Source organism: Sciurus vulgaris, assembly GCF_902686455.1.
Source record: "Sciurus vulgaris genome assembly, chromosome: 12".
Lineage (NCBI taxonomy): Eukaryota > Metazoa > Chordata > Mammalia > Rodentia > Sciuridae > Sciurus > Sciurus vulgaris.
In genome coordinates, this window is record NC_136473.1 from 111,734,509 (window position 1) to 111,989,390 (window position 254,882).

General features: G+C 43.2%; 1 protein-coding gene and 2 long non-coding RNA genes across 5 annotated transcripts; 1 reads left to right on the forward strand and 2 right to left on the reverse strand.

Annotated features, from left to right (window-relative positions):
- Positions 1–2,824: 2,824 nt before the first annotated feature.
- Positions 2,825–180,144, reverse strand: POU2F1 (POU class 2 homeobox 1). 3 transcript variants are annotated; one of them, XM_079107931.1, is made up of 16 exons: positions 180,039–180,144; positions 68,119–68,184; positions 56,645–56,745; positions 51,518–51,571; positions 49,749–49,868; positions 47,615–47,803; positions 46,211–46,337; positions 40,234–40,328; positions 34,619–34,792; positions 30,075–30,216; positions 28,766–28,911; positions 27,649–27,828; positions 26,365–26,470; positions 8,195–8,534; positions 7,430–7,518; positions 2,825–5,314 (listed from the first exon to the last, which is right to left on the reverse strand). In XM_079107931.1, the coding sequence occupies exons 1-16, from the start codon at positions 180,097–180,099 to the stop codon at positions 5,004–5,006; spliced, it is 2,301 nt and encodes a 766-aa protein (XP_078964057.1). In that variant the 5' UTR covers positions 180,100–180,144; the 3' UTR covers positions 2,825–5,003. The 3 variants fall into 3 exon arrangements, with proteins under 3 accessions (XP_078964057.1, XP_078964058.1, XP_078964056.1); XM_079107932.1 differs by lacking the exon at positions 180,039–180,144 and adding an exon at positions 71,329–71,414; XM_079107930.1 differs by lacking the exons at positions 40,234–40,328; positions 46,211–46,337; positions 47,615–47,803; positions 180,039–180,144 and adding an exon at positions 71,329–71,414.
- On the forward strand, positions 94,515–98,354 carry LOC306642300. Its single transcript, XR_013758479.1, has 2 exons — positions 94,515–97,074; positions 97,114–98,354. It is a non-coding gene; the product is annotated as an uncharacterized lncRNA (long non-coding RNA).
- Positions 180,145–232,030: 51,886 nt separating the features above from the next.
- On the reverse strand, positions 232,031–236,858 carry LOC306642473. The gene is made up of 3 exons (XR_013758541.1): positions 236,767–236,858; positions 233,986–234,088; positions 232,031–232,242 (listed from the first exon to the last, which is right to left on the reverse strand). It is a non-coding gene; the product is annotated as an uncharacterized lncRNA (long non-coding RNA).
- Positions 236,859–254,882: the final 18,024 nt, after the last annotated feature.

Sequence of the window (254,882 nt, forward strand, 5' to 3'; positions counted from 1 at the left end):
ATGGCCCCCTGCCTCCCGTCCCGGCCTGGGTGTGTATCTGGTGCCACCGCACCAACCTGAACACAGTTGATCTCAGTTATTCTCACAGGAATGCCAAGGGGTTTTTTCCCCTTCTCAAAACTAAAGATAAAAACCAAGATTTACCATTTTAGAAAGTATCATCCTCAAAACGTTACAGACTGAAAATGACTTCAAGACAGCCAGGGCTACGATGACAGTGTCAGTGTTAGAGGCTCTGTACACACACTCACACAAGTGAACGCACGGCGGTCACAGCAAATTCACCCACCAGGTCCTGTTCCGTCCAGGTAATTAATATTTCAGATCTTTTAGTCTTTTTCTTCCATTAGTACTGGCAGCCTAAAGAGTCTGAAGAATACATGAACTTTAAATTCTTCAAGTTTAAAAGCTGACTTAATGACAAAGTACTTGGCCAAACTCTCCTAAGGAACTGCTGCAGCCCTTCCTCGACCAAGGGTTCTCAGATCACAGGCTGGCTTTTTGGGGTTCCTTATGGTCAGGTCAAAGCAGACTGCCTTCCGGAGGGCCTGACTTCTCCACACCTGGGCAGCACTTTGTTTTAGGAGAAAAACAAAAGAAAGAAGAGACTTCTCTTCTGCTTCCCAGCTCAAGGATCTTATTTCTTTCTTCATCAAGAAAGACTGCGAGGATGACAGCTTGGGAGCCATGTTAGACTATGAAGGCAGAGGGCTTCACTGTAAGCCGAGTGTTTACATCCTAACTGCAACGTTTTCTATCAGGATTCTAACTGACAGGGATTCCCTATATTTGCAAATGTATTCAGTTCTTCCAGCATGTAAAATAGAATTTGAAGATTGGGCTGAATTTAAAAATTCTGTCAAGCAAATATTTGTGCTTCTGGATAATACACAGACTATTTCCCCATCTTCCTAATAAACGAAAGATGATGGACAACATAACATTAAAAAGAGGAATAATTGTGCTTTTTCTTTCCCAACAAACAAACACGTAGAATGAATTGGAAAGATGAACTAGAAACCTTCTAATTGATATTTTCCCGTTTGCCAAAAGAGTGTTCATTTATAATAATGCTACCATGAAGAATAAACAGGCATGCTTCTGCACAAAGTCAAAGTCGCATTCCTTTGGTTCCATTCTCAAACAAAGCTGAGTATGTTGGGAAGGTACTGACCTTTCTAACAATAAATAAATGGGAGTGTGTATTATACCAGTCAAGTGATATAAATACTTTTTCTTAATTCTAAAAAGCTGCCTACTGAACTTCAGAATAGCGCTTAACTTATTTCTTAGAACAATAATATCGTTCCGGTGAGAAGATCCTTTGCAGGTCTTTCTGCTCTGTCCTTCAGATTTACACAGGATATAAATAAAGTTCATGACCAAATGGCATCACTCATGATAAGCAGGATCTAAACCACTACATTCACCAGCCCTAGGCATGGCCCCTTATCATGGGCAAATACAGTATCATTAAAATGTGTTTAACATTAGTCTTTGGCTTAATATGTGTTAACCAAATTCAGGGATGAAATAAAACTTGTCTAAACATTAAGGGAGAAAAAAGAAGAACACAATGAATCCTAATGATCTGTCTGTTCCTCCTCCTCGAGACGCAGAAACTCTACCAAATACCTCTTTTTGGTCAACTGGACCTTTTAGCTTGAAGACTGCCCCCAGAAAAGGAGGCTAAAGACTTAAGTCTGAGTACCGCATCTGAGGAGATAGTTCATGCAATTCAAAGAGCATTTCTTGAGATGATAAAAAAAGGAATGATATAAAATAAACAAGGACTAAGGTGATCATGAAGCAGTATGATCAGCAGAGTCTCTAGGGATGGTGACGGGGAGCTGATTCTGAATGAAACACCCACCAACAGCTCTATTAGTGTTTCATGTGTACATGTGTAAAAGTACCTTTCATTTCACAACTTATTTTTAAATAAGTGAAAAAAAGAGAAAAAGTTTTAAAGTTATCTTTGTCTAAAAATTTATTCTTTTCTACAGAGATTTTTATGCTGGCTTAAGATCTACCCTTATCAAGTGATTCACATTTAAAAAAAAAAAAAAAGAGAATCCCCATATCCCAAAGTGACTAGAGAATATAGACAGGGTGGGGATTCAGAGATCACTGTGCTGACAGTTAAAGCTTAGTATCTTTCTTCAGTACTGGAGTTTGTTGGTGGAGCTTATTTGGGAAAGGAATTTTTTTTTAGTCACACAGAAAACAAAAACAAAAACATACTTTCTCTGTCCTTCCTCTTAACCCCCTGGGCAGAGTCAGAGTTCCTTGAAGCCTGACACTTCCTTTGGTAACATTTGGGAAACTTATATTACACCTGCTCTGATCCAATACGGTGAGTATTCGCATTTCTCTTACGAAATCCCTCCTCCTAACTTCTACCACTCCCAAGAGAGGGATTTATGACTATGGGCAGCCACAGTGTTATCAATAGCCCTAAAATCATTTGCAAAGACTGCAGTTAGAGACGTCAAGTCAGAATAAGAGACTACATTTAACTACAACAGAGAAAAAGTTGATGGAGTGGAGAGAAATTAGTAACTGACACAGCCATTCTATTTACATACCAACCTAAATAAACTATTTAAAAATCAAGGTAATGTCTGCCCAGAGGATATTACAATTTACCAACATAGAAGATTAAAAACAAGCAGCAACTTTTATATAAAATTAATAAAGACAAATGAAAAAGAAATTGTCAGTAGCATCTATCTCCTCAATGTGTCTGAACTGCACGTTATAAACTAGTCCATTAGTACAGCAGCTTGCTAAAAATTGACTTTGGTTCAAGCTTAGTTTAAAAAAAAAAAAAAAAAAAAAAAAGAAACCACACACCATACACAAAAAGGTGGATAGACATTTGTTAGTTTCCCTGCTTGCAGTTCACTGATTTTAGAGGGATTTTAGGGAAAGTGAAAGGTGAGAGGAAATTTAGGGGTGGTAATTAAATACTTTGTGAAATAAAACAAGAGGAACTAAAGGATTAAAAGGGGACTAAAATGTTTCTGACCTTTAATATTAATTTGACTGTCTCCCACTTGAATCTCTCACACACAGGCACACATTTGTGTATTACTGCCTTCCTGAATAATGGTGAGGAGAGACAAATACATGGAATCCCAGTTCCCTTGTAGACACAAGCAGAGCCACCAGAAGGAAAGCTCTTTCTCAACCCCCAGCTCAAAGAGGGGACAAAGTGCAGTCTTGGGACCACTCGAGATTGAAGCAAGTGCCACGGATACCACAAGGGAACCTCACCTCCAGTAAGAAGGGAAACTTAACCAAGCTACATTGCGGGGAGTCAGTCTTTCGGAGAAGTTTTGGTACAGAGAGTATAATAATGGTACACTGGCAGAAAGGGGAGCAGAAGCTCTCTGTTGCCCTCATTCCTCTTGATCCGCTTCCACAAGCCCTTCCCTTCCACTGGCTCGTTTATGCAGTCAGTCTATAGAAACACCCTGAAAACAACGGCAGCGTTGATCTCTCTACAAGAGAGATGTGTGCTGCCTGGGTCTGCCCGGCAGGAGCAGCCCCTCAGGGGGCACCACCTTCCTGCTCAGCCTGTATTCAGAGATTCCGCAGGACCCACACCCCACCAGCAAGTGCCTTGTCAGTCAGAGAACGGAGAGTTTGGGGTTAGAACTGATGAGCCATCCAGCGGAAAGGAAGTCTGCGGTGCTCCAGAGAGAAAGGTGGCAACCTCAGGCTCCTCTCAGGGACTCTTTTGGACACGCCGATTGACGGACACAGTCTAACAGAATTCAGAAAGTAAAGAACGGAAAAGATCCCCGATACCAGGAAGTCAATTTGTTCTTTGCCAACTAACTCAAAAGAAGTTTGGATGAAAAACTCCCATAAAATGGAACAAACAAACAAACACACCAACAGTAGGAGCATTTTTCAGGAGATAAGAAATCAGGAGAACCACCAAGTCAGGTGTCTGCAGTAGTCTTTGCTCTTTGGAACCAAACCCTGCCTGCAACACGTGCAGCTGTTCCCATGAGGGTAGCGGAAAGCAGCAGTGCTGCACCACAGGATCTGGGCCTCGGGGCGGTCCATGATTGGGGTGAGTGAGAGCTACAGTTCAGCAGGAATTCCTTCCTACACAAAAGTGCTCCAAAGGCACGCCTGCTGGGGGAGGGCACGTTGGGCGGGAGTGTCTGCACACACTGCCTTCAGCTTCTGCACCAGCCTCTTGCATAAGTGGCAAAAGAAAATAATTTTCTAGCACCTCTGTAAGAGTCTTCGAGGATAAGAAAACCAGCAAGAACATTCCCCGCAGTTAAGAGCATAAGTCTCCCTTGCCCCAACCCTCCCTCCCCACAGTGTGGGAGCTCACTGAAACAGGATCCAGGAGCAAGAGATAAACATGTCCAAACTATATATATATATATATATATAAAAACAACAACAACAACAATAGAGATACAGTAATACAGGCCTGCCTAAATTGTACCAGTTAAGAAAGGAACCCCCAATGCAATTGATACGATTATAAACATCTTGTTATGACTTAATGGCCTGTACAACAGACCCATAAAAATGATTTTTTTTTTTTTTTTTTTTTTAAGAAAAAAGAAATCTAGACAAACCAGAAATCCTTTCCTACACTGGAACTGGTACCCACCTTAGCTTGTCATCATGACTGCTGGAGATGATAAGTAGTCCTTCCACTTGTTTTTTTTGTTTGTTTTTTTTTTGTTTTTTTTTTTTTTGTTTTTGATTTTTTGTTTTTTAAATTTTTGGTTAGAAAGTTCTCCAATCCATGAAGCAATCCTGAAAAGACAGTGTTTTATTATAAAATTAGGCAAATGCTGTTCGTCTCCATCCTCTCTTCTTCTGGCATGTGTACTTCCTCTCGCTTGCCTCGCCCCTCACCCCGTGGCGAGGGGAAGCCGATCACGTTTTGCAGTCTGTTAGCTGGCTGGCAGCCTGACCACACTGCAGAGTGGCAGAGGCTCTGGCAGCACCTCTGCACCCGCTCACTGTGCCTTGGAGGCAGTGGTGGTGGTAGAGGCAGCCCCACTGGCGGAGGCCACCGTGAAGAGCGAGTTCTGCATGGACTCTGCCGAGCTGGAGGCGGCGTGAAGGCTGGCAACCGGTGCGGAGCTCCCTGTGGACGCTGCAGCGGCAGAAACCAAGCTGACTGGGTTGCTGGTGAGCAGAGAGAGGTTCTGAGGGTTCAGGAACAGAGGGGCAGTCACGATGTTGGGGGCGCCGCCTGCGTTGGCAAATACTAGGTTCCCAGTTGCATCCAGTGATGTTATTGGAAGAGAGCCACCAGAAGCAAGGGCTAGACACAGACCCAAGAAACAGGCAGGAAGGAGAGCGTTAGCGCCATGCTGGAGAAGCCGAGCCACACTGCATCGAGCTCCGCGCTCCTACCGCTCAGGAAAAAGCGCAGCCCTTCGCTGGTTTACTTCCCACAGTGCTACACTGATACCAACTGAAATCTACTCATACTTTTGAAGGGTGTAAAGGACTGAAAAATATAAAGAGTATCAGCAGGGCAGGTTAAAGGAGAGTTTTAGGAACTGTCTTAATCATGTTTTTATTTTTAAACAAATTTATTTCATTTAATCTAGAAATATTTGTTAAAGCCAGTAATTTGTCTTCAATGAAGATGATTTTAAACTACTTCTGTTCAAAAGACAAAAATTAGATAAACTAATTAAAACATTAAAAATATCTTTTGTTGGGCTGGGGATGTCACTTATTGGTAAAGCACCATGAAGCCCAGAGTTCCATCCCAACACCACACACAAAAAAAGTTTTTATGAAACCAATTAGCATTGTGGATAAATTTGAGCAAATTCTTCATACAAAAAAAGTCTTTATAAAAGGCTTTAGTTATAAAATAAATTATATATCACCACAGTGAACGATCTGCCTGATTCTCACTTCCTGGGCAGACCTGAGGCAGGGATGCGGTGAGGCACACGGCCTCAGTGGGTGGCCAAGGCCAGCACATCATCCACAGGGGAGGGTTCCTAAAGGATGCTGTTGGTCCCCACGAAAGCCATCATCAGTATCTTATTTAGAATAATTAGAACTTTCATTTTTCTTTCTTTCCTTCTTTTTATGAAATCACAGGAATTTGAAAGTTTAGGACTTTCATTTAATAGCTTATCTTATTACTTGGTAACACTCCCAAATCCTCCCACTCACATAACTTCACCCCATATGTAGATTTCAGGGGTCTTCTGATGGAACTAGAATTTTGGCTGATTACATAATTGATAGCTGAAGGGAATGCTCTTGACTTTGGACACCATCACAGAAGCACCATACGACAGTGAGGCTTGGTGCAACCTGAATTTCCCCTATTCCAGGTGTAGGGTCATAGACCAATTCTAGATCTTCCTAGAGTGAGATCTGTGGTCAGACATCATGACTCTAGTATCCCTACGGCCCAGAGACACATCCTAACGTAGGAGAGAAAGTGATTCATTATAAATCTAGTCCAAAAAGAAATCCTTGTACAGCAAGAAGCTTTACAGATCTAACCATCAATTTAGATAGAACTTGGTCAATCAAAAAGTCAAAATAATGTGCGGCAATCGAGGTTACAAGGTGGTCTGTCTGCAAGTCCACATTCTCCACAGCATGCTGTCAGACACAGCTCTGACATACTGATCTTAAGCCAAGCTGGCTAATACCTTATTTTTTGGCCCCAAGAATTTTTGCATAAGCACTAAGTAATTGAGAAAACAATGTTCTGATTAATACCAGGAGATGCTCCCCTGAATCACACAGCAGTCAGATGCAAAGTGGGACCAACCCTGGCTGGTGGGGAACGGAACGCACACTGCCCGGAAGGGCGGGCAGGACCCACACAGGCCTGGAGGAAACACTGCAACCCAAGAGGAATGAGCTCTACCCTGACGGTCCTTTGAGAAATAAAAACGCCCTAGAAATCTGCCCCTTGTGCTCTACTGATCCATCACTCATGACAGGACCCCCATGTCTCAGGAGTAGGGGGGCTGGGACTCTTACTTGGCCAAGTCTGCCTTGAGAAAGGTTTTAGATGAGCACTTGGATACATTTATTTGGAGGAAAAAACTTTGCCTCCAAGACTACTCACATAAGAAAGTAAACAGCAGCATATAAATCCTGATTTCTTAAAGATAACAATCCAGGTATTTCTTCTTACAAAGGAACACAAGGCTTCCCCTGCCCCCAGTGGTGCTGGGGATTGAACCCAGGACCTTGTGCATGCAAGGCAAGCGCTTTACCTACTGAGCTATACCCCCAGCCCTCACAAGGCCTTTTCACAAGGACATCTTTGTAGTTCTCAAGAACAAGCTAGTCAGCACTCAACCAACTCTCCCGCCATGCTCGCCTCTTGCAGAGGAGACTCCTCCATCCCCAATCCCCGACATGCTAGCCAAGGAAGGACCCAACTCACCTTGAATAGTTGCCAGTGTGCTGTTGCTCATCAGAGCTGGGCTGAGGGCGCCGCCCAGGGTCCCTGGATTGAGGCTGAGTAAGGCACCTCTGCAAGTCAAAAGAGGGGCCACACATTACACCAAGACGCAGGGTCAGCCTGACAGCACCCTCAGAGGACCAAGAGAAAACGGGATGGGAGTCACAGAGCCCTTCTCGCACTGGTGCCCTGCTGCTTCTGAGCTCCTGCGCTCCTTGAAGCTTAGCTGCAGCAAGGTTGTGTGGTCTGCACAAAACATGTGACTTTACAGCCATTTTGACTCTTCTTTGAATTACTTCCTTTTTTTTTAAAACAAAACAAAACAATGAAATAAAACTTCAGAGAAAAGGAAAATTCTTAATGATACTCCTGACAAAAATAACAAAATCAGTACTCTCCTTACTGCTTCTCTCATCCGTGTTTGAGAATTAGAAAGAAGACACCTGAGCGTTTAGTGAGAAAGCACGAGAGAGAGAGTCAGGAATTCCGGCTCCCTCCCAGCCCACCACTGAGATGCTCAGCGACCAGGTGCTCTGGGTCTTCAAGTGGAGAGAAAGGTGTGGCTCTTGCCCTTATCTGAGTGCTGAGCAACCTGGGTTCAGCTCCAGAATCAAGGTCCTTGTGTGGCCACAGGACAGCCCATTTAGAGACCCCCGCCCCGTAAGACAGTGATGAAGTCTCCCCACAGCGGTTCCTGGGCACCGTGCCCACTGCTTCTCAGATGTGAACACAACGAGGGCGCCTTACCCAGGTGCAAACTGTGAAGGTGCCATCAGGCCTGGGCTGAGCCCTGCAGCAGCAGCCATGGCAGCCAGGCTGGCGTTTGCTGGCAACTGTGCTGCTCCCTGGAGCGCGGCAGCTGTTTGCAAGCCCGATGCCGTCACCATCACCTGGCTGGTCCCAAGCGGGGAGGACAAAGGAGCAGAGGTGGTCTGTGTTGTGCTGGTCTCGCTGGCACTGGATGCCTCAGAGGTGGAGGCTGAGGCAGAAGGGGAGGGACTCAGAGACGGGGACGTGACTGCTGAGGAAGCTGGAGGTGCGGTGGAGATCACGGTGGCTGTGTTGTTGGAGGTGCTGTCTGTAGTGCCTGGAAGGAAGGCTGGGTTAGAGAATGGCCTTCTGCTCAGGTGAGGCAGCGAACACCGTGATCCCATGACTTAGGAGGCTCAGGCAGGAGGGTCACAAGTTCAAGGTCAGACTGTGTCTCAAAAAATAAAAAAGGGTGGGGGTGTGGCTCAGTGGTTAAGTGTTCCCAGGTTTAACCCCCAGTCCAAAACAAAACAAAAATAATGAACCCATATGTAGTTAGTAGGTGCTATACTGGGCGTCACAGGTCAAGGACATGTCTCGGAGCTGGCGTGTCGGGTGCAGAGGCAAGCACGACTTAAAGAACGCTGCCCCCGCGTAAGGCAGCCTGGCTCATAAGGCTGGCAGAGGAAAGCCCACCTTCCACCAAGCAGAAGATGCCAACCGGTGAGGGGTGCTCTCTGCAGGAGACTGTGGAACAGGCTGTCTAATGTGGTGAAACCTATTACACGCTAATATGTGGATAAAGCAGAACCTAAGGGACTTCTTCAGGATAGAAAACTTAAATGCAGAAAACTAACCAACCCAATAATACAAACCCAAACCAATAATACAAAACAAAAACCCAAGCCCCCAAAACTATGCCAGGCAGGGTGGGCCATGCCTGTAATCCCAGTGGCTTGGGGAGCTGAGGCAGGAGGATCCAAAGTTCAAGGCCAGTCTCAAGACAGCCTGTCTGAGAAATAAATCAAAGGGGCTGGAATGTAGCTCAGTGGTAAAGTACCCCTGGCAACCCCCAGTACCAAAAAACAACAAAATTATATACGAAAAACAATGTAGTGTAAGAGAACCAGACCATTCAAAATAGAAACTGTAGGCCTATATGGGAAAAATCTCAGGTAAAATTACTTTTTTCCCCCTTTTTATTACTAGCTGCCAGAGACTCTCTTCTCTTGTAACGGCCTTGTCTCAAATTCCAGATCTGTCTAGAAGCCATCTTCTGAACAGTTGAGAGGCCAGTTCCCTCCCGCCTACTCCCCAGGTTCCTTCCCGAGTTGCAGACTGGCAGCAGCTCAGGTGTCTCCTGGGCCAGTGGTGACTGCCTTCCACCTCCCACGAGCGGTTTGGGGGCCGCTGGCTCAATGAGCTAAGCATATCATGCACATCTAAGAGAGGACCCATTCCTTCCTGCCCTTCTGGAAAATGTGAAAAAGATGATTCCGTCTCACTGCAGCTGCCCTAGTGCAGTGGCATCTTTGTAAGTGTCCTTCATTCCATTTTTGTTGATATTTCTTCGGTGTTAAATCTATGGCTGTCACTGAGCCACAGAGGCTGTGTTGTATCCTGTCTTGGGTAGACTGACACACACTCTTCCACTTTTGTCCTCTTCCCCAAGGACCTGGTCCTGGATCTACAGGAAGATAAGCGTCTTTTCTTGTTTTCCTTCTACTGCTATAAAACTTCAATGTACTTTCAATCTTTTCTTGAACGACTTCTCACCTCACCTGGCCCAGTCTTACTTATAGTGCTACTCCCCTTCAAAGTCCATCTTCCTAAGACTTCATGTCTGGAGGTCAAATAGCTTGAAATGGCTGTTTCTTTTCTCTATACTACTGCTTTCAAATCATTCGGTATCTCTTTAAAATTCGTAAGGTTTTCAGAGAAAAATCTCAGCCAAATCTTTTGGGTGAACTTAACACAGGCTAGGATTAAAAACTATTTGGAATTGTTTCATTTCTGGCTGTAATACTTACTCTAAAAGATACAGTCTAGTATCTCCAATTTGAACATCACCCAAGTAACATGGTATAACAACATGATCTTCAAATTCTCCCAGCCAGTGAGTCACGCTTCCATCAAAAGACATCTTTTATGGCCCTAAGTTCTTGGCAACTAAATTACTTGGGCAATTTTGATCAGAGAATCTAGGCCTATTGAGCCTCAATGCCCTTAACAACAAAGCAAGATGCCACCACCTGACTGACAGGTGTGCAGAGTCCAGCACTGCACCTTCACACACTCACTGGTCATTATGCATCTTCTCTGGTAAAATGTACATTAAAGTCTTTTGCTCATTAAAAAAACTGAGTTTCCAAGGCAGTGGCAGAATATTTGCCTCACATCTTAAAAGCTCTCAATTCAATCTCTAGTACTTGAAAACAAACAACTTCCAAAAAGAACAGCAACTAAAACACCCCAAAACAAAACAAGTGGGCTGTCTGCATTTGTACTATTGAGTTGTAAGAGTTCTTTACATATTGCAGCTCCAATTCCTTCATCAGGTTCATGACCTGTAGATATTTTCTCCCAGTCTTGGGCTTGTGTTTTCACTTCTGTACTGGTGTCTTCTGCAGTACAGAAGATGTTAGCTTTAATGAAGCACATTTTAACTTTTTTTTTGTACCGGGATACTTAATTACTGAGGCACATTCCTAGTCCTTTTATTTCCTTTTTTATTTTGAGACAGGGTCTCAACTAAGTTGCTTAGGGGCCTCAGTAAATTGCCCAGGATGGCCTCAAACTTGCGTCCTTGTGTAAGCCTCCCAAGTTATTGGGATTACAGGCTTGACTACAGACATGTGCCACCAGGCAAGGCTTTTTTTTTTTTAAGGGCTTGTGCTTTGGTGCAGCATCTGTGTGGGCTCTTTGCCTAATCCAAAATCATGAAGATCTTTCGCCTTTTTCTACAAGTTTATAGGTTTCAGCTCTTACATTTATGCTTTTGGCCCATTTTAGTAATTTCTGTACATGGTAAAAAGTAAAAGTTGAAACTGGTTTTTGTGCATAAAGGTATCTAATTGTCCTAAGAACTGTTTGTTGAAGGCTTTTTTCTCTTCCATGTTTGTGTAAAAACAAACAGACAAAAACCACCAACAAACTTACGGAGCATTAATTTAAAGGTTTGTTTCTATTCTTGCATTTCTGTTCCATTTAATCTACCTTTGTGCCAGTATTTTACTGTCTTGATTAATGAAACTTTAGGGTAAGCCTTGAAATCTGGACATATCTGTCCTCTAAATTCATTATTTTCAAAGTTATTTTGGCTATTCTGGGTCCCTTTCATATATTTTACTTTTTAAAAACTTTATTTTCATTAACATTTTATTGACAGTGATTTTTAAAAAAAATTCTTTTCATACATGTATATAGGGTAATAATGTCTGTCTCAGTCTACTGTCCTTCCCCTCCTTACCCCTCCCCTGAATCCACTCTGTACAATCAAAAGTTCCTTCATTCTTCCCTACCCAAATCCCACTATGGATCAGCATCTGCTTATCAGATAAAACATTCAGCTTTTGGTGTTTCGGGATTGGCTTACTTAGCACGATATTCTCTAACTCCATCCATTTACCAGCAAATGCCAGAATTCATTCTTCTTTAAAGCTGAATCATATTCCATAATATATATAATATGCCACATTTTCTTTATTCATTCATCTATTGAAGGGCATCTAGGTTGGTTCTACAATCTAGCTATTGTGAATTGAGCTGCTATAAACATTGATGTGGCTGCGTCACTGTAGAATGCTGTTTTGAAGTCCTTTGGTATAAACCAAGGAGTGGGATAGCTGAGTCAAAAGGTGATTCCATTCCAAGTTTTCTGAGGAATCTCCATACTGTTTTTCAAGGTGGTTGGTTGCACCATTCTGCAGCCCCACCAGCAATGTATGAGTGTGCCTTTTTTTCCACATCCCCGCTAACACTTATTATTGCTTGTTTTCTTGATATTTGCCATTCTGACTGGAGATGAAACTTAAGAGTAGTTTTGATCTGCATTTCCCTAATTGTAAGAGATGATGAACACTTATTTTGTTGATTGATTGTATTTCTTCTTCTGTGAAGTGTCCAGTACCTTAGTCCATTTATTGATTGGGTTTTTTTTTTTTTTTTTTTTTTTTTTTTTTTTTTTTTTTTTTTTTTTTGGGTGCTAAGCTTTTTGAGTTCTTTATATATCTTGGAGATTAATGCTCTGAGGTCCATATGGTAAAGATTTTCTCCCACTCTGTAGGCTCTCTCTTCAAATTATTGTTTCCTTTGCTGAGAAGAAGCTTTTTAGTTTGAATCCATCCCATTTATTGATTCTTAATTTTACTTCTTGAGCTTTGGGAGTCTTGTTAAGGAAGTTAGTTCCTAAGCCAACATGATGAAGATTTGGGCCTACTTTTTCTTCTATTAGGCACTGGGTCTCTGTTTTAGTGTTTAAGTCTTTGATCCACTTTGAGTTGATTTTTGTGCAAGGTAAGAGACAGAGGTTTAATTTCATTTTGTTACATATGGATTTCCAGTTTTCCCAGCACCATTTGTTGAATAGTCCATCTTTTCTCCAATATATGTTTTTGGCACCTTTGTCTAGTATGAGATAACTGTATTTATGTGGGTCTGTCTCTGTGTCTTCTATTTTGTACCACTGGTCTACATGTCTACTCTGGTGAGAATACCATGCTATTTTTGTTACTATTGCTCTGTAACAGTTTAAGGCCTGGTATTGTGATGCCTCCTGTTTCACTCTTCTTGCTGAGGATTGCTTTGGCTATTCTGGGTCTCTTATTTTTCCAAATGAATTTCATGATTTTTTTTTCTAGTTCTATGAAGAATGAATGTCATTGGGATTTTAATAGGAATTGCATTAAATTTGTATAACACTTTGGATAGTATGGACATTTTGACAATATTAATTCTGCCTATCCAAGAGCATGGGAGATTTTTCCATCTTCTACAGTCCTCTTTTTTTCTTTAGTGTTCTGTAGTTTTCATTATAGAGGTCTTTCACCTCTTTTGTTAGACTGATTCTCAAGTAATTTGTTTTAGTTGAGGCTATGGTGAATGGGATAGTTTTCCTAATTTCTCTTGCAGTGAAATTCATTGTTTATGTATAGAAATGCATTTGATTTATGGGTATTGATTTTATATCCTGCTATTTTGCTGAATTCATTTATGAGTTCTAGAAGTTTTCTGGTGGAATTTTTTGGATCTTCCAAATATAGAATCATGTCGTCAGCAAACAGTGATAGTTTGAGTTCTTCTTTTTCTATTCGTATCCCTTTAATTTCTTTCATCTGACTGCTCTGGCTAAGGTGTCAGGATGATGTTGAATAGAAGTGGTGAAAGAGGGCATCCCTGTCTTATTCCACATTTTAGAGGGAATGCTTTTAATTTTTCTCCATTTAGTATGATGTTGGCCATGGACGTAGCACAGATGGCTTTTACAAAGTTGGGGTATGTTCCTGCTATCCCTAGTTTTTCTAGTTTTGAACATGAAGAGGTGCTGTATTTTGTTAAATACGTTCCCTTCATCTCTTGAGATAATCATAGGATTCTTGTCTTTAAGTCAATTGATGCGATGTTTTACATTTATTCATTCCCAGATGTTGAACCAACTTTGCATTCCAGGAATGAACCCCACTTTGTGGAAAATCATCCTTATCTAGCAGAATCAGATGGTTCCCTGTCTAGCCCTAAGAAAATGGCTCCCCTAACTCCACCCTATCCTATCACAGAAGAAACTCCTCCCAGTCTTGGTCCCCTTTACCTGTGTGTCTATAAATAAAAGATTTGGGCTACTCCATGTTTTTAGAGGTCAGACCTGTCATTACCCTCTCATTTAAAAAGAGTATTTGCTCTTGTGTGTTTATTGATTAGATAAGTTTATGGGTAATTGATTGATTTACAGCCAACAACATCCTCTGGCAGTTAACCCTTTCTTCATCCATGCAGGACGTGGCTGAGAGACCTCCACACCACTTGGTCGTGGTGCACTAACTTTTTAATGTTTTTGTATGCAATTTGCCTGAATTTTATCAAGAATTTTTGTGTCTACTTTCATGAGGGATATTGGTCTGAAGTCTTCTTTCCCTGATGTGTCTTTGGTTTTGGTTTAAGGGTGATACTAGTCGCATACAATGAGTTTGGAAGGGTTCCCTCCTTTTCTATTTCATGGAATAATCTGAGGACTATTGGTGTCAATTCTTCTTTGAAGGTCTTATAGAACTTGACTGAGAATACATCTGGTCCTGGGCTTTTCTTGGTTGGTAGGCTTTTGATGGTGTCTTCTATTTCTTTGCTTGAAATTGATCTGTTTAAATTGTGTATGTCCTCCTTCATCTGTTTGGGTGGGTCATATATCTCTAGAAATCTATTAATGTCTTCAAGTTTTTCTATTTTATTTCAGAATAAATTTTCAAAATAGTTTCTAATTAACTTCTGTATTTCAGTAGTATGTGTTGTGATAGTTCCTTTTCCATCACAGATTTTAGTAATTTGAGTTTTCTCTTTCTCTTTGTTAGTGTGGCTAAGGGTTTATCAATTTTATTTATTTTTTCAAAGAGCCAACATTTTGTCAATTTTTTTGAATTGCTTCTTTTGTTTCAATTGATTTTAGCTCTGATCTTAATTATTTCCTGTCTTCTGCTGAATTTTGGTGTTGATTTGTTCTTCTTTTTCTAGAGCTTTGAGATTTAATGTTAGTCATTTATTTGTTGACTTTTTATTCTTTTAATGTATGTGCAATGAACGTTCCTTTTAGTACTGCCTTCATAGTATCCCAGAGATTTTGATATGTTGTATTGGTGTTCTCATTTACCTCTAAGCATTTTTTTATTTCCTCCTTGATTCATCATTCATCATTCAATAGCACGGTATTTAGTCTCCAGGTGTTGGAGTAGCTTCTAGTGTTTATCACTGACTTCTAGTTTTATTCCATTATGATCTGATAAAATGCAGGGTAGGATTTTAATGTTTTTGTATTTGCTGAGAGTTGCTTTGTGGCATGACATATGGTCTATTTTAGAGAAGGACCCATGTGCTGCTGAGAAGAAAGTGTATTCGCTCGATGATGGATGAAATACTCTATATATGTCTGTTAAGTCTAAATCATTGACTGCATCATTTAATTCAATAGTTTGTTTAGTTTGTGTTTGGAAGATCTATCCAGTGGTGAGAGAGGTGTATTAAAGTCACCCAGTATTACTGTGTTGTGTTCTATTTGATTCTTGAAATTGAGAAGGGTTTGTCTGATGTACGTAGATGCTCCATTGTTTGAGGCATATATATTTACTATTGTTATGTCTTGTTGGTGTGTAATCCTCTTAGCAGAGTATGAAATGTCCTCCCTTATCCCTTTTAACTTTGGTTTCAAGTCCAATTTGTCTGATATGAGATGGAAATCCCTGATTGTTTATGCAGTCAATGTGAGTGAAATGTTTTTCCCCAACCTTTCACCTTCAATTTGTAGATGTCTTCTCCTAGGAGGTGAGTCTCTTGAGGACAGCATATTGTTGGGTCTTTTTTTTTTTAATCCAATCTTCCAGTCTATGTCTTTTGATTGATGAGTTCAGTCCACTGACATTCAGGGTTACTATTGAGATATGATTTCTGTTCCCAGCCATTTGGGTTTTTAACTTGACTCATTTTCTCCTTTGATTGACCTTTCCTTTAGTGTGCTTTGCTGGTTTTCATTGTTTTTTTTTTTTTTTTTTTCATTTCCTTCTCATGGAATATTTTGCTGAGAATGTTCTGTACTGTAGGCTTTCTAGTTGTAAATTCTTTCACCTTTTGTTTTATTGTTTTTTTAATTTCATTGTCAAATCTGAAGTTTAATTTTCTGGATATAAAATTCTCGGTTGGCATCCATTTTCTTTCAGAGCTTAATATATGCTATTCCAGGACCTCCTGGCCTTGAGGGTCTGGGTTGAGAAATCAGTTGAGATCCAGATTGGTTTCTCCCTGTATGTAATTTTTTTTTTTTTTTCTCTCACAGCCTTTAAAATTCTATCCTTATTCAGTATGTTAGTCTTTTTCATTACATTGTGCCTTGGTTAGGTGTGCTGTAATTTTGTACATTTGGGGTCCTGTAAGCCTCTTGTATTTGATTTTCCATTTCATTCTTAAGATCTGGGAAGTTTTCTGATATTATGTCATTGAAAAGGTTGTGCATTCCTTTGGTCTGTATCTCATGCCTTCATCTATTCTAATAAATCTCCAATAAATTTGGTCTTTACATGTTGTCCCATTATTTCTTAGAAGTTCTGTTCATAGTTTCTATCTTCTCTGTGTAATTAACTTTATTTTCAAGAGTATATATTTTGTCTTCATTGTCTGAGGTTCTGTCTTATACATGGTCTAGTCTGTTGGTGATACTTTCCATTGAATTTCTAATTTAGTTTACTGTTTCCTTCATTTTAAGGTTTTTCTGCATGATTCCTTTTTATAATCTCTGCCTCTTTATTGAAGTGATCTTTCACTTCCTGTATTTTCTCTCCAAAACCATCCTTTATTTCGAAGACCAATCTATGTATTTTTTAAACTCTATCTCTGACATTTCTTCTACTGTGTTATCTACGGCTTCTGTTGTTGGAACATCTTGGTTGGTTTGAGGCACTTTGCTCCCTTGTTTTTTCATGTTGTTTGTGTGTCTTCTCATCTAGCAGCGTGGAGCTGAGGTAGTATAGATTCTGCCCTGTAGTTTTGTAGTGTCCCTGAAGGCTTCCAGTACCTCATCTGCAGGTCCTGGCTGTTGTCCCAAAATGGCAACAGTCATGTTTAACCAAATCTGTGGGTACTGTGACAATGGACTTCCAGGCAACAGTGGACAGCAGGTGATCTACTGGCAGTCTGCAGGTAGTCTACAGGTTAACAGCAGACCATCGGTGGACCTCTACTTTCACATATTTTAGAATAAGCATATCAATTTCTTCAAAACAAATAAGAATCTGTTGGAATTGTGACTTGACTGTGTTGAAATTATAAATCAAATTGGAATAAAAAGTTGTCTTAAGAATCTTCTTTCAAACCATGTTTATGGAATATGAAATGTCTGTTTATTTAAACTTTCAACAACCTATAGCTTTCATAAGTCTTGTACTTTCTTTGTCGAATTTATGACTATTTTACTCTTTTGAAACTATTGTGTATGTTATCTTAATTTCATTTTCAGACCATCTATTGATAGTACGCATATATGAATGTTTGATTTTTTATATACTGACCGTGTATCCTATAATACTGAATTGATTAACCCTAGTATTTTTTATTATTATTTTTGATTCATTGTATACAAACGGGATACAACTTTCATTTCTCTTAGGATTTTTTTTTTTTAATTTCTAGAATGAACAAGTGCAATTTTGCAAAGATGGCTGATACAAGATAAATAAGAAAAATTAATTACGTTTTTACATACTAGCAACAATCAGGAGCTAAACATATTACAGTTACTATATACAACAGCACAGAACAGCTCCAAATATCAGAAATGGAGAAATGGAGTTAATCAAAGACATGTAAAACTTGTGAAATACAAACCACAAAATATTGCCAAGAGGAATCAAAGACCTAACTAAGTAAAGACATACAGAAGCAACTCTTCAGAGTTTGGCAGACTCTTATATTATTCCCCCCCTCCCCCACAATGGCAAAATAGTTAAAAATATGAAACACTTCATGAATGTGCTGTCATCCTTGAGTAGGGGCCATGCTAATCTCTGCATTGTTCTGACTTTATGTGCTGTTGAAGCAAGCACTCCATATTCTTAAGATGTCAATTTTTCCTTGGGAATTTTTTATACACACAAAATAATGTAAGTAAAGGCAGTTTAACTTTTCTTCCAAGTGGGATATCTTTAATCCTTTTCCCCTTTACTAAACTATTATCTCCAGTAAAAGGTTGAAAGAATTGTCCTTGATTTGTTCCTGTATTCAAGGGTTGGGGGAGGTATTCCATCTTCTACCAGTCTCTCATGTGTGAGCTGCAGGGTTAGAGGATGCTCTTCATCAGGTGAGGCAAGTCCCTTCCGGTCCAGGTCAAAGAACTTTTATCACGAATGGATTTGAATCCTATCAAATAGTTTCTCCCTTATCTACTGGGATGATGTCTTCTATTACTATAGTGTTGTGACAGTCAAGCTTCTTGTCAATATGACCAAAATACCTAACATGACAACTTAAAGGAGGAAAACTTTATTTTGGTTCCGTTTCAGAGGTTTTAGTCCATGGTAGGCTGACTCCATTGCTTTGGGCCTAATGTGAGGCAGATAACATCACTATGGAAGGGTATGGCAGAGGAAGGCTATGGAGCCTTCCAGGAGGAAGCAGAGAAGGAGGAAGGGGCCGGGATAAGGTACAGACCCAAGAGCATGCCAGTAAGGACCCACTCCCTCCAACAAGGCTTCACATCCTACAGTTTCTACCACTTCCAATGGATCAATCTGCTGATGAGGTTAAAGGCCACATGATTCAAATACTTCCCAAATGCTCCAGCTGTGGACACTGCTGTATTGGGGAATCACACCTTCAACGCATGAGCTTTGGGGGACAGACCCTAACCACGTCTATTATGTTAACTGATGTTTATATATTAAACTAAAGGTACATTCTTGGGATAAGATTCTGCTAGGGGTTTTTGGATGTACTTTCACAAACAACACAAGTCTATCATCTTTTATCCTGTGACGTATTTATTGAGCTTTGGCACCATTGTACACTGGCCTCATACAAGCAAAGTGTCCCTCCTCCTCTGTTTCCTGGAAGAGATGTTCTCTGTGTACTTGAAAAGAATGTACTTTCATGTTCATGGCAGTCAGTCAAGCTGCCTGCCAACACTGCTCAAGTCTTGCATATTCTTGAAACTCTTTTGTACATAGTTCAAATCAATCATTGAAAATGGGGTGTTAAATTCTTTCAACTACATTGCTAAACTGTCTATTTCTCCTTCTGATTCTGTTCACTTTTACTTCCTGTGTCTTGGGCCTCTGTTGTTAGGAAACTGTTATGGTTTGGATGTGAGATGTCCCCCAAAATCTCACATGTGACACAATGCAGAAAGGTTCAGAGGAGAAATGATTGGGTTGTAAGAGTCTCAACTCAGTCAGTAATTTAATACCCTGATAGGATTAACTGAGTAATAACTGAGGTGGTACGGTATGGCTGCAGGAGACTGGAATTGGGGCATGGCTTTGGGTATATATTTTATATCTGGAGAGTGGAGTCTCTCTGCTTCCTGATAATGTGAGCTGCTTCCCTCGGCCACACTTTTCCACCATAATGTTCAGCCTCACCTTGAGCCCCAAGGAATGGAGCTGGCCTTCTATGGACTAAGACCTCTGAAACTGAACCCTCAAATAAACCTATCCTCCTCTATAATTGTGCTGGTCAGATCATTTAGTCACAGGAGTGAAAAAGCTTACTAAAACAGAAATTGGTATTGAGAGGTGGGATCATTGCTGTGACTAACCTGACCATATGTTTCAGAAGATTTTGGAGCTCTTGGGAATTGGTGGGAGGAATTTTGAGATGTGTAGCAGTGCAATCTGGAAATGCTTTAGATTGTTGTAAGCAGAAATTAATGGCTGATTCTGGTGGGAGCTCAGAAGACCAGAATGGTGATAGCACCGTGATCAGTGAAGACTCAGTTCCAGAGGGTTCAGAAAAGGAGGATTCTATTGGAAACTGAAGTAGAGGCTGTGTCCTGAGACTTTCTGTGAGGCCGATTTTAGAAGCAATGGACTTCTTAATCTGGCAGAAGAAATGTTTAGGCAGCACAGCATTCAGGCAGTGGCATGGATATTGCTGGCAGCTTTTAGCCAGATTTACTGTGATAATCAGGAGAAGGCAGAGCAGAAAGATTTTAAAAATATGAATCTGAAAGGCAGGAGTAAAACTAGGGCTAAGGAAGCTGCAGTTGTTAAAGACATTACCATCACTAAAGGAACGCTGAAGACGGTGCCTATAGACAGTGAGAAAGATGGCTGAGGGCATCTCAGGAGCTGGCAAGGTCACACCCACCTCAAGCTCCAGGGGGTACAGGTGAAAATTCTCTTCAGAAGAGACCAATGGGGCACCCTTCTGGCACAAGGGGACCCAGGAAGTTTTTTCAACATGCTTACCCACCCAGACCCTCAGAGGCTGCTGCAGCAAGGGTCCCTGGAGGCTTGGCCACTGTTTGAGATGGTGGAAGAACCTGGCGTCAACCACATGGTGCTGGCTCTGCAGGAATGCAGGCTGCTGGAGTTAGGGGGTCACAGAGGCTTCCACCAAGATTTCAAAGGAAGGCCTGGGAAGCGAGGCAAGGTGCAGCAGGGTTGGAGTCCCCGCGAGCACCCCTTGAGAAGTCAAAGTGTGAAGATGCGAGGAGGAAGTCGAAGCGGTAGTGGAGACCCCCGAGATTAAGAAAAGCCAATAATATGCGACATCATCCTGGAAAGCTGCAGGAATCATGCAGAGACAAGCCCACAACAAGGCCACAGGGGTGGAGCTACACACGCCCTTTGGAGAGACAACACAATGTCACGTGCCTCAAATGCTAGACAGGGAGCTACAGGACCTGTGGGTCCAGCTGGGTTTTGGTCTGGGTTAGGTCCCATCCCTTCTTTCTATGCCCCTACTTTTGTAAATGGAAATGTTTACTCATTTCCTTTATATGTTGGATATTTGTAAACTGCTTTTACTTTTACAAGAGCTCACAATAAGATTGCCTGAGCCTCAGAGAAGACTGCGGACTTGAACTTTAAGCAATCTTGAAATTGTGGAGACTGTGGGCATTTGTGGAAATGGACAAAATGTACTTTGCATTGTGATATGGTTGTGAGTTTTGGGGGGTCAGGGGCGAAATGTTATGGTCTAGATGTGAGGTATCCCCCAAGAGTTCACAAGTGAGACAATGCAGGAAGGTTCAGAGGAGAAATGATTGGTTGTAAGAGTCTTAGCCAAATCAGTGAATTAATCCCTGATGGGATTAACTGAGTGCTGACTGGAGGCAGGTGGGGTGTGGCTGGAGGGAGTGGTTCACTGGGGGTGTGACCATGGGGTATATATTTGTATCTGGAGAGTGGAACCTCTCTCTCTTGCTCTCTACTTCCTATGATGTGAGCTGTTTCCCTCTGCCATGCTCTTCCACCATGATGTTCAGCCTCACCTCAAGCCCGAGGAATGGAGCCAGCCATCTATGGACTAAGACCTCTGAAACCATGAGCCCTAAAATAAACCTTTCCTCCTCTATGATTGTGCTGGTCAGATCATTTAGTCACAGCAGCGAAAAAGTCGACTGAAACAGTAATTAAATGATTGAAATTGTTCAGGAATACACTTCTTTATCTTTATTAAACATATTTTGGGAAAAAAAACTGGAGGTGGAGAATATTTTTAGTATAGATTATTAATGACCGTGGCGAAGTTCCAAGAGACACCTGTCTTTCAGGAAGAGTGTAATCAGAATCGTTGTCTCCATTCTAGAAATGTTTACCAAGGACCTTTTATGTGCCAAGCACTATGGGAAAATAAAGATGACCATAACAATCAAATAAGATTTTTCTTAAAAGGCAGTAGACTGAGTATATGTGTTTTCTCTTTGCTTCTGAAATCCAATTCCAAATGATAGCAAAGAAACACAAAATGGAATACATTCTGGGGTCAGATATGAGATTTAGACATTTTTACAAAAATGAGAAGAATGAAACTGGGTGGTGGAGACCACGGACACTCCAGATGGCACAGGAGAAGGTCATGACCGAAAGGGGAGTGAATCACCTTGACGGAGCCCTGAGAAGAGCTGGACTCAAGAGTGCTGGATGTTGAACAGGGCGAGTCCTGGACTGGTCACACACCGGGCTCCCCTCTCTCTAGACCTCCCACATGTCAGCTACTCCTGACCGCGGAGGTGATTCCTGGACTGGTCACACACTGGGCTCCCTTCTCTCTAGACCTCCCACATGTCAGCTACTCCTGACCGCGGAAGGCTAAGGATTCTGGTGCAGGCGTAAGTGTCCGCCAGAAAACAGCATTTTGGGAAAGTATAGGTGTGAAGCCGTGCTTGTTCCTGCCTCCCACTCACATACCCTGAAACAGTCTCTCAGGTGGCAGGCCCTTCCATTCAGGGAGCAGACTGCTGAAGAACAGAAGCCATGCAATGGCAGAAAAACCTACACGCTGCTGACATTAAGGAAGATGGTCCTGTGTTCATCAGTGTGAATAAATAACTCAAAATAGCAGACACAGGGGTCGGGGGGACAGCACAAAAGAAAGAGTACAAAATGAATAAACACAGCTGGTGCCAGAAGGAACAATGTCTGGAAACAGTGATAAAGGGCCAGAGTTGAAGAAAGACATGAACTCAGATTGAAAATGCTTGCTGAAGGCCAATGAGGGTAAATTTTGAAGGGCTCATACTTAAACTTTAAAAAAAAAAAGAAAAAAAAAGCTTAATTAGTGCATTAAGTTATTCTTGAGGTTTTCATCATTGTGGCATTCTCATAAATGCATGTAACATAATTTGCTCCAATTCACTCTATTGGTCTTCCTTTTGTTGATCTGTTGTATAAATCAGTGCATCATCCGTAAGAGCGGAATTCACTGTGATATGGTCGCGCGTGCACATTCTGCCATTCCTCCCTTTCCCGTCTCTCATCCCACCCCTCCCCAAATTCCATTCCCCTTCACTCCTCTGTTCTCCCTTCTGATTTCATGAGATCTCCCTCAAAGGCCCACAGCTTAAATCTTTCCAGAGAAAATTCAGAACATGAAGGTATGAAACTCCTCAATGTTTCATAGTGGAAAAAACCCCAAATAATTAAAGAAAGAGACCGAAATTAAGACTTCACTGGCAACAATGGATGCTAAAACACATCTTTAAAGTTCAAAGAAGAAATAGTTTTGCACCTAGAAATCTATTACTAGACCAACTCCAAAAAACCATGAAGATGCAATAAGTACTTTTCAGGTATGCTTGTACTTATAAATTACTTTCCAAATAGTCTTTCTAAGCAAAGTAAAAGATCACTTGAGAATATGCTACAAACAAAATTTTAGGAATCAAAGAGGAAGACATGGGATCTAAGAAACATTTACTCTAACTTAATGCTTTAGTCAGCTTTTCTGCTGCTGTGACTAAAAGACCTGACAGGAACAATTTTAGAGGAGAAAAGGTTTATTTTGGGGGCTCACAGTTTCAGAGGTCTCAGTCCACAGGTAGCCAGCTCCATTCCTTGGGGCTCAAGGTGAGGCAGAACATTAAGGCAGAAAGAATATCATGGCAGAAGAGTATGGCAGAGGTACAGGTCAGGACAGGGCCACCACGAAGCAGAGAGAGAGACGTCACTCGCCAGACACAAAATATATACACAAAGGCACATCCCTAATGACCCACCTCCTCCAGCCACACCCTACTGCTTTCAATTACCACTTGATTAATCCCTGGGTTAAGGCTCTCATAACCAATCAGTTCACCTCTGAATGTTCTTGTGGGACACCTAATATCTAAACCATACACTTAGGAAACAAGCAATTGTAGGAGCCCAAGAAGAAAGTCTGCAGGAAGGAAATGGATTGCATTAGATGAGTTGTACAAAGATGACACTGGATGTCTTTAATAAATAGTGTGGTAAAGGAATATGCTACTTTTGTCGATAGAAAAATAGAAAAGGCATATAGAAATGTCAAAGGAAAAGAGGTTATAGAAGAAAGTTAGGGTCCAAAGAGGAAAAACAAATTAAAACAGGGCGTGACTTTGAGCAACAGCTGTTAAGAGTAAGAAGGCAAGACCCATTTGTCTCCAACTCCTGTAATCTTTTTCTTTTAAACAACAATGTTTAACTGTGATGAGATTACATTTCCTTCCTATAGATCAGTTATGATCTGGCCTTGTAAGATACTTACGCAAACATATTATTGTATTCACTTTCAACCGCTGTAGCACACATTCAATAGCTTAAAACAACACAATTTATCATCTCACAGTTTCTGTGGGGTAGATGTCCAGGCACAGCCCGGCTGTGTCCTCTACTCAGGACGTGAATCATCAGGATGTGAATACCACACTGGGTGAAGTTTACTGACGTGTACATACATACACATGTGTATAAAAAAATTGAAGAAAAAGCAAAAATGATATTTGTTGTGATGTTTTTTCTGTAAATTTCCTAATAATTAAAGAAAAAATTTATCATTCCAAGAAGAGTTATCAACCTTTCAGAAAACAATCATAATTAAACCCACAGATTGGCTGAGTAACTGAATTCAAGAAAATGTGATCCAAAAACCAATACAAATTTACAGTTAAGTTTTGAGTATACACATTCTTAAAATTACTTTTTTCCCCACATTTTAAGAAATCTGTGAAGCCATGTGTGTGTGTGTATTTTTTCTTTAAAGTTGTTTTCAAAATGTTGCCCAACCTAGTAGCCTGGAACTCCTGGGCTCCAATGGGCTCCTGCTTTGCTTCCTGAGTAGCTGGGACTACAGGGAGGTGCCACCGTGCCTGGCCCTGGCTACGTGTTTTTAATGTCTGGACCCTAAGGGGTTTCTATGCAGAAAATGAATTATCTTTAGATCTAAAACAATGTGATTTATAAAAAGTTGGGATGGTGAAGTCCAGTTCACAATTTCCAAACACCTGGAGTCAGGTGAGACAGCTTATCAGAGGCAGCTGCTGATGCCCAACATGTTGCCAATCAGCCCCCAATGGCTCGCTTATCAAGCCACAGTCCTGAACAGTGTGTATACACTCTTGACCGGAGGTTGTAAACCTGGAGTTTGCAGGCTCCTTAGGCACCCATGAATAGCCGGGGGCAGGGCGGACACTGGCAGGGGACATTACATATAAACTTCCTTAGACTTTACTCAGAATTGTGAGTGTGTCTATTTTATGGGAAGGAAAAGTCCACAGCTTTCAGAGATCTAACACTCAAAATAAGTCAATAAGTACTATTTAAAATAAACAAAAAAGAAGTTTTCTAATAAATTAGAAATGTAATACAGCATAAAGTCATTTTGAATTTTTGTATCATGGTTAACAGAGTTGAAAACATGAGTGAAAAAAATCAAAATCCCCAATTCTAGGTCAAATCAAGTTTGACAGTGCAGTATCACAAAACCATCCAAAGGCTTATTAGCATGTAACTGACCTGGTCAGTAATTTTGGCGTATCTTATATATCATGTATCACTAAAATACTCAATGACAATAAGAAATCATCTTAATATATTGGGAAATTTGTTACTTAAAGGAGGCCGAAAGGAGAAAAAAGCATTTATTCATTTTACAGTGAGTGTGTCAGGCACTAAGGTAGGCATGAAAAAGAACATAGTGCTTAGATCTTCTGGTAAGTACAAAGGCCCACTGGGAAAAGCAGACTTTATAAATTATAATACAGGTAGGTGACAATGAGCAGCTTCCTTAACAAGCTAAAGAACATTTCTAAAAAGAATTGACATGTAACCTGACCAAAACTACATACTAAAATGGACATTTCAGGCTGTAAAAAGTTTACAGAGGTATGGATGGAGCCCTCCCATGTGCTGGCTAGGACAGGCCAAGGTCCAGAGTAGAAATAACCTATAACTAATGAATGTGGATGTTTTGCTGAATGCCAAAAGCCATAGCTATTGAAGGTTTGTAAAGAAAGGCATGCTGCAAAAAAAAAATTTGTGTTTTTAAAAGATAACTCTGGGAACAACATAGAAGATGGACAAATGTGGGAAAGAAGACATAAGGAAATCCATCCTTGGGTAAAAGTGATTTTTTTTCCTCTAATAAACTGATCATACCCAACTTTTCTGAAGTTCAGGTTTTCATACATACAACTGTTTTTCTTTGTGACACTGGGGATTGAGACCAGGGCCTCAAACACACTAAGCAAGCGCTCGATCACCAAGCCACATCTCCAGTTCTTTTATTTTGAAACAGGGCCTTCTGAAATTGCCCAGCTGGCCTTAAGCTTGTGATCCTTCTGCCTTAGCCTCCTGAGCAGCGGGGACTATGGGCAAGTGCCATGACATTGGACCATAAACAGCTTTCTTTTAAAAGCAGTATGTGTCTTCAGTTGGAGCCTTAATTCACAATTTAATGGGGAAATTTATCACAGGCCTAACCAGGTGCTAACAGCCACAGGTGTGGCCGCTGCTTACCTGTAACAGGGAGGTTGGTCACTGCAGCACTGGTCAGGGGGAGTACAGGGTTGACTGTGAGGGTAGTTGCTGTACTGCTTGTCACAAGGCTGGGTGTGGTTGCCACCTAGAGGCCAGACACAAAGAGAGGCAGAAAGCACTTAAACTCAAGGCTTAAAACATGATTAAATTTCAATAATGTTGAGTCAGATACACGCTAAGTCAGTAAGAAATGGTATACTAATTATCCACTTTACCTAAACAAGAAAACGACTTGGCAGGATCAGGAATCTGAGGTCTTGTATTGCTTTTACTTTTGATTCTGTGGGGGCAAGATCGTCTTGTTTTTGATAGCATACAAAAAGATGGTAAAGCAAATGTTTAAAAAACTTTCTTTTTGAAATAACAACATAATTCTGGAGTTTAAAAAAAAAATTGCCTTCTCTCTAATACAAATAAATGTGAAACCCAAAGCAGTCACATACACAAAATGCCTATCTTCTTCATAACTGCTATCTCATGAACTTAGTGGTTAGAGCCCCACCACTAAGAACCAGTCTTCACTTAACAAGTATGTGCTTTTATGCTGAATTCAGTTTAAAACACCTTCCTGAAGGCAATGCTATTTAATAAAAAAGGGAAGAGAAATACAAACTAGACAATCTTCACCTTTTGAAACCTCACTGGCACAGAGGCAGTCACATTTACAATCGTCCTAGAAATCAGGGGAGCCGTTTGGCCACTGCATTCCCTTCAGTCTGGGAATAATATTGTAATGATGAACAACAGGAGTCAGTCCATGAGGCAGTCTCGGAAAGAGCCATGTGTGTGCGAGTGAAGGTCTGAAGCCACCACTTGAGCACAGCCAGGTCTGTAGCTTATCCGGGAACTCACTATCACTCAATTATATAACTTTAATGCATTGGGTTTGCCACCTCAATATAAGTCAAGAGCAATTAAAAGGGTTTTTTTGAGATAACTAAAGAAATTTATCACTATAATTACAGTTTTTGGTTACTCAACAAACTACACCAAAGATAAAAACAATGAAAATGCAATGAAATAGGTAAAGAATTAAAACTGCTCATTTTAAAAACTAAGAAAGAACATGTACTTCTTAAATTAGACACGAAATTTCACTGTTTTGGAAATATCTGAAATAGAAATTTATATACATTCATTCAATATGAATGCTGTATCTATACACTAAGTTCCTGTCTGTTAGGAAATAAACTGACTTCAGAAGCCATCTGCAAACTTGCATAAGTGAGCCCCTGAGCTTGCACCTGCTATTTCTGTTCTTACCAGTGAGGTCGGGCTGGGGAAAATTGCTTTGATAGGCGAGCTGCTGGTCCCACCACTGCTTGGTGGGTTGATTCTTTTCTCCTTCTGGCGGCGGTTACAGAACCACACCCGAATCACCTCCTTTTCCATATTGAGCTGTTCAGCAATCAAGGTGATCTCTTCCGAGGTAGGCTTTTGATTCTGAAGGAAAAAAATTCCATCTTTTGGAATAACTTTTTGAACAAATGATGTTGACATAATTATGGGGAAAAGCAAGTCAGAAAATGAAGCCGGGATATTTATGACCATATTAGGCCACTTTCAATATAGAGCTTCTATAGACACACATCCTAATGAATATTTATCCACTAAATCTGCTCACATTAACTCAGAATAGGCTATTCTTGAATACTTATATTATTTCATTTTAAAGGGCTTTAATTTTCTTAGGCAGGGGGCTACTGGAGATTGAACCCAGGAGCGCTCTACCAGGAAGCTCCATCCCCAGTCCTTTTTATTTTGAGACAAGGTCTTGCTAAGTTGCCCAGGTTGGCCTTGAAATTTTGGTTCTCCTGCCTCAGTTTCCCAAGTCACTGGGATTATATATAGGTGTGCACCACTGCACCTGACTCTCAAACCTTTTAATTAGAGAAATCAAAATTTTGTTTGAAGCTTTTATTATGATATTCCCTGGTACAAAAGAGATGCTGAGTATCTTCAGAATTAACTTGAACTCCATATTCCAATATTCAAGGTCTCTAGTGTTCAGCACCAAACTACTGCTGCAGGCATACTAGAATTCAACCAACCACTCGGTCTCATTGGTGCGGCTCAGGCAAGTTCTCCACTTGAAGGGCTTTCCAGCATCTCTCTCATCTATAGAGGTAGTTGCCATGCATCCTATGGTCACTGCCACCTCTTGCACACAGAATGCATACGTAGCTACCACCGACATCTCTCGGGAGCCCATATACTCTGGTGTGTCTTCAGGATAAGTAACTTACCTTGTTTTATTTTCTCCACCATGTTGTAAGTGTCCATAAAGGCTGAGGCTGACAAGCTTGCCTGTCATCATCTACAGTTCCTACATTAACTACAGACATCCCACACACATGAAGAGTAAGTAGACCCTACTGACCTCCAAGAAACTCTTCTCTAAGGCCGCACGGATATTGGTCTCTATGCTGGTGCGTTTCTTTCTCCTACGATTCAAGCCCTCAACTCCTTGCCCTGAGGAATTCAGGGCACTTGGGCTGGAGACGGCTGAATCAGATGAGAGGTTCTCTGTAAGAACGAAGAAAACAGAAATAAAATTTCAGATGTGAGACATATGTGCATGACACATATATTACCCCAACAACAAAACTGACAAAATATTTTAAGCTACATCCTAGCATAAGAGATTTTCACATAACCTACATTAAAATACTACCAGGGATGTACTTCCCATATTGGCATTCTCTGGCCCAGGATGGTTGGCTATAGTGCCACCACTACTTTCTGATGCTCTTTCTGAGAATGAAGACATTTACTATTCCTATGTTTTGACTCAGATCTATCAATTCTTGTTCTTATGTTTTATGTTTTTAATAAAACCTGGGATAAAAGGAAGAAAGCTTTTTGGAAATCGTTGAATGTTTAATATTTATCTTATAAATGACCTCTCATTTTATTAGTATGACATGGGGGAAAAAAAGAAAAGAAAAAGCCTACTGTATATTCCTTAGTTAAAATAATGTTGTCATTTAATAGTGAAATGACCCAGGTGTGTCACACACATCTCGGAACTTCTTTCTACTACATGTAGAACAAGACAGAGCAGACTAGCAGCTCTCACCTGTTACACTCAGAAGGACTACAATGGTTCACTCAAGGCTACCGAGTGTCCAAAGCTGTGTTTCATACTTCTCTTTTCCAAAGGCCTAATTTTTGGTCATATCTACAAAGAGAACCACAATCTAGGGCATCTATGTGGTTCCCTTTATTTCTCATAGTCTATCATTCTATGGTTCAAAATCTAAATATTCCAAAAGGAAGTCTTGGCACAAAATAGGTAAGACTAGAAGCCCAAATTTTTGTATGAAATATGTGACTGGTTTTAATAACAAAAGCAGAAATATTACCAGGAACAAGTTCTATGATAATTCACCAAGGAAGAAGCAACGAATCTGCTGGAGTTTATCTAACTACACAGCCTTCTTATCCTCTTCCTCAAATTTGAGTGCACGTCCCAATCCTGGCTCAAACACAACAGATATTTGAAAGCTGAAAATTACTGATTATTCATACTGTCATTATTAGAATATTTAAATGAATTGACATAGCCATAGTTTATGGGCCTCCCAGGACTAACAAGCTTCGAGAATTCTGTAGGAGCTCTAGTTCACACAACTATCCCCTGCAAAATTCCAATGAAAAATGAAGAAATATTTTAGATATTCACTTACCTGCATCGTTTAACCACTTCTCTAAAAGTGGCTTTAACTTGCACATGTTCTTAAAGCTGAGGTTCAAGGCTTCAAAGCGAGAGATGGTAGTTTGGCTGAAGTCATTTCCATATAGTTTACCCATAGCGAGCCCAACATCACCCTGGCACAATGCAGAGCAGCAAAGGGGAGAGAAGAAGAGAGGTTCATCTCATTAATATTCACAGCCTCCAAATCTGGAGGGCTGCTCCAGTAACTGCTCTAGACAAAGAACCAAAAGTTATTCTCTTTACTGGGTCCCTCACAAGCTCCACCCCCAGCTGAGCACAGTATTGCAAGGGAGGACTCTACAGGGCTTTGATCATGTCAGTGCTCACCTCTGCCCCATAGACTCTCTATTTTGAATGTCTTCTAATCAAGATGATAATAATAATAATAATCAAGATACCAAAACTTCCGTAAGTTTCCAAAGACAGGGTGATATTCTTAACTGATCCAACCAAGTGATATAAATAATCTTTAAAAATCAATTCACCTGTATCACCTACTGCCTAGATAACCCTAGGGATTTCTGAGATAATCAAGCTTTCTATAACACACTTCAAAAACTAGAAATGATCCCTCGTTCTTTTTATTTTTTTCTTATAAACTATTTTTGGAAGCTCTGGGGGGAAAAAAAAATCAATTTTCACCCTTAGTTTGGATTTCAAAGTTGGTTACAAAAACAGGTATTCTAAAAGATCACTTTTGTAACCACGGTAGAAATAGAAATTCACAGTAGAGAAGTCTGACCCACTTAGTCAAACCTTGGTGGGCACTAGAAACCTGATGGCTGTACAGAACAATGATCCCTGAATGTATTATAGAATGTGTCTTTCACCAGGCACCTGGAACCTTTGAAATGTGCATGTGCCTTTCCTCCAGCTGGATTTCCCTTGTTCAAGCTGTAAAAGGCCAGGTGTTAACAGGCAGAAGCTCATGGAGTTTAAATGAGGTATCCACTCATTTCAATTAGTTCTGTGACAAGGCCCAAATGCAAGAGAGCTAATTCTCCCAAGAGGCAGCCTACTCCCAGCTACCCTGGCCACACTGGTGCTGAACTGGACTGTCCTACCTTCTGACCCACTCCCTTATCTTCAGGATATCATACTGTTATTAGCACCTGCATCAGGTAGTAGTTAAGGAAAGAACTTTTTTTTTTTTTTAAAACACCATTTTCTCACAGGTGAAGAACTTAAAGTTTGAGGACAAACGTGGATAAAATGAGGCAAAGAGAATACTTGAACTTCAAGTGATCTACAGCCCAGGACTCCCATATGAAAAACAAGCCATACACATGAAAATTAATTAACATCAAATTAACTAAAACTGCAGTTCTTCAGAACATCCCCTTCTGTCAGTGCTGGGCAGACGCGCTGGTTACAACTACAGTGGACTGCTCATCAACTTCCTCCCAATTAGACGAGAGGGAGTGAACCAGGACAGGTGAGCAGGCTGCACAGAGGGGGCGCTGCTCTGCCAGGGGTATTTCCGGAGCCTTCTGTGGGTCAGGCACTGATTGTAGGCCCATGTGCTACATATTCATGCCCTGGCCACTCTATCTGTTTAGCTTACCGCTTTCAAAAAAACTGGGGCAACTTAAACTTGCAATTTTTTGAGTATGAAAAAGTGAGTAGCAGTTAGATGACAATAAATGTTTTCTGAAGTATCATGGGAAAATTCACTAAGAATTTTTTTTTACAAATACCTGTAATATTTAATCATGAAAGTAATAATCTTGACAATTAAGCAAAAACAAACAAACAAAAAACTATTCAAGAAAATCATATCAGCCAGGTACAGTGGTGCATGCCTGTAATCTCAGCAACTCAAGAGGCTGAGGCAGGAAGAATCTCGAGCTCAAAGCCAGCCTCAGCAACTTAGTGAGGCCCAAAGCAACTCAACAAGACCCTGTCTCTAAATAAAATATTTTAAAATGGGGATGTGGCTCAGTGGTTAAGCATCCCTGGGTTCAATCCCTGGTACAAAAATAAATAAATAAATCACATAACAAGAAGTGTAAAAAACATTACTTTCAGATGGTGACTGGTAAAAGTATATCATCAACCAGAACCATGTCAATAAATGACAAAGTCACTTAACTGAGATTTGCAATATAACTTTATGTTACTTTTAAATTGTTTGATGGAATAAAAAGCAATGTGTTCTTCAGTTAACATACCAATTTTCATTATTTTGCTAAATGCTTGGATAAGTGATCTTGTAACTCTTGGATTCTTCCCCACAAAAGTCAAACATTTCAAACAGTTGATTCATACACAAACTGAACTATATTATATCCCCTTAATATTTTTAAGAAGAGCAAGAGGAATAAAGAAACAAAGATTAGGACTGGCAATATTGAAGGTACTGCATTTGGTAAATGTGTTATATCTTATAACATGCTTTCCAGTAATGTAATGACACCTGTAGCAATTCTTTAATAAGTACTTAGGTAATTAGAACATAATTACATAATAAGGTATATTTACTCAGAGAACAGGGATTTGTTTAAATAAATACCTTGAATGTTTAACTTTCCTTCTGTGTAAGTACATAAACATAATAATTGGATACAATCCTGCCTTTGCACAACTGCATTAAAGGTGACTAACTTAGAAGCAAAGGTTGGTTGGTAAGCTGACATTCTCATCCTGCAGCAGTGCTGTGTGTTTTTATTACCTAGTAAAGGTCTGCAAACTCCTGTGACTGCTATGTCCAAGTTATTTTGAAAAATAAGGAGTGGTCATGCCAAAACATAGGATGGAACCATAAAGCAGAACACAGGACCACAGGGGAACTCCTTCACATGGTGAGGGAGGGAGACACACACACACACACACACACACACACACACACGCAATGTATTGGGTCATATGCTACAGAAAGGTGAACCACTGTTTGGTTTTAAAAGTTAAAATTTCAAAATGCCTTGGCATATCACTTAAGCAAAAATCTCCCAGGAAACCCATGAGTATGCTGTGCTAATGTCTTAAATTGGGCACACTGCTAAACATGCTAATACCCATTTCAGCTTATAAACTTACCCTTTCAATCCAGTTTTATCTTGAGCTTTATTTTTTAAAACAAGTCAGATCATTCAGGCGCTTCAAAAGCATAAAATGTTTCTGGATTGTAATTTATTTCTTTATAACTGAACTCCTCAAAAATGTAACAAAATTTCATCTTTAAAAAATCACTTTGTGGGGCTGAGGTTGTAGCTTCAGTGGTAGAGCGCTTGCCTAGCATGTGTGAGGTACTGGGTTCGATTCTCAGCACCACATATAAATAAGTAAAATAAAGGCCCATTGACAACTATAAAAAAAATTTTTTTTTAATCATTTTGTGTTTCTAATATGTAGTTTCTTTGAACAAAAACAAATTCCCAAATAAATATGATACAAATCCATTTCTAAAAACATAAGCAGAGATGTCATCCTGATTTTTGATCTAACAGAGCAGGTGGTGCATTATATACTTTCAACACAAAATAATTTGGATAGGATATAAATATTGGCCCAAATTCCAAATAGTAACTATATTCTCTGGAAACAAAATTTTAGGATTTTTCCGGACTCCATAAAAACACCCAACCCAACCCAATCCATACTTCACCTTTTGTTCTTCCACCTAATAACCTTTCCCATTTTACATCAAGGTCCCTCAACTGAACTCTTCGGGCTTTGATAAAGGCAGGCCTCAGGGCAGCGTGCAGAGTGAAACTGGAGCATGCCCAGATGGCTGCTCCCACCACTGCCTGCTCTTTCCCTTGAAGAGTCCTCTGCTAATTAGCATTAAAAACTAATTTGGATTTTGATTAATTCGTATTTTTCATTTTCAATAGATTATTATTTGATTAACTGGTTTTAGCATAGGCTTGGAGTGTGTGTGTGTGTGTGTGTGTGTGTGTCTACCACCACCCTTTTCTCCAAAAAAGTCTTTTTCTTTTCTTTAACTGGGAACAGAACCCAGGGGTACTTTACCATGGAGCCACATCCACTGTTCTTTAGCGTTTTTTACTTTGAGGCAGAGTCTTACTAAGGTCCTTGCTAAATTGCTGAGGCTAGCCTTGAATTTGTAATCCTCCTGCACCTACCTCCCAAGTCACTGGGAAAAAAGTTATTTTTTAATAAGCCTTTCAAACACATCCCATTTCAGCTACTATAAAAGACTGTAATTTTTACTCTTAGATAATGCAGCAGTAAGATCACAACCAGATGTCCTTCAAATAAAAACCTTCAGTACAGTTATATCATCCTCCAATAAAATCTTTCAAACTCTCACAATTTACTATATATAATTATTATTTCAGAGGCCCATGTTGTGGGATAAATCTTGGACATTTTATCCTAATATTAAATCACAAATGTATGATGATAACTTGTAACTTGAATATATAAAATGTAAATCCTAAGTGACGACAAAAATCTACAGCTCAAATCAAAACCTCACGTGGCTGAGGGACACCCTGCTCCCAGAAGCCCCTCCGACATGCAGCAGGAGGCTGTCTGAGGGGCTCCTCCTACCTGAGTGAAGCCGAGTTTGATCCGCCTCTGTTTGAAGGTCTTGGCAAACTGCTCGAGCTCCTCCAGGTCGCTGGGCTCCTCCAAGCTGGGAGTGTCGATGCGCTTTGGTGTGGTCTGGCTCTGTGGAAGGGTCTGGATTGGGGTTGCTGCTATTGTGCGTGTGGGGGTTGCTGGCTGTTGTGAAGGGACAAAGTGACAAACAAGCAAAAGGAGTTCAGGTTAACAACTGTGATGAGCTGCAACCGAACACACTAAGGCAAGAGTCGTTATTTGTGGAGAACCGAGGACCACGTAGCACTACAAAGGGTACACACGGCACCCGTTTCACCGCGGACGATCGAGCCTGGGCTCAAGCACAGGGCAGTCACAGTGAAGGGTCAGTGAGCAGGTCTACGAGGAAACCTGGACACACAAAGACCAATGTTGGAGCACATGTGCCTTATGTCTTTTAACAAACAGCTCTTCAAAGAATGTGTCTCATGAACAGCCACACAAATGGCAAAACAGCAGGGGACAATACATGACTTCTTACATCTCTAAATATGACACAGTGTTATAAAATTATAAGACTATTAAGACTATTTTAAGGGAGAAAAACAAGTCTCCTGTACTTGTTTTTGTATGTTATTTTTTAAAGTAACTTGTTGTATAAGTTATTTTTTAAAATAACTTATAATAACAGGCATCATTATGGGATATTTATTAAGTTTTTACCCACAGACCTACTTTTCTAACCCTACCTGTAATTATGATTATGTGATAACATGATTTTATATTACACTTTCTCATGTAATATTATGTTTTAACTTTTTTCTATGGTGCTTTAGTCTTCAACATTATCCTTTTCAAAGAATGAATGAGGCAGTATTATAATTTATTTAACTGTTTCTTAATTATTGGACCATTTTACATGTCTTTCATTCACTAACAGAAAATACCACAATGAAAAAGTTTGTACCTATAGTGATTTATTTGTAAGCAGTTCTTCAAGATAAATTCACAAGGAATTTTTCTGGCAATGAATAAATAATTTCATGGCTTCTGATACACATATTGTAGGTTTCAGAGAACACATGGAGCATCACTTCTGCTGTAACTTGTATTTCTTAACTACTCAAGGTGGAAAACGCCCATGCTAATTATTATCTGCATTTTCTTGGATGTGAACTGGATTTATACCCTTAATCCACTTATATATTAATGACATCCTCATTCTTGTTCTTAAAGGTATTTGTCAGACATTACCAAACGTGACAGAGCATGCCTGTGTGTATCATATTAATGCTAGTAATTTTCCCAATCTGCTTTTTTTTTCCTTTTAACTTCTATGCATGTAAACTTCAAATTTTTCATTTGGAAGATGTCTCCCTGTAGAAGTCTCTTCTGTACAGAGCTTCACTTATTTTGAACACTGAATAGAGAAGTTTCCCTCTGATAATCTGCTACCTTCTTTTTATTTTGTTTAATTACTTACATCCATCTAAAGTTTAGTCCGGGACATAAGAGTATTGTCTATCACCCCCTTTCTCTCTCTCTGTGCTGGGGACTCAGTGCAGAGCCTAGTGCATGCTAAGAATGTGCTCTATCACTGAGCTACCCCTAGTCCCTAGTCTGTCTGTCTGTTTTTTTTTTTGGTACCTGGGATTGAATCCAGGGGAGCTTAACCACTAAGCCATATCTGCAGCCCCTTTTTAACTTTTATTTTTATTGTGTATTTTGAGACATGGCTCATTAGGAGGTTAAATTGCTGAGGCTGGCTTTGAACTCATGATCCTCCTTTCCAGCCACAGTCTTCTGAGTTGCTGGGATTATAGGATATACCACTGCCTGGCTGGCTTTCTTTAATTAAAAAAGGAAAATATTAAATTTTCTTATTACAAACACCAGGCTAGTGTTCTCTGAGTAGGACTGAGTAAGATTCTCTAGAACTCTTTTGTGAGTATTCACTAATGGGAGGCACTGCCTGATTTTGTATCCCGATTGCTCAGCTGATCTTTCCTGTGAACAGTAGCCCAGGTGAAGGATTACAGCATAGGACTGCAGATAAAGGCTATGGAGTTCCCTTTTTGAAATTCAGATGAGTCATACACCCCTGACCTTAATTTCATTAGTCAAGGCTCTCTCCAAGGAACTGACTAGGGCAGAAAACTACAATAGGCACCACACAATGATTAGGTAAGTTCATTTCCCATTCTGCTTCAATGAAGACAACAGAGTTCATCTTCATGACATGCTGACACTGAGTGATTTCCAACCTGACAGCTGAACACAGCACCAACCATGCTAGAGTTCCACACAGCCTCACATTTCCCACAACGAAACTGGCTGACAGGTGGAGGCAAGTCTCACACATCTCCAGGATATAAGCAACCTCTTTCTCAAAGAGTACAGAACCGAAAAATAGCCTGGAAGGATATCTTCTGGTGGGGTTACAGATAAGATACCCAACTCTAGGAAGCTCAGGCTGGACTAGGTCAGATCTAAACTGGCAGACTAGAGTTCAATGAGCAGGAGCCAGGATGTAGCCATCCACGACAGCTTATCACCCTGTGCAGACCACGCAGACCAGGAAGAAGTCTCCAGTAGTCAGCTTTCATGGAAATCCCAACCTTACTTTTATATCTGGCATATTCAAAGATTCACCACTTAAAAAGGATGTACTTTGTTCTGGCAAGTGAATACAGTTACATAAGTACTAACACAATGAAGACACTGAGTAAGTTCATGACCCCCCCGCAAGTTCCCTTGTGCCTTGGCAATTAAAAGCCATCATTAGCCTCCAGTCCCTGGCAACCACTAAAAGGATTTCTGTACCTGTGGTTTCATCTTTTCTAAAATGTCATTTAAGTGGAATCATATAGCATGCAGTCTTTTATGTTTGGCTTCTTTTACTTAGCGTAAGGTTTCTGAAATTCATACACAGTGTTGCATTATCAGAAGTACATTTGTTTTTACTGCTGAAATCTGTCACAGAGATGAGTCAAAGTTTATGTTATCTATTTACCAGCTGAGGGACATTTTGCATGTTTCCACTTTGGGTGACTATGAACAAATCTGCATGACCATTCGTGTACAGGTTTTTCATTTCTAACAGTCATGAGGTTTATATATATATATATATATGTGATAAAAAATATCACTTTTTAAGAAACTGCCAAACTGATTTACAAAGTGTGTGTACCACTTTGCAAAACCTTTAGCAATGCATGAAACATCGAGATGCTTTACATCTTTGTCAACATTTCAGCCTTAGCCTTCATAGCTGGGCATGACTCACATCTTAGTGAATGTGCAGGGAAACCTCATTTGCATTTTCCTGATGACTCAAGATTCTGGGCATCTTTTCATTGCTTGCTGGGCATTTGCACATCACCTTTGGTAAAACAGCTTCAAATCTTCTTGCCTCTCACTGGCTTAAATCCAGTTGTCTTATTATTGAATTGTGAAGAGTTCTTTACTGTGGATACAAATCTTTAACAGGTATGTTTTAAGAATATTTTCTCCCCATTGGTGGTTTTACTTCTTATCCTTAATCTTAAGTTTTTAATTTTTATGCAATCAGTTTTATTCTTTCATGGTTAATGCCTTGTGTCCTATTTCACAAAGTCATTGCCTTATCCAAGGGCATGAAAATCATTTCCTAAGTTTTCTTTTAGAAGTTTAGATCTATGACCCATTTCAAATTAATCTTTGCATATGGTATGAAATAAGGGTCTAGGTTCTTAAAAAAAAGTAAAGGTTTGTTTTGTTTTGTTTATGGATAACCAACTGTTTCAGCACCATTTGTTGAAAAGTTTTTCCTTTCCCCATTGAAATCCTTTGGCACCTTTAGAAAATCATTTGGCCATTTATGGGTAGGTCTACTGGACTCTTTATTCTGTGCTACTGAGCTACATTTTAATCTACATTGCAATATCACACTATCTTCATTACTGTAGCTTTATGTTAATTATTTGTGTATTACTGGGGATTAAACCCAGGGGCACTCTTACTATTAAGCTACACCCCCTACTCTTTTAATTTTTATTTTAAGACAGGGTCTTATTAAGTTGCTGAGCCTAGCCTTCAATTTGCATCCTCTTGCCTCAGCCTCCCAAGTAGCTGAAATTAAAAATGTGCACCATCACACCTGGCCTTTATGCTAATTCTTGACTAATAAAATTCTTCAATTTTTTTTTACTTTAAAAAATTGTTTGGCTGTTCCACGTCTTCTACAATTTCATATAAACTTTAGAAATAGCATACAAATTTCTACAAAAAGGCTGCTGGGTATGATTATCCGTTTGGGGAGAATCAACATTTGAACAACTTATATCTTCTGACTCATAGACGTTACTTCTCTCTGATCCGTAAGACTTTAATTTCACTCAGCAATATTTTGTAGTTCTCAATTCACAGGCCTTAAAAATATTTTGTTAAGTTTATCCCTAAGAGTGGTAAATACTTTTCTTAATTCCAATTTCCAAATGATCATTGTCAGTGTACAGAAATATAAATGCTTTTGTATATTGACTTTGCATGCTAGATACTTGCTAAAACTCATTTGTTTATTCTAGGAGTTAGTTTTGTTTTTTTATAATATAGATAGTCATGTTATCAATTAAAATAGTTTTACTTTTTCCTCTGTGAAGAAGTAAAACATATAGAAGAAGAACTATATGTCTTGTCTTTTTCTTATCTTACTGCACCGCTAGGATCATCAGTGTACTACAAATGGTGGCAACAGTGGTCACCCTTCCTTGTTCTGATCTTGGAAGGTGGTCAGACTTAAGTTATTAGCTATGGTGCAGGTGGGATTTTTGTTAGTTTGTTCTTTCTTTTTCTTAACCTGGCAAAGGGCAACCCTACGGCACTGTCCCCCCACCCCTGGCTCAGGTGCTTTTTAAAAGTTACCTTCTAGTCCTAACATGCAAAGGTTCTTACTATAAATGGATGTTGAACTCTGCCAAGTCTGGCAAAGTGCTAGTATTAAGTTTTAATTTCTATACTTTAGACAATGAATCAGACCTAGAAGGGGGATTTAGAGTAGGCCAGTTCAGTCACTTAATTTACAGGTGAGGAGACTGAGGTTCTGAGAGGTAAGAAGACATACATGTTCAAAGTGACTGCTAGGTTAGAAGAAGGCAGGTCTACACTTACACTTCTATATGCGTTCCAGAAGACCCGTGATTTTTGTATGGGCATATGGACTAGTAAAAATGAGCTAAAACAACATTTAAGCACTGAGATAAGAGGAAAATATAGAGTTTTGAACTCTGCAGTTTCTGAGAAAGGACTAAAGACAATGACAGATTTTAACTGAGGCATTAGGTTTCTAATTCAAGTGGTAGTATCTGCCAACGCTGTGTATGTGTGTGTGTGTGTGTGTGTGTGTGTGTGTACAACAGCCAGAATTCATCACTCATTATTCATTTATTGCTAACACAGTTATTCCTTATGACCTGTAAGAAAATAGGGACTCTTGGAAATTTTCAAAGACCCCATCAACTTGAAAGCACTGCTTCATCAAGCCAGATTTGAAGTTTTGGTTAGGTTTTAAAGACTGTTTGGATTATTAAGTTAAAAAACCATCCAGAAGTTTCTCAAAACGACATGTTAAAAAACGAAGAGCTGACCTGGGAGGCGAGGGTGACGCTGGGCTGCGGCTGCAGGAGGCTGGCTTGGCTGTGCTGAGGTAGCTGTGTGAGGAGGCTCTGCGCCTGCAGGAGACCTGCAAACACGGACATGTTACACGGGACACTGGCGACGACTGTCGACACACAGCGAGGGAGAGGACCAGGAGGTGGACTGAGAACTTAAACCAATCTCCTAATAGTCAAGCTCGCCTTGTCAGTCTAGAATTCAGCCTTGTTAAATGCAACCTGGGCAAGAGGAAATCAGCACAGATGTGCCTGTATCGTAACCAGAATAAGTTCTCTGATAAGCCGATTCTTTGTTTTAGCAAGGAATGGATGAAAACGTAATTATTCTAAATGGAAGCAGTAGGAAATTCTAAAAAGAGCTCCACCTCTTAATCCCGCATCTGCTGGACTCAGCCAGCATGAAAGAACATGGCTATCCTTTAAGTGGAAAAAGATACTGCTCTTAAGTTCTCTTCAGCAAACATTTGCCTCCTGGAGATGATAAGGTTGAGATGTGAACTCTTATCTGACAGACGGGTGTGATGGCATATACTCGCAGTCCCAGCTACTGGGGAGGCTGAAGCAGGATCTTGTGTGTACAGAGCTCAAGACAGACTGGGTAAAAGGAAAAAAACAAAACAAAACAAAACAAAAAAAAAAAAAAAACAAGCAATACCAGCAATACTACAGGATGACAACTGCATCCTGAGTAGAATGTGAGTCCTCGATGTGTCTGCAGTGATGCGTAGGGGAGCATGTGAGTATTGGGTCTGTTACTTTCACAACCTTGTCAAGAAAGAACCAACCCAAAAGATACTATGTCCATCTACAACTAAAAATATTTTAAAAAGAAAGAACCAACCCAGGATACTTGAATTCAAGGATCTGATATCAGTACATAGTTTAAAGTATAATAGTGTTGCTAAAATACTAATGTAGGATAGTTTGTGATAAGAGCAGTGGTAGAAATTTCCCAAAAGGGTATCAAAGGAAGTCATTTTAAAAAAAATATATGTGGTACTATTAGTTGGGGGTAACAGGAATCTTCCTAATAAGGATTTCCTAGGCTACTAAATTTGGATATACTGAATGTTGGAATATGCAGAACAACCAAGAGACTTAATTATGCCATAGACTTTATCATCTGTACCTAAACACTGCTTAAATTCAAGAAATTAAGACAGGTATTTATTTCACAATGTAGATCACAAATAAGATAAATATACTAAGTAGATTTGAATTTTCTAGGGAACACTGACTTTTGTTGAAGAAAGTATGATTAGATTACATAAAACTGAGTATATATTACCACAAACTTTTCTTAAAAGGCAGATTTAGAAAAAAAAAATTAGGGGAAACTGAAGTGCCTACCTTGCTTTCCCAAGTGTCCCCTGTGGCTCAATCCCTAGAGCAGAGGGGTGACCTTTCTGATTGCACTGTTCCCACCTGACACACTCCAACGACTTGCAGTCTAATCAGAACAGGATCTGTGCAAGCATGGGCCCCGGGTGCCCACCGATCCTGCCTCCTCTCACTGCCTCTCACTGGCCTCTCGCTGGCTGGGGTCAAGTGTGCTTCCCTCTAACGTACTTTGTACTTTCCTTTGCCGAGTATTCTTCACCCAGATCCTAGCTGTGGCAGGCTCCCCCTCACACGTAGTTCCCAACTCAGAGTACACTTCTCCAGAGAGGCCTTTTCAGACCACCTGCCCTTCTACAGGTTCACCTTCACCAGGTTCCTCTGATCTGCTGTCTCTTCCTGACACACACGGCTCTCCTGCCTGGAATTACAATCCCAACACGTACAGCACTGTATGACACGAAGCAGGTACTCAACAACAACAATTTTCCAGTACTGAGGACTGAACACACAGTGCTCTACCATGGAGTCACATCCTTAGCCTTTTAACTTTTTATTTTGTTTTGAAACAGGGTCTTGCTAAGTTGCCCAGGCTGCCCTCAAACTTGCCATCCTCCTGCCTTAGTCTCCCAAGTTGCTGAGAATTCAATTAATTGTTGAGCAAATTAAACATAATGTCACATTTTACTGTTTTAAGAAACCTGTACGGTACTCTAGAGAAAGAAAGAAAACTGCATTCAGTGACAATGATTAAAGAAAACCTGTTAAATAAGATTATTTTGAAAAGAATAAAGACACAAGAATATTTTTTTTAAAAATAGTGATGATAAATAAAACATAAGAAAGCATAAAGGTCAGAAATCAGGTCCTATCATTAAACTTAGGTACTTAAATATACAAGTGTCTTTAAAGTCTGGCAATGAATTTTGATTTTTGTTACTTGTTCACAAAAGAATGTATTTTCAAAATGATTCCTATTCAATCATTAACTACAACCCCAAATGATTCATTTTGGCTTATAGTAGCATATCCTATGAATAAATTCAAACCATAGACTCTTTTCCCCAAAATGAGCACAGATAAAAATGCTGTAGGGGCCCATAGAAGTTTACCTAAGGATCAACCCCTGCCACCTCCCTAAACCTCAGAGTCAAACAAATGAAACACAAACACTCAACAGTTTCCCAACAGGAACATTTCTTTGATGTTTTCAGAATAAATGGAGAGAGCAAAAGACGCAGTAGAAAGGTTAAGAGTTGAGATTTCCAAGATGCCTGGTGTGGTGGCTTGCACCTGTAATCCCAGTGACTTGGGAGGCTGAGGCAGTAAAGCCCCAAGTTTGAAGTCAGCCTCAGCAACTTAGTAAGGCATTGTCTCAAAATAAAAAATAAAAAGGCTTGGGGATATAGCTTGGTGGTCAAGCACCCCTGGGTTCAGTTCTTAGCACCAAAAAACAAACAGAAAATCCTCCAATAAAATGTAACTCAAGTGTGGAAATATATCAATAAGAATTGTCCTAAGAAAAAATAATAATAAAAATAATTCTGGAAAATGGCTTAGATTTCACTCCCTTGCTAGAAATTAAATCTTATACAGTTAGTTATATAATAGCAATATTGTCAAAAATATGAACTATATTTCAAAAGTTCTGGATTAATAAATGAAAGGAAAAAAAAACAGAAGAAATGGATATTGCAGGCTAATCTCATGCTGGAAAGATTTTTTATTAAAATTCCAACAAACTAAATCTACCCGGCTCAACACTAGCACTTAAAAGAAGAGCTGTTGAGATGTTTACTCTTTCCGGTGCTGTGGATTCTACTCCAGGGAAGTCTAAACCCTCCCTGTTCTGCTCCTTCGCGCTGCTGAGCAGTCTTGGGGATGACTAGGATGCAGCAGCGGCAGCGGCACACTCTGACCCAGGTTGCTTTCAAGTTGGTCTTCACTGTTCAAGGAGCACATTTCATTCTGTCATCAGCTACCGAATGAGATGACATGGCAGCACACACCAAGAGGGTTTCCACCTGTGAAGCTCCTTTAGAAACGCGCCTCCATGTACTTATTCACCAGCCCTCTGCAACCCTTGGGGAGCACATGGACAGTACCCTCACGTGCCTCTGGAGTCTCTGCTCTTCCCTACTGTGTTACAAGGATTTTCCTGACACAGGTCAAACATTTTATGTAACCAACCCACTTAAAGGGCAAGCTGAAAAGCAAACACATCAAACTCCAGAAAGGGGAGGGGACGTGCCCCAGGTCACTGGCTCTAGCGCCAATCAGCATTCCACTGTCTACACTACTTCCCACTCTTACTACGGTTGGGAGGGAAGAGGTTAAGAACACAGATACCTCTGCAAATACAAAATATGAAAATGAATACTCATTTGTTATTCCAACTATATTAATGTGAGCTTTATTCTTTTAAATAAGTAAAAGGTAGTCCCAGATGTAAGAGAGAGCAAAGATAGAGGTCTTGGCTTGGCAAAGAGTAATGGAAGACACTCTCATTCAATCCCAAGTCTTCGACATTTACATCTGTCTTGACCTTCCGAGGCTTTCTACTCCGGATTGTTCGTCCTTCCCTCTTGGAATTCCCTTCCATTGTGACTGCCACTCTTCACTAGTTCCGACCTCTGAAATCAAAGTCTCTTCTGATTCTATAATTGTTCCCACATCTAGAGTGTTGATTCACCAATGTTCTTCCATTACTACACATGCATTTTCTCTTTATAAGCCATCAATCCTCCAAGTTTCCAAAAACCCAACAACTACCACATGCTCTTCCCCATCTGTCTATCCACCAAATCTCCTTCTCTTTACCCTACACGTAGGTAAGCCCTCACTGGACCTCGCAGGACCATTGAAATGTTCTCCTAACCAGTATTACTCTGTTCTAATTTCCCCAAGTTTCAGCATGAGCTTTTTTGAATACAAAGTAGGACATGCCACCTTTTGCTTAAGCCTTCTATAGTTTTGTACAGCCTACGGAAGATTTTCTTTATTGGAAGGCAGTGGACCATTCACATTAGACTCCCCAAAGTGCTAGTTAAAATTCTGGGTGTCAGGCTCAGAAATCTACTTTTCTAATTCTTCAAGTGACTCACAAAAACATGGAACCCTGGGAAGGATTAAACAGTTAGATTTAAGGTCAAGCTCCTGGACACCATGTTAGCTTCTTTAATGATCAGGTTGGTACCTCTTAATTTTTCAGGCCTTAAACTTCATTATTATTCCCACATGCAACTTAATCTTGCATTTTAAGGCAAGATTAAGAACTTAATAGTTCTTGAACACAGTGTATAAATTTTCCCTCCATGTCTTTGAGCTTTGCAAATGCTGTTGTTCATTCTCTCTTTGTAATCCTGTGTACGCATTATCCCGTCTCTGAAGGCTGCTATGGGAACAAAGGAACAGGGGCCTCTGCTCAGTTCCCACAGCGTTCTGTGCACATAGGACTGTGCACACTCCATAACAGGTCTGTTTCTCTTCCACTAGATTGAGAGCTCTTTGAAAGTAAAAACTGACTTACCCTCTGATAATTCTGAACATATACTAAAATAGGTATTTACACAAAAAATGACTTTGGAATAAATGACCAAGAAGAAAAAAAGCAAAACCAAACCAAACCAAACACTCCAGGAATAATGAAGTATTGATACTTGATGAGCGCATACTATATATATGTATAGAAATATCACACTGTACCACATAAATACATATGATTATTTCATCATTACACATTGTATACTGTACCAGTTATCACACTGTACTCCATAAATATGTAAATTAAAATATTTTTAAAAATCAGTAGAGATGCACAAATGTTTCTTGGCTGAGCTCTCGATACCCTGATGCTTTCTACACTGATAACATGAACCAGTCCTCAGAAACATGACTGAACTTTATTATTGTTTGATATAGTACTTATACAACAGTATTTACTACATATATAGATATATTTTTAAATTTTAGTACTGAGCAGTGAACCCAGGGTCTTGTGCCTATTAGGCAAGTGCTTTACTGCTGAGCTACATCTCCAGTCTTTAAAAAAAGAAAAAATTATCTTGAGACAGGGTCTTGCTAAGTTGCCCAGGCTGGCCGCAAACTGCAGTGCTCCTGCCTCAGGTTCCAGCAGCTGGAACTGCAGGTGTGCACCACTGTGCCCTACTCAAAATTGTTCTTTTACAATTCACAAAATTGGTACAGTATCTAATACAGCACTCTCTCTGTCTTAAACTTTAAAGGAAACCAAGGGGCTATTAGAGGGATATACTTTCAAAGCTCAGTCTATAGACTGAACACAGTCCCATGATAAATTACAAAAGCAATTTATCCAATTTGTGTTCAGTACACTGAGTGGTTTCATTCAGACATCTGGCCAAAGTCTTGGTTCCTCTTAGTGATGAAACGTCCACAGGGAAGAGCACCCTTCAATAATGTGATGCATATGACAAAAAAAGTTTTCCTTAACATGCATATTCATAGTTTAAAATCCAGATTCATGAAAAGTACTGTCCTAATGGCCAGCTGTAGTGTGAAAATGCCAGTCAATGTGTGTGTCAGACTAAGTGGACAGCCTTGGTGTGCTACTGAGGCCTACAGAGGAGCTCACCCTGCTGGCCCTGGGGCGTCTGTGAGATGATGAACTGCGCTGGTTGCAAGTTGGTGGTCGGATGAACCAACACAAACTGTTGCAGGTTGAGATTCTGCTGTTGCAGCTGTTGCAGCTGTTGAAGATCCTGGAAAATCAGAATTAAGACACGGATTGGAAATTCTAAAATAAAGCTCTCTTAATCATAAGGTTCCCAGCTGATGACTTCTGACACATCCACATAAAGAAGAGTCAATATCCAGCACTCTTTCAGGTTCCAACAGTGTGTGCTAGGTGTGATTTGCACAGCATGTGAAGAAATCCAGGGCTCCTGCAAGACCTTACTATTTCTGTGGGTATACAGAGTCACCATCTGTGCTAAGCCTAATTTTCAGATTATTTAAAATCCTCTCTGCACAAATGGCTACAGTTCCATTTTTCAACATACAGAGGTCAAGAAGGATTTTAAAACTCCCATGTTGTGACAAAAGAGCTTTTAAACATTTGACTCATTTTTTTCTTGTTAAGTAAAAATTGAGTGTTATGCCTGAATTTCCATCAATAAACTAAGATCAATGATTCATGAAATTTGACACCTAAAGTTTATCCAACTCAACTGAAAAATCAGGTTTAAGTTACAAAAAAGAGAAAAACAGTTATCCCTACAAAACTCTGGTCCACAGCATAACGACAGCCTTGGTTGGTCCTAGCATCTTATGGTTATCAGGTTGCTTTCAGATACACGGCTTGGCGATGAAGAAAGTGGGCAAAAGTGAACCACTATCTTGATAAAGACTGCACATAAGAGTAATAAAGGTCAGAGTGACATCATTATTTAAACATCTAGTCAAACTCCTGCAACAACTTAAGTCCACTGTTGAGTCTTCCCTGGGGGATAAAGGCAATGGTCCAGAATTAAACTCACAGCTCTTCATATATTTTACTCACTGAAAGAAAATTCAACTTTTTCCTCTTTGTGAGACAAAGGATTTATTTTCCTCCTTGGTCCTACTCTCTATGCCTCTTAAATAATTCCTTTTATTATATCCCTAAAATGAGAAAACTGAAGCCAAACAACATGGTAATGTGGTTCTCCACAGTGCTCATGGCTCCAGAACAGAGAGATGCCTTGCTGTCTCTCATGCACGGTGGCCTGTTCACTGCCCGCACGTGAAGAACCATGTCTGCTGCGATTAGCTAATTAAGATAAACGCAGTAACCCCTGCCTCGGAAATTCACCAGCTGGGCATTCAAGATCATCGCTTATATAAACAGTCAGTTATTCCAATAATCAGCTCTGCGTTTGTAACCAGCTCAAATACGAAAACACATACATGGTTTCAAACTCAGTGGCGAGGAAGGACCTCTTAACTATCAGAAAGTTAAATGAACATTAACTAAGAGCCGCACCAGCTGCTCACTCACCTGCGCGATCTGGATAGGCTGAGACAGCGGAATCTGCGTCATGGGCGTGGCAGCAGAGGCGGAGATGGTGGCGCCAGCAGCACTGTGCTGCTGGCTGGCAGAGTGCTGCTGCACGGCGGCAGCCAGCAGCTGGGCCTGGGCCTGGGCCTGCTGCAGCAGCAGCTGCTGCTGGGCTGGTGTCAAGGTGAGCTGTGTGAACCAGAGCAGACGGCGCGGGCTGAAGAAGCTGGCCTCGTGCAAGCCAACTGCTCTGAAATAGGTGACTCAAGGGGCGTCTGGCTTAGCTACCCGACTCAGTCAGCATGGTAGCTAGAATGCTCATTCGTGATTAAACTATCATCACTAGCAGGACATTTGAATTAAAATGGTAGTCCTCACTCTGGACTTAATCATTCAAGCTTGTCCAGGGCCCCAGGGTTCAGGCAAGAAAGTAATTAACTAGTAAGCAAGAAAGAAAAAAAGAATTAATGCTGACAGGATATGAAAAGAAATTTACACCCAACAGAACAGCAAGTGATTAGTCAGATGAATGAGGAACAAGGATGCTGGATACTACCAGGAAAAGAACTGATAAGGCCCAGCTGCCTCCCTTTAGCACAAACCCCACCATATTCCAACATTCCCATTATGTCCTAAGATGCGATTAAAGACTATGAGGCCATTTGCTTCTCCCCAATCTCCCTACAAGCCCCTCCCTCACACGATATTTTCTGTGTTGAAAGCACTGAATCTCTGCAACTTTACATCCCCTTCCAACATATTATCTCTGTGAAATAGGTGGTGACAGTGACTCTCTTTACATGCAAATGAATCTTAATGCTCAGGTTTAATAGAAACTCCAGAAACAAGAACCTGGAATCCCAAGTGCCTCTTATTGTTGTAGACACCAGTCACCAAAAGGCCATACATGGTAAAATGGGAAATGTATTTAGAGCAGATTTACACTTGCTTTCATAATGCAACTTATTTAAAAAATAAGCTTAAATCCAAGTCACAAGTGTATAGAACCACCATTTTAGTAACATTTCTAATAAAAACAAAGGAATCATGTAGTATTCTGAAGTGCATTAATAGTCACTTAGAGGCACAACCCTCCTTCTAAAAGTGTCTATCACAATCTGTGCATTATAAACAAGAATCAAGCTGAGCATGGTGGTACAAGCCTGTAATCCGAGCAACTCCAGAGGCTGAGGCAGGAGAGTAACAAGTTTGAGGCCAGCCTGGGTAACTTAGCAAGGCCCTGTTACAAAATTAAGAAAAAAAAAAGGGGGGGGGGGGCAGGGTGGCTAGGGTGGGAGGGAAGGTCTAGGTGGAGTTCAGTGGCTCAATCCCCAATACAAAAAAAGAAAAATAAATAAAACAGAAAACCCCATACGAATCAAAAATGAAACTATTCAAACACTAAATACCCTTCAAGATAGGTGCATGCATATATTTATTTGGAGGGTTGATGTGATATGAATGATGTCTTAAAGCAAAGACAGTTAGAAATTTAATGTAGTCACATAGGCCATTTGTTATTAGTAAAAATAAACGATATTTATTGAATGCTATGTGCCAACAATGTCTTATGAGCTTTACCTATATTATCTCTAATCCTTCTAACAGTACTGAAATAGGTATTATGGACATCTCCATTTTACAGAAGGAAAACTGAGGTTCAGGGAAATGAAGTTAGTCAGCCCAGGCAGTATGCTGCTGCAGAGCCTGGTATGAGACCACGTATTTAGAACGTGACTCAGTCACCTAGGAGAAAATGTTTTCCTTTTGTTGGTACTAATCCACTCTTTAACTTCTATCCTGCAGCGATGTCATAATTCTCTACTGACAACTGCCATTTAGCCAATATAATAAATTGTCTCAACACAACTTCATCTCATGATGAAGTAACACCTGAAAAATAGATTTAGAAACTCCTCAGTTTATTCCAGAGAATCTGCAATTGTAACAAAAGAAATCCTGAAAACCTACGATAAAGGTGAGTCCTTTTTCAGAGCCGTCTGCAGCACAGGGAGTTCCTTAGACACAACAGTGCCATGTTCCTGCCCGCTCCAGTAAACAGCGCTAATCAGATGTCAGCCAACGGCACTTGGGACATGGGAAGTTTATTAAAATGTTCTTAGTGGAAACTTACCCCCGTTATCTGTCCTCCAGCGAGCATGAGTTGGGTCTGGGGGATGGCCGCCTGCACTGAAGGCTGGGGGGAAGGCTGGCTTGGCTGCTGAGAGTCCCCTGACTCTTCATTAGATTTAGACTGAAGTGGGAGGGATAGGAAAAGGAAGATTTCAAACAGCTGATTAAAAGAAATGTACTAGTAACTCCATATTTTAGGAATTACTTAAAATATGGGTTATTTGATCATGAATTTTCTAGTTTCTTTTTCTTTTTCATTAGCCTATACCTTCCTGGATTTGTGAATGTTTTTGTTTTTATTCTAGTGCCAGCAAAGTTGCAATTATAAATTTTATAAAGAAAAAAATTTAATCCACTTATCAACAGAAATTTTCACAATCTCAAGTCCTCAGTCTGTTTTCGTGTCAGGCCCCCCACGCCAACATCTTGACCTAGACTCGCCAGTCTGGAGCTTCTTCATAGGCCATCCTGGGGGCTCAATGTCTGACCCAGAGGGTCTCTCCTGTACTACTTTAAACGACCTGTAAATCCAGCAACTTCCTCAAGCTTGAGGGGAAATGCTGCAGTCAAGAAAGAGAACACACTCCTGAAAGGGGCACAGAGAGGAAATTTCATGGTGATTAAAACTAGTTATGCAGAGCATTAAAATTCTGCATAGATTTGCATATTTCCCACCACCTGTTTTGGGGACTGCGGCAAGGCTAATTAACATAAAAGCTCTGATTAATTCTGCCAGTCATTGAAAGATAATTACAGTGCAGGACTGTAAACATTCTGCACTGGAGATACAGCCTGTTTGCCAACATCTCTCTAAGGGATGAAAGTTTACCATAGCAACCAAGGCAATTTTCCACCTCTTCTCCCTCAAAAAGGAAGATTGCATTATCTCTTTTTCTTTTCTTTCCTTGTTTCCATGTGTTACAAGGCCCATATTCCACTGGGCTTCATGGAATGTTCAACCCAAGGTCTTTAGTCATTAGCAACACTGAAATCAATCTACCAGAATACTGTTTCTATCTCTTGACCGCTAGTTACCTAAACACAATAATGAAAAAAAGCAGCAGGGTGACTGGAACGTTATGGAGTGATGCATGACACTTGAATTCTGCACACTGCCATATACCACATGTTCACACAAGCAAAGTTGCAAGGTTTAAGTTTTGTTTTAAAATTTTGCCAATCTATCCACCAATGTCTGTAAGCAGGTTTAGTTACAATTCTTAGAATTCTTAGAACTCTGGCAATCTTATAAACGTCCACACTTAGATGAAGATAAGAAAAACTAGGCCCCATCAAGTGAAGTGACTTGCTAAAAGGTCACACAGTTCAAACCTAAGACCTCCACAATTCTTGGTCCAGGACTCTTTCCCCTGCACTATGTTTTTCTCAGACATGAAAAATGAAAATAAAAAGACCTTTGGAAACAAAAGGGCATTTAAGAGATTATATGGCTTAATGTTTGAATACGTATACAGTGTGTAACTCAGAAACATTTTATTGAACTTATATACAAAACTTTGAAGGTAGACTGTTCTTGGCTACCTTTGATTCATGTATAGTAGAATATAAAATTGATTTTCATTAATAGTAATAATTATCATTTGGACCTTTATGAGATTCAGTAATAAAAATATAGAAAAAACAATAAAATAGATAAATAATAAATAGTGATACTTGTTTCCTACTATAAAATTATTATGTACTCATTGTAGAAAATTCGGGAAAAAAATAAATGAAAAATTTGACCCATAATCCCATGTCCCAGCTTACCTGTACACTTAGAGACTGAGCAGCAGCCTGTAAACTTGTTCCGGCGAGTTGGACCTGAGTAAAGTAAAAAAGGGAGGTTCTAGTGCAACCCCGCAGACGTTCATCACTGGGGGTGTCGTCAACAAACACGGTGAGTCTGCGCTAGTACACATCTCTGAGTGAGGACCTAAGTACAAGACTTTCATCTCATTGTGTTAGAACTTCACAGATAAGCTCACAGTCCCCACCTCCACTGAAAGATGCTGCTGAATTTTCTGAAGCTGCTTTCACCCTAAATGAGCATCAAGGATTCACACCTGTACTGGGTGTGCCTGTTTAACATGTCTGTATTCACAGGATGCGTAGATCCAGAACACTTCATTCACCTTCCAGGTCATGTTGAAAACACAAAGGAATAAACTCCCTAACACATTAGTTCATCATTAGAAATGAGAGCCAAATATTTACTTCACAATATCCATGCATACAGAGCAAAACTTTCACATACACACACCTACACAGGTAAAACATTTAGAGTCATAAGTTAAAATTCCTAGCTAAAATACCCTGTCCTATAAACCACACATGAAAGTTAGTCGTAATATTTACATTTCACACCCTCAGAAAAGTTCAAATCATGGTTATGTTGAAAGATGGATACGCAGCAAATTAGACAACCATTGTTTGGCAACTGTAAAACTGATTCAGGCAGGAGTCATCAGTGGATGATCAGCTAAGGGCAAGACTTGAGGAGTAACAGGAAATGGACAAGGTCTCAACTATTTCTCCACAAGTGCTAATGACAAGGGCAGACTCCTACCTCCACAGGGGGGTCTGGCCGACAGTGACCAAGCAAGCAGAGTCGCCAGTGAGGACTCGTGCCTCCCGCTAGGATGCACTGTGAGGAGCAGGGAGTGCACGGCACTCAAAGCTGCTTGGCAGGGAGAGGAAGGGGCGCATGAGAAAGGTGCTCCCACTACACAAGACTTCTGGCAAGGGACCGTACACAGGAAGGGAAGAGAGCATCATGAATCATTCAGGCTCAAACTTGAGAGACTGGGAAGGGCAGTATCACCAACAGGGAAGACACGAATTCCACACTGGATAGACCACAGAGCAGTAAGATGTCCTGGGGTTACAGGCTGAGCTGTGGCTCAGCGGTGGAGCGCCTGCCTCCCGGTGTGAGGCACTGGGTTCCATCCTCAGCACCACATACAAATAAATAAAAAATAAATGGATAAAAAAGATGTCCTGGAGTTGAATTTAAATCTAAGCCTGGGTATGGAGCTCATGGAGTGAAGAACTAAAACTCACTGACCGCTGAGTCCTTTATTTGACATGAACAGTGCTGTTAGTATAGGAAATACTCCTGCAGGGGAAGCAAAAACAACTCCCCCTGCTGAGATGTATGGAGAATACATTTCAGAAGAGGCCAGTCTGGAAAGAGAATGTTCATGACATGTAGCCAAGAAGACAGCCCACCGGACAGAGGGAGAAGTTTCAGATACAGAGATTCAAAGGAGATCAAGTTTGGTTTTTTTTTTTTTTGGGGGGGGGGGTCTTGGGGGGGGGGGGTCGGGTACTGGGGATTGAACTCAGGCACTCAACCACTGAGTCACATGGCCAGCCCTATTTTTTTGTATTTTATTTAGAGACAGGCTCTCACTGAGTTGCCTAGCACCTTGCTGTTGCTGAGGCTGGCTTTCGACTCTTGATTCTCCTGCCTCAGCCTCCTGAGCTGCTGGGATTACAGGTGTGTGCACCTAGCAAAGAAGATCAAGTTTTATGTGATTTTATTTAAACCATGATGTGATGTTCCTGGGTTAACACTTGTTGAGAAACAGGGTATTTATGCAGTCTTGCAGAACCTCTTCATGGATTATTAATTACAAGGAATAAAGAGCTACTTTTGCAGTGGATAAATCTGACAAACACTACCTTAGTCAAATGATCAAAGTTAGCATTACAAAAGTGGGAAGAGGCATTATCACATGCCTTTGGATACAATGTTTATGAGTGTTTCTTTCAAAAACACTCAGCTTGATTCCAGTCATGAGGGAACATCAAACAAACCCAAATGGAGGAGTGTTCCATAAAATAGTTTGTCTGTCTCTACTCTTCAAAATTGTCAGTATCATGAAAGACAAAGACCCTGAGGAATTGTTCTGAACAGACAATAAGACTAAACACAAAGTATGAACTGGATCGTGGACAGAAAACATTTAAAAAGCAATCATATATTAGAAAACAGTCTCATATCAATGCTGAATGTCTGAAATTTGAATTGTAGTTTTTAAGAGAATGTTTTTTGTAGGAAAAGCATGCTTAAGTGTTTATAAGAAAATGGTCATAATGTCTGCAATTTACTTTCAAATGATAGAGAAAAAAATTCACATTTTGAGTGTGCATACACATACCCACACATATGCAAAGAGCAATAAAGTAAATATGGTAAAGCAGCAACCACTGGGGACTTCAAATACTGTTCTACTGTAGTTGTGTAGACCTGAAAGTTTTCAAAATAGAAAGATTAACAAAAAAAAAAAAAAAAGAGCTTCCCTTTAACACTCCATTTTGCTAGTTTCTCATATTTTTCCAGATTCAGCTAAAAAAATCACTCCCTACACCATGAACCCGTTAGATCATACAGTCTGAGCTCATCATTTCTTCCTCTGTATTTTCATTCATTCCTCTATTCATGTATTCAATAAATACTACTTAACACCTATTCTGTATTTTGGGGACTTTGTTAAATGCTGGGGATTCAGGTAAACAAGGAAAAGGTGGCCCTCTTCATGGGGTGACAGACCTAAAACAACCTGCTTTGTATGAACACATGCACATTTAAATCCACACAAGGCTGGGAATAGAGAGGGGGTAGGCTAAAAATGGACGGGAACACCACACAGCACGAGTCTGGTGGGATGGGAACCGTCTCATAGGGGCCTCTGTCTTGATGGGGAGCTTAAAAGTTTATCATTTCAAATGACATTTTTTGGCTTCCATCCTTTTGCTTTGGGGTATTGGAGGGTCTGGGACCTTGGAGGTCCCAGAGCTGGTTCAAAGTTTACAATCATCTTGGAATTTGGACCCCAGGGGAAAAGACTTCATGCCATCTATGTACCTTCAGTGACTGTAAAATACGTACATCTGGACCATGTCATGGCTTGGATGCTACATGTACCCCCAAAGGATCATGTGCTGAAAGGCTTGGTCCCCAGCTGATGGCACTATTGGGAGGTGGTGGGACCTAATGAAAGAAGTGAGGTCACTGAGGGCATGCCCTTGAAGGGGACACGGGGACCTCCGCTCCTTCCTTTCTCTTCCTTTTTTGCATCTTGGTCACCACGAGGTGAGTGGCTTTGCTCCACCACACACTTCCTGCCATGATGCTCTGCTGCATGACAGGCCCAAAGCAAAGGGGCCAAGCAATCATGGACCAAATTTGTGAAATTATGAGCTAAAATAAATCTTTCCTTCATTAGTTGATTTTTCTCAGTTTTGTCACAGTACAGAAAGCTAATACAGACTGACATATATTGAAGCCAATAAAAGATGCTTTCTATGTACCACATTACTGACTATACTCATAAAAAATGTGACTCCCTCTAATAAGTCAGAGAACTTGTTGGAGGTTTAAATATGTTCTTAGAAGAAAATAAACAACAATATTTTTTTAGATTATATTTAAAAATGCTTAAATTCATTTAAAATATTAATTCATGTTAATATTTTTATAGAAGTTGTCTATGGAAGTCTCTGTTTCATATTTTTAAAGTTTCTCTATTTGATCAGATACAGTTGTCCCTCCTTATCCACAGGTAATGCATTCCAAGACTGCCCCCACTGATGTCTGAAACTGCAGATAATACTAGACCTGTGAATACTGGGATTTTTCTACACAAAGATGGCTACGATAAAGCTTAATTTACAGATTAGGCCAGGAAGAAGTTAGCAATGAAAACTAGTAAAAAAATAGAGCGATTAAAATAACATACTACAACAGATTATCATTCGAAGCTTGTGAACTGCTTTTATAATTTCTGTCATGGATATCGGAGGCTGTGGGGAGGGGGCACAGGGCAAAGAAAGCCATGTGGCTGAGCACAGTGTGGATAAGTCTTGGCCCCAGAGAAGCAGCTGCCTGCTGCCTACAACTCCTCTGGATCTGTGGAAAAATAACAAGCTCTGGAGTACCTTTCCAGAATCCTACCTGTTTTTGAGTAGAGAGGCTTCTTTGCATTCTAGAAAGTCCTACAGCGTGCTGTGAGGAGAAGAGCAGAGCGGCACGAACACACCCACAACGTGGTTCAACTGGGAACACACGACCTGGCAGGCTCACATTCACACCTTGTCGCTGATCTGCCGCCCCATGCAGCACACACTCACTGGCATCACCACTAGCAAACACACTGTGAGCAATAATTAATCCCAGATTTTGAGGGAGAGACCACTAAAGTGTGCACAGTGTAGCTCTAATAGACAACTGTGCACAGAGATCAAGAGGTGGGATGCTCTGATGACACACCTCCCGACTGTCTTCCCTGCTGGCTTTCCACTTTCAATCGGCTCCCATACCCCAAAACTCTTAGCTGACCAATATTTGTTTTGTGTTCTCTTCCCCTTCAGTTATAGCTAAAACACAGATGAAGAGAACCCAGGGTCTGCTTTAGACTCTTGAAAAAAAAAAAAAAAAAATTCCTATGGTGTCGGTACTAAAGCTGAGGCAGGTCTTTCTGAACCTCAAGCTGGGGGTTACAGTCAAGCAAAAGGCTCTGAGTAGTTGCCTTAATCAGAATGTCTGCAGCTGTTTCAAAGAAGGGACAGGAGCACCGTGCCCAGAGCCCTAACCACAGGCGGCAGTGAGCCATCACAAACTCACAGGGCACTCAGAAAGTACAGTACCTGGTTGTTACAGACATTCCATTCAACAGTAAATTTTTCCCCCCAACAGCTGTGGGGTCAATGGCTATGTAGTCAACTAAGGTGTAAGATTCCATGCTAACCATCTGGAACCATAATTAGATGTGATTAGCACTAGGGTTTACATAATTTTAAAAGTCTTACATTCTGAAATAACCTCCCCAGGCCCTAGCACTGCAAGTCTTCATTTTTTACTCTCACTTATGGTTGAGCAGAACGTTTTACCTGATGGAGATGTCCAAGGAAAGCCTGGGCCTGGGCTGTTGAGATGGCTCCTCCGACAGGCACAGGCTGCTTCTGGAAGTCCAGACCATTGGTTTGTGTGCCTGGAAAGCAAGCAAAATGATTAGAATTACTCCAAGAAATAAATTCAAATGGAGCATCAGACTTCAGTTACCAATGTTAATGAGGAACTGGTTTTGTATAAGCACTTTTGAAATACCTCCAAGGAGAAGGGAGTAATAAAAAAAGGAAAGAAAATACAATGAAATGATTTCTCTTCAAAAGATAGGACTGCAAGACAACTATGTAATGTAAATAATGAATTACAGCCATAATGTAGCACTAGATCATTCTACTGTTGTAAAGAATGATAGAGACAGAGTTCCAAAAGAGGCACCAAGCCTCTCTCCTATTCTCATCATACCTTGATATTTGGGCTTGGACAGAAGAAAATCACTGTGACTGTAAGAGCAAGGATTTACTATTGATTTAAACATTTTAAAGAATGACCATCTGATGGCAAGTGCAATTCTTTATCTGGTAAGCATAATGAAAACAAAATAGTTGTAGTGGTTTCTCCAGTCCCAAAGTACAGATTGCTCCACACAGCCCCACTGGGGGCGGGGCTGGGGATCCAACCCAGGGCCTCCTGCATGCCAGGCAAATGCTCCAATCACCAACTTGTGTCCAGGGCCCAACTATACACATCTATTAGCAAGGGCTCTGCTCTTATTATATTTTTCAAAATGTTATGTTAATGCTATGATGTGATGTTGGAACGGGACTGATTTATGGAAAGACATTGCACCCTAACACCCAGAAATAGTTTCTCAGGAATATAATACATTGTTTTGAGATTACTATATCCAGTTATTATTCAAAAAAAGCCAGACTACTTTGTATTGAATACGGCATGACTGACCCCAGGAGCTCCGAAGTCTTCTGTACAAGGACATTCCCACCACTCTAACGCCTCACCTCCCCACCCCCACACAGGGAGTCCCCCACCCCGGGCAGACAGCAAAACAGACAGCCAGAACCTGATGCATCACTGTGAGAGTGCTCGTTTTTGCCACTGCACATCCTAATTTCTTAGGTACACTGCATGACCCTGAAGAGCTACTTGAGCTCTCCTTGAGATAATCACAAAAGGAATGTATATATATTTCACTTCCTTAAAAACCCAGAGATCATTTCTTATGCTTTTTTTTCCTAAAGTCTCCCACAAACAGGAAACTTTAGGACTACCTAGACACAAACAGTTAAAGAACTTAAGAGTATATAATTATGTCAAGGAATCAGAATCTAGCATGAAATAAAATTTAAAGTGATCAGAGGTACTTCTGCAAGGCAAATCCAGAAGTTTTACTATTTTAAAGTTGTGTGTTTTGTCATTAATTGCTGCTTTTCTCTCTATGCAGGAAATCATCACCTATGAGAAGATTTTAAGATTGTACGCCATTAGATTATTAGTCAATCATAACTCAGCAAAACTGGGGAAAAAGGCTGTACCTTTGGAGAAATATGCTCAAATATATACTAAATTAGCCAACATGGCTAAAAGATGAGATTAGGAAAACCACACTAGCACTTGGAGAGAGTAACATCAATGAGAAGTCTTCCAGAACCAACTGTTTCCCTATTACAGAATCCATCAAAATTCTATCTATACACTGAGTCCACCTTCCAGTTCCCATAAAAACCATGACAAGCTCCTCATAAGTCACAAAGCACCACACAACAAAAGACTGGTTGCTGGTGTCCCTGGCCAAGGGTCTCAGTGGGCTGCTGCTAATCACAGTGGTAGCACTGAAGTGCTGTGCTCTGCCCCCCTGGGAAGATGGGCTGAAGGTATGGTCTCTGTACTGTAAACTAACATTTTTTTTTACACATTAGGAAGTTCTAACATCTTGCAAAAACCTTTCAGCTAGGAAGAGTCTGTCCTCCTACGTTTAGTCAATTCTGAGAGAGAGTGAAGGGCCCAACCTGACTAGTCCTGAGTCATGTCTGCCCCTCCAACTCTGGAGGCAATATTTCTCTGTCTCAGTCACCCTAGACCAGGTACCAGGTCACCAGAGAACAATCCTAAGTTCGAAGCCCTCCAAACCAAAAGGCTGCATCAAACTAGCTGATCCCAATTATTCATCCCACCCTGCCTTTCCTGCTCCCTGGGAAACCCAATAAAGACAGTGGCCCTAACTTCCCTGCCCCCTGTTTTCTGGCTCTGGGCTATCTTGATGTTTTCTCTCATGAGCTTGAATAGAGTGCTGGGCCTCTTGTCTCTGGGACCTGTGAGTGTAATGAACTGTGTCTTCCTGAGCCTTTCCTGTGTCCCTTCTGTGTCTGTAACTAACTGATCATCTCCTAAGGAATATAAGACGGTATTCCAAAGTACAAAGGTAAAAAAGGACACTAAGGGGGGTTGAGGATATAGCTCAGTTGGTAGAGTGCTTGTCTCGCAAGGTTCAAATCCCCAGCACTGCAAAAAAAAAAGGACACTAAGGCAATATCTGAGACAAATATAGAGACTCAGGTGCAAAGGCAGATAATTTCTTTCCTTTTTTTTTGTACCAGGATTTGAACCTAGGGGTACTTAACCACTAAGCCAGATCCCTAGTCCTAGCCCTTTTTAAATATTTTAAATATTTTGAGACAGGTTCTCACAAAGTTGCTTAAGTTGCTGAGGCTGGCCTGGGACTCGCAAGCTTCCTGCTTCAGCCTCCTGGGCAGCTGAGATTACAGACGTGTCACTGGGCCTGGCAGACAATTTCTTTATTACTAAAGTGCTAAGGCTTCATTGTAAGGTAAGGGCGAAGAAAACAGAGATTGCGTAGAAATCATTCTTGTAAAACTGGACTGAAAGCAAAGGAGAGGAGAACAGATGTGCCCCCAACCCTGCCCCAGATGGACTTGAGTGTGAGGGGCGGGAGGAGACAGTACAAGCGTAGAAGTCAAGTCACACATGGGTAGCCTGCTTGGGAGGGCAGGGACCCTGGGGAAAGGAACCAGGAAGTTGAGTTGTTGGGGGAAAAGATGAATCAGGTAATATGATTAATATAAGACATGTGGAGGCTGAGAAGTTTGATCAGCACCTAAGAAAAATGGCCCAGAATGCATTGAAAAATGACAGGTCAGAGGTGAAAATTCTGTAAGGTCGTCACTAGAACAATACTACTGAGCCAAATCTCAGAGAGCTTATGTTCAGAGCTCAAGGAGGCTTGAGTGAACTGCTCAAGAGTCATGGCTAGTTAGTGGAAAGGCTAAGTTACAGTGACCAGGTCCTTGGATTCTGTCTAGTCACTCACATCAAAGTGATAGTTAAATCAAGAACGCAAGGATGGAGGTGCTACTAGCAGGTGCTCACCGGGCATGGGAGGCCGTGGGTTCAATCCCCAGTGCTGCGCTCACCCACACATAAATAGATAAGTAGAACAAAAAAGTCTGTCAATAAAGAACGGGCACAAAGAAAGGTAGGCTGAAGATGAGGGTACCTATATTAGTAGTCGAAAGGACAAAGCGCCAGAGAAGGACCAGTTAGAAGAGTAGAGAAAGAACTCTGAAGACTCGAGTCTCAGGAGCAGGACGGGAGCTACAAGGATGGCATGGTTCCATCACTGTCAGGGGGTGCGGAGCCCTGTGAGAGAGATCAGTCTGAAGGAAAGAGAGGAGAGGCAATGATGCAGGTACGACAAATGATTAATGAAATAGGGGGAAACACGACAGGAAAACACCAACTTGGTTCTTTCAAAAGAATCATATAACTCACAAATTTCTGCTTAGATAAAACAAGAAAATGAGAAAAAGCAAGTAAACAATTTAGAGGTTAAAACAAGGTCAATAAATGCTACAAATAATAAAAAGATAAGGAGTACATAACCACTTCATGCTAATAAAATCAGAGCTTCGCAGTGGAAACCAGAAGTGCTGGAACACACCTGTGGTTCCAGCAACTCAGGAGGCTGAGGCCCGAAGCAATTCAGTGAGACCCTGTCTCAAAAACAGACAAGACAAAAAAAAAATCTAAAAGACTCAGAAATGGACAACTCTCTGAAAAACATAACAAGACTGACTCAAGAAGAAATAGAAAATCCAGAGTCCCACAGCATTTATAGAAACTGAATCAATAGGTAAAAATCTCAAAAATACAAAGATTACACAATTTGACTAAGTGGGCTTCCAAAAATTTAAGGAACTAATAATTCCAGTGTTTCACAAAGTTCTCTAGAGAACAAAACAAAACAAGAAACACTTCCTAACTCATTTAATGAGGTTGGCCTAACTTTGTTATTTTCATAACCAGAAAAAAGTATAAAAAAGAAAAAATAATACAAACCAGTTCAATTAATAAACACATATGGAAAAATCTTTAACAGCAATAGCAAACCTGATCTAGAAAGATAATAAGTCTAAAGTGGATTTATTCCAGGAATACAAGGTTGACTTGTGATTTAAAAAAACAAACAAAAAAAACAATGAATAGGATTCACCAAGTTCACTAATGGGGGAGGGAGAGTGAGAAGTGGCAGAAGGAGAGAAAGGAGTAGGATTATACTGTCATCTCAAAGGACACAAAAGATGCTCAGATAGAATTTAATACACACTAAAAACTCTAGGCATGGGAATACAGACTTTCTCAACTTTATACTGAAGAGTATGCATTAAACAAATGCTTCAGAGGTGATGGCCAAAACTGAGTCTCTAAGGTCAGTGAGCTAAGGGTGCCGGCCACCTTCACAGCCACAGCATGGTGGGCCTTGCCAGCACAAGCAGCAGGGTAGGAAACACCTGGGCTAGAAAAGAAAAGCCACTCCTCTTAGGTGGTCTGATTCCATGTGGAGCATCCCAAGGACAATAACACTGTCACTAGAGCCCTAACACCGTCACTAGAGCCCAAGTCTTACAAGGCTGCAGCACAGAAGTCCAATGCAAAACTGCCTTTGCATAGGCCAAATGAAAAAACTTCGAGATTCTATGTATAATACTTATGGAGTCCTGGGAATAAATATATTAAAGTACAGCAAGTTCTATAAGCAAAACATTATAAAACTTTACCTAGACATGATAAAGAAGAGAAACGAAATGCTCAGTACTGGAAGTCTCAACCTTGTAAATATGTCACTTCTCCCCAAACTGACACTAGGGATTCACAGCAACTTAATATCAAGATTTTGACAAGTCATCTTCTTCTTTTCTGGAACAGTGGGATGTCTGACTTTAAGATTTAAACAGAAGGGCAAAAGACCAAGACATTCTTCAAGACCTGGAGGGACCTCCATGATCATGTGATCAAGACTTACTAAGGACAGTAATAGGGTGGTGTGACATTAGTGCAGAGATAAACAAATCAGCCAGAGCAGAGTCCATAAACAGCTGCACTTGAAACAAGACAGGCTAAACTGGATGATGTAATAGGACATTTTGGAAGAGGTGAAAGTGGAAGGGACTATCAAAAAGAACTAGCCTACTCCCTACTTGACAAATAATAAAAGCAAAAATCACAGAAATACTCCTACTGAAGTAACTGGGCAGAGATTGAAGCCAGAGGTCCCATCCACACCTGCTCTCACTCCCCCAAAGGGTCCTTCCACTGTTTCACCCTGCGACCAAGAAGTCCAAATCAATGCTTGCTCACAGGAACGCCAAGTACACGCTTGACCTTGCTCACAGGACCGCCAAGTACGCGCTTGACCTCTAGGCAGAGCTAACATCGGGCTCACAGGAGACAGTGGAAGAGGAGACATGGATTCCAGGCTTCTGGTTTCCACCTCCCAGCAATACTACAAGAGAGGTAATCATCATTTATCTCCATCTTATAGCAGGAAAACCGGCACAGAGAGAAACTGCCGCGGTCACAGGACGAGTGGGTAAAGCAGCTGGGGAGTGAGCACAGGCAGTCTCTGGTTCCAGGGTGTGGGCTCTTCACCAGCCGCAAGTGCCAAGTCCCTCCAAGCTTTTGCCAGGAGGTACCTACTTTACAGATCCCTCTTCAACTCTTGCTTGCTTCCCTACCCACCACTATTTCTGTCCTAACCACTTAAAAGGGCCCCAGTAACGACTCATTGTCAAATCCAGGAGTCTCACTTTTAGCCCTCTATGTCCTGACTTCTTGGTCACACAGAATACTGACTTCATGAACTCGCTGTCTGATTTGCTTCTTATCTCTGGTCGTTCTTTCTCAACTCTACTAAGCACTGCTCAAAACAACTTTCTGTGATGATGGAAATGTTCGACGTACCTAGTATCCAACATGGCAGCCACTAGCCACACAAGGCCACCGGGACTGAACACAACTTAGCCAGTGTGATTAAGGAGCTAATTTAATTCCATGTAATTAAAGCCTAAATTGCCAACTGCAGTCGGTGGTCTGCCCAGTGGCAGTGGGCGGCTCCCTCTGGTCTGCTAGTCCTGGCAGTGATGCAGGAGCTCTTCCCCAGGCCTCCCGGGAACCTAGCTCTCTCTTCTCAGGAACACATCCCTGCCTCCCCACACCATCACCTGCAAAGCCACAAGGCTCCACAGGAGCAGCCTGCCTTTAGAACTGAAGGGTGCCGCCTCCCTGCCATGTCGGCTCCTCCTGGACAGTCTCGACCCAGAGAAGCACACCACATCCAGCTCATCCCACACCAAGCACAGGCATTCATTTTGGATTATGCCTGTTCCCTCTTCCTTTTCTTACCCACCCTCGGTCTCCTCCTCCCCCAATGGCTCATTAAATTTGACCCTCAACTTCCACTGCTGCTGCTCTGGGCCAGGATGCTATGGAGTGGATCCAACTGAACAAGTAAAGGAGTATCATTTTTTTGCTTCAAGCAAGATGTAAAGTGTAACAGGCTGGAAAATCCTTTTATATAAAAATTTCCTCTATTCCTGTTGGAAAAAATTATGAAAAGAGTGACATGACACAAAAGTCAGCTGCCCTCTAAGGGAGAAAGGAGAAAATTATAGACAATCTTTGATAATTTGTGCCTAAAGCAGCCTTTTAGAAACTGATCCTCTCATCAGTGTTCCACATTTAGAGTAAGTAGTAATGAATAAAAATGGATGCTACTTTTAAAATTCAAAACTTATTATTAGGTTATCTCTGGCAATAGGATCAATTGTCTGCTCTCTCATTTAACAAAAGTATGATCATTATTTCAGGTGGTACTTTTTACTATTCTTACAGGTTCAGTGATTACAGCTCCCCTCTTCTCCTTCTAGTCTGAAAAACCAACCCACCAACCCACCAACCACATGCAACAGTGGGCAGGTGGCCAGGGCCCAGCTCTTAACAGGCAGTGGCAAGAGCTTCTTGGGAGCCTGTGACTGACATCACCCAGCCTGCAGAGGAAGTCTACCTTTCTGATACACGTTCTGACACACAGGTGCAGAGACCCTTCACTGTGCTCCTGAGGTTCTCGAAGTGCTTCAGCCACTGTTAATGAGCCATGGAATTACCCATTATTTAAAACCTCACCCTGAAGGAATTCCAAAGAAATTCATATTGGAATTTCTACTCTCAGGCTTATACAGGGTCATCCCACCCAGTGCAGAATAAAATCCACAGTGAATTATGAAATACACATTAAGATTTTGATGATAATAAAATAAACAAGAATGTTAGCAATGGCTTCTAAGTAAACATAAGTTTAAAGAGAGGCTAGTCCTTCAGAATCTGAAATCTGCCATGCTTCACTCCGGTTTGATGAGATTTTTATCTGAGGCCTGTTCCCTGGTGATTTTCTGAGGTTTCTCCTGAAAACGCTGGCATTTTATCTGGAAATACTTCCAAAGTGCTGGTTCAAGGCATCAAATTATTAAGAACAACAGCAAGCTTATTTACTGGGACCCTGGTCTTCAGGATCCTTTCTCTTCATCTTGGAGAAAATGATGTCTGATAATTCTGTTTATGAATTTAACTTCCTAATACCGATCATGGTATTAGGAAATCCCACATGAAAAACATTACTGATTATTAGGAACTTCTCATGAATGGTATTTTTATAATTCTACTTCATAAATCTACATTAGTTTACATTAATAAATTTCTTTGGCCTTTTCATTTGCCAAAAGATCTTGATATTTTCTCCAGACTAGGGACTGGGGGAGGGAGGACATCTGGATAAAAGACGAAATAAAAAAGGACAGGACAGAGGAGTCTTGTATCTATCATAATTCAGGTGGAAAAAGAGTTAACTGACTAGAAAGTTAGCGGTGAGTTAACAGGTTCACTGCTTTTCAAGAAAATGTTTTCTTATTTTAAAACCAATATTATCAGAAAAAAATCATATAAAAATTTATATTTAAAAACAGGTCCTTTTTACCTTCCTTAATTATAAAAACTAAGTCTAATAAGCCACTGGTAAGACTACAAAACTAGTAAGCTAGAGGTAGCGGCAACAGCTGCACTGTCGTCGGAGGAGCTGGAATGGTAACTGGCTCGAAAGACAGCCGACTGAGGGAGGTCTGGAAACCACAGCACAGGAGCAGCACTCGCAAGGGATGAGAGGTGCTCAGCACACAGCTGCCCCTCCCCATCTGTGCTCTGCCGCTTCTTCAGATGACCAAATCCTGCCCATCACTGTCTTATTTAAATGCTACCTGCATGGCACACTGGAGGCTCCACTTTCTCCAAACCCTTCCCTGGCCCTCAGAGTTAGAAATAGTCTCTCCCTACAGTAGATTCTCAAGATTCACATATATTTTTTTAAAAAACTTCTCAATTTCTGCTAAATTTTCAAACATGCTTTCTCTATAACATAAATTCCTGAGAACAAGATCACTATCTTATCAATGTTAGTCCTTCGACCGGGTGTACAAGGGTACACTGAGCACTGGAGACCAGTCATACATTCTTCTTTCCTATGTAGAGAAAAGGTGCACATTTTTTCAAGTTAGCCCTCATTCTTCATTTCCTTTATCACAGCCTTTCTTCCCTGCCTTGCCTCTATCAGTTGGTTTTCTTCCCTCCCTTTGTTCACTAACAGCATACTCAACTTTCTCCAAAGAAATACACTGACCACCACACGGTATTCCTCCCTATCTGCTCTTCAACCACTCCCCACAGCCTACCCAGACTCAAGTGCCTGTGTGTCTGCCAGGCACTTAGTGTTAGTGGACTGAGTCTTGTCTGTTTGCACTGGACCTAATAACACCAACTATAATATTTTACATATAGAAGACTGAAACCTGAACAAGTCTGAACTATAGATTTTCTGTGAACACATAGGGTTAACTGACCAAAATGCACTATTAGATTTGCCTTCTCAAATAAACCACTGATTAAAGAAAGACAAAGAAATATCATATCAACATAATCTTAAACAATTTTTAATATTCTCTTTAAAATCTCATGTCAAAATTATAACAATTATAAATGTTTCAAGAAAAGATGAACAAAAGTGTTCTGAATCCAGACAATACCAGACTTCATTATGGTGACAGACTTTTTTACATTTGAGAAAGAAAATCAAGACTTATGTTACTCTCAAGTGAATATAAAGATCCATAAAATGGAAGTAACATATAACTTTACTGAAGCAGCAAATGCCTCAGTAGACAAACAGGAAGTAAGCTGCTCTGCTTCAGAGTCGATGGATGATCATGTCACATTTGACCCAGCTACATGTTATTGCATTAGCAGAAGCTCTGGTGGTATTGGGAGTAAAGACATCTAGGACAGTGCCAATTTTCAGTACCCGCTTATCTAAACTGATAACTCTCAGCTCCATAATGTGAACAAGTCAGTCAAGCACCCCATATAATAACAGGCAAGAAATTCACAAGACTGTTTCAAGAAGTGCTCTAGCCAGAAGTTATCTCACAGAGCTCTGAAAATGGTTTTAGGACTGAATGAATACAAAGTGTGGCTTAAATTTTCAGTTTTATTTTATTACACTTCATGGGAAAAATCATATGAGGGTACAAATAAATTTCCTACTCCATGAAATAACATCTAACTTATCATAAGAACTGAAATCAGGTGATGTGTCTCCAATTCTTCTGTCAGTCTGTTTCTATTCCCTTAAGAGGAAACAGGGTCTTATCTCTGAAGTTCTTCTTTAGCTATGTGAGTCCCATCCACTCCCCTAGCCTCTTAATATGATCAGCAGCATTCTTCTCTCTGCAGAGGTATGGACCTTTGGCTGTGGCCAAAGCACCTACACTGGCACAGGTACCAGTGCCACAAGACACAGGAAGATGAGGCAAAAACAGGGTAGAGATAACAGGAAAGAGACAGTGGCTGACAATTCAGACAGAACTCAGCAATGCCCTCCCCTTCTCAGGAGCCTAGAGAAGTCCACCTGTCTACTCAGGCAGAGTGACAGGAGACACCTTTAATATAACCCAGTTGCACAAATAATCCTTATAGCTCAGTAAGGACAAAGAGGTAGGTGCATTTTAGAGATGAAAGGTTAACAGGTATCTCCAGGTACAGGACAGCCTACGGTGGAAACCACGCAGGCAGGAAGAGTGGTTCAACTCACCCATCTACCACCAATTAAAAAGTTTTGTGGTCAGATGAAGTAGAAACAGTTTCAAGGCTGCCTCATTCTTGCCATCTCCCAGAGTCAGGCACATATTTAAATGACAGCCAAAGAGGGAGCCTTTTCTGTAAGTGAAAAGCTTATCTACTTGGGAAAGGACAACTCCCGTGCGTCCCAACCCATGACGCTCTACTCAATGCAGCCTAAACTTGGGATTCAGGCCTCTTCCAGAAACGGGAGGCCCTGCGCCACCTCCAGCAGATGCTAGAGATACACAGCCAAATGTCCTCTGAGCAACGTGCTGACTAAAAAGAGTAGGGGCTGTGGGACCAACTATTCTTTTAATGGATCTACCTTTCTCTCATGGGGCTTGAATTTTCTCGTTTATATGATAATGATAATTAATTTTCTCTTGATAAAAGGTTTAATCAGGTGTAAATTTTAAAAATAAAATAAAAGAATGTATTGGAAATGAGTGTGTGTTTATAGCTACTTAACGACAACCTGTGACTTTTTAACCTAACTTATAACCGTGTGGGGTGGATAAGATTTACTATTCTGATCAACATCCATAACAAGCCAAACTTTGAACAGCATGATCACTGTGCTTCACACTTCACGTACATTCTCTCATTTAATACTCCTAATGACCTATGAAACATCTTCATTGAATAATTGAATAAATCCAGTCTCAAAACAATTGGGGAAATTGCCTAAAGTCACACAGTCATTAAGTGGTAATTCCATAATTCATACCCAGAACTATCTGACCCAAACAACTATTCCCATACCTATTCTGTAGTTTCTGATAGATGGAAGCAGAAAGATTAAACAATCGGCAGAAGAAAGTTAGATATTATTAAACAAACAACTCCACTTGTGCAACTACTAAATCATATCTGACCACTCAATATGCAAACTGTTTTGTACAGGACAAATACATGTCCAAGTGAAGTGGCAAGTTTCTTCTGTCTCATTTAATTAAAAAGTTGGATCAAGACAACTTCTTACCTGTAGGGTCATCTCCACTCTCCATAGATGGTTTACTGGTTTCTGACGGATTGTTCATTCTTGAGTCTGCAATAAAGTAGAGGGGAATAAGATTTTTAACTGGGGATGGAGATGGGCTAAGGAGACAACAAAAAAACAAAACAGGAAAAGGATCAATTAATGTTATAGTCATAGAGTTCAAGGACAAGTTCAGGCATATCAGGCTAAAACATTACAAACTGTAATAGAAGGAACCTGAAAGGAAATTCAGGGTCCCTGGGATCCACAAATAAATTATCTTTCTAATTTTAAGAATTAAGATTCTTCTAAGAAAGAAGAACTCTAACCTGAAAAAAAGAACTCTAACCTGAAAAAAAAATATTCAAGTTTGACATATAAAAAGAATACACACTTTATAACATCATGTCTAAGATAAGCTAAAGAAATAAACTCAATAGGGAGAAGCACTTAGAAAAGTAGAAAATGCTATTCTCAAATGAAATGCCTTTTTCTATAAACAAAGATATTCATTGATTATACTCCAAACAATCCACTGGTAATATTGATAATAGATGGGACAGTAACTCAAAAGAAAACATATCTAAGAAAAATATATAAAATTTTTTCCCTCCTAAACCAAACTAACCCGAGTCAATAGAAAACTATGTGAAATGCATACCTCAGGCAAAAACCAGTACAAGTTATACCAACAAACAGACATCTCTAAAGACTTCAAAACTAAACTGGAACCACACCCACTTAGAATCTTATCACCTTGAAATCCCAAATGAATCTGCTAATTTGAGTTTACTTCTTTCAGTGATATCTACGTAAACAAGTTTGTTTCCACAAGGGTTTTCACCAAGCTGTATTAAATAGTGTTCTAGAAAACATGCAGGAGACGAGTCAAGAACAACTCTGCTATTCTACCACTTTGAAAGGGTAAAAAAAATAAGCAAACACCTTGTTCAATGTCTACTGCAAACTAAAACTCAGAATACTTACAATCAAAGAAGTTTATTATCAAATAAGTTCTGCTTTTTCAACTATTTAACTACAATTATTAGAGGAGAACAAACACTTCAACTAGAAAATGAAAGCATTCATTTGAAGTTCTGACCATGTGCCCATTAAGTTGCGGCACCCACATGCACAAAGTGCTAAGGAAATATCAGGAGTCCTTCTTTGATAAATTTCACATCCAACCCAGAAGCTCTATAACAAACAGCTTCTCAAAATAGTAAGCTTTTGTGCCTGATGTTTGTCCTATGGGTTTAGACAGTGACAGTGTATCCTTGGACTGTTCTGTACATGTTCAAAGGCTTAAAAGTTGTGTGCCTATGGTCATAAATGAGGGCAGTTCTACAACTTCCTTCCCCCACTGTCCAGAAAATTCTAAATACCATCTGAAAGCATACTAAGGTTTGAAAGAAACAGGTGTGCGCCTTAGTGATAAACAGCTTTCTGAATGACTTACCCAAAATCTTATGAAAGTTAACTAAGATCACATGTTTAACAGAATAAACCATTAAGAATGCACATGACTTAATGCTTCCCTTAGAATGTATTTTAAAGGAAAGTAGAAAAACTGATGAATAAGTTAACATTCATAAAAAGGGTAATGAGTTCCCCACATACATGGACATCACAGAAACAAAGGAGGCTCAAATTGTAACAACTCATGAGCCTGACCCTCTATAATTCACATTCTAATCTCCGCATTTATAAATTAAAAAAAGTATGTCATAGGTATTTATGTGAGTCTCCTAAGGATCAATCACTGAACTGCCAAGAGTTTCAAGGGCACTTAATGAAATTCAAATGTATCAAAAAGAATAAAATAATAAAATTCTGATTCACTGTGCAACAATGATAAAACTGTTTTCAATGATACTGATTGTTAACTGAAAGTAGTAGATATAAATTCTAATTCTACAATAAATGTTAAAAATATTTCAAAAATGTATTTTCCTTTTGTTTCTTGAGTTCCCAATTTAGTAAATGTAAAAGGGGAAAAACCAGTATATTCTTCTTTGATATCTGAAGTCTTCTTCTCTCTGGGCAATATAAAAACACAGGTCTGTGCCCCTGAGCTGACTAGACATAAGGAGTCCAATGTGAGGTTGCTACTGAATTCCTGACATTCATTTGTTGCTTATCACGTGCCCGTGAGATGGTGGTTTTCATTGTGAGGGACCACACTACTACTACCTTGGGTCCAGGCCATGCCTCTGCGTAAGAATTCATACATCTTCAGAATGGTCAATTTATTTTTCCCTGGCAACTGGGAAGGTGATAGAAGTAGCCTCCATTTTCAAGTGGGGAAAATGACACATAGGAAAAGAGAAATCATCAGCAAAAGTTTTACAATTAATATATTCAACTCCCGGAGTTTCTATCCTCTGAATTTTCTGGTGACTATAGTAACCTAAAAAGGTTTCATTAATTCTGCATAAATACAGACAAAACATCACACAAAATATGGCTTCATTTGCTTCAATGCCTCCACCTACTTTAAATCTCAGTCATTGACAATGGTGTGTACATTAAAGTAGGATCCCTCCCTCTTTCAAAGGCTTGCTCTTCTATAGGGAAAACGCTAAGATAGGTTTTCCAATACTTAAAACTGTAGTTTTCTGCAAAACATAGTTGGTCTCAAAACATAAAATCAAGGGCTAATCTTGGAATTTTTAAGAAAGTTAATTTCTAAAATCTGGAAATGAATCAACAGATCTAAGGCAGTTAACACTACAATACTGTGGTAGTATTTATGGAAACACTTCTAGACTATGGCTCCACCTTATTTTTCACTGAGCTTTTTTGTTTTTGTATGAGACATTCTCATTAGGTATGCAAAATTTTTATTAATATGTACATATTATTTTATTTAGGTACAGTTCAAACTTTGTTTCTGATTTTAAAATGTTTTTAGAATTACATTAAATGCTTTCTACAGAAAGCCCCCAAATGTAAAAATGTCCTCCATTCAGTCCAATTCTCAATCCATACTGTTTATTGAAGGTACCCTCAGAACCAGAAGAGCTAGTGTAGGGAGGGACCACAGCACACTCAAGCACGCTCAGTGCTTTGCAAATGCTTTCCTCCTTGCTGGCTCAACCACCTCCCCCTCCCCTGCCTTGGCTGCATGTGATTAAGCGTTTATGCATAGTCAACCCCTCACACGCTATTTCCATATTAAAGCTTCTAAGAAAGAACTGTGCTGGTACCCACCTAGAACATAGTCACTGCAGTCCAGCATCGCTGTGAAGTCTTCTAGAGGTGTGGACAATCCAAAGCAAGCAAGAAACGGTAGTGGTCTGGGGTGGGGGAAAGAAGGTAGCACTATTTCTAACAAATCTGCACCATGTTCTTCAGAGAACAGGGTGGGGAGTGGAAAGTGAATTAACAGGAGAAGCAAAATACAACTTCAGTTACACCATAGCAATCTTCGGCTGAATAAGGAAACTTCAGTTGCTCAGAGGAGTTTTAGTCTCTCCTACCAGCTAGGACTGACATTGTCAAGGCAACTGAAGCATGAAAAGTTCCCCTTTTTGTAATAAAATAGAAACAAAGATTGCAGCTGGCAGTTTCCATAATGAAGCTTAATCAGTATGCGCGTGATTAGGGCCTTATGCAAATCTCTCCTCGTTAGCACAGCAGCCAGCACTTTGAAGTCCAGGAACAATTCATTTACAGAATACACTGAAAGCACTCCCTGCATAATTTAAATCGTTGCATAAATATTTATCAGCTCATTTGCATATTAATTGGCAGTGCATGAAGGGAAAAATTATCTCCTGAGTGCCAGCATAATAATTAGGAGGATAAAATGTGATTTCTTCCAATGGTCTGGCTTCTTGGACCTAACTTGAGATAGTACCAGGGGAGAAGGGAGGGACAGGAGACAGAGTTCTGTTAAAATGCCACTGAAATGACACGTACAAATTAGAAACAACTCTACAGACTTAAGCACCTTTAATCTTATTCCTGCTGGCAACAATGACTTCAGTAATAAGAGGATTTGCAAAAAGCTTTCCACACAATCCAAATAATCCCAAGGAAACAATTAGCAAGGTAGAAGCAGAACCCAGGGCTGTCAAGATGGTGCCAGTCTACTGATAGGGAATTTTCCAGTTATTAACGCAGGCTAGAGAAAGTCCTACTTTAAACATGGCAACAGTATAAATGTGGAAGCCGGGCAGAGTGTATGAAAGTATTTTGAGAGTATGGAAACTCATTATTTGCAAATCTTTTTATACTACCAAATTAACAGAAGAGATTAGTGGAATGCCACATATCAAGCAGTATCCTTTCTCCCCTAAAAATCAATCTCACATGAAAAGAAGACAGTATGCTACTCGGAGTATAGATAATTGACAAAAGAGCTATGCGAACTATGGACTTTGTCAGTATTTTCAAGTAGATTTCATTGATGCATCCCTCTCCCTTCCTCTCTACGTCCTTACTACACAATGTTGATCCAATTTACAAGGTAAATGATCAATCTGGAACCTTTTGGGCATTACACAATAATATTACAACCTAATCATCATAGACAATTCAGAAGATCTATAAAAAGTCCACAATGTAGGCACTATTACCCATTTTAATAATAAGGAAATAGGTAGAGAGAACTAAGGCACTTTTTACATAATATTATATTAATAATTTGAGGCCAGGTTTTTAAATGAGATTCTGCTAGTTTAGAACTCAGGGTTCTTGGCTTTTACCATGCAGTGGGGCTGAGTAACACATTCAGGGCTATGCTAGAGGCCTGTGTGATGAGGAAGGAGAGTAGTAACTTGTGGCAAAGACACTGTGCTGAACAGTCAGGTGTGTACTGATACACGTCAGAGGGCCCTGGATAGGAGAGTTCTCAAGGGTAGCATCCCATTATGACCTGCTTTTTTAAATTGAGAATGCCTCTTCAAGCATGCCAAACACCTAACTTTTAAAATACATATGCAGCTTTCTCCAACATTAAGAATGAAATTAAACTTCATATGCATACAAGGAAATGAAAGATTTTTTTTTTTTTTTAAATCAGGGGCTTTAAAAACATTTCCTTGAAACTCAGTAACTTAGAAACAAAAATCTTAACTTTTAGATAAGCACTCTACTTATCTTGCTAGTTTTTCTGTTTTACAGAATCACAAAATGGTTATGAGTAGAGTTTGGGGAAGAAACTTAACACGGCCATTTAGTGCCTGTGAGACCTTCTTTAAGCTCCTCCCCTTCTGGAGCCAGAATGTTTTCATCTCCAAGATGATGGTAAGGTTGCTATGAGACAAAGATGGTCACACTTCTCAGTCTAGAGTAAGAGTCAGTTGTGCAAGGGGACATCAATTCACTTGATAAACATGGGGCAGATTTTAAAAAGCATCACTTTTATTCATGAATTCACAATACTTCGTATCAAAAGAAGCAAGAATATATTACAGAACAGAAAGCAGATTTTGAATGAGGTAGACTGTGTTAGCTGTACAAGCTCTGTGTGGTAGGAAAAGGCGAGGAGCAAGGGTGACAAACAAGGAAAGCGCAGCTGCTGACACGTTCTGTGCTCATAACTTTAAGCTTACTGCCCGTAATGCGCACAGAATAGCACTGCCACTTATCATCTGCCTTTCTGTTCTTCACGCCATGACACCTTTAAAGCACCCTCATTGCCGAAATGAAATGTCTTTCATTTTTAGACAGGGATGGCTTGGGACTATAGCCAATCACTGTGTCTGCTGATAGTTACCCCACAGAGGCAGCACCTTGGTGGCACAGTTACCAGTCACATTAGATCAGGAGAGTCCCACAGGGGCTCTGCACTGCAAGGAGGCCAAAGCTTACCAACTGGCAGAGACCACTGTCTCAAGTGGGCCTCGGCTTCCCTTTACTGTAGGCAGCTGACTTGGCTATAGTGGGGTGTGCAGGGGAAAAAACCCTTCTTGCCACGCTTGAAGCAGGTACCGTGTGAATTCCAGAGGGCATTTTGAAATACAAAAGGCTGTCCAGGCCTCTACAGCTGCAGATGGACTGGAGACTTGGGGAGGGATGGCCACCATCTTTCCCCTGTGTTCTCCAACCACTGCCCATTCATATCGAAAAGAAGAGAAAGACAGATAATCTTGCCCACAAAGTCAAATGCTTACTTCATTTGTCCTCTGAAATATCAACAAGAATCACCGAGACTAAAAGTAAACCTAAAAAAATAAATAAATAAATAAACAAAAACCACTATATTTAAAAAAGGAAAACATTCTGAAATGTTTGTGGGATTATCGGTCATTCATACGTCAGCATGAATTAATCCCATCCAAGTTCCTTCTTTCAACACCTAGTTTAGAATGTGATTAGTTGTTTCCATGAAGAAAAGAACTGTTCAGATAATCTGGACTAAGAGGTGGAGGTGAAGGAACAGGGTAGAGAACTAGAGAACGTAGAAAGAACAGAAAATAGGGTTGTACAGAAGTGTAAAAAGGAGCTGAAAGGGCAGAGTTCAAATTCAAATATTTCAAAATTATGCCTAAAATTGCTTTCTTTTTCCCTATAAGGGGGAAAGCATGTTCTTTGAAGACACAGAATTCATGGCTATTAATACTAAAATAATCTTACGCTCATGAGCAAAGTATTAGGCTAGTCTACGTCTCACTAGAAAAGAAAACGAGGGCAATACAAATGGAATTACAAACTAGGGTTTTAAAACACACCTTCTGTTGTGAGTGAACTGGGGCAGGCTTGTACCCTCCCCCACTAAACCATCAGCACCCACCCTGGTCATGCTCCCTAAGGACGGTTGTTTGTACACAATGTTCTGTACTGAGCACTCCTGGTCTAAGGGCAGGAGTGTCTGACTCAGCAACTACTGCTGTCTCACAGGGGGCTGCATAGTTCCATTTCACCCCAGGTATCCTTTTTAATCTTCACCCCTTTTAAAAATCTACCTCCCCTTTAGTTAGTAGGTACTCTACTAACTTGCTTACTTAAGACATTTCACACTGCTTCAGCCATGAACCTGCAGTACTGAAGACACTTAACATCTTAATTATTTATCGAAAAATGTCATCACTCACATACCACTTAGGACGTTCCAAGTTTTGAAAACTTCAGACGCAGTCAAGGGTAGACATTAGAATTGCCACCACTGCTGTGCACCATTTGACCACCTAGGTGAGTGACAACTTTCCAGGGGCTCCAAGTACTTAAGGAAAGTTTTTCAACAACATAAAATGGGATTTTTACTATTTACAAAACATCTGGATGGGCAGAAAGAAAGAAAGAAATGTACGTCATCAATTTGGCTATTAAGCACTGCCATATAACAATAAACCTTAAGGATTATCTCATAAAAAGTACACTGCGGCTTAGAGAATTACTCTAGGGTCACACAGCTAATAAGTGGTAGAGAAGTAGAGGGGATGCAAGTAAGAAAAAAAGGCCCAGGAAGAAAATAAGCGCAATAAAATACGCAAAAACTGTTATCCCATAAGACTAAGTTGTCATCTGGATAATCAGAAAGGTCAACACAGATACCATAAAAACATTATATATATAAACATTTTCCTTTAACCCAAGGCACACACACATTAATTCACCAACCCTAACCCTTTTGAGGTTAGACCAAAGCCTTTTCTTTCAGTTTGGACCCAAACTCAAAGCATTTTCAAGATTTTGACTTTAAGTCAAATTTTACATATATTCATAGAATAAATACAAAAAACTCGAGAAACACTCCTCTCTAGGTATAATGCACTCTGATAGGTGTTTTTTTTTTTAAATAGTGCTGGGGATCAAACCAGGACGATTCTTGCATGTCAGGCATGTATTTCACCAAGCTACAGTCCCATCCCTGTCTTTTCTAAAATTACTGGTTTTAACCCACTAAACTGAGTTTATGATACAAAGATTGGAAGACACTGATTACAAAAGTGAGGCAGGAACTTAAGACAGATGAAGCAATCTGAAAGCAGAACCCCCCTTTCCCTTCCGTCCAGAATCATTTATCCCTAATATTTTATAACTCTCTTGCTCTAAATAATATCATATGTTTTAGTAATTACCCTTCACAGATTGTTTAAAACATTCAACTTAAGTTCACAGAAACTCTTTCATTTCCTTGATTTATATAAATTGCATAATTAAAATAAGGAGCATAGCACACCTATCCATCACCCAACGCACGAAGTTCACCTCCCAGTGGTCCGACAACAGTCAGCAAGCTGATCGCTGACCTTCAGTGGAGCACCAGCCACCTGCTGTTGCCTGGAAGTTCACTGTTACAGTACTTGCAGGTTTGATTACACATGGCTGCTGCCATTTTGAGACAACAGACAAGCCCTGTAGGGCCACTGGCCAGACTGACTGAGCCCCCTCTCCAGGATCCCTCAGGCAGACAGATCACTCCCTGACTCTGGGGCCCTCACATCAAATGACTGCTCCCTGCCGCCAGGACCCCCAGACCAACTGACTGCTTCCTATCATCAGGACCCCAGACCGACTGATTGCACCAGACCTCCAGGATCCCACAACCACACCAAACACACTGGACCTCCAGGACCCCTGCCAGACCAACCGCATCCCGCATCCAGGACCGCCAGCTGACGACATCCACGACCGCCAGCTGACCACATACAAAACCGCCAGCTGACCACATCCACACCCTGAGCTGCAGCTCCCCATTTGCCAACACATTTCGAAGTCAGAGCGGCCATCTTGGATAATCCTGGAAGCCAGAGCTCCCATCTTTAGGTGGGGCAAATCCCATCCTGAGACTCCTGCTGGAGGCTTGAAGCTCATTGTCAGGTACCTCTCATGCATCAGGCTACTGAACACTGGGAGGTTTCATTACTATATGACTGTTATACTGTAGATTTTCTTTTTCCTCCTTTTTAAAAAAATATTCAAGTTTTTATTTCTTTACTTTTCTTGCTTTCTTTTCCTTTTGTTTACCTGTTCCCTCAGAGTCTCTTTCTCCCTTTTTTTTTTTGCATGCTAACACCGAATTTCTTTTGATTACACTCTCACCTTTTCTATTTTCTAGAACTCCTGTATATTCTTTTCTTATCCCACTAACAGCCACATTCTACATCCCTCTGCGTCCTCTTTGTCCTCCATTAGAAACTTCAGACCTTATTGCAAATCTGTTTGTTTTACCGAAGATAGTATTTGAACTCATTCTGTTTATTATGACAATTTTATTATTGTCCTCATAGGGGCTATTTGGTCTAGGATTGCATAGTATCTGCATTGGGCACGGCTAATATTCATCTCCCCTTAAAGAAAGGGTTTTGGAAACCTAAAGGGCCACTATAAGCCTATAGGGGGAAATCTGCAATACCCCAGGTCTGCACTGCTAGAGGGGAAGATACATGAACAACATGAAAAAACAAGGGAAGAAAATGATCCACACAAATCTAGATTCTATAGTAATAGAATCCAATGACACTATGTTAGAAGAAATGTCAGAAAAGGACTTCAGATTATACATGATTAAGATGATTCGTGAAGCAAAGCATGAGATAAGAGAGCAAATGCAGGCAATGAATGATAATACCAATAAATTGAAAGAGCACCTGCAGGAGGCAAAAGACCATTTCAACAAAGAGGTAGAGATTCTCAAAAGAAACCAAACGGAAATCCTTGAAATGAAGGAGACAATAAACCAAATAAAAAACTCAATGGAAAGCATCACCAACAGACTAGACCACTTGGAAAACAGAACCTCAGACAATGAACACAAAATATTTAATCTTGAAAATAAAGTCGGCCAAACAGAGAAGATGGTAAGAAATCATGAACAGAATCTCCAAGAACTATGGGACATCATGAAAAGACCAAATTTAAGAATTATTGGGATTGAGGAAGGCACAGAGATACAAACCAAAGGAATGCACAACCTATTCAATGAAATAATATCAGAAAATTTCCCAAACCTGAAGAATGAAATGGAAAGTCAAATACAAGAGGCTTACAGAACACCAAATGCACAAAATCACAACAGATCCACACGAAGGCACATTATAATGAACATGTCTAACATTCAAAATAAAGATAGGATTTTGAAGGCCACGAGAGAAAAACATCAGATTACATATAGGGGGAGACCAATAGAGATAGCAGCCAACTTCTCAACCCAGACTCGAAAAGCTAGAAGGGCCTGGAACAACATATTTCAAGCTCTGAAAGAATATGGTTGCCAACCAAGAATCCTATAGCCAGCAAAATTAACCTTCAGATTTGAAGATGAAATAAAATCCTTCCATGATAAACAAAAGTTAAAAGAACTTAAAAATAGAAAGCCTGTGCTACAGAATGTTCTCAACAAAGTATTCCATGAGGAGGAAATGAAAAACAACAATGTAGGGCAGCAAAAGGAGGAACTACCTTAGAGAAAAACCACTCAAAGGAGAAATCAAGCCAACTTAAAAACCAAAAATAAGCCAAAATGACTGGGAATACAAATCATATCTCAATAATAACCCTGAACGTTAATGGCCTAAACTCACCAATCAAAAGGCATAGACTGGCAGAATGGATTAAAAAGAAAGACCCAACAATATGCTGCCTGCAAGAGACTCATCTCATAGAAAAAGACGTCCACAGACTAAAGGTGAAAGGATGGGACTCACGCACATGGACTCAGTAAAAAAGCGGGGGTTTCCATCCTTATATCAGGTAAAGTGGACTTCAAGCCAAAGTTAGTCGGAAGGGATAAAGAAGGATATTTCATACTGCTTAAGGGAACCATAAATCAGGAAGACATAAAGATAGTAAATATTTATGCCCCAAACAATGGTGCATCCCTGTACATCAAACAAATCCTTCTCAATTTCAAGAATCACATAGACCACAACACAATAATTCTGGGTGACTTTAATGCACCGCTGTCACTACCAGATAGACCTTCCAATCAAAAAGAAACCATAGAACTCAATAACACAATCAATAACCTAGTCTTAATAGACATATATAGAATATTCCATCCATCAACAAGCGGATACACTTTCTTCTCAGCAGCACATGGAACCTTCTCAAAAACAGACCATATGTTATGCCACAAAGCAGCCCTTAGGAAATGCAAAAAAAACAAGAGATACTGCCTTGTGTTCTATCAGGTCATAATGGACTGAGAGTAGAAATCAATGACAAAATAAAAAACAGAAATTACTCCAACACCTGAAGACTAAATAATATGCTATTGAATGAAACATGGATAACAAAAAACATCAGGGAGGAGATAAAAAAATTCTTAGAGGTCAATGAGAATGACAATACAACATATCAAAATCTCTGGGACACTATGAAAGCAGTACTAAGAGGAAAATTCATTGCATGGAGCGCATTCCAGAAAATAATGAAAAGTCAACAACTAAATGACCTAACATTACAGCTCAAAGCCCTAGAAAAAGAAGAACAGAATAACAGCAAAAGTAGTAGAAGACAGGAAATAATTAAAATCAGAATTGAAATCAATGAAATTGAAACAAAAGAAACAATTCAAAAAATTGAAAAAAACAAAGAGTTGGTTCTTTAAAAAAGTAAACAAAATAGACAAACCCTTAGACACACTAACAAGGAGAAGGAGAGAGAAAACTCAAATGACCAAAATTCGTGATGAAAAAGGAAATATCACGACAGACACCACGGAGATACATAACATAATGAGAAGCTACTTTGAAAATCTGTATTCCAACAAAATAGAAACTACCGAAGACATTGACAAATTTCTAGACACATATGCTCCTCCCCAACTGAACCAGGAGGACATATATGATTTAAACAGATCAATATCAAGCAATGAAATAGAAGAAGCCATTAAAAACCTACCATCCAAGAAAAGTCCAGGACCAGACGGATTCTCAGCCAAGTTCTACAAGACCTTCAAAGAAGAACTCATTCCAATACTTCTCAAAATATCCCAGGAAATAGAAAAGGAGGGTACCCTACCAAACTCATTCTATGAAGCTAATATCACCCTCATACCCAAACCAGGAAAAGACACATCAAGGAAAGAAAATTTTAGACCAATATCCTTGATGAATATAGATGCAAAGATCCTTAACAAAATACTGGCAAACTGTATCCAAAAACATATTAAGAAAATTGTGCACCACCATCAAGTGGGGTTCATCCCTGGAATGCAAGGATGGTTTAACATCCGTAAATCAATAAATGTAATCCATCCTGTCAATAGACTTAAGGATAAGAATCATATGGTTATATCAATTGACTCAGAAAAAACGTTCGACAAAATACAACACCCCTTCATGCTCAAAACACTAGAAAGTATAGGGATAGTAGGAACATACCTGAACATTGTAAAGGCTATTTATGCTAAGCCCATGGCCAACATCATTCTTAATGGAGAAAAACTGAAACCATTCCCTTTAAAAACGGGAACAAGACAGGGATGTCCTCTTTCACCACTTCTATTCAACACTGTCCTCAAAACTCTAGCCAGGGGCTGGGGAGATAGCTCAGTTGGTAGATTGCTTGCCTTGCAAGCACAAGGCCCTGAGTTCAATCCCCAGCACCGCAAAAAAAAAAAAAAAAAAAAAAAAAAAAAAAAAAAAAACTCTTGCCACAGCAATTAGGCAGACTAAAGAAATTAAAGGGATACAAATAGGAAAAGAGGAACTTAAGCTGTCACTATTTGCTGATGACATGATTCTATAGTTAGAGGATCCAAAAACCTCCTCCAGAAAACTTCTAGACCTCATCAATGAATTCTGTAAAATAGCAGGTTGTAAAATCAACACGCAGAAATCTAAAGCATTTTTATACACAAGCGACGAAACATCTGAAAGGGAAATGAGGAAAACGACCCCATTTGCAATAGCCTCAAAAAAAATAAAATCAATCTAACCAAAGAGGTGAAAGATCTCCACAACGAAAACTACAAAACATTGAAGAAAGAAATTGAGGAAGACCTTAGAAGATGGAAAGATCTCCCATGTTCTTGGACAGGGAGAATTAATATTGTCAAAATGGCCATACTACCCAAAGTGCTATACAGATTCAATGCAATTCCAATTAAAATCCCAATGATGTGCCTTACAGAAATAGAGTGAGCAATCATGAAATTCATCTGGAAGAATAAGAAACCCAGAATAGCTAAAGCAATCCTTAGCAGGAAGAATGAAATAGGGGGTACCCCAATACCAGAACTCCAACTATACTACAAAGCAACAGTAACAAAAACGGCATGGTACTGGCACCAAAATAGACAGGTAGATCAATGGTACAGAATAGAGGACACAGACACAAACCCAAATAAATACAATTTTCTCATACGAGACAAAGGTGCCAAAAATATGCAATGGAGAAAAGATAGCCTCTTCAACAAATGGTGCTGGGAAAACTGGAAATCCATATGCAACAGAATGAAACTAAACCCCTATCTCTCACCCTGCACAAAAATCAACTCACAATGGATCAAGGACCTTGAAATCAGACCAGAGACCTTGCATCTTATAGAAGAAAAAGTAGGTCCAAATCTTCAACTTGTTGGCTTAGGATCAGACTTCCTTAACAGGACTCCCATAGCACAAGAAATAAAAGCAAGAATCAATAACTGGGATAGATTCAAACTAAATTGCTTTCTCTCAGCAAAGGAAACTATCAGCAATGCGAAGAGAGAGCCTACAGAGTGGGAGAATATCTTTGCCACTCATACTTCAGATAGAGCACTAATTTCCAGAATATATAAAGAACTCAAAAATCTCTACACCAAGAATACAAATAACCCAATCAACAAATGGGCTAAGGAAATTAACAGACACTTCACTGAAGAAGGTCTACAAGCAATCAACAAACATGAAAAAATGTTCACCATCTTTAGTAATAAGAGAAATGCAAATCAAAACCACCCTAAGATTCCATCTCACCCCAATTAGAATGGCGATTATCAAGAAGAATACAAGCAACAATAGGTGTTGAGAGGATGTGGGGGAAAAGGTACACTCATACATTGCTGGTGGGGATGCAAATTAGTGCAGCCACTCAAGAGCAGTGTGGAGATTCCTTAGAAAACTTGGAATGGACCCACCATTTGACCCAGCTATCCCACTCCTTGGCCTATACAAAAAGGACTTAAAATCAGCATACTACAGAGATACAGCCACATCAATGTTCAAAGCTGCTCAATTCACAATAGCAAGACTGTGCAACCAACCTAGATGTCCTTCAATTGATGAATGGATAAAGAAACTGTGGTGTATATATACATATATATATATATATATATACACACACACACACACACACACACACACACACACACACACAATGGAATATTACTCAGTTATAAAGAATAAAAAAAACTATGGCATCTGCAGGCAAATGGAGGAAATTGGAGAATATCATGCTAAGTGAGATAAGCCAATCTCAAAAAAGCAAAGGACGAATGATCTCGCTGATAAGTGGATGATGACACATAATGGGGGATGGGAGGCGGGGCAAGAATGGAGGAAGGAGGGACTGTATAGAGGGACAAGAGGAGTGGGAGGGGTGGGGGGGAAGGAAAAAATAACAATGAATCAAACATCATTACCCTATGTAAATATATGAATATGCAAATGGTATACTGTTACTCCGTGTACAAACAGAAACAACATGTATCCCATTTGTTTACAATAAAAATAAATTTAAAAATAAAAAATAAAATAAAATAAGAAGCACAGCCAGCAGGAACAGGCTTGGGAGCACAAATAAGTACATGGCTCCTGATGGCCTTCACATCCAGCAGGAGTGGATGTGGACACGTGCTAAGGAATATTCGCTGGGCTGGTTCAGGTGGGAATCGGTGCTGGCTAACCTACCAGTCATTTAAGTGGTGTGTGCTGAAAAAGCAACAGTACGAGGAAGTAACTGCTATTACAAGGCACTTGGTTCTGCCTCTTTAACCTGTACCAGCTTATAAATTCAAAGCCATTTACAAAACTCCTGTATTGTTCAATCTAAATTCTGGCAGCCTTTACAAGTAAACACAGAAAAAAGAAAAGAAAAATAAATATATCGGAATTATAAAATTTCACTCTGAATTTCTTCCTTGTAAAAGCTGAAATCCTTACACATCTACCAAAGCTCTACTACACACTATCCACCTGTCTAGCCTGTCTCCTCTCATCCTGCTTCTCCACATTTGTATCTGTTTTTTCTTCACTCTAGTCACTGATCTCGGCATTAAGCATCTGAGGAGCACTGCCTTCCAGGCACTAGGACAGGAAGTACCCTCAGAAGGCTTATGATCAAATAGAAGAGAAACAGTAAGTCATCGCCCAACATGCAATCACAAGCCACGATCTCCCCAAGGAGTACAAGAATGTGCGACTGCAGGGTTGCCAGGCTGGCCTAGAACTTGCGATCCTCCTGCCTTGGCTCCTGAGTCACTGGGATCACAGGTGTGGTCCCTGCACCAGGTTTCATCACCCTAGCTGGGAAGCAACCATTTCTTCCTTTGGAATCCTACAGCAAGTATGGTATCCATCTTTTATTTTTCGTTTTTTATTTTGAAATAATTAGAAATTCACAGGAACTTGAAAAGCTGGGTCCCAAGTACCCTTCACCAGTTTCTTGCATTGGTTGTATCTTTCACAACAGTGCTACACAAAATCCAGGAAGCTGACACTGGTACAGAAGATGTGTAGAGTTCTCAGTCATTGAACTGTCACATGCGTACCTTCACGATATGCACCGCGTGCAGATACAGAACTGCCTCATCATACAGGACCTTCTCCTGTGACCCCACTACAGACATGCCCACCACTCTTCTCCCTCTGGCTATTTCTAATCCCTGACAACCACCAATCTGTCACTCACCGTTATAACTGGCTACTTTGAGAATGCTGCACAAGTGGAGTCATACCATTTGAGTGAGTAACCATTTGAAATTGGTGATTTTTTTTTAAAAAAATGCAACACTGTGCCCTTAAAGTCCATCCCAAGTTGTGCGCTCCTCTACAGTTGGCTTCCTTTTGCTGCTGCACGGTATTCCACTTACTGAAGGATGTACAGTTGTGCCTACTTTGGGGCTATTACAAGTACAGCTGTTATAAACTGCAAACGTTCCTGCACAACACGTTCAGATGGTGAGCTCCACATTAGGAGCCTGCAATCGAAGCACACATATATCATACAGATTCTTATCTATAACATGTGAAGTTCATACACATTTTTATGCAGATTTAAGTTTTTCTCGGGGATAAACACACAAGAGACTGTTGGAGAATGAAGTCTGTCTGTGTCTAGTTCATAATAAACCTGCTCAGTATTTTCAAGAATGGCTGTGCCACTTACAGGACTGACCCGACCTCCGTGAACGCATGGCAAACAACGTGCTGTGGCTGTGGTACCGGAGCGGCTGAGCTATGTCCTCATAGGGTGCTCGACCACTGAGCTATGTCCTCACAGGGTGCTCGGCCGCTGAGCTATGTCCTCCCAGGGGGCTCGGTCGCTGAGCTATATCCTCACAGGGGGCTCGACCACTGAGCTACATCCTCAGCCTTTTTTTTTTCTTTTTTTTTTTTCTCTTTAAGACAGGGCCTCGTTAAGTTGCTCAGGCTGGCTTTGAACTTGTGATCCTCCTGCTTTAGCGTCCCAAGCCACTGGGATTCCAGGAGTGCACCACCATGCCCAGCTCCATTTCTTCAAATCTCCATCAGCAACCGCTGCTGTCACTACTCCTTTAGCAATTCTAACAAATGTGTGGTGACATCTCATAGTAGTCTCGATTTGCAAGTCCCCAATGGCTGGTAACACTGAACATGTTTTTATTTGCTGTCCATCTAACCTCTTCAATAACATCCCTTTCCTTTCTTTGGGACTTTTCTTCATCCAAATTCTCACTTGTAATGCACTGGTTCTTGCAGAGCTGAGTCTGAGAGCCCTGGTGTGTCGTAGGCAACACCCACTTGTGCTCTACAGACACATCTCCCCATGGAGCTTGTCCCTGCACCCTCTCAGCACGGTCTGGCACACAGCAAGACATCCTGATTTTGACAAAGTTAACGTACCAACTTTTCTTTCATGGACTGCACGTTTGGCAACATGTTCAATGGCTTTTCAACAAGCTCTATGTCCTGAAGATGTCCTTCTGTTTCCCCCTAATTTGAGGTTTAGGCTGAATCCCCTGCCGGATCATTTTTCAAAGACTATCCTTCCTTCCTCCACTGAATTGCTTCTGTATTTGGTTGCAAATCAGCTGGCAATACTCCTGGGGTCAATTTCTGAGTCCCCTATTCTGTTCCACTGATGTATATGCCACTCCCAGTAACCTTAGGTCTGATTCCTGTAGCTGCATAGTGAGCCTTGAAAAGCCGGGGAAATGGATCGTTTCAAATTACTCTTTTTTCCCCTAAACTGTTAGCTAGTCTAGTTCCTTTGCACCACCATGTGAATTTCAGAAAAGTCCTGTCTGCATGTATCTACAACTCTTGTGGAGATTCTGATGGGAACTGCATTAAACCTGCACGCACTGTGGGGAGCTCTGAAGTTCGGGAAGCATTCAGCCTTGGTTTCTCCAGGGCTTTTCAGCCTTACCCTCCTTCCCCTCTCCTCTGGGTCTCTGACGTACACCACTGTAGATCTTCCTTCGTAGTCCTAAAGGTCTCGGAGGGCCTGTCCATGTCTTCTTTCTTGCTCAGACTGGTAATTTACTGTGTTCTACCTTCCAGTTCACTCTGTCCCCTCCATTCTGCTGTGAACCTGTCCAATGACTTTCTAAAAAACATTCAGTTGTTACGGTTTTTGTTCTAAAATTCCAACTCAGTTCTTGTTTGCATTTTTATCTCTTCACTAAGGCTTTCTATTTCTTTGCTGAGGTCTGATACATTTCCATTTGTTTCAGTGTGCTCATAATTACTCACTAAAGCATTTTTTTGATAGCTGCTTTAAAATCCTTCAGCTATTTTACCATCTCTGTCATCTGTGGTATTGTCTGATTGTTTTTACTCATTCAAGTTAAGATTTTTCGGGTTTTGGTAAGACAAGCAATTACCAATTAAAATGTAGATTTTACATGTTACAGGATTCTAGATCTTAAGTCTGCTATTGTAACTGACCTTGTAACACCACCACCCTTCCAGGAGGCAAGAGGGGAAGAACCTGGCTCCATCTAGGGTGGAGTGGTATTCCAGGTTCCCCACCTGTCTCCTAAGGGAAGGAGAGGGAACTCCTTGTTACTACTGGGCATGGGTGAGAGTTCTGGTGTCCTGCTAGGGCTCCACTGGTGCTGTCCTGGCTGCGAAGGGCAGGCATGCCTCTCTATGGCTCCCACACGGCCTCCATGTGGCAGGGAGATGGAGATGGCCTTACTCTCCTCGACCTCCTCCTACTGCACCCCAGGGAAGAGAAGGTGAATTCGGGCTTGGCAGGCTGCTAGCACCCTGGGGGTGTAATCGGCTCCCTGCTGTGTCTTCCTAGCTGCACCCTGCAGGAGGGCTATTGAGGGTAGGTGCAGGCTCCCATGGGGCAGAGGAGCTGAGTTCTTCTCTATGGCCTTTGACCCGACCAGTGACCACTGTCAAAGGTTTTCTATCTTGTTAGGCTGCACCTTTCCTCCTCCTCTGGTTGGAGAAGAGCCAGCTTCTGCTGAGCCCTGCACCACCCCAAGTCTAAGATGTATGAAACAAGCCAACGAAGGCCTGGAGTGCAAGCGTGCTGCTCCTCAGGCCAGGTCCCCAGTGCCTACGTGTCTCCTCTTCAGCTCTGAGTCTTACATTCAGAGGTGTAAGGTGACCAAGAAATTAACCCATTTATGATTTTTGTCTTTACAATGGTGCAAAAGGGAACTCATACAACTGAGTTTTTAATTTCAGTACACATTTGATAAATTGCATGAATGCTCAACACTTTATTATAAAAGAGGCTTTGCGTTAGAGGATTTTGCTCAAATGCTGCCTACTTTGTTGTTCAAGCTCAACAAAGGTAGTCTAGGCTAAGCCATGACGGTAATTCAGTAAGGCATATTAGGTACATTTCAATCTATGATATTTGTAACTTCCAATGCCTTTATTGAGAAATAACTCCATTGTAAACTGAGCATATGTACTTACGTGCAGAGAACAAATCATTAAAATTCTCCACGGGCTGGGGATGTAGCTTAGTGTAGAATGTGTAGTTAATATGTATGAAGCCCTGGGTTCAAACCCTAGCACCCCAAAACAAAAATAAAAACTCCCCACCGGAACTAAGAATTCATCAATAGTTCTTTGGAATCATTGGTATTTACTTTAAATATTTTTAATTCTATTTTTGTGGCAAGGGCTGTTGATAGACTGCTCCTTCTTCATTTTAAAATGAATCTACTATATCCACATTCTTCCCCCTTATGGTCTCAGGACTCCCTTCTGATGCTATCTGGTATATCTTTTTAAATTCATTAACCATCATTTCTATGTCACTTGGTTTTCGGATGTCTTTTATAAAAGACAAGATGCGCTTCTGACCTTTAAAGGATCCAAACTGAACGTAAGCTATTACTAGGCTTGTTAGCCCACCATTTCCTTTGTGATTATTGATACGGTTGACCTTTTGCCATTATATCACTTGATAGTGTTTATTTTGCCTTCTTTGTTCTCTGCTGTTGTTGCTCCCCCTATCCTTCTTCCCTTGTTTATATTACAGGCATTTTTTCTAGTCATCTTTCTTCTCCTTCTAACAGTTTGGGAGTTAATTTTTCTTTATATTCTTTTAGTGATTGCTTTAATCATCAAAAGAAATTTTTATTTCTCTAATAAGTGCTAAAGCTAACCAGTACCCCTAGGTAATTCCCTAGTAAGAAAATGCCTTATATAAATTACCTTTACACATACAATAACTACTTGAGTTTTTTGGAATTCATCTTACACTTTGGTATACTCCTTTCATAAATAATGTTCTATGAAAAGAATTCAGAGCTGAGGTAATTAACTTAAAAACAGTAAAAGGTCCTCATTGTTCTTATGAGGATATTGCTGAGATTCAAAGACTCATCTAGTAAGTAAACATGCTCAGGACAACATGAGTTAAGTTTATTAGCGCTGGAGAAGAGAACTAAAAACCCTGAAAGCAGAAAAAAACTAGAATGGACTCTACAATACTGAGCTGGAAATACAGTTTCTGGTATGAATTCATGTTTTTTAAAGCACATAGGTAAAGAAATAAAAGAGACCCACACATATCCCCATATGCATTCTCTGGCTGTCCTCTGAGGACCTGGGAGCGGCGGTGCCCTGTGGTGGTGACTTTAAGTGCTATATTCTGCCATACAAGAAACCACTTTCTCCTTTCAGAGAAACTACTAGTTTAAAAAATAAAGGGAGAAAATACGATTATATATGGAAAAAAGACACAGAAGCCAGTTTATAGGATTTTGCATCAGATTTTGGATAACTAGAAGGAAATAAATAAAAATAACAATGAATGATTAGAACCATTACTCACAGGAACTTATGAGTCCATGTTGACATAAATAAATAGAAAATAAAGTTTTTCTTATAGAATGCCAAACATAGAAAAAATAAAAATTAGAAAATTGACATTTGAAAACCTCCATGATAAATTAGTTCAATCAACAAACAACGGATGCTAAATCTAGTGTGTGAAAACTGGATGATGAAAATCTACACTTTCCCAACAAAATACTTCAGTGGAACTTCACCGTGGAGAAGCCAGCAAACCGTGCCTTCCTCAAGTGATCAGAACTAGGGCACCAGGCAAGGCAAATCCAACCGGAGCAGCACTGAAGCGTGGGGAGAATACAGGCCACTTCTGGACCCGAGCCAGGCAGTAGCACCTGCCTCCAGACAGAGGCGAGCCCACATGCTGCGCCTACGACCCCACTCCTCCAAAGCTCAGATCCTGGAAGCCACCAGGCTGAGGGCTCTTCCAGAGGGAAGAATGAAGGCAAACAACTGCACAGAAGGCACAAAACTCTTCCTTCACTTTTCCTGTTAAATCTGAAATTATTTTAAAATGAGCAGGAAAAAAAAAAAAAGTGATCAACAAACCGTCACCCAGTGCTATTTTTGTTGCCCTGTGTAGCTTTGCCTTCCCCGTTCCTCAGATACCCTGATCACAGGGGAAGACGGATGCTAACACTGGCCATACCCGGGTTCTTAGGGGACCACGAAACACACGGACACTACTGTCAGAGTGGGCTTGCAACACGTGCACAGAGCGCTGGCAGCCACCACAAGAGCCACGAAGAGTCCACACATTTGATCGATGGCGTCTGGATCTAAGCACTGAGCCTTCGACGACTTCCCATAGTCGATATCGTCACATTTGTTATCTGAAGAAAAAACAAAGCTCAGAAACTATCACACCCCCCAAATTCTATTACTTATTTTAGAAACGCGGTTAATTTTAAATAAAATCTCCCAGATATAAGACAATATTATAAACGAGTTTGATTTGATTTTTTTTTTCTGTACTTTTGAACCCAGGAGCACTTTACCACTGAGCTACATCACCAGCCCTTTTTTATTTTTTTATTTTGAGATGGGTTCTCACTTAGTTGCTGAGACTGGCCTTGAACTTGCAATCTTCCTGCCTCAGCCTCCTAAGTACCTGGGATTACAGATATGTGCCACCATGCCTGGTTTAGAAAATGAATTTTAAATCTCCTAGTATAGATACATCATCACGTTCCTTAAAACTACATTTTAGTAGCACTACAATGCAATATGTATAACTTCCCACTTACAGAGACCCTGAGTAAAGACTAACTATCTATTATGTATTAATTGTGTCTCCCTAAAAGATGTTAAAAGTCCAAATCTCTTGAACCTCAAAATAAAAATTATTTAGAAATGGAGCCTTTGCAATGTGATCCCTTAAGATCAAGACATCAGTGTGGGCACTGATCCAATACCATCATTGTCCTTATAAAGAGGAAATTTTAACACAGAAGGAAGAAACAGAGACACCTGGGCAGAACCTCCTTCCCAGCCCTAGAAAGAACCAACTCTACTAACTTCTGATCTTGGACTGCTAGCCTCCAGAGCTGTAAGACCATCAATTTCTGTTGTTCAAGCAACTTCGTTTATGGAACTGTTATGGCATTCCCAGAAAATCTATAGCATCTGATCCTTAATTTCTTCATCTGAAAAATAGAGAAGATTATGTTGTCTCCTACAGCTGTTTATAAAATTAAAACAATAGAGTACTGGAATAATCAGGAATTATAAAAATGATTTTGGCACCATTACCACCACTTGATATCGGTTTTTTTTTTGGGGGGGGGGGGGTGGCAGTTTTGAAGATTGAACTCAGGGCCCTATACCTGCTAGGCAAACTGCTACTGAGCTATTCCACCAGCCCCTGGATAAATATTTAATAAGTACTACTCTCAAGGTTTTCTCCTAAGATAAGAAAAAAAATTTAACTGGTGCTCTTGAATATTTCTATGCTTTTTAACCAACCTTTAACCTATAAGCCATAAATCATCTTTGCTGTACATAATAAGAACCATCTTAATACTGTTAAGATTATCTGAACATGTCTGAAGTTGTTTGTTTCTTTTTCGTCTTTTTTCTGTTTTAATTCTTAAATAACAATTCTTAAGAAGTTAATTTTTTTTTTCTGAAAACTCAAAAATTTAAAAAAAAAAAAAATTATCCATGCCTCTCCGGCCAGGTAAGTACCATAGAACAATCCCAGGCAGATATGACTCAGAGTACTGGGTGTTGCCAGAGCAGGTGGAGACAGACTCCAGGGACGTGAACAAACTGCAGTGCTGACACAAAGGGGGAAACAGCTCTGTGCCCGTGCTTGCTTCTTTTCACGCGCTCCCCGTGCTTCTATATCTCTATGTGAATTAGAAGTGAAAGAGTACTTGTGACGAGCCCCGCACAGCCCAGCAGAGCAAGAATTAAATAAGGGCAGCTACTCCAGCCCCGCCCCATCGCCACCTGTTCTACCCAGGGGACAACTAGTGGCTGGCTGCCAGTCAGACTTAGGGCAGATAAGCAATTCTGCAACCTTTCCGTAATGTCAGATAATATCAACAAGTTTGCTATCATTTTTGCAAGCTCTAGATAGTTAGAAAATCATCATACTTGTCGATGTATCTGCCAATGTACATCACTTCCTGTGAAGTCCTAACATACAAATGCTCCAAACAGAAAGGTAGGCCATCTAATGATTGTTAACTCTCATAACTCTTATTTTGAACAGTACAGATTAAAACACACATGAACTAGAATTCTTTGTTACAAAATGTCCACAACTAACCAGGAGTAAAACATGTAAGTGGCATGAGCTATTAAAAGATATATTCTAGTATCACACTGCCTATTTCCTGGGAGTACCCACCAGCTAGGTAGACGTGGTAATTTAATGAGGCATAGCAGAGCATGGGGAATTACGGGGGCTGAGTCTAGTTTTAAGGTGAAGAGTCTCCCGAGTATGGCAAACTCAGGCATCTTACTAACAAGGTAGAAGGAATTTTCTTTATACTTTCATCATTAGTCTCATTAATAAGCCTTTATTTATCCCAGAGACGGACACTTGAAATGTTGTATTGATTTTGGAATAATATTCTTTGTTGCAATATCAAATTTTTTCATTAAATAGATCTTAGCTAATTTTGAAAGGTCTGTTTTTAAAATGTTTTAGGAAAATAATCATTGGCGATCAACTACAAAAAGTAAAAATAAGTTGGGCATGGTGGCACACGCCTATAATCCCAGCAGCTCAGGAGGCTGAGGCAGGAGGTTCAAGAGTTCAAAGCCAGCCTCAGCAACATGGAGGCACTAAGCAACTCAGTGAGATCCTGTCTCTAAATAAAATATAAAATAGGGTTAATTGGGCTGGGGATGTGGCTTAGTGATCCAGTGCCCCTGAGTTCGATCCCTGGTACCAAAAAATAAAAAAGTAAAAAACACAGACCCAAAGTGTTACGTCACACTAAATATCCTTTTGGACCTGCTCAGATTAATTTATTTTAGTTTAAACATGTTTGTAATATATAGGCATTTATAAGCATTTTTAAAGGGGTACTAAGAGTTACATCTTTAATTACATTGTAAAAACAGCTAATGACTCTCCTAGTTAAATCAATATAGAGGAAGATAGTTCTCAGTACTACTTCATGACTGTTTCTAAAATGCTCAGATGTTTTTCATGAGTGAATTAAGAGAGGAAAGATTCTATAATGAACTGGATTTACCACTGGATAAACTTTTAATTCCAAAACCAAAAAGGATTCACAGTTCAGTAATGGGCTTTGAATTTAGTCTAACATTCTATGCTCTAAGACTCTCTCTCTAAGCCTCAGTTTCCTCATCTGTAAAACAGGCACCATGGGGCTCTCAAGGGTCCTTCTAGGTTTAAATAAAATAGTGTGTATGAAAGTTTCAAAGGCATATGCCAGTTAACTAGTGGCTGTTAACAGTGGTGTTAACAGAAAAAAATATCTTAAACAGAACAGATTAGATGACTGTGTCTTCTCTGTCCCACATTAATATTTTAAGTTATAATCAAAGGAAAATCTACATGAAATGTCACTATGGGTTTTTCTTCTTTTAGACATCCTAATTTACATATAAGGTACTTGAAAATGAAAATATTAAAAAGCGCATAGATTCTGACCTAGATCTGATCTCACTGCCACACCAGTCAGATGAACTTTAAGCCAGTTACTGAACCTTTCTTATAAGTCATTCATAAAATGTTAGGTTATCATATTGTGATTACTAGATTGATTTTGTAAAACTATCATTTACCAAGTGCTTTGATTAAACTACCACACAGGGAGTACTGCTAATATTTTATTATCACAGAATAAAGATAAAAGATTAAGTACGAGGGCCAACCCAAGACTCCCTTCTTGGTTGATGTTGATGTTGATGTTGATGAAGCCACAGGCTTCCCAAGCAGCACCCCCTCATATCAATGAATATCAAACAAATATCAGAGATAAAAATGAAAAGAAAAACATGTAAGTCATTTTAATAGTCATTCCACAAAATAAAAGGCAATCATCATTAACACCTGGATTTATCAGAGGCTACAAAATTAATTGCTTTATTTAACAGAAAATATTTACCAGGTATAGAAAGACTGCATTCTTTCTTTGAACTGAGTCATTGAAAACTGAGAGTAGTTTGGTAAATAAAAAGGCAGGAAAGCTCTTTTTACTTTTCCAATTTATGAATACAAAAAGATAAAAAAGGCAAAACTGAGTAAGCTGCATAAAATAACCTCAGACTTTAAGGGGGGACAATTATGGACAGCCAGGAACACCGAGGACCCACAGAGACACTCGGCTCCCTTAAGCAGGCACCTGTCCTGGGCCCGCTTCACCAGAGATACCAGTCCTGGCCCTTGCTAAAGGAACAAGAAGTAAATGGGTATTCTTTGTGCAGGTGCTGTTCTTGGAGAAAGCTGGACAACATAAACTTTCTTTAAAGGGTGCATTTTACTAGTAACAAACTAACTTCTAATTCTAATAGTCACCTCCCCCAAATGTATAAGAACCTACTTTGGCTTTATACATACATACATATGGTAGGTACAGGTAGATTGGTGCAGGATGCTATTGTATAGTAACAAACTGACTTCTAGTTTTACAAGAACCTACTTTAATGGCTTTATATACACATACATATGTCAGGTATAGATAGATTCTGAAAAAACAAAACAAACAAAAAAAACATGACCACAGTTTCTGCTTAGAAGGGAAAGGTCCACACGGCAAACGGCAGTGTGGAAAGTCACCTTCACAGGAAGTCTTATCAGGAAGTCTCAGAACCCTGACCAGCTGGGAGCAACAGCCTCCACCAACACTGCAACCGGCACACACATTGGCTCTTGTTTGTCATACGCCAGTACTATCTATCTACTTCTGAATCAGTATGATTACAATAACTGGTATAAAATTAGTATAATTGACTGAGTAGTAAAACTAGTTAGTGGAAACCATCTAAATCTTACATAACCCAACTCAGTAGTCATGCACCTAGTCCAGGCCTCTTCTTCCTACACATTCAGTCATTTCCTGCTTTCATGAAACTCAGTCAACAGGTTAGGTTCAATGGTATAAACAAAATCAAATGTGTAAACATTTCAAATTCTCTTTGTTTTTACCCCTAGAATGCTCAGTCAAATTTACTAAGGCAGATCTCTAAACATCAGGCATAGCTACTTTGATCACATCCCTCTAGGCCATACCTGAGCAAGCAGCAGATCTGAACACTGCCCCTGAAAACGGCACAGCCACACCTGGAAGCACAGGTGTGTATAGTTCGGGGGTATTCTCACATGTGCCGTCTCACTTGCTTCTTACAAAGTCTCCGTGTGTTGGGCAATACTATTCCTGTTTTGTGGACTGTGGTGCTAGGGTGCAGGATGGCTAAGTGCCTTGGAGAAGGCCTGCTGACAGCTGGAGAGGGAGGGAATCAAGGCAAAGGGATTGGGCTGGCTACCCTGAACAGTTAAGTGTCTCTGAATATTTTTTCATGTGGTAAGTGCCTCAAACTTGAGTCACAAAGACTGAAATTTAATTATTCTCTTGTATAATGTTGAGTTAGATTAGAAATGTTTTCCAAAGTTTTCTGCTACAGCACTGTCCTATTTAGGCATGAGAATGCTGAGTAACTAGAAACACAAAAATAAGTCGCTTCCTAATTTTTTTAAGCGTAAAATTTAATGGAACTTTAGGTCGTTTGGTGAGAATAAACTTCTTAAAAAGGAACTGTTTTGTGAGAAGGGGATTATAGTGGATTTAATACTCAAAAGCAGGGATCAACATAAAAGTCTGCTGTTAAGTCTCTTATAGTGGTCAAAGTTTCTAAAATTTTATTACATAATACAAATTAAAAGCAACAAATTTTCTCTCTTGAAACATTCCAATCTGTATATACTTTAAGTTCTTCATAAAAATGAAAAAAGTCTTTAAATTTTAAGAGGATATACTCCAAACACAAGCAAAACAATTTGTGTACAATGAATAAAAATATGTCTGTAAAAATAAAAAATATTTAAAAGGAAAAGGGTGCGGGAGACATTGAGACATGTATATTCACAACACAAATTCATACTCTAACACATCCACTGTCCCAGAGCAAGCCCTGTGATGAATAAGGAAACCCCGCCCCGCCTCCCAGAGGGGCAAGCTCTTTTGGCTGTCTCCCGGCACATCAGAGACCTTTTATCCTTTTGAAATTCACCAACTTTAAATTGGATGCAAACAAGCCAGGTGTGGTCCTTACAATAATAGCCCTGCTAGTCCCCACAGGGACAGCACAGCTGGGAATGGCCAAGAGGTGGCACTGACCATACATTGGTTGGTTTAAGAAGTTTCAACACTCCCTGAGTAAAGTAACAATCATAGTCTCTTAGTAAAGAAGAAATACAAAACAGGAAAAAAATTCTTTGCTTGAAATATCAAGCAAAATAAAGCAAAGCATTTTCTGCTAGTCCAAAGGGAGACTTTCAGTCTTAGATGCATGAAGTAACACATCAGTAAAAAAATTACAAGATGCCAACCATCAAATTTAGTAGTAATTCCTGATTAAAAAAATAAAGCTTTAAGTGAATACTCCCCACTTAATATAATAAGTAACATCCAGAGAAGGAGAAAAAACGTTGTCTGAGCTAAACAGTAGTAAATACAGTGCAATTGTTTCTCATAAAACCTTGATGTGACTATTCCTTGGTTTTATTAAGAAAAAAAATTTTTTTGATGTTTTTATGACAGTGAGTCTCAAAGGGCAGTACCAAGATCAACAGCAGCAGGAACTTACTAGAAACACAAATTCTTCAGCCCCATCCTGGATATACTGATTTAGAAACCCTTAGGGTAAAGGCCCGAGAAATGCACATGGAAGTATGAGAATCACTGGTTTAGAGTGTCTGACTTCAGAGCATGCAAAGCACTCACTAGCCTCCTGAGTGGGGTCTTGGCGAGGACCCCTCTTGAGTCAAGGATGTGCAGAGATGAGCAGCAGTCAGCACACTGCCTTTCCTACACGTCAGGCATCGAGGGACTCATCAAGTATGCACACAGGACCTCAATCTACCTCTACTCACAACCCAATTCCAATCACTGATGCCTTCATTCAGAGTGCAGCACGTAGTGGTAAGTATGAAGTCTGAACCATAAATTTTAGCATCCTTCACTATTTCTAAGAATTCCTTAAAAACATGCAAGGATACACACTTCTCTGATATCTAACTCATGAGATACAGCCTTCATGGATTCCAAAGCACACCTTTTGTTCCTTAACTTCAGTATGCCCATTTACAACCCCTTCCATATTTCTTTTCTTTCCATATTTCTAATGGGCAGCAAACATTTCAAAGAACAGCTAAGCTAGTGACATTAAACTGACCAAGGACACACAAATTTAAGAGAAAAAAGGTTACTGGGTAAATCAGACGTGCCATATGCTGTTAAAATGGATTAATTCAACCCAAATGAATAGTTTTCTGAAGCTCACAATTAAGTAGCTAGCTAAATGCCTTCAGTGTTTACACTTGGAAAATGTACTTTTGAACTACACTTGGCAGGTGATGCATGCCTGTAATTCCAGCAACTCGGAAGACCCAGGCAGGAGGATCATAAATTCAAGGGCAACTTAGTGAAAACAGCCTCAAAAGCAAAATAAAGAGGTGGGGATGTAGCTCAGTGGCAGAGCATCCCGGGGTTCCATCCCCAGTGCTGTGGGCAGGGGCGGGGGTGGGGAGGGCATACACATGCAGCGCACATACTTGAAGGAAGGTGTAGCTCATGGAGAGCACCTGTCCAGCACGCACAAGGCCCTGGCACTGTAACCACCCACACTGGGATAGGACATTTTAAGTGAATCTGAAGACCAAACATACAAGAAAAACAAAAAAGGACCCTCCCCAAAGGAAAGAAATTCAAAGGAAGTGTTTATTTACTTATTCCCAGAGTTACCCTCTGATTTGTTTTACATAAGAAATAATAATGAATATCTCTCAAAGGTCAGATTCTTAGTTTTATATACAAAGTAGGAAAGAGAAAAAGTGTACATTTCATTTGTTTTCTTAAATTAGGAAATGGCTGCCTCATAGGAACAGTTTTATCTAAATATTTAAGGAGCCTTTTAACTTAAGGAATAAATAAATACAACTCTTGGTTTCTAAGCTTAATGCACTGCCAGCATTTACTCTACTCTTTTGGAAAAAAAAAAATGAAAAAGAAACGAATGCTGGGTCCTCAGTACTATCTAAAAGCAGCAGTAGCAGAACAAACAGAAAGCAGATTCAGAGGCTCCTGGTTCTTCACCTGTTAAGCGTCAGGGTTGATAGGGTCAGTGCTTCGCCACCTCTTTCCTATGCCAGTCATTGCTAATGCAGTCTCTGTGCTACTAGAAATGAAACAGGTCTGATCCAAAAATGCTCCTTCTGTTGCCACAACCCAGCAGGACGAGCGGGCTGCCACTCCAACTCTTCCTGAGGAAGACAGAGGGCTTGGAGAAAGCGACCTCAGCTCGAGGGAAGGCCCTAGTCCCAGAGGACTGTCTGTGAGGAAAGGCCCTGCGCCTTTCTGGGAGAGCGCCCCCACGGTTCTACAACAGCACCTTGAGAGAGAAAGCTTGTTTCCTGGCTGCTGCTGGCAGTTATCTTGCAACCAGGAGGAAAAGAACCTGAGAGCAGAGTCAAAAGCATCCGGTCCTATTGCCCCAAAGCAGGGTCTCTCAATCACATGAGCCAAGTAATCCCTTTGTGTTTTAAGTTAGTTTCAATTACCTGAGGCAGAAAGTGACCTATCAATAACAAATATCCAAAGTTATTAAGAGTGATTAATTTTGAGTCCAAAACTTAGAAAGTTACCAGAGTTGCCAAAGATTATTTATTTAAGTTTTCTGCTAACAAATGTAACTGCCACATGATGTTTGAACCCGGGGTGCTTTATCACTGAGGTGCACCCAGGATTTTTTATTTTTTATTTTGAGACAGGGTCTCAGTATGTTGCTTAGGGCCTCATTAAATTGCTGAGGCTGGCCTGCAAAACTCCTATTATACATGCTTATTATGTACCTGCCAGAATTTCCAAAATCTGATCCTATTTTTAGTGTATTATCAGTTATTAAGTTATAGGTTTTAATTTCAACTATTCTTTTCAGTCTTGCATATCAATTTAGTCATATACTTGCAGATCTATACCAATATTTCTAGCCTATAATTTTTCAAAAATTAGCCTTCATGGTACATATCATTAAAGTTCAAACAGTCCCTATATTTTATTTGACAATATTTGGAATATGTTGGATACTTATTCCATTTTTAGCCGTAACTACACACATATTATGTTCATTTTACAAAAAGGCCTGGTAGGCCATACCAAATGGTAAATATTTGCCATATATGTGGTGGGCGAGACCCAGGGCCCAGGGTTACGCCACGTGCATCTAAAGATGGTGACTGGCAGAGAGCAAACGGCGTCCTGATTATGCCTGGAGAAAGGTAGAAAGCGTTTACAATTGGCTGTATGATAATCAGTTCAGCCGCCCAGCGCGTGGACAGATACACTTTACATGTATGCTTGAGCGAGTGATCGCTTGACCTTTAACAGGATTGGATGGACATATCTGGTTACAATTGCTTATGCATGAGACTGCTTATATATTGAAGGTGATATCTGAATAAAGCGGAAGCTGCTTCATGAACTTCTGAAGAGTACATGTCTTTTGTCCCGCTGGTCGGGCCGAAAGAGCAAGGAGCGGCGCGAGCCGCTTGCAGCAACCCAGGCTAAGAAGTGGCGGTTTTCAGTATATATACACTCTTCTATTTTTGTTTCCATTTTTTAAAGAGACACAGAAAGGTTTTATAAATTTCTTTTTATTGATTAAAAATTTTTAGCTGAATTCTTTACTTTCCTAATCTATTTGGTTGGCTTCCCAGAATCTGACCAAATATATATTTTTTTCTTTTTTTCCTTTTAATAGTACTGGAGATTGAACCCAGGGTGCTTTATCACTGAGGGGCATACCCAGCATTTTTTTTTTTTTTTTTGAGACAGGGTCTCAGTATATTGCTTAGGGCCTCATTAAATTGCTGAGGCTGGCCTCAAACTTGCAATCCTCCTGCCTCAGCCTCACGAGTTGCTGGGATTACAGGCATGTGCCCCTGTGCCTGGCCTGACCCAATACTTTCACTTTCTTAACAAAATCAGTGTTAACTAAGAGGATGCAATGCTGTGAAGTCAGTTTTATTACCTCATTACAAATAACTTCTCAAAATAGGTTTTTCTGCTTTAGATAACAAAGATCCAAGATAAACCAGTCAGGATCCTAAAACTATATTCAACAGAGAAAATTATAGGAAAGGTTGAAAACAAGTAAGAATTATTTAGGCAGGAATGATGATACTGGTGTTAAACACAATAACTTGTTATGATATGAAAAAAATTCTGTAATTAAGGGAAAACAGGCAAATACAGGGAAGATTCTACAAATACAAAGTCAGGTTGCTTAGAAGTAATACTGACCATCTCTCTCTTTGGTCTGAGTTTCAGTTCATTTTATATGAATGCAAAAAGACTAACTGAACGAACTTCCAAATTGCCTGCCCTGACTCCTGCGTCTCCACCAATACTCTGTCCCCATGATGACTTACCTGTAGGTGAACTGAAGAAAGTATCTGTAATCTTTACATCTGGACAAGATACAAGCATCACAGCAGTCATGACGGATGCTTTCTAAATTACCTTTCATAGGAGAAGAGCAGCTCTAGAACCTCTTGCTTTCATGCTTCATATATCAAAACTCACTCATTCTACAACTTACAATTAAACTGACAGCGAAAGACTTGAGTACCACTTTGGCCTGAGGTCACGTTCAGACTCCATGAATTGAGGCAGATTCCTAAAGCTGCCTCAGAGCTCCAGAGAATAAACCCGACCTTCCTAACAGTGGCCAACAACCCTGAGAGTGGAAAGTGAGGGTGAAGACTCCAAGCAATGAGTGGTGATGGATTACAAGACACAGCATATTTTGGCCAAATCAAATCAAAATCCTGCCAAGTTAGTATGTGGGCTGCTGTCACTTCTCCTCCTCATGAAACAGGTATCACAGAAAGATACTAACGATGACCAAGATGCAGATGAAGGAAAAGCAGTGGAGAAGTCCCACCTACTTCACCTGCAAGAAGCCTTAGTGGCTCTGGCGACACTGGTGCTCCGTGTGCAAGCACACGTTTCTAACATGAATTTGAAGGAAATCGAGTCAGGCAGTAAAACAGCCGTGCCAGAGGAGCCTGGGTCAGCAGTATGCCCACAGGGTATCTAGATTTCATTTCTGCTTTCTTCTTAATATTTTTAGTTGTAGATGGACATAAATGCCTTTATTTTTTTATGTGGTGCTGAGAATCGAACCCAGTGCCTCACACATGCTAGGCCAGTGCTTTACCACTGAGCCGCAACCCCAGCCCTAGGCTTCATTTTGAACACCAGGGAGGAAGGCAAGCACACCAAGCACACCCTCAGGACTACCACTCAAACATGTTCCTGAGACGCAGACTGGGAGGTAGAAGTCTCTGCTCTACTTTCGTGTGCTGGTAACTGATGTTATTTTCACCTTGGAAAACTTTAAAAATTGCTAACCTGCTATAAAGGAGACTGCTACACTTAGTGTGAAACAGAGAAGCACTTAACATCTCACACTAAACTAAAAATTAAGATCTTGAGTATTTTCCCCGTGTGTACACCATCCTCCGTAAGCCATCTCCTCTTAGATACCATCAGCACCCAGAAATTGTACCACACCACCTGAATCCGCTTTTGCAAAGACAACACTTGTCTATCCCAAGAGAAATATCAGACAGCTAGATGAAGAGCACGAGCCATTAAAGAAAACAGAAGTGGTATCCCAACCACGACTGTGATCAGCTTGTGCCCACTATCATCAAACCTGTTTCTGGCCTCTTCTTTATCACTTAATGAAAATAGTTTAAGCACTACTATCCTCTATCATCAGATTCAGAATCAAATTTAACAGGCAGCCTTTATCTATCCTAGTTCTTATGAATAGCAAAGGATAAAAATCAGAGTTTTAGAGTAGAAAGAAATGCTGGCATCAATCAGTCCCACCCCTTCGTTAAGTAAACAAGGAAGTGATGAGGTAGCTGACAATTTTTTAAGGACATGAGTGGCAAGGCTGAATTCCGATCCACTTTCTGATTTTTGGTCTAGATGAGTATTCTCCACATGGCCCTCTCCCTTTCAGAAATGCTTATTTTCCAACAACAATTTCGTAAGGTGACTTGTAGAAAAGTGATCAATGTTATATGTCTTTTTAAGTATACTGATTATGAGTAATTTTCTCAAAAGATATATCACAAATGTTTGCACATTCATTTACTCAACAAGTAATGCCACGAGATTACTATTTACTGGGCACTGTACTCTGCTCCATGTGGCCAGAAAGAGAAATCAAACATGATTCTAACCATAAGAAATTTTAGGCTAGTAGACTAGGAGGCTACAACAGAAACAGACATTAGAAAGCTATCATCTGAGAAAAAGTTAAGAAATGTCTTTATTTTGTGGCAAAATAGCACATGCATAAGTGTATTTTCAACACAAAAGAGAAAGAAAAGGTAGTTTTCATACAATTTTTAAATTTGCTTAGGTAGAAAATCTATAAATAATTAGATATTTACAGAACGAAGTTTACTCTAAAGAAAAGTCTAAGTGCTTAAACTGTTAACAGTTTGTGGCTTCAGATACAGTCTCCTATATACCTAAAATACTGATTCTCTAACATATCTTTTGTCTCCATATGTAAAAACCTAGATTTATGATTCAACTAAGTTCAACAAATATTTCAGTGTTTTTATATCACTGTGCCGCAAAGAACATCTAAATGAGAACACACTACAATCCAGTCAACAAAACACACATCTCAGAACAAATGTTTATAAACTGGGTTTGAGTTCCACTGGCTAAATTCAGAATAGGGTAAAAATTAGGATAACTCACAACACCTGAATCATTCAAGCAAGCGATGCATTTGATGCTGGGCACTGTAGTGCACATCTGTAATCCTAGCAACTTGGACTGTAATCCTGCCTCTTGAGCCTGAGGCAGGAGGATCCAAGTTCAAGGTCAGCCTCAGCAATTTAGCAAGATTCTGTCTCAAAATAAAAATAAAATAAAACAAGATAAAAGAGGGGGGCAGGAATGTGGCCCAGTGGTAGAGCACCCCAGGGTTCAATTTCCAGTATCAAAAAAATAAAAAATAAGAAAAGATAGCATTTAAACTATGACAATCTAGTGTGGGTTTTATACCATCATAAAATCAAAATTAATTCCCACAAAATATGCCAGGTCACATTCTTTTAATTAATATACCCTCTCAGGACTTAAGTAGCAAAGGGAGTACACACCAAGTTCATTCACATGCACCTGAGGCCTCTGCAATATCTGCTACCTCATTAGAGGATGCTTCTGCCCCGATGGCTTCTCACCATCCCAGCCTGTCAATGCCACCTTCAGAGAGGTGTCCCTTACCATTTAATCTAAAATGCACCCTCCCTCCCAAGTCACCATAGCGTCACCTGATTTTGTCTTCTCTATTATGCACTCCTAATTTATTCTCTGTTAACCCCTCCAGAAGTTACACTTCCTGGGCACAGGCACACTATTAGTCTCCTAGAACCTCACAAATGCTCAAAAATATCTGTTGAATAAATGTTGCTGAGAAAGCCAACAAATATTGGATCAAGGATAGTCAGTCCACAATAAAACTCCCTTTTTTCAAAACAGAAATCTGTATACAGAAAACTTTTGATTTTAAATAAAGGCAGACGTCTTAATCTTAGTGAAAGTATTCTCCCTTCTTTGGAAGGTTCAACTGCTAACAAAACACTGTCTCACAAACACTTCTTTTAAACTCAGAGCCATATGGAATACTGAGTAACTTCTGGCAGAAACAATAAATTTAGAACTGTCTTCTAATTAATGGATGTTAAGTCTATGAACCTTGTAAGCAGATATTCCAGATTCAAACTATAAATCAACATTGACACTTAGGACCTTGGTAAATAGAGGGCAGGGTCAGTTAATTTTTAACTTAAAATCTGCTCAGCAGTCTCTGAGTAGGCATATTTTCTACAAGAAACCCCAACCATGCCAAATCACATCCTAGAGACGATTGTACTGCTTAACTTTGCAAAATAGGATTAAGCATGCTGGGAGTCCTGTTAAGATTCTAACTTCTCTTTAAAAATTCTAAATAATTCCATTGTTGGCCATGGTTGAATGTGAAAAATATATTATTTTGAAAGAACTGATGAATGATGCATGATCAAAGCACTTACTACGTTCCGAGGTCTTGAATTAAAGAGTCACAGCTTGCTTACATTTGCCCGTGTTACCAATGTTTTGTTCCTCATTCCCTCGTGCATCTGGTCTTTCCTTCTGAGTTCAATTTCTTTCTCTCAAATACATCCTTGAAAAGTTGCTTTAGTGAAGGTATGATGGTAGCCAGCTCATTTTATCTGTTCGAAATGTTTTTTCATCTTTATTCCTAAATAAAAGTTTAGTGGGAAAATTATTAAGGTTGGCCGTTATTTTTTCCCAGCATTTTATAGTTTCTTTGTTTTTAGGCTTCCAGAGCTGCTACTGAGTACTGTTAAATGTGGCTGTTACATGAGCAATTATGTTTTCTCCATCCCTGCTTTTCTTTTTGGCAGTGCTGGGGACTGAACCCAGGGGCACTCTGCAACATCCCTAACCCTTCTTTTTATTGTTCTGAGGCAGGGTCTTGATAAATTGATGAGACTGGCCTCAAATTTGTGATTCTCCTGTCAGTACCCAGTCACTGGGATTACAGGTGTACACCACCATGCCTGGCTTCTGTTTCCTATGAAGATAGTCTCTTTAATTTTCTGCAATTGCACTATAATGTGTCTAGATGAAGAATTTTTTTTTTTTTTAATCTATCATGTTTGGGGTTTCAGTATGCTTTGAAAGCTGAGAGTTAATTACTTTTATCACTCTAGAAAGTTGTCACAGCTAAAAGCTGCCCTATACTTCTAGAACTCCATGTAGATTCATTTAAAGCCTTCTATTCTTCTTGTCTTTTAAGTGCTCTTTCATATTTTTCATCCATACCAGTGAATAAGACAGCTAATGGTTTCCAAGTAACGTATTTTTAAAAAAATATATATAAAGGTCACTCCATGGAGTTAACCTATAGAAACAGTCCAGACATCTCCTTTGCCACATGGTGATGGGAAAAGAGAAGCGAGACAGATCTGAGAATGAAGGCCACAGGCTCAAGGGCTAACCAATAGCGTTGGTATTTTTCCAAGACCTATCAGCATAGATTTTGACCAGTGCCCCTACCCAGCAGCAATACAAGCCCCTAGAATAGTACATGTAAGTGGCAACACCTATCAGGTCCCCCTGCCTTGTGGGAGGGAGTTTTCTCTCTGTTTTTCTCACTTAAATAAATTCTACCCCCTCACTCTCATCTTCCCTTGTTGTCTGTGTATTTCATTCTTCAAATCTGCCAGACAAAAATTCAGAGAGAAACTGGCAGTTGGCTGCTGGTGTCTGTCCTTACTCTAGAGGGCACAGTTCACATGAAGAGCTGCACCACACCCTCCCCAGCAGTGGAGAATTCAGCTTTGCTGCCTGGGACCTCAGAGCTGACTCTGGCAAGCTCTGCCTGCTGTGATTAGCTCCTAGTCCTGAAACTGGCTCTCTCAGCTGCACAATACTACAGCTCATGCAGGCCCAATCTGCCAGAACAAGTGGAGAATCAAGTTTTATCTCAAATTTCAGCTTCATCTTTTGGCGACCATGAATGGACACTTTGGAAGGGTAAGGGAAACGAATCAACAGAAATATTGTTTTTGTTTTCCAGAGTGCTACACTCCTTCGAGAAAAATTTATCTCTATAAAAAAGAAAGAAAGAAAGAAAGAAAGAAAGAGAGAAAGAGAGGGAGGAAGGAAGGAGGAAGGAAGGAAGGAAGGAAGGAAGGAAGGAAGGAAGGAAGGAAGGAAGGAAGGAAGGAAGGAAGGGAGGGAGGGAGGGAGGGAGGGAGGGAGGGAGGGAGGGAGGGAGGAAGAGATAGATTGACTGATTACTAGGCACATGTTGACCAGTTAAAAGTGGTTAGTACGACCACCAGTCTGAAGACACGGTGATAGGCTTAATGGAGGAGGCTGGATCAATCACTTTGTCTCTGATGGAGGAATGGTGGTCAAGCTTTGCTTCAGCTTCTCTCCACAGAACACAAAGCAGGTCAACTGGACTGGTTCAAGAGTCTGACTCTTTTCTTCACTTTCAGACTGACTTGGCCCTGTGATGGAGGGTGCCCTCACCTCATGCATCTTGAATCCTGAGATGAAGTCTTAGTCTGACCTAAGGTCTTAGGGAAGGGGTGACCCACTAGCCCCAAAAGCCTGAGCCAAGTGGTCTTTCTCTCCATTCCTCAGCTAAGAACACCTTTCTATCCTGTGTGCTGCAGAACCATGTGGACCCGGTTTCTTGACATGCCCCTCTAAGCCTCAACTGTTCCACTAGGACCTACAGATAGGCTATCGGGAATCTGAGTCCTTGAAAGCCCTTTAGGACCCGGACACACTGCTTGTCCCTGGTGTGCTCCTCACACAAGGGTCCCATTCCCGAGGTTTCTAACCCTGTCAGTTTCCCCAGGAAAAAAACCCCAATGGATCTCATCATTTTAATTGCTCTGAGTCTGTGCTTTATCCTCCTACCTACTAGCGTGAAAAAGGATAACCAAGTCCACTGTCATCTATTCCTTCTCGTCTCTAGGGCTGAATTTTGAGCTTGGAACAATGGGGACATCATTCCTGGCTCTACAGAGTAGATTCCTTTACACAACAAAGAGAACAGGACTTTAGTGGCCCTAATTTTTTAGTATAATAGCAAATACAGCCATCATAAAAGGCTACAGACTTGGCCAGGGTACATGGCCCTTGGGAACGCATCTCCCTTATTGGCCTGTCTCCTCTGTGATGCTCAATCCCGTCACAGTACCCCCATAACTGGGAGTAAACTGTACAGAAAAACAAGTTTCTCCTCTTACGGGGAAGTGACATAAAGAGAAGGAATTGTGGGTCACACGATGATAAGTGACTAATCCAATGAGCAGGCCTCAATACACAGTCACTAATGTTTCAGTTTCACAGGAGATAAAGGGAACTGAGTGAGAAGGCTCAGCAATACATCAGTAAGGGTGACTGATCCCCCTGGCCAAAGAGCCTAGGCAGGCCTCAAGGGGTGGCTGCCAACAGCTGTGAGGTCCACAGGGGGTCAAGAAACACCTGGATCTGGCTCAGGCAGTGGAGGGATGCCAAGAGACACCTTCTTCCCCGCTTGTCTTTCAAATGGGTAACACACCACCTGGCGTAAGCAGTCATACATGGAGGTTCCTTTGACCCTCTGACCCTGGGAAGAAAAGACACATTTTTCTGTACTGGAGTTTGGTCCAAAGACCAGCAGGAACAGGGACCAATAGTCCCTGAGGGAAACACAAATTACAATGGTACCTTACAGCTGGACTTGCATGAGCAACTGCCCAAATCAGTTCAAGTCCCAATTGCTGTGGGACTTTCTTATACTCTGGGATTCTGCTCCCTCAGTAACTTCCTCTCTAAATGCTAAAAAAGGGTGGTGTGGGGTGGCAGTGCTAAGGAGAGGGGCATTTGGAAAGGTCAGTTGCTCCAGGAACCAGGATTTTACAGAATGCTTAAGAGGTCTACATTCTGCTTCGAGGACGAATGTACCCAAAGGACAGAAACTCACTTCAGGAAGCTGGCATGAGAGACCTAGAATATGAGGGAACACCCTAAGTCCTACAGGATTTTCTCTTCTCCAGACAGGCAAGGGAAGGAAAATGGAAAGACTTATACGTACAATTTTCTTCTTCTTAAAAATCTGTCCTGAGATTTGGGCTCCCACATTCTTTAAATATCTGGGCTCTCTCTAACCTAATCCAAAAGTGCATTTCTAGTCTGATACGCATGCTCCTTATTTTCTTTTACTAGAATGATTATGGCTGCTTCATTTTTGAGCTCAATTTTTCTGGCAAATCCACCTTTGGTCATGCACACCTAAATTAATATTACTTTTTTCCTGACCAATCTTGTTTTGTCTAACTTGAGTTTTTTAAAACAGGGATGATAATGGGAGTGAACTAACCCACGGAGAACAAGTGGTCACCTGAACCTTTGAGTTCACTACCCACCCTGGCTGACAGCCTCTATTCCTAATACCTCCAGTTGCACAGGACTGTGTGTCTGAGTCATGCCGTGAAAATCAGTGATGGATTCAGTTTTAATTTCTAAAGGGTGTGATAAAACACTGTAATCCTTTTGTCCCCTACTACTGGTATAAAGCTACCAAATCTCTGTTTTCTACTTTATGTATGTGTGTACCTGTGTATTGTACATTATGACTACATGTGAGCTCGTGTCTATACAACATCTGCAGCATATCAGAACTGACTTATAGGTAAATGAGTACTCAAATTTTTTTAAAAAAATAACTAGATCTAAATATAACATGACTTAATAAAACGTCGATGAAAAGGCCAATTTAAATTGGCAAGAGGAAAGAGATCTTTGAAATTATCAATCGGCATGTTTTTCTAGGTGGTCAGTCAATCAAGAAAGTACTAGTTTCTAAAGAATGCTTAAAGTGCAATGCTTTAAAAAAGTTTTGGCAGGAAAAACTGGTTTAAGTGTTACCTAAGTTGAGCTGATATTTTGATTTTCATGGGTAAACTAAAGTTACCAGTTAAGAATGAGTAAATTAGAATTAACATAAATGGGATGAATCCTCATGAAAGTTTGTTAGAAGAGATATTTGATCAATTTACAAAGTTAAAATACTAAAGCATCAGCTGCTAAATATAAATTCAAATTCAAGTTTAAGACAACATACTTGGGTAACTAAGTACATTTTTGAGCTTTGTCTAAGTGTTATGTAAGTAATAATTTTAGTTGGTTTAATACAGACAAGGTAACTAATAAATGTCTTTTACATGGTATTTGACACCAAAAAGCTACACTGTCTTTTTAAAACCTGGTTTACATCTGGTTGGGCTTCATTATATAAATGATTTTGTATTTTCCTTGTAAAACTTTATAACTATTGCCTGTTAGTGTTTTGCAGAAGTACTACCTAAAAAATAAATAAATAAAAACCTGAGTGAAGAAAATAAGCCATCTCCTACAGGGCAGAGTGAAGGGACAATGGGTTAACACAGCTGCAAGTCATTTACTGCTCCCCGGACATTTTGCTGCTGCTGCCATTATTCTGTGCGCCCCTCACACACCATTTTACAACCTAGATGGTTAGCCTGCGAACTTCCTCGTCAGCCATCAGTCTGATCATTATTACCCCACAAGCTTCTACTACTTAGGAATAGCTCCCTGCCACTGTGTGTGTGTGTGTCTCTCTCACCCTTGAGGGAGGACACTGCTCTTCCACTTGGTAAGATCTCTTGTGGGTTCCCGTGTCCGGAGTGGTTTCCTAGGTGCTTGCACTGGTGCCGTGACTCAGATGGCCTACTCTACCTCACTTAGGCGAGTGGAAGCCCATCTGATACCCCAGACCCCCAGACACTGGTCTCACCTTCCATTTGCCTGGATGCCCAGTTCCACATTCACTACCAGTTTCAGACTGGCGAGATGCCCCCTAGGTCAACTTAAACACTCCTGTGCTCACATGAGATGCCACCATTGATGGTTTGGTGGCCTGGAGGTGGTTGAGTAGTGGGGGCTCCCCCAGCCATGACTTTTACAGTTACAGCTGACCCCCTTAGTTGACCTTTTCTGATGGGTGGGTCCCCGATCCTTATGGTGGAGATTCTCTCCCTGGGTTGAGGTTCCTCTTCACTTCGCCTCTCAAAATTCCTGGTGCCAGGTCCTCAACCCCTCAGCTTTTGCCCAGCACACACTGACGGGGATGACAACTCCATCAGTGTGCTGCCTCCTCGTCTCCAGCCAGCTAGTCTGTGACATCCGGATGCCTTGGACACTGACTCAGCTGTTTATCAGTCTCCACCATGGGATCTGGGTCCTCCATTCTGGCAGATTCACTCCTGGGGTGTCTACTAGACAATCCTTAAACCCCTTCACCTGACCCCTGGTCTACAGCCATCAAAACTTATTCACTTGTGTAATGATATCTGCCACAGTATCCTTTAGATAATCATTCCAAATGGCCATTTAATGGCACCCTGGATCCCAATGTTCTTCTGGACGTATACAATTTCTGTGAGCAAGCGGGCAAGCGGCAGATGGAAAGGGATTCCCTACCTTCACGCTTTCTCTTTCTTGCGTACTAAACCTGATCTTTGCTCTTCCTGCAAACCCAAAGACCTCCTTTTGGCTTCTTCTCCTCCTCCTAAACCCTCCTTCTTCTCTGACTTTGGCCAGGCTGACGAACCACCCCCACATTGGTCTTCTGTGGCAGAAGCCTCTCCAGCCCTTGCTCTTCTATCTCCTTTGTCCCGCTCTGTTTCTGCTTCCACCACCCCTGTGCAGCCCACCCAGTCCTCCCGCCAACAATCCTGCTCACATGTTCTAGCCCCTCTATGGGAGGTGGCCGGAGTGGAGGGGGTGGTCAGAGTCCATGCTCCTTTCTCACCCTCGGATCTTTCCCAGATAGAGAAGTGGCTAGGCTCCTTCACCTCCAACCCAACAAACTTCATTAAGGAATTTCAGTATCTTATTTCGTCTTATGATCTTACCTGGCATGATATTACATGATCACTTCTAACACCTTGACCCCTGAGGAGTCCAGGAGAGTCTGGGAACAGGCATGCAATTATGCAGATGAAGTCCACCTGCATCCTTGCAGGTCTTTGTAAGGCTGCCATTAAACCCATTAATTATGATAAATTTCAGGAAGTAATACAGGACAAAACTGAAAACCATCTGCCTTTCTGAATTGCCTCACATAGGCCATGCTCAAGTATACTAATCAGAACCCTGAAGGGACAACTACTCATCACTTATTAATTTTCCCAAAGCTACCTGGACATAAAGGTTAAATTGAGGTGGATGAACAGGGGGCCCCTTACCCCATAGCAAGAGGTGCAGCGGTGGCATTCTGAGTGTATAATGGAAGGGAAGAAAAAAAAAAAAACTAAAATACCAAATGCTGGCCAAAGCCTTTCAGCCAACTAGACCTGCCCAGCTGGCCACCACTAGGGGCACCCTAGCTCCCAGAAGGCCTCCAGGCCATGCTTCAAGTGCAGAAAAGAGGGCCACTGGGCACAAGCCTGCCCCTACTCCCAGCAATACCCAGGTCCTTGTACAAAATGGCACCAATCAGGACACTGGGCAGTGGATTGCCCTGGTGCTCAGAGAAGTGCCAGGTCACCCAAGCCCCCTTCCCCAGTGACTTACTGGGACTGGCAAGGACGACTGAAGGGGCCCGGGACTTCTACACCCGAAGACCGTCACCACTCAGAAGCCCCGGGTGACCCTTACGGTGGCAGTGAGGCAGCTCCCTTTCCTTATAGAGCCACCTTTCCAGTGCTGCGGGAGTTCTGGAGGCCCACTTCCCCTGCTAAATCCTCTATTGTTGGGGTAGAGGGAAAACCATACCAAACCCTACAAACCCCTCCAATAAGTTGCCATATAGGACAAATCTGCTTCACTCATTCGTTTTCGATAATTCCTATTTGTCCCATTTCCCTTCTGGGATGGGACATCCTAGCCAAATTGGGTGCCTTTATTTTCTTCTCACCCACCATGTGCCTCCGCCAAGACTCCTCTGCTCTTCCTCTCCTTATGATTCTGCAGGAATATACAGCTCAACCTGAGTCTTCATATCCCCTTCCTCCCTCCCTTGTTGACCCCAAGGTCTGGGACACCCACACCCCTCTGTAGCCACATGCTCACCTATACTCATTCGTCTGAAGGACCCAACATCCTACCCAGCCCAGGCCCAATATCCCCTTCCCCAAAGGAGCCTCTTAGGGCTTCACCCCGTCATCCAGGATTTAAGGCAGAAAGACTTCCTGTGCCCGCCAACTCACCTTACAACACTCCCATCCTGGCTGTTAGAAAGCCTGATGGATCTTGCCGTTTGGTGCAAGATCTCCGCATCATCAGCTCGGCAGCTGTCCCCATCTTCCCATCGTGCCCCATCCCTACACGCTGCTCTCCTCGATCCCTTCCTCCACCACATACTTCTCTGTTGGAGTTGAAGGATGCCTTTTTCACTGTCCCGCTTCATCCTGACTCGCAGGATCTCTTTGCTTTCACCTGGACTGACCCTCTCACTCATGTTTCTTCTCAGCTGACCTGGTCAGTTCTCCCACAGGGATTTCGGGACAGCCCTCACCTCTGGCCAAACACTGTCTCATGATCTCACCTCTCTCACTTTCGTTTCCTCCTTCCTCTTACAGTTATGTTGATGATCTTCCTCTATGTAGTCCCTCTCTCAAGGACTCCCAAGGAGACACTGTGAAGCTTCTAAATTTACTGGCTGACAGAGGGTACAGGGTCTCTCCAGCAAAGGTACAGCTTTCCCAACCGCAGGTTATTTACTTAGGAGTCAACTTCTCACCTGGATTTAAGGCCATCACTTAGAGAGAAAAGCATTGTTGCAGGACATGCCCACCCCATCTACATCTACTAAGGAAGAAATCCTCTCCTTTCTAGGGCCAGCAGGATATTCATGATTCAGAATCCCAAATCTCTTCCATCCTGGTGGTCCCCATATGAGGCTTCAAAGGGCACCCCCACCCAACCTCTCCACTGCACGATGGAAGCCTAAGGAAAGCCCTCCTCAGGCCCCAGCCCTACACCTCCCTGACGCCACCAGACCATGCTACCTGCTTATCTCTGAGAAAAGTGGGTTCACTCTGGGGGGTCTTAGAACACATGTTTGGTCCCACCTTTTGCCCAGTGGCATACCTATCAAAAAGGTTACATCCCACTGTAAAAGGCTGGGCATCACGTCTTAGGGTATTGGCCGCAGTATTTGTCTTAACCTGGGAATCAAAAAAACTTTCCTTTGGGGCTCCCATGAAGTGCTCTCACCTCATCTGTCCGAGCTTCTTACTTCTAAAGGTCTGCAAACTCCACTGCCCTATCGGGTGTTAGCTTTGCAAACTGCTCTTATTGAGGACTCTTCCACTTCCTCCTTTAAATCCAGCCACCCTCTTACCCTTGCCTTCCAACATACATGCTTCAGTAACCCATAGCTGCCTTGAGACTCTGGAAGAGTTACTCCCCTGTCCCTCCAATGTTCTGGAGAGGGCCTTACACAACCCTACTTTCATATGGTTCACTGATGGGAGCTCTCTCCATGAAGGGATCTGACAGGTTGGATACACCACTGACTTCCTGGAAAAGGTTGTAGAGTCAGGATCACTACCTAATAACACCACCAACCAATAGGTGGAACTAATTGCCCTCACCCATGCATTAACCCTCGCAAAGGCAGAATCCCTCACAATCTACACTGACTCCAAATATGCTTTTCACATTATCCTTTCCCAGGCTGGTATTTGGAAAGAGAGGGGCCTTCTTACCACAAAAGGGAACTCCATCACCAACTCTAGCTACATCCTAAACCTCCTTGAGGCTCTTCGCCTCCCAGCAACCATGGGCCTTGTACATTTCTGGGCCCATCAGACAGACCAATCATTCATCTCTTCAGGGAACAAGGCAGATGAGGAAGCTAAAAGGGCTGCCCTGTCATCCACGCCAGCCCCCATTATGACTCTCCATGATCCCTTACCTCCACCACCCCCAACAGGGATTTTCCTACCTCCACCGTCTATTCCACCCCAACCTTTCTTCACTCTTACAATTCACTAAGACTCATCTGCAACTATCTCCTCTGACATCTCATTTCTGAAGGAACTCTCCTCCACATGTGAAGTTTGCCTACAAACCAATCCTACAGCCATCAGACCCCCCCCACTTTTCTGGCTTACCAGGCCCGTGGTGCTATTCCAGGGGTAGACTGGAAACTTGATTTCACTGACATGCCCACAGTAAGAAAATCGAAATACCTTTTGGTCATGGTGGATACCTTCTCAGGATGGGTTGAAGCTATTCCCACCTCCAACAAAAGGGTACCCACCATCTCTACCTTCATCCTTCATGAAATCATTCCTCGCTTTGGAGTGCCTACCTCCTTCCAGTCAGATAATGGGCCTGAATTCATCTCCCAAGTTTCCCAACAACTTGCCAAAGCTCTTGGAGTCCCTTGGCAATTTCCACATTCCCTTTCACCCAAAGTCATTGGGTAAAGTAGAACGAACAAACTGAACTCTTAAAAATGTCTTAACCAAACTTTCTTTGGAACTTCACTTTGACTGGGTTAAGCTCCTGCCTTTTGCTCTTCTGCATCTTCACTTGCTCCCAAAGAAACCTGCCAATATCTCCCCTTTGAGCTATGTACGGTCATCCCATCCTTTCCCCTGGGGTAATGCCCCTTCCTTCTCCTCTTCCTTCTCACATGTTCATTCCGCTCCTAAACCACATTTGGGCATTCCTGTGGGGTTACGTCGACTCCTCCCTGTGAGACCCTTGTGTGATCCCCTGGCTCAACCTCTTCAAATAGGAGACCAAGTTCTCATCTCTCCTCCTCAGGAGGCTACAGCCCCTCTATCTCCCAAATGGTAGGGACCCCATATGGTGATCCTAGCTATGCCGATAGTTGTCAAGGTGCCAGGTTTACTGGGATGGCTACACGTTTCTCAGGTTAAGCTCTACTCTCAATCCACAAACTCCTGGCTCCAGTTTCTAACCCACAGACTTCTTCCAACCAATACTTGGCCACCCCAGTCGGACCTGTCTACCTCAGGTTGAAGTCCATCAAGACCTCACCCTTTTTCCCATTCTGGAGGTCGAGAACCACAACACTGAGGCACCAGAAAGCCACACCCAACCATGAAGACTGGACTGCCAGCTACATTCTTGCCTGCCCTGACTGCCATTTTCCTAAGTATCAGATTTTTCCCCCAACAGATCTGTCCAGGTGCCATTTATTTCCTCCCTCCCCAACATGGGACAAAAACTGGAATCCCCACACCTACTGCAGGTCCTACCAAACTCACTGGGGTGCATAATCTTCCAATGGAAGCCACCCTGTGGGTTCACTAGAAAAAGGAAGAGCTCACAGGAAGAGTACTGCTTCTATGTCAACCAATCAGGTGTTGTTAAGGACAAAACCAAACAGCTGCAGGAGGACTTGGAGAGGAGAAGGAATGAACTTACCCAAGGATCCTTGTGGCCCATTTCAGACTAATTATGAAAACTTATTCTCCCATTTATGTCCCTACTCCTTAAAATTGACATCATACTGGCCTTTGCCCCACATGTTGAGATTTGCACAAAATCAGATTCAAAAAATTTTTAATCAGACTATTAATCAGCTTCTATTACAGGACTATCAGGACCTCATAAAGGAAGAATCAGAGCCTGGCTCCAAGTGCACTCCCCAGGGGAACTATTCAGTCCCTAAACGGCCGCCTATTGCAATGACATCTACCTCTCCTAAATCAGCTCTACGCCCACACTCAGCAGGAAGAAGCAACTGAAGATGGATCTTCAACCATATGCCCAAAAGGGATCTTCTTATAACAACAACAAAAATGGGAGAATCAAGGGATAATGGGTTAATAAGGTTGCAGCCATTTACTGTTCCCCTGCCATTTTGCTGCAGCCATTATTCTGCCCACCCACACACACACACCATATTACAACCTAGATCGTTAACCCATGAACTTTCTTGTCAGTCATTGGCCCGATCATTATTAGCCCATGAACTTCCACTACTTAAGAATAGCAACCCCGCCACTGTCTGTCTGTCTCTGTCTCTGTTTCTCTCTCTCTCTCTCTCTCTCTTTCTCTTGCTATTTAGGGCAGACATTCTGTTCCTCCGCTTAATACAATCCCTTGTGAGTTCCTGCATCTGGAGTGGTTTTCTGGGTGCTTTCACAGAGGACATAACGCTAACTTCTAGTACTGATACTGACCCTAACTAAACAAAAGGGGAACTGTGAGATCACAGATATTAGAGTTAAGATACACTACTCCCACTATAAGACTGGTAAAACTGGCCTTCTACATGTTTAAACCCAAAACTTAGGAGACCAAAAATCAGGAAATTAAAAGGGTTAAGGAACAACAACAAAAACCAATATTGGGACCCTGGTCTCTTAGGTCAGTCAAAATTCAGGAAGTCAGACTTCACTATCCTGCAACTCCAGTGAGTCACCTGGAGAGGACCATAGAGAACATTCTGTGAAGAGGAGGGTCACTGGAGGAAAAAAAATGTCCTTCATGGTTCCTGGGGAAAGCGAGTGTGGACCCATTCTTTCAAATGGCATGACTGGTGATAGAAAAGCTAAAGGGGGCTGGTTTGTGGCTCAGTGGTGGAGCGCTTGCCTTGCTGCCTTGCATGTGAGACACTGGGTTCAATCCTCAGCACCACATAAAAATAAATAAATAAAATAAAACAAAGCTATGTGTCCATCTACAACTAAAAACATTTTTAAAAGAAGAAAGCTGGGCACAGTGGCACACACCTGTAATCCCAGCAACTCCGGAGGCTGAGGCAGGAGGCTCTCTGGTTCAAATCAGCCTCAGCAACTTAATGAGGCACTAAGCAACTCAGTGAGACCCTGTCTCTAACAAAACATTAAAAAGGGCTGGGGATGTGTCTCAGTGGTTAAGCTACCCTAGGTTCAATCCCTGGTTAAAAAAAAAAAAAAAAAAAAAAAAAAAAGAGAGAGAGAGAGAGAGAGATAAAGAAAGAGAAAAGAAGAAAAAAGAAAAAGAAAAGCTAAAGGACCCAAAAGTTTTCTCACAAGTTCCCAAGAATGACTCCAAACAAAACTCAGATGACTCTTTTAACAGTAGATAGGAACAAGCCCAAATAAATAAATAAATATATTATATATATATATACACACACACATATGTGCATCTGTCTATCCATATATTTTTTAAACCAATTTAATCTTAAAGCAACTGGCAGAAGAGTATAACCAGAACAGAGTCATACATGAACTTTTAAAAGAGAAGACAATGGCTTTCTTACTATAACTTGAGATGTACACTGTCTTCTCAAAAGTTAAGGAAAACTGGGAGATTATAAAGGGAGGGTTCTTATATACAAGGGCCTCTCTGATAACTATCACAAAAGGCTCTGCTAGAGTCACAAGTTTGTTCTAATTCAATTCAAGACCTAAAAATCTTCCAAGCCTCCAATACAGGTCAGCTCAATGTATTTTTCGCCAGTATGATTATTTATGCCCAATATTTATCCCTCTAAAAGAAGTAATGTGTCACATGGAAGTCCTCACCAACTTTTCCAAGAGAGCCTACATGACAAAGCTAAAGGGGATCCTTCTACCAAACAGGTAACACTAATGAAGAGGCTTGTAGCTATCTGGGACGGGGGTCACACTGAGAGTGAGGACAGCAAGGTCTCCCAGCAAACACAGACATCAGAGACCAGGCTTGGAAGGCACAGAAGGCACAGATCTAATTTTACTTAGGATTGTACAAGACATATATAGGTACATTGTCCAATCAGGTTAAGATGCTTGTTAAAACATAGCAGAACCAACTATAGGTAAGCTATCCATCGTCCGAATGTAAACAAACCAAGCATCCCTAAATGATTCTGTCCATCAACAAGTCTGAGACAAAGGACTGGGGGAAGGGCAAGCTCCAGCACACAGCATGAGGCGAGGCAGCACAGCACAGCTTGCTGGGATGCCTGTTGAGCGAGGCTTTCCCTCAGCTTGTAGCTCAGCCTCATTAACCACAAAGGCCTACAATCCATGGCGAGTCTTTACCATTTCCTTAGTTTCTCCGTCCAGGCTGTTAGGTTTATTTAAACCATGGCGTCAGTAACTGCTGTCAAATAAGCTTGAGGAATGTTCCCTACAGATGCTGTTTTATAGAAATCAGATGATGTTAGGTATCTTAACTACAGCACAAGAAAATATCTAAGACATTTTTTAAAAAACTAAATGTTATGCATATGTTTTTAACAACTCTGATAATGTTTCCAAAGTCTTAGATGGCCTCCACTCACAGATCAGTGGCATGTTAGACTACACCCTAAAGTTTACTGTCTTTGTGATTCTCTGGGACTGATAATACCGATTGTTTCTGTGCTGTCTCATTCACTGTTGTCTTAACATGATCCCTGCCCAATCACCAACCTCCACCATGGACCTCGACCCTGATATATGTGAGATACCCAAGTAGCAAATGTGACACAAATGGAATTCAAAATGAAATCCCTACCTACTGGGGGTTCTTAGGTAGGCTTCTGTAAGATCCTGACTGCGATCCCTTTCCATGTCCCTTTTCAGCCCAAAGAAGCAAGAGTGGTGATCACCCTGTTCCCTATGGGCAGTTAGAGGCACTTCTTCAGAGGGGGGATAAAGATAAGATAGCTAATGGTTCCCAATTAAGACTTTTTTAAAATGTAAAGGCTACTCCATGAAGTTAATCTTCAGAAACATTCCAAACATTCTAGTCAACTCTTCTGTCCCAAAGTGGTGGGAAAAGAGATCAAGGACACACCTGAGTGAAGGCTATAGAGGGGCTAACCATTAGCGACTAATATCCAAGACCTAAAAGCACAGATTTTGACCAAGAGTGCTGGTACTTTTCCAAAATCTGATTAGCATAGATATTGATCAATGCCCTTACCCAGTAGCTATAGAAGACCCTGGATTAGTAAACTTAAGTGGCAACACCTACCAAGTACCCTCTCACCTTGCAGGAGTTCTCTCTTTTCTTCTCATGGGAATAAATTCTGCTCCTTTCACCCATGCCCTCTGTGATTTTCATTTTTTGAATTTGAGAGACAAGAACCCAGAAAGAAACGGGTGGTGAGCTGCTGGTGTCAGCCGAGACACTGGAGAGCATGGCCACATTCAAAGATGCACCACGCAACAGTAGTGGGTAAGAATCCAGCTTTGCTAGCAAGCATTCCCTACCGTGATTAGCTACTAACACTAAGACTCTCAGCTGCAGAGGCCTGCAGCTTATGCAGACCCCACCTGTCAGCAGAAGCAGAGAATCAAGTTTCACCTCCAACTTGGTTTCGCTAGTACTACATCTAGTAAATTTCCTGAGATCTATCATTAATTCACTCTTCAAAACATACTTAACCTACTGCCCACTGAGTTTCTAATAAACTTGCCTACCAAGTTCCCAAATTCCAAAGACAATTTTTCCTTTCCAGAAATTGGTTTTTTGTTTGTTTGTTTTGTTTTGTCTTTTTTGCCAAATGTGCCTGATGATTTTTGCAGTTTATTTTTGTACTCCTGTTTTAATCCCCTCTTTCAATATTACAGCATTATAAAGTTAATTGGGATGGGGAAAAAAAATAACCCTGATGACTATAATGATCTGAAGTCCCTGGGAAAAGGAGTCTACTTCCATTGTTGGTTTCTCTGCTACAATTTTCTGATGCGGCTTTGTTTCTTCCCAGGTGGTGTCATCATGGGCTACAGGCTCATAGCTGGAAAAAGAGTCTGGAGGAGTCTGAATTTGCAAATTCAGAAAGGTCACAATGTGCCCATGCCGCACCTGAGACAGTCTAGACCAGGATCGCTTTTGTAATTCTTTCATTTGGGTTTCCCCGACCACACAAAGGGTATAAGTCAGAAACTTCAAATTTGTATTTAGAAGGAGCTCTGGGCACAAGTTCCACTTAGATCTAAGGATAAGAAGGAAGCACCTTCGGAGATGAGCTCTGCTGGTGGGTCTTTCCCCCAGCCTGCTCTTTCCCTGAGGACATCCAGGGATCTCAGCTCCACCACACTCTGAAGAACCCAGTCTTCCGTGCGGAATATCCATTACCACACAAGGCTCTAGAGCGTGGCTTGAACAAAAGCCTTAGGGCAGCATTCACTTTTCTCTCCAGGGAACTTGGGGGGATTTCCTCACATCTTGAGCTTGCAAAATATGGACAAGAATGTTATGGACATTTGTAGGAGTCCCACAGAATTCTGCAGCTGATCCACTATATTGTCAGAAGTCTCTGAGAGTAAGTTTTAAATGATTTCATTTTTCAAAAGCAAGCGCTAATTTAGTACTGTTTCTGCTTCTGTTTCCATGGCACAGCGAGTGCTTCACTATAGCTCCTGATCTACTCCATCTCGTCACTGTGGCTCAGCTACTCCTGGGTTCTGATTTTAACAGACATCACTAGTGATGCAGAAATAATGACTCAATGCCTCAGTGATTCCTATTTTGGCCAAAGTGGGAAAACAAGAATCCAGAGACCATTTGGAGGTAAGGGCCAAGGCAGTGACAATGGTGTGCATTACTCCATATTCTTAGAGAATAAAAGCTACCAGAATTTGTGTTGAATACTAAAACACACTGGAAACAGAATGGAAACTGACTGGTTGATCTTTGCTCACATGTGACAGAAATCCATAAGAGACGATGGTGGCTTAGCCACATCAATACCAACAGGGATCGATTCTCTATATGCTGTAGAGGTAGTTAACACATATGTTTAGAGGCAAAACTGACAGGTGTCTAAGCTGATGAGAGGGATAAGAGAGGAACTGACTCTAAGGCTACAGAGAATGAACGAAAACAGAGATGAAAAGTACGACAAGCTAATATTAAAGGAGAACTATTTAAAAGCAGCACATATATTAAAACCTGATCATATTGCTGAGTTAAACTTTTTTCATTGTATTTCACTTGATGGGTACCAGGATGTCAAACTGCAGCAAGGCACTCAGGACCCTTAATCTCTGGTCACAATCTTCCTTTGCAACTGTAGGGCTCATCATTCCTTTGCCTGCCCTAGTCCAGCCCCATGGAATCATTCACAAAAACCATTTTCTGCAACTGCACTGTATCTTCTCTTCTCTTCCAACTGTTCCCAAAATCAGAAACACATAAATGTTCAGATTCTACCCCATCCTTCAAGACCAACCTCCACTGCCATGGCTTCCAGGAAGCTACACTGATCACCCTTATTCAACTCTTAAGCTTCCTGAAAATCCACTACTGCACTGTGCTCAAAGAAGAAAACTGAGAGTTGAAGACTTGCCGAGCATATGAGGGAAGAAAGTACTTCTTACACAGATGGTAGGGCTTGGGCTCAGACAGTCCTCCTGATCCAGTGTTCATTGTGGGGAGCCATCCTTACCTAGGTGAAGCCTCAGGACACAGAGGCTTGACTTACCTGGGCAGGCAGGGAGGGTATGTGGCACTGTGGGAGGGGTTCCCTGCCCAGTTATATGACAGTTTCCCTGAGCAGACTGGCTCCCGAACTCCACCCCATCCTGCTCATCACAGAAGAAGCCCCTCCAGTTCTGGCCCCCTTACCTGTGTGATCATAAGTAAAAGAGAGCTGGGTTACTCCATGTTGTTAGCGGCCAGAGCTGGTACGGCCAGACCCGTCACACCCCCTCTCATTTAAAAGGAGTACTGGCTCTTGTGTGTTTATTGATTGGATAAGTTTATGGGTAATTGATTGATTTGACAGCCAATATCCTTCTCCAGCACCTTTTCTCATCCACGCAGGACGTGGCTGAGAAACCCCCACACTTTATTAAACTAATCCTAAGACAAACCTAAAGTGCATACTACTCACTCTTTGTTTTTTTAACATGATAAATATTTATTAAGCTCGCTCCCCATACCAGACAGTTAGGAGAGCTTAAATGTGATAACTTTTTAATCCAAACAAAACCCTTAAAAAGTCATTATTTTACAGATTAGAAAAAAAGATATTTTGGTAGACTGTCCTAATATGATTCTGCCCTAAGTGACAAAATCAAAGTACCACTTTACTATCTGCCTTCAAGCCAAATGCTCTTAAACCAACACCTAATTCCCAAATTATTTGGAATATAATTTAATTCCTACATCTTAAATTAATACACGGTAGTGTTCTCTAAAAGCAGAATTTCCCACTTCTGCCTCAAGAGCAGAAGATGAAGAGGCAAAGACCACGAATATTAAAAATGGATCCAGTCTCAGTTACACCAAAGAGCAGTTTTAAAAAAGCTTCTTGAACCATTCACAGTGGGAAGGGCAGAGTGAGCAGAGCAGCATATTTTCAAATTACTGAAAAATAATGTAGAAATGGATTTTAAGTTTCAATCATCATTATTCTGTCAAATAGCAGTGGAAAGAGTGCCAAGTTCGACGTAACAATTTAGGTGAAAATGCAAGCTCTAGCTACATAAAAAACAGGACAGTAGGATGCAGCAGGGCCTATCTAAGAGCATAAACAGAAAGGACACCAGAATCCCAGCTTCCTCCTACTACTACTATCAACTCCTGTGCTTTTAAAAAACTGACCATCTGTGAGATAAAAGCATTGCCTTGAGTTCTCCATGGTCCTCTTCAGGGTAGAATCACCCGCCAATTTTCAGTTAATACAAAAAATACCATCATCTGTTACAATTTGGACACTGGCATTAAGAAGAATATTATTTGGAGAAGATAGAAGTTAAAATCATTAATTAAGGAAATAAAAAGGAAAAGAATTGGTTCTAGCACCATAAAGCATAAATACAAGAGAGGGCAGTTAGAGGGTGAAGGGCTTTGGCAAGGTCCTCCTGAGCAGCTCACTGCAGGCTCACACAGAGACTCCCCAGAAGACTTCTCCGGCAGCACAGCCAGCTGCGTGAGGGCGCGCTACGGTCTACCACAAAGGCAGGAAGCCCTCTCCTTCACAACATGTGGCACGAGAACATGACACGTGAAAGACCACTCCAACCTGTCACCATCACAAACCCCAGACACCAGCATGTTTCACCTCTACCATACGGTACAACCGGCCATCTGAACGCAGGCCTCAGTCCAACCTTGAAACAAACCAGGAAGACACAGGACCCCAAAACATCCATACCCAGAGTCATACAGTTCCATGTCACCATATGAGAAAGGCACTGTTTTGGATTCCAGTAACCTTCATACTACCACACACTGACCTTGCCCTTCTTTTTTAATAGCTCCTTAGAAGTGTAAAAACCACTCCTAGGCTCGAGGGCCTTACGAAAACAGGCCACAGTTTGAACTTGGTTAAGTATCAATACATATTTTTAAATAAAGCTTAAGTTGAAAAAGATTTGGTACCCGCTCTGGAGAGCTCACAATGCATTAGAGGAGGGAACAAGAAAAACAGGTTCAATTCCACCTAATTTATACTAAGAATGAAGTATGCACAGCACAGAAACAGCTCAATGCTCACATGCCAGGCCTAGTACGGCATCTGAAATACATTAATTCGTTCTCACTAGAACTCTATTAGGTAAGGTTTTTTGTAATTTCCATTTTACATATGAGAAAACAGATATTCAAGAAGTTGCCCAAGAACACCTAAGAGCAAAGAGTTGAGCAGAAATTTTAACTTGGACAGTCTGCCTCTGAGTGAGCCCAGCATTTAATTCCATTTGCTAGGATGCTAAAGGGCAGAGAAGAGGCTCAACATTTGTGTCAGACAAGAAATTTAGGACACACTTCCCAAAGAAGCAGAAACAAGCAACCAAGAATATGGGGTAGAGAAGCATTTGAAAAAGCAGGACAGGGAAGAAGGAAAGAGGTGTGACACATATAACAAGCCCAGGAAACAACAAATGGGAGGACAAGACCACAGTGACAAGACAAGCAAGCTGGCAGTGGGAATGGGGTCAGAAGGTCAGGCCAGCACCACATTACCACATTCCTCTTCTGTACTTCCAACTTCACCTAAATTAACTTACAATTTTAATTCTGTCCTTAGAACCATGTGGTTTTAAGCAAGACGTAATAAAAATAATCTTTCTTTTTTGGAGTTTACTTGACTAACAAAATAAATAGATCAGAGGGGCAAGTGTGAAACAGCAGCCACACAGAGGGCAAGAGAGAAGTATGAACAGTCTCAGGTACAAATTAAAATGCCAGCCGAGTGAAGGCAGATAGAGCGCTGCAGGCACCAGGCCGCGGCCACCCAGGAAAACAGCTGGGCACACAGAATGTACTATGCCTCTAGGTCTAGAGGACAGAGGAGAGGCCACCATCCTACTCCTGGGCACATGCCTCTTCACACAGTGCTCACTCCAGAATGAGGTCACACTCCCGACCACCCTTCATTCCACTGGAAATCGTCACTTCTATCCATCATTCTAACCATATCCAACTCTCTTAAACCTCCACAGCTGAAAGCTGAGGATTCCTTTTTCTTTAGGCTCAGATTCCTTTTTCACTCTTTCATTCATCAGTTACCTTGCCTGGTACACAAAGAGCACCTAAGCTGGGCACAGAGATGAATGCCCATAATTCCAGCAACTGGGGAGGCTGAGGTAGGAGGATTCAAGGCCAGCCTCTGCAATTTAGCAAGACCTTATCTCCAAATAAAAATTTTAAAAAATTTTTAAAAGGGCTGGGGCTGTATCTCAGATATAGAACAATCCTGGGTTCAATCCCTAGCACCAAAAAAAAAAAAAAAAAAAAAGGTGGGGTGGGGTCAGGTGGGTTGCAAGAGGCAAGAGCAGAGAAGACTGCTGCTAGGAGTTCTGCTGCTACCTCTAATCTCGGCATATGTTCTTAACTCACTTCTCCTCTAGCAGGGGAGCTCAGAGCAAGGTGGCTTCCTTTAGGTTCCAGACTGCACGGTGAAAGACCATGTTGCGGAAGCAGGGTGGCTGGCTTAAGAAGACATTTGCGTGCATGATACTGAGCTAGATAAACCTGAGCTAAATATGTATTTATATTTGATTGTTGGGGGATGCTGGGGTAGAGATGATATTAAATATGCAGGTTTCTGTTGCTTAGTTGCTACATGATGCTCAGAAGCAGCACAGCTTCAAACCACTAGATGCCAGTAGTGTCCTTCTTTTCCCCAATGGTGGCAATCAAAAACTGTCCCCAAAGCTGGGCACTATCAATCTCAGCAACTTAGGAGGATGAGATAAGAGGATCACCATCAGTCTGGTATTATAATGAGACCCTATTTCAAAAAGCAAAAAAATGTCTCCAGACAGTGCCAAGTCTCCAGGGGCAAAACAGAACCACCACTGGATGAGAACACCACTTCTAGACAGAAACTTGCCTAACACCTCTGCCATGCTTCCCTTTCCTGCCTTGAAAGTTCCTCCTTCATTCTGACTCTCAGAATGCTCGTCCACATTCAGCAGACCAATTTTCTGTTGCTCAAACAACTCTCCCAAAGCTTCCTCCAAAAACAATCTCAAGCAGCACAATTACATCCCCCACAAGCATGAACATTTGCATGCTGCTGGAGACCCGTGCATCTTCACTGAATTGCAGCTCCAGCTGCTAGTGAATCTGCCTGATAACATGCTGGTTAACTGTAGGGTTCTCCTAATATCTTTCATTTGTCCAACAATAAGTCTTTAAGAAGTTCTAGCATTCTTCAACTTGATAGATACTATTTATTGAGCCCTTGCTCTGGTCCAGTAACTGTTCTAAGCACTTTGCATACAGTATAGTAAAAAACAAACAACAAAACTCCACAAAACTCAATTTACAGAAAACAGAGAAGCAAGTTGGCTCCAGTTACCTGCCTCTAAATGTAGGTAAACAACTGCATCTCTTCTACCTATTCAGGTTTTACGACCTGAGATCACATACAATTTCAAGGTTTTGTCTGCTTTGTATTTCTTGTTCTTTCACTTTTCCTATAAAAGCAACAGGAAAACAAACTGCTGAGACATGGTGCATGTGTGGCCATCATTCTCTGGGAGAGCAGCATTGTTCTGGCATCGTTCTGGGTCTCCAGCACAAAGCCTAGAACAAGCTGCTCCTCAGTGAACACCGGGTGAATGAATGTGTAAATGTGGCAACTCCTCAAAACATTCAGCTTGAAGGTCTTCAATTATTTTTCCTCTTGGCCCTTAATTGTCTCTTTTCTGGACTAAAGAAATGATTCAAGCACCATAGTTAATTTTACACAGAGCACACAGAGCTCATTTCAGACAAGGACAGAAAAATACTTTGTTTCCATGAACTTTCTCTTAAAATCCATAGTCTTCTAGTCAATAGTATATCAACCTTCAAATAATAAATGACAATTACTTTTGAATTCTCCTCGTCAATAACCGCTTGAAAAACAATTATCCTACACGTATAGATTATTTTCTCACAGATGCTTTATTTTAAACTTGCACACTATAGTTCTTATACCATTTTTCTATACTCAGTCTCAGGCATTTTATAACTGATAATATAGCATTACCAAATAATTTGTATCTACTTCAAGATGACTCGTCTACAAAATGGACTTCTGCAGAACTCTATAACTTACATTTCTTCATCTAAACCCAACCCAAATGAAGACAAAGCATGTCACCCCTCCTTCTGTGGGGATGTAATCTTAAGGCATTTAAGACTCTTCATTTGGGACTGGGGGAACAGGAAACTATTTCTATGAACGCCTTGGATATTTTGATTTGCATTACTGTTACCTGGCATTTTAAAAAGCACTTAATAGATGTGAGTCCCATGTGTTCCTTTGTTATTGGACACTCAATAAATGCCTTTGGTTGAGGACTGCTTGAAATAGAAGCTGAATCTAACACAATTAATTTCAGGGAGTGTTGGAAAGAACAAGCTTTAAAAAAAAAGAACTGGTTAAAAACAAAAGTCGAGGGATTGGGTGGGACTGCTGAAAGACCATGCAAAGGAAACTCTCAGTGAAAAGGGAAGAAAGGTCAAAGTGTCATAGACGCGTAAATTAAAATCACTTCAAACAGAAGAAAAAAAACTGGTTTGCAAAATACCTCGACCTTCACCCTTATGTGAGGCAAGGGTCGGGTTCTGTGAAACCTTGCTGTAGACACTGACTGTCCCTTTAGAGAGGGGACTGTCCTGGCACTGTGTGCCTTCAAGCACTTCTGGCTGACGCTGGCACAGTGACCCACTGCAGAAACCTCACTGCCAAGAGCCTGGCAGCATGCTTACTAATGGAAGAGGGCAGACCTATTTTCTACGTGAATGGATTAGTTGTAAAAGCTAAATGAAAAAAAAAAAAAAAGCAAACAAAAAGTCCTATATATCAGCCATAAAATCTGAAAAAAATATAAAACCAACTGGAGTCAAACTCGGGGCACTGCTGCCACCGGCCACATCCTATCTTCAGCAGTCCAACAGAAGCTTAGTTCCAACACCCCAAGTTTAGAATATGCTTTCAGTACAAATCACTTGTCAGAATCCTCGCCCTGCGTTTCCAGAGCCCAGTAGTCAGCAGGCACTCTCCACCACTCAGGACGGTCAGCCTGCTTGCTGCTCGCCCTTCTGCTGAGTCAGCACCCACATCTGTCTGTTCCCTCCTGAACACTGAGGCTGCAGCTCCCTCTCCATGAACTGCATTCCTCCCCTGCTCTGCCTTCTAATCTTTAAAATATTCCTCAAGTTCTTGTACCTAAACCATTTATCTGGGTTGCAAGGTAGGTGCCGGGCACAACACCTACAAGCAAGAAAGCAGGTCAGCACAAATCCACATGTAACCAACCACCCGCAGCTGTTCTCATCTGCAACCCTGGGTAGAAGTCAGTTGCATTATGGTTGTAAAACCTTTGAAGAACTGATGAATTTGTTTTTTAAATCACTGCTATATCTTATTAGTTACACAGCATCACCTGTCACCAACCTGGGAAGTACTCTACATAAACCTGTGTCATTAAACACTGCCAGGCTGACATCAGTAGTTCTGCATGCCAATAGTCAGGAGGAAAGAGAAGAACATGGGGAGAGCAACCTTTTCCCAACAGAATTTGAACGCCCTTAACAGGCACCATTATATATTCTCATTAATTTGCCTAACTAAATGCAGTCAGGTGAAAAAAAATCTTTTGAGGGTTCATTTTATTTGTAAAGTAAGAAACACACTCAAAGACACACATATTACCCATGTGAAATAGAAGAACTGAAAACCAAATCTACATTTAATCACTTTAAATTCCATTATCATACAAAGATAAATACAGGGGTAGCCAATTAAAGCCTACAAATGCCTGGTACACTGTAGGTGCTTGAATGTTTGCTGAACTAGAGCAAAAGTCCTATAAGTCAGCCTGTCTTCCTGGCAGGGCACAAGGAAGGACAGGAAAATGGGCTTCCCAGACAATCTGAACAACTAACTCCAGCCCAGGACCTGGCAGGCCTACCTGAGCTTTTATCTCCTAAACTTGTATTAAATGATAATCATCACATTGACCTTTGAGGTCTACACAGATTGTGCTTTGCCTAAGCATGGACCAGTGATGGATACCTTGAGTCCACAGAAAGTCTCTGGATACACAGTCACTATTTATAAACTGCCTACCTTGTGTCAAGTGCAAGTGACACAGGAGCCAGTAAAAGAGAAGGGTCCCCCCTTCAGTTTTCAGTCTCATCACCGAATATACAATGACAAATTATGACCAATGCTATAAGGAAACCACACATCAAGAAACTGTTTTTGTGTTGAGTTATGAAGAATAAAATGGGAATAGACTGAGCAAAGAGATATGGAGGGTTCAAGCGCAGTTCCTATGAGAATGTGAACAGAGACGGAGCAGCCCCAGTGCCGGGGGCGAAGGCGACGCGGGACCTAAAAGCAGTGGGAAGCAACTTTAAGTAGGAGAAACATGATTAGGCTCACACTGTCTAAAAGTGTACCAGCACAGCTTCAGTGAGAAAAGAACTAAAGGAAGGTTCCGGGAGTTGCTACTGTGCTCCAAGAAACAGCAGAGGATACGGACTTGGGAACTGCGGGACAGAGGGCAGGGATGACTCACAACTGGAGTACCCATTCAGGCACATCATCAATGAGCGATCGATGCTACAGGGATGATGTGTATGCTAGGCTGTAGAATGAAAAGAAACGGAGCCTTTCCATAGGGCAACATCCTTTTTTGGGGGGGTGGGGGGGCGGTGGGGGGATGGGGGATTGAGCCCAGGACAATTAACCATTGAGCTATATCCCCAACCATTTTATTTTGAGACATGGCCTTGCTAAATTGCTGAGGCTGGCCTCAAACTTGTGATCCTTCTGCCTCAGCCTCCTGAGCCACTAAACATTGGCCGACATCTAAGGAGAAAAAAAGAGTTACTAGAGGGATGAAAGAAAGCCAAGAGAGCATGAGGTCACCATTTCCAGTGAGGCCTTTCAAAAGGAGATAGTGGCACTGAAAGGTAAAGCAGAGAAGGTCTGAACCATGCCCTTTGGATTTCACGCCCTGGAGCACTGGCAATGTTAGTAAGAATGTATCTCAGAACAGCAAGATTTTTACCACAGCTCACAGCAGCAGAACCTGACCAGTGCCTGTTCTCCTCACCTCATTCTGGGACACACCTTCTTCCTGGGCACGCTTTCCTTCTCACCTACTGACAGGAGCTTTACCTACTCACAGTCACCGTCACCATTCTTTACTGAACTCTGCCTTTACCTTTCCATCCGCTACTGGAGTATATTTGATTCTATATATTGTAATAGAGAATCAAAAACATCTAATTTTTTAAAATATTGAATTAAATTTATTTTAACTGGTACCTAAAAACAAAAATACTACACATTAATGGGGGTACCATGTAATGTTTTTAACTTTTTGCTTTTTATTGAATATTTTCTGCTCTTCCTGTTCTTACTTTCAACATTTTATACTCCACATTTGTTGGGGTGGTGGTAGTGGCAGTGATAAAAGTAAGATCATTGTTTTTACTTACATAGAAGATTTGAATAATTTCTTCTGGAGTATGTCCATGGTTCCAACAGGAAAGAATTTCCTGAAAAACTAAACTCTTCTTATATAAGATTGTTCTCTACTGTAAGATAAATGTTTTGCTCCTGTGTCACTAATTTTGGGGTGTTATGTGGCCCAAACAAATCTGTTATGAAATCTTAAGTTGCTAAATGGGATTCACCTGAAGAAGTCTCCGCTGACCCCTCGTAGGACACAAAGGTATTCCTGTATAGGAATTCAGAGCAGAAAACGGAAGACCTAAGCGGTGTTCCCAGAGGCACCCACCAGTCTTTCCCAGGGTTCACAGCTCTCTGTGTGCTATTTAACCAACCACCATCACCACGTCTGTCGTGCTGGGAATGAAATTGGGCTTCACACGTGTTAGGCAAGCACTCCACCGACTGAGCTGCAGCACCTGGAACTTGATTACAGGCCTGACCACCATTCCCTGCTAACCATCGTTATTCTTAACTTCATCCTTTCTTTGCAGAGGAAAGGGAATGACAGAATTTAAAATCCACCATTCCTAAAACAGAGCTCAAGAAAGATGTCTGTTTCTTGCCTGCCCTAAACTTTCAGAGCTCTGTCAGGTGACTCAAAATATAAAGGTCCTGTAACTCTAATCAGCATAGTTAGGCTCAGGCAAACACTAATATTTTTTAAAGTGGGAATGGAAAATCTGAACAGTTGAATCAGAAATTGTACTCAGCCCCATTGTCCAACTTCTGGGGTGGGGAGTGAGTAGGAGATTTCATGGCCACTGTGTCCTAGAACAATATAATTTAGAGTCACAATGAAGATTTATAATAAGTCACAAAGTAAGTGCCTGCTTCTGATGGTCTTATCATAATTCAACTAAAGCCAGCCCTGGAACTGTTGAGCTACAACTGCTCAGCTGCAGATCTCAGAACACACATGATCAGACAGTGACAGAGGTAGAAAACAGGAAAGGACCATAAAGGGAAGCAAGAGGATAGAGATGGAAGCATTATGAAAGGTGACAAGAACTCTAGCAAGAACTGGAGTTTTAAGAAAACATGACTTTATGAAAAGGCACGGTCTGTCTAGAAAACTGGAAATATCAACAAATGACAAAACAACTACTGAACTCCCAACCCTGTGGGTAACAGCTGGACCCACAGAGACTCAAGCCTAGCAAAGGTACTAAATGGGTTAAAATGCAGAGTAGCGGGTAGACTTCTGGTTTCCAGGGCAGAATACAGACCAATTACACAGAAAACTCATCAAAAACAAAAGAAATAGCATAAAATGAATGGGTAACTTCCTATTTAAAATGATGCCTCTTGACTAGCACCATATCTCCTACAGAAATTTATCAGGAAAAGTAAATTCCACAAAGACCTAGAAGGAAAAGGAGAGGAAAGAAAGAAATTAGGAAAAGGAATTGTTTATAATAACCAAGCTGATTTCTGTTACTGGGTTTGCAGTCATATAGATTTTTCAGAGTTCCATTCTCCACCCACAAACAGTACCATAAAGCTCCTTAAACTTTACCTTTTAAAGCAACAGGGGGAACTTGAAAGCAAAGGATTAACAGTACAATGTTACGTGATAGAGATTATAATTGAAGAAAAAGGTACACAACTGATATAAAGAGAGTTCAACACAGAACAACCCTTATAAAGTGGGTAAAGGAGCCATAAGGAAGTCAGGGAATCATCACTCTTATTAGTGCCTCAATACCTTAAGAAATAAGAAAACCTAGCTGGGGGGAGGTCGCATATTTAGTTAGTAGCTGGCCGTCACTGAGAATAAATCAGGAGTTCAAACCTTTGCTTTTTCATGTAGAAACAAATCATGAACAACACGCTCCTGGTTCAGGCTTGGTTATCTAGGAGGGGAAGGAAGGCAAGGAAAATTAACACTTATCTTTAACTGACTTTTCTGTCTTTGCCATGCCCTATCATTTATTTTATTCTAACATTTTTGAATCTCTATTTTTACTGTATTAAACATGTATAGCTAATGAGAGGGAGGAAGAAGGAAGAATCAGAAAGAATGCACTGCAAATTCAAACCTTATCCATACCTGCTCCCCCAACCTGGGTAAGTCAGAGACACTAATAGGGGTACCCTCGGTTTTGATGCAGACGCCCAAGACAGCTTCCGGGGTGTCTTCCCAACAACTGCCACACTTCTCAGCAGGACAGAGAAACACAGCAGATAACTGGTCACAGAGCAAGACAAAGAGAAGCCACCACCTAAAGACCAAGCCTAAGAGGCTTGCTGCATCTCAAAATGCCCGAGTTACAAATTTGAGAAGTGCTAATGTTTTTAAGAAAGACTCTGAATCTCAACAAACACAGCTCAAATGGAGCAAAATTTGCCTATGTAAATCTAAGTGCTTAATCTTTTCCAAAATGCTCTTCTGATGTTCAAGGTCTATTATCTCCCATGCTCTAAAGAAGAATCAGAACAGGAAGTTAGGTTGAGTTCTACAGTTTGAGTTTTCAAAATCCTATTGAATGGTAATATACTCAAGTAAGCAGTGTAAGAATACTCAAGAATACTCTTCCCCAAAGTGGATATTATCAAGCAAAGGGGTGGGGTGATAATATTTACTATGTTGATATTTCACAAAAATAATGGCAAACATTCCTAGTCTTAGGACAACTATGCTGCTCTTTTTTTTTTTTTTTTTTTTTGGGGGGGGGGTACTGGGTATTGAACCCAGGGGTACTTAACTATTGAGTCACAACCCCAGCCAACAGAACAAGGGGCACTTAACCACTGAGCTACATCCCCAGCCCTTTCTTATATTTTATTTAGAGACAGGGCCTCACTAAATTGTTGAGGCTGACTTTGACCTCATGATCCTCCTGCCTAGTCTCCCAAACTGCTGGGATTACAGGTATGCGCCACCATGCCCAGGCATCTGCTCGTTCTACCACACTAAGGGCAATCCCTTATTTCTGTGGTCAGCAAACTTGCTCTGCAAAGGACCAGGAAGTAAACATTTCAGTCTTTACAGGCCCAGTGTCCTGTCACAACTACTTACACTGCTGCTGCAGACCAAGAGCAGCCGCAGACACTACATGGACATCACATGAACAAGCAGTGTCCTTGCCTCCCAGTGAGAGTATGCTTGTGAACACTGATATTTCAATTTCACGTGACTTTAATGTCATAAAATATGCTGCTTCTCATTCTTTCCTTACCTGGAAATATAAAAATCAATCTCTGCTCACGGGTCATACAAAAACAGAAAGCCTATCAGACTTAGCCTGAGGACCTTTGTCTACCACTGTGTTTTCATCAAGTTTGTGGAAATAAAAATCTATAACATTTATATCACCTAAAAAAAAATTTGCTTCTTAATATTTCACTGACCCTCTGTTCTCAGCTCTGAGTCTCCCACAAGCCTTTCTGAAGTCCTGGCTTCATTATGGTCCTCTTCTCCTTGGACATGCCTCTCCCCAGGGCACAGCTTGAAGGTTTTAAATCAAAATCTACCAGACTCAGGGGGAAAAGTCACCCATCTCAATTCTCACATGTTCTGCACCCTGAGCTGCTATGATACTCCCAATCTTGTCCTCCTCACCCCTGAACAAACATGGGTTCGACCACCCTGACCATGTCCTTTCGTTTCAGCCATCACTTGAGATCGCTGCCGAGCAAGGCACCGCGATGCAGTCTGGGCACAGGGCAGGTTATTTACAATGCACTCAATGCTTAAAATCTCTCCAGCAACCGCTCCCATGGCTTCCAAGGAAGTTCAGGGAGAGTGTGTCTAGTACTCCAAACTGCTGCTCTCTCCACTTTCCCTGTTAGTCTTTTTTATTTTAAATTTTATTGTTGACTTAATTTTTCTAATTACTATGGTTAATGATATTATTAGGACAATGATCTAAAACATTTTAACACATCTTTAAAGTCACATAGTTCTAAAATTTTAAAATTACCTAAATAACTAGAACAATGTAAGTTTACATTTAACTATAGAGTAATATTTGAAATAAGTTTAAGTCAGTACTAACTTGGAAAGGTACAATCACAAACCTGGAAAATGTCGAATTGTTTGGTTGACAAAAGTGGCCTCTGCGTGGGAACTTGTAGGAACGTGCAGTGGCTGGCACACTTAGAGAAGCATTTGGGCACCTGTGAAAAGCCAGGTGGTGAGGCAGACTGTTCCTGAATGGTGGTGGGCAGGAGGTGAGTATTCAATAAAGACCAAGGCTTCACTCTTCTCTCCCGTCAGGAAGTGTTCAAATGCACCTGTATTAAAACTATTCCCAGTGAATCCAACCTAATGGCAAATTCTCCTAGCATCAGATGCTACCCCAAGGAGCAAAACCAGAAAAGCAAGCCAACATGAGCGAAAGCAGAAAAGACCAGAACCCCCAAGCTTCTCTCTCTCCTGAGACTCCTGGTCACATCTTTACAACATCTTGCACAGACCACAGGAATGGCAATTTCCTACACACTACAAAACAAGAAGCTCTCTGTCTTTTGTTATGCTGCCAAGTGTACAAACCAAGGATTCTTGCAGGCTACTGTAGCCCAAAAAAACCATGAAACTGAGGAATGGCTCCCAAAAGCAACTTTCAGGGTCCATGAGAAGTCAAAACATCTGACGTTAAAAGAAATCCTTAGGATAACCAAAAAAAAAAAAAAAAGTTGAATGTGCTATGTATTTTTACTTGAATGCCATGAGGGGAAGAAGAGTAAGAATATGGAATTTTCAAAATAAACTGTTACTACACTTTTTACGAGGAATTATTTAATTCTTTAATGTTCTTTTTAACCTCACTGAATATCATTACATAGATCTATAATCCGAAAAGGGCAGAGGCTGACTCAGGAAGCATTCAATATGGCCACTGAACATTAAGTCACAAATTGCCCATTACTAGTTAAATATTAGATTGAAAAAAAAAGAAAGAAAACAACTGTTGCCAGAAATCCAGTTCTTGTTCTTTACTATATTGAAAGTTTTGATTTAAAAATAACACTAAAAGAATATTTCTCCTCTTCTTATTACTCTTTCCATCTCTTTACCACTCTCAACCTATCACAAGCCCCTTACTGATTCAAAGAATAAAAATAAGCAAAATCATAGTCTAAATCTCCAGCCATCAGCTGCTCCATATTTACAGGGAACTAAGGAACTCTCTGGCTATTTCAACATACTTGCTAAACTGACAGTGTTTTCTCAATGATTAACAGTAGTTTATCAAATATCTAGAACCACACACTCCTTTGCAAACACAACTGATATTTGTCAGCAACATTAAAATTACTTTATAACAAGTGGACTAATTTCAAAGTATGTAGAACATGAACTTTCAATCATTTCCCTCTTAAATTTTACGCTTGGTTATGGATAGGTTACCCCTTTTTTTATTTCTTATTTATCGTTCCCCACCCCCAGTTATTTCTCAACGAAAAGTTAATGTTGGGCGAAAGACCTATAGTTAGGCTGTGTACATGACCCAAACTGCAGACACCCAGTGAGAAGTAGGAGCAGATTACCAAGAAGTTATTATTATAAGGACCACTCTCAGAAAGTAAATTGATTTCCATGTGTGTGCTTAGTTATGCAGACAGAGGAGAAACTAAACTCACCCATCTATCAGTAATGTAAATCAAAGTTACTATTCACAAGCACAGAAAATTAAAAAGCACAGAGCAGAATCACAGCAGCAGTCTCCAGCTCCTTCCACCTGCCCTGCATTCTTGGGTTACAGTTTCTCTAACAGCTAATTTCCCTTCTTGAAGGGTTTAACGTGATGTGTGCTGCTCTCCACTTCCATATCTACCCTGTAGTTTTTTACAGGAGCTAACGCAACTGTGTAAGAATGCCTAAAAACATCAAAGACCTAGAGCCTCACTGGACGTGTGTGGCACTGGAGGAAGAGGAGGGAAACGTGAGGTAATGAGGATCTGCGGTATTTACCTTATGTGCAGGGCATGCGGACAACAATAGAAACCATGCAGGGTGCACTTTTGGTCAAAAAAGAACATGGCAGCCCAATGGGAGGCCTTTGTTCTTCAAAAGGGTCTCCTTTTTCCCTTTTGTGCTTCACTTAATTCATGGCATCTGAGCTGCTCTTGAACTTGACAGACTGAGAGAAAAGAAGGGAGAAGGGGGGAGTCAGACACACAAAGAGAAGGGAAAAGGAAGCACTTCAAAGAGAATCCATTGGAAAAAATCAGTTCTACTGCCAGTTTTGATGAAGTTTTGGAATTTTAAAGGAGTTAGAAAGTATAATTCAGTGTTAAAATAGATTTAGTTTTCCCAGAAATGATAACAATTATAAAAGTTGATTAATAAGGTACATTATTATGTACTGAGAACTGGATGTATTTTTTCTGCTACGTGTGCTTTTGAAATATTAGTAATAAAACGGTTTTATTTTTCAGTAGTTATATGAATGATAAGCATTCTATAAGCCAAATCAGTAATGAAATGATTTCCTAGCTTAGGGAAGTTTTAAGAGTGATGAAGAGCACTGAAGAACACCGTGGCGCCACCTGCAGGACGAATACAGCTATGCATGCTACAAGGTTTTAAAAGACAAATCACTTTAAAGTGAAGAATTAAAAAAAAAAAAAAAAAAATGAAGTAGCAAATAAATTCAGATGGAAGACAAAGCCCTAGAAATCTCGGGCCAATTTTAAGTGTTCACGCATATAAATACAGAACTGCAGAAAGGTTATTAGCTGTTACATACTAATATGAAAGGCTGTTTCAAAACAATTTTTTTTTTTTTGTAAGATTCGGCAGTAAAGTAAGTGACTGACCCATGGCTTTAAACACACACTCATCATAAAGCGATCTGCCAAGTGTGAAATGCTCCATCAGGCCTGGCCTTTCTTCAGGTCTCTCTTTTATGCTTATCTTACATATGCAATTTTGTGTTTTATACTACTCATTAGTTTTTTCTAAGAACTTCGTTTGCCCCCATTTAATACATTTTATACCTCCTCTTCTATCAGTACACAAACATTTCAACTTGGGGGAGTGCACAGCATTTCACTGTAGGGAGGTACTAATGACTTGTGACCCAAGTGCTCTTGGTAGGTGCTGGATTTTTTTTTTTCCCCCACTTTATAAACAAAGCTTCTTGAAAGAGCACTGTAGGTGTTTCTTTCCTTACCGGTGTAAATGTTTCTGTCAACAAACGGGTTAGGGGCAGAATTCCTAAATGGGAGGGACAAATATTTAAAATTTAATATACCAAATGTTCTCCAAAAGTTGTGCCAGCCCATTCCTTAATATGATGCAAGTGTTTCCCTGATCCAAGACAACAGACATCTGATAAATCATTCTAGAACATCTACATCAACTTTCTTTGAAACTGAGAATGTGACACTTATTCCCAGTGTTTACTGATAAAAAGACTTCATAAAGGAAGTATTAATTTTAAACTACCTTTAGAGTCAAGTATTATTTTACAGTCATATCTCAATTTCATCTTAGAATTATTACCCAATCCCATAATCGTCCCAATGCTTTCAGAGAACAAAACTCCACCCTCAGCAGACAGTGCTGCACAAAGAGGAGGCTAAGAAGATCTGCTGCAAGTCCAAGACAACTGTCAGGACGGCCAGAGCATCCGAATGCACACACCCATTTCCCCATTCTGAAGGTGGAGCCTTCAGGTGGATTTATGTGCATGTACACAACAGGGCCCAGTTAGGGTATGTTTGTTTAAAAGCAAGTAAAACCATGTATGTGATTTAGAATCTACACACCTTGCAAGGCTATGGATTTAACAGCATCACGGTTTAGCACCGGCCTAAGACGAAGTCAGAATTTTAATTCCTAAGGCAGGGTTTCGCAACCTCAGCACTGCTGACATTTTGGATCACATGATTCTGTTGGGGGAAGGGAGGAGGGCTAACTGTGGCACTGTAGGGTGCTAAGCAAGATACCTGTCCTCTGATCACCAGAAGCCACTAGTATCAATCTACAACTTGTGACAACCAAAAATGTCTCCAGACATTTCCAAATGCCCCCTGGGAAGTGAAGGGGTGGGATGGGCAAACTCATGCCAGTTGAGACCCACCACCCCAGAGTGCTTAAATGACATCACACACACTTCCTAACTGCACACACTGTTCTGCGAGTTCCTTTTTAAAAGCGCACAAGGGTGGGAGAGCTCTTGCCTGGCACATGAGGCCCTGGGCTTGATCCCCAGCACCACATTTTAAAAAATTAAAGATATAGGATATGAATATTTAAAATAGTTAAAGTAGCATCAAATTCTCACTAGCCTTCACCATACTCTGGAGCTATCGGAGAACACAGCAGCATCCAAGAGACACAAACCAAAACAAAAACTCTGACTACTAGCTAACACTGGTGTTTCACAGCAGTTTAATGGAAGAAACACTGAACTTGAGCAAAACTCTGAGTTATTTTCTTATTATGAACCACTCCTTGAATCCACCTCTTCTTAGGTGAGCCTCAGCCCAGGCATCATCTCGCAGCTAGACTCGGACCTTGTCTCCCACCTTACTCGGCTGCCAAGCCATGCTCTGTCAGTTCAGGAGTTCCTTCAACTCGTTGCTGACTGCCTGTTACACACAGCACTCTACACACTGAGAACACATGAGCACACAAAACTCTTACAAAATGCTTCGACCAGTGAAACTTATGTTCTAGAAGAGAGTGTGAGAGCAGACAGCAGTAAGCATTCTGGTGATGAAGTGATAAAGGATGGGCAGAGATGGGGTTTGGTGTGAAACACAGGAGCCAGGGATGGACTCCCCAGTTGTATAAAGACCAGAAGGAGATCAGAAGTGAAGCCCATGGATATATGCAGAAAAACCATCCCAGGTAAAATATAAACAAGTGCCTGAGGGGTGAGCACATCTCTGACTTGCTCTGAATGAAATGGGAAATCCCCAGAACACAGAAACAGAAGAAGCCATGGCCTAATATTCTAAAGGAAAACAGCCATGTTGAGAATAGGCTGTTGGGCCACAGGGTAGATGCAGGGACTAGTTAATTCACAGACTGAGACTCAGGTAGGAGTAGTGGAGATGACGATGAGTAGATACACTGTCAATCTACTGTAGACACTGGACTGTGTCAATCATCAATGCAGAAGCTCTCCAAAGCCATTGTTTCCCAATGTACTTGCAAAACATAAAATGCAAAATCCAATATGGTTTAAAGGTTAATATGATCTGACCCCTTACTCTTCTAGCTTCATCTTATTCCTCAGTAATCAAAATACATTCTGGTCACACTGATCTTCCAGGTCATCAAATGCCCCCGAGTTCTCTTCCACCTGGGGTGCCTGGGAGAACACTGTTCTCTCTGCTCTCTGCCTTGCCAGAATGCTCTTGAATCTCAACTCTCAGCTCAAAATTCACTTCCTGCACAAGACCCTCCTGACATCCATTCCAAATGAGCTTCACTCCCTTCCCCCATTATATTCTCTCAAAGTGCCCCACAGTACTATTCACAACAGGACCTGCCTGGCTTCATGCTTGTCTCTCTGGACTGCAGTCTTAGCCCCGTGATCTGGCACAACACCTGGCACACAGCAAGCACAAAAACACTTCAGTGGCAGCGCTTTTGTCCTGGCTCTGCCAGAATATGCCCATCACTCAAGTTCTTGGAATCTCAATGCACTTTCCCCCTCTCTGCATCTTGAGCCTCTGTGATGGTCACAAGAGCTAGAGTAAATAAGACAGAGAAGCAGGAAATCACAAGGAATCTTACTAACAATCTTTGTGAGCATGTGGCAGAAAAGATGAACATGGGCCTTGTTTGTGGGTCATGAAACCTGGACTTTATTGAGCAGTCAAGAAGAGCAGTATTAAAGGCTTTTTGATCTGTATAATACAACATTCAGAGCAAACCATATTTTTGGAAGATATCTGTGGTGTCTAATTCACAAGAAGAGTATGAATGCAAAAATCAGAACTAGAAGCCAACGGGTGAACAGAGCCTCAACCAGTTTTAAGATTAGTTAGATATGAAAACACAAATATGTATTTTTCTTACATATTCATTAGTGAAGATTCTTAGTGTTATTTAATAGCTAAATTAAGTTTACATTTTAGTTGCTTACATAGAGAACAAAAGTGATCCAACAATGAAAATTTTCTCATTAATTCATTACTGACATGGCACCAGATAAATCTTCCAAAAGCATGGCTCAGATCACATTATTCAAGAACCTTCAGTGGCTCCCCACTGTCCACTGAATTAAGTCCACACGTCTCAGCCTGATATTTAAGACCCTGCATGAACTGGCCCCACCTTACTTGAACTCACCTATATTCCAGCCAAATGGAGCTACTTTTGCTCCAAACACAGCCAACTCCTTCTGCCTCCATCAGACCTTGCTTCACACTATTTCTTCCTTTTGAACTGCAGTCCCACCCTCCACTCAAGGCACCCTGCTCGGAGTCACAGCCACTCTCACTGGAACCTTCTCTCAGCCCACCCACCTCAGTACACACTGCTCTCCCCATCCCCAGGGCTTCAACTCACCTCATTCAATCCTGAGTGACTTTCTCCTTGTACATCTGATCTCTCCAATAAACTTGTCAACAACCTCTAGCCCGCTCTTTGCAAAACTAAGATGGGGCACGAACACACAGGGCAAATAACCATCATTTGCCCTTTACCGGCTGTTCTAAGAACATACTCCCTTTGAAGGCAAGATGTTTCCGATTCAACTTTTGCTTCTAGCAGTTCTTGGTTCAAAGTATGTACTTGAATAATTGTTGATTTTAAAAAGCCAAAAATTTTAAGTCAAAAATAAAATTTGCCATTGTCACTCTGGTCTTCCTCATTGAGCCACATTAAAAGCTGCCTTTTATTAAGCAAGCTTCTGTACTCTCATTGGCTATTCCATGTGCTAAGAGACAGGTGAGATGATTAAAAGTAAGTATTAAAAAAAATCACCCCAGGCTGGGGTGCTCTTCAGTGGTACAGCACCTGCCCGTTACGTACAAGCACAGGGTTCGCTCCCCAGTGCCATAAAAACAAAAGCAAAACAACCCGACCCACACCACACTAAAAAGGCAACCTACAGACCATCCCTTGTCCTAGGAACACAAGACTTACTTCCAAGGCAATCATAAAAATAATAAAAGTGCTACATCAAACGACTAAATTTTAAGTGGAGTATGAATTTCAAAAGTTGGAACAGACAATAAGTGCTGGGGAGAGCTGGACAGCCTCACTGGAGAACACTTAGAGGAGACTGCACCAGGGAGCAAGAGTTAGCTAATCCAGCACAGTGCTCTCCCAGGTCACTCCAGGTCAGATCCATTCCTACATCTTACTTCAAAAACAAAGCAAAAACCACTCAGAGCATATCTCCAACTTACAAAGTTCAGGGTCTCTGCACGTGGAGTCTGGTTCTACTGCACACATGAAAAACCCATAAATCCAACACGTTTTCTAAAACACAAAATCGTTTCCCATATTTCCTTCACATGCACTGGCAGGGCCAAGTTCAAAGATAACCATTTTAGAAAGCTTAATGAAATTTTTTTCCATATCTTTAAAATTTTAAGTAACAGTAAGATTTTGCACATACCCACAGTGTAACAATTTGGTTCCCCAGAACCTCCCCTCTCCCTCCCCTTTTTCTCCTGGTTCTTTCCTGTAACTGATCTCCCTTCTGATTTCATAAGACTCTCCATCCCCACACTTTTTTCCCTATTTTTTCTCTTTAGCTCCCATCCCACACAGGGGAGAAAACATACAACACTTGACTTTCTGAGCTTGGCTTATTTCATTAACAATGCTCTCAAGTTCCATCCATTTTCCTGCAACCGACATAATTCCATTCTTTATGGCTGAATAAAACTTCATTTTGTACTACACACCACATTGTCTTTATCTGTTCATCCAGTGATGGGCACCAGGTTGGTTCATAACTTGGCTATTAGAAAACCCAATGAAGTTATTCTAAAAAAGAGCTGTGAAGAGTCCCTACGGCCTCTATGCAACTTAGTCTAACACCACCAGCAACTGGACAAATCTGGGATAGGCTGTGGACGCCTGGGGCTGCCCTCACTCCTGCTCAAATGCTTCAAGCCAGAGAAGTCTTTGAACCCATCAAATGAGAAGCAGTTGAGAGCCCAGAGCAGCCAGCCTGGGTTCCCCACCCAGTTAAGTAAGCTCCTCTGGCCCTCAGTTCACTTATTTCTGAAGGGAGAATCAAACAATTAACTCAGTAGTGTTGTGAAAATCCAATGAATCTGTGTATTAAAACACCAAGTAAACAGTGAGCACCCAGAAAACTGTTTCCTGTGATAATTATCCAAAGTAATTAAGGGCACTAATTTAGTCAGGACTACTCAGGCAGTAACACAATAGTAAACAAAAGGTGCCAGCTTCAAAAGTGGACACTGGACACGCCGCTAGACGTGAGTTAGCATTAGAAGAAACACACACAGGTATGCATCAGAACTCAGTATACAGCAACACTGGCACGGCAGGAAGCCGAGGAACGGCGGGGACTGACAAATCAGGCTGAGAAGGCTGGAAGTCCTTACATCTTTTTAGCTCCCCACCTAACACCCTACACAAACTCAATTCCAAGTAGATTAATAATCACAAAAAAAGTAAAATTTAAAACTTGGAGAAAACATAAGGGAACTTGAACATGGGGAACAGAAAGATTTCTTCAGTAAGACACATCAGCCATAAATGAAAGCATGGTACATCCAACAGTATTAAAATCAAAAACTTTTCTCATTAAGAGTCTATTTGAAAACAAAGGCAAACCACAGACTTGAGGAAAATATTAGAACACATGTAACCAAGGAAGTATTGGAATCCAAAGCATTCCCATAAATCAATGAGATAAAACAATCCAATAAAAAAGGGCAAAATGTACTAACTGGCAATTCACAGAAGAAACACACTGGTCCAAAAGTATATAGAGGAGGAAGAGGAGGAGGAGGAGGAGGAAGGACATTTTGACATTCGTGGGGTGCTCAGGGCCAAGCATGCTGAAGGGCAAGCAGGGTCCCCAGGATCACGCCAAATTAAAAAAATAAAATAAAATAAATATTGAAAAGCGCATGAAGAGATGCTTTGTCTAATTAACAATAAAGAAAATACAAGTTAAAACCCCTATGAGATGCTAATTCATGTCCCTTGGGACTGGCAAAATTAAAAACGCTTTGGCAAAGCTGTGGAGCAGCAAGAACCACACTGGTTAACCACACTGGTAAACTGACCCAGGCTCCCTGAGGTGTGTGGGAAAGCTGAAGATGTGCACACCCCAGCACACAGTGACTCCCCCTTCTAGGTCTGTGCACGTGGACATACACTCTGTGCACATACTCGTCAATGAAACGCCTGCGCATGTGCACAAGGCAACACAAGGCTATCCACTGCAGCGCTGTTTGAGTGCCAACACTGCAAACAGTCAAAAATGGCCACAAACAAAATGCACCAACCATGGCCAATGATGCAATAAAACACCTGGCAGTGAAAGTGAATCGTGGGAGACTTTGCTAACAGGCTGCAAGTACTTCCTTCTGGTGTTCATGCCATTTGCAGTGTGCCTTTGCTGCTCTTCCCACCCCGAGTGGCAGCCCTCAACTCTCGGACAGCCTTGCGATAGAATGCAAAGTGATGTCAAGCAGTTTCTCACCTGTAATCCCAGCTACTCTGAGGCAGAAGGACTGAATTCAAGGTCAGTCTGGGCAACTCACAGAGACCCTGTCTCAAAACAGAATAAACAGGGCTGGGAAGGTAGCTCATTGACACAGCATTCCTGGGTTCAATCCCCAGTACCAAAAAAAATAACAAAATGAGTCATATTAATATGAATTTGACATATAATGTTGAGTATAAAAAGCTGCACAAAAATATATCATGTTATCATACTGTATATATAATGTTTTAGAAAGCACAGAGACACATTATATATACATGAAGGAGGGTGGCCACCCTCGGGGTTTGAAGGAAGGAGAAGAGAACACCCTCCAAAAGGGTGCAAAGGGGCCTCAAGCTCCTCAGCAAGGTCTTCCCTGTAACCACCCGAACTAAAACTACAATCCTCTGGCACTCCACATCCCTAGAGCCCCTTTAATACTTCACTTTTCTACTTGGTACTTGACACCAGCCAACAAGAACAGGGCTTTGCATTGTGTCACCGTTGCCCCAGCACCTAGAATAAAGACAGGCAGAAATTCCAAGAGCCTCTCAGGTATGGACGGGGAAGCACCATTTCAGTGGGAACAAGCAGTACAGCAGGAACAAAGATGATGAGGTGGCCAAACCTGGCCTGATGCCTGTTTGTGAACAGCCCACAGGTAAGCGCAGTTCTTACAGAAGAACATTCGCAACAGACTGGATGATGGGGGCAACATCAGCCACAAATTGGGAGAAATGTTGTCCCTCCAAAATAACCACACTCTTGTCATAAGTAGACTTGTATTACAAATTTCTTACTCAATTTCTATTGCACTTTGAATTCTGTCCATTAAAAATGTATGGACATTTGTTTTCTCTGTTGTTATATTAGCATCTACACACCACATGACATCCCTGATTTGGGCCCTGCACGGTGATGCAGCACCTGTAATGCCAAAAACAAACAAACAAACCTTTTATTTCACTTTTCAGCAAATTTCTTCAGATCTAAAGCTACTGTATATTCTAAGTCTTCAATATTTCCAATATTTTCAACTGAAAATCAATTTTAGGGCTCAAAAGAAAGGCATTTCTAGGAAGAAAAAATTATAGTAACTAGCTCAGGCTAAATGCCTAATCATGTCCATAGACAGATACAATGTTACTACAGTCTTTTTTGTTTTTATTTTTTCATAAAGCAAATAGAGCCAATGCCTTAAGAAGTTTTTCTTTTTCATGCTCATAGAATCATCTGCTACCCTGTTTAAATCAAAGAAAAAGTACTGCCAATGTCAGATTTTAAAGTGAAAGACCATTTGATGCCCAAAATGAGACACGATTCCTCAAGCACTACCTAGTCTTGTACAAAACAATAAATGATTCCCTGCAGGATGCAGTCTACAGTTCCCCCATCCAACTCAATAACAAGCTTATCACCAGAAGTACCCTGAGCAATAGACTGCACTGAGAAGTGGCTCTGTTATAAATTTAGGAACAAAATCAAAGGTCCTAGAGAGACATTTTCCAGAAGTACCTCCAGACAATGCAGAGGGACGGCCACACTCAGACAGAATTTTACTGCTTTATAAGTATGCCTCTCCCTAAGACAACTCAGAATCATGACTGCCTCAAAACAAAGATTTGTGCAGCTATAACCAGTGCAGCCAGACCCTAATATACCAAAGGTATTCACTTGGCCTCTTCAGAGCTACAAAGTCATTGTGCTGCTACACCCCTAAGAGTTTCCCCGAAGTAACAACAACAGTAAATCCCTGTATCCACAGGCACTTAGTTCATCCAAAGACCATCATTTCTCAACTTTCCTTTTGGCATAAGTGAGACACATGGTACAAACACCACTGGGCTGAAATGTGAGATCTGAATTCTAGTCTCAGCTGTCACTGGCACACGCATGCTCGCAGCAGGTTCACACAACTTCGGTTACTCTCAGCGTGAAGCTCAAGGCTACTTGGTGTGCATGCCCACAAATCATTCATGTAAAGATTTATGTTGTGTCCACCATCTATTCTCAAAAACAACAAACTATTCATCTATTCTCAAAAACAACAATCTTCACTTGTCCGTTAGAAGCCTATCAATTTCAAAGGACAGAAAATCCCAACACAAACTGAGCAAAAAGTCGTAACTGGAAGTAAAGCAGAGCACGTTTCAGACCCTCAAGAGCTGTCCTCAGCATCACAGGTGCAACAACACCCTCAGCTCGTCTCTCCTCATTCTGACTCTGGCCTCCACTTCTACTCGCATGGTGGCCTGGGGACTGCTCCGCTCCTGCCTTTCCACGCACACACAGGTGACCTGGGACCACTAAGCAGGAACTGACAGTGAAGCAGGACCCACAGCAAGAGCACTGACGTTCTCCACATTCTCTCACCAAAGGCCGACCCCTGCCTTTGGGCCCCTGTTCCCACCGGCTACATCCTCAGACCCCTGTATTTTCTTCTAAGACCTAATCATCCCCTTGAAACCTCATCTTAACATCTGCAAGATTTCCCATACTCTTCATGTGGGTGAGAGACCACTCTGTCTTCCTCGTCTTCTAAATCAATCTGTCATCAATGCTAAGAGATCCCCACTCCTTGCTTCTGTTTTCTGCTCTGCTTCATCCACAACTGTGACTCCCCTACTTTAGTAAAAAATAAAAATTTTAAAAAAAAGCTTCTGCTTTTTTTTTTTTCTATTTGAGGTGCTGGGGATCAAACGCATGATAGGCCAGTACTCTACCCCAGAGCCGAAAGCCTCTGCTCACTCCTGCCTGGATTACTCTGACCACCTTCCAGTCCTCTCCTTGCCTCCAGTCTCCTCTCACCATCCCAATGCAGGCTCTGTTCTGTCACCTATGACCTTTCTATCATAACAACAGATGTTCAAGTCTCCCATTAATCTCCTTCCATGTTCACTAAGGTCTCTTTGCCTTTGGCAGCATAGGAACCACTTTACTTCCAACCATCCTTACCCTGTAGTTGAACCTTGCCAACTACCTGTTAATTTCCAAAATTCACTAAGCAGTTTCATACCTCTGTCCTTTTGTTCAAATCACTCTCTGGACTGGAATTCACTTGTGATAATCTCTGGATTCAAGCTAAGATATTTCTACTCTTACGAAATCTTTCCTGGGTTCCCAGAAGGATTCTTTTTTGAACCTACACAGTAGCCTCCCATATAGGCAGGGGACATGTTCAAAGAGTCCAGAGGATGCCAAAAAGATTACACGGTACCAAATACAATACATACTATGTTATTTGTTATACATAGCTACCTATGGTTGAGTTTAACTTAAAATCAGAGATTAACAACTAATACTAAAATAGAACAATTATAACAATACAGTAGAGTAAAATTTATGCATGATTTCTCTAGATATTGTATTGTACTATCAATCTTAGCAACCTCAGCATATTATTTTTCTTTCCTTAAATCAATAATTTTTACTTTTTCACTTGAAGCATTTTTTTAAGAGATTTTTTTTTTGGGGGTGCTGGGGATCGAACCCAGGGCCTTGTGCTTATAAGGCAAGCACTCTACTGACTGAGCTATCTCCCCAGCCCCTTAAGAGAAATTTTTTAAAGTTTCTATGTATCTTTCCAGGTAGACATACACAATACAATTCACATTTTAATACATAAGGGAGGCCTACTTTTAACCTGCTATTATTTTCCTGTGACGAACATACTGTAAAGGCAGAGCTCTATACAGACACCCACCACCATCTCTATTAAAGGTAAGAACAACTTAATAGTTGGGCTCGAAGATGAGGTGAGACGAAGTTCACCCATAATCCAGCTCCACATGCTTCCGAGGGAATCCACTTGATCATCTCTTCCCCCAGGCTCATCATTCATCTGCAGTCCACGCATTTCATCCTGGGTGTTTCCCGATAATGTAGCTGGCATGCATTGTGACCATTTTTAGTTAAGACTTAGTCTTTCATTAGCAAGAATATTGCCACATTTACTTATTCTTCCCCTTGCTGATATATTCACTTGAAGCATTTTGCTGCTTCTTTCTGGCATAGGCAAATTGACAGAATCATCATTCTTGCACTTTGGGGTCATCACTAACTCAAATAGGATTACCTGAATCCAAGCACTCTAATACCAGACAGTCTTATCTGATGATCATGACAGCTACTAAGTAACTAAGGTGCAGGCAGTATATACAGAATGGACACACTGGACAAAGGATGATTCATGTCCTGGGCAGTATGCAACAAGAGGACACAAGATTCCATTCTGCTACTCAGATTAGCATGCAATATAAATGAATATTTCTATAATTTTCCACTTAATATTTTCAGACTGAGGTTGGGAGTGAATAAGAAAGGACTTACTGTGATCTCTCAAAGCATTTTTCTATTCACAGATCTGCCCTGTTCCTATGGTTCTCAAAAGCAAACATGAATCAGAATAACTTGAAAACTTCTATAAAAATACAGATGCCCAGGCTTGCAGCATATCAAACCTACCACCAAATCACTAGATGAGAACCCAGGCCTGCACACTATGAAAAAAGCTTCAAGGTGACTTAAGTTACCTAACCTCATAAATGCTGACCAATCACAATCTGCTTAAAGATAAATGAATAGTAAGTCTTAGATATTGTTAAGAATCACAGTCATAAAAATCGCCCAACAAAAGAAAACAAACCAAAACATATCATGTTCTGGGATCCCAGTTAAACTAAAAAAAAAATATATATATATATATATATGTATGTATTCATATATATATATTCATATATATATATATTCATATTCATTAGGTAAATAGTAGGGGAGGGGACAGATAAAGAAAATACCTGAATCACCACTTTCTCTGATAACCAAAAGCTGAATATTATCCATAGGTTAATTTACTAAAGCCAGGGATGATAATGCTCCTGAGTTTAACTTCCAGTTCTTCTGTGGTTAAGGGTCAGGCTGCTTTTTAACAATGCATAAAACAAATATCGCCTTCAGAATATACCATGTGGCAAGAATCAAAATACATATGAAACACAACTATAGCATGAATCAAAGTTGGGCAATACACAAAGAAACATCATTTTTCTGACATCAAAATTCAATTTAAGCATTATCTGTCCACCTGCAAGGATCTGTTGGACTAGTAAGGTGAAATCGGAGGCAGAGTGGCTGCCCTCAGGACACTAAGAAACAACACTGCAGCTCAAGCACTCTGGTAAAAAATTCAAACCAACATCACAGAGAATGAGGCTGCTGAAGGTTTCACTCCTATTCCATCAAAACCTTTAAGTTAGATTACTATCCTGATTTTATTAAAATTTTGAAAAACGATACTAAGGTATTTTCCTGGTTTCAAAGAGCACAATCAAAAGATTCTCTCTTCAAAAATTGAATAACGGATCCAAGATGGCGGTCTAGAGGGAGGCTGCGTTCCTTGTCGCTCCGCAACGCCGGATTCAAGCAGAGGATATCTGTTTCTCGGTGAGGCAGATTTGCTGCTTATCAATCCCCTGGCTCTTTACCCCATTTGTCTGCCGTGATCACCTGCAATCTGCCAGCATATCGACGCCTTTTCTGAGAGCAGATTGCTCACTGTCAGGCGTCTATCATCCACCATTTGCCTGCCTCTCGCCTGTCCATCGCCTGCCTCACACCTATTCATCACCCAACGCTCGAGGTTCACCTCTCAGTCGTCCGACAGCTGCCAGCAGACTGACCGCAGACCGCCAGTGGAGCACCAGCTGCCTGCTGCTGCCTGGAAGTTCACTATCACAGTACCTGCAGGTTTGATTACACGTGGCTGCCGCCATTTTGAGACAACAACCAGGCCCTGTAGGACCCCTGGCCGGACTGACTGAGTCCCGTCTCCAGGATCCATCAGGAGGACAGATCACTCCCCGCCTCCGGGGCCCTCACACCAACTGACAGCTCCCTGCCACCAGGACCCACAGACCAACTGATTGCACCCGGCCTCCAGGATCCCACAACCGCACCAAACACACTGGACCTCCAGGACCCCTGCCGGACCAACTGCATCCTGTCTCCAGGACCTCCACCTAAACACGTCCACCCCTGAGCTGCAGTTTCCCATTTGCCAACACATTTTGAAGCCAGAGCAGCCATCTTGGATAATCCTGGAAGCCGTAGCTCCGATCTTCGGGTGGGGCAAATCCTATCCTGAGATGCCTGCTGGAGGCTTGAAGCTCATGGTCAGGTACCTCTCATGCATCAGGCTACTGAACACTGGGAGGTTTCATTTGTATATGACTATTATACAGTAGATTTTCTTTTTTCTCCTTTTTAAAAAAAATATTTAAGTTTTTATTTCTTTACTTTTCTTGCTTTCTTTTCCTTCTGTTTACCGGTTCCTCAGAGTCTCTTTCTCCCTTATTTACATGCTAACATCCGATTTCTTTTGATGACGCTCTCACACTTTCTATTTTCTAGAACTTCTGTATATTCTTTTATTATCCCATTAACAGCCATATTCTTCATCGCTCTGCATCCTCTTTGTCCTCCATTAGAAACTTCAGACCTTATTGCAAATCTATTTGTTTTACCAAAGATAATATTTGAACTCATTTTGTTTATTATGACAATTTTGTTATTGTCCCCATAGGGGCTACTTGGTCTAGGATTACATAGTGTCTGATTTGGGCACTGCTAATATTGATCTCCCCTTAAAGAAAGGGTTTTGGAAACCTATAGGGCCACTATAAGCCGATAGGGGGAAATCTGCAATATCCCAGAGATCTCCACTGCTAGAGGGGAAGATACATGAACAACATGAAAAAACAAGGGAAGAAAATGATCCAAATAAATCTAGATTCTATAGTAATAGAATCCAATGACACTATGTTAGAAGAAATGTCAGAAAAGGACTTCAGATTATACATGATTAAGATGATTCGTGAAGCAAAGCATGAGATAAGAGAGCAAATGCAAACAATGAATGATAACACCAATAAGCTGAAAGAGCACCTGCAGGAAGCAAAAGATCATTTCAACAAAGAGATAGAGATTCTCAAAAAAAAAACCCAAACGGAAATCCTTGAAATGAAGGAGACAATAAACCAAATAAAAACCTCAATGGAAAGCATCACCAACAGACTAGACCACTTGGAAGACAGAACCTCAGACAATGAAGACAAAATATTTAATCTTGAAAATAAAGTCGGCCAAACAGAGAAGATGGTAAGAAATCATGAACAGAATCTCCAAGAACTATGGGACAACATGAAAAGACCAAATTTAAGAATTATTGGGATTGAGGAAGGCACAGAGATACAAACCAAAGGAATGCACAACCTATTCAATGAAATAATATCAGAAAATTTCCCAAACCTGAAAAATGAAATGGAAAATCAAATACAAGAGGCTTACAGAACACCAAATGCACAGAATCACAACAGATCCACACCAAGGAACATTATAATGAAAATGCCGAACATTCAAAATAAAGATAGGATTTTGAAGGCCGCAAGAGAAAAGCATCAGATTACATATAGGGGGAGACCAATACGGATAGCAGCCGACTTCTCAACCCAGACTCTAAAAGCTAAAAGGGCCTGGACCAACATATTTCAAGCTCTGAAAGAACATGGTTGCCAACCAAGAATCCTATACCCAACAAAACTAACCTTCAGATTTGAAGATGAAATAAAATCCTTCCACGATAAACAAAAGTTAAAAGAATTCACAAATAGAAAGCCTGTGCTACAGAATGTTCTCAACAAAATATTCCATGAGGAGGAAATGAAAAACAACAATGTAGGTCAGCAAAGGGAGGAACTACCTTAGAGAAAAAGCACTCAAAGGAGAAACCAAGCCAACTTAAAAACCAAAAATAAGCCAAATGACTGAGAATACAAATCATTTCTCAACAATAACCCTGAACATTAATGGCCTAAACTCATCAATCAAAAGACATAGACGGGCAGAATGGATTAAAAAGAAAGACCCAACAATATGCTGCCTGCAAGAGACTCATCTCATAAAAAAAGACATCCACAGACTAAAGGTGAAAGGATGGGAAAAAACCTACCACGCACATGGACTCAGTAAAAAAGCGGGGGTTTCCATCCTTATATCAGATAAAGTGGACTTCAAGCCAAAGTTAGTCAGAAGGGATAAAGAAGGACATTTCATACTGCTTAAGGGAACCATAAATCAGGAAGACATAACAATAGTAAATATTTATGCCCCAAACAATGGTGCATCCCTGTACATCAAAACAAATCCTTCTCAATTTCAAGAATCACATAGACCACAACACAATAATTCTGGGCGACTTTAATGCACCGCTGTCACCACTAGATAGATCTTCCAAACAAACCAACCAAAGAAACCATAGAACTCAATAACACAATCAATAACCTAGACTTAATAGACATATATAGAATATTCCATCCATCAACGAGCGGATACACTTTCTTCTCCGCAGCACATGGAACCTTCTCGAAAGTAGACCATATGTTATGCCACAAAGCAGCCCTTAGGAAATGCAAAAAAACAAGAGATACTGCCTTCTGTTCTATCAGATCATAATGGACTGAGAGTAGAAATCAATGACAAAGTAAAAAAAGGAAATTACTCCAACACTTGGAGACTAAATAATATGCTATTGAATGAAATATGGATAACAAAAAACATCAGGAAGGAGATTAAAAAATTCTTAGAGGTCAATGAGAATGATGATACAACATATCAAAATCTCTGGGACACTATGAAAGTGGTACTAAGAGGAAAATTCATTGCATGGAGCGCATTCCAGAAGAGAATGAAAAGTCGACAATTAAATGACCTAACATTACACCTCAAAGCCCTAGAAAAAGAAGAACAGAATAACAGCAAAAGTAGTAGAAGACAGGAAATAATTAAAATCAGAGCTGAAATCAACGAAATTGAAACAAAAGAAACTATTCAAAAAATTGACAAAACAAAAAGTTTGTTCTTTGAGAAAGTAAACAAAATAGATAAACCCTTAGCCACACTAACAAAGAGAAGGAGAGAAAAGACTCAAATTACTAAAATACATAATGCAAAAGAAAATATCACAACAGACACCAATGAGATACAGAACATAATGAGAAGCTACTTTGAAAATCTGTATTCCAACAAAATAGAAACTACCGAAGACATTGACAAATTTCTAGAGACATATGCTCCTCCCCAACTGAACCAGGAGGACATACATGATTAACAGATCAATATCAAGCAATAAAATAGAAGAAGCCATTAAAAATCTACCATCTAAGAAAAGCCCAGGACCAGATGGATTCTCAGCCGTGTTCTACAAGACCTTCAAAGAAGAACTCATTCCAATACTTCTCAAAGTATTCCAGGAAATAGAAAAGGAGGGTACCCTACCAAACTCATTCTATGAAGCTAATATCACCCTCATACCCAAACCAGGAAAAGACACATCAAGGAAAGAAAATTTTAGACCAATATCCTTGATGAATATAGATGCAAAGATCCTTAACAAAATATTGGCAAACCGTATCCAAAAACATATTAAGAAAACTGTGCACCACGATTAAGTGGGGTTCATTCCTGGAACGCAAGGATGGTTCAACATTCGTAAATCAATAAACGTAATCCATCATATCAATAGACTTAAGGATAAGAATCATATGGTTATTTCAATTGACTCAGAAAAAGCATTTGACAATATACAACACCCCTTCATGCTCAAAACACTAGAAAAAATAGGGATAGTAGGAACATACCTGAACATTGTAAAGGCTATTTATGCTAAGCCCATGGCCAACATCATTCTTAATGGAGAAAAACTGAAACCATTCCCTTTAAAAACGGGAACAAGACAGGGATGTCCTCTTTCACCACTTCTATTCAACATTGTCCTAGAAACTCTAGCCACAGCAATTAGGCAGACTAAAGAAATTAAAGGGATACGAATAGGAAAAGAGGAACTTAAGCTGTCACTATTTGCAAATGACATGATTCTATATTTAGAGGATCCAAAAACCTCCTCCAGAAAACTTCTAGACCTCATCAATGAATTCAGCAAAATAGCAGGCTATAAAATCAACACACTTAAATCTATAGCACTTTTATATGCAAGCGATGAAACAGCTGAAAGGGAAATGAGGAAAACAACTCCATTTGCAATAGCCTCAAAAAAATAAATTACTTGGGTATCAATCTAACCAAAGAGGTAAAAGATCTCTACAATGAAAACTACAAAACACTGAAGAAAGAAATTAAGGAAGACCTAGAAGATGGAAAGATCTCCCATGTTCTTGGATAGGGAGAAATAATATTGTCAAAATAGCCATACTACCTAAAGTGCTATACAGATTCAATGCAATTCCAATTAAAATCCCAATGACGTACCTCATAGAAATAGAGCAAGCAATCATGAATTCATCTGGAAGAATAAGAAACCCAGAATAGCTAAAGCAATCCTTAGCAGGAAGAATGAAACAGGGGGTATCGCAATACCAGAACTTCAACTATACTACAAAGCAATAGTAACAAAAACAGCATGATATTGGCACCAAAATAGACAGGTAGATCAATGGTACAGAATAGAGGACACGGACACAAACCCAAATAAATACAATTTTCTCATACTAGACAAAAGTGCCAAAAATATGCAATGGAGAAAAGATAGCCTCTTCAACAAATGGTGCTGGGAAAATTGGAAATCCATATGCAACAGAATGAAACTAAACCCCTATCTCTCACCTTGCACAAAAATCAACTCACAATGGATCAAGGACCTTGAAATCAGACCAGAGACCTTGCATCTTACAGAAGAAAAAGTAGGTCCAAATCTTCAACTTGTTTGCTTAGGATCAGACTTCCTTAACAGGATTCCCATAGCACAAGAAATAAAAGCAAGAATCAATAACTGGGATAGATTCAAACTAAATAGCTTTCTCTCAGCAAAGGAAACTATCAGCAATGCGAAGTGAGAGCCTACGGAGTGGGAGAATATCTTTGCCACTCATACTTCAGATAGAGCGCTAATTTCCAGAATATATAAAGAACTCAAAAAACTCTACACCAAGAATACAAATAACCCAATCAACAAATGGGCTAAGGAAATGAACAGACACTTCACAGAAGATGTACAAGCAATCAACAGATATATGAAAAAATGTTCACCATCTTTAGTAATAAGAGAAATGCAAATCAAAACTACACTAAGATTCCATCTCACCCCAATTAGAATGGAGATTATCAAGAATACAAGCAACAATACATGTTGGAGAGGATGTGGGGAAAAAGGCACACTCATACATTGCTTGTGGGACTGCAAATTAGTGCAGCCACTCTGGAAAGCAGTGTGGAGATTCCTTAGAAAACTTGGAATGGACCCACCATTCGACCCAGCTATCCCACTCCTCAGCCTATACCCAAAGGACTTAAAATCAGCATACTACAGAGATACAGCCACATCAATGTTCAAAGCTGCTCAATTCACAATAGCCAGACTATGGAACCAACCTAGATGCCCTTCAATTGATGAATGGATAAAGAAACTGTGGTATATATATATACAATGGAATATTACTCAGCTATAAAGAATAATAAAATTATGGCATTTGCAGGCAAATGGATGAAATTGGAGAATACCATGTTAAGTGAGATAAGCCAATCTCAAAAATCCAAAAGTGGAATGATCTCACTGATAAGCAGATGGTGACACTTAATGGGGGGTGGGAGGGGGACAAAAATGGAGGAAGGAGGGACTGTATAGAGGGAAAAGGGAGGTGGGAGGGGTGGGGGGGGAGGAAAAAATAAGGGAATGAATCAAACATCTTTACTCTATGTAAATATATGAATATGCAAATGGAATGCTGTTACTCCATGTACAAACTGAAACAACATGTATCTCATTTGTTTACAATAAAAATAAATTTTAAAAAAAATTTAAAAATTTTTTAAAAAATTGAATAACGTGTGAACAGGTTTTAAAAACTGAAAAGTGTTATTGAACGAAATGATTTCACAACATAATACAGAAGTCTGAAATGTTTTGTGCAAGGACCTAACCAAGCCAGAAGAAGTTCCATGCTGCATTCTACTTCAAAACTAAACAGATAAGTGTGATTGTCAAGAATATAAACAATAAGAAATGCTGGAGATGATGTCGTGAAAAAGGAACACTTTTGCACTGTTGGTGGGAATGTAAGTTAGTACCACTATGGATGTCAGTGTGTAGGCTCCCCCAAAGCCTGGCCTGGAACCACCCTGTGACCCGGCTCTACTGTTCCTGGGTACTTACCCTGAAGGATGAAAGTCAGCCATACTCCAGTGACACATGCATGCTCAGGTTTATAGCAGCACGAGTCACAGGAGCCGAATTATGGAACCAGCCTCAGTGTCCATCAGTGGTGGACGGATAAAGAAAATGTAGTAGGTATGCACAGTGGAGTTTCATTCAGTCATACAGAACGAAATTAAATCATCTGCAGGAAAATACATGGAACTTGAGAACACCGTTAAGCAAAATAAGCCAAACTCAGAAGGTCAAGGGTCATCTGTTCTCTCTCATATGTGGAAGCTAGAGAGAAAAAAGGAAAAGAAAGGTCGGGAGCAGGGAGTCTCATGAAAATCCAAGGGCGATCAGTAGAGTTGAAGAAAGGGACCAGGGAGAGGGAGAAGGTGAGGGAAAGGAGAAATACTAGGGAAGGATACTGGCCAAATAAATACACTGTGTGCACATACTAATACATGACAATGAATCCCACCATTATATACAACTATTAACACACCAATGAAAAATATGGGGGAAAAAAACTAAACTGATAAAAATTCCTACATGCAACCAGAGTCTGAATGTTCCTGAAGTTACCTTTTATTTTTTCCTAGTTGCATCAGAAAAGCAATGAGGGAGGAAGGAACATGGAAGGTAAGTAAGTTGGCTAATTATAGTAAAGACAAAAACCTTCCCTCAACCAACATCTATTCTTTTACCCAGTGAAGTGGCAACTGACACCAAGTTAAAGAAAGATGGAAAACAAAAATTAAAAAAAAAAGAAAAAAGCCTAAGATGAACTCTATTTCTTTAAAATAAAAAATTCCTGCCAGGAGCAGTAGCACATCCCTGTAACCCCAGCTATTTGGGATTCTGAGGTTAGAGGGTTGTGAGTTCGAGCAATTTTGTGAAATTCTGTCTCCAAAAAAAAAAAAAAAAAAGAAAGAAAGAAAAGAAAAGTAAAAAAAAAAAAAAAAAGTCCTTACCAACTATAGCTCCAAGTTTTACTCTGGAAAAAAAAATAAAACTACAGAAATTAAGGATGAAAAAGGATAGTGGGAAAAATGGTAACTTGTTCCACAGGAGAGTTGTTTAGTAAATCATTATAGAATCCACAGAGGCTAGAAGTTTTGTTTCTGTTTCTAACCCTCAAGTATAAATTCTTGGGCTGATGAGAAATAAAAACATAGTAATTCAAACCATTATTGTAAGAACTGTAGGCTTGGCTTTAAAATGAAACTATTGTTTTCCTAAGTGAACTTGCCCCTTGATAATCAAGTTTGTCCACGTTTCTTAAGTATTTCATTACCAAATTCATCATAAAGTGCTCTTTGGGGTCACCCAATTTTAAAATATGCATTGTAAGGAACACCGTGCTGCAAAAAAAAACAAGATATTTTTTTAAAACCCAAAGGCCCAATTAGATTATGTAAACTTAGATGTACACTTAAGTGAGTCAATATCCAAAGCTCCTGGCAAAATGCCAGCCAGCACATCCTGGGCCTAGGAACCAGACATGCCATCCCAGAGGGATGTATGCTTTTCCTCCTGCCATTACACAGGAGATCAGAAGTCACAGATCAGTTATCTATGTCAACCTGATTCTGCTTAGAGCAAGAAACTATCATATTCAGCAACATGTTTAAAGAAATTTCAAAGTATTTTTAATAACCCCAGAACTACTTTGATTCATTTTGCCACTTATGGCTCAATTATGAATATTCTTTAGTGTGGAATCTATAACAAAGTTAAAATAATAAAAAAAAAGAGGAAAAAAACATAATAAAAGCTGTAACTTAACTGTAAAATTATTCAGAACAAATTAATTTGGTTTGTGTTTTCATAATATCTACAATGGAATATAACATGGTGCTCATTTTCAGTAATAAAAAATTAATATTAAAGACTGAATTGGAATTTTAAATCCCCCTACAAAACCTTGCTCTTAGTGATTCCTGAACGGACTTCAAGATGAACAACTGCCTAAGAACAACATTTTGAAGAGAGCTTTGGAAATGTGCTTGAATTCTTCAAACAAGTCTGTTACTGGGGACTGCTGTTTTGTAGATATACTCTACAGAGAGACTGCAGATATCTGTGCCTTTCTTTTGCAAAGACATAACACTCAAAACCTTGAGTTTTGGTTCTGAAACACACTATCTACAGAGGTCTATTCAGATGCCATTTTCCCCAGAACTCAATATAGAAATCATAAAAGAAAACAAAAATTTCCCATTCATATTTTGAAATTGCCTCTCCAAACTTAGTGGTTAAGAATATTTCTCTCCACTCAGCAAAATAAATACATGAATTTGGTAAATATTAAGCCTAATTTATTATAGTATAAATGAATTCAAGTTTAAGAGTAAAAACCTGATCTGCTCGTATAATACATCTCACACACGCACACATAAAACCACTATCATGTGGTTATGTTACATTTTTAAATCCTTACTTATATTCAGGAAAACTATTTGGAAGCTACTAAAATAAAGTATTGACTTGCTTTTAGAATCCCAAGAAAAACTAACTGAAGTTTGTATATGTGGATTCATTTTACTGACGCCCCCCAAGCTCTGATCCTCTCTTCTACCTTCCTCAAAACTCCTTCCTGGCTCTTCCTCCCCTCCTAGACACTTGGGCTCTACACCTTTCATCAGTGTGTATCATAGGGTACTGTGACTTTAAGTGGACTTAGCTATCCCCACTTCCCTCCCCTCAACTAAACTGAGTTCTTCGAGGATTGAAGGTTTCAAGGATTAAAAATAGGTGAAATAATGTTTATAAATGAGTATAACATGGCACCTGATGGATTTTAGGCCACAAATGTTAAATAAATGAATTATCCAATCACTGTAGCCTTTGGTGATTGATTTATGCTTTCTTGAAAAGCACATCAAAGAAAACCAAATTCATCCATTGAGTTGATCTACTAACTTAATGTCTTATCTACCATTTATAAATATGCAATAGCTAAACAACTTTAAAAAAAAAAAACACTATTCACCAAGTTCTTAAAAAGCATGCACCACCCAAAAAATCACCATGACATCAATTTCGTAGTGTTTCCTAAACTCAAGATATGCACACATTATTCTCCCAACACAACTATTCCAAAATCTGGTAACCAATCAAGAGGAGCAGAGCTGTTTTCTACAGAGCACGGGAACTGGTGGCTGCACCCGTCACACCGTCACACCTGCATCACCAGGAGTGGATGCCTTCCCGCCCTCCTGATCAGAGTTGAGCAGCGTCCAGGGCTAATTTCCCTGGGCCCACAACCCTAAAAAAGTCACAGACAGCAAAATTCAAACAACAGCCAAAACTAAAGGGCGTTCTCTTGCCCTTTTTTTTAAGCTGACTTTTTAGAGTACACCTTTTCGCAGGCACAGAGGAAGACACACGTGGAAGTCAAGCCACGTTTCTGTGCGCCTTTCCTTTCCCTGTAAGTCAGAGACCAGCAACAGGATTCCTGCCCCAAAGTTAGTGACAGAGAACAACACATAACAGATCATTACGTTACCACAGAATAAATGATTCCATAAGCAATTCCATTTCCAACTAAGATAAAAACTCACATAGGGATGTGGTGTTTTCAGAGATTTTGACACAATAAAAATAAGAAGGAATTTTGGAAGAGGAAACAGTTGAGGGGAGAAGGAAATTGGGGTAAAGATTAAAATATATGCACTATTTTCTAGGGGTTCTTTATGAACAAAACATCTTTAAAATTTGGGGTTTTAAAATATTAACAGCATATATAACCTTACTTAAAAAATTACATTTAGTGTTAGCATTAAAGCACCATTATTCAGTTTTTAACTTATTAATAGTTTCATGGTGACTAAACTTATAATTCAATTTTAAGAAATCCAGTAATGCTTCATTTTCATTAGCCCACGAAAAATACAAAATTCGAACCAAATACAATAGTCAGAATTTGCTTTCTATCGATGCAAAAAATAAATGAATAAATAAAAGATATGGTATTCCTGTCTTCAAGAATCACCAAATTTCAATTGGAACTGTGAGACCTGTTAAGTGACTTGACTCCTGCCAGGGCGGGGGAGCACCTGGGGACTTCATCTCCCACTCACTCCCTCGTCTCCACGTGGGAACACACCAGGGGCCGCCCCTACCACTCCCCTGACCGGGAGGCACAGGGATGCAGGCGGGAAGGCTGCGGAGCCCCGCCTTTGCTCTCTCCAGACCTGTCTCCTCACCTGCACGGGCAGCAGGAGGAAAGCGCCCTGAGGATCAACGGGAACAAGCCCGCAGTCCTGGAGTCCAGCAAGACGACTGCTGCTGGCCAGCGTGTCATTTTATTTTGATGATTTCTTAAAAATACTTATTACTCCTTCAATCAAATAGATACTTTTTCTTAAACATTCATTTTAAGTTATATTCAAATTTAACCTTTGTAAAACGAAAGAGAGGAGTATTTTGTGCATAAACTTTTTCCAAATTTAGGGCATTCATTTAGGATGATTCGAGAAATTAAAGTACTGAATCAAAGATATGAATATCTTAAGGTTCAGACTGATACTTCCACAACAGCCTGAAAGTGCCCAACCCACTGATTTTGTGAGTTTTATATATTACAATTGGCTTAACTGACACCAATGCCTTTCTCAATCACCTTGCCTTTTTTTTTAATACCGGGAATTGAATGCAGTGGTGCTTAACAAATCCCAGCTTCCCCTCCACCCCACTTTTTGAGACAGGGTCTGGCTTAGCTGCTTAAGGCCTCACTAAGTTGCTAAAGCTGGCCTTGAACTTGCGATCTTCCTGCCTCAGCCTCCCGAGCCACCTGGATTATGTGTGCACCACAGCACCCGGCTCACCTTGCTTATTTTTATACTTGTTAGCAATTTTATAATAAAATCTTCTCACAGTTTTATTTGAATTCACAGTAATTATTTGAATCATATAATGGCCTCTGGTCATATAAGAATTTGTTATCTGAAACATTTTAACAACTATTCTAAAAACTATTACTCAAAATTCGTTCACTTTTCAATTGGGTTCTAGAGTTTCCTATGAGGTAACTTACACAAATGGGCTTCAAAAGAAAGAAAAGGTCTGTTTTGTTTCTGCTTTGCAAAAATGCGCTCCTGCTCTTCTTCCACAGGACTGAACTCTCTCAAAACTTCAGGCATTAAAGAAAGAAAATCCGGACACAGTGACCTGTGACTGAGATCTGATAGGCGTATTTCATAATACAGGGTGCTTAAATAAGGACTGTAACAACTAAGAACTGCACTGCCTTTATTCTGTAGTGGGTTCTACAGGAGCACAAAACCAGATAACAAGAAAAGATAAAGGAGAGATGGCAGAAAAATCATTAAGAGATTTCATATACTTATTTCTAAAAGTCTGCCTTAAATTATCCTTATCATAGGCTTGACCTTTTTATTTCCTTCTCATATAAACTCAAGCTATCTAAAAGATCTTTGAAGCTATGTAGACCCATCTTCATAGTCTATTCCATGGCTGGAGAAATTTTAGCCCAAAGACATTAAGATCAAACAAGTACACAGTGGCAAAACTGGCAGTGGAACCTTTTGGAAAGGTGGACAAGAAACCAAATTATTTGGCTTGTACCCTATGAGTAAAGCAAACATCACTTAGATGCTCTCTGTCCACCTCAGTCAACCAAGTGCTCTAAGCATCCCACAACTGACATGGAGTTTCCATGATCACCACAAAACTGTGCTTCGCACTCAGGACAATGGTAAGCTCCAGAAACTTGAGTTTTTCTAACGTTAACTATTTATCCTGTCATGTCTGTGTTACTTTTTGAAAGATGTTTCTAGAAGACTGCTATGTAATATAAAGATTGTTCCCTCTAAAAAAGGGGGAGCTTTCTCATCACCCTCGGTGCACAGGCTTCCATTGCCCAAGGCCTCACCCTAGAGAAAGATTTCTCCAGGAAAGGGGATCACCTCTCACACATACTCCATCAATTGAATATACAGCCAGATAAACAGTTCTCTAACTTTTGGGTTTCAAGGTTCTTTTAGGCTCTTATATATTATTTGAAAATCCTGCGTTAAGCAGATTTCTAAGAGTGTCCTCCCCCAATGTACTCCCAACACCTGGTAGTGTGGGGTGGATCAAGTGACTTGCTTCAACAACTGCAAAATGGATGACACATCACACCTCAGTGATTTTGTTACAGAGGCTGTGATTTCCGTCTTGCTAATACTCCTTTCTTGCTAGCGTGCTCTCTGGCTCTTCTCATGTACTTGGCTCTGATGAAGCAGGATGGAGGAGGCCACCTGCAAGGAACTGAGGGCAGCCTCTGGCTGGCCATCAGGAAGGAACTAAGGACCTCAGTCTACCAGGCAGAGCCAACCAAGTGAATGAGCTTAGGCACAGGTCTCTGCCCAGCTGAAACTTCAATGGCTGCCCTGTGAGAGGCCTGAGGCAGAAGACCCAACGAAGCTGGGCCCAGGGAGACTCTCCCCTTCCTGTGTGCTGTCCTCCAGCCCAAGACGTGTGCGATGCAGTCCCAGTTCCAGAGCTCCAGAGCCCAGTCTCACACTGCCCAACCCTCCATCGGCGAGTCCTACTACAGGAGGACCTCTGTCTTCTCAGGCATCCGGTGCTGAGGATGTAGAGCGTAGCATACACAGGGAGATTCTGCTTGGGTCAGTGATGGAGGGCAGATATGGACTTGAGGGCAAAGAACCAAAAGCTCTATGTAACGGCTGCTAAGTTCTGGGTCTGCCACGTCTAGCAGCATGCCTGCAGTGATGGTCACAGTATTAACTACATGAGACATGTTATGATGAAGGCAGTTGATTCTGACACTGATTTACTACAAGAAAACAGTCTAGCAAGTATTTACTCAGTGTCCACTATGAGCTAAACACTATGCAAAAATGAAAAACTAAAATGAACAATACTTGGTTTCTCCCCTCCAGGAGTTCTAATAACAACCTGCAACTGGAGAACTTAAGAGGAAAATTAAACAAAATTTAGTGTGCATAGAATGAGAGCAACATGTAACTTTAAATACCATTGTGATATTGTCTAATAAGTAAATTCATTTTACTTATCAGCTTATCTTCTACAGCTTATTGCTTATCTATCTACAGTAACTTAAAATCAAATAAGCTTTTAAAAATATGGGTATTATTTGCTTTGTATATTTGTAAATTTGTATGATACATTAAAAGTTATAGCACCTGTTCGCACTTGCTTTTTTACCATGAGGGTTCCAAGTTATGAAAAGGTTTGAAAATAAGAATAGCTAATGTAAACTGGCAGATTTCAGTGTTCCAGTAATGTATTCAGCAGTCTCATTATACACTATCCCATTTAATTCTAACCACAGCTATGTGAGGAAGGACTTTTATAGAAAACGTCTCAGAGTCTAGGTTTTCTTAAGTACCTAGAAAACAAACAGTTCCTAACACACAGTAGGCACTGAAACATTTTGATGAAGAAAGTAACTGTCTGGGTATTCAAACATCAGTTTGTCAGATTCCTAGGATAGTATTCCTGATTACCACACAGTGATGCCTCAAGTTAAAATGTAAAACAAAGATGACAGGTGAAGGAGATGAACATGAAGTTTCAGAGTGGCACTAAAAGATACTTCCTCAAAATTTAACTGAGCCAAATAAAGACAAAATTCACTTTGCAAAGCTAAGGAACACAGAGAGAGCAAATAGACATCTGTATATATCCCAAGTGACTGACACAGGTTTCTTCATTTTGCCTACAATGTGCAGCTAGAATATTTATACTATGCAAAAGAAGACATCATAGATACTTCCTTATATCCAGAGCATCATTTTACAGCAAAGCAACTAGTACAAATTCTTGAAGGTCCTTCACTTGTTACTTTGCTATTAAAAGCAAGTAACATTTCCCAATGTGTCTATATAAAAGGTTGAATTATGTCTCCCAATTTGGGCTAATTTTACAAAAATGGTAAATAAATAGTTATGCATGAAAGAAAGCTTATTCTTGTTCCTCTTGTCCATCTCAGGACAAAATGCAGTCAATTCTCCAAATTCTCCAGCCCCACCTTGTTGTCAACTTATTTATCCACAGGCAACTTTACTTTCAAATTCACAACAGCATCACTCTATGTGCTCAAATGGCTTCTGCAGTCCTCACTGTTTACAGTCCAGCAGCAGCTAGGATGGAGATTTTTTTTTTTTTTCCTTTTCTTTTTCTTTTTTGGTATCAGGAATTGAACCCAGAGGCACTTTACACTTTACCACTGAGTCGCATCCCCAGTCCATTTTTAAATGTATTTTTTAAGCTAGGGTCTTGCTAAGTTGCTTAGGGCCTTGTTAAACTGCTGAGGCTGGCCGAGAACTTGAGATCCTGCTGCCTCAGCCTTCTGCGCTGCTGGGATTACAGGCGTGCTCCACCATGACCATCAATCAAGAGTTCAGATTCCTTCCTTTTTACACAAAAATATCCAGTTGTTTCACCTGATTAAAAAAAAAAAAGATTCTACAGACAGCTTGGAGTCATGTGTGTAATTAGACAAATGGGTTATCATAGAAGAGATAGTTGTGCTGGGTTCCTGGCTTTATACTGGCCAATGAGCAGCAGATGAGTGAAAACAGGAGTGGAGGGGAGTCAGCCAGTTGCTACCTCCTGGGGTGAGAATTTTGAGGGACAATTTCATTACAGAACAAGAAGTCCCCGAAGCTAAAGTTCCAGAAGGTGTGAATCAAAAGAGATATCCCCATAGAAGTACATGAAAACTCTAGGGAAGGGCTTCAAGCCACGGCACAAGAGAAACTTCATTAGGACAGCAGAAACATTTACTAAAGGCATCTGTGGGGAACACAAGAAAAAGTGAGAGAAAGCAGCAGAAGACGTCCAAGTCTCCAAGAAAAACTGATCTTGGAAGAAATTAACAAGTAATGCATACATTTAAGCAAGGCTTAAGCTCACTTAGCTATTTTCCTGCACTTTAAATCAGGAATGGAGAAATTCCTACTCTACTAAACTATTTCATGATTTTAGATATTACTATAAAGTAATGAAAGGACCCAAAAGATCACAAAAGCACTCAGTCACCTGAGTAACAGCCAGCGCTCTCTCCCACACTGTTCTTTCCCTAGTGTTTCAATCTCTCCACCACCCAGGACAACTCACATTCCACCACCTGCTCACATTCCCTTCACACCTGATCCGAGGGTCTGTGTTCACAGCATTGGCTCCAAATCAAAGCCAGCATGTTCACAGTCCTTGTTCTGCCTGAAATATCTGTCACACACCATGGCCACTTTTCTACTGAGGTGTTTGTCATTTATCACTGATGTCTAAGAGCACTTATTAAGATAAATTAATCCTCTTTCACACAGGCTAATATTTTCTTACCATACATTATATCAACAATTTTATTTGTAGTGGGGTTTTTTTTAGCTAACAGAAGCTTAAATATTTTACACAGTTATAATGTTTCCTTTTATGGCAGTTGAGCTGGGCATCATGTTAGAAAGTCTTTCCATGCCCAAAACTAAATAAAAATCATTCCTTCTCTTGTCCTAATATTTTTAAGTTTTTCCTTCAAACACTGAAATCTTTAATCTCTCACAATTAATTTCTGTAATTGGTATAAGGTACTCCCTGACATACAATTTTTTTTTCCCTAAAATGGAAAGCCAACGGTGCCGACAACACCTGGTCCTACCTAATGTCATTTCTAATTCATTCCAGGCTCCTAAACTCTGCTTTAATGCTGACAGAAAACTTTCACGTCTGCATTAAGGTGATCATTTTTCAAAGTATATTGTTGTTCGAGTGGTATGTATTTTGCGTCTAGCATTCCCTGCACCTGGTAGAATGAAAATAAAAGGGAGGGTGGGAATGCGTGTATCAAATTTGACTACAGTGCCAAAATAGAATCATTAAGGCACCAGAGCAGTTTACCACGTGTATGTACAACTGCAGGATGCCAAAAATTGCACTTTAATTGTTGCGTCCGGACAGCATTTTTATTTAGATATGTTCTTTTGCTCTGGTAAAGCAGCAAAAACCATACAAGGTAGGCATCACACTTATACCTGGGAGTAAACTACACCTTGCTAGCACGACAGACAAGAACACAGGAGTGACCTGGCACAGTGGCTCACGCCTGAAATCCCAGTGGCTCAAGAGGCTGGGGCAGGAGGATCGAAGCGTTCAAAGCCAGCCTCAGCAAAAGTGAGGTGCTAAACGACTCAGTGAGACCCTATCTTTAAAAAATACATAAAATAGGGCTGGGGATGTGTCTCAGTGGTCGAGTGCCCATGAGTTCAATCCCCAGTACACAGGAGTGGAGTCACAAATAATTCAGAATCTAACTTCAACCTTATCTTCTTATTTAAAAATACTTTTAAAGTACATTACTTAATCTAGTGCTGTTTTTCTGAGAGTGACAATGTTTTTAGAGGAGAGAGTATCTGGATTAAGAACAGAAAAGAGGAGCTAGGAGTGCAGCTCAAGTGCAAGGTCCGAGTTCAACCCCAACACTAAAAAGTAAAAGGAGTAGGAAAGGGAGAAAGGGAAGCCCAGACAGAGTACACTCCAGTCAGCCTGAAGGGTACATCCCAACAATTAAATAGCAGCATTAATGTCCACGGCCAAGAGTCAGTCACCAAGCCGCTCATCTGATTATAATTTGGCTTATTCCAAAACAAGATAATGTATTGCTGAATGGACAAGAATTTTAATCTACTTCACAATGGCATTTCTCATAATTGATTAACAGGTTAATACAATAGGCATTGGTTCTGTCTACCCTGTATCTAGTTAGCAAGAGTCAGTTCCCTTGAACTTGATTACCTGCAACTATGCAGATAAAATTGAGTTTCTGTGAACCAGGGCTGCCAACAAGCCTGCATATGCTGTACCACCCCTTGAAATGTCACCTTAGTGGCCAACGAGCCTTCCTGTTGGTCATCAACTCAAACATGCTTCAGAATCCAGTACAACCCAGCATTTACTCTGAAAACACGCCTTCTTAGCCAACATTGCCAGTAGCCTGGTACTGTGAACAAAACAAGTCTTTATGGAAGATGCCTAAAGAATATGCAGTGTCTCATCCTAATTGTTCCAACCCTTTCTCCTTTTAAATCAGAAGTTTTGAGCAGTCCTCACCCTGCACCCCCACCCCCACCCCGCACCGCTGTCTTGATTCACAGTGCTCTGGCATGGTATAGGACTTGCAGAGAAATTAGAAAATGTGTTAGCATATCCATACCAAGACTACTGCTTATCCCACTATGTGGCACACTGTAAAATTTCCTTCTAATTTTAATGTCAGGAATTGTTGAGTTTTTCTTTAAAACAAAAGTTCTTAAGTTTCATAGACATAAATTTACCAGGTGTCCTTTTCTGCATATCTACTATGAAGCTTAGAGAAATCTGTCCCATTAGAAACAAATGTTAGATTTTTGTATTAGGTCTCTTATTGTATATCTTATATTCTTATTTTGTTTTGTTGCTTTAGTTTATGATTTCTATAAGCCAACTTAAGTTTTAAGGAAAAGACAAAATGAACAAATAAATGGATAAATAATGTTTACTTTAATACATATCAAAGAAAATATTTAAGGGGTCAGAGAAAAAAAGTTGTATGCAAAGTCAAGGGAGAGAAAGGATATCCAGAATATATTGTATAGATTGAAAAAATTTAAAAAGTCAACTCTCAACTAGGAAAACAGGAGAAGAGGAATTATGGGGAGAAAGGAAAAATCAAAGAATATTCCAAATTTTTTTTATTTATAAAAATCAGACCAATAGTAGTACAAAATGACTGGAAACTTAGTCAACTTTACATATGATATTTATAAACATTTATTATTCCAAAGGCATCACTCAAAATGGCAGAAACAACACAATGACATTTGGTAAAGAAAACACGAAAGTTACTTGATAAAAATGGCCAAAAGCATTGCACCAAGGAAACAGAGCAGATGGCTGTGACCTGTTGTTTTACCTGCGTTGCCCCTCCATGGAATATCAGGAAAAGGCCTCGCAGGCGACACGCCCCTCAGCAGACAGCCCAAGGTTTTATTCTCCGCAACACTCTGGATCATGCTCTTTCTTTCCCTTTAAGGTCACCTCTCTCCACCACCAAGGGACTCTCCAGGGCTGTCCCTACTGAAAGGTGACCACAATTCACACATCATCATTGCCAAGCCATCTCCACTCAGAAGTTAAAACGTTCCCCTCCACTTCCTTGAAGATGTTGTTCCCTAAGTCCCAGAGAAGCAGGAGCTTGCCAGCTGAGACTGCAGTCGGCCCAGCACCAAAGAGACTCCAGAGTCCACCTTGGAGAAGACAAGCGGGCAGGACCAGACAGATACAGAGATGGCACCATCCTGTCATTCCTCCTTCACCCTCCCTCTCAAGTCTCTGAATAAAAACGTAACCATCTCCAGAGCAGCAGAGTGAAGCATGTTCACTCTAGCTCTCCTCAACTACAAGAAACACGTTCCATCTGCGTGCAGCTCAGCGCCACAGGGGCCCATCCTGCCCAGACTCTGCAACCAGCCCCTCTAGGAACCAGTGGCTTGCAAGGAACACTCTAATGACAAAGGGCACAGTGACCCCAGCTCTACCCTCGTCTAAGCTGTTGCTTGAAAAGGTATGGAAATTATTAGGTGGGAGCAGGGGAAGGTATTCATGGAAAGAGAATATTTAAGAAGTCATAAACTTTCAGGAAATCTAAGTATTCTGAAAGGGGTAGAATCAGTGTAATACAATAAGAAAAAAATAACTCATTGTCCTACATTCAAAAATATACAGAAAAAGAATAAAATATACAGAAAAAGAAATAAAAATGTAATGAGATGTCTAGTCTACAGTAAAAGCATGAAAACCAAAGCAATGAGGTGTTTCACCTACCAACTTAGGGAACAATAAGAGGACAGACAACTAGCAGTACTAGAAACTAGAAAGACTGACACTATCGAATACTGTAAATGTAACTAGTTTTGGTGCCACTCTCAGAGGCCTGACAAGTATAAAAATGTTGAATGCACTGTCCTGGGACAAAGTCCACAGGAGGCCATCTTTCTGCACTAGCCTCCTATTTGGATTAGAGCCCTGCAGACCAGACCAAATCAGAATGAAGTTCCTTACCCTAACTCTGAAACAGGCCATTTTCTCATTAAACAGGAGACAGACAGCAACCAGAAGGAGCCTGAGTACCTGAGCCAACCTGAAAAGGAAGTCCCCTGTTTTAACCCTATGAAGAAAATAACTTCACACTGATCGATCTGCTTCTTGTCCCCCATATCTGCCTTCTAAAGTCCTCTCCTGCCCATGAAGTCGAGCTCCTCTGCTCAGTTCATTGAAGGTCTCATTCCATTTTAAAAAAGAATGTTTCCTAATTCTAAAATTGCAAATAAAAACCAATTCAATCTTTAAATTAGTTAAAATTTTGTCTTCTGGCAATTCTTTAGTCCTGAAATTCCATTCCTGAGAATTTGTCTTTAAAATTGAAACATTTACATGGACATTTATAACACAGCAAGGAAAAAAAACTAAAGTGCAGAAAAAGGGATCAAGACAATAAATGAGCAGACAGTTCAAAACACCGAACACTGTGCAATCATTTAAAATGATGAGATTAAAACATGGAAAGATGTTTGTGAAAAACAGTTAAGTAAAAGATACAGGTAAGATTCTGAAGAATCAAAACCTGCAGGCAAGTGAACGATGCCAAGTTTTATAAGACAAGGTAAAATTTCCCCTCTACTAACTCATGGGGCTCTTCTAATTAGCAAAAGATTCTCACTTGATCAGCTTTTGGCTGAGTAATAATTCAATAATCAACATCTTTGTGCCAACAGAAGGCAATCCACTAAATGAAACACGGGGGAAAAAGAGGAAAAAAAATCAACCTTAAAGAAGCACCCAGCAAATAAAAGATACTATTTATTTTAACTGAGTGAATTCTAAATGGGAAATCATGCAAAACAAACAAGCAGGCATAAAAAAAAAAAAAAAAAAAAAAAGGCAAGTTATGTAACAAGAGTATATCATGTTAACTTTTTTCAGAACTGTGGCATGAAGCGGCATATACATAGGAACAAATTCCAGGAAATGGGCTCAGTAACAGAACCAGCTTCACACTGGGGCCTTAGAGCAGCATGCAACCATGAAGGGGGTCCAGCAGCATGAGCTGGCACGGCATTGCTCCTGCAGTCTACATCCCCTGAAATTACACCAAGATTTCTTCCAGCAACATCCACAGAATTGTTAATTTATCTCCTCAGGCTACAGGGATCTTAAGACGTCTCTTACAACATCAGCGATTTTCACCAATTCCTTTCTAACACTGACTTGCATGGAGTGTGTACACATTTCAGTCAACCAGAACAGCATTCTCCTTGGCTGTGCACACGAGGAAGCACTCCGAGGGGGAGTTATAAAGGAAAAAGTTCAGAATACAAGCAGCATAACCACTAAACAGGGGAAGGCAGGTGGAATTAACAGGTTGTACATGACAGAGAACCAATACCACTAAATGGCCAACTTCTCATCAGAAACAATGATCAACTGTCATGCTTCCTCTACTGGAAACTACATCCCTCGTTCAATAACAGTTTGATGGGGGAAAGGAAAGGAGTAAACAAATCTTTTTTTTTTTTTTTTTTTTTTTTTTTGGCATGATTTCCCTGTATTTTACATCACAACCTGCTTGAGAAATATTAAAATATTTTAAACATGTTAAAAGGATATGTAATCCATTTATTTTCTGACTACCTATCTCATCAAATGGATCACAAAATACACACACCTACACACAATATATATGGATGTTTACATCTGTAATTAGTTTTAGTGTAATATGTAATTCTTAATAAAAATCCAAAATGTTCACAATTTATGGGCTACCAGGACCAGTAATTTACACACTAACAGCAAATGTCTGAAAGATAAGTTAACATCAGATTTGGAAATCAACTATCCACCTCTCCAAACTGCAAGACAGAGATAAAGATGCACAGCTGATTCTACACCACATAATCTGGACCTGAGGACTGTGCAAGAGTACTGAGCACCAACTCGAAAACAGTAGATAAAATTGTAAATCCTACAGAAGTTCACTGAATAGGACAAAGGGGAATAAAGGGAAGGGAGGAGGAATGGGAATAGGAAAGACAGTGGAATGAGTCAGACAAAACTTTCTTATATTCATTTATGAATACGTGACCAGTGAAACGCCACATCTCATACAACCACAAGAACGGCACTCAGAATAAGTTATACTCCGTGTATGTATAATATCTCAAAATACACTCTACTGCCATGTATATCTAAAACAAATTAAAAATCTAAATCAAATATTAAAAAACGTAAATCTACAGCAGAAACTCTGCAAGACCCCACTCTACCTGACACATCTGTTCATCATTCAACTGAAGTGAAGCAGAAGTTAATGGTCAAGACAATGATGGTGTTCCTGCCTACTGCCCTAACCAAAAGAAGCTCTGGAGCCCCAGGTATGCCTTGCAGCCTCTTTAAACCTGAGCTCCCTCACCTGAAAGTCAGGGCCACTGCGAGGACTACAGATCCATGTCAAGTAGTACAGTAGCTGGCACAAAGACTTGATATTTATCACTACCACGGTCACTAGAAATTAACGCATTGCTGGAAGGCACAGAATCTCTGACACAAATTTTGACTATGGATTTAGTCACAAAGTACAAAGAACACTAAAAGAGCCTCATAATTTGAAAATCATGCTCAGCTTTTCAAGTAAATCCCATACTGAACTGACTACTGTGAACTTCACTCAATTCCCTAAACGTACTGCATTTTCCCTAATGTGTATGTCTATATCATTCTCTTTGCTCAGAGCCGCTTTCAATCACACCTCTCACCCCAAACTTGGCCTCACCTACTCCTACTAGTATTTCATGCCTCAGGATACACAGCATTTCCTCAGTCCTTCCCAGAACCTCCTGTCCAGATTAGGGTCCCGACCTTGGGCTCCCAGAGCACTCCGATCTCCCACGTTTGACTCGCTGAACCACGAGGAGGGTCAGTGTCAGTGTGACCTCCCCAACAACTATGAGCTTTGAGAGAGCGGAAGACGTGTCTGCATTATTCATTAGTCTATCTCCAGGGCTGGGCATGTGGCAAGGAGTGAAAGAAGTTCTATGAATAGCTGTTAAATTAAATCAGAGCAGAAGAACCACATCAAATTGGGTAATTATGACCTAGTTCACACTCATGGGGAGTACTATTGTCTTGATAAGCTTATGCCTTTGTTCCAAGTTCACATCCTAACAGGACATTTCAAGCTTAAAATCTAAATCCCATCTTTCAGTGCTAGCCTTCACATACAACTCAGCTACATTTCTAAGACAGCCTCAAGTGTATCATACTCCACATTAAAATGGCAGCCAACATGCTCACAGAAGTATCTGTTGTTTTTACTGCTTTTCATCCAAAAGATATTTTTTAATAGAATTCCACAGTTTAAAAGGAGAGAGAAATATTTCAGAAAGAAAAAATGTATGAAAACTAATTATCGAGTTCAACTAAGTGTTATCAATGAAAAAAAATCTATGGATCAGAAAAGTTAATCAATTTGTTCAGGACCAAAAAGCTAAATAATGATTGCAACAGAAAAGGAAAGCAGTCCCTAGTTCTCAGTCTGCTTTCCATTATGGAGTTGGTTTGGGCTTGTGGTGTTGAGGGTCCAACCCAGGGCCTCTGAGAAAGCTAGGAAAGCGGTCTGCCACTGAATTACTATTCAAGGCATTCTATGCTTAAAATGTTAAAGAGTATGGGTGTGCAGACCACTATCTATTAATAAACTCAGATAAGACCAAGTTTCATGCTGAAAGTTTCAAGGGTGATTCCTATCCTGACAAAGATTGAAAACCACTAACTCAATCAATCAAGCATTATGTGCTAAATGACTGTTCTATCCCTAGCAGTAGGTTCATGCTCTCAAAGTTCTTAAGAGACAAGATTTACTTACATAACTAACTAGGGGAGAAAACAAGACTGTGTATAATGAAGCGCTGAATTAGCTAAATAAACATAAATTAAATAAGTTCAGAGGAAGTAGGATGGGAGCCCAGGCTTGAAAAAAGTGTCTATTTGCAGAGATAGAATGTGGACAGATAGGTCCCTTAAGATAAACAGTCAGGCTGGGTGTGGTGGCACACCCTATAATCCCAGCAGCTCAGAAGGCTGAGGCAGGAGGATCTGGAGTTCAAAGCCAGAGTCAGCCAGAGTCAGCAAGAGAAAAGCCCTAAGCAACTCAGAGACCCTATCCCTGAACAAAATACAAAAAAGGGTCTACGGCCATACCACCCTGAACGCGCCCGATCTCGTCTGATCTCAGAAGCTAAGCAGGGTCGGGCCTAGTTAGTACTTGGATGGGAGACCGCTTGGGAATACCGGGTGCTGTAGGCTTTGGGCTGGGGAGATAGCTCAGTCGGTAGAGTGCTTGCCTTGCAAGCACAAGGCCCTGGATTCGATCCCCAGCACCGAAAAAAAAAAAAAAAAAAAAAAAATACAAAAAAGGGCTGGGGATGTGGCTCAGTGGTTGAGTACCCCTGAGTTCAATCTCTGGTACACTCCCCCTCACCAAAAAAATCAAATAAACAAGAAAGTTTTCAAACGCTGCTATGCAGGAATCCTCAGGATCTTGTGAAGGGTGGGTCTGCTATGGAAAAGTGGAGAAAGGATGCTGCCCCTGCTCCTACCCCTGACTGCAATCAGAACAGCTCCACTTTTTCTTGAAGGCTGAAACTTGGGCTGGGGATGTAGCTCAGTGGCGGCATGCTTACCTAGCACGTGCAAAGCGAGCCCTGGGTTCATCCCCAGCACCACGAAAAAATAAAATAGCATGACACACTCCTTAAATTTACAAATGCAAATTTTTTTAAAAATCCATGAAGTAATGTCCTAAAGCTGTGCAACTAATTAGAGATACAGAACCCAGGTCTCTCAACTCCCAGTACCCTTTTCACACCCAGCATTCCACAGGAAGTGGGAGGGCAGTCAGTGCAAGTAAAGGTTCTCAGAACATCCTAACCATTACAGCTGGGCCAAAACAGTGGGTATACTGCCAGGTCACAGGTCTCAAACTGGATGGGCTTGGAGGGGCATAGAGAGAAGAATCCAAGAAAACCCCAATATAAAACACAGTCACCCTTCTGAAGCAGATCTTGAAGTTTTAGGGAAACTTCTAAGACTTAAAACCTGATCAAAGAAATGCTGTAATTGAGGTGAGTCCATGAGGGGCAGAATCACTGAGCTGTGCTATTTAAGGGAAGTAGTAAAATATAAGAATGCAAGAATACCCTGAACTCAAGGGTGAGTTTGTATCTGTTTCAAAGCAATGCTCACATCGCACAGTTTTTAGAAAAGCACTAAGAGGGCGCCCTCCTTCCCCAAGCTGCTGGCTGCAACCAGAAATGTACGCGCTCCATCAGTCGCTAAGCTTCTCCTCTACAGCAGCACAAGTATTAAAACTGCTGATTTTACTCTTGTGCTCGTGTAAGAACTATTACAGTACTTTAAAAATGTTTCTACTATCAACTGGCTACTCCCCACAGCATCCCTCCTAACACTGGTATCATGACCACCTTATTGTTGGCAGAAATAACCGTAGAAGTCAACACCAAAGCCAAAATAAGATGTCTAGAATTTAAAATGCCAATCCACACACAGCAGCAGCACGAACACATACCTCCCTAGCTAGTATTCATATGCTTATCATGTATTAAATTCACTAAAAAATTTTCAGCTTTCACAAGGAACTTAAAACCTAGAAAGATCCACCCAATCATGTCTCAAGCAACATGTTTAAAACTAAATTCCTGTTTTGCTCTCCAAAAAGCACCCTCTCCCAAAAGCACCCTCTCCCAACTTCCTTACAACTATCTGTTCATGGCACTACTCTTCTCTGGATAACCAAAGCTCAAAACCTTGATATTTCCTTTGTCTCTAATGAGCTACTAAACACTTTAAAATAAGGTCTTGATCACAGCAATGTCCAGAACAACAAAAACTCCCAATATTCCCTATTGTTTAGCCTCGAAAGCAAAATCTTCCACAAGGGCAGAGTGCTTGGCACTCTACAGTAAGTCCAACTGCCTTCCTCCACTGTCCAACATACAGCCCAAGTAACAACTAGCCCAGAAGCCTGGAGATTTACTTCCCAATATACTTAGTGCTTATTAAAGCACAAGACGTTGGGAAAGTCACTTAATCTTACCATTATTTTACTCCACTATAAAATGGGCATAATAATGCTTGCCTGAAAGGTATAACTGAGGTAATGTAAAATGAGTGTTGTTATAAATTTTAAGGCACTATAAAAACACAGACATTATCATTATGTCACAGTTATGGTAATTTTATTTATAGTTCTCTTGCTCCAGAAAGGAGGTAAGGTAGCCCCAATAAAACTCAAAATAACAAGAGTTTAAAGATGGAAGCAATAAAAGAAATACAAAACAAATGTAAGATCATAAAATGGAACTGGGAATAAGACTAAGAAAAATGTATACCACGACTGCCTGTGGATTAGTTTTCCTTTCAGGTGAAAAATTTGGCCTAAATACTGCAGTTGATTTGAAAAGGAAACAAAGTCAATTAGACAAGTCCGTGTCTCCAAGACTAAAAACAAACCCAGTGGTCAGAAATAAAACAGTTCCTCCTACCAGAGGCTGTCCTTCCAACTCACGTAACTGGACAATCTCCTCACAGCCCTGCCACAAGAGTGTCGATGTGGTCCCGTCGCTGTCAGACTGGAAGCCTGCTGAAGGCCAAGGCTATCATGGTGTCTGCACCTCTGGCAGCACCTGTAACCCTTACGTGGCTCCTACAGACCCATCTTCTTCCCCTTCCACCCATTCTGCACTTCACACGTCAACCCTAACACACTTCCCGCCCTACCCCAGCCTTGGGCCTGCTCCTCACCTCACCTGCTGACCTCAGAACACAGCCTCCCTGTGGCAACCTTCCACTTCGCCGCTCCTCTAAATTCAATTTGCTCTTTAAAGCTCAGCTTACAAGTCTCACCTTCTACATAAGGTCGCTCTGACCTGCAGGAATGCAGTTGCGGGAGAGATGGGAGACTGGAGGGCCTACAGGGCCAACCAGTGTGGCTCCATGAAGAGGCTGGCTCTCCACTCAGGAAAAGAGAAAAGGAGAGGTGGAGAAGGAGGGAGGAAGAGCGAGTCAGAAGTCCTGTGTTCTTATCGGTTAGAACAGTGCAGCCATGGAAGCAGGTCTGCAGGCCAGTTGCTGCACCAGGGTAAGAACACCGACTTGGGTGAAGCCACAGCTCTATGGAAGATGGTATCTACACCGCCTTCGGGCCACAACAGGCTAGGATGGATGCTTTGGTTGATTCAAACTTGGACATGCCCCATCTCTTCTCTGATTTTCGCTATCTGTTACATATTTTAATATACACTGTGTTTAAAATTCCCTTGCTTACGTAAACAAACCAACCTCTTCACAGCCTTATATGTCCTTGTTTTCCCCAAAATGACACACAGGACCAGGTATACAGCAGGTAATTTTTTAAGCTAAAAAATGTTAAAGACAGCAAAGATTGATTATAACATCTTGTTGCAGTATGAGTCAGCAAAAATAAGCATTTTCTTCATTAAGCAGACCATTAAAATAACTGTACTAAACATGAAAACGCCTAAGTCATTTTTAAGTCACTTTTTAAGTGCACTCACTTAAAGCCATCAGTACAACTCCAATACTTAGACCATATCATATATTAAAGCAAATGAGTCTGAAAGCACTAAACACGTTTCCTTCCCAGCCATTCCAGTTGTGTATATTTTCTATTGCACAGACAATGGTCACTAGGGGGTAAAAATAAACCCTACCATAATTTGATATTTTATTGATTTAATTTTATACACTATTTCTATGGTTCTAACATAAGAAACAATAAAGTTACAGAGAATTATAAATTAATGTCACAAACTGTACTTGCTATGATTGTCACTATTGCACTAAGTAAAGCTACCACACACTTTCATATTGAGCTTAGTTTTGTGCTTTTTGCATTTTTTAAAATTAATATAATGTATTCTCTCTAAATATCCAGTTTCCTGGACAGAACTTCAAAAGACAATCAAATCAAGTTTGCTGATTCTTCTTCTGCTCAATTACTAGTCCTGTGAGCAAAATTTGCGCAAAACTGAAAATCTGTGTCTGCTTAAATGAGGGAGGGTCCCTCGAAGGAGATATAGAAGATATCCTATCATCATTCAGTGAATTAATATTCTACAGTGAAACACACAAAACCTTGTAAACTACACACACAGCAGGCATATAAAGAGCTTCCTTGAACCACAAGTTAAGAAACTCAAGAAAATTCTCACATTCCAAATTCTAAATACACTGTAAGTAGATCAGTAAGCCAAGCAATAGCTCCACATGCTATTTTTGCTGCCATTGCTATCACTGATCAGAATTTATAAGAGCTCATTGTCAGTTTAGAACACAGAAATACTTCAGCACAAAATAAAACCGATTTATTTAAAACTCCAGTTACTCATCTTTATTCATAAAATTTATGACAACAATGTGCAAAAATCTTTCAGTAAAAGGTATATAAGGAAACTACTATTCTCTATGAACTTTAATTATCACCTCTTTTAACTGACCCCAAAGATATTTATACTATTTAGGCAACATAACAAAGACAAAAATTAAGCAAAATTCTGGCCCAGTCTCAAAAAAAATAAAAAAAAGCAGAAAATCCACACACAAAGGATACAAAAACTCAAAATAGATGTGTCACTGAATGAAATCCACAACTGTTAACACTAACCCTAATATTAGATTTCCTTGAAGGAATAAATGGTGTTAAGTATACCTACTCAGGCATTTGGCATTTAAGGAGACCTCAAAAACAGGAACAGGAAGGGGTAGGTTTTGTCTGTGACTTATTCTGTAAACAATAATTACCTGAATAATTCTAAAAGAAATCACCTCTGTTAGGAGAAACACATCTTTACTTTCACCAACACCATGTCAATGAACCAGCACTATCCTGTAAACCCAAGTTATGGGGCAGTTGCACACCATTGTTGTTAGCAGTGCTTAAAAGAAGACTAAAATGCAAAAGTTAGGGCTGTGAGTTTTCAATATAAAAGCAAAACAAACAAACAAAAAAAAAAGGCAATCACCACTACATGTTAAAGTCTTTCAACTATAAAAACAACTATTCATGAAAGTGAGTGATTAATTTTAAAACACAACTAAATTCAAGATCAAGTAATACAGATTCAAGAAACATTTCAACTACTTCATTTTTTAACAACAAAAAAAAACTTACAAAAATATTACAAGTTTCTAGTTCTATCATTTTAGAACTACCAACCTAAAATATTCAAGGCTCTCTCAAATATCTTTGGAGACTTGATAAGAGTAATTTGACACTCTGAACCCTAAAATTATTCCAAAAACCACTGACCAGATGAGTGACACATTAGCAATTATTTCAACCTAGGGGGTAATGAGCTCATTTTTATTTCATCTGCTCTTTGCTACCTACTGATGCAGAAAACAGTAAATTAAAACTATGGCTGAACATGACACTATTTAAACCTAAGTAACAGCCACAATTTGCTTTTTCCCTGACTACTCGCATTTTTGACTATGACAAAATGAAAGAATTTAGAAGTTATTTTAGGGGAAGAGGTTAAAAAGTACTTGTAATAGCTTGAAAGCAAACAGTCCTTTAGAAATTAACAACATATGATCAGAAGTCACACAAATGCTTGACCTTAATTGAACAGTACCATTAGTGAATAGGTGGGGCAAGCTGAGAAGAACGAGTTTGGGTTTCCGGGTGGGAAGCACCCTAGGAGACGCACAAGGAGACAGGCTAGAGGAGCTCACAGGGCTCAGGGGCAACTACCACACTCTACCACCCTGGGCCATCGTGCAGGGTCAGGAATAAAGCACAGCAACTCTATCACATTCCCACAGCAGTTTTAATCATTACCTTAAGACACACTAGTTAAAAATATGAGAAATGCCTAAGATGAAAATCTGCTAATACATCAAAAATTATAAAGTGGAAACCTATTTCAAAAATCATCAATCAAAAGGCCCAAACTTATCCAGAATAATTTAAGGAAAATTTAAAAATAATTCCGATTTTTTTTTTAATTTTCAAAGCACATACTTTCCCATATGTATTCTACCTTATTTTAAACACTAAGCTCAACCTAAAAGAATATACTGCCCTCAACTCTTGAATTCAGCTCTATGCATTAAAATAGGCTCTCAGATAAACTGTCTTGCCATTAGCCTGGGCTGTGATCTGATTAAGAAACAAAGCTTCTTATAAAAGTTTGAGGGAGCACGACAAACCTATCTAAAATAAGTATGTAAATGAATCACTTTCATAATTATCCTTAAAATCCAAACTCTCCATTCTGAGAATAAATAAATTTTTACTATAGCATGGAAAGCCAACCACAGTGTAAGACTAGTTAACAACACCCATCCTTTTTCTGTATTAAAAATATCATATCAATGAAATCTAGTTTGTTATTTGAAATTAGATTTGTAATATGCAATGTGTATTTTATCACCCTGGATAAAATATCTACAGCCTCAGTAGTGGTTAAATTGCAGCTATAAAGGAAACTATCCCAAGATAAATGGTTTCCCTATGAGGAGGCTTCACTGCTACACTTCACCTCAAGATAATAAATCAAAGTAACTGCACCTTGTCCTCTGTCCAATGACATCATCAGCTGACCACATCTTGGGAATGGGGTGCAAAACATGTGCTATTTAAGGCATGAAACCGTATTACTGCTTTTTATCGATCAGACCTCCTGCTTCAGGTCTCTGAGGTAGGCATTCACCCGAATATTCTCCTGAGAACTACAGATGTCTTCCCCTGATATATTCAGGGCCTACCTACGGGATGTGGGGGTAAAAAATGGAGAGCACTAGTTATTTTAATTAGCTTGCTTTTAGTCCTTTCGTCGATCAAATCTTGGGATTTTGTTAAAAGTTAAACTGAAGACTAAACGTCCCACAAAATATCTGCTTATCATCCACCCTGAAGTGGCTTAACATCATTCGGACGGTTTAACACGTGAGTGTGATGTTAACTCACCTTAAGGTGCAACACGTTTAAATGCACACTACAAAAATCAAAATTTGTAAGAACAAGTTCACCCAGGAACGACATAAAATCAAAAGCGGCGCTCTGTGCGCAGCAGTCAGCCGCCCGCCAGGCCAGCTGTCCGAGCCTGGCTAGAACAAAACCCACGCTGACAACTCGAGCCCAGCGCGCGCCGGCCAGGAGCGTGCAGGCCGGCGCGACGCCCGCACCTTCCCTTCTCCCCTGACCCGGGCACGCCGCGGCCGAGAGCGAGCCCCGGTCCCGCGTCCAGCAGCGCTGCCATCGAACCCGCGAGTCCACGGGGGCCGAGCGCGAGACAAGGAGGCAGAGCAGGCGGCGGAGCGCTGCCGCCCGGCGTTCCCAGGGCTGAGGGCCGCGACCCGGGCGCACCGGCTGCCTCGGCTCCCGGGCCGGCCGCGTCCACCCACCCGGCGGGAAGTCCGGGCCGGGCGGGGGCGGCGGCCCCAGGACCCGCGGCCCCGCGGCGAGGCGGGCTGCGGCGGGCCGGGGCTCCGCAGGCCCGCGGGGCGGGCGGGCGCAGGGCCGGGCGCGGGGCGCGGGGCGGCGGGTCGGGGCGGCGGGCGCGCGGCCCGCGCGGCGGCGGCTGGGGCGCCGTGGACTGCCGAGGAGCGAGAGCCGCCTCGAACCGCGCGAGCACATGGCGAATGTAAAATATAAACACGGCGTTGGGCTCTGAGTGGCTGTTATTAAAGGTCTGAATTACTAAACATGAGAGGCGGGGAAAGCCGGGCGGCCATTTCAATAATATAAACCTCCCCGATTAGACATTATTCAAATGAGCGGCGCTGGCGGCGGCGGGCGCCGAGGCCTCCGCACCGGGCCCGCGCCCCGCTCCGCGCCCCGCACCGGCCCGCGCCCCCAGGCCGGCCTGCGTGGGGGCCCCGCCGCCCGCGCCCCCGGGCCGCGCGGCCTGGCGACGCGCCGGCCGCGGCCCGGCCGGGCCGGGGCCGGAGCCTGCACGCGGACCCCGAGCCGGGCGCTCCGGCCGCGCCGCCCGGTCCGCCGCCCGCGGCATTGTGCCCGCCGCCCGCGCCCTCCACGCCCCCGCCGCCCGCGCCCGCGGCGGCGAGCCCGGGAGCGCCCGCCCGCATTGTCCTCCGGGCCGCCCGGCCCGCCCGGCGCCGGGAGTGGGGAGCGGCCGGCGGGCGGAGGGCGGAGGGCGCGGGCCGCAGCCCCTGCCCGGTCCCGCCGCCGCCGCGCCCGCCGCTGCCCTCCGCCCGGCGCCCGGCGGGGGCTCGCGCTCCGGCCCCCCAGCTCCCCGCCGTTAATTATAATAATCCTGAGTACTAATAAATTATGCTAAGTCGCGGGGGGGCCGCGGGAGCCGGGCCGAGTATGAATATGAATATGTAAAATGCCGTAATGATTACCTGCTGCTGCCGCCGCCGCCGCTGAACTCTCATCTTGACTCGCTGCTCCTCCGTCCGCCATTTTGAATATTTTAACCAAAATCGCCCGGTCGATGAGCCCTCCCTCGCTCCGCGCCCCTCCCCCGCCTGCGCCGCCTCGCCCCGCCCGCGCCCGCCGCTCTCCGGGCGCGCGCCAGGGGGCGCGCGAGGCCGGCGCGGCTCGCCGCCGGCCCCCCGGCGGAGCTCCACCCCCTCATGCGCTCTGCGCACGCGCGTCCAGGCTGCCCCGGCCCCCACGGCCTCTGAAGCGCACTCGACCTGCCAGTCACCCCTCGCTCCATTTTTTCGCGTCAGCTCTGCGCATGCGAGACTTCCTCCACGCGCCTGAGAAGCGGCGACGCATGCGCTTCCTGCCCCGGCCGCCCTCCTGAAGCGCGGCTCGAGCGGAGTGTAATGTCGAGGGCCGGTGTCTTCTTACGTTTCTCCTGCTTCGCTCCGCCTTCCCCGGCGGCACTGTGAGAGGCAGGCAGGAAGCCCAGCGGCCGCGAGCGGCCCCGCGCCTCCCCCGCTTTCCGCGCGGTTGACGCGCTAACAAAGCAGGGGCGGCGGGCCCGCTAGGTGACTTCCGGCCCCGCGGGCAGGTAGGCGGAAGCGCCCGCCGCGGGCCGGGGCACCTGCGCTCCGCGCCGCCCCCGCGTCCAGTCGGGCCCCGCCGCACTTGCCCAGCGCCCGCGAGCTCGCGGGCGGGGTCGCGGCCGGGACCTGGCGGAGGCCGCGGTCGGGTCTCCGCTGGTCCTGGAGCCCCACGCTTCTCACGTCTCCTTACAGAGTAGTAAGAGTAGTGCGCGGTGAGAGGACCAGCGTGGCGTGCCCCGCAGCGAGCCGGCCACGGGCTAGCGGTGCGAGGAGCTGGCCCCCGTGGCGGTCGGCCGGCGGAGCGCCGCGAGCCCGGCGCGGCTCGGTCCCTCGCACCGCGGGCCCAGCGCCCGCGTCCCCACGCCGCTCGTTGGGCTGGAGACCGGCCCGAGGGAGCGCGCATGCCGAGTAAACCGAGTAACCGGACCTCCAGCTACTTCAGGCCGCGCCCGCCAACGCTGTTAAACGTAGAATTTACCCATGTCAGCGCGAGTCTGGGAATATGCCCGACTCCTGCAGCATTACTGTGTGTCTCCTCGGATCATCAGCCGTATTCGAGATGAAATTGTGGGTCCCTTCTCTGGAGGGCAGCGAATCTGAGATCACCTCTAAGAACTCCAATGCCCAATTTAAATCCTAACTTCTAAATAATCTTAGTTTCACTCTTTGGTTCAAAAAGTAAATACGACCATCAGAAAGGCATTGAACCTAGTGAATGTACTATTCATTCTTCACTTTTACATTTCCATAAAAGGAAATTTTAGCGGAGTTAATTTTCATTTAAGGAAATACGGTTGTGTGAGAATGAATATGTTTTAAATAGTTGTATCCGTGTTTCATGTTTATCTCGGAAAAATGTGTTTCTAACTCCCTAGCAAAACTCCTGGACTTGCTAGGTGCTCACAATGAAGAAATAATAGTACTAAAGCAGTTATATAAGGATTTTTAAGACTGCTGGAGTCTTATTCAACAAAAATTTGAGTATCTTACATTCTGCCGTGATCTTTACTAGGTATTAGGGGTAGGAAAATGTCAAAACACTGCTTTGACCTCAGCAAGCACACACATTTCAACACCTTGGAAGACAGGAACTTCGCTTATCCCAGTTTTGCAGGAGGAGGGAATTGAGGGATCGAGAGGTAACAGACTTCACAGGCTGAGGAGAAGCTTGGGAGTGGAACTGGTAGCCTTCTTGTACTGAACTTTAAACTCTTGGTGCTATCACATGCTTTTGTTAAAGACTCCAGGAAATGTATTTCAATGATTGTCATTGCCTCAAGTGACAGAATTAAAAATTACCATTTTTATAAACATCCTCAACTGCTCACCTGTTCAGAAAAATTAACATTCTAATTTAAGATCTTGTTTAGTGGCCTAGGGAAGCCACTACCATTTTACAGCAGAGGTTTCAAGCCGTGTTCCATGAAGTATTCAGGGTTGGCTTACAGTGAGATGAAAAGCCTCGTGCCTCTTCTGCAGCGGGAACCCGCTTTACCCTTGTCAAATTCAAGATGAGATTTTGTTTTCAAACGTGGTATCACTGCTTTTAAAAATGGCAGCGGGGTGGCTGGGGAGATAGCTCAGTTGGTAGAGTGCTTGCCTCCAAGCACAAGGCCCTGGGTTTGATCCCCAGCACCGCAAAAAAAAAAAAAAAAAAAAAAAGGGGGGGGGGGGAGTGTGTGAAAGAAGAGAAAATACTGTTGGAAGACTCACCCAAAGTGTTTTTTTTTGCTTGAAGATGCTTATGCTATGCACTATTGAAGAAATCAACTTTATAAGTTTTCAAGACAAAATAGTCATGACCATGAGATACGAAGTACTGGGACCTCCATGTCTTTTTTTTATAAATGTAGAGTGTACCCAGAAGTTTTTCCAAGGAAGATTTTGGACCTGTCTCATATTTCCCTGGTTCTTGAGCAGGTAGACAAGCTGTCTATTGGATTAATGAATGTGTCCTGGTCTCATGTCTTAACATCATAAAAGGATGTCAAACCTACTGCCTGTACCTGAGTACTGCAATTTGTGTTACTTCCTTAAGGTACAATGTAAAATGTTTCTACTTCTCAGAGAATGTACAGGATTCTTTACAACTCAGTACTTATCAGAAAGCTCAATAGCATTTATGGAGAACTGTCTGAATAGATACATAATTATTTTCTCCTCTAGTTCAAGGTCAGTAAATATATGACATTGCTCTTGCTAGTATATCTTCAAAGCCCCTGGTCAGCTTTAATTCATAACCCTTCCTTAGGCTGAGCCTAGAATCTTGCTCAAACATGACTGTTTCCAACCAGTGTTTCAGGCAGCCACTGGCATCTCATCAGCATTGGCATGCAGCATGAAACGTATTTGCTATTTCACCTCTAGATACTCTTAAAAGCCAAACTGTCAGAAATTTTGTCCTAAGAGTCTTTCCTAGAATTGTCCTTTGGACTTATTATCAGCCTTCATTAAAATCATAAGAAGAAAAACTCTTAGAAATGCACCATATTCACTATAGGAGTATTTTTGGAGCCTTCTTTCTGTGGGTTCTTTCCTCACATCTGGAGGGCAGAGATTAAGTAGCACACTAGCTTCACATAGCAAGGGCAGAGCTCAGGACCGAGCCAGACTGCCCTTCCTCCGCTCCCAGTCCTGGTGCCTGCCCTGCCTGCCTCCTGCACCTGCACATTCAGTCCTTCACTTTTGTTTCCAGGTGTTAAGGTGCCACTTTTTTCCTCTGCGTTTATTGATTGCATTTCTGCCTTTCCTCTCCTTTCTGCCACTTCCTATCCTTCCTCATAAGCTTTTTCCAGATAAACTCTCCCTGCATTTACTCATCAACCCACTACAGTCTGACATCTGCTCCAATCATTTTCCTGAAATTACTAGAAGTCACTGATGACATCTTCACTCCTCATCTTGGCCCATGTCAGCAATTTGACAATGCTGATGGTTCCTTCCTTCTTAAAGCCATCTCTGCCTCTTCCTCAGTGACATTGCTCTCCAGTCTCTCCTCTTATCTCTTTAACCACGTCTTGATTTTCCTCACTGGATCTTCTTCCCATCTAACATAGGTGCTCTCCAAGGACCTGTTCTTGCTCCTCTCTTCATGTGGCAAGCCTGTTGTCAGTTTCTGTCCCCATGATTTCAACTGTCTCTGAAGATGACTCCTAAATTTGCAGCTTTAGTCTTGATCTCTGTCAGGTGATTTTACACTTGTCTCTCTTACTAGGGTATAAACTATGCAAGGATTGGGCTCTATCTTCATTATTGTAAAAATCTTTTTATCTTTAATATTATACCACAAGACCTGGACATAGTCTATGCTTAACATCTTTTTTTGAAAGAAATTTTATTGCATACTTGCGGGGGCGCCTAGCACATAAAACTCATGCCAGGGAAGTGTGCCTGGCGCATAAAGACCCATGCCAGAGGTTGGTAATCTTCCTCTGGAGGATGATAGCAAGGACTCGTCATAAGTTGGGTGCTGCCAAGGCCTTCCCTGGAAGACGATAGCAAGGACTCGTCGTAAGTTGAGTAAAGCTGGAGCCCCTTCCTCAGAGTGTTAATCTCTCTTCCTTTTTTGTTTTTCACCAGAACTCACAATATTACGCGGATTAATCATGTTTAATAAAGTTCTTCGGTTGAAGGATGATGGGAACACAAACAGTTCATATGAGTCAACTCAATTCCAGTAAAATAAAGTTCATTTGTTTACACAAAGCACTAATATTCCTATAGGGAATGGTGGACATTCTGAAGCAATATGTCTTGTGATGTTTTTGTTAACTTTTACAAGATTCCCAGACATCTAGTTGCATATAAGTGATTCTCTTAGCTTCAGTGATCAACATATTTATTACATCTGGTTTCTTCTGCAAAGTAATGAGCCTCCCACAGAAATACATTATATTTAGTTCAAAAGAAAAGTTTTAGTTCTTTTAGATGAAGATTTTTTACTCTGAAGATAATAACTTGGTTCTTAATAGTATAATATGATTTAACATAGCATAGACATGTAATTATAGTCATGAAAAATTAATAACAAATTACTAGAAGTTATAATTAATCTTAGCAGTAAGAAATCAAATAGAAGTTAAACTTCAAGGAGAAACAGGTGGTATACAACAACTTGCCTTTGTAAGTTTCGAGTCAAGGATACTTCATTGTGGGGAAGTGTCAAGTAAGATAAGATATTACCAGATGGCGCCTGTCGGCTAAATGCCCAAGCTAAATGCCCAAATTCTTCTTCTGTTATCTATGCCCTTGAAACTCCCTACTTTATTCTTAGTAAGTTTGTAAAAGGTATAAAAATTGCTGGTGAATTCAATAAACTTGTCAGCAACCTAACACTGACCTGAGTCTGTGTGGTTGCTGTCCATCGCCGACGCTGCGCCACCTAATCTTTTGGGGCTTTTACATTTCAGGCCATCAAGGACCCTTGGACTCTGCTGCTTGGGCTGGTCCCCGGCACATACTTCCATCTGTGTTACAGCAACCATCCAATGCCATGTAAAAGCTCAGTTTATTCAAAGGAGTCGCTCATCTGTACCTGGCATTGCTCTAGGCAGAACATTTCCTTTGGGTTTTTGGAACATTCCAAAATCAGTACGCATTTTAATTCAACCCTTTAATCTTTCAAGCAGCATCAATAGTGCTTTATTTTATCTACTCTAAGATGCATTTCTTTCATATTTTGATATCTGAAATCAAGATGTACAAGGATTTTGATAAAAAGTAATTGTCAGAGTTTCATTGGCAGCATTTTTAATAGTAAATAAAATAGTGGAAGATCTTATGACCAGTGACATTTTTAATTCTATGAAATACTGTATTTTATCCTGAGAAGGTTTAGAAACATCATTCTAATATTTTTTATCAACTGAGAAATGTTTAGTAATTCTGGGTTTTTTAAATGTAGGAAAAGATTTTTAAAGGTTTTTCAATATTAGGGTTAAAACAGTGGAAAAGGATTTCCACTGGAACAGGTTCACACATCAAATACTCCTCTGCTTCAAATATACGGCAATGATAGATAAAATATATAAAGAGAAAACCAAAAAGAAACAATCTGAAAGGCAGTAATTTCCACGAGCTAGGAAGAACATGCCAGTGCAAACCATGCACAGCCTGCTGCTTTGAACCTGCCGGGCTGCAGCTCAGAGCAGGCCGTGCTGCTTGGGGCTTAAGCACCACAAAGAGGAACCCATCTCTGTCCCATCTCTCTCTCACCCAACACACTCGTTGCACATGTGCAGTACACAGGGCTTTTGTAATTGGTAGGTTCTCTTTATCATTTCATTTATTTTAATAGATACAATTTTTTTTTTTTTTTTTTTTTTTTTTTTTTTAGTGATGCTGAGGATTGAGCCCAGGGCCTTGTGCATGCTAGGCAAGCACTCCACCACTGAGCTGTATCCCCAGCCCGTTAATATATACACCTTACATAAAAATCAGAACTGGGACATTTTATGGTACAGAGAAGTTTCATGTTCCCCACTTCCCCTCCTCCTTAGGAGACAGTTTTTATTAGCTTGTATATCCTTTCAACACCTCTCCTTGCAACTTTTTTTCTTGCAAAATAAGAAAAATACACATATTTCTACATATAGATTCTTATTTTTGCTCCCTTACACAAAAGCTAGCATACCTTACACAGTGCTTTGTATCTTGCTTTTTCACTTAATGGTACCTGCAGGAGATTCCTCATCAGGACGTGGAGATCTTAACCCCTCTTTCTCTATGGCTGTGTATGCTCCCCTGTGTGCAGAATGGTTTACTCAACCAGTTTTCTCTTGATGGACACGGAGTATTCACAAACTAGCTTGGCGCAGAGTGACAGAGCCTCGTCCTGGTGTCACTGCATACTCCCTCACTCCTTTGTAAACAGGCTGAGTAAAGCATCTGCCTAAGTGCCATCCAGGACAGCAGCTTCACAGGAAGTTGAGAATTCAGCCAAGCAGGAGGACAGAGACACAACCTGGCAATAGCAAGTGTGTGAGACCACCTCCAGAGCCCCTGACCACCATTCTGAGATCTGGGAAGTGGAATGGAGGTAACAGCAAATGAGCAAGAGTGTTCAAAACATATATATGTATGTACAGAAAACAATATATATTTCAAAGTACATGTATGTATGTGCATGTTAATAGCACATATTAAATATATTTTATCAAATTTAAATATTAACAAATGGTAGAATTATATTCAATTCATATTAAAGCTCTTTATCCAATTTTAAAAATTGATTCTGTACCCTAAATCTAGACCAGGATCAGTTCCCAATGGTTCAAAGATTTAAAAGTGAAAAGTTCTAGAAGAAAACATCAATGATTTTTCCTTTATAAGAAAGTTAGTTCACAACAGTAAATGTTGTCAAGGATGTGGGGAAAAAGGTCCACTCCTATGCTGCTGGTGGGAATGCAAATTGAAGCAACTGTGATGGAAAGCTGTGTGGAGATTCCTCAGAAAACTTGGAATGGAACCACCATTTGACCTGGTTATCCTACTCCTTGCTTTATATCCAAAGGTCTTAAAATCAGCATACTACAATGACACAATCACATCAATGTTTATAGCAGCTCGTTCACAATAGCTAAACTATGGAACCAACCTAGATGCCCTTCAACAGATGAATGGATAAAGAAAATGTTATATATATATATATGATGGAATATTATTCAGCTTTAAAGAAGAATGAAATTCTGGTATTTGCTGGTAAATGGATAGAGTTAGAGAATATCATACTAAGTGAAGTAAGCCAATCCCAAAAAACTAAAGGCCGAATGTTTTCTCTGCTATGTGGAAGCTAATTCACAATGGGGGTGGGGATAGGGAAGAATAGAGTTACTTTATATTAGGTAGAGGGGAGGGAGGGGAAGGAAGGGGAATGTGAGAAGAAATGAGAGTGGAGTGAAACACATTGTTACCCTATGTACCTGTATGACTGCATGACCCATGTGATCCTGCAATATGTATGATCAGAAAATGAAGATTACACTCTATTTATGTGATCTATCAAAATGCATAAATACATTCTACTGTCATGTACAACTAATTTGAACAAATAAAATTTAGAAAAAAACTATTTCAGCAATATTATTGTTAGAAAAGAAACAAGGCAAAAAAGAATAAAAATGCATGATAACAAAAGACTGAACCATCAAGAAACTCTACCAATTAGGAATTTATATGAAACTAACAACCTACCTAGAAAAATATAAAATATAAACTGCCTATTACAGAGAGTAATAAAATCACAAGCATAGGTTTATAATACAAAATAAATCATACCTATTGTGACTTCACGAAAGCTACAAACTAACCATGGTACCCATCCCCCATCAGTATACTAAATCATTGTGTCCAGATTGAGCCTGAACTGTGTGTACCGTTATTGTGCAGCGGTGTCTGGACTTATCTGGCAGGGAGAGAAATGAGACGTATGTGTTCTCGAAGATCGGAAGAGTGTTCTAGAGCAACTGCTTCAAGTGATCCTGAAGCTGCCACCTTGACCATGCATCCGAGTTCCTTTTGGTCTTTTAAGAGGATAGGTGACTAGGATTTGAGCACCTTGTCTGTCCTGAGGCTAAACTACCAGCCAGAGTGCCGTGAAACTTCATCTGTCAAGTCCCGTGGAGAAGTAGCTCTAGTTTCAGGGGTGACATTAAAAGTAATGAGCACCCGGTGTGGTGTGAACATTGACTAAACAAAACAGACTCCTCACTCAGGGCGTGCCAGATGTGTCCTGTACTGGGGCACACCTGTTGGACACCAGCCCTGTCGGTGAGGTCTACTTTGACACTTTCAGTAGGACGGGGAAGTTCTGATTCTCCTTTGGCAGAGTTGAATACACAAAAGGGAGAGAACTCTGCCCCATTCTGGCAAATGGGACCAGCAGCACCAACCAAAAGCAGTAGCAGGCTGCTAATTGTGCTTCTGTTCTTCTTTCCACAGACATCATTTCCAGGGAGGAAAACTGCAGGCTTTCCCCCAGGGCAGTTAGTCTGTTGGTAGTCACCGGTGTGGATTGAGTGCACACTGTGAACGAAGTCTGTGCCATCGGGGGACTCAGTGCAGGTAGGTGCCTTTGACGCCTAACTACACCAGGTGCAGGTGAGGAGTAGATGAGAACTGGTAGGCGAAGAAGATAGAGCTTGGACCACCACTAGCTTTCTGGTTGGGTGCCTGAAGGTCCCTCATGAAGAGAACACCTAACAAAGGCCACAACTGGAAGTGAGGTCCAGCAGATGGTAAGTGTGGAAGCGCTGTTCCTAAGTAGAGGTAATGCGGAGTGGAGGAAACTGCTAAATGTACCCACTTCATTTAACTCTTGGCCATCCTCAGACCAGAAGGATCGTTTCCAGTGCACGCTGGTCAGAGGGACTGAGGTTCAGGGAATCAGTAACTCACCTGAGTCGCTTAGGACTGACATCTGAACGCGGCACCACTTGCATCAGCTCGCCTCAGCCAGGCAGTTGCCCCAACTCAGGAGAGAGAAAGCCCAGTCTTTGTCATTGCCAGATAGTTCTGATGGCTATTTACTTTCTCATCTATTTCATATTATGATAATGTTTCCTGGAATTGGATGATACAATACTAGAAATTGAAGATGTTTATTCGCAACAAAGATTACATATGCAGGCTTCCTGTCATAGCCGAGGGAAGTTGCTCACATCATTTATGATTTCCAGTCTTCTCTGTATATGATAATGTTTATTTTAGGAAATCTGGTTTTGTTGCTGATCTTCCAAAGGAAAGCAGGCAGAGGGGGGTGGCAGTGATATACCCTTTTGGTATTTATTGAGCCTGGAGTCCACCTTAAATTAGTTTGCTGGGAAGTATTGCATGTGATGAATGATACAGTATTTAAATGATACTGTAGACATTTTCCTTTGTAATAAAGCAAATTACTCTAACAAAACTATTTTGTTTGACTTCTTCATACAAAATTCATGTTTGAATTCCATCTAGGCCCTAAAAGTTTAAATTTCCATAACAAGTTTTATGCATTATTAAATTTTATACACCACTGCATTATGCTTTTGAAACCGATTATATGATCTAATTAATTTGGAATATTAACTACAATTTCCATAAAATGAATAGGCTAATGTTGATGGGAGTGAGGTGGAGAGCTACAACTATCTCTTCCCCTCTCCCCAGCACCCCAATTATATATATATATATATATATATTCCTCTGAAGTCCCCCCTCCCCCAGTAACTTTAATCTAAGATATAGCCAAGACCCAAAGCTAAGTCGTTGTTGTTGTTGTTTACACTGGAGATTGAATCCAGGGGCACTTTGCCCTGAGCTGTATTCCTGATCCTTTTTATTTTTTTGTTTTGAGATAGGGTCTTGCTAAGTTGCTGAGGCTGGCCTCAGACTTTCATTCCTCCTGAGTTGCTGGGATTACAGTTGTGCACCACTGTGCCCAGTCAAAAGTTGAGTGTAATACCTCCAGGTAGACCAAAAGAAAAAAAAAATCCACCTTTTAAAAATTTGCACTTCACTCCTAGACAAACCCTCCCAACCCTCTGCCAAAAGTTAAAACCCTCGATATTTTTGTTTGCTTGCTTTACTTTGTTACTAGGATTTTCACAAGAAACATGTGATTCCTCAATCCAAAGCAGATAAAATGTCTGTCCCCTGTTTCAGAAATGTCAGTGTTCGTTCCTCAAGTCCTACAAAGTACTTCAAGAAAACCAGGTCAAGCTAAGGATCAGGCACCATTCTGTCCCCTCTTACCTGCCACCTCAAATGCCCCTCCCCAGCACAAAGCAGGAAGCACAGGTTTCTGTGGCTACCAGCCAGGGCCTCAGCAAACACAATCAACTGAATCTGGGCTGGGATTCACCTAGAACATCGAGTACCATAATGGGCATTTTTAAGTTCTTGGGAGAAAAAAAAAATTCCAAAATTCTATAGAGCAGTGATTTTTTAAAAATACCAGTGTTTTTAAAAAGTAGTTTTGCATTCTTTTCAAGAGGAGCATGCCAGTGGGCTTTAGCCTTTCCAAACTCTCTGGAGGTGCTCAGTTTTTCTCCACCTGACAGGATTCAGCACTACTTTGGGGCCACATGCAACACAGGGACAGACTCTCGGACGTCATTCTGTGAGGGAGCCGCATACTCTAGATGCCCAATGGGAGAGCTTCTTCTCTGCGGAGGTTTCTCCAAAAACCTCGTAGTTGAGTTCTTTTGTCTCAGGACTTGGTGAAGACAACTGATGGATTAATTGCAAATAGAATGATTCTTGATCATGGTTTAAAGTCCACGTGGACTTTATTCAGGATCATCTACACCAATCAAAAATAATGTTCAACCACCGCTGCAACAGGATCCTGTTGAGAACTCCTCATGATGTGACCAGAAGCACGCTCTTGATGCTGACGCTGTCTGAGCTTTGCAGTCTCACAGAGCCATGTCGGAGATTGCCGGAGAACAAGCGGGAGTTTCTTACTGCAGCTTTATCTTCATCTCCTGCAGGACTCACAAGATGGAGTCACTTTTAGAATGTTTGTTGCTATTTTTCGAAATGCGTTTTCAAGACTTTTGCTTGTTTTCCTCTAGTAGTCATACTGGTTTGTAAGACTAAATTGCACACGGCCTTGGGGTTGCCTGCCCTGATGGGGGTTGTCTCCTCCCATCCTTGGCTGGCACGCTCGGTGGCATCCTTTGATGCAGAGAGGTTCTGAGTTCTAGTGTCGTCTGCTTTCAGTCTTTGCTTTTACGGGGTAGTTAAGGTGAGCAACCACCACAGGGTACCTGGAAGTAAGGGCCTTCCCAGCACATGGACCCTGGCGCTGCAGCAAGGGCAGTCCCAGGTAATAGGAAATGCTTGGCCACCCTGGGGTCCTGCTCTCTGAGAGAAGTGTCATGTCACAGATGTCTGCCAATGTGTTTTCATCTTCAAATCTGAAGGTTAGTTTTGCTGGGTATAGGATTCTTTGTTGGCAACCATGTTCTTTCAGAGCTTGAAATATGTTGGTCCAGGCCCTTCTAGCTTTTAAAGTCTGGGTTGAGAAGTTGGCTGCTATCCGTATTGGTCTCCCCCATATGTAATCTGATGCTTTTCTCTCGTGGCCTTCAAAATCCTATCTTTATTTTGAATGTTAGGCATTTTCATTTTTATATGCCTTGGTGTAGATTTGTTGTGATTTTGTACATTTGGTCTTCTGTAAGCCTCTTGTATTTGATTTTCCATTTCATTCTTCAGATTTGGGAAATTTTCTGATATTATTTTATTGAATAGGTTGTTCATGCCTTTGGTTTGTATCTCTGTGCCTTCCTCAATCCCAATAATTCTTAAATTTTGTCTTTCCATGATGTCCCATAGTTCTTGGAGATTCTGTTCATGATTTCTTACCATCTTCTCTGTTTGGGCAACTTTATTTTCAAGATTAAATATTTTGTGTTCATTGTCTGAGGTTCTGTTTTCCAAGTGGTTTAGTCTTTTGGTGATGCTTTCCATTGAGTTTTTTATTTGGTTTATTATTTCCTTCATTTCAGGGATTTCTGTTTGTTTTTTTTTTGTTTGTTTGTTTGTTTTGTTTTGTTTTTTGTTTTTTTTTTTGAGAATCTCTATCTCTTTGTTGAAATGATCTTTTGCTTCCTGCAGGTGCTCTTTCAGCTTATTGGTATTATCATTCATTGCCTGCATTTGCTCTCTTACCTCATGCTTTGCTTCACGAATCATCTTAATTATGTATAATCTGAAGTCCTTTTCTGACATTTCTTCTAACATACTGTCATTGGATTCTATTAATATAGGATCTAGATTTGTTTGGATCATTTTCTTCCCTTGTTTTTTCATGTTGTTCATGTATCTTCCCCTCTAGCAGTGCAGATCTGGGATATTGCAGATTTCCCCCTATAGGCTTATAGTGGCCCTATAGGTTTCCAAAACCCTTTCTTTAAGGGGAGATCAATATTAGCAGTGCCAAAATCAGACGCCATGCAATCCTAGACCAAATAGCCCCTATGAGGACAATAACAAAATTGTCATAATAAACAGAAAGAGTTCAAATATTATCTTCGGTAAAACAAACAGGTTTGCAATAAGGTCTGCCGTTTCTAATGGACAAAAGAGGATGCAGAGGGATGTAGAATGTGGCTGTTAATGAGATAAGAAAAGAATATACAAAAGTTCTAGAAAATAGAAAGGGTGAGAGTGTAATCAAAAGAAATTGGATATTAGCATGCAAAAAAGGGAGAAAGAGACTCTGAGGGAACAGGTAAACAAAAGGAAAAGAGAGCAAGAAAAGTAAAGAAATAAAAAACTTAAATTTTTCAATAAGGAGAAAAAAGAAAATCTACAGTATAACAGTCATATACTAATGAAACCTCCCAGTGTTCAGTAGCCTGATGCATGAGAGGTACCTGACAGTGAGCTTCAAGCCTCCAGCAGGCATCTCAGGATGGGATTTGCCCCACCCAAAGATCAGAGCTATGGCTTCCAGGATTATCCAAGATGGCCACTCTGGCTTCGAAGTGTGTTGGCAAATGGGGAGCTGCAGCTCAGGGGTGGACGTGGTCAGCTGGAGGTCCTGGAGGCGGGATGCGATTGGTCTGGCAGGGGTCCTAGAGGTCCAGTGTGTTTGGTGTGGTTGTGGGATCCTGGAGGCCGGGTACAATCAGTTGGTCTGGCCTGGTGATAGGGTGCAGTCAGTTGGTCTGGGGGTCCTGGCAGCAGGGAGCAGTCAGTCAATGTGAGGGCCCCAGAGGCAGGGAGTGATCGGTCGGGCTGAGGGATCCTGGAGATGGTGCTCAGTCAGTCCGGCCAGGGGTCCTACAGGGCCTGGCTGTTGTCTCAAAATGGCGGCAGCCACGTGTAATCAAACCTGCAGGTACTGTAAGAGTGAACTTCCAGGCAACAGCAGGCAGCTGGTGCTCCACTGGTGGTCGGGGATCAGTTTGCTGACTGTAGTCGGACAATTGGGAGGTGAACCTCGTGCATCGGGTGATGAATAGGTGTAAGGCAGGCGATGGATCGGCCAGAGTCAGGCAAATGGCGGATGATAGACGCCTGACAGTGAGCAATCTGCACTCAAAAAAGGCGTGGATATGCTGGCAGACTGTGGGTCATCACAGCAGACAAAAGGGGTAAACACCAGGGGATCGATAAGCAGCAAAAACTGCCTCACCATGAAACAGGTATCCTCTGCTTGAAACCGGAGTTACGGAGCAACAAGGAACGCAGCCTCCCTCTAGTCCACCATCTTGGATCTGCCAATGTGTTTTCCAAAGCGTCACTGTCTTATCTTTCACCTTGCCATCCAGCATCCACCTGGGAACTGGACTTTCCCATGTGAAGTAGTCAGCATTTGAGTCTCTCCCACGTGGGTGGATGTATCAGCCCCAGTAGGACTTGTTGAAAAGACTGCCCTGGGTCAGCTGCTTTGCAATGACGATTTTCTCACCAGTCGAGTGTCACAGATCAGTTGTGGGGCCTTGTTCTGCACACTTTTATAAAGTATTCTTATTTTTAATCAACAAATATAACTGTGTATTTATGGTGAACAGTGTAATGCTTTGACACATATTTACAGTGTGGACCAATTAAATCAGAATGATTAATATATGTGTCACCCCACATTATCATTTTATTGTGATAAAAACATTTAAAACCTACCCTTTTAACCTTTTTACCCTTTGAAGTACACAGTGCATTGTTATCATAGTCACTATCTGTGTCTCCTGTCCCACTGCAGCTCTGGGCCCTTGGTCAGCATCTACCTTTTTCCTCTCTATACCTGCCCCAGCCTTCAGTTCCAGCATTGTTTTGTCTACTTGTGTGACTTCAATTTTTAGATTCCTCACGTCAGTGAGACCATGCAGTATTTGTCTTTCTGTGTCTGGCTTATTTCACTCAGTGTAATATCTTCAGATTCACCCCTTTTAAAAAGCTGATTAGTAATCCACCGTGTATCTTTATGCACTATGTTTTCTTGGTCTGCTGATGGACACTCAGATGGCTTCCATATCTTAGCTATTGTAAAAAATTCGGCAACAAAGGTAAGAATGCAGATATCCCTTTGGTGTACTGATTTAGATTGCTTTAAATGTATACCCAGAAGTGGGATTGTTGGATCCTATGGCAATTCTTCTCTTTTCTGAGGAACCTACATACTGTTTTCAATATTGTTTATATTAATTTACATTCACCAAACTGTGCATAAGAGCTCCCTCTCCTGCACAGCCCACCAACACGTTATCTTTTGTCTTTTCGATAGTAACCACACTAACATGTGTGAGGTGATATCTCACTGTGATTTTCCTTTGCATGTCCCTGATTATTAGTGCTGATAAACATTTTCTTCCTATCCATCTATCTTTATGTCTTCTTTAGAGAAGAATCTGTTTAGGGTTTTAATTGGGTTATTTTTATTGCCATTGAGTTGTTGGGAGTTCCTTATGTATGTTTTCTACTAGCCCTTATCAGACATATGGTTCACAAATATTTTCTTGCAAACCATGAGTTTTCTTCATTTATTCAATGTTTCCTTTCCTGTGCAGAACTTTTCAGCTGGATGCAATCCTACCTGTTTATTTTTGCTTTTGTTGCCTGTACTTTTCTTGGAAAGAAATAAATGGAATGTGTGCCTGAACCAGTGTTGTGGTGTATTTCCCTCTGTTTTCTTCTAGTTGTTTTACAGTTTCAGGTCTTACAGCATGATTGAGTCCACTTTTGAAATTCTCTATTGAATTTTTCTGTTCTGCCATTATATTCTCCAGCTTCAGGATTTCTGTTATATTCTTTTTATGATTTCTACTTCTTTATTAAACTTCTAATTTCTTTAATTCATTGTTTTCCTGATTTGATTTAGCTATCTATCTGTGCTGTCTTGCATCTCATTGAGCTTCCTTAAGATAATTATTTTTAATTCTTTTTCAGGCAATTTGTGTATCTCCATTCCTTTGGGGTCAGTGACTGGAGTTTTGACTGGTGGTCACATGTTTGTTTGATTTTTCATTATGCATGTAACCTTGCATTGATTTCTGTGCATCTGGAGGAGCAAGCCCTCTCTTGGTCTTTAAAGATTGTTTTCTGCAAGAACAGTTTTCTCTTTAGGTCTCTGGGCTGATGGAATTGCCTCTAGGATCACAGGTGAGTGGGACTGGATCCAGGTCATGAAGGTGATGCTGGGTGTCCAGGGCAGACTGTAGTTAGCAGGCCTATTCCCAGGGGCTCTAAGGATATGGATACTACCTGGTGCCTGGATGGATTGGGCTGTCTCTAAGACTTTGCTCTATGGGGCAGGTGCTGAGATAATGGTCCCTGTAATGTTCACTGACTGTGGGCCTGTAACGAGGTGTGCAGATGGGTTTGGCTTCCTCTAAGTCTTGGGAATAGCTGGCTAACTGGATGGGACCCTAGGGTGACTATACTGCCATTGATCATGACTGAGTTGGGAGCTGTGGCTTGCTGCCACTGCCCAGCATCAAGAGAATATCCTGCCACATGTCGCTAGCCAGAGGAAAGATCAAAACTCAAAATGCAGGGTGTGTTTTGTACTAAATATGTATAATTGTTATAGCATCATAAAGTTGAAAAATAATGAGTTGAACCATTATAAATTGGAAACTTGGCATAGAGGAAGTAGATAATGAGGAATAGAGATGGGGCAGAAGCTGCTAAAGTTAATAGTTTCAATAGAAATTCTAATCTTTGGCATGGAAATAGAAGTATTTGCTTAGAGCCCTTACACTCAGAAGAGTGTCGCGTATACATGCCCATACAGGTTTGCAGAAAGGTCATCTCCATGATCGGCACATGCGTGCATAACATGACAATTTCAGATGTTGGCATAGAGTAGAGGTCATAGCCTCTCTCCTCATTAAATACTATCTATACAGCATTAGTAGCTTTTGAAAATTTATAATTGTTTTAAATAAAAGGAATCCCAGGAGCAGGGAACTTAGCTCAGGGGTAGAGCACTTGCCTAGCACGTGCCAGGCCCTAGGTTCAATCCCAGCACTGAAAAAAATAATAATAATAATTTGGCTCAGGAGCAAGCCTCACAGAGGGAGGGCTCACTCTCAGGGCTTGCTTTTGTTTGAAGGAAGATGGTGGCTTGAATAAGTGCAGGCTCTTATCTTCTACACTAAAAACAAAAACAAAAACAAAAAAAAAAAACAATCCTACTGAGAGTGTTTTCTGACCTTAAGGTTATAAATCTCTTGATAAAAAAGAAAGTGAATCAAAAGCCTTGGAGTGCTCATCACAGACTCCTTTTTCAGCTGCAGGAACTAACATTTATAGAGCCCAGCTTATCTATCAGGGGTTTGCTTTTTATTTTAGATATTGAAAAATGTCAACAACCCTAAGAGAAGTTTGGCTATACAGTCCACAAACGAGGAGACTGAGGCTCAGAGACGTGGAGTGACTTACCAACGCTCACACAGTAGTGGTGCGGCCTAGGATTAAGGCCAAGTCCATGTGTGTCCCGCTGAGCTTCCCAGGCTGTCAAAGGTCTCCTCAGCCTGTATTTTGAAGCTGCTTTCATAGAACATGCTTACTTTTTTTTTTTTTAAATAGATTTATTAACGAAGGTCTTTAGTGGAAAAAATGGACAATATGAAAGAAAATGCACTTAAGGCAAGAAGAGAGATAGAAACTCTAATGACATTTAAAATAACTCACAAATAAATGTTAATAAATTATAACTATAAATCTTACAAACTATTCTATATAAGATATACTTATGTATAAAATTATACTACATACTAGATTTCACACACATACATGCACAATATGTACAAGATTATGTCATAATATATGAGAGTTGAGTAGAGATGCCAAAAAATTAAAATACAAAAAAATTAATCTAATGATATGTAAAGAGAGATTTAGCCCAGAAAAAAGAACATGCTTATTTAAAGATGCCAGGAGCCAAATCTCTTCACACATGCTATTAGAATAATGGTCATAGGTGGTATGTAAATTACCATCAGTGCCCTGTGAAATCTGAACACAATTTGTACAGATTCCTATCACAGCAACACTAGCTAGCACAACAGTGTAAAGTTGTGCAACATATAACAGTTTGCAACACACTTTCACACATCATCTCTGTATGTTAAGACTGGGACTCATATGCAGATTCCAAGTTCAGTGCCAACTCCAATGATTGGTTGCAGTGGCTTGTAATTATGTACTGAAAAGGATTCTCAGGATTGTTCCAGAGTCAGTAAGAATCAGGGCTATGATTGATTAGTCATGTCTGTGATGACAAAGGAGCTGGAAGTAATGGTACATCTGTCAAATGTCTGCTATCACTTGTATTCTTAGTCCTTCTTACTAAAGAATAAATACTTTGTCTAGAGTCACATAAGCCAAACTCAGGTTTATTTCAACTGTTGTCATTACTATTAAACCGCATTGCCCAGGGAGATGGGTTAGTACTCTGAAGTTTAGTATTCAAAGACACTAGAATTGACTATGAAGTTTTGAGTTCAATAAAGTTTAATCTGATACAAAATTAAATATTTTCTAGAGTAAAATGTAACTAAAATTTAGGAAAGGTCATCAGGAAAGGCCTCAGGTGTGGGAGTGCCTCGGAGTCTGCGGCACAGACTGGAGGGACAGGCTGGGCCATGTTCATCTGCGTGCTGTCGTCTGACTGGCACTGATCTCTGCAAAGTCTGAGAAGCCAGAAACACGCTTGTAAGGGCCAACAGCCTTTGGACAGTGCCAGTGTGGTGTCGGCGTGACCTGAGGCATCATAGCAGGCCTCCAGCAATAATTGTGACCAATCTTTTAGATAATGTGGAATCTCCAGCTTATGACAGAAGCACTCTCAGCTTCTCAAAGAACTTTCCCATGTAGTTTGTATGCAAATTAGTGCAAAAAGACAGGAGAGGGTTAGGAACTAGACATGTGCAAACAGTGACACAAAAACGGCCTCTAGAAGGAGAGCAGAGCCCGCCCGGTCGTTACTCGTTCAACAGCTCTCACTGCTCAGGCACTGGCGGCAGAGAGGTCAGGACCCACTCACAGCAGAGAAGGCCTGTCCCAACGGAGGTCGAGACGCGGACGCAGCCACGCTGTTCTTGACTGGTAATGTTATCTGTGAATACGAAGAACAAGAAGGTACACATCGCACAGGCAGCGGTGGCCATCAAAGGCCACGCGGCTTTTTCTCCCCACTGGAGGGACCTGCCTGACTACGCAATACCCAGGACCAGGGCGGCTGAGTGGCAGGATGCCCCACCCCGACACTTAGCTCCGTCACCTCGGAGAGTGTAGACAGGGATTTCTCAGGGCTTCGCACACCACCTTTGTTGGTTGTTTCCAAGGTGACAAAGTGTTCTGTCCTTTGCTGTAAATAAAGACAGGAGCAGAGGGATCCAGCCCTTCCTGCCTCTTCCATCAGCTTCTGTCGAGTCCAGCGGCATGCTTCTCGGAGGGCACACGAGAAAGCCCCGCTCCTGGACCGGCCTTCCTTGGGGCTTTTCCTTTGTCTGTTCTATGTGCGCGTGGAAACCACCGTCAGCCATGAGATTCGTAGCTCTCAATGGGGACCCCTGGTTTTCATTCCTGCCTCACTCCAGACATGTTCTCGCCAGGAGAGGAATACCTTCAAATACCATCCAAGACTGTTGTGTGTTCCCAATTAGTCCCGACCTCCCCGGAGCAGGATTCTGTTTCCCCAAGTCATTGGCACCAGGGTCTGCATGTGACCAGCTTTGAGGAAGCGACCTGTGCCGCCTTGAGCAAAGGTTTAAGACCATTCTCTTTCTTGCCAATTGTCCACACCCCCACCCTGCCGCACCATGAGAGTCTATATCCCAGGTGGGAGCTGCTCCTTCAACCCGGATCCGGGAACCAGGAGGACTCTGCTCAATAGCCACAACTGACTGTAGATGACAAGTACTAAGAGGGAAATAAAACTTTGTACTATAGTCATGCGCCTCTAGGGTTTGGAGCGTCCTTGTTACCACAGCAGAACCTAGCCAAAGCTGACTAACTGAGCACTTAGAGAGGAAGTAAATAAGCAGATGGGCAGGGAGGCTGTGTCCGCATGGATGCTCAGGTCTGCAGGTTTTAGGGTGAGTCTGCTGCAAGGGAGTCTTGCCCACCGGAATGCAGGTCCTTGTTGCCAGACTTTCCAATTTTTAAGAGAGTATCAGGAATCCAGATTTTGGTGTGAATTCTACCAGTTTTTCAGTGTTCAAACCAAAATCAAGCCAAACAATACACATTCTATAGCCCCAAACCAGGCAATGGGCTCCACTTTAGAGACCGTGTTCCATGGGAGCCCTTCACTATGGCAAAACGGGTCTATCCATTGTTCTCCAACACCACCCCCATTCCCTCCTCCCTCTGTGACCATGTGGTGCCTGCCCATCACCCCGCCCCTCTCCTCCCATCACATTCTCCTTCCTCTGTCCCTGCAGCTGGAGCTCCCATCCTGGACCTGCCATCTGTGTGGCCACATCGTGCTTGCCCCTCTGGTGTCTCCTGTGTGCCAACTTCCCTCTTGAGAGCTATAAGCCCAGTGCAAAAGCTACCGCTCAGCTACTGGGCTTGCTTATTGCCTGTGGACGCACAAGGAACGAAGTTAATACTGCTGTAATGCTGATGGCCTCTTGGTCCAGATGAATGCCCAAAGGAATGTTCTCTGCCTCCGAGGTTCTCAAAAACAAAGGATGAGGGGAGTACAGATCACTAACAAACGCACTCTCAGATTTGAAAGGGGCACACACACATCTTGGTACTCCCTGGGCTTCTTGGCAGATGAAGTTCTGTTTGCTGTGGTATGCACCATTAGGAAAATCGTGTCAGAGCTAATCCAGTTTGCGTGGGACCGAGCTCAACTTCCTGCTGAGGTGCTGTCCTAATGGTTTCATTTCTCAGTGACCTTACAGCATTCAGCTGAGTTCTGAAAGGACTTTTACTTTTTCAAGCTGCTGGGACATCCTTTCCAGCACTTCACCGGGATCCTGCTGGGTGCCATAGTCACTGCAGTATTTTGGGGGAGCCTCAAGAGAAGCGTGTGGATCGAGCACGTGAGCAGATGAGGGGCTGTGAGACCGCAGGCGCTTCTCCAGCTTAGGGAGACCCAGTCCCCCATCCCTGTGCTCGCCTGTCTTGGCCAGTTTAACCCCTAACACTTTTACCTCTTTCAAAGTAATTCCCTCCTCGTTTCTCTAAGAACCTAAGTTAAACTCTAGAAGAATCTAGTTCTTTAATTAGCAAGTACTTATAATAAATTTTTTCTTATATGGTATTTTAAAAGTGAATTGTTCACCGAAAAAACGAATAACCCAGTCAGTAAATGGGCAAAGGAACTGAACAGGCACAAAATACAAATGATCAAAAAATATATGAAAAAATTTTTTCAACATCTCTAGCAATTAGAGAAATGCAAATTAAAACTACCCTGAGATTCCATCTCCCTCCAGTCAGAATGGCAATTATCAAGACCACAGTAACAATAAATGTTGGTGAGGATTTGGGGAAAAGGTACACTCATACATTGCTGGTGCAACCTCTCTGGAAAGCAGTATGGAGATTCCTCAGAAAACTAGAAATGGAACGACATCTGACCTGGTTATTCCACTCCTCCATGTACATTCAAAGGACATAAAATCAGCATACTGCAGTGACTCAGCCACATCAATGTTTATAGCAGCTCAATTCATAATTGCTAAGCTATGGAACCAACCTAGGTGCCCAACAGATGAGTGGATAAAGAACATATGGTACATATGCACAATGGAATTACTCAGCCATGAAGAAGAATGACTTTGTGACATTTGCCAATAAATGGATGGTTCTGGAGACTATCATGCTAAGTGAAACAAGCCAATCCCAAAAAACCAAAGGATGATTGTTCTCTGTGATATGTGGATGTTAACTCACAATAAGGAGAGGAGAGTAGAAGTTCATTGGATTAGACAAAGGGGAATGAAGGGAAGGGAGGGGGATGGGAATAGGAAAGACAATGGAATGAATCAGACAGAACCTTCCTACGCACATTATGTGAACACAGGCCCAGAGAAGCTCCACATCATGTACCACCACAAGACCGGGATCCTAATTAGAATAAGATATAATCCATGTTTGTATAAATATGTCAAAATATACTCTACTGTCATGTATAACTAAAATCCATGTTTGTATAAATATGTCAAAATATACTCTACTGTCATGTATAACTAAAAAGAACAAATAAAACAAAAAAAATAAATTTTCTATAAAGTGAGTTGTTCAGTGTTTGTATGAGAAAGGGTCAAATAACACCCCAAGGTAGTAAACCAATTACTAGAAGGTATAAGACAGATTAACTAGGAAACCAGTACTAGCATCAACACATCTCTTGGAAGTGAGTCACTCCCCAGTGGCCACTGAAATTAATTTGACATTTCTTTCAAAAGCCAATGAGCACCTTATTGTCAAGTTAGATAGATCCAAACTGTGGGTCCCAGGCAACTCTGAAGCCACAGGGCCATGTCCAGCACGTGCCAAAGGCAGTTTGTTAAAGGATAACTAAATATGAAGTTGTTTTATATATTTGCAAGACTTTATGTAATTTAATCCATAAGAAAACATTCTCCATTACCATTCAATTCAACCCAACCAACACTTGCTACCTTAAGATATAAATAGTTCAAAGGGAGCTAAAGACAAACAAACATGACTTGATCCCTGTCCTTAAGGATTTTACAAAAAGAAAAATGAATTTCTATTTGGTGATTCATGTACAACAATTGGCACATGTTCCAATCCCCAGAGGCAGAGGGGTGGCCACTAGCTGTATTTAATGTAGAGTTAGGCAGTAGAATAAAGGCTTCCCAGAAGGGGCGATCCCTGTGCTGCATTTCAACAGATACCAGATGCCCAGGAGACACCAGGGGACGGAGCATGGCACTGTGTTTAGGAAATAGGAACATGCTGTAGAAAAAATGCAATTAATAGCCTAAGGTAAGGCTATTGGCCTAATGATATTTCTTGTAGTTCAGAAATATCTCTGAAATTCTAGTTTTGATTTAAAATAATCTCTAGCTAGCCTTAGTTGGGAAGAAAACATTATTGGATATAGTTTTGTTTAAAACTAAGGAAAAGCTACTTCTACATGGACTTTACTATCTTGGCAATAGAGGAGAAGGACAGCTATTTCCTGATTCTTGTCCGGGACAGTGATCACCTTCAGACATTCAAAGAAGAGAGTCTCTCCAGGCATCTGTCTCGGTCCATCCTCTTGCTGTAATGGAACATCGGAGGCTGGGTAAACTTATAAAGAAGTTTTGGTTCACAGTTATAGAAGCTGAGGAGCCCAGGAGCATGATGGCAGCCAGGTCCAGGAGGGGCTTCAGCCATGCTAGAAAGCAGAGGGAGAGTGGGCACGTGCTGAAGAAAGAGCACAGCGGGCGGCCTAGCTCTGGGCCCACCTGTTGATGCAGTAACGACCAGCCCCATGCCTGTGCGAGCTCACCCATCCTCTGCGGAAGGCGCTGATCCCCCGTCATGACCGGTCCCTCTTCCAGGCCCCAGCTCCCGCCCAGCAGCAATCAAAGTTTATTTTGCACAAGGCATTTGGTGGGCATGGCGTCAAAGGCCGGGTTGATGTCACCTTTTAGTGTCTTTGCGGGACTTCTCATCGGAGTGCAGGAGGACCCCCAGGGAGGTGAACCGGATCTCAGTGCTTGGGAAGAGACTTGAGTTTTCCAAAACAGAAAGAGACACATTCCTGGACGATTCCCAAGAGTGCAGGTGGTCATGAGAGCCCCTCGGCTCTGTCCTCCCGACGCCATTAAGTGGGAGGCAGCCCCGCTCTGGCAGGTGCTCACACCGCAGGGAGGACCACGAATCTCTCCCGGCCCCAAAAGCCTGCCCTAGTGCAACCCTGGCCACAGAAGAACCCAAGAGAAGAACCTGTTCCGGCCCAGGGACAGACCACGCTCCCTTCCTGCTGCCACCTCGGGGTCGCCCCAGGTCTCTCATGCACTCCGTCCTGCTGCTGTCCCTCCACATCCCTCCGTTGGGGTGTTTAGACACCTTGAGTTGTGCTTGGCCCACTTACGTGCCACACAATGATTCCACGGGGTGTTCTGCTTTGTTTTGTCTTGTTCATTTTCAACCGAGATGAAACCCACCTGCTGTTGGGCCCAAGATAACAGCCGGGGAAAGCCCAGCTTCTTGGCAATCATGGGTTGCTGCACACCATGTGGCTACCAAACGCTTGACTTTTTTAAGATGGCCAGTGCACTGTGTTGAAGGTGATGTGCTGGGAGCTGGAGGGGGCGGGCCACAGGAACGCGAGGCCAGCTGGCCAGCAGCCAGCCGGTCACCCACCAGAGTGCCCACGATGGTGGATGCTGAGGAGCACCTAGAAGTTAGAGAAAGAAGGATTCCTCTAATCTGGAAGTGCCCCAAAAGCCCTCAGCCAAAAGGAGAGTCTTTGCTCTACAAACCCAAAGTGCCTAATAATAAGGGCCTCTTCATAGTAAAACTGCCCCAGAATGCTGTCTTCACTGAAGGAATCTTTGAAAAGGAAAAAGGAAAAGGCAAACTGTCACTGAAAAGGGAAATGAGGATGATCTGGGGCAGATGAGCTGCCTGGCCGTCTGTGCCTGACCAGAGACAGGTGCGTCTTGGAGATGTGCCCGGACAGTACTGCACTGGGCTGGGGGTGCAGGGGGTCCCTTTCTGGGTATTAAACACATTCTAAGGGGCTAGGGATATAGCTCAGTTGGTAGAGTGCTTGCCTCACACGTTTAAGGCCTTGGGTTCAATCCCCAGCACCACCAAGAAATAAAAACAAGCAAATTAAAAACCATCCTAAAGACCATAACTTCACCCTGCTGTTTAGACAGAATCTTCAAGCATTTTATTTTGGTACATGCTTTATTTTCCTTTAAAATTTAACAGAGTTGACTACAGTACACCCAGTGGACGTCTGGCTTGGGCTGAAGCCTGACCCCTAAGGTACAGGATGACGTCCACCTTCATGGGTTCAGTTAGCGAGAGCTTGGCCTCCGTCACTGACGAAAGCACCTTCATCCTCTATTCTCTAATCGTTAAAAACCTTGGTGTTTATCAGAGTGAAGCACACATACCAAGATACTCAACGGTGCGACAGCTCTGAGAATTTAAACATGTCCAGCCCCGTGCGCCCATCCCAGGTCCCGCTGCCACAGGCAGCCTCGTGAGACTTCGGGGAACTCTTCTGGTCTGCACCCCCGTTCATAAGCACGCTCGCGCTGCTAACTTTGCCTGTTCCCATCAGAGGCAGCTTCCCTCCCTCCCGCTCGAAGGCCAAGCCCAGGATCTCGCAGGGCACCCACCGCGGCCATCAAGTGCCCTTCGTCTGTTTTGACCACATGTCACGGTCAGGTACCTTTTTTTGTTTTTTCTAAAGTGAGTAACTCCTCCTGTGCGCTCAGTTTCCAGGTAACCATCACCAACTCAGTTTCAGAGGTGTCGGCCTTCTCCACACAGCTGGCCCCGGTGCCCTGTCAGCTCGACGTTCTGCCCAGCTGTCCCCCGACCCTCCTCTTCCTGACGCACAGGCCAGTCACCTGCTCACCAGGAATGGCTGGAGACAAAGTGCACAAGAACTGTTCTCCTGTTTGTTTTGTTTTCGTTTTGAGATCTTAACCAGTCTTAATCCTACCTTTTAAGGTGATTACATGTTTCGCGGGGTCTGGAAATCCTGGTTGGATATAAAGTTCCCTCAGGATTTTGACATCCTTGCCCTGGTGCCTTTGCACTTCCAGTCTGGGATTTGAGAAGTCCTATTTCTGAGCCCTTGAATAGGACCCCCAAAACTTCCCAAATCTCTTTCTCCCTATAGTTTGGGAAGTTCCTTTATTTTTTTGTCGAGATTTTCCTCTCCTTTGTTTCTTCTTGTTTTCCTCTTTCCGGGTTTATTTATTTATTTTTTGTACCACAGAGACTAATTTTTTGTCTTTGTTTTTTCTATTTTTTTACTTGTTTGCATTTTTATTCTTTTCGAGACATACCTTCTCAAATTGGTCTTTCCACTTTTCAACTTGACTTTTGATACTGCACATCAGTTGTTTATCACTAAGTAAGCGTTCTCATTTTCTGCATGTTCTTTTTCCATAAAATTGCATTCTTACTTGACAGGTGCAGTATCTTTTTGTCTCCTTAAAAATATTACTTATGGCATTCTTGAAACTCACTTCTTGCCTTGTCATTCTTATAAACCGTTTTTCTTGAAATTTCTACCTTTCCCTTTTAAAGTTGGAGGATATGCTCAAATATCTGCCAGTCGTTCATATTTAAGAATGAGGCATTAAAATCTGGTGGTTTCCTGTGTGTGGCAGGGATGGTGGCTGAACGGACCATAAGGAACTACTTGGTACTGGGAAGTGCCACGTGTCGGGCCAATTTCTCCAGCGGAGAATCCTCCCATCTCTCTGGAGTATAGACCCGTCCAGCCCCATGTCCACCTGGGAGTGTCCTGGAACTGAAGCGAGGAACTGACCATCTGTTGTTGGCCTCCAGTTGCCCGTTTTCAGTATTGTGTCTCCCCGTCTAGCATGGCAGCTGTTCTCTTCTCTTCCATTTTCTTTCCCTTTGTTTGCTTTATACCTTTTAAATTCCTTATTGCAGCTTTAGTGGGATCTTAGGAAGACACAGATGGAAAATTGTATGCAAATAACTGTGTCTAAGTAGAAATCACCAATGTTCTGTTTTCTATTAAAAAAATAAATAAATAAAAAAACGTAACCAGAACAACACAGAACTGACAAGACTGCTAGTGAGAGTGGTCACTGCCCAGCCAGCACCACCCCTGCAAGTTCAGGGTGCACTCCCACCGGCCTCGGACCCACGCAGGGCTCAATCCACACGGGGGTAGCGGGCAGGAGTCCATCGGATGAACAAGTCGCGACCAGGGAGGGCAGAGGGAAGAGAGAACTGGGCCAAGTCCTCGGATTCCCTGACCGGTGATGGCCCATCAAGGACAGGAAGCAGATGTGCAATGAAGATTGGAATTTCACTGAGTTTACATAATAGCCAATCTAGGAAGATTTGGTGTTTACAAACTTTACTCATCGTTTTTCTATGTAGGAACTCTAAAATATCATATTCTTACATTCCAAAAACATCTATTAAAATTATGGAAAAAAATGAAACAACAGTTCACCACCCAGATATTTTACACGTTTCTTGTAAATAAAAAAATATGTGTTGACCATTGTATTATGTGTAGCAATTGACTTAACTAACCTATAGTCAGGTAGTTTCCAAGTCTTGGGACATTGTGAACAAACAGTAATGAGCAACTTTGGGCATATACATGGTTGCTAAAGGATTTTTACAAAATAACAAATGCATTTTACAGGCTATCTTCTGATTGAGAGAATTCATAATCACTAGAATCTAATGTAAATTTAGTAACAGTTTTAAATGGAGTTGTCTTAACAGTTTGAAGACACATTTTTAATACAGAAATATCCATATGAATGAAGCATTTTTACAAAAATCTGCAAATAGTGGCTGACACACAGAAAGCTAGAAATAACTCCATGGTCCTCTTCTTTAAGGTCCATGACTCACTAGTTTGGAATTATTGGGTCGACTGGCTCAGATCGTACCCAAGGGATTTGACGTTATCTACAAAGGGGCTTAATGTTGAGGACTGTCCCACAAAACTTAATTCTAGCCATCTAATATCTTCATCAACAATGTAGATGAACTTTCAGTATGCTCATTACTTTTTCAGAGGACAATTGGATAGAGCTGTTTGTGAAAGTTTGAATAGAAGGCGAGATTATATTCTAGAAAGGGAGGGAAAAGTCTATTGAACAAAGGAGTAATCACCCCCTCATAACCAAGCAGACATGGGACAAAAGAAAGGCCTGATGACTTTAGTGGGCTACAAGTTGGAAGAGGGTTAATTTTTTTTTTTTTTTTTTCAAGATAATGGTGGTAATAGGATAGGGTAACAAGCGTGATACCTTCAAGGCCAACATGTAATCCTTCCAGTATATTTCCAGTGGCCCAAAAGGGGCTACTGGGCAAATATTTCACCAAGATACCTGGCTCTCCCAAACAAGCACATGTTCAAAATTCAAAGTAAAGTAATCATTTCATGTTTCCACGTGTACAACCCTGTCAGTGGTGGGTCTCACTGTGATGGGTTAGGGAGTTGATTCCACCCTGTAAGTCACACATATATGCACTCCTAGTGAGACACTCTCTTTCTCTTTGCATTTCTAGTTTGGGTTTTGCTCGACTCTTCCCCTCTAGACTGATCATAGCAGCTGGCTCAGGGTGGCTGTTTCTCCCAAGCTTCTTGGGTGCCGGTGGGGCCAGTGTGTGGAGATCCTCCCACTAAGCTCCTGGGTCAGGCAGCAATGTGTAAATGAAGGAATTGGTTCCAGCCCCTCTGAATTTCTCCCTCAGGAAATGTGGTTAAGCAACTCCACCTCTGAGACTCAGTTTCCCTTTCTGTCAAAGTGGATGCTGAGATTCCCCCTTGAGTGTCTGGACTGGAGGTGTCCCCAAAGCGCCTGTGTTCATGCAGAAGGTGAAAGGACTGGATCGTGAGGGCCTCGACCTAATTAGCCTGACCTCCTTTGAGTGAACTGACTGGGTGGTGGCTGTAGGCAGGTGGCACTGTGGCTGAGGAGGTTCTTGGGGCTGCCCTGCAAGGTGCATCTTCCCTTGAAAGAATGGACATTTTTTAGGCTGTCTGTTTTATCTCAACTCCCTAAGGTTTCCCTCCCACTAATGGGAACAAAGCCCTTAAAGCTGTTCCAGGAAACAGCCCCAAACAGAGAGTAAAAGAGTAAATTGAGCCTGATAGCCAGATAGTGCTCAAACAGTAGGATTACCAGAAACTATTGACCAGAATCTACAGCCTGTTGTAAAACATTGTGAAACATGTTGTCAGCAAACCCAGACCCCCTTTGAAATTTCCTGGCAGCTTTGTCCCCCTTTTCCCCCTTTCATGTGCGACCCCTCCCGATGTGTGGTTTCTGCCTTTATAAACCTACAAGATTTTCTGCTAGGGACTCGACTCCTGGAGTTGGGTCCCAGCGCGCTGGAATAAACACCTCTTGCGGTTTGCATCAAGTGACGCCTCCTGCGGTTGATTGGGGTTGCCATCCATCCATGGGACAGAGTTGGGGTTTCCTTTTTTGGGGGGCCTTACATTTGGGGGCTCGTCCGGGATAAGATGGCCCCCCCTCATCCGCGGAGTCGACCTTGGAGGTAAGAAGGGGTACCCCGAAGTTGTCTGTCTTTGTCTTGTGTTTTGTTAGTTGGTCTGGTTCTGTGAGCGTGCTTTCGGTTTCGGTGGCAGCCGTTCGGTGACTCGTGAGAGTGGCCGAACAGTGGCCGGCAGACGTGCCTGGGGGGCCACAGGTTGCAGCCCTGGGGGACGCCCTAAGGGTGGAAGGAGAGCCAGGGACGCCTGGTAGTCTCCGTCGGTAAGGGCGCTGATGGGGTTCAATTGGTGGATCAGAGATTGGCGCCCGTCTGTATCTGGTTCTGTTGTATGTTTGTGGTGGACAAGGTGGAGGAAGGGTTGGAACAACTGGGGGGTTCTCGGACCGGGCTACTCTCGGGTGGACCCCAAAGGTTCCTTCTCTGGACTCCCCCTCCCGACAGCCCTGAAGGATAACTTAGCAAAGTAGCTTCAGTCTCAAAAGTAATGAAAAATAAGGTCTCATAATTTTAACATCCAACCTGTCCGGATGAGATGGCTAAAATGCCTTAGACACAGAGTTTCTGTTAAAACCTGTTAGATCCTTCCAGATCTCAGTCAAGGCTTACATTGAAATATAAATAAAAGAAGCCTAAAGGCTCAGTAGGAGACCGGTCTCAAACCCAGGGAAAGAAAAGGTAAAAAGAGTCTTTAAAACTCCAGCAAAGTAAATGCTATATTTTTAATTATATGTTTTTTTGAGCTCATGATTTTTTGATCAGTTCTATTTTTTATTCAACTAGAGTTTTTGAACATCTGTTACACTGCAATGGAGATTCACCTATAAAGTTACAAGGGCTTGATTTTGTGTTATTTGTATGTTGTGCTGTCTGATGTCATGTTTTGTCTGTATCAAAACTGAGCGCTCCTAAAATTAAAATTTAAAAATGGATCCAGATACTTTTAATTCACGTGATTTAAAAGAGGTTCAAATTGGGTAAACTAATAAGAGTAAAATGTCTTTGAAAATAACTTGCAAGTCTCTAGGTGGTCAAGCTAATAAAATATTGATGTTAATAAAATGTCTAATATCAATTGTTTCTAGGACTTTTCTTCAACAGGGAAGAGACAGCAAATACTGTTCAGGACACTTGCCTGATATCTTGGTTTTTTTCAGAATAAGTGAATTAGAGTCAACATGTATGGGATTACTCTAATGTGTTTGTAGCGACATCTGATTAATTTACAAAGTTAAAATGCTAATTGTTAAATAACATCGAGTACTTTTAACTCATTAAATTCCATGGGGTATCATACTTAAACATTATTGGTGTTTTCATAGGTTGGTAAATAAAAGGGTTTAAACTTGCTTTGTGTCATCACTAAACTAAAAACAAGGTTACTAAGAGTTATGTCCTAACAAGTGCACTTCTATATACAAAGGGTCCCAAAAGTTTCAACTGTGTTTCAATTAGAGTACTATAAATAACAGAATATTTAATCTTATTAAAATAGAGTAATTTATCTAAATTCAGAAATTTCATAAGAGTTGTTTCAGAATGTGAACAAAAAGGGGACAACGAATAGGAAAGAGAAAATAAAAGGTTCTGGGTATGGAAATATATTTAGTAAAAGGAAAAAGGAAATGTTTCTGGGTAAGAAAGTGCTTGTGTGATGAAATACATGAGGGTCTAAGTAAGAGCTAAGAAAGTCTGTGTAAGTAAAGGGCAAGTTTCAACAAGTTTGTGTGTAACTAAGTTGGTTATATGTATGTGAGACAGCTAAAACTATTGAAGGTTTTTCCTAAGGTGAAATACTAACGTTCTGATATAAACCAAAGTTTAATCTATATGGTAGAATGACATGGTAAAATGACAAGGATTTGAAACACTAATTTACTCTTAACTTTGTGTCTATTAAGTTTATTCTTTAGAACAATTAGTCTTAAAAATTGGGGTGTATACAATTACGGTTAAACAACTATTATAGAGTATTGTACTTTGTTACAGAGTCTACATTTCTCTTTAAAAACTCAATTTGGTAAGATAAAAGTGTCAAGGTATTTGTGAAATGGTCACTAGTTGTATATTAAATGTGTTCATATTTTTCAGGACCACAAGTTTTTAAAGCAAGGAATTTATTAAGCTCTGCTATCCTCCAGATTAAACTTGTCTGTAATGGTAATCTTAAACTTATAAAGGGTAAATTTTATTGGGGATTTATTTCTATCATTTAATGTTCTATTATAGGACCTGCTATCAATAGGGTATGTGTAAAATTTGTTACTTTTTACACTGAGATAAAGAATTTCAAGTGTAAATGTATTTCTAAACATTAGAGTCTGATTTGTTTAAAGGTTAATATTGTGAAATATGAAAGAAACATGAAAACATTTTGCCACTTAATGACAAAAGGAAAGTTAAAAGCTCTCTCAGCCTTTCTTTGATTCATGTTTTAGATACTATGTTAAATTGTGTTAATTATAAAGTTTATATAGACTCAGGAAACAGTATATGTAAGATACTTAATGGTATTTAAGGAAAAGAAGCAAAGATCAACATCAGAATTAGAACACTTAAGATCTGTAAAGAGCCCTGCCTTACCTGAGATAAGGCTCTGCCTCCCATCTCACTGCATATTAGAGTGACTCCAAAATAAGCCAGACTTCAGCTTATTTAAAGTTATAGTCAAAAGATTGGTTCTTGTTGTAAAAGTACTGTGATCTCAAATAGGGGATAGAATGTAGTTCTCAATCAAAATTCAAGATAGCTATTAAAGCTGAATATATTTTTACTCTTGCTAATTTCATTTTGTAAAACTGTTACCTGTTAATGTTTTGCAGAAGTAGCTGCTCCAAGAACAAACAACCTAGGTAACTTGTGATAATAAGCCATCACCTATAGAATAGATAGTGGTAACTTCCAGTACTAATGCAGACTCCAGTTAGATAAAAGGGTAAAAAACTGTAAAGTTATGGACATTAAAGTTAAAGCCCATTACTCTTAATTTATGACTGGTGAGACTGGCTTGCTGGATAATTAAGATCCAACTTAGAAATTGGAGTTAAATACAGAGGTCAAGAAACGTCCATATTTGGGTCTTGCCCTCATCGTTAGCCTGAACCCAGGGAGTAAGAGAACTTCTCTAAGGAGCGTTGCAACTCTGGGTCACACAACCTCCTGATCAAGGAGATTGTTGAGACTAGAGGATGAAAAATTATCCAGTGCATCTGCTGCAGAGGAGGTTCATGGAAAAGGGGAAACATCCCTTGATGCTTCTAAAGGAAGTCACCTCATCAAGAGACCCTGCCTAATCAAAGTCACTGGTGGAGCTAAGGAGCCTCTCTTAAGTTCTGTACGAGTGACCCCTGTGGGAACTCAGCTGACTCTTTAACAAGACAGGAACCAGGTCAATTTGACCAGCTTGATCTTAGATACCCAGCAAAACAGTTAAAACCAAAATATAGCCATTCTTGGGCATTTAAAGGAAATAATAATTAAATGTAACTTAAGATGTACACTTGTATTAGCCCACTAGAATAAAGGCTGGAAGCTACAAATGAAAGAAAGATTCTTCAGCAAATGTGCCTGATAACTATCAAGAGAAACTGCCAGAGTCAGAAGTTTTTAGTCAGTTTAAGACCTTCCTAAGCTACACAGGTAGACTTAATCTATGTTTGCTAGTATGATTATCTATTCCTAAGTAACAGAAGTATAGAGATCTCTAGTAAACACAGGTTATACCAATAAAGGGATATTTTACAAAATCAGATGACATTAAGTAGCTTAACTATATATTCTGGGGACATCTATGACAATGTTTAAGTCCCCAAATAAAGGCCTTGTTCTCTCCAGCCTTTGCTAGGCCTAGTTATGGGAACAATTTCTCAGTTCTTCCACATCCTGGTGAGAGATTAACTTCTGTCATTTTCATGATACTCAGTGGCATGTTTCAGATGCTGCAACATTTACTTTGTGCTAATCTCATTTCAGTACTCATGTCTTTTTGTTCTTCTAGAACAAAAAGAAGCAGCCGCCCCCAGATGACTTTACAAACTGCTCTTCCCCAACCAGGCTTCTTCCTGGGACCCCTTGATTGACCCGATTTTTAGAAAAGGAACTCCAAGCTGCTTGCCCCACGCCACCCACTTCCAGCTCGAAGAAGCTAGAGCGGTCATCGACCTCCTTCCCCAGCAGCATGGAGTTCCTGAGATTAGAGGGGGGAATGAAGCCTGAATTGGGAACAGGTAGTTAGTGTAGAAATAGGGGATCGGGTCAAATCGAGGAAATGGCCATAAAATCATCTGCCTCTGGAAGTTGGAGACTGCCCCTGGAAGAATGGAATGTCAAGGATCTCCGGAGCCCATTGATTACCAAATTTACCTGCCTTTATCAAGGACTGTTTATCAAGGACTGCAAACAAGGGGCTGCTAATTGGTGGCCCGCCCCCTGGGCTCTTGCCTGCCTGAAATCACCTAGTCACCTTCATCAGGGAAAGAGTAAGTGCTGTATAGGTACTAATGCTTAGGCAACAATACCAGTCCCTCCGCCAAGGAAATAGCTTTGGAGAAGAGTATATAGAGACAGAAGTTCCATGATTAGAACTTACCAGAAAAGAAAATGGGGAAATGAAAGAATGGACATTTTTTAGGCTGTCTGTTTTATCTCAACTCCCTAAGGTTTCCCTCCCAGTAGTGGGAACAAAGCCCTTAAAGCTGTTCCAGGAAATAGCCCCAAACAGAGAGTAAAAGAGTAAATTGAGCCTGATAGCCAGATAGTGCTCAAACAGTAGGATTACCAGAAACTATTGACCAGAATCTACAGCCTGTTGTAAAACATTGTGAAACATGTTGTCAGCAAACCCAGACCCCCTTTGAAATTTCCTGGCAGCTTTGTCCCCCTTTTCCCCCTTTCATGTGTGACCCCTCCCGATGTGTGGTTTCTGCCTTTATAAACCTACAAGATTTTCTGCTAGGGACTCGACTCCTGGAGTTGGGTCCCAGCGCGCTGGAATAAACACCTCTTGCGGTTTGCATCAAGTGACGCCTCCTGCGGTTGATTGGGGTTGCCATCCATCCATGGGACAGAGTTGGGGTTTCCTTTTTGGGGGCCTTACACCCTGTGGCCCCTTCCCCGCTTCCCTCTCTCTCTCTCCTGACCCCAGCTTGAGCTGAGCGCTTCCTTTGCCACATCCTTCTACCATGGTTTGCGGCCGCATCTCATCCCAGAGCAATGGAGCTGGCCACCCACGGACTGAGCCTCTGAAATCCTGAGCCACAGCAAGCCTTTCCTCTGCTAAGCTGTCCTGATCAGGTATTTTGGTCGCTGTGACACAGGCTGACACACGAGGTAAGTCTTCGGAGGATGAATGAAGACCAGCAGCCGACTTCTGCGAGCCCTCTCAGGGTGTGTCCGCGGCCTTCCCTGCTCACTGGAACAGCTGCGGCACCCCTGGGTGAGCCCTCATTCCACTTGATGAGTTACGCTCCTTGGCCCGAGTCACGTTTCCCTGCCTCTTCACCTGACTAGCAGTCTCTGATGGGATGCCAGGCATTGTGAATTACATCTTGTTGGTGACAGAGCCTTTTGTATCATAATCATCTTGCGCTTACGCTGAGATGCAGTTACTTGGAAGTAGCTCAATCTTTCTGGCTCTTGCTCTCATGGTTCGTTAAGTGGGTCCTGGGTAGTATTCAGGGCCAAGTGTTCCTCACTACCGAGGCAAGGCCTTCCCGAGGGTTCGCCCAGTGCCCCATGAATTTCGAGTTCGTCAGACTGATCAAAATACCACACGACTCAGTGCAGTGCCTCGAATTTCTCTCTACTCCCTTCAGATGGTTCCTTCCCCAAATTCAGCATTCTGATTCCCTGGGATTCCCTTCCTGTCGTCCTCTCCCCGCTGGTATTCTGCGTCTGAACTGGCTGCTTGGTGGACCCCAGACTCCTAGCTCCGTCTGCTGCCCTCGGTGAGAGGACCGGGCCTGGCTCAGCCACCCATCCCAGAGCCGGCCGGAAGCTCCCTCAGGGCGGGCAGGTGTGGGGTCTTGGTTTTACTTCTCATCTCCCGGCTCACTCTCCCTGGGTACCTGATAGCCAGTGTCCTGAAGCAGTTATTCCACCTCTTTCTTGTCATGGTTGTTTCAGGCAGACAGAGAAAACCAGGTTGCTGGCACTGGATCCTGGCCAGAAGCAGAAGTCAAAATTTCATATTTGAAGTCGCCTAAATTTGGATCAAATTGCTGGCTTTGCTCATTAAGACCTGCGTGACCTCAGTCGAGTTATGTAAGCTTGCGAGGCTCGGTTGCTTTCTGATAGTGGCATGAGCAACCCTCCCTTGGCACGGCAAGGGAATGGGAGTCGCGTTGCCCCAGATCCTCTGCACCAAGGTGTGTGCAGCTGGGGATCGGGGAGAAAGACCTCTCCAGGACGGACCAGAAGTGCAGTGGGAGAGGGTGGAGGGGAGGTCACAGGGAGGCCCTGGGCACACCATGGCGCCCTGGGGAGTAGACGGCCAGGGTGCAGGAGGAGAACGGGGGAGGAGACCGAGGTGTGGGAGGACATCTGCAGCCAGCAGTGGAGAGCAGGGCCCGAGTCTTGCCGCAGGCAGCATCCCGCTTCCCAGGCAGGGACCTCGACACTCTCAGAGGCTGCCCTGCCAGCAAGCTGGGGCCTTTGGGGCAGCATCTGCCTGGGCGCCAGCACTTGCCTAACTGGCACAAAGGTGCCTCGAGGGCTGAAGCCCTGTCCGCAGACCCTGGGTGGTGTCGGGACCTGGTCAGCTTTGAGCGAAGCGTCCCTTCCTGACTGGGACATGGGAGGTGAGGGACCAGCACTGTGCCCGGGCAGGGAGAGGGCGAAGAACCCTGGGCATCATCTCTGCCTTCTGAGGACGAGTCAGTGGCACCTGTGGGCTGGCAACAAGAGGGGCCTCGAGGTGTGGGCCCCATGACCAGCTGGGCTGTGGAGCTGGCTGGCCAGGGAGCCAGGAGGCCACCACCTACGGGACCAGAGGACTTCTGGTTTGCACTCAGAATGACTCCACTCTCTTCCCGTCAAGTCTGGGGGGAAGGATGCGGGCGTTAGATATGGGGACAGCAGGGACAGCCTGCATGCCTGAGGGGGCGTCCAGTGCTATCTCTGGAATGGGTGTTCAGTGCCTGTGTCCACTCTGAGTCCAGTCGATGTCCCTGACACTCTGCGCTCAGACACGGGTGTGGCTGAACCACCCAACCACAAGAAGAAACAGCTGCTGTCCACGCAGGTCGCCCCCACCCTAAGCTTTCAGTGCATGGCAGGCTGGTCTCGGCTCACCCGGGCGTGCTTGATCATACAGAAGCTGACTCTGTGTGTGGGTCTATCATCACCTATCACCTGTCTATCATCTCCCATCACCTGTCTATCATCTCCCGAGCACCTATTCATCTGGTTTGCTTTTGGTTTAATAGATCTAGGGGTTTCTCAGCATGTGTAACTCGCTTATTGAGCATTATAGCTCCCCAACATGAAGTGCTTTGTTTTTCTCTAGTCACCCCTTTCCTGTCGAGTCTCTCTTTGACCCCACTGCCCATGCACTGGACTGTCATTGCTGGCTTTCTTATTCTAATCTGCCCTTCCTTCTCTAGTACAGAGTATCGATATTATGTTAGCAAGGTCACCAAGGAATTACTCGCAGAAAGCATAATACTTAAGGCACATTTTTAAAAAAATTACAAAGCACACAGTTCCTTTTTGGGTCAGAGCAGTTAACTCTGAAGTTACTCGGGCCACCCAATCACATATCTTCCTTTCCTTCAACTGGAGATTTGGGGGGTCGGGCTCTCACTGGCTGTGTCTGGGTCTTGGCTCCCACCAAGGGAAGAGAAGTTTAGAGGAGAAAGGACTCATGGCCTCAGAGGTCCAGTGGCTCCAGGCGATGAGTGAAGCACTGGAGGAGGAGCCAGAGGGGGAGGGAGGACAAGTGAGGAAGGGCAGGAGGGGCCTGCGGTCCAAGAGATGCTGCCAACCCCGCTCTTCCCACCCCAGCCCGCCAGTCAGAGAGGCCTGGGTTTTGTCTGAGTGCAGCAGTAGGAGGTGCTTGGGGCTCGGAGGCAGCTCCTGGGCCACTTGCTTAGAATTCTTGGGCGCTGGGTACCTGCACCCTCCACCTCTCCTCCCAGCCACGTCTCTCGGGGAAGGACTCTAGACTTGTCATGTTTAACAAGTTCTTCCTGGTGATCTAGATGTGCCCTAGGAAGTACTCCAAGTTCCCCAGGTGGATTAACCTGGGAGAATCCAGCTAGAGGAAATCCAGGTCTCCAGAAAGGAAAGGGGAAAATTCAAGCTGGAAGGTAAAGAATGCACAGAAGGGCCTTGCCAGCTGGGACTGCAGGGCGAGGGTCCCTGGAGAGAAGCACCTGAGGTGGGTGTGGCTACAGCCTCCAGAGACACCCCAGGCTTTGGGGCCCTTTTCTAGCCCTTGTTTTCCTGGGTGAGAGTTCCAGCCAGTTCACAAGTTTGTGAGGGAAGCAGAGGACAGTAAGAATTTCCCATGACTTCTTTTATGCCTTAGGAGGTCCTGTGTCCACTGCCAGCACCCAGCTTTTCTGCTGTACCTGAGGTCACCATCCTCGGGGAGGCGGGTGACACTTACTGCATGTGTGGCAAAGTCCTCCCTGTGTTTGGCTGTGGTTGCTGGTACCAAAGGTGGAGCGTGCGGAGGGTGCTGTAGAACCCGAGCTGGGTCGCCTGAAAAGGCCAGTGACCTCGGGAGGCCAGGCCAGGCTCTCTGAGCAGCTCCTGCTTCCTCCTGGATTCACCGGGTCATTTCAAAGCGTGCTCTGCAGGCAGGACACCCACGCCCGAGCGGAGATTCTGCTGCTGCGGCTGCTCTGTACAAACAGCCGCGACTGGCGCAGTAGCCTCGAGGGTTGGCCTTCACGGCTGTTCATACTTACGTAGTGCGTTAGACCCCTGTGGAAAGGCTGCTCAAGAGAGCCGTCGACCCCTAACCGTGTTGGCCAATCAGACATTTTTAGGAAGTTATTGTAATAAAACATCCATCCAAAAATGAAGTCTTGCAAGTGACTGACTTCTGAGTGGCTGACAATGACTCATGATGAAAATAGTGGAAGTTGTTTTCAAACATGTTTTACTTTACCTTTCAAAAAATATTTTTAGTTATAGGTGGACCCAGTACCTTTTACTTTGTTGACACATGGTGCCTGTAAGGGCAAAAGGACGGGAGGCAGACCTCGATGCATTCAGAGAAGCCTTTATTCCTTCTTGGACTTGGGTGCCATGGGGACCCACTTTCCGGAAGGGAAAGTGGCCGTCAGTTACAGAGGGGATTTTGGTTTTATAGGGTACAATGAGGATGATGTCATCATCGGACGCTGCGTACGTGCAGTTTCGATGGTCAGCGGCTGGTTGTACAGGTTAAAACTTTAACCTAGGAGGGTGGTTGTGAAAAGGTTGAAACGCATTGTTCTTACTCTGGGATCCATTGTTTCCCAGGGTTGCAGTATTTGCTGTGTCTCCATTTAGGGCTAATTTGGGTGGGGGAAGGTCTAAGTTCAGGGCCCATTGTTATTGGGAAAGGGTGAGAGGTTTAATGTTTGGCCAATTTCCCCTCCCTCCTCCCGACCTCGCTGTCCCTCCATTTTTCTTGGGGACCTGTCTTTTAGGAACATTATTTTCCATAACCTTCAGTGCTGACCATCGAACCCAGTGCCTCACACATGCCAGGCAAGCGCTCTACCACTGAGCCACAACCCCAGCCCACTCAAATATACTTCGAATCTGATGTAGCTATTTAACTGGTGCTGAGTGCTAGCCTTAAGCTAGAAATGCTTGCTTGAAAAGCTCCAGAACTTGTTTTCCTTGCCTCTGTTTTCAGTTTGTTTGGTTTTGTCGTCGTTTATCTCTTTTTCCTCTACTTATGTCCCTACCCAGCTGCTTTAGTTATTTCTGAGAATTTTAGAAAAGAATCCCAGAGGTTTTTTTAAAAACAATTCTTCTTCCTCAAAACCTCCTGCCCCACCACCCCAGGATACTTTCCCACGTGTGGGCCCCTTGGCCTACTTCAGGAACGTCTATTCCAATGGTTCCATGACGTGGCCCAGAGCATCTACTCTTCCAAGATGCACTCCCAGCAACACTGCCTCACTGATCCAGTCACCTGACGAGCATGTGGCGTGTTCATGGCTCAGGCATCTTCTAGGGGCTTGGGATAGATTAGGAAGCCCAGCTCACAGAAACTCCTGCCCTGTGCGAGTCAGGAAGGTGCAGGCCCCAGGGCAGATGCAGCCCCAGAGGCCACAGCTTGGTGGCAGAAGAAGCCTCTGGGCTCTGTGGGGTTATACTGTAGCATCTATTAAGACAAAAGGAAGACCCACCCAGATCTCTGCCCTGTCTGGTCCTGGGGGCTCATCTAGGCCCAGGTGAGCCCTGGGAGGTGAGGGCCAGGAACGCAGTTTGGCTGGTGGCAGGCATAGGAGCCTCCAGGCGCCTCTCCCTCCCTGCGTGCTTTCTTGGAAAGCTTGTTCTCATCTCCTTAAAACTGGCTCCCACCGTTGCTCCTGAGTGGCTCCTGGGCCACCGAGTGTTACTGTGGCCAAGATGCTTGGGGCGGGGGCAGACATACCATCATGCTGGGTCAGTCTAATTCCTTTCCTGGGGCTTGTAAAATATGCATTCAGAAAATTCAGAGGGGTTGCTCTGAACTGTATCACCTCTCGTCCGAGGTGAGGCGGGACATCCGGCTGAAGGAGGAGGGGGTGGAAGAGCTCTGCCCTGCTGGTGGTGGTTAGAAGCAAGAACACAGGCAAGGTGCCAGGGAAATACGAACCCTACAGCAACGCCCAGGGACCCCTCCTCCAGCCATGCCCCACCTGCCTGCAGTTACTGCCATTCAAACTGGCACGACGAGTGATCAGGTTTCAGCTCTCACAATCCAGTCACTTCACCTCCAAGATGCTTTTCTGGGTTGCCTCACTTCCAAACCACGGCACTGTCTTCTGTTCCTTCTTCCTAGTCAGAGAGCAGCATGCTTACCTAGCACTCGCCGTAACTCTGCTGACTTCTCTGTGTGTGACACAGGGTCTGTCGATGACACCAGATGGCCTTGGCATGTGAATTTGATTTACTGACTTGAACCCAAGTTCATCTTAACCAGTGTTTGCTCACCCTGGCTATGCACCAAAACCACCAGGGGAGCTGTGGGGAAAATACACATCTTCTAGGCGACCCCAGACCTAAACAATCAGGGTCTTCCCTGGTGGACCCTGGGGACGGCATTACAAGCTCCCCACGTGATCCTCATGAGCCAGCCAGGCTCATCAGAGAACCAGATAGGAACTGCCAGAGAGACCCCCTTCAAGAAAGGCCCACACCGGAGCCATGGTTGGCAGCAGTTGCTCAGCTGTTAACAGGGTCCAACGGAGATCTCAATGTCCAAGTGAGATAGTCCAGTTACAGTCCCAGAGTTTCCCATCAAGCCACCTTATCCGCTCTTGAATTGAAACAGGTGGGGACAGAGGTCCTGGAGCCTCCTGGTTAACTTCCACGTGTAAATGGCAATCACCAGTCTGCAGCTGGCCCCTGTAATTTCCTTTTCTGACACAGTGGTGCAGGAATATTACTGCTGAAACAGGCTTCCATGTAGCTTCTCTGTAGGGTGGCCAAAGTGGCCAGATCAGTGGGTGGACCCCTGATCCCGGCACTACTTAACAATAAGCATACTTTGTAATTACAGTCCTCTCATTTAAAGCATTCAGAGTGCTTCATGAAAGGCAGCTTTGGATGCTAATGTGATTTTCAATGCATAAATAAGCACTGTGTTTTCTGATGTGCACACCTGGAGTCTGTGGGCTGTTGCAGACAAGGCAGGGGTCATTCAGGTTTAGATCTGGTAATTTCTTTGAAGCAATTATTACATATACAGGCAAGAACACTTCCCAGCTGCATGTACCTCCTGGCCCTTTATATCACTTTTGAAAGAAGGGAGTCATGTGGAAACACAAGCTAAGGGCACTCATGTGAGGAGGTTCCGTAGAGAGCCCCAGCTCTGTGGCTCATGGTCAGGAAACCCTGTATAAACAGCTTCAGCTCTCAAACCAAGTGCTCTGGTGACTTGGTGACTCTATGTAACGAACAGCTGAAAGTCAGTACTCAAAACAGCCGTTGAAGTACTGATCCTTGACACTGCATGGGTGAACCTCCCAAATCGCGTTAAATGCACGTGACCGTGCACAGGTCATCTATCATGTGAAACACGCAGAGCAGGTAGATCCACAGGGAAAACAGGTTGGTGGGTGCCTGGGGAGAGGGTGCCTCGGGAGTGATGCGTGGTGGCCTGGGACTTCCTTTGGGGTGAAGGAAACGTTTTGGAGCAAGATGAAGGTAGGGGTTGCAGGGCGTGGGGAGAGTGTGACTGTGTACTGAATGAGACACTCTCAGGTGGCTAACTGCATGTCCTGTGAATCTGGCCTCCATTTGTAAGAGGCCACAGCCTGTTTCCATGGGCCGGGAACTCCAGGAGGACTCAGCTGAGTTTCTGTGGAGGGTGAAGGCTGTCAGGTGGTAGGATCCAGATGCTGACTGGGCTGCCCAGGAGGCTTCCAGATGGCTTTGTCCCTGGCAGCTTGGGGGAGACAGCTGGGAAGAGGGCTCAGCGGGGCCCCTCTCCCTCTCCAGGTCCTCTCGGGCCTCTCCGCATGGTGTGTCCAGTAAGTTGCCAGAGTTCTTGCACCAGAAACCCAAGCCAGAAGCTGGCAGCCCTCTCAATGACCAAGTCCACACTAGCTAGTCCTCACGTCTACCACCTCGGTGTCTAAAAGCAGCCAGGTTTCCCTGACTCAAGGGGAGGAGAAATTAACTTGTCTCTCAACAGGCGTGTCAGAAATTTCAGAGGCCATCTTTAATTAGCTTCCTCAATTTCCTTTCACCGGTGAGGTTACCTGTTTGGGTTGCTGAGGGAAACTCAAGACTCAGGCCCTAGATCCCTGGTAATGCTGAGAAGCTACTATGTCAACATATTTGCTTATTAAAGCTGATGGCAATAGTTAACAATCAAGAAGCACTTACTTTGTATTACAATAGCTACTACAGAAGCCCGCAGTGTGAGATCAATGGCGGCAATCACGGTCTTAATTTTGTTGAATATGGTTGACTGACCTGAATGTGAATGGGGCATGTCCACAGGATAAAGTCAAGGTCAAGGGCAATGCGGTCTGAGAGGGGATCTATTTCAGAACTGAGGTCTCTAGGGGACCGAGAATCTTGACTCGAGGCTGGAGAGTCCTGGGTGGCTCAGGGATGCAGGCTTCCTGGCCTTCACGGCTATGTCCTCCTGCTTTCCCCCTCTTGTTTCCCTTGCTGACTTTCCCTGCCCTGGACTCTGAGCTCCTCCCCGTGCAGCCCCTGTGACCAGCTCCTGGCCGGTACACAGCCTAAAGTCCGACTTGGGCCTATTTCTAGCTCCCCTGCCTTGACCCTGAGGTTCTCACGTCCTACACAGACTTAGTTGGCCTGCCCACCTTTCCCAAGACGTGGCTTTCCAGAGGTGTCTTAGGAGTCGTCACACCCAGGACCGTCAGCCTTCTCCACCCCCGGGGCAGGCACTCCTACGAGTGGTCCCTCAGCTCACTGTGGAGTGCTGAGCAGGAGTAGGTCACCTGATGCTAGAGGCAAGAATGTGACAAGAGGCAGCAGCAGGCCCCCTGGGCTAGTGACGTGCCAAGGAGAGAAGGCAGTCTGAGCCTTTTCGGGAAAGGGCGTCTCAGCGGGCTGTCCTGCCGCCACTCCCCTGGAAGGGTCATGCATTGCCATCCTGCCAACACGGAGCTCAGGCATCAAAGAACCATGGACGAGGCAGCCAAACCCCCAGTGACCTCAGTTTCCGGTGATCATGCCTTGGGCAGTCAGTCCTCTTCTGCACGGAGGCAGGGCCAGCCCTGTGACCAACAGAACACAGCAGAAGTGACATAGTGATGGCAGAGATGGGTTATGGAAGGCTTCTGCCTTTCTCTCCAGGTCACTTGGTCTGGGAAGGTCATCCGCTGCAGTGAGGACCCTGAAGCCACACTGTGGAGAGCCGTGCTAGGAGACCAACTGGGGGCCATCCTCCAGCCCAGGCAAGCCTTCTGAGGGTGCAGCCGTAGCCGCCATCCCATGGGACCTTGGACCAGAGCCTCACATCCCAGTCCCAACTCAGAGCATGTGAGGTAATGAATTGTTGTTTTAAGATCCTGCAGAGATTTGCTAAGTAGCAATGGGTAGTAGCACAGTAGTGCACGTGATGTGGACCGTTTCCCACAAGGTGGGGACCTAAGAGCCAGCTCGGTTTTGCCACGCTCTTGTCCCCTTCTGTTAGGACATCAGCCATCAAGACCAGTTTGAGTCACGAGTAAGGCAGCATGGAGTGCAGCCACGACCTGAGATGGATGTGGCCCGTGGGCAGGAAATAAACCTTCATGGTCATGAGCCCTGAGACTCCGAGATCTTCTTCCTGCAATATGACCCGTCCTATCCTGGCTGATGCCACGCAGAGTGTCCAGACTCCGTGCTAAGTTCCAACTGGCTTTATTTTTCTTAAAGGCAAACGTCAATGGGGGATTCCTAGAGGTAGGGAAAGGTCGAAGATTCTGTGTCGGGAGTGCAGAGGAGAGAGCTGTGGGTTGCAGGGTCCTATGCTGCGCCTCCCCACGCTCCCCTCCAGCAAACCCTTGTGTCTGAGGAAGGGGGCTGTGTGCTCTGATGGGTACAGGCAGTTCCATGGGTGTCTGTTGGTTCTGCTCCTACACTAGGGCCATAAGTAGCTACCAACAGTCACTCTTCCTGGGCTGGTGAGGTCAGAAAATGAAGGTGCTTTCCAGATGCAGTGGGTACAGTTCAATGACTGCTAACAGCCACTCGATGTGCTGGGTAACAGTGTAGGTCTGAGCCAGCAAAAATCCAGATATTATTGACTCAACGGCTAATTACATCCTCTTAGGAAAGGGGCCAACTGGAGGAGGCGGGAGAAAGAAGTTCTGACTCATTTGCAGAGTGGTACGTGCTTTCCCAGCTCAGGATTCATTGCTCGCTCAAGCTCCCAGACCGAAGCCTAGGACACCACCCGGGCACGGGCTTCCTAACCAAGGATGCCACGCGGGGAAAAGTGCGTGAGCGTCACTGAGAGCTTATCTCGGGCTGACCCATGAGACCTGCTCTGTGCCTGGGAGAGGCCGGGCATGCTGCTCTGGGAGGACAGACAGGGCAGCCGGTGCATTACCCTCGGCCAAGGTAGCCACTCAGAAGTGCGAGGTCTCCGGTCCTTTCCTGGAAACAAACCACTCTGGATCAGCCCTCTTATGGGCTGTGGATGTGTGTCCCTCAGATTCGGGTGTTGAAGTCCTGCCCCCATGGGATGGTCAGGTGATCGAGTCATGTGAACACCTCTGGCGAGAAGAGGCGGAAGAGCCGCACTCCCTCCCTGCCCCCACCATCTGAGGATCCAAGAGAAGATGGTCAGCTGCAAACCACAAGGTGGTGCTGGCCAGGCACTGGCTCCTGGGGTTCTGGAAGGAGAACTATAGGGGAAATTCCATCCCCTCAGGGAGCACAAGTGACCCAGAATGGTCAGCTGGCGGAAACGGAGCGCACAGGTCGTTCTGCTGCCCAGGAAGAAGCAGAGACCTGCTCTTGGACAAATGGAAGCCTGTCCATATACAAAAACAGGAACCTGTGCTGAAGAGAGAACGCTAAGCCTGTGGCAGACCAGCCACTGAACAAGGAGATCGCGCAAGAGTGAACTGCGGACTTCATCGGCCATCCCCAAACTGCCTGTCCACCACTGCATTCTGGAGGCACGTGACCTGTTCGCTTCACAGCTTCCCGCTGGAAGGAATCTTGGCCTCGGGATGAACTGCATCATCAACCTTCCTCACACCTGATTTGGGTCAGGCCGAGGTGAACTTGGGATTTTAGAGAGGACGCTGAAATCAGGCGAGACTCTGGGGTGGTTGAGATGGAACATGCGTTTTACACGTGAGAAGGACGTGGAGGGGTAGGTGGAAGGCCATGGACTGCACGTTTGTGTCCCCCGGTTCACACGCTGAAACCCTAACATCCTCACCCCCAGCGTGACACGCGTGCGGCAGGCAGAACCCTCCCGGGAAGCAGCAGGGCTGTGAAGCAGAGGCAGGAGAGGCTGCTTGCCGGACTACCAGCACCGCCCCCGGGACTCCCAGCCCCCAGAACCATGAGGAGGACCATGGCATCCAGCCGCCCGAGCTCACCGCGGCCTGGGAGCCCCTCAGGACTGCAGGACGTGCGGCTTCTCCCAGGCCGCCTCATCAGGCCCTCCCCACAAATGCTGAGGACCTCAAGCCTCCCGTGCCCTCTCCTGACGTCCAGGAGCCTGTGGAGATGTGAGACCTGAGAGAGCTCGCGTCACCTCGCCTCAGCCCTGGCTCCCCCTTCAAAGCAACGACTGCGACCCTGCAGGGAGTTCAGGGCAGACTCTGGCACTGGGTCCTGCCCACCACTAACCCACTGGCATTCATGCACCATTGGCCACCTTCCAGGGCCTCCACCCCTCACCTCTAGAGTGGGGGTAGGGCAGTGTGCACTCATGGTGGACCTGGCGCACGACGGTGTCCTGACACCAGGACCAGCTGGCTCTGGCTGTCACTCTGGGAGCAGCCCTGGGAGGGCTTGAGGGCCCGTCCCCTCCAGGTGTGACCGCCCTGGCAGGCCGGGCCTTCCTGGGTCGGCAGGTCCTCCGAGCTGAGGCCACCCCACTGTCTCTTCTCCGCGGGCTCCGCGTCAGCTCCCCACCACACCAGCTCTCGCCCGCAGGGACCGAGCTTTATTTGTTATCTCCATGGCACACCTGGGCCGGGTAGAGCCAGGCTTAACGCCTTCATTACACAAACGCCCCGTTAAGCAAACTCGCGGAACTGATCGTCAGAGGCTTGCTGACCTCCTTTCTTCTTCCCAAGAGTGTGTGACACATGATGTGTTTGACGGTGCTGTTGGCATCCGCGAGGGCCCGTCCCAGGACCCCTGCAGATGCCAGAGGCCGAGGATGCGCAGGTGCTTCAGACAGCGTGGCGCAGCATTTGCACAGAACCTACACGATCCTCCCATGTTCTTCCAGTGGCCTCCACATGGCTTCCATACCTGATTCCATGAAACACTCTGTGTTTCCATATGTTCTATGAAACACTATGTAAGTAATCGAGCCGTATGACGGAATAATGGCTTGTCTGTATGCATTCGAGATGCCATTCTTTTCCAAACACTTTGACCCACAGTTGTTGAGTCCATGGATATAGTACGCGTGGCTATAGCCGGCCAACCGGACCGCTTCGTTACAGAAGTATTTTGTGTTGACTGCGGAGAAGTTTCCTGCTGTACACAGGGAAGAGAAGGCGGGCGGGAGGGAGGAGAGAGAGTGAACGTGTGTATCTCGCCGTGGTCCTTCCAGAGAGAGGCGCTCATCTTGGAGCCCACACTGCTAGTGAGTCGGGTTCTAGAAGCCCGGTTCAGAATGCCCTCCTCTCGGCAGCACACTTAAGGGTAGCATGGGCTCTGCTTCCCTTCATTGACGTCTCACACTGAACGAGCCAATTCTGAGAGACTTTTATTGACAGAGGTCCACGCTGTTCAGACCTCCTGTCCCCTGTGCCCCTCTTCCGTCCAGGGGTCCCATGCGGGACACCACACCTTGTTCAGTCGTTGTGCCTCCTTGGCTCTCTTGGCTGTGCCAGTTCCTGCTTTCCGGATCTGAAAAGCCCGGCGGGCCGTGTGGATCACCCTCGCCAGGCCGGTGCCCTCCCCGGAGGGCCTGAGATAAAGCTCCAGGGTTCAGGGGAGCCACAGGGCTAGCTGGTGGAGGAGCCTGGATCGGGTCCCACACTCCTGCCCTCCCGTGGTGAGAGTGGCCACCAGGTGGGGGCACGTGATGCCACGGGCAGACCCAGCGCAGCCAGGAGCCTTGATTGACGGGGGCCTCCTGGCCGGCGCCGGGTTTGGGGCCTCTCCCTGACCGTGAGGCCTTCCCAAGCCGGGCTCCTCTGGAGGTGAGAGCTGCCTCCCCACCTTGCCAGCTGCTTTCCTCTGGACAGAGACTCCAGCCCACCCGCCCCTGCCATGGGCTGCTGCACTTGTCCTAACTCCCTCCCTGTCCCCAGCTCCCTTTCCCATTCTTGACCAGAAGAGGATTGGGGACTAAAAAAAAAAAAAAACTGACACCTGTCACCTCTGGTCTCTTTCAATTCCTAAGCTAAATTCCAAAGGGGCAATTGCATTCGTCTGTCGTCTTCCGGGCCAGCCGGGACCTGGGCCCTCCTTGCTCTCGCCCTGGGTCTCCAGTCTCTGCTCTCCAGGAAGCTTGTCCTGATCTAACCAAAGCCGCAGGGCTCTGGGCCTGGAGCCCTCTGCTTGCGACAGGCAAAGACAGAAAGCTGGGCTGCCAGAGGGGCAGAGGGGTGGGGAGGCCCTGCTGAGAGCAGGGCAGGGCTGGACCCAGGGGTGGGACACTGCAGGGCGCTTGGGCTGGACGTGAAATCCTGCACAGACACCGCAGCTGCGGGTCAGAACTAACGGAAGGTCTGTCACTCTCCTACAGGTCTGGCGGACCTGTGGTCGGGTGCAGGGAATTCCCTGAGACCGTTCAGTTTCATCTTGTCTGATCCCAGCACTGAAATGAGTGCTGAGCCAGTCCAAGTGGCCTTGACCAGTCCGTGAGTTCTTCTCTCCTTGTGCCTTCACTTCTCGGTCAATTCCGTGAACTCCTGCATGGCCATGACCCACAAGCTGTTTCCAAGGAGGGAATTTGGGGGATGGGATCAAGATCGCAAATAAAAACATACTCATTTTGTGTCACTTATGTTATTTACAAACAAATAAGACGATAGATAATTTTTGTAAAAAAAAAAATATTACAGGAAAACCACTCTTTTGTCATTAGTCACTCTGGGCTGATGGCTCTAAACATGTGTTGTCCATGTTTCATTAGCTGCTGTGATTTTTATAAGCATCTCCAAAGCCCCGTGTTTTAAAGCTGGGACCCCAGCCTGGGGCACTCAGGACATGTGGAGCCCTTAAGAGGTGGGGCCTATTGGACATGTGTCTTTGACAGGGATACTGCCCCTCCTCTTCCTTTCATTTCTGCCACAAGGTGAGCAACTTCCTCTGCAATGAGTTCCCCCATGATTGCTGCCTCCTGACTGGTCCAGAAATAATGGAACCAAGAACTATGGACAGAAACCTATAAAACAGTGAGTCAAAACAAAACTTTCCTCTTTTTAAGTTGATTATCTCAGGTAATTTGTTACAGTAAAGGAATGCTGATCAATATATTAGCTCTTTTGATATAAACTTAATGCCTCCTACGTGCCAGACATGGGTACTGGGGATACGGAGAGGAAAAAGACACTGTCCTGTCCTGCTCTTGAGGGATCCAGATGGTAGAGGAAAACAGAACTCTTAACAGAAAAGTTCTATGTGTATAAAAATATGGGATGTGCTATCATAGAGCTATTAGCAGGATGCTATGAAAGGACAAAGGAGCAACGGATTCTGGAGGAGGCAGGAGGGCCTCACGGAGGAGCTGACATCTGTGCCAAGTGGACTAATATGACGTGGACGCCCACTGGTGCACTGCAGTTGAACCCTGGCACTCACCTCCAACCACCCAGAGCTAGCACACACCCCACGAGCTAGAAGGCACAGTTCCCCTTAAGACTACACCAACTTCAGATGCTAGCCACAGAGCTCCTGGGGTCCCTAGGCCACCCACACTGCTGACAGACTAATTGTAACCTGGAAGGTTCTCCTGAGTCCTTCAGGTGGGGTGACTTGCTAAAACGACTCAGAAGGCAGTAAGTGCTGCGCATGAGGTTGCAGTTCTGTAGAAAGGGCGCAGGGAGGGTGGCTCAACAAAGAGACCAGCAAGGTCCCATACCCTCTGTGCTGGGTTCCTTTCCATCGCCTCCCCTGACCTTCCCTGCTGGCTTGCTTAAAGCTACAGCACTGACCCCCAGCCCTAAGGGAGGCCTGGTGGGCATCTTCAGGAGAGGCCTCCTTTCCAGCTGTCCTCCCCTCAAGACTACGGGTCAGACAGTCACCGTGGAAAGTGAAACGGAGTCCCTTGGAAATTAAGGGGACTTCCTGATAACTTCCCACAAGTCCTCACACCCGGATCAGAGGCCTGGGCTGCCTGGCCTGAGGGGAGGCTGCGGGGCCTGGGCCTGGGACGTGACTCTGGTCAAGCCAGCTGTGCTGACTCTGCAGTCCTGTATTCCCTGCCTCTTGCCCAGTCCGCCTTCCCTTCTGTTAGAAAATCTTCCCGTGCCCCTGAACCCCCAAAGGTGAAGACTGGACAGGAAGGTCTGGGTCATGTTCCTCCAGGTTGGCTTTGAATAAACCTGTCTCTCCGCCAGTGGGTGCTGGGACCCGCCATGGGGCTCTGCCTCGGCCTCTCTTTACACTGGGCTGGTCCTCACCCTCTTCCAGGAGGCCAGAGGGAAATCGCTGCTGTCACTGCCCCACAGATCTAGCCCCAAAGGCCTCCCTGGGGAAAAGGAGGCTTCTCCCATGGCCAGGAGTCAGTGCTTGCTGATAGGGACAGCTTCTGAGGAGGAGCGGAAGGTTTGGACCCCTTGTGAATGAGAACAGTTTCTGTCCATGAGATGAAGATGTTTTCAATTCTTTCTTTCCGAGACGCTGGGAGGTTGGGTAGGAAGCAGGAAGCTGCTGGGCCTTTCTTCAGCAGGGCCTCCCATCCCTTCAATCATGCCTGCCGCTGACGCTCACCGAGGATGAGGCTGAAAATGTCCCTGTGCTGGGGAAGGTTTTACTCCTTCGAGAGAAGACGACCTGGCAAATACAGACTGTGACAGGTGGTGATTGCTATGAAGAGAAGCAAAACTGGGAAAGCCATTAGAGAATGCTGGCAGGGGTGGATTTTACCTGTGGGGACCCAGGACAGCTGTGCAGGGGGCGATACTTGAGGGATTGAGGGAGACTGACGAGGAGCGACCGCTCTAGTGGAGGTGATATGCAAAGGCCCTGTGGCAGGAGTCCATTTCACAGCCTGAGTCAGTCAGCACTATTATTAGTCTTTTTTTTTTAAGAACAAACTCTTTGCTTCTCCAGTTTCCTGATCTTCATCCTCCTCCTGCTTCACCCACCTCTCTCCTGTTTTTTTCTCCTTTTCCTTCCTATTGTTTCCCTCTTAATTCATCAGTCTTTCTGAGCACTGCTCTGTAGTAACCTTGATTCTGTCCAGAAAATACCAACTTCTAACAGAGGTGGGGAGGAGGATGGAGGAGGAGCTGTGTCCTGTGGAATGACGTCCATTGCCCCACGCTAGCCTCCCACGCCTGGACCTGCTGTCTCTAGCTGCCTGCAGAGCAGGTCTTGGCCTTCACCAGGGACGCCACGTGGCCAGCACCTGCTCCTGGCTCCAAAGAACATGGGCAGCCGCACCCAGAGGGGAGGAGGCACCCGAGAAGCACGTTTCTTATCTGTCAGCAGCCCGAACACACACCAGGATCTGCCAGAGAGACCTCCTGGGCCCTGAGTTAGAATCAGGACACATAACTGCTCAGCTACTGCTGGGAGAGAAGAAACCTTGGCTGTTTAGCTTGGCACCGGCTCAGAAAATGCCTTACGTTTCCTCTGACAAAATGGAAACCACCTCTTAACAGCAGCACGCTTCCACCTTCCCTTCTCCTTAACCTTATGCTGGAAGGCGCTCAGACATCAAGACCTTGGCCCTCGAAGAAAAGCTCCCTCCAAGACAGAAGAGGGCTGGGGATGCGGCTCAGTGTCGGAGAGCGTGTCAGCACATGCCAGGGCCTGAGTTGCGTCCCGTGTGTGTGTGTGTGTGTGTGTGTGTGTGTGTGTGGGGGAGGGAGAGAGAGAGAGGGAGAGAGAGAGAGAGGGAGAGGAGAGAGAGAGAGAGAGAGAGAGAGACGAGCAGAAACACAGAGAAGAAAACGAGACAGAGGGAGAAGGAAACTGTCTTTCTAGTGCAGAGATCATGTTTCCACAGATACTCAGGTTTGGGCTTCTTCAAAGGCACCTTTGGAAGGGGAAGCTGATCTTCCTCGCGGTGGAGACAAGATGACCGGCGTCCCTCAGTGTTGCCTCCACAAGCCAGTGGGTCCCTGAGGCCCTCCCGGCTCCCTCTGCAGTCCCAGCATGCTGTAAGGTGCAGTTCACTGCCATGGCCCCCGTGCGGACCTGCAGGCTCCCTGCCGTCCTCTCTCTGCTCTCTGTCCCTGTGGGTTAGTGTCCCAGGCACTGCAGGGCGGGCGGAAGGCTTGGGCCGGCCTCCTTCCAGAGGGCTCTGCAGCCCTGCCTGTTTGCTCCCGGCCTGCAGTGGCTCTTCCTGAAGCAGTCCTTGATCTTGAAGGCTCTTCAGTCACCTCTGGCAGCATCCGGGCCCCTGGTCCTTCTGTTGTGTCTGATTTCGAGGAAGAGGTCATGGTCTGCCCCTGTGGAGCACCGGCTGGGCTCCAGGTTCACAGAGGTGGCAGCACGTGAGGAGTCATCGGCTGGCGTTGGAGCGTGCCCTGGAAGGCTTCGATGAGTGTGTCAGAGAAGGAAGAAGATAGAGGAACGGAGACCCCGTCAAGGGGAAGCCCTGCAAGGGCTTCGGTGACTCACTCCTGGTCCATGTGTTGGAGTGGGCAGACCTGCCCCGCGGGTGCCGGAATACTAATGCCCCCCCACCCCCAACTCGTCCTGGGAATAAGAGGGAGCATGCCTGTGGTGGGAGGCAGCCTCCAGCGCCCCTCAGGAGGCCGGTAACAGAGTGGCCAGGTCACATAGCTGGCATGCCTACCGGCCCCTCCCCCATTGCCATGGAGACCCTAGGCTGAGAAGAAAAGGAGGGTCATTTCTGGTACCTTCCAGCAGTTTCCAGAGCTCTTTCATCTTGGCCTGTGTGGCAGCCCTTCCCCAGCTGCAAACACCACCCACACTGGAGCCTTGGGAGGTCAGGGGAGAGCTGACCCTGGGGGCTGCAGACTGAGGGGTGCTGAGGAGGAGAAGGGATTTGGTCCTGCCTCAGGGTTGCCAAGAGAGCTGCCGCGGAGGAAATGGTGAAGGGCATTAAACTTTAATTTGATTTTTATTTGGTTTCAGCAACCAATAAAGGCACGGCAATTTCCCAAGCCCTGTCACTGGTTGGAGGAATGTGTTGAGAACATCTGTTTATTAACAGTGCGGCCATAAAGGCCAACGCTGTGCAGCAGAGGGGCTCCTTCCCAGGCCCGCCGAGCTTTCTCCCTGCCTTCTGCGCTCCGAGCAGCCTCGTGGCCCTGTGTGTGAGCGATCACACTTGCTGCCCTGTCCTGCAGCCTCCACCGCCGCCCTTGTCCCTCATGGCCCTGTCTGCAGAGCACCCTGGGCAGCGTCCGCCTGGGGAGGAAAGTGCACAGAGACCAGCGGGCTCAGGAAGACGCGGACCGCTTTCTGGTTTGCACAGAATTCTGTCTTTCTGCAAGAAGAGAAAAATACAGAAATTTCCCCCAAATCTCTCCCTTTGCCCACTCTTCTTGCTGAGATGCTAGTGATGAATGACAACAGATTTCATAAGTAAACCTGTGTGAGCTACCCAGAGTGTGCAAATTCGCAGAGAGCGGATGAATAGCTGCCAGGTCCTAGTGTGGAGAGGAAACGGGGAATGACCGCTAATGGGCACGAGGTCTCTTTTGGGGGTGACAGTGTTCTGGGATTAGCTAGTGGTGATAGTGGTACGACCTTGGCAGTACATTTAAAAACCACAGAATCACACACTTCAACGAGGTGCGTTTTATTCTACACGAACTGTATCTCAACCAGCCTGCAGAAAGGGCTGGCCTATGGCTCCACAGTGGTACACTTCCCAGGCACGTGCAAGGCCCCGGCTCAATCCCCAAACTCCTCCTCTCCCAAGGAGAGCTGCGAAATAACTCTCCAGTCCTGATTACTGAGTGTGACCCGAGGGCCTAAGGGTCTGTGTCGCCTCATAATTTAATTCTTGACCCTTCACCTCCAGTCTAAGGGATGTGGAATGCCTCACTGTCCTCCAAAATTGGAAACGGGTGTTCAGCAGTGGGACAAAGCTTGACGCACTGCCCTGGACAGCACATAAGAGCACGGGGCTGCCCCTGCCACCCAGAGGCACGCCTGCACAGGAGCCTCAATGCGGAGGCATGCTGTGAGGACTCTTCCCTGGACGAGCGGGACGTACAGGTGCCAGGTGCCAAGGCTGGGCAGAATTGGACCAGGGAACCAGGGAGGGTCCTCAGTGGCTTCATGATGACACTAATGCACCACAGTTGAGGAGCTGGATTACTTTCTGTGGTTATTAAAATTTGGCAGAAAAAAATCTTGGAAAAGAATCTAGGGGGCTGGAAGAACGGGGTTTGATCCTCTGCAACACATAAAAAATAAATAAATAAAGATACTGTGTCCATCTACAACTAAAAAAAATTTTTAAAAATCTGTGACGATGAACCTGAAGAACAGCAGAAGGCAGATGTGACCAAGCTGAGCTCCTTGCCCAGGTCGAAAGTCAACAGGGAAAAGCAGCCACTTCAAGTAGCAGTGCGCCTGCTGTGGAGGAGGAAAGAGGCCCTGGCCTGAGGCCTGCAGACGAGAAGGCAGCCAGGGCAGGGCCCCCAGGCCTCTCCTTGCTGGAGAGCTTGCCAGGGACCTTCTGACTCCTCCATTTTCATAGCTCGGCCGTGCCCCTCCCTGGAGGGCAGAACTGGGAGCTGATCAATTAGTCCCCCATCCAAAAATGGACCAGACTAAATCTTGTTCTCGGTGAAAAGAACAGTCATTCTCACTTAAGGGGGAATAAGGATGCACTTTCCAGCTTGGGCCCCTCCGTCAGGAGAGGCCCTCAGAGCTCAGGCATGAGGTACATCTGGCTGGGCTCAGCGTTGCCCCGTCTTCAGGACAGGTGCTGATGGAGCTGGGACCACAGAGGTTTGGAAGAGCGGCAGGGCCTCCATTAGTGACCCACGTGCCAGCCCAGGGGTCCATTCAACACACCGGCTTCATTGATCGCAGCGTCTCTGTCCTCCCAGCTGGGGTCAGGAAGTGTGTCCTTCTCCATGTCCAGGGGTGGTCATCTGAAAAATATGTGGTGGACAGCACCAGTGACCACCCTAGTGGCTGAGTGATTCTTACCCTCTCCTGCAGTTAGGGATTGATAATAATGGTAATAAAAACCAAGAGAAGTCCGGCATACCTGTTCAGAGCATGAAAACCGTTGACATTGATTGACTCTGCTGCTTGTCAAAGGTGGTCCCATCTCAGCTCAGTTGTTGAACCTCTTGGACCCTTGCAGTTTCCTTAGGGGTCCATAAATATTATATGTAAATATTATATAAAGTGACACAATAAATAGTTATTGCTTTTATCTTTTATGTTATTTTTTTCCTTTTCTTTATAGTTTATGGTCCCAATTAAGTTAAGAACACTGGATAGTTGGGCTCCAGCTAAAGCTTTTTCCTTTATTTTCTTTTAAAAATATAGTCAAAGACCTATATTCAGCCAATCACATATTTCACAGTGGTGCCTCTGGTGGTCTTCTGAGCGTGGACACCTTGCCCCCACCCTGAACAGCCCTGTGCCATTGGGTAGAACCAGAGGTCCTGACAGCAGGGCGTCTGAATCCACTCTTGCACACTGTGTGACTGGTTACTGGAGCCATCTCGGGCCCATGCTCCCCTGACCACAGTGCAGTTCCCCGTGGACCCTGCTAGGACCTCCACTGACCAGCAAAGTACCTGCAGCCTCCTGGGATCAGACCCTGGCAGCCCAGGCCCTATGCTTGGAGTAGAGCATGGGGGAAGGCTTGCTTCCCTCCCCATGTCCTCTCCTTGGGCTGCTTCCCTCTGCCAGGGCTCCAGGCCTCAGCCAGAGGGGAGGAGACCAGCAGACCCCAACTCAGAGGAGAACTGTCCAGATACCTCTCTCCTTTTGTCCTGCTGTCCTCAGGGAAGAGGTCCAGGCTTGGGCAGCAATGCAAGGAAACACTTCTGGAAGACACTCTCCTGTCAGACTGCGCGAGTGTGTGTGTGTGCGTGTGTGTGGGACAGGCCTCTGTGTTCTGTTCAGTCACTGAGGACCGAATATCCAGTGTGCACAGGAGACTGGACAGTGACGAGGGGAGCGGGCTTGGCCTGAGGCCGCAAGGTCCTGTGGCGGAGGCTGCTGCTGCTCCAGGACATTCCTGCCAGCTCACCGGTGTCGTGAACTGAACTCAGGCACGTGAGGATGCTCCCCTCAATTAGTTCTGCCATCCAGCCACCCATCCCCCAAACAACCCCAGGGATAGAGCAAAACAGAGGCACAGAGAGATTTTGTTCTATAGATCAGTCCCCAGTTCACACTCTGCAGAGGGAATAAAAGACGTCCTTCAAGGAAGGACAGTCTCAGAAATTGCGTTCTCTTTAAAATTAATTTTAAAATCCAGTGGCAAGGGCGGAGAGGAATCCTTTAGCATACCTTACAAAGCACAGGATAAGGTCAACCGTAAATAGCAGAGTCCCTCTCCTAACTTAGTTTGAAGGAAAGGTGAGACTGAGAGGGGAGGCAGAGAAAGATGTGGAATAAAAGAAAGATTTCTCTGGAAAAGGACAGCGGAATGCTGAAATAGATTAGAGGAGTCTGCGGAATGGGAATTGGACCTCCTGCCGGGCGCAGACATCCTCCGTGGGTCCTGTCTGGAGACGATGCTGGGAAGATGAGATTCAGGCTGCTCAGAGGATCTCTGTCTCCTGAAGCCGTGGCCGGAATCAGGGGAAGCTCTTTAGGTCTATGAGGTGAAGCCTGGCGTGCGCACCTGCCCGCTTTGGTGGGAAGCTCTGGCGACCACGTGGGCAGAGGGCAAAATGTGCACCTCGTGTGTTTGTGCACACGGCACGACCGCTCAGAGGCGGGGCAAGGTAGGGAAAGGGTGGCAGAAGTGCAACCCCCGGAGGCCCGGGCGGGACTGAGCCCCACTGAGCCCTCAGGGGGCCGGCGGGAAGGACAGGAAGCTCTTTCCTGATCTGCGTGCTCAGGGTAGCTTGGTGTTGGATGCAGCTTTTTGGGTCCAGTTCTCTCTAGTGTCTCTCCCTGTTCCAGACTTTGTTACCTTGTGACTTGATGGAGACAGCAAGGCGATTTGAGAGTGACCACAGCCACACCACTGGGACCTCTGACCTGCTGGCCGTTTGTGAACGTCACCATTAGCATGGAAACACATAGATCCACGTCTTCTTTTGTTATAGGGATGGTTTAAATGACACAATTCCTCTGCTCGTGAAAGTAACCCATGTGCTCGGTGTGGATCGATGTAACCCTCGATTTCAAGTCCCTCCAGACTGAGCAGGACAGGTCAGGGTAGCCCAGGGCCCATCACCACCGGGCTACTTACGGCCTCTTCCTTGGCCAGGTACTTCGGCGTCTCTTCCCGATTCTCTGCTGCACCCTGAGCTGCTTACATTCCGGTTCCGCACAGCAAATGTCACCCCCTCGTCCGGAGCCTGAGTCCCCGTCTCAGAATGTTTCAGAAACGAGAGGCAGAGGACACCAGGGAGAAAAGAGGCCCTTCACTGGTTTGCGCAGAAGGCGCTCAGCTCGGGGCGGCAGCAGGCAGGCCAGCGGGGCTCCAGGAGAGCCGAGCCTTGCCCAGCCCGCAGAGCGCTGAGCCCTGGCTGCGTTGGGGCAGCAGGGCTGAGGCCACCGGCCCCCACAAGGCACCAGCAGGTGGCACCGAATCCACGTCTTGGCCCTGCACCAGAGCAGCCCACTGTCTGTCAGTGTGGCCTGCCTTAGTGCCGTGGGTGCACTGGCCTTGGATACCCAGGCTGCCACTTCCAACATACAATAAAAATAGCTTGGCCTCTGTGCCACATGCCTACCATCCACTCTTCGAAGGCAGCGTCTTCGTCCACTATGCTTCGTAGATTATAGAAACATAAATAAAGGTGCAGAACCAAGGGGATGGATTCAAAATGGACCCGGTCTGACCATTACTCACCGACTCACTCAGTCCTAGGGGTGCTGAGGCTCAGCGGCGCTGGCCCCCACTTATAAAGCTCATGCAATACAGGTGTGGAAACAAGGGCACCCCATATTCACCACACCAAGATTCACATCTGCCATGGTGACTGGCTACTCCTGACCCTTGGCCTGCAACTTCTCTCTCTGAAGGAGGACAACTGGGACAGTTCCTCATGAGCAGAAGCTCTACAGGGAAGGTGGGCTCAGACAAGAACTGGCCATGGGATCCACCTGTTCCTGGCAGCTGGCTGACCTGGCCCGAGGCCTTTGTCTCCACGGCAGGGATGTGTATGCAGGTCAGAATCGAGGACAGGCATCATCTGTAACGGGCTGTGCTTGGACAGACACTCCCCACGCTGGCTCTATGGCTCCTTAACTTCCGGCACCCCCCGCCCAGCATGTGACTTCTTGAGAGAAGCAAAGCAACAATTCAAGACCAACCCTGTACCAGTTCCCTAAGAAATAATGTGATGACTCAGCGGTGTGTCGAATGGCCAACTTACCAAGTAATTGATTCATGAAAACCTTGCTTCGCTTGCTTTTTTTTTTTTTTAATACTGGGGATTGAACCCAGAGGCACGTAACCACTGAGCCACATCCCCAGCCCTTTTTAGTTTTTATTTTGAGGCAGGGTATAACTAAGTTGCTTAGGGCCTTGCTAAATTGCTGAGGCTGTCCTTGAACTTGATCCTCCTGCCTCAGCCTCCGGAGCTGCTGGGATTACAGGTGTGCGCGCCACCGTGCGGCTCCATTCACTTGCACTAGATTGCTGTGTGGGGTTCTGTCCATGTGCTTGAGGACGCCTCTTCAGAATTTGTTTCCTGTGGCTCGTGGGGCTGCCTCGCTGCGCTCTCGCCGCGAGTTTGTCAGGGTGCTCCTTGGAAGCGCACGCGGGCCACCGTTCAGAGCCTGGGCTGCCTCGGCGACTCCCTTGGTGTGAACGGGCAAGCTTGCCCACTGGAGTAGGACCTCTCTAGCTTCCAGGACTTGAACCTGTCTCGGATGTAGCCAGTTCTAAATTTGTACATAGACCCCATTTTATGGAAAGGTTTTGGGCTAGTTTCCACATTTATCGCTTATGTGAAAATTGAAATGCAGAAAAAATTTTGTTCTAAAGACTGATAAAGTCAGCAGAAACAGGGAAGGAAAAATTGGCATAAAACTGTGTGTAAAGGGCAAACTATTCTTTCGTGTGTATGATATTAAATGAAAGGAATCTGAGTTTGAACGAATGTATTCACGGGGCTGCGATTGAGTGTAGCGGGCGAGGTGGGGCTGGGAGCCCTGGCGGAGAGGAACGTCCCTTATTTTTTGTAAAGTGGTTGACACTGGAGTGGGCACACTGCATGACACTGGAAATGCTCGTGATCCTTTCATGACTTGATGACATGGTCCCCGAGGGCCACACACGCTAGGGTATGGCCTGCCACCAACAGGGTATAGCGAACCAGGTCTGGGGAGGTTGCTCCGGGGAGCTACGGTAGACCTGGCTTAAGGCACCAGTTTGGGTGCCTCAGTGAAACAATTGTTCTAATTAAGCGAATTAATTTTTGACATATTGGCTCTTAGCAAATTGATCATTTGGTGACTTGACTTCTGGTGAATAGATCTTCAATAAACTGATTTCCTCAAGTTCATCAGACTGTCTTGGGTTTATTTACCATCGTTGGTCAGGCTGTGGCCGAATCTTCTGTAGAAGTGGCCACTCCTAGTTCTTGAGATGAAGTGAATCCCTGCTCGGAGGGCAAGCCCTGAACTCCTGGCTGCTGTCAGCTCCACGCAGAGCCGAGGCTACAGGCTTCCCGGGCTCACCAGGGCCATTGATTCTCGGTGAGGTTGTACCACAGGGGTATTTTGGAAAGTAAGGAGCATTAAAGCATTAGTCTTCATCACAGTGACGGGAGGGAGTGGGGACCAAGGCTGCGCCTCTTCACCCCGCAGCCCTTCTGCGCCGCGCACGCCTTGGAGCTGTGTCAGTGAGAACCCTCCAGACAATCGTCTGAGCCCAGAGGGTGACTCTGCTTTACTTATAAACAGAACACATTTTCCCTGTGGTTTTAACATACACTAGATTTTCTAGGATCGTGACCACATGTGAGTCCAGGTGAGGAGAGTATTTTGTTGTGTGGAGAGTTTTACCAAGTTGTTGAGGTTTTTGGAAGCACGTGTCTCTGGCAGCTACGCTTCCTAAACACTGAAGCACCACTTTAACTGTGACTCTGTCAGTCCGACTTGCAGTCGGTGCCTCCACAATGACTTTAGGTAAGGGAACGCCCTCCTGGGTTCCTTGTGCACTACTGCCTATGGCTGGCGTCACGTGTGTAAGGTCCATGTTTCCCTGTTACTTCTTCATGTTAGAACAAGACGTTACAGTAACTAAAATCACGCGTGTAGTTAGGCTGTATAAAGACTCTCACTTCTAGATAATAGAGTAGATACTATGAAAAATTTGTCACAGAAGCAAAGGATTGTCTGAGAGGTGGAGGATCATGATCCTAGTGAGACCAGAGTGATTTTCCTCTTCTGCTGGCTGGCGGGGCCTGCAGGAGGCCTCCGCAGCTGAGAAGGCCCCTTTGGGTATTAGCTAGTCGCAGCAAGGGCCGCCTGCCAGGGATTCTTCTCTGCTACCACAGGGTGGGGCGTGGCAGCTCTGAACGTCAGGCCTTGCCCTTCAGGGTTGCAACAGACTCCAGCAGCTGACCACCAACCTCCCCCTGGGTTCTTGTCTTGCAAATCTGAAGAATGAGACCCACAGGACTAAGTGTGGGCACAGTGACAGCAGGAACAGAAACGGAGCTTCCACACAGAAACGAGGGAACCCCATCCATGTTGCCAGCCTAGGGGCTTATCTAGCACTCGGGTCAATGCTATTGATTCAAATCTAGGCTGATTAGGGTCGGGAAACGGACCGGCGCTATTGGTTAACTCCTGAGTCTAGACTTCCATCAGCTCTGCCCCACTGCGTTTTCTCCTGACTCACTGCAACCTGATGTCTGGGGGTCGAGGTGGTGGGGTGTAGATGCTTGGGGTCAGGGGTGAGTGCTTGTGTGTAGCAGGTGTCTCCACTGGCTGCTGGGTCACCTCTCTGGGCCCCAGGACAAGGGCTGGGCTCTCTGGGCTTGCTTCCTCTGCGCTCCTCCAGGGTCAGGTGCTGGTCCTCTGCTCCATCTCCCTCCTGGCAGGTGGCAGGAGCTTTGTTGTCCGCCCAGGCTTTGGGTGGGAAAAGGCCTCTGAGGTGAACCCACCTTCCAGCTGATGACCGCCTAAGAATTCCGGTGCTACTATGAGAAATGTCCTCCCTCCGCCACTGACCGCCTGGCCCTTCCCTGCTAGGCACAGCTTTCAGGGTGGACAGTCCACCCCCACGGGCCTCAGCCTGGAGGATGCTTGTGCCTAAGAGAATCACACAAGCTGGCCTGGCCCAGCAAGTCTCCACTTTCGGTCTCTTGGCTAAAAACAACAGTATCTGCGAAAATGCCTGTGTATCAGAAACTGTCACCTGGGAGGAGCCTGGGAAGGCTCAGTGTCAGCGTTCATACCTGAGGATCAGGTAGCAGGCCTCTGCAGAAGGCACCGTGGAAGCGGGGAGAGGGGCCGGGCCTGGGCAGGGTCCAGGAACCTCTAGGAGAGGGGAGAGTGGCGGGGCGCGTGGGGACACAGACGCTGACTAAGAACTTGCCAGCGGCGCTGGAGACTGGCCACAGTCCGGGAGGAAGAGAGATGGGCGGCTGCCCACAGGGACATTCATTGGCATCACCGCCCCCGGGTGTGGCTCGCAAGTAGGTGGCGGCGGGAAGGAAAGCAAGTAGCTCTCGCGCGGGTACTAGCAGCCCGGGCCGTCTCGTCCTTTCGCATCCTTGTTTCACCGCAGTGAGCAGACGGTGCACTCGATGGGAGTGGCTCTGTGGTCACTCCACAGTCACTCACTCGGTGTGAGTCCAGGCTACACCTTCGAAGGGCAATCTTGGGGAAAACATTCACCCTGAGTGTGTGTCCTGAACTGCAGATTGGGGACAAGACAGAACTGGCCTCAGAGTGGGACTGGGCCACCGAATCGTCCACACAGCACGCGTGATCCTCCACAGCCAAAAAACTTCAGCGCATTCTAATTTTGAGGTGTGGTTTCTCTGGGCTCTGTGGGGGACCAGCCAGTGGCTGGAAGGGGGCCTCAAGGTGGTCACCGACTCTGTCACCCTGGGCACGGCTCTCCTGCCCTCGGGAGCCCAGGCATCCTTGAATGAACAGGTCAAGGCACTAGCCCCTCTGCAGGAGGCGCCAGGAAGCACGTCAGGAACACCGCAGGACAGAGCGGCACCTGGCCCTAAGAGGGGTGACCCAGAGCGAGACGGCCACGTGGTGACCACGACTGGCCCGGGTGGACGGGCTCAGAGCTGGTCACCAGCATCCTTTCAACTCCCATTACAACTCCGCTCCACCTCCCTCGCCTTTCTTTTGACTAGTGGCGGCTGATCTTGCACGGGCCAGAGCCCTAGAATACCCTTATGTGCGATTCCCCCGAACCTTCCGTCGGGGGCATCACGCTGCTGCCTCTGAAGTGCCTGAATTTCTCTTTAAATACCATTTCCTTTTACCTTTTATCACCCCATCCTTAGAAATGCAGTCCCTTTACTCGGTGGGCTTTTTTTCCCATGGATCCCGACCAGTGTCTGCTGTGTGAGGGTCACGTGTGGACAGCCGTGGAGCCCTAGGACCTGAAACAGAGCTGGTGGGGACGCCTTCGGAGGGCCCAGTGCCGCTAAGGGTCTAGCCTTCCCACTGGGAAGCCACCGAGACTGGGCACGTGGGGTGCTGTGCTATACAGTGTCAGTCTGGGAGTGGGGCTGTAAGTGGGATGGGTGGATAGTGGTTGGGATTTGCATGGAAATAGCTGGAATGTTTCCTGCCTACGTCACCTAGAGTCACCTACCTTTGTGAACGACTTCTGTTTTTTCTCAAAACCCCACACAAGATTTTCTTGCACCACTACTCCCAAGTTAAAAGCTGATCCCAATTTCAGTGATGTTTTCTTTATTGTTTTCCTACGTGAAAACCTCTTATCTCCTACTGCCTGCCCTGGAGAGATTCAAAGTTCAACCCTGGAGTTTCCTGAGCACAGGAAGTCTTTAGTCACTTATTTCCTATTAGCCAGACCTTTACAGCCCGAGATGGGTGTACAAACTCAGGACCAGTTTGGTTTGTCAATGGGAAGATACACTTCACCGCCACCTTCTTGGACATACTCGACCTGTGCACACTTGGCACTGGAACTACCTTTCGCAATCGGTTGTCAATGGATCTCTGTGAACCAATGGCTGGCTTTAAGAAGACAGACATTTATTTTTCTCTCATGTAAATGAATTTTGGTTATGGACAATCAAGGCTGTTAGTGGACTCTGCAAAGTCACCGATGCGCTCCTCCAATAAACCGTGTTCCTTTGTGGCTTCCATTCACAAGGCCACTGGAGGGTCACAAGTCAGACACTGCATTTCCCGCTATTGAATCCATTGTTCTGGAAGGAGGAAGAGGGAAGGCCAAAGGGGATTCCCAGTTGGTTAACACCCCGTCTGTAAGGTTTTCCCTGACAGCCCTATGCATCAGGACCTAGCGCTGAGTCAGTTACTCAATCCCTGTGAGAGAAGCTGGGCAGGTCAGGTTTTCCACTGGGCATATTACCACTCCCCCTGGCCCAAACCAGAATCACATTACTAAAAAAATAGACAACTAGCAATCTCAGCCATTGTTATGGACACAGGAGGGGACAATGTCCCAGCACGTGTTGGCGGAGAGATTAGCTCCAGGTACTCTGGAGAGCTGCTGCACTCGGCTGGGAAGGATGGCGGAGCACCACCTCCCCTGGAAGGGACTCATCCCTTCCTGGAACTGAATAAACACTGAGAAAGCTTCAGCCAGCCTCTCCCGGGGCACGCCGGCCAGCACACCAGCCACGCACGTCAGCTCGAGCTAGTGTCGCTCTGAAAGGCTCCCGAGACTGTGTCAGCTGTGAAGAGAGGCCTTTCCTCTGGCTGATGGTGTGGCCTGGGGAAGGGGACAGAACAAGCAGATCCTCTGACTCCTAAGGAGGCTTCAATCCTTCTTCCACACACTCCTTAATCCAGAGATCCGTGAAGGTGGAGGAGGAGGGAGACGGAGAGGAGCTGGGCCCGGGATAGGCTGAGAGGCAACACTTCCCCTGGTCCTTCCAGAGGAAGATGGGGAACTGCTCCTAATTTTGTTGGTTGGGTTGGAGTGCGTGGGTACATTTGCTGGCAAGAAGCCACAGGTCTGCGCCCAACGGGGATCCCGTCCCTCCCCGGCCTACCGCTCCCCACCTGCCCTTCAGTGGTAGGTGCTGCTTCTTCACGCGGGCTTTCTTGACGTCTGGGGAGATGCTCCTTGGTTGTTCTCTAGGGTCCCGTGTCTGTGTCCGCCTCAGCTGCGCCAGCTCACGCTCTCTGGGCCAGCCCTTAGGCCAGCACAGAGGGACTGAGAAATCCACACACACAACACACGCTGTCCTCACAGAAAGCGGCCCGCTCCTGCGCCCCTCCACAGAGACCCCCAAGCTGGCCTGGATGAAGTCTGGGGCGCAGCTTGACCAACCACTGAAATCCTGGGAACACCATCTGGTGATTTATCTCAAAACATGCATACGAAAGTACATCTTTCTCCTTGGTGTTACTGGGTTTACGTTGATTGTTTAACTCATCGGCATACTTGCAGAATTGATACCACAGACAGTTGGGAAGTGTGGTTTTCTGTGTTTTGTGTGTGCTTCCAGGGAGGATCCCGTGTGAGCTCTCTTTGGTAGGCTTCTGGGACTGAGCGATACAGAGTGTGAATGACTGGCTTTAGACATGTCCTAAGACTACTTGTAAGCACTTTTGTAAGCAGAGTATGTAGTATGTGTCAAAGTCTCTCACCTCTGCTACTTCAGTGCAAGAACAGCCACAGGCAGCGCATAACTGAGTTGCACATGAGCAGATTTCAATAAAGTTTATATACAGCAATAGGCCCTGGGGAGAATTCTGGGAAGATGGCAGATAGGAATCTGCAGCTTCACCTAGGCAACACATACACCGGCAGAATCTATCCTATGGAACTCCTTTGGAAGTCGAGGGTATGGAAGGCTTATGACTTTCAGGGGAGGCGTGGGCAGGAAACTGCAGTTAATATCGGTCCATTTCAGCTCTTAGTGGAGTAACAGCTTCCGTCCTCCCACCCCGGTCCTGTGACAGGCAGCTGTCCACATGTCCCTGAGAAGTTCGCTTTCAGCTTATGGGAACCAGGGTAAGCAGAAAGGGCCCTGTCCTTCAACTCAGGGCCCTGGACTCCAATCACTGATGGCTGATGCTGACCCAGAGGTGCAGGTCCCTTCGCCTCTGTGGCTGCATCTCCATGCTGGTACAAACCTCCCTTGTCCCCGAGAGATTCTCAAAGGATTCTGAGCCAGCACCCATGTTTCCTTCCTTTCTTCTCTTTCTTGAGTCAGATATTAAAGACGTTCAAGGGCAACTGCATGTGTGGGGGAAATCAGAAAGTGACCAGGACTGGCCAGGGAAAAGACCCGAGAGCTTAAGTTCACACCTTAGGCTGACCCTTATCGCAAAGAACCTGAAGTAACAATAACAGAAGAGAGCATACTTTGAGGTAGGGAGAGTCTCGTTTCCAGGGTCCCTGTATTATCAGATTCAAAAGTCTGTTTTCAACCAAAAAATCACAAGGCATTCACCCGCCACAAAAAAACAGTCTGATTCATTCAAGAAAAAAACCAAACCAAGAAAAACAGTACCTGAAAAAGATCTGATGGCCAATCTACTAGAAAAACTTTAAAACAACTATTTTGAAGACACCCAAATAAGAAACAGTATAAACAAAATGGAAATATCAATAAAGAGACTGAGACCTTAAAGGAAATAAATAAGAAACTCTGAAGTCAAAAAGTACAATAGGGCTGGGAATATGGGATATAGCTCAGTTGGTAGAGTGCTTGCCTCGCAAGCACAAGGCCCTGGGTTCAATCCCCAACACCGCAAAAAAAAAAAAAAGTACAATAACTGAAACAAATAAAAATCACTAGAGGGACTCAGTGGCAGATTAGAGCAGGTAGAAGAAAGGAAATAATAAGATGAGAGAAGAAAAATGAAATGGAATAGAAAAACAATAAAGTCAATCTTAAAAAGCTGGTCTCCTAAAAAAATCAACAAAAGTGACAAATCTTTAACTAGCTTGACCAGGAAAAAAGAGAAAGGACAGAAATTAAAATCAGGAATGAAAAAGACATCATTATCAACCTTATGAAATAAATAAGGATCATAAAGGAAATATGTGAACAGCTGTATGACAATAAATTAGATAATGTAAAGAAAATGGACAAATTCCTAAAAGGACATGAACTACTGACTCAAGAAGAAATAGAAAACCTGAATTGACTTGTTAAGGTGGAGGTTGACTTAGTAATTTAAAAGTTTCCTACAAAGAAAAGTCCAGGCCCAGATGGTTTCCCTGTTGAATTTAGCCAAATGTTGAAAGAAGGATTAATACTAATCCTTTACACTCTCATCCTAGAAGAAGAGGAAGAAACACCTGCCAATCATCCCACGTGGCTAGTATGTTCAGAGAGCGCTATCACAGGAAAACTTCATTACGAAACCACTGCACCATAGGGATACAATTTAAATCTTTAATAAGTCATAGATGTGCATTGTTTTACAGATACCTCACTTTGAATGACCAGGATGGTCTTAACGTGAGCATTATCAGATGAAAGGGGATTAAACATTTTATTGGCGTTTTAGTTTCGTTGAGAGCAACAATGACTTGGGTCAAGGCTCATCCCAGGTGGCCGATGGAAATCGAGGGCAGACTCACATAACTCTTAGGGAGGCATCAGGCGGAGCCTGGCATTTCATGACCTCAGCCACCATTAGCATCATCACATTGGCTGAGGTGAGTGCATATCACACCAGGCACAAGCGGGAGTGTGATAGTGAATTGCCACAAACTTTGTGGAAAGCAATTTGGCCTTACATTGCAGACTTTTTTGGTTCTTGTTTTTAAAGTACATGTACATTGAGCTAGTAACTTCATCTAAATTTATTCTGAAGAAATGACTGGACAGATACACAACCATGTAATTCATCTCAGTGCTGTTTATAATAGGAAAACCAGAAGAGAGAATTGCTCAGTAGTCGAGATTGACCAAATAAATGAGTCCTAGTCAAAAGATCAAACGCTATGAGGTTACAAAAAAAATCATGTTTGCAAGGAAATGTCTGATACAGTAAAATGTTAGGTGAAAATTCACTTTAAAAATAGCCTGTATGGGGGCTGGGGTTGTGGTTCAATGATAGAGCGCTTGCCTAGCACATGTGAGGCACTGGGTTTGATCCTAAGCACCACATTAAAAAATAAATAAAAATAGATAAGCAAAATAAAGTTATAAAAATTGTTTAAAAATATTTCTAAAATATTTAAATAATGATCTCAAAAAGTTAAATTTTACATTCATTGAAAAATGTCAACTGTAACTATCTCCCAGGGGTATGATTATAGGTAGTTTTTATGCATTTCCTTTTTGTGTTTTTCTATATGTTCTGTGTGTACTTCAGTGAAATTTTCTTTCTTTTCTTTTTGTTAATGGAGGGGAGAAAATCAAGGTTACTGAGAAAGGTAAATGGTCTGTATCACTGCATCTCACATTCATTATCTACTGTTTTAATATTCTCTGGTTGATTCTCCAATTGATTATCAAGTGTTACTTTTGTCTTTTCCAACCTGGAAACCGTATGTGGTACAGGAAACCCTCTGACAGGAGGGTTCCTATTCTCCCCAATGTGTTTTTCAGAGCAGAGCGATTAACCCCCTTTAAACAGAGCTCTGCGCAGTGACCCCAGAAGGCTGCAGGAGTCACTGATCGTCCTGGCACCCTTGGGTGTAGCCTCCTGAAACTCAATAAGGAACTCCCGAAGGTCTGCAGTGAGGTAGACCTCTCCCTGCGCTGCAGCAGAGCACCTCACCCAGAACAGCATCGGCCTCCGGGCTCCAGAGCACCAGGTGCCCGCAGCTGAATCAAGCCAGCTCACGGCATATTACCAAGGGCCATTCTCACCTTGCGTGCATGTTCTCAAGCAAGAGGTATTAACGTGTGTGGCATGCACAAAAAATCTGAGGAGGCATATTTGATACCTCCAGAGAACTTAAAGCCAAACCAGAAAACTGTCCCAGAAAATAACAGATGCTCACAGATCAAATATATCCCTTCCTCCAGAGGAAAAAATCCCAAACAAACAGGAAATAACCCCAGACACGATCTGGACAGCCAACCAGGGGAACATCAATACTATTGACCAATTAAAATTAGGTGCCCAGGGTTTATTTATGGTGGTCATCCTTGATTTGGGGGCCTGGGGATGGTTGATACAATAAATCACCAGAGAGGGTGTTCTGCCACACCTGCCCTACACCTGCCAAGTGTTTTGTAACATGAGGCCATGTGGGTAGGGGAGGGGCGTGGGCCCGTCAGGCCAACCTGCCAGTCTAGATGACTGAAGACACTGACCTTTGCTTTAGTAACTGGCCACTGACGTTATGTAGTCACAAAGCACAGATATGTTGGCCCAGAGATTTCACGGAAAATATGCGCATAGCTTGGGGTACAACCAAAGTAGCCAAGAAGTCCCGGGCAAGACCAAGAAGGAATTTCTGAACACTGACCTACAATTTCAGATGTAGAACAGCATAATTTTATTTAAAGACAAAAAGGATGAGAGTATAATGTCTGACATTGTTTTAACGTCAAAGTTTTCTTGAATTTTCCCTGCCTTTGTCAGAAGGGAATAAACACACATCACAGTCACCTTCCTAAATAGGTGCACACCGGATTTTCCGGGTCAGCAGAAGGATATCTTGAGGGATCTCCGTGCAGTTGCATTGCCCCTCTCCTTTGTCTTCCTTGGTACCCACTGCTAGCCTCCCGTGGGGACCTGAGGGCAGGCCGCCCACACCCACAGAGCGCTCATCTGGGTAGGACTTGGTCTGCGGCTGAGAAGGCAGCCTTCCAGGCCAGTGCTGAGTGCCAGGTCATATTATTATTACAAAGCAGTGAAAGCATCTTATTATAGTACCTGCGGCTTCTATAAATCACCCAGTTCACACTCGTATCGAGGAGAAGGTCCAGGGAACATCATCACCTACAGCTCCATGCTTTCTTTGATCAAATAAAAGGCCTCCATCACCCGGCTGAACAGCCGACACGTGACTTGCAGAGCGGATTTCCTCCTTGTCCTGGAGGCCAGAGTGATAAAAGGAGCCGCGTTCAACGCGCCCCAGGCAGTGAAGACCAGGAGGGTTGAAACGCAGGGGACAAAGGGCAGGAGGAGCCCCTCTGGACTTGCAAGGCCGGGTTGTCCTTGCCATTCCTCTTCATGAGACACAGGCTCCAGACCCTTCCCCATTAATCCTGTGTAACCCACTATCTGCATGTCCTTGCCACTCCAAAGGGACGCTGGCAAATGCATGCCACCAGATTATCCCGAGCCCACAGCCGTATCAGCAGGGCCAGGGCTTTAACTCAAAAGGGAGAGCCTAGCTGGGCCTCCAGCCAAGGCCTCCGGGCTCTGAGCCCCCTCCTCTGTTGGAGAACCTGCCAGATCTGCAAGCATCCTCCTCAGAGGAGCCTGGGGCTGGGATGTGCATTTCCTCCGGGACAGTGCGGCCCAAGTGCTGCTGGAGAGCAGTGGATAGGGAGGCTGGCGAGGGAGGTCTTTCATGGCAGGTCTAAAATGACTTATTGTCTGTTTATGAATAAAAACATATTTAGACCTGTTTGTCTGAATTTGGGTCTTGTCTGAAATCCTCATTCATCCCGACTCCATTGCTATCAAATAGGCAGCGACACTGGAGGATCTCAGACACACATACACACACACACACTCACACGCGCTCACACGCACACACGCGGACCGCCCCTGCCCTGCCGAAGCCCCTCCCACTCTGCTGCCCACGGCAGCCTTTGTAACGATGGAGAGCTACCTCGCTCCCTGCACCCTGCAGCTTTAAAAGGAGAGCTGTCTGAAAGACGCACAAATATCACAAATATCGTGACTCCCTGCCACGAGAGCTTCCCTCCCGGGAGCCGGGAAGAGAGCGCAGCGAAATCTTAACCTCTTTGAACAGCCGTCCTCTAAGTCAAGCTCCTGTTTGGAGCTGTCCCCTGCTCGGGCTCGGGCTTGTCATCTTCCCTGCGCTCTCTGGCTGCGCTGTTGATTAGTGAGACAGCCACGTGCTGCAAGCAGCAAGGCCAGCCGCTCTCGCTTTGTTCCGGGACCGTGTCTTCTGAGTGACCGACCGGCCCCAGCCCTGCTGCCACATTCCAGATTTCTCTGCAATCACGGTTTTAATCTCTCCCTGGGCAAAGCGGTGTGGTAGAAAAGTGGTCTTAAAATGAGGCACGTCTAGGTTCAAGTTCTTGCCTTCCCCCACTTCCTGTGTGACTCTGGGAACGTTACTTTGGCCTAGTCCGTTCTCTCTATGAATCTGGGGACACAGCACAGCACCCCTCTCGGTCTGTAACACCTGTGTCACAGCCTCGTCATGCTGGCCAGTAGAGCCGAGTGGAACTTCACCGCAGGGCTGTCCACTGGGCTTTCCAGGTGCCATCCCAGAAGGAAGCGCTGGGAGGGCCTCTCTCGCTACCCTCTTCTTGGGGACCACGGGGGTTGGCCACCCGATGCTCCTGGCGTCCTCTTCCTTTCTGAGGGCTTGTTGGAGATGACCCACGCAGGCCACATGGTCTCCATGTCTTACAAAGGGCGGAAGTCCTACCTGCTGTCTGCCCTTTTGCCTGCGAATGGTGTTTTAGTGCTCTGAGTTCCTTGGAGGAAAGCTTGGTTCCTCCAGAGTCCTGGCAGCCCCATGGCAGTGAGGCACAAAGCAGTGGCAGCGACCAGGTTGTTTTCCGATGTGAGCTGGCTCATCCCTGTCTTCCTACTCCTCCTGGCCTCCGCTTGCCTTGAAGGACAGCGACGTTGGTCGAGACGGGACTATGCTGCAGAGCTGTGCGCGTCCCCTGGCCAGGAGAGCCAGGCTTCAGGAGCTGCAGCCCAGTGGTTGTGCAGTCGGCGGAAGCAGGCTGTCCTCCCAAGCAAGCTGGCTGAACTGCTACACCCCAATCGAGTCCCGTCGGAATCCCTTCAAATGAGTATCCTGTGGACATTTCTCTTTCCCATATACCCAAACCGTCTTGTCACCCATGGGTGGGCGGGGAAGCAAGGAAAGAGGGAGGGAAGGAAGGAAGGAAGGAAGGAAGGAAGGAAGGAAGGAAGGAGGGAGGGAGGGAGGGAGGGAAGGAAGGGGAAAGGCAGGCACTTTGAGACTAACACAGAAACAAGCTGACTCCTTTGGGTCCTAAGTATGGCCCTTGCTGAATCAGTCAGCTAACCCTAACCCCTCGCTTGCAGAGCAAGACTAATTTCAAACGTGCAGGACGGCGGAGCGGGTAAAGACGGCCTGCCGAGCAGCTAGCATTTGCCGGCACCCTCCCAAGCCGGGGTCAGAGGCTGGCCTGCCCTGTGCGGAGCGTGGCCTGGAGTCAGCCTGCAGGTGAGCTCCCCGGCCTTGGCGTGGCGTAGCGCCCTGTGGCCTGGAGTGCATTATCCCACCTCCCGGAGCCTGGGGGTCCCAGCAGGGGGCCCAGGGGAGCAGCCTTCCCCTCCCGACCTGGTCGGCCCCAGGGTTCACTTTGGAGCTGCCTCCTCGGGGACACGCATCCCTGGCCACCCGCCTAGAGCCCCACTGCCCCATGCCGGCCCCGCCACTTCCTTCAGAGTACCCCGGGTCTTCATCAGGGCAGGCTTGGCACCAAGTGGTGGAGACACAGCCGGAATAACCACCCTCCCCAGAGCTCACACACTAGTGGGGAGACAGGCATGGTGCGCAGGCCCTACATGGGAGCGAGTTCTAGATGTTCCAAAGTGAGTGTCCACCTGTGACAGCACAGGTACTTCTTGAGGCCAGGTTTGACCTGCTTTGATTTCGGCTGAATTTCCAGTGCCCAGCACAGTGTTTACACATCATAAGCTTCAAAAATGGGGCAAAAAATAAACAGATAAAGGACAGGACTTGAGAGCCATCAAGTAGGAAATAGTAGACATCTAGTGGCTGGTCCACGCTAAAGCTCTCGGCGTGGTGCTAGAATCCTGCCGGCGGTTTCTCAATTAGATGACGAAGCTGTGTTCTAACTACTCCACCACACCGTGTCTGTGATGACGACTGTCACGCCCACCACCACACTGTGTCTGTGATGACAACTGTTACGCCCGATTATTACCATTCTGGAGTCATGCACCAGTGAGGGACTGCTAAATTCTCCCGCATACCGCGGGCTGCCTAGGCACGAGGTCTTACTTCCCTGTAGCACCAGACATCCTGAGAGCTAGGCAGGTTGAAGGACAATTCCTGGAATGAAAAGCAGACTGGGCTACGCAAGGAAGCCAGGCCCCAAGTGCCGTGTGCCTGCAGAGGAGACTGGGTGCCTCGCAGCTGGAGGGGCCCCAGTGCAGGCGCTACTAGAAGAGCACCCGGCAGGGAGAGGGGCAGAGCCCAGAGAGCGCACCAGACACACAGTGCAGGCGGCAGGACAGCGGCCCTGCAAGGGAACAGGAGCCCTCAAAGTTCATGTGCACAGGAGTACAAAGAAACAATCGTGAACTTGGGGTGATTAATTTGGTCCTAGGACAGAAGAAGAGGAGTTTTCAAGGCTATGCAACAGGGGCCTGGCTTTCGGGCAATGGCAGAGTGAAGGGAGCCAAAGGCAGGGAGGAGCCCCTGGCCCAGGTGCAGGCAGGAGGCCAAGGGCGCTGAGACCGGGCTGTGCTCTTCTGATTTGCTTGACACAACTCTGCGTTGCTGATGCCAGTACTGGGAGGCGCTCTGGGGCTGAGCTCACCTCCAGCACTTTAGCTTGCATTTTGAGACAGGGTCTCACTAAGTTGCTGGGACTGGCTTTGCCCTTGGGACCCTCCTGCCTTGGCCTCCCGAGGAGCTGGGGTCACAGGCCTGCGCCTTGGTGCCTGGCTACTTCCCACGACATTGAGTCCCCACAGAGCTTGAGGGTTCTTAGCTCCCACTATTAGAAAACAACGAGCCCTTTCTTGCGAGGGACTTGGGCCTTCTCTTACTTGAAATCGTCCACTTTTCATGGCTTCAAACGGTGTTCTCTTGGTAGCACGCTGCCCCGGCCTTGGGGAGATGTTCATCCAGCAGAGCCAAACCAAATAGATTATTGGTTGCCACCAAACTCAAGAAACTCCAGAAAGAAACTAAGTCGAGAGGTCAGCTCCCTGCTCTGAGGGCCACGTCCACCCTGGGCCCAGGCGACTGGCCAGCCGGCAGTGATGGTGTAGCCGGCTGCTGCGCATCTGAGGCCTCGGGACCTTAGGGTTAGGTCTGGAGATGGCACGTGTGGGCCTGTGAGAATCAAGTTAGGTTGCTAGTTATTTTCACAAGAAAGACAAAACTGGACAGATTTTGTCAGGTTTTTGGGGGGTATGACTTAAAATCCAGGTTCTACGTGAACTTCACTGGTGCGTGTGGTGTGGAGGGAGGGGATGGTTTTGGCAGAGCAGGTGGAGCTTAGGAGACACCTGCTGCGGTGGAGTTCAAACAGGAAGCTTGCATCAGAACGCAGCACAGTGGACGACCTAAGAGAAGGGACAGGTTTGTACTCAGGACTTTGCCCACAAGGGTAGTTCTGTGCAGCATGCTTTAAGGCAGATTGTGGCACAAATTTGTTATTCAGTTGTCATTGTTAATAATTCCCCAGGGATAAGTCTCAGGGAGCCCAGAGAAACTCCTATTCTCTACTCGGGTAACATTCCAAACACTAGAAGCAGGTTCTTCCTGCTCCATTATCAGCACTGTCACCGGCTAACTGGCGCACTGCTCCCATGTTCTCCCCAGGGAACTGGGGGTCTTGTCTGTCCTTACAGATGCACGCCACGCCCCCTGAGGCTGACGAGGGACTGCAGGCACTAACTCCCTCCCCTGCACTCCTTCCCCAGGTGCCCCTCCACATGGCCCTCTCTGTCTCTAGGATTCCAGAGGCAGCTGCCTCTCCTCACCTGGAGGCTGAACCCAGTCCTGGGGTGCACACAATGCCTCTGAGTTTCCCAAACCAGCTCACAGCTTGGGAAGTCGGGAGTTTTCTCCTAGTGAGCTCTAGGAGAAGACAGAGCTCAAAATTCAAATTTGCTCTCCTTATTTACTTTCTTGTAAAATTGAAATCACCATCTTCAGTGGTTGATTTCATGTAGCTGAAACTCTGTGCCAACTGCCAATTCTTAGGAGTGGGTGGATTTTGCGCTCAATGCAGTTTCCCTCGTGGAAGACATGTCCTTGGAAAGGGGCTGCGGAAATGGACTTTCCTTTGTGTGGTTGGCTCTGCCTCTCCAGACCCACTTTTTGTCCCTCCCCAGACTACTAGGTTCCCCCACCTGCTGCCTTCAGTCAGGTTTGGCCAGCGGTACTAGCATGAGACCAAAACCAGGGGAAGAGCAGAGACATCTATTTCCTAATCTCCAGGTGGTCAGGTGGCTCCTCTTCCTTGGCTAAGGCTCTTGTTGCACTCTGGAAACAGCTTCCTCTCTTTGTCCCTCAGCACGGGGCGAGATCGATTTCTCACTGTTGCTAGTGCCTGGCTGCTCCCTCTCCGACCCCTTTCCTGTTCTGTGCCTCTGTAAACACTCCCTGCCTTGAGCTCTCCTCAGTTACCACGGAGGTGTGGCTGCTGCCTCCTGTGGGCGCTTTTACCAACAGGCGGAGGCTAGCATGCTGGATGCCACCTGTCACCCTCTGTTAGGTATAATACAGAAGTCACACTTGGGAGTCTAACAGTTCAAATCCCAATATTTCTTCATCATAAATCAAATACAATTTTTATTGATGTGGTTTCCAAAAATAGTATCTGGACTCCAGAAGTTGAACAAAGAATCTTGAATTCTCAGACTCCTCCCCAGCAGTTTTCCTTGGAGACATGCAAGGCACGCCAAGGCGCCTCCCTGAGCTTGACTCTGACTCCTAGTTGGCTTCCTCCACCAGTAAGCCACGTTGGTCTACAAAGTGCCCCTCTAGCCTCAAAACTCAACTGGAAGTGGGCAGGTCCTGTCCCCGGGCTCACACCCAGGCTGGAGGAAGACTAGGCGACTCTTCAGATCCATACACTTTGTCCACATTCTTCAGTGAGGATGAGTTGAAATGGACCAGGAATTATTTTTGAAATTTCTTCTCTACCTTGACACAAGTGAGATCAATTTATACGTTTTGTCAGTTATGTTAAATAAACGAGTCATATGCAGAGGCCTGAGTCAACTGGCTCTTTACGGACAGGCACAAGGGCCCATGCAATGATATTCTCAGTCTTCCCGTCAGAAGATGCACCTGCTAGCGTGGCTGCCCCGCTGCTCATGCCTGGATCAGAAACTTGCCTGCAGAATGAACGTAAGGAAACCCTGAGCTCCCCGGAAGGCCCAGGGCCGGGCGGGAGCAGCCCTCTTGCTGCGGAGGTGCCAGGGTAGCACCTTGGTACACAGTGGGAATACACATGACCCAGGGAAGCCCACCGGAGTCGAGGTGAACAGGAAGGAGGAAAGGGGTGAACGGGACAAAGACTGAGCTCCCACCAAGGCCTCTGTCACCGGTCAGTGAGGGGAGATGTGCCAGCAGCAACTGAGCTGTGGGTACAGCAATGTGGGGAGACAGGAAACAACCACAGCCGCTCCGACAGCAGCTGTGCGCCGGGCCGGGGTCGTGCATCTGGTCGGTGCCCTTCACCTTTACATTTTCGGCTTTGAGCTCATGAGGTACGTGATGCTGAGCCAACCCACGCAGGAAAGCTGCCTGGTCTCCACCTTCTGGGCAACTCAGGGCTTAGGGAAAGGGATCGCTGGGTCACTAGTCACTGTTTGCCCATTTGTGGGTTCTTCCTTACTCCTTCCCTCTCAATAACCGTGTCCTTGCCAGCTGTGTCCCTGAAGGGGATTTCGTGATTAATCAAGACATCTCTGCTCCCCACACAGCACAGGCCTGTCTTCAAATCC

Excerpts from the sequence above, each read along its gene's own strand:
- POU2F1 (XM_079107931.1), bottom strand. The coding sequence starts at position 180,099 with ATGGCGGACGGAGGAGCAGCGAGTCAAGATGAGAGTTCAGCGGCGGCG. Across the intron at positions 40,329-46,210 it reads GACGCCCCAGGGCCAGCAGG|GTCTCCTGCAGGCGCAGAGC; the intron begins GTGAGCTCCTCT and ends CCGTGTTTGCAG. Across the intron at positions 28,912-30,074 it reads GAAGTGGTTAAACGATGCAG|AGAACCTCTCATCTGATTCA; the intron begins GTAAGTGAATAT and ends TCGTTCTTACAG.